At 38.3% G+C, this 227,434-nt stretch overlaps 5 protein-coding genes across 10 annotated transcripts; 3 read left to right on the top strand and 2 right to left on the bottom strand.

Annotated features, from left to right (window-relative positions):
- The first annotated feature begins 11,194 nt into the window (after positions 1-11,194).
- Positions 11,195-12,552, top strand: LOC127968771 (2-aminoethanethiol dioxygenase-like). The gene has a single exon (XM_052570109.1). The coding sequence runs from the start codon at positions 11,450-11,452 to the stop codon at positions 12,209-12,211; it is 762 nt and encodes a 253-aa protein (XP_052426069.1). The 5' UTR covers positions 11,195-11,449; the 3' UTR covers positions 12,212-12,552.
- A 1,409-nt stretch (positions 12,553-13,961) lies between these two features.
- On the bottom strand, positions 13,962-22,272 carry LOC127968844 (early growth response protein 2b-like). Of its 2 annotated transcripts, none has more exons than XM_052570202.1 (2): positions 22,127-22,272; positions 13,962-15,895 (listed from the first exon to the last, which is right to left on the bottom strand). In XM_052570202.1, the coding sequence occupies exon 2, from the start codon at positions 15,873-15,875 to the stop codon at positions 14,820-14,822; it is 1,056 nt and encodes a 351-aa protein (XP_052426162.1). In that variant the 5' UTR covers positions 15,876-15,895; positions 22,127-22,272; the 3' UTR covers positions 13,962-14,819. The 2 variants fall into 2 exon arrangements, with proteins under 2 accessions (XP_052426162.1, XP_052426161.1); XM_052570201.1 differs by lacking the exon at positions 22,127-22,272 and adding an exon at positions 16,212-16,555 and having other exon boundaries at positions 13,964-15,895.
- A 28,265-nt stretch (positions 22,273-50,537) lies between these two features.
- On the top strand, positions 50,538-57,502 carry LOC127969428 (nuclear receptor-binding factor 2-like). The gene is made up of 4 exons (XM_052571357.1): positions 50,538-50,727; positions 52,409-52,493; positions 55,139-55,179; positions 55,574-57,502. Exons 1-4 carry the CDS (start codon positions 50,698-50,700, stop codon positions 56,195-56,197), a joined length of 780 nt encoding a protein of 259 aa, XP_052427317.1. The 5' UTR covers positions 50,538-50,697; the 3' UTR covers positions 56,198-57,502.
- A 605-nt stretch (positions 57,503-58,107) lies between these two features.
- LOC127969426 (probable JmjC domain-containing histone demethylation protein 2C) lies at positions 58,108-175,178 on the bottom strand. 4 transcript variants are annotated; one of them, XM_052571353.1, is made up of 27 exons: positions 174,856-175,178; positions 124,585-124,749; positions 93,211-93,324; positions 83,296-83,401; positions 81,930-82,054; positions 81,518-81,661; positions 81,099-81,143; positions 80,441-80,696; positions 78,026-79,680; positions 77,237-77,409; positions 73,513-75,674; positions 72,521-72,722; positions 71,119-71,333; positions 70,784-70,936; positions 69,491-69,580; positions 69,262-69,389; positions 68,178-68,391; positions 66,744-66,943; positions 65,881-66,159; positions 63,179-63,347; positions 63,002-63,092; positions 62,720-62,850; positions 62,229-62,351; positions 60,606-60,745; positions 60,214-60,390; positions 59,484-59,615; positions 58,108-58,970 (listed from the first exon to the last, which is right to left on the bottom strand). In XM_052571353.1, the coding sequence occupies exons 1-27, from the start codon at positions 174,988-174,990 to the stop codon at positions 58,881-58,883; spliced, it is 7,614 nt and encodes a 2,537-aa protein (XP_052427313.1). In that variant the 5' UTR covers positions 174,991-175,178; the 3' UTR covers positions 58,108-58,880. The 4 variants fall into 4 exon arrangements, with proteins under 4 accessions (XP_052427313.1, XP_052427314.1, XP_052427315.1 ...); XM_052571354.1 differs by having other exon boundaries at positions 81,099-81,140; XM_052571355.1 differs by lacking the exon at positions 81,099-81,143.
- A 3,352-nt stretch (positions 175,179-178,530) lies between these two features.
- Positions 178,531-207,346, top strand: LOC127969345 (receptor expression-enhancing protein 3). Of its 2 annotated transcripts, XM_052571221.1 has the most exons (8): positions 178,532-178,830; positions 194,276-194,348; positions 199,714-199,790; positions 200,066-200,186; positions 200,406-200,519; positions 203,793-203,928; positions 206,163-206,299; positions 206,556-207,346. In XM_052571221.1, the coding sequence occupies exons 1-8, from the start codon at positions 178,799-178,801 to the stop codon at positions 206,634-206,636; spliced, it is 771 nt and encodes a 256-aa protein (XP_052427181.1). In that variant the 5' UTR covers positions 178,532-178,798; the 3' UTR covers positions 206,637-207,346. The 2 variants fall into 2 exon arrangements, with proteins under 2 accessions (XP_052427182.1, XP_052427181.1); XM_052571222.1 differs by lacking the exon at positions 194,276-194,348 and having other exon boundaries at positions 178,531-178,830.
- Positions 207,347-227,434: the final 20,088 nt, after the last annotated feature.

The raw sequence follows: 227,434 nt of genomic DNA, 5'->3' as shown, positions 1-227,434 counted from the left end.
TCATTGCCAGTCATGCTTGATCTGAGTGGTGCATGGTGAGGTCATTATTTCTTATTAATTTGCATAGATTTTTCTACATTACTGGCAATTTCATGTCACGCTTTATTAGAGTCTGTGGTGGTATACTGGCAAATCTGAGATATTTAATCTAAATTTCGATAAATGTAATCTTATTCATACCAAAAATCCCTTAAAGGAATGGTTCTATTTTTAAATGATAATTGGCTGAAAATTTACTCACCCTCAAGCCATTCATGATGTCGATAAGTTTGTTCCTTCACCAGAAAGGATTTGAAGAAATTTAGTATTACATCAATTGTTCACCAATGCATCCTCTGCAGTGAATGGGTGCCATCAGATTGAGAGTCCAAACAGCTGATAAAAACAACCCAATGATGCACAAGTATTCCATATGGCTCCAGTCTACCGAACAATCATCTTAAAATAAAAATCTGCATGTAATAAACAAATTTATCATACAACATTGCTTCCACTAAAATATGAGGCCTCTATCCACAATATTGCTTTCTTCAGTGAAGTCATATCATCTGAATCAGGAGAGAAATATGCTGATTAATTACCATTTACAAACATAACCAACCCAAAACAAATATGTTGTTGGATTTTAATGTGAGAGGACAACAGGGATGGACCTTTTAACTAGAGGAAGAGTTATTATGGATTATGGACTTGTATTTCTCCAAATCTGTTCAAATGAAGAAAAAAACTAAATCTTGAATGGTCTGAGGGGGGAAATGTTTTTAGCCAACTTTCATTTTTGGTTGAACTATTACTTTAAACTATTACTTTGAACTTAATTTAGCATATTATACATAATTTTGAATTCATGGCAATGGTTTTATAAAAAGCATTTTTTTACAACTTCTGTCTCTCAAGACTCTCAAATCTGTCTGGTGGATACTGGAAACCACTTAGAGCAACCTAGCAACCACTCAGAACACATAACAACCACATGGCAGCTCTCCAGCAACCATACCGTACACCTAAGCATTTTTAAGCACACAGTAACATCACTGATGTCTTCAGTAAACTTCCCCACTGGAGCATAGGTTAAAAGGTTAACCACTTACTTCTGCTCTCAAAGGTTGACTTCTAATATATAATGTGAATCTTTCTTTGTTCGATTTTCTTTGCATCCTTTTGTATCTATCATTAGTCACTCTTCACCTTTCAGATAAGACAACCCGTTAATTTTAGGTAGAATGTGCAAGTGCTTAAAACGTCTTAAAGGTCAAATTGTGACCTTTCATAGAAAGGATTTTGGCAGACACGTTTCATATCCTTATTTTGAGGTCTGTGGATTCCCCTAACAGACCTGAGCCTTTGTACTCAGATCTTCACCCCTGCACTAACCTCCAGAGTGAGATAGGCTCTATCTATCTCACTTTCTCTCTTTTCATTTGACTCTTACGGGAGGGGGGTATGCTTGTTCCACAATATTATTTTTACAACTGTTTGTGTGCAGAGCTTCTGCATTGTGTGACATCAAATGAAAGAAGTGAAAACTCAGCACAAATAGTTGTGAAACGATACAGTCTGGCTTCACAACCTTAAATTGAATGCCTAATAAATAGAACACATGAAGACATGAAAATGTCATTACTTTAAAAGGCTAATTCTTGTAGTCTCCTAATGAGTTGCCCTCTGATGCCTCATGGCAGAAGGTAACTGTATAGGACTCTAAATCGAAATATTTCACCTAAGATCTCACAAAAGCTAAAGAGAATAAATATTGTATTACTTTAGAAAGGCTAAGTCTATATGAAGATTTCCAAGAGATTGAAAGTTCCTAGAGACACTGCTTTCAGCCTTACGTCTTAGCTTAAAGTGTGTTGTACCAGAAAACCTTTGAGGGTGTGAAAGAAAAAGCACAATATCATAAAATGTTTAATCAGAGCAACTGAGAAAAACCTGCAATGTACAGCCAAAGACTTGCAAGATGACCCGATGAAAGGATGAAAACCATTTCAATGCAGTGTGTAAGAAGAACACTAGACAAGTATGGCCTACATGTTGAGACATCTTGATTAATACCACTCTTGATCAAGAAGAACAAAAGGCAGACCTGAACTTGATCAAATTCATTTGTGTACACCTGTGGAGATCTGAAGGAATGTTTTATGGAGTGATGTGACCAAACTGGACCCATGAACTTTTTGGACCTATGGATCAGCCGTATGTCTGCTGCAAAACAGGCAAAGCTCATAAGCGGAAGAACACCATCTCCATCCATAAACTTGGAGGTGGATCAGTCCTGTTATGGGGTTTCTTAACTGTAGCAGGAATTGGAAATCATGACTGTATGAAGGACATCATGGATTCTTTGAAGTATCAGGCCATTTTGACAAGAATTGTGATGCCTTTGGGGCAAAGACTGAAGCTGATGATCAATGGACTTTCCTGCAGGACAGTCATCCCAAAGTACACATCCAAGTCTACTTCTGCTTCGTTCAGGGATCAGTCATAGAATGTTCTTGAGTGACCTGTTCAGTCTCCAGAATTTAATTCTCATTGAAAATATCTGGTTGAATTTAAAGAAAGCAGTGGTGAATGTGAAAACCAAAGATTATCAGTGATCTGGAAGCTTTTTCAGGCAATGAATGGGCCAAGACTGTAGCAGAGAGGTGACAGAAGCTTCTCAACACTTACAGCCAGCGTTTATTGGTGATTTTAAAGAATGAAAGATTCTGCACAAAATTTGAGTCTTAGGGGGTTGAATAATTTTGAACATAAATGTTTAGAGCCAATTTGAATCATGAATCATCATGAGTCATCAGTGTTCCATTCTCAGAATGACTCAAAAGTTCTCCGCAGCAAAATGTCTTGCAGGTCAAAGGGGTTGAATAATTTTGTTTGCAACTTTATTAATATATATATATTTCTTTCTTTATTTTAAAGATTGCTATTATTGTATATAGTATGTGATACCTACATTTACAGAAACAATAAAACATTGCAGGGTGGAATCAACATAATAATTAGACAACATCAGATTAATAATTAGGCAATATGCAGAGATACACGTTCACTTTTTATAGGAATCACCATCCGATACTGGAAAGTGTTTTATAATAAGCCTTATGTAGAGATATTGACAGATTGATGTTGTATTATGAACTAATTGCTCAAATCTTCAAAAGGATTTCAAACCAGCAGCATGAGGAAAGATTCTCTTGAATTGCATTCCAATTAAAGTTCAAATGCAAGTCCTTGTTTATAGGTTGGTATTCAGTTCTCATCTTTTCAGCAAAGACAGGAAATGATTCATCACTTAAGGTATCTGTGCCACTATTATAACTAATATTTTGTGCATAGTAAAGCCTCAGCATTTTGATTAGAGTCACGAAGCGCTGCCTTTTACATCGCCAGCTTCCGGATAAACATCCATTATTCCCTTCCACACACTCACACGCACTCACACACTCACAGGATCGACAGCTTTGTCTGAAGGAGGAAGTAAAATCTCACAAGCTGACATGTCACCGTACATCCTCCATTCCATCCCGAGAGTTTTCCCAACTTGGGCTATGACTACAAAGCAGGGAAATGCAAGGAATGCCTCTCAAAGTCACGGAGGAATCAGCGGCTCTGAGCTCCTGTCAGCTCCAGGAGCTCTGGATGGAAGGCCACTGGCGAGGGCAGTGTGCCCAGCAGACGTGAACCACCAACTGGATGAGGTACCTTATACGAAGGGCCCGCTTCAATCTTGATCCTCAACAATAACAGGGGGACAGGACGAGGCCATCAGTCTCCATTACGGAGACACTGTTTTCTCTTAAATTACCCTCTCTGTCGTGTTCTCCGCAGTATCTATAGGAGCGGCTGTCTCGTGCATCATTTCGCTCACAAAGCTTGAAAGCCCCCTGGAGGGGAGAGAGAGCTCCTTCCTGCCCCACCAGCCCCTGCTTGCATGTCCGTCCACCTTGACAGGGACAGTCTCTGCCGACAAGAGGGCAAATTAGCATAGCAATGGAGACCCTCTCAGGGCTGAGAGGGGCGGACAGTGTAAGTGACTCTGTGGCCGCCCACCCCCAGCCTCATTCCTACGCCAATGGCAACTGAGACCGTCTGAACAAGTGAAAGCAGGGCTGCCGACTCATCTTAAAGACTTACCTGAAGGTCACGAAAAGAGCAGGTGAGGTATCAGGTGACCGCTTGCATGCAGTGTTTGGAGACTGTGCATTTCCATGTTTCTCAATGAAAACAAACACATCAGCGGTGGTGCTTTAACATACCTGACGCAGATGGATCAACACGTAGTCAAAAACATCCTATAGATGATCTGACGCAGGTGCTTGGATTCAGTGTGTTTATATTTTGTCTAGCTCAGAGAGTCTCAGTAGCTGCACTTTTCACTCATCCACCAAGAACAGCACTTCAGTGCATTTATAATAAGGAGATAATAGTATCATCTCCAGATGAATGATCTCTCGTGAACAATATCATGTTATTATATGCATTAATATCACAAAGCAATGTACTTGATATTGCCAACGTGATTTTCCACTGATAGAAGTAGAAAAATGCTGTTGTTTTGGATTTATCATGTCGTTCTCTTTAAATGTATCATTATCATTAACTTTGAATAAAGCTTTGTTCAACAAAAAGACATTTGGGACTGACAATTATGTGAGTTGAAATAATTTCCATTATAGACTTTATTCTTCAAAAAAGACAAATGTGAACTAATTTGTGTACAAACTACGCGAAAATCTGGTAAAAAAAAATAAATAAGTCATGCATATACAAATATGCATATGTACATAAATGTTGCATTTTTTGATAATACAGTAAAAATAATCAAAGGAATAGTTTATGTTTCAATATGCTCAATCCTTATTATAAATGTTGAAAACAGTTTTGCTGTTAATTTATTTATTTGAAACTGTGGTACATTTTTTCAAGATTCTGAATAGAAAGTTAAATAGTTCAAAAGCTTAAAGAACTGAATTTGTGTAATATTTTTGTCTTTACTGTCACTTTTGATCAGTTTATTGCTTTCTTGCTGAATAAAGGCCTTCATTTTCATACTGCCACAACAACAGCTCTGTTAACACCTAGTCTTTTGTGAGGGTGAAATATCTGCTCTCAGTCTTCTTATGATTGAACTGTGTAGAGGTAACTCTTCTTGATGTCATGTGGTCTCTGTATTAACCTCTCGATAAATGCCCTCTGTCTCTCTGAGCAAGACTTTCCCAATGGTTTCTGCTGTAGATGCATCAGCTCAATGAAGCAGCAAGCCTTCGTTCACATCAGCCCTCATCCTTTCTACTTCAGAGTGTATCTGAGAACAGTCTCAATTCACAGACCAAGCGTGAAAGACGGCGAACGACTTTAGTGATATAAAGTGTTACTGTTATTGTCAGGACCTGTTGCCCAAAACCCACAGCTTCTGTAAATAGTTCAGTTTTAGACAATTAAAGCATTAGTTGTGGTTTTTTAAGTGTCCTCACAAAACATGTTTTACCCTTGCCTTTTTTTTTAAATAAAAAAGAAAGAAACATTAACTGAGTGTGCAAGTTCATGTCTATGCATCAATACTGGATAGAGACTAGAGGAAGAATTTAGTCTTTGGATGAATCACAGGACACAAATTGGGGTTTGGAATAACATATAACTGTTGATTTTTTTTATATTTTTATTTTATTAGTCAAAACTGTTTTTCTCATTATGAGTCAATGACCCTTGAACACCAGACAGCAGTGAACACAGTTTCTGACCCTTGCCATTAAGGAAAGTGTCTGCCATTGAGATATACAATAAAAAAAAGACCATCTTAGCAGACAAATGCCCCAGGTATGCAAATTGCACATGTGAAATTACTTTAAAGAACTTTGAACAGATAAGTTGAAGGTTCTCTCCCAACCATATTATATGAACGTTTTGCTAACATTTGTTTTGCATTCATTCAAAGTTTGCTTTAAATTATGAAAACATCATTTTTAATTTATCTCTGAATGTTCTTAAGTAATAACATTTTAAAAAGTTGAGTTATTTTATTTATATAGCGCTTTATACAATACAGATTGTGTCAAAGCAGCTTTAAAGTGTTAAACAGGAAAATAAAGTTTCAATAATGCAATCAAAATTCAATTCTGCTTTGAAGCAGCTCTAAAAAGAGGACAGTAGTTAGTTTTTCCAGTTAATGTCACTTTATTGTTGATTCAGTGATGTCATCGTCCAGCTCATTTCAGTTCTCATTCAATACTATCTGTGTATAACTTTTGCCAGAAAGTTCTGAGAACGTTCCCTGTTTGCTGGGTTATCAGCTTTGGTGGTTTTATGAAGATACACCCAAGTTAACTTAAAGTGGTCATATGATGCGATTTAAATTTTTCCTTTCTCTTTGGAGTGTTACAAGCTCTTTGTGAATAAAGAAGATCTGTAAAGTTGCAAAGATTAAAGTCTCAAATCCAAAGAGATATTCTTTATAAAAGTTAAGACTCGTCCACGCCCCCCTGAAACAGCTCGTTCTAACACGCCCCCACATGTCTACATCACTATGTGGTAAAGATTTGCATAATACCGACCAGATGTTCACGCAAAGAAAGAAGGCGTAGCTTTAATTCTCGTTGTAGTATTGTTGTTGCCTCCGCCCGGCATGTCATATAGACGCTGTGTGTTTGGTTGTGAACGTGAAAGTACTTTGCTTGGCCTTCCAAAAGAGGACAATAGATGCTTCGGCCTCCGTTCACGCAAGGCTGTGTGATGCTGTTTCATTGAGAAGGCAAAACTACTTTGTTTTTGCCTTCCAAAAGAAAACACGACTAGAAATCATGTTTATATCACATTCATAATGGGTTTTATGTTTATGTCTCATCGCTCCGGCCAGACAGGGCATCACAATATGTTAAGAGGCGTAACATTTATGTCTCAGACTTGAGGTATTCGGCCAATCACAATACACTGGATAGTTGGCCAATGAGAGTACCCCTCGCTTTTCAGACCGATATGCCTTGCAAAAATCAACGAGTTTCAGAAGGCAGTGCATAGAGGAGCAACAATAATCTACTGTATGTGGAAAATAATGTTTTTTTTTTTGTTTGTTTTTTTTTACTTAAACTGCATAAACACATTTCATTACACCAAATACACCAAATAATGTTCTTTTTACCGATATCATATGACCCCTTTAACACTGCACAAAAGTTATTTATATTGGAAAATAAGTTATTTGGATTTAAAAAAAAATCCTTTTACGGTTCTTGCTCACTGAAAGGTTCTTTAAGAAGACCAAATGGTCCTTTTCTGACACCAATGCAAAAACTTCCTTTTGGGACATTATTTTTAAATGTGTAGGCTATTAACATAATACTGAGGACAATATGAAATGGGCCATATTTTTTATCTACTACCATTTGCTAATAAACAATATATGCATGGCAAATGATTCCAAAATGATGATTCAATCCCGTGTATAAGCCATGTAGATGGAATCTTATTTAATAAAGCAATGACGAAGAACGCTTACGCACATGCTGCCTGCATGACAGTCCCTCATTCACAGAATATACACATAATAAAAAGCAATGCATTAAACAGGAGTGATCCTTCTTCACATAAAGAACAACAACATTTTCATTGGCCTTTGCCTCTTAACCATGCAGATATTTTCCAAACAGTCAAAACATGAATTTTTATGATCTGATGGAATAGCTGGCATATCTAAAAACAGTAACTGTTTCAGTTTCCTCAAGAAATCAATGGAGTCTCATTTGTGAAGGCATAAAAGACTCACCACTGACAAAGGCATGCATGCACCACCAATCATAACAGAACAGACGGCAGATTGAGCACAACAATGGGGACGTTCACCACAAGATGTCGGAGCAATTAGAAAGTCTCATTGTCCTCTGCTCAGCTCATTCAGGATTCTTGGCTGGAATTACCAGAGATGCATGAACTCCATTCTATCTGACCTCTATGCAATGTTAGTCATGCACATTTTAAACATCTGCGCATAATGTTGCCTCTATCTGCCCTGGACTTTAGCTGCTGAATATGACTACTTCGCGTTTGGAAAAACTTGCTTATTCTGAGATAATGTACACATACAAGTTGGCTGAATTGTAAGAGAACTTTGCAAGCCTTCTAACATGAGAGAGGTTTTTCTGAGTTGAAGAGCTGAATTCATATATCAAGGCTTTGTTGTTTCGTTCAACTTGGGATGAATTACAGTTTTGAAATAGACTCAAATGCTTCGACCTTTTGGCCCAAATCACAAAAGTCCAAACCACATAACCGTTATTTATATTTGTAAATCAAACAAGTATACAGTACCAAAATCAAACAAAGAGAAATCTATGTACAGTATAGGACCCCAATAACTCATTTACCCATCATTTAGCTATTGCACTGAAACTCAAACCGTATCAAAATGCTAAAACATTCACCTTCTTTCTCTAATGACAAAATAATTTAATAGTGTATTTTATGCAGTTTTCTAAATGTAATAAAGATTGTTTGCCACTGGTCTGCAGGAGTAGTCCTTTACTTTATGCTGAATTTTATTCTGAGCTTGTGCAAATGACTTTGCTTTTGTTAAAAGTCACATTTAACAGTACATTTGGAAGTTCTGAGAGACAAATAAGCTCAGATTTCAGGAAAGGAAGTCCCACCACCATTATTGAGTGTTTTTGGTTTTATAACTAAATCACTGACAATGGGCAAATTCAATAATATTAGTGTTATGGTTAAATGGTAAATAAGAGCATTAAAAATAAATAAATAAATACATTTGTTTAGTTTGTTTAAAGGGGTCTGTGGGGCTAAAATGTTTGGGAAATTCTGATATTTTTTGTGGAAAAGAAGTGCACTTAATTTGTAATAAAGTTACAATTCAAACTTCAAATCTTAAATGTAGATTTTTAAAATGCTACATGCAAATAATATAATTGTAATGAAATAAAAGCTCACATATATGTAAGATAGTATACTTTAAGTGTAAGTGCATTTATGTTATGATATATATATGTATATACAAGATGTGCTTAAGTCCTACTTAGGCTGGTCAAAAAAAAATATTAATAATAATATATATATATATATATATATATATATATATATATATATATATATTTTTTTTTTTTTTTTTTTTTTTTTTTTTATAATATGTACTCTTTTTTTGAAAGGGTACACACTACTATCCTCTCCGTGATTTAATTAAAGTTGATGATGAGATGTGTCTGATCTTAACATCCTGGTCACTGAGAGAGGATCTTATTGAATTACCCAAACGGAAGTGGTATTTGGATGTGCTTACTCTCCGAGTTAATGAGCGGACCTCATTATTTCTCGAGAGGATGGTCTTTGTGGTGCTGGCACACTAAGGTACATGTCCTGAGTACGCACTTCACTGACTCAATGCGCTCCGTCCATCCACACTTCCGGTCCTCTCGCTATCAACACCAAACTGACAAAAGATAATGAACTTGAATTACTGAGGTGTAAAGGTTTGAGGTAAACTGGATGTACCCTGAGATTGAGAATAATATTCATGGACTATAGGATATTATATTATCTCAAAAAATGCATACTTATTGAAATCAGCACATATGATGCTTTTAGTAGAATCATGTGACACTGAAGACTGTAGCTATTGTTGAATTATATTTTGAAATATATTCAAATAATAAATAAACTATTGTTTTAAATTATAATAATATTTTACAAAACGCATATACAGAGCTGATATATTACTTAGAAATTGCAGTCCATTATTGAATCCAAATGACATGACAAAATTTGTAGTCAGTAATGTAATTAGGTAATGTAATTAGGCTAATTTTTTTTTATTACCTTTAGATTACTTTTGGGTCGTTTATCACATTGATTTAAATAGGATCATCTTGTAATATACTGATATAAAAATACAAATAGAAAGTAAATATCTTCCAGTGCATTAAGCAAGGTTTCTCAAACTGGGGTTTGTAAAAGCACTGCAGGGGGGTTGGCAGTTTATCGAAAAGCTAATTATTAATTACTCCCCCACCCCCCCAAAATTTTTTTTTTATTAAAATAAGTCATTTTAAAATAACTTCAATCAAAATAAAACACTTTAAAGGCCTACTAAAATAATAATAAAAATAGTTTAATTGTTTACCTGCATGCCAGGTGACCATTAACCAACAGAGAACTGTGAACATTCAAATATGATACTTAATTATTAAAATATTTATTGCAAAATCTCGGTACTACATATAAATATATAATGTGAAAGATGCATGGGCAGAATGTACTTATTTACATGCAAATTTGTGAATTTGTGAATTTTAAAATTGTGCATCCTTTGTGTAAATGTCCACAAAAGTAGCAGGCTATAAAAAAAAAAAAAAAAAAAAAAAAAAAAAAAAGACCTAAAAGATAGGAGTAATTAGGGAGAATTAAATAAATGATGTGTAATGTATTACTATTGTGTGGATAATATGTAATCATGTAATCATTTTTTTTTTTTAAAGTGACGTCTGATTACGAGTATTTTCAAATGTAATTTAATCTAATTACAGGTACTTAATTTTTGGAATCTGATTAAATAATCCAGTTTATATGTAATCAGTTTCTACCCAGCTCTGAGCATATATATTATATCATAATATAATCATATTAATATATGCATAATAATGATGCATAATAAAGACATTATTTTTTTTAAGTTTGTATGCTGACAATGTGATGATGTTTTGTTGTTGTTGTTCTCCAGCATTTTATTTCTTTATTTATTTTATACTTAATAATAAAAACTGATATGTGAAAAAGAAGACCAAAAACAACTTGCATATAGACTGTTTCAAGAAGAGTTTACACCAGGATCAAGCCTGTGTGGATAATAAATGACGTGATGATGATGTTTGTAGGGTGGTGATGTGTTGTGGTCCAGGGTGGCTGTGGGGGAAGGGACAGAGTTGAATGGCCCAACGGGCCTCCCACCCCTCGTACTCACTAGAGAGTGACAAAAGTGTGGGAGTTGCTGGGTGTTGTAGTTATGTTGTTGAGCTAAATCGTGCATTTATTAAAACCGGCCCCAGGTTTGCGAAAACAAACATATTTCATTGAGTTTCAGTGTATATTGACAGAGCTTGCCTTACTCTGTTCGTGTATTTATCGGTGATTATAAGAATTTATTTCCCATCTATTAGGGAGGAAAAACTACAAGTTCCAAATGCTGTCTGCGCGTGCGCAGTAGGCGTGGACGTGTGTGTCCGATAGCCATGAATGGGGTGGTGGAGACGCGGGCTCGTGAATTTTACCCAGATGCTAAAATTAATGTTTGCACCTAAATGGAGTTACTTTTATCATAACTTTCAACACAAATACCCTCGACCGCTTTAGATTCTTCACGCGAGACAATCTCGTCCGGCATAAAAGCGCTTTTGTGCTCATCGCGTGGCTCGAAGCAAATCACGGCTCCGTTTGTTTTCTCCCATTAAACATGCCGAGGAACAACAAGACCTCGCTGATCCAGAAGATAGCGAGCCAGGCTTATGTGACCTTCCCAAACTGCTCTACATCTGCCATCGGGGATAATAAGACGTTTTTAGAGCGGCAGGCAGAGTTGGTCACCCTGCTGTCCGACATCAGGGCTGCGGATCTGAAGATTGCGCCACCGAAGAAAGTCTCCAGATCCTCTTCTCAGTCCTCAGCGGTCCCTCCAGTCACATACATGCACATCTGTGAGACTGATGTCTTCAGTATGGGAGTGTTTCTGTTGAAATCTGGGGCTTCCATCCCTCTGCATGACCATCCCGGGATGAATGGCATGCTGAAGGTCCTGTATGGCAAGGTCAATATAAGGTGTTATGACAAGTTGGATAAAGCTGTTGGTGGCCAGAGTGACACTGAGAGGCAGTTTGATCCACCGCTGTTGCCTTTCCAGGGAGATGATGTGAGGAGAGCCGTGCTCAGGTCCTCTGGACAGTTTTCTCATCAGAGTGGCCCTTGCATCTTGTCCCCTCTCAAAGACAACCTTCATGAGATTGATGCAGTGGACGGGCCAGCTGCTTTTCTTGATATACTGGCACCACCGTATGACCCTGACAACGGGAGAGATTGTCACTACTACAAACTTTTACAAACTGCTGGCAAAAAATCAGAGCAGAGCAGTGAAGACGAGACCTGGCTTTTAGAGATCCCCCAGCCGGAAGATTTCTGGTGTGGGGGCGAGCCATACCCCGGTCCTAAAGTTTCAGTGTAGAGAGATGAACACTGGAATGGCCTGTGATACATCCTTATTCTAACTCAGATGGGTTTTTTTTTTGGGGGGGGGGGGGGGGGGCTTCAAATGTCACTACATGATTTTTAAATGTGTATTGCAAACCTGTGTACATCAATCTGTGGCCTTGCTTGTGAATAATGAATGTATGCTTGAAAGGCATTTACTCTGTATAAGTGCACACTATATATCTATATTAAATACATGTATTTAATTTATAAAAAAAGAAAAAAGAGAGAAAAACATACAAACACTAATTCTTATGCACTGTTTATATTTTTACCTTTAAAGTACAATTAAAATGTTCACGAATCATTTTTCAATTTGACTTTGTCTTGTATTTAAAAAAAAATCATTTTACGTGCAAGGTAATTCTTTAATTATTCACTTAAGTTTTTATTTATTCATTCATTTTTTGCTTAAAGATCAGATCAGTTTAGTTTCAATTTTTTTATTAAACTAAAAATAAATATACATTTTGTTATAATGTATTCATCTTATATGAATGTGTAAGAATATAAGTTTATACAAACATACTAATGCAAGATATCAATAAGGTCTTTTAATTGGTTAATTTATAAGTGGTAAAACCCTGCTTTTGAGTATTTGCTATTGATTTTATATGATTTACTTTACTGATTTATCCTTCATAGCTGTTGTAGTACACTGCATATGAGAAATACTGGAAACTAAAAATTCTTCTCATTTTTAAAGTTTCTTAGTTTTGTTATCACTGACAATAATGGTTCCGCTGATTCCTAATAGGCTGTGCTGCGTATACTGGAGTGAAATCTGTTGAAAAGTCAGACTTTCACTGTGAATGTTTACAGACTCATTAATGTCTAATGTGGCGTCATGTTTCCCACACATTGGTAAATATATGTCTGTGACATTAACGTAGGAGGCAGCCCAAAAGTAATAAGATGATTTAATCAAATTAATTCTTATATTTATTTATTTTTATACACTCTGCAGGTTAGACTTTGTACTTTCCTATAGTCCTACAGATTTTTATTTATAGAACTATATGAGCTGAACAGAAATTACTTGGGTCCTCTGTCAAGCTCAGTTTATCTTCAGTGCTGATTTTGTCTATAAAGTTTAATTGATTATATATATATATATATATATATATATATATATATATATATATATATATATATAGTTAGCATATATTTAGGTCTAAAATCAGTTTGAAAGAGCACATAAACAATAGATAATTCTAAGTTTACATACATCTCTCATATGCACTGTTTTTAGTTTGCCATGTATATAATATTAGTAAAGTAGTGCAATTATTAGTAATTTCATTCATTTGCTCTCATTTATTCTTTTAATTATTCACTGTTGTTTATTTAGATTTTAAGCCTTATATCAAACTTCATTTTTAGTTCCAATTAAAAAATGTATGTGCTATATTTATGTATCGCTTGATGTAAATATGGGGTTGTCCCGCTCTGAAATGCTGGGCTTGGCATGAACCTTCAACCACACAAAACCACAAAGATTCATAGTGTCAACAATTATTTGTCTTTTTTTTGTCTCTGTTGTTTCTCAATTTTCACACCATAGACACTGTAAGGAGTGGTCATAACAGTGTCAAATCAGTGAATTTATGATCACAAAGTGAGTCATTTTTGTTCACCTGCACTTTTTAATAATTGTTCCCTTCACAATAACCCTTCTTTAATTATTCATGATATTCCCCCTCAAGCATTTTGCCCTATATTGGATATTACAGACTGTAATATTCACACCCTTTATGCATTTGTAAACAACAGTGTGTGGGTGCTGGCCCTTGAGAGCATGAGTCAGAGTTCAGTGATGCCCAAAAGGGAATGTCCCTACAAGTCTTCTTCACTTTTTCCTTTTACACCTTCCTTTTTATAATGAAAATCAGTTAAACAAGCAGAAGTTCACAATCCATGTGTGGTTTATTATTTTCATGTGGACAAAGTAGGACATTAGCCTATATATTGACCTGCATTAGTCACTTCAAAACAAATACATTTACATCAGTCAGAACAAACCACAGAACAAACGTCAAGTCGCTATGAGTTCAGCTATATACACACGATCCTTGTTTTAATCACGAATGCAACACTTTTTGACACGAAACGGTTTGTACAAAAATATATCTTCAAAAACTTTCATATTAAAGGATAATGTACATTTTATTTCAAGCCTCCGGGTGTATGTACAAGATGAACGGACGAAAGGCACGACTATGGGAGAAAATAGTGACACGTTTGAAAGTTTAGTCTGTTTAAATTAACTCTGTTAACAACTCCACTTTTCTCCTTTTACCTAAGACACGAGTCTCCCACGTGCTATCTAAGGTTATTTATTTTTTAATTAAATTAATAGGCCTAAAATATTCAAACAAAGTGCGTTTGGAGGCAAAAAGAAAACGAACATATCGCACCACCTTCAAAAGTGCGCACCATAATTGTGTCCATATACCATTTGGCACTGTGGTTTTATTTCTCTTTCATCAGCCCACCCGGTTTTCATATATCACGAATGGTGCATTATTATTGTCATCATATTGCCTACATAGTGTTGGATATTGCACGGTCCAGCTGAAAGTCTACTGGCTTGAACTGGACGAGCAGATGCCAGTGGAGACGCCGCGCTCCGAGCTGGACACTCCGGAGGACGACGAGGATGATTTCCTCTCCTTCTGTCGCAGGTGGATTTTGGTGTGTCTCTTTCTTTCGTCGCTTCGCGCGAACTTTCTCCCGCAAAAGTCGCAGGCGAACGGCTTCTCGCCGGTGTGCGTGCGGATATGGGTCGTCAGGTGGTCGCTGCGACTAAAGTTCCTCATGCATATCCGACACTGGAAGGGTTTGTGGCCGGTGTGGATGCGGATGTGTCTGGTGAGCTCGTCGGACCGGGAGAAGCGCCTGTCGCAGCCCTCCGCCGGGCAGGGGTAGGGCCGCTCGTGCACGGGGGTCTTGCTGGGTCTGTTGGGGTATTTCCTCGGGCGCAGGATGGGCCTGAGGGGTAAGTTCTGCGGGCTGTAGGCTGTGGGTAGCCGGGGCCCGTCAGACACCGGTCCCCCCAGTGTAAAGTTCCTGATAGTGTTCAGGGGGGTCAACGGAGGCGGGATTCTGAACGAGTCCATCGGACACGAGAACGGTTTGCGGTCGGGCATCGACTGCATGTCCCTCTGGCACGGCGGCTGGAAAAAGCCGGCGTAGTCAGGGATGATGGGAAACAGCCCGGAGTCCGTGCTTGGCTTTGGGGACGAGTACGACGGCGGTGGATAAGAGATCGGGCAGGTGGAGGTGGAGAGGAACGCAGATGGGTCTTGATACACCTCCCCGCATCCAGAGTAGGGCGGTGGGGGCGAGTAGATGTGCTCCATGTCCGCCTGGTTCTGCGCCATGGTGCAGCTGAGGGTGCTGGAGAAGTGGCTGGGGGAGACTGAGGAGGCAGGTGACGAGGATGCTGAGGATGGCTGGGTCATGCCCAGGATTCCCGCGCTCACGATGTTGATCACGCCCTCTGGGTTCCAGTTTCCTGGGTACTGGGAGTCGATGGAAAACTTTCCCATGTAGGTGAAAGTTTGGTTGCGAGGGCCAGCTGGTTGCGCGAAGCTGCTGGAATAGGTCAAGTCGAGGGAGCGCTTCTCCGTGCTCATATCCCCGCCAATCAAGCCATCTGCAAAAATACACACAAAACAAGGTTTAGGTACAAATGAAAGAAGGCTGTCTTATGGATCATGCAACTATTGGATGCAGCGCGAGTATCTTTTACGCAAGCTGTCCACTGTAAAACCATCAGTAGTTATAACATTAACACTAGGCGACTTCTTTTCTGAATTAGTCAAAGAACGTTGGTTTCACTTTAAATGCGTTTACTATTCTAGCAGGTTTGGTTTTAGTAGCCACACTCATTCATTCCCACTGAAAAGCCTCAGCTGCGAGCGATGTATAAACACAGAGCACGTGCGGATGGAAGCGCGCGGCATTCTTACCTCCAGGGTTTATATGCTCGTAATGTCCTCCTAAATCACCGTTTGGAAATATAGCCACAGATGCTGGCAGTGATGTGCCAATCTCGTCCACTGAGTAGATGCTTTCGGAAAGAGGGTGCACGAAGCCACCAATGGTTACAGGGGCTTTCTCCAAAGTTTTAGCTGTCATCGTGAAGTCCTAAGAAGCACTCGTTACGATGTTCACAAAATGTTTTGTGTCAGTGCAAACGCTCGCTCAAAACGTTACATGTGGATAGCTGTCAGTGAGTTTAGCGTTCACTATGATGCCATCTGACGGCTCTGTGTTGTTGAATGACAGATCCTTGTGGAGCTGCTAGTGGTAGTATGTATTTATGGGTAGCCTATCGATGTGCCGTTACGTCACTGACCATTTAAGGACTGGATGGCAAAAGAAAAGTAGCGCTGCGCGATCTGATTGGTTACAGACCCTATGACGCGTCGACGTAACACTTCTCAATGGAGAATCCTCTCTGTACAGCCGCTCATGCATAAAAACCATTGTGCCGGGAGGAAAAAGAACAACGTTATATTGCTTGTTGTATGAAAATATGTTTAGACAACAATAACAAAGAATAAAGGCAAGTGTCTGTTAAAATATATTGAAGCCAAAATCTAACGTTTTGATACAACGAGTCATTCTCAATCAGGAATTCCGGTTCATTATCACGCCATAAATGGTTTTATCCGGTAAACAGCTACACCCCTTCGTCCATTTATGGAGCATATTCCGGAAACTGAGCATCGGAAACTCGCGAGTGTTGCCGAGCAAAGAGTCGCGCCTCAACCAGCATCAGAAAACCGCAATCAAATGAGACACAATCACGGAATTTCTACCTTTGCTTCAATGGCACATTCGGAAAGAGGGAAACGTTTTTAGTAACTGCATTCTATAATTAGAATGTTGCTGGAAAGCAGATTTATTTATTTATAATTCTAAAAATTTAAATAAACAAACAAGAAATAACATTTTATTTAATTGATTTTTGTTTCGTTTTCTTCCGACGGTTTGTTGTGTTAATAATGCATTAATGGTGCAGGAGATAAAAAAAAAATAAGATAAAACATCTCAGCAAAATTTGTTCAACGCTATTATTTTGTTTTTCATGTTATAGACCTAAACAATTTAATGTACTATATTTAATTCGACTGTCCTCCTGCTCTAAAACGTGAGGGCAAGAAACTAAAACTTTCCAAATGTAAATGCCTGTATACGTAAATAGAAATGCTTTCCACTGTGAGGTCTAAAGATGCGACTAAATAAAAAAGATGATAGAAGTGAATTCCCCCCGTGGGTTTAGAAACTCATCTTACTAACACATACGGGGGAGGAGGGAGATTAGGTCTCAATTTGAGCCAGTGATTTTAGTCTATTATCTGAATTCATATTAAATAGGCTACATGTCCAAAATGTAGGCTACAGCCTTTATTTGAGTGATTGAGCTTCCTGTTTAATGCTATAGCCCATACCTTCGCTAATTGATCAACGATCTGTAGTCTATCGTATTTATTTACCAGCCTTAGATCTACAATGACCTTTAGAGGCTATGACTGTCTGTCTGTTTGGGTTATATGAGGTGGATTAACCAGACGGCCAAATAAAGCACACAATTATAATTCAAGTTTAAGTTTGCACGCCTTGCTTTTGCCTTGAAGAAATCCACATCACATTAAAGCAGAAATCACGTATTACACTTTTTTTTTTTCAAAGTTCAATAAGTCGTCGCCGCGCGCGCTCGATGAATTGAAGTCCTCGCGCGCTGTCCGTGACATTGCTTCAATCACACGCCAGTGGTTAATAGCTGCTAGTCAAGTCACTACTCGACTTCTGTCTGAGTTATGACTGTTGGAATGATCGCTCGAGTCAATGTGTGTTTTCAGGGCACATATGTTAATCTCTGGAAAAAAAACTCTTCCATTGAACTTCTGACATCCCACTCATCATGCAGACGGCCGGTATGACTGTGCGAATGGTCGCATATCAGCATTTTGACAGCATTCGCAGTAGACTACATACAAAACACTTCGGTGAAGCGCAAGCCTTAATTCTCCCAAATAAAAGGGCACACATCCGTTTAGATTTCCTCACGTGCTTAATCTGCTTTTTGTAAACATTTAAAAAATTAAATGCCTGATGGGATTACAAATTTATATGACTACGGAATTGTGCACTGCTGTTTTTGAGAGATTTGAAAATTAGACGTAAATTAGTGAAGGTATTTTGTTGTGTAAATAATTTATTAAAATATTAAATAAAATACATAATAAAATAAAATTATATCAAGTATTTATTCATTTAAAATGTTGTTAAACTAATAAATATATAGAGTGTATAGTAGTAGCAAGTAGCCTATATATATATATATATATATATATATATATATATATATATATATATATATATATATATATATAGTGGTATGTATAGCACTGGAAATTTGTCACATAGGCCTACTTTAACTATAAAGTTATGAAGTCCAAAGTATTTCATAATATTTCCTATATTTTCACACACTGCATTCTCTGCTATCAGTTTTGCAATCCCTGTTATAAGAAGAAAGCCTTTAATTTTGCTATTGCTTCACACCAGAGATGGTTTAACACAAGTGATAATTGTAATATAAAAAAAAAAAAAAAAATCAACAGGGAAAAATTTTCTTTATGGTCAGAGGTTGTCCTCATTTGTGAAAATTAGCAATTCAAATAATTATTTCTTCAAGCTTGACAGCCGCTTGAAAGGAATTCTACATCACTCTGCACACAGGAAACAGTACGCACCCCTAGTTTTGATAGTACAATGAAAATCCCCAAAGCTTCCTGCATGTTGTCCATCAATCACATATATTTGTATCGCCACCCATGCAGGCTCGGGTTATTTTTGAGAAGGTGTTGCTGTCATCATAAGCATTTCTTGGGAACAGTTTGTGATCTCAGAACACCACCAGAGTGTCATAATTACTGAATGAATTACAAATGGAGCCATCTGTTGCCACTGCATACACTTATCACTGACTCTATGGTGGATAGATATTATTACTGAGATGCTATAGTGTATAAACCAAAGCTTCAGAACACTAACGCTTCTATAATGGCATCAATGGTTCTGTAAAGTACTTGAAAAATTCATGGAACTTTTATAAATGCACAAAAGCTTCCTCGTAGGAGAAAAGGGTTCTTTAGAATTTCAAAATCTCCATGAAACAAATGTTTCTTCAATGGCACAAAATAGAATAATGGCTTAAAACCTTTTTAGAACCTTGTGAAGGTTTTTAAATCACTACTGTTGACCACTGAGAAATATGTAGAAAGCCAAAAGTCGTCCCCACACGCCTGTCATGGGCCTAAACTGAGCGGACATTTTCAGGGCTATTAATCGGCTTTGTGGGTAATGATTTAATAAGGGCCCCATGCATCCGTAACTGAGATCCCCTCTAGTCCACACGGTCCGCTCTGCATCTTTTATCGCCGCTGTCGCTCGAGCGGGCAATTAGTAAGAAGGTTGTGTCGTCACAATGACATCTCAGTAGATATTGACTGGAGTGCATCCCTGCAAATCACCCTAAACGCTCAATAGCGAGTCAGGGCCGGCAACACGCCACAGTTACATTATCACTCACAGACGTTTAGTGCCGAACAGCTTTACACGTTTGTCAGGCGCGCCAGTGCTTTTCTCGCCCCGTGAATAAAGACTAAAGCGAATAATGTGACAGACCGCAGCCAGACTGATTACAGGGACGTGTCAGTCGCTGTTAATGGGGGAAGCCCTTTAAATATTTCTCAGTTCGGAGCCTGAACATCCATAATGAGGAGGTAATGAACCTGCTCCTGTTTCTGCTGGCTGTATTAATTGCAAAGGGCAGGAAACCTTGCAAGGAAAGAAGAATTCGCTTTGAGATCAAGCTCTTGAAGATCAGTGGTGGATATGCATTTATTTGGTTGTACCTCGTGACCTTATTGACCTTTCGTATTTACAGTCGCACCAATAAGACCATCAGCAACTGCTATAACATGAACTGGTTAATCGTGGCAGGTCAATAAAGAAGCCCAGCTCAACACAAAAGCACTCAAGTCTGCACAGAACAGCGGCGATCTTTACCGCTGACTGAATTCTTCACATTTTCAGGGATTCTTGCATCCTCCCCCACAAATGAAAGAAGGAAACTTCTTCAGATGCATGTGTCTTTTGTTGTACGCCTACAGATGCAAAAATGTTTGCACACTGTGCAGAAGTGGCCCGCTTTGGCAGAGCGTGCCGGGCCCGCCGAATGCCCATTGGCAGCTGGGATCTGGCTGTCCCTGCTGGGAATGATGGTCTCAATGTAATGGACACCCACACATGGCAGCTACTGAATTCAAGGGCTTTCTTTCTTGCATGTGTTCGGGGTCTCCCGGGGTCAAACGACTCCTGCACATTGAGGATACATAGAATGACATCCTTCTGCATCAGCCTTCGCTTTGTTTTTCTGGTCTGTTTCATTGTTCTCTATTACTCATCAAATTGTCCATGGGAACAGCACACACAACAAAAGGCTTCATGATATAACTGTACTCACAAATTGAGTAAATAGGCCAATTCACTATTTCTCTAGTATTACTGTTTACTTCTACTATCAATCTTAAAAACAAAGGTTCTAAAATAGTTTTGGTGGCAGCAATGCCATAGAAGAACCATTTTTGTTTCCCCAAAGAACCCTACAGTGGATAATTCTTAAAATATATTTATTATTATTATTGTTATTATTTTTATATATATTTTTTTAACAATTTAAAGAACCTTTTTCCAAAATATGGATATAACCTTTTGTGGAATGGAAAGATTCCATAAATGTTACAGGTTCTTCTTGTTCTATATCTTTGTTCTAAATATCATTTTATCAAAAAATGTCATTTTATTCCCAGTGCCCAAAGTTAACTCAAATAAGAAAGAAATAAAAAGGGTCAGGAGCATCGCTGTAATCGTGTGTATTTGAAAAGGGAAAAAGGGTAGTTTATGAATCCACTCCAGGAACGGAATGTCTCTCCAAACTGGTCAGGCATATGACAATACACCATAAAGCAAGCTGTCAAGTTACACCCACAAAATTCAGATGAGGTTTGTCGAAGAGGGGTGAATGGACACAAACCTGCTCTAGAGCCAGCTGAGATCTAAAGACTAGCCGTGGGATACTCCGCACAACATGAATTGTTCTTTTTACCGAGTAGGAGGCCGTTTTTCTTAGTGAATTTGTGTAGGTGTTACTTTTCTATAGATGCTTACCTTCAAAGGACTTTTTCGTTTGCGCTAATGGTATTAGCGAGCTAACAATTGTTGTCCTGCTTTTCTTTTTTTTCTTTTTTGGTAATAATAATCTGTTTAAATTTGAGGATTAATGACATGATATTCCACGGCCTTTGGAGAAAATCAATATCTTTGCATCGGCAATATATTTGGAAGATGTAAATGCTTTTTTTCCCTTATTTAGAAATCATCAGAAATACTCAAGCCAAAAAAATTACAATTTAAATTGTTTTCATTTGATAATATTTAAAACATTTACTCCGACAATTATTTTCAACTATTTGTCTAATTACATGCATTTTATTCTAACTTGACATTTTTGAAGGCAACATAACGTCAAGTCAATTTTGAAACACTCAGATGACATAATTGCTCACAGAAACAGTCGAGAGCAATAACACCTTTCCGGAAAAAAAAAGTTTCGCCCTTTCGTATTTGATGTATTGTAATTTCCCATTATCCACATTATCTAAATTAAGGTCTCTGCTCACAGGGACAAGTACTGTACACCCACAGGTTCAACATCATGCGCATTACAGTACATTAAAGTGCACACACACACACACACACATGCTCAAACACATAAGGAAACATTGGTGACGGTGAACGCTATACTCACATTATCAGTGCAGCATGGAGAGTGGCTCTTTGTGACTTCCCATCATATGAGTGGGCTCCTCCAAGAGCTTCACACCGCTCCAATAGCAATACAGCGCTCCACACACACTCACACACTCCTGGGATAGCTGGTGCTCCTCATCCAAACTGATCTGGTTTCAAACTGATAGTCTATATTCTACCATGTGGCTATATGAGGTGCTGTCTATCTCTCTCGCGCTGTTTCATGGGGGTGTAACAAAGTGGAACACGGAAACTCAAGACAATGGTTGGACTTTATGTGTATCCTACATCTTTGACATTGAAATTGTCATGGTAATGTTAAGTCAGAGGTGCAAGAGCTGAAATGCTTTGACGGACAGAGTTGTGGGTTTTGGTGTCATTCAAGCATCTTGATTAGAGGGTGGACAACGCAGTCATGCATGCAGCACGCGTGTTCTAATGCAGTGAATCAGATCAATTTCTTCCTATTGTTTACTAGGCAAAGAGTGAATTACTATCTAAAATACTTTTGTTGTCCCTGAAAGATTTGAACACACCCCTGATAACTTTGATAACTATTTGAGTACATATTGAAAAAGTCATATTTAAGGATCCAATACGATCTCATGAGAAAACAAGATGGTGATTTTTAGTGAAATCAGCTGTGATGTGCTATGAAAATGTACACTATTTTTACAATAATCAAGCATGAAGGTCCACTTTGAGACAAATGGCTAGTAAATGTCACAAATAATGACAACAAAACAGCAACATATTAACTTAAACTTGGACTTATGAGTTAAAAAGACTGATATAGTTTTTTTTTAATTGTAAAACATACTAATCTTTGTTTTATTTTCCAATTTTTCAATAATTTTCTTTCAAAATCTTTTTTTTTTTTTTACAGTTCAACTGTCAATGGTGCTTAAGTAGAATGTACAGAAACGTATGAATGAGATTGTATGAATTAGACACCAATTTGGCGAATCGTATCTTGCCGTGATAAATTGGCACTTTTTTTTATTATTGAAATATCACAAAGCAAAACACTTGTTCTGGGCTAGTGAGAAACTTCATCCATAAAATTCAACTGTAAGTAGCCATTGTTAACTGGAAATGTGCAACATAAAGGTAAAATAAAAAGAATTTAAAAACTTAGTTATGTCTTGTTACGCTGCAAAGTAATAATGATAGACAAACTGCTGTCTGTGTCTGACTCTGTGTCTCATATTGACACTGGTTCTGTTCTCAGAGCACTGTCCTACTGGGGCAGCAGGTCAAATCCCAACACAAGCTTCATTATTACTAATTACACCCGGTCCATCATTGACTTTTGCCTTCCCTATTAGCAACATGAGCCATTAACACTAATGTTTTTTTAACACTGAAGACGCAAGACTTTTCCTGCTCTCTGGGCCTTACTGTAGCGTAATAGGTGAGCCTCTGTACTCTCAAAATCAGGCATTGAAGATATCCCTGGCATCCCATTAATTTCAAAAGTTTCTGATGAACTTCACAAGCTTTATGGTGAAAATGACTGTGAATGGCATGTTTGTAGAATACAAGAGGCTGTAGGTTTAATGTAACCTTAAGACAGTAAATTAGTTCTTAATATTTAGTCAAACTTATCTCATTCTCTGTTCTGCTCTGTCTGGAATATTGTGAATATTTAATATTTGTGAATTACATTGAAGGGGGTCACCAGTGAATATGGCAGCCTGTCTCTCACACAAAAATATTGTATGATTTCAGAAGACTTGGAAAATCATGCACAAGTTGCATGGACTACTTTTTGTCATTTTGGAACTTGACAGATATTAACTATCATGGTGTGAAAAATGTGAATGTGAAGATTCTTCAGAATTTCCCCTGTGATGATCTTGGGAGGGCAAAAAAAAATTGATTTAAGACAAAGTTAAATCGTGGCAGGAATTTAATTAGAAATTTCTGGTGAACTCTTGAAGCTTAAAGAACAGAAAGTATAACACTTTCAATCTGAATTAGACAGAATGAAAAGATTGTTAAGAAATATCAGATTTTGTACATTGATATTGTCTTCTCGGGCTAAAAAAAGACATTTTGAACAACACTGCATAAAATATCACAAAAGCATTGCAACTAAAACAAAAGCATGCAAATGTGAGACGATGCAAATCCGCACCAGAGTTTAGGTGTGTGTGTGGAGCAGCGCAAACGTATACAGCACAGAAAATTAAGCAAATGGCATCATTATAAGCATTCATCTTGGCTTGCGAGGGGTGCGCGAGATGATGGGGTGTCTGTGTCTACAGCGGTCTCAACAGACAGAGCTGCATGTCAGGCGCTGGTAACAAATGGTTCTGCTAAATCAATCTTTAATTTGATGCCAGCCTTTTGCTAATGGAGAGTCTTGTTAGAGTCTTAGCCTTTTGTCGGCTCAGTCAAAGTTTACCCATTATGCAGCAGATCCATCATTTTCTAGATGTGGTCAGTAATGAATTGTGTGCATCAGCATCATTAGAGGTTTATGAACCAAAAGCTTCCACCTATTAAATGGAGCTATTAAAGACGCTCTTAATGTTCACCCTGTTTAATGGTGAGAAATAGACTAAAGCAGTCACGGGAGAAAAATTAGTTGATTTTGATTCATTAGATGCGCGCTCATTTATGTGATCCTGAGTGATTGCTTTCTAATACACTGTTTCCCACCAAAACAACAAAAGTACGTAATGTCTTCATCAGTGAAATCATCTTATTTAAGAACTTGTTTGTGAGATTTCGAAAATGGACTAACAGCTTTGCACAAGTGCAAAATAAAATAATGTTTGACACTGATGAATCCAGGGTCTTAAAAGGCATAATTTGTTTAGTCTGAATGTGTGTGATGTGTCTCTTCTCTGATACACCCATGCATGTGTTTGTGTCATTTCCTTAAGTTAATATTGTTCCTAAACCTGGTGTTTTTAGATTTAAATTAGACTTAATTTAACATTAATCCATTAGCTGTCATTGCATCCACTATCCTGTTCTAAAAATGTTGCAAAATATGTGTTATATGTGTTATTGTATTTATTTCTAAAGTGGCTACCTCGTTGATTTGTGTTGTTGTATACATTCTGTTTTGTTGTTGCTGTTATTTAACCTTCTAGAGCCCAGAATATCATAAAGACTTGAAGGTGGGCTCTTTTGATTTGTGCCAGTGAGGAACTGCCTAGTAACTTCCGAGGAATCACTCTTTAGTGACAGCTTAGCAACACCCTAGAAACCACTGAGAACATTTCTGGCTTCAGCAAATACTGGGAAAGTTGTCAGGCCACCTACAAAACATCTTGGCGGAGAGTTTTGCACGTGTAAGCACCAGTCACGTTGTCTAGAGAAAATGTAAAAATACCAAATCCTTCACCTCCTCCTTACAGAAACACTTATTTAGACCGAATCTAGAAGTTATTTTTGTTTGACTTTGATAATGCTAATAATGTGAAAATTAGCAGTGATATGGCAAGAAATAGGGTACCTAAACCTTTAAGAACCTGTTAGAGTACATATAAAAAGAACATCTCTTTCAGGAATAATATGATAATAATATGAACTGAAGATAATGTTTTTGGACACTTAATAGCCTGATATATGCAATTAAATCAAAATGTAATATATTAAAAATTGTATTTCAATGCAGTTAGTTGAACTTAAAAATGTCTTTTAATCCACTTAAATAGAACTTAAGTATATTGTAATGTAATTTAATATAGATTTGTATTGCTTTGGCAAGCATTTATGGTAACTACACTGCACTTTAATGTAATTCCTACTGGTGTAATATTGAATAAAAAACTAAAATTTATAGTCAAGTATTTTACATGTGCTTTAGTATGTTAGTCAACACATTAAAATAAATGTCCTTCTTTAAAGGACAAAAATATATATTAAAAGGGAATGGTAAAAGTAAAACGTTTAATTTAGCAAACTGCACTTTTTCCAGTATCCAGTACACTTAAAGTGATAGTTCTCCCAAAAAATTCTTATGTTCTCACCCTCCAAACCTGTATGAATTTCTTTCTTCTTGGGAACACAAAATAGTTTTTTTTTTAAGAATGTTGGTAACCAAACAGTTGTTGGTCTTCACTGACTTGCCTGGTAGGGAAAAACTATGGAAGTCAATAGGGGCCAGAAACTGTTTGGTTACCGTCATTCTTCAAAATATCTTCTTTTGTATTAAACAGAAAGAAATTCATGCAAGTTTGGAACAACATGAGGGTGAGTAAATGATGGAAGATTATCCATGTTCTATTAAGTGGTCTTTAATTTAATTAATATTATGTCATCTGCAAGTAGTCTTTTAAAAATATACTTTTACGATTTGAAGTGCAATTAAGTGCACTTAGCAAGACAACATTTAGCTGCATTACTAAGCCATTTTTATTGTGGGGACCTAATTTCTAGTTTTACTATCACTTACTTTATTATTTTAGCACATATGACATACAACTCCCTTTTGTTGTCAAATTTGAGTCACTATTTGGAATTTTTGAGAACATTTTTGGACTTGAAACTTGGAACGATCTACCCTATGATCCAACACCATCCCAATGCAAGTCTCTCTTGGCGCTCTGGGAGCAAGGTAAAGGCAGAGCAGCAGCGCGGTTGTCCAGGGGAGAAGAAACAAAGGCCCAGTGGATGGTCACTTCTCCCCCAAAGCTGATACCACCTGCAGGGGCCAGCCCCTCTTCTGAGTGTCCCAGCACCACTCTCCAAATGATGATTAATCATGGGGGCCGAGGGGGGGCTCGGACCCTGACACGGCCATAATGCTGGTCACCAGAGTCTGGATTGGCCAGCAGCGATCAGTGGGTGGATGTCCAAAGAAGATGGATGACCTCGGCGACGGCTCGGACTCCTGTCATTAACAAGAGAAAAAAAAAAAAAAAATCAGAAAACAAAAAGAAATGCAGCTCTGTGTGATGGAGACTTTGTTTGTGTGGGAATAAATGAGAGTTTGGACATTAGCAAACGTTTAAGACACCCAACTTTCCCAATGCAAAGTAGTCTGAGCCCTGACACTACATGACAGCCGTGAACTTCTGGAAGTTTGAGATCGTTTGCTCTCATCAGCGGAAAGAAGAGCCGCGGCGAGCTGAGATTTTCTCTGACAGTTACAAATGAAGCTGCGATTCATTATTTTCCAGGGAATTCGGTCTTCTGCAGACGAAGATGGAGATGCAGCCGTGGCGTCACTGCCCATTTGGATGGAGATGAATCAAGGCACTTTAGCCCAGACGCAGCGCTGACAATCACATCAGCGAGGCTATCGGACTCCCTTCTACTCCTCGTGGACGGATCCGGTGTGGAGCGGAGCGGGTAATAAAGGCTCCTACTGAAACCCCATTAAGCCCAGTCTCCAAAGACCAGCTCATTAGCATAGCGGAATATTCCCCCCGTTTGTGTAATTCTATAAACTCTTATTGCTTCCACTATCCTATTCTTAAATGACGCTAATAATGTGGAAAGTTTAGCTGTATAAATGAGGCTGTTCTCGCTCTTTTGCAGCTTGTGTTCATTTTAATCCGGGGTCTGGTTACCTCATTCACAATCCCCCTAATGACCCATCTTTGTTAATTAAGCAGACGAGGATTGGGGAGGGGGTGGGGAGGGAGGTGCAGATGCAAGAAAAGCCACATTTCTCTTTTGTTGTCAGACTGACATGAATGCCTGTTGTCTGTCAGGAATTAAGGACAGATTGGGTCATAACTGTGATCTGTAGTGTTTATTACATGTTAAACAGCACATTATTAACAAATTAATGATCTTTTGATCTTTAAATGAAAAAAAAAAATTGTTATTGCTGTACAATTCATGAACCATCAAGACCAGATGACACTATTGTTCCCTCTTCATTTAAACATTTAGTAACATACAGTTCTGTGAAAGATTCTGTATTATATAACAGTCTTAAATGAATACACAAATCGTATACCTTATTGTGCTTTTGTACAGTAATAGTCACTTTAATGCATTCATATAGGTTGAATGTATGAGGATGTTTCCAGCTATCAATATATATATATATATATATATATATATATATATATATATATATATATATATATATATATATATATATATATATATATATATATATATTGGAGCTGCAATTAAGCAACATAATTCTCTGGGCACAGGTCAAAATATGTTAACAGGAGACCATGTAAAATCTGAAGCTTTTGGAGGAAGAGATACAGCCATAAGAGGTGCATTTTACACTTTGCATATAGTAGTAGTTATTAACATTAGTGGGTAGTGGGAACAAAAGAGCAAACTGGTTACCTGTAGACCTGCAGTCTATTTTAGAAACTCAGCATGAGCTCCTAGCATAGGATTTCAGTGGGTGTGAATCAAAGATCTGGAAGTAGATGAGAAAAATCAAGTTTAAAATGCATGCATGGTCTTCTGTTTTTATTTTGCTCTCATGCATTTTAAATGTTTTTAAATTAAATTGGTAGTTCTGGTCCTGATACTAGATAAAACAGAATTATATTCCATGATATAGAGTAGTAACAGTTTTGACTTCTGCACAATAGTTCATTGTTTTTGTTACATAATTAAGAATGACAATAAGGATTATATTTAGTAGAAGAGTAACAATTAATAGACTTGCTTAATAAAATAATTTTTAATTAAAGTCTGTGGCTTTTTTGTTTTTATTAGGTGGTAACAATTTTATTATATAATAATAAGGCATCGAGGTCATACAAATGAAGGCCCTCTGGCTGATATAATTTTCAATTGCCTTTTATGGTATGAGTTTCTGATGATTTCAAATGGAAATAATATTTGGTTTCGCATTTTTATTAGGTGACTGTGCACACATACACAAAAGAAAAGGATATGTAATAATTATATTCATACATTTATGTACTGAGTAATATTAATTAAATACATGGTACTACATTAACATATGGTTAGGATTAGGGTTTGGCTTAGGGTTACTTGCATGTGATTATGCATAATTAATTGTTTTTATTCATTTTAAATATGACTATAATAAAAAAAAATTACTGCATGTAGACAATAAATGCACTGTATTAAATGAATAATTTAAATGATAATACATACTATTAAATAAGCGGTTGCACTTTATTTTACAGTACGTGTATTAACATGTACTTATAGTGAATCTAAAAAAGTTCTGGTAACACAAGGTAACTACATGGGGTAGGGTTAGGTTTAGGGGTAGGTTCAGGGTTAGTACCTAGTTATTACATAGTTATTGTAATTACTATAATAAGTACATAGTATGTACATGAGGAACATGACTGTAAAATAAAGTGCTACCTAAGCTTTATATTAAGTGTGTCCTAATCATTTATTACATTATATTAATATTTAGATAATGTAATAAAGATTTTTCCCCCAGAACTTTCCATACAGTCCACAGTTTCTACCACCTAGACATTTTGAACTCAACCACTGCTAAATAAATAAATAAACAACACTTTAATGTGTCTTATATACAAGTACTTACTATATAATAACAGTGAATTATCCACATGCACAATTAAATTAAACTAACCCTAAACCAATTCCTAATCCTAAAATGATATGAATATGCATATAATATTACATTAGCTTTAACCAATACTTGTACATCGTTTGTTATTTCTGAAGATGTCAGCAGGACAGTGTACATTCTTGCACTGTAGATTTTTCCTTTATCACACAGCATCCTGGCTCTTCCTCAGTTTCTCAGTGCATGAATGTCCTTGATACAGTAAAAGTACAGACAAGGCAATTTTCTCTGACATGCGCTGCCATCTTGTTTTGCTCAGGCAGACAAAGAGGGGCTGAGTGATGGCTTTGTTAGGCCAGTCAAGCTCTTGACAAGCGAGCTTCATATTCAAAGCATCTTCTTCCTGTTCCTCTGCATGGTTCAGGATATAGCGCTGCAGCCCTGCTTTAGCTCGTGGGTTAATGTTCAACCAGGTACAGGAACTGACGTTGTGCTTACGTAGTGGAAGTGTGTGTCCCCTGCGCTCACCGTCATCAGTCTCTCCTGACAGCTAGCTCCACTTAGCTTGTTCTCAGCTTGTAACGCGCCATGTCCAATTAGCTCTCAGGGTGCTTCGTCTTCATCCCTGAAGACTGAAGAAAGCAGTAGGCTGCTCACATCCACCATGATGGAGAAGGCCTTGATTGGATGACAAGATGTCCTGCAGCCACAGTCCAGACTGAGTCAGCTAATCGTCAACTTTGTGTTCACCGGTAGAAGTGAAAGTCTGTGGCCTGGACAGGAAGTCTCAAACTGGGCCCTCAGCGCCAGGCCGGGAGGTGAGAGACGCTGCTATTGTCTCTAACACCCTGTCGGTGTATTTCTGCTGATGAAGACTGACCGTGTTTCAGCAGGAAATGGAGAAGAGAGGCTTTCGCACACAACAACACTATTATTGGTTATGCACTTTTAAAACAGTCTTGGAAACTTTTTCAAGCATGTGTTTAATTTTATTTTTTTTCATATTATTGTACAGGAGTTTCAATTTTTAGTATATGCATAAGCTATGATCATTTTAAGTATGAAAATAAACAGTAACCTTTAAAATATTTATTTAAGTTATATGAGAATTAGGTCTGTCATTTTTTGAGGTGTCATTTCTATGATGGTTACTTTTTTTAAGTGGTGTGTACTGGTGTTTAGAGACAACCGGGTCTGTAAAGAACTTTAGATGAAATATGAAACGTGATGTGTAAGTTAAATAAAACAAAAAACAGTTAAATTACTTTTCAGTAGAATGAATTTTACTGAGCGTCATTTCTAATCAAGCTGTAATTAACGAACCTATGTCTTAAAATAATGATAACTTAGAGTGTCAAAAAAGCATTAACTATTTTTTTAAAACTGGTTACAATATTTCAAAGCCTCCTTGTAAAAGTGTTATTTCACATTTAAGTACTGAGTAATATTAATATGTTACATGTACTTACTATATGGTTAGGGTTAGGATTAATGTTAGGATTAGGGTTATTTACATGTAATTATGTATAATTACAAGGACACCAAAAAAATATTTGTGTGAAAATCATTTGTAAAAGCTCATTTCATAGCTAGCATATCTTAAATCCTTAATACACAGATTCAAATGTTTTTTAGTTGTTGCTGCATCTTGATTTTTCTTATTTCATGTTTCATATTTTTTCTAAATGAGACAAAAATATTTAATAATATATATATATATATATATATATATATATATATATATAATTTTTTGTCTCATTTAGAAAAAATATGAAACATGAAATAAGAAAAATAAAAATCAAGATGCAGCAACAACTAAAAAACATTTGAATCTGTGTATTAAGGATTTAAGATATGCTAGCTATGAAATGAGCATTTACAAGTTGACTATTACTTTAAGAGACCGTATTACTGTGTATAGAGTTTTGGCGTTTATTTTCTAAACGTTCACAAAGCGTCCAGCTAAAAACACCCAAATCAGGCATTAGCATTTTATGAACTTTCATGTCAGGATGTCTATTTGCCCAGATGTCAATTAAAGTTGATCTATATAGCGCTTTTCATGATTGTTGCAAAGCAAGTTTCTACAATATATTTATGGCTTATCAGTGGTGACTTTCAGATAATGTGCATATATGTATATTGTACAATCTCAACTTATACGACTAGAAACCTGGAGTTATTTGAAGGAAGTTATAACATCACGTTTCATTTTCATACAAACTTTCCCACATGCCCTTTTACATGCTTTTCAGTATGACTAGCAAATGCCAAAGAACAAAAACAAGTTTAAAAATTGTGCCTAATTTTTTTTTTTTTTTTGCCACGAAATATCTTCTTAAGCTGAATAATATCTCTTGAGAGCTATAATAAACATAATTCAAGGTTCTTTAGCTGTGAAAACCACAGTAGTTCAAGTGCTGCTTTCCATTTACTTGAAAATATATATCCTGCGGGAAACCTACAATCTCGCCTCATAAAGGTTAAAAACCAAGAGAATGAATCTGACATCAGCGCTGTGGAAATCAAATACATTTACCACAGCTGAGCTATTAGAGGAAAAAAGAAATTATTGCAGGATAGATTAACATTCAAAAGTGATTATTGGATTGAGTCGAAATAGAATTACTGCTTTGTCAGTATTGCAACATCTATAAAGATGTCAGCGATTTGGAAAGATCGTTACAACCTTAAATTGTCTGCCAGGGATATGAGAATAGGCACTGGCTCATATATTACCCACAGTCCTCCTGTGGCGTGATTGAGCTGTGCCTGCTTTGCTTGAGAGAAAGCATTAATCCTGCTCTAGACGAGGGTAAATTCTTTACGTTTGCTAAGTGGAAGGAAGCATTAAGATCAAAGTCTGTAATGAAAACCAAAGGTGACGTGCATGAAGAAAACCCGGGATGAAACTCTTTTTGAGTTCAAGAAATTTCACACAAGTTGCTTTGTTCTGCTGTTTGTTTCTTTAATATGCACAGCTGCGCTTTCTTTCTTACCTTTGCGATTTTCTCCATCTTTCTTACCTCTAGTTAAGGTGAACTTCTGTCTAAGAAGAACATGCCAAAATCCGTGAAATTCTCCTTCTCTCAAGTACAACGAGGCAATAAAAGAGGTAATAAAATCAGTAATGCCCTGATGTGGAAACATAGCCTGTAATGATGTTTTTGTATCTCAATCTTCCATTTCTCACCAATTAAAACAGTTCAAATGAGCTCATCCAGCTGCATCATATTTCTCCATGCAAATGATGGGAATTTGGTTTGTTCTCCAGTGAGAGTAAATCTAATAAATACCACAATTTTCTCTCTTTTTTCCTAAATGATGAAATGCAGGTGCGGAGTAATTGGTGGATTTATCCTTGAGGAAGTGATATGTCTGAAGCGAGAGAGAGAGACGGTTTGAAGGAAATAAGGCTGACGAAACTTGGTGATCAAAGACGGCCTGATATGTGAGATGAGTAGATCGAGTCGCTGGAAAGAGTCCATGTGAAATTTTGGATGTGGAGAAATCTCATTTTCTGAAATAATTTCGCAAAACCTTATCTGTCTTTGATGTGCAATCGGCAGATTGGACAAAATAAAGATTGATATCCTTTAAAGGGTTCTTAAATGCGTATGTGTGTATGAATGAGGCACAAGTACACTGCAAAATGTTTCATCAGCATGGTAACATCAATATCAACTGCTTTTATTTTATAAAGGTTGACTCTTTAACCTTTTCTCTACAAGGGACAGTTTATTTATTAAATTTACACTTGAATGAAAAATTTATTTGACACCAATATATATAATAATAATATTATTAATAATATATATTCATAATAATATTAATATATAATAATAATAATAATAATAATAATAATAATAATAATAATAATAATATATGTATATATATATATATATATATATATATATATATATATATGTATGTATATATATATATATATATATATATATATATATATATATATATATATACATACATACATATATATATATATATATATATATATATATATATATACATACATACATATATATATATATATATATATATATATATATATATATAATATAATAATATTATTATTAATAATATATATTAATAATAATAGTAATATATATAATAATAATATTAATATATATAATAATTATATTAATATATATATATATATATATATATATATATATATATATATATATATATATATATATATATATATATATATATATATATATATATATATTATTATTATTATTATTATTATTATTACCCTTTAAAATAATTTTCAATTCATTTTTTATTCATATTTATCATACATTTAATTTACAAAAGAAGCGGAATTTCCAGTAGTCATTACTACATTATTAAAGATGTTCACACACACACTGTGAACACACACCCGGAGCAGTGGGCAGCCCTTTACGCTGCAGCTCCCGGGGAGCAGTTGGGGGTTCAGGGGCACCTAAGTCATGTTATTGCCGGCCAGAGATTCGAACCCACAACCCTATGGTTAGGGGTTAAACTCGCTAACCACTAGGCCAAGACTTCCCTTCAGTTGATTAGCAGATTACATGATGAATAGTAAGTTTACAGTTTTTCTCAGTCACTTTGGTGCATTTCTCAAATCAGAAATGAAAGTCTCAAAACTACTTGTAAATCTCCACATCATCTAGTCATTTATACACATCATAAAAACAGTTTCTCATTCTTTTGAACAAGTTGCGATTGCTTTTGTACATTCATGCAATTGATTATGAACATTTATCTGCAATTTTCTACATTATCAGTTGCTAATATCATGTTGCTCAAAATTGATTACACAGTTTTCTGTGCAATAGTCTTGCCCCTCAAAACATCTAGTCTTTAGTTCATCGTATAAGTCATTAAATGCAAAATGGTTAATGTAGTTGTCATAAACTGCTAAGCACACAATTTTTACAAATTACAGTTTTTCTCAGTCGCTTTGGTATATTTCTCGAATCATCCTTGAGATTTGCAAAACAGTAAGTGCATTTCTCAAAACAACTCGTACAAATAGCAAAACACAATGGATTACCTGCAAAAGCCAGTCTCCTGCTCAAAATCCTTAGTTCATCTCTCAAAAGTAAATATCTGTGTCAATGAACATGTCAATGACAAGTCCTTCTGTCATAGTTTACAGATAAGACAGTCAAATTGCTTAGTCATGTTGTCAATATAACAGTGTACTCTGGAGCGATGTTCTGATGTAAACTACGGCAACATTTTGGAAGACAAAGCAATTTGACTGTCTTATCCGTAAACTATGACACAAGGACTTGTCATTCTGATGGCACTGACATGTTCATTGACAAAGATATTTATTTTTGAGAGATGAACTAAGGATTTTGAGCTTTTGCAGGTAATCCATGGTGTTTTGCTCTTTGTACGAGTTGTTTTGATTAATGCACTTACTGTTTTGCAAATCTCAAGGATGATCTAATCTAATCTAAAAAATTTACCAAAGCGACTGAGAAAAACTGTAAAAGAGCAGCATTTATTTCAAAAAAATAAATCAATGGCTTTAATTTCACTTTTGTTTTGATTCAAACTTGTGAAGTAGAAAGTATTACTACTATTATTAGTATTAGTTCACTTCAAAAGTAATAAATCTTAAAGACTAACTATATATACACACACAATACACAGATAGATAAATGGATGGATGGATGGATGGATGGATGGACGGACGGACGGACGGACAGATAGATAGATAGATAGATAGATAGATAGCACTATGGTGCCAAGTTTTATATGGGTAAACACCACCACTAACATGTGAAGAAAATAATGATAAACTGATAAACTACAATGGTGAACCGATATTGAATGTTACTTATTTGTTTAAAATATTTCAAGACTGTACTCAAAGTGTACAGATGTCTTTGTCAGTTAGAACTCTCAGTAAACTTCTGCGACAAACATTCCTCGCTGCTGAGCAGGGCTTGTTTTTAACCAAAACAACTGATCACCATTCAATTTAACCGATATTAGCAGCCAGGGACCAGAGTTGACTAATTTACTCCTACTCTGATGTACAAACATTAGCAACTCTTCTCTTTTTTTAGATTGGACCTGGTAATGTCTTCGCCTCCCACTCTTGTACAGCTAAATGAAAGGCTTCTGTGGCTAAATTTCCCCCTAGTTCCTCCCACTCAAGTCTAACATCATTAGATGTACTTTAGGGCAGATATTGTTTCCTATCAATTCTATTCAAACGAAACGCGAGCTCACAAGCATCGTTATGAGGCAGCTAATAAAATCATACAAGGTGTTTATGTATGCAGGATTCTGAGGAAAGGGTAATCGTGCAGCTTATTAAAAGTGAACTTGCGTACAGCCTTTCTGAGCAGGACCGACAATGAAGCTTGTGTCACCGGTGAATCAGATGACAGCAGTCAAGTGGCCGAGTCAAAGGTCACGGCTTTGCTTGCATGTTTATGGAAATGGCGTGCTAATGAACTTGCAAGGCAAACATGCCAATGAATGTGAATTTGAGCTTTTTTTACTTTATAGCTATAGAGTGTTCTGCCATGATATTTTGAGAAAACATTTGATACGGAAAGCATGAGTTTCGTTACTGGTGTTTGCTAAGGCCAGAAGCACTATCACTATTGTTCATACCGATCTCTTCACCCTCAACGCATCTAACACATTTGTGTTGCAGGGGCTTGTGACTTGTTGAGCAGAGGTGTGCACTCTTACAAATAAAAGTGCTTCACGAAGCCATAGAAAACCCTTTTTTTTTTGTCTTAATGGTTCCATAAAGAACAAAAGGTTCTTTGTGGCGATAGAAGGTTCTTCAGATTAAAAATATAAGAAAGAGATGGTTCTTTCAAGAACATTTAACTGAATAATTCTTTGTGGAACCAAAAATAGTTCTTCTATGGCTTCGCTGTGAAGCACCTTTTAAGCACCTTTATTTTTAAGAGTGTGCCATTACTTTTCTAAGTGATCAGCCTAGAAAAAAAATCTCTGAAGAAGGGATCCAAGTCACTGACTTTGGCCAGCAAGCAACACCCTAGTAACCAAGCTGAAGGCCACAGCAACCAGGAGGGTGGTGGACCGGCGGAGGATCAGGGGGAGGGACGGAGGGCCAGGTCCAAAGAAGGAGACAGATAGAAAGCAAAAGAAAACAAAAACACAAAAACAAGGTTCCATAAAGGACATCACTCGATGCCCTCCTGTGCGGAGCAGAGGGCCATCACCACCATGTGGTCACGGCAGAAGCCCCCCCAGGGCGGAACGGAAGACCACCACCTCCACGTGGTTGAGGCCGGAGTCCCCCAGGGAGGAGCGGAAGACCACCACGTCCTCCTGGTCGATGCCAGAGTCCTCCAGGGCGGAGCAGAAGACCACCACATCCGTGTGGTCTGACCAATGGGAGAAGAACCTCTGGCAATCCCATGGCATCTCCACCAGACTCCAGAAGACCGGCGTCGACCCGACACCGCTCCCGAAGACCACCGGTGACCTGACTCGACTCTGGAGAGTTCACCGGAACCTGACTCGACTCTGGAGTGTTCACTGGCACCTGACTCGACTCTGGAAGGTCAACAGGAACTAGCCCTGACTCTGGAGGGTCAACGGTAACTAACCCTGACTCTGGAAGGTCGACGGTGACTAACCCTGACTCTGGAAGGTCGACGGTGACTAACCCTGACTCTGGAGGGTCCATGACCATCTGACTCGACTCTGAAGGGTCAACCGGAAACTGACTCAACTCTAGAAAGTCAACAGGCACCTGACTTGACTCAAGAAGGTCTACAGGAATCTGACTTGTTTCAGGAGGAACAACTAAAACATGACTCGACTCTGGATGGTCAACAGGGACTAGCCCTGACTCTAGAGGGTCAACGGTAACTAACCCTGACTCTGGAAGGTCGATGGTGAATAAACCCTGACTCTGGAGGGTCCATGAACACCTGACTCGACTCTAGAGGGTCAACCGGGAACTGACTCAACTCTGGAAAGTCAATAGGCACCTGACTTGACTTTGGACTGCCTGTGGAGACGTGAGATGCCTCGGCTTCGGGCACCGCCTCTGGAATGGCCTCGGGCACCGCTTCGGTAACGGCCTCAGGAGCGGTCTCGGGCACCGCATCGGGAACGGCCTCAGGCACCGCATCGGGAACAGCATCGGGCACTGCCTCGGCCTCTGGAACAGCATCGGGCACCGCCTCGGGAATGGCCTCGGGCACCGCCTCGGCATCGGCCATCACCTCAGCCTCCGGAACAGCATCGAGCACCGCCTCGGCATCGGGCACCACCTCGGCCTCCGGAACAGCATTGGGCACCGCCTTTGCATCAGGCACCGCCTCGGCTCCCCGAACAGTAACGAACATTGCCTCGCTATTGGGCACCGCCTTGGCCTCTGGAACGGCCTCAGGAATGTCCACCTGGACGGCAGCTGCCTGCTCAGAAACGTCCTCCTGGACGGCAGTGGCCCGCTCGGGAACGTTCTCCGGGCTTTGAGTGCAGCAAATTTTGGCCATTTTGTGCTGCAGCACAGGACTGGCGGCCATCTGGTACCATGGCGCTGGCTCGGCCGATTTGGGTCTCCTCTCGGAACATACTGGGGAAATGACGGCCCCCAATCGAACCCCGGGTCAACGGGAGCCCACAGTGGAGACGCTGCCGGACCTCCTCCCGACTGTTTGCTCCAGAGCGACCTCCCCTGGTCCCCCGGAACACCACTAGGCGAGAGCCCTCAAAGCCACCTGTCTCCCGCTTGCTGGCTGGGGTGGAAATGGCAGCAGACATACCGCTGGATCCTTGGTCGATGGAGTCCTTCTGTGATGGTTTGGATTTAAGGAAAACACAAGGAGAGGGTAGGATCCAATTGCAAGGTATGTTTAATTAACAGAAGGGTAAATACAAAATAAACAGTCCAGGAAGACAAACGAAACAAAACAAAAGAAGGGAACCGGATGAAACGGAATGGATCTCGGAAGAACGAAAAGGTAAGGGTCAGTCTCGGGAGATGAGAACATATGACACATAGGGTAAGGACTCCATACAAACAACAGAGAAGGACAGCTATATATAAGGATACTAATGACAAAGGATTGTCAGCACCTGTGCGATTTAATTGGAGTGCAATTACTGTGAAGACAGGACCAGACTAGAGGAATTAAAGTGCCTATGGTGAAGTGCCTAAGGAGAAGTGAGCTCACTAGGGAACACCCAGGAAAACAGAGACTGACAGCATGACAGCAACCCCCTAGAAACAATTCAGAGCTCCCTAACAATTACATATCCACTTGTTAAGGTGTAGTTTTAATATAATTTTCAAATAATATTTATAGGCAACAAAAATTTTCTTAACACTTGATTAGGGGTGCACGATATATATCGGCTGATAATTAATCAGCATTGGTGGTCCAGGAGCGCCACCTATGGCTAACCTGGCAGGCATGAGGGAGCCTGATCGGACTCAGCTCCTCAATTCACCGGTCTCCCAGGCTGGTCTTTTCGGCGACACAGTGGAGAATTTTGCCCAGCAGTTCTCTGCCACCCAGTAGCAGTCTGAGGCCATCAAACACATCCTGTCCCAGCAGCCCACAGCTGCCTCCACACTGCCACCTGAGCAGCCACCTCAGCCTGATCTCCGCCAGGGCGCCCCCCTGCAGTCTGCTCCACTCCTGCTTGGCCACAGCACCAGCCTTCACCCCGGCCGCATCGAGGAGATGGTCGCAGAAGGGTGGCACAGCCGTTAAGTGTCAGGCCAAGCGGCATTCCTGAGATAGGCGACCCGGAGTTGGGGATGTGAGCTCATCAGGAGATGGTAGCAGGACCACAAAGGGACGCTATGCCTCCCATGCTGGGGCTGTCTGTTCCACCTCGCTGCCCCACTGTGGGTATGCCTGTAGTTCCCTTGACCCCGCTGGATCGGTTTCTGGGAGTCTGGCTAGAGCTGCCCAGGCCATCCTACTGGCTCATCCAAACAATCAGGCTTGGCTACAAGATTCAGTTCGCCCAGCGTCCCCCCAGGTTTTGGGGTGTTCGCGCGACAATGGTGTGTAAGGATGCTCCTGTCATGCGCATGGAGGTCTTGACCCTGCTGGAAAAAGTGGGCGATAGAGCCGGTCCCTCCAGCCGTCATGAAGTCCGGCTTTTAAAGCCCCTACGTCATAGTACCCAAGAAAACAGTTGGGTTACGCCCAATCCTGGACTTGCATGCCTTGAACTGAGCTATTCACAGACTTCTGTTCAAGATACTAACGCCCAAGTGCATTTTCGAATGCATTCTCTCTGTTGGATTGGTTTGCAGCAATTCACCTGAAGGACGTGAACTTTCATTTCATTCAAACACAGACCGTTTCTTTGGTTTGCTTTAGAGGGGCAGGCATTTCAGTACAAAGTTCTCTCATTTTGGTTGGCCCTGTCTCCCCGTGTCTTTACAGAAAGGCACGCGGGGGGAGCCCTGGCTCCTCTCAGGGAATGAGGTGTCCGTATCCTCAACTCGGTTGCCATGTTTGCACAGCTTACGAATGAACACGCACAGTCACTGTTGAATTGCCTGAGACAATTCGAGGGCAAGAGAACACTTCCATTGAAACTGTTTCAGAGGCTCCTGGGGAATATGGCATCCTCAGCAGCAGTCATACTGCTCGGCTTGGTCCATATGAGACTGCAACAGCATTGGCTTCACAACCGAGTCCCGAGATGGGCATGGCAACAGGGCACACTTCGAGGGACCGTCACTCCGGCCTGCCTCCGAACCTTCACCCCGTGGTTGGACCTCTCATTTCTACGAGCTGGCATTCCCCTAGAACCTGTGTCAAGACATGTTGTGGTGTCAACAGATGCCTCTGCCACGGGCTGGGGTGCCATGTGCAACAGGCATGCTGCGTCAGGTTCCTCGACAGGACCCCGACTTCAGTGGCATGTCAATTGCCTCAAGTGCACCGCTCAGGGTCCTGCTGAAGGACAAGCACGTACTGGTCCATACGGACAACACTGCAACTATAGCGTACATCAACTGTCAGGGTGGTCTACGCTCCCACCGCATGTCGCAACTTGCTCCTCTTGTGGAGTCAGAAGCTGAGGTCGCTTCGTGTCATTCACATCCCAGGCAGGCTCAATTGTGCAGCCAACGAGCTCTCACAGCAGCAGTCTCTCCCCGGAGAATGGAGACTCCACCCCGAGTTGGTTCAGCTGATTTGCGCAAGTATGCATTTCCCCCGGTGAGCCTACGTTCACTTTCACCTCAGGTGGTATCTACCATCACTTCAGCTACCAGACAGGCCTATGCTTTGAAGTGGAACCTCTTCATCACTTGGTGTTCTTCACGTGTCTGGAGATGCCCGATCGGGTCAGTGCTTTCCTTTCTTGTGGAAGGGTTGGAACGAAGGCTATCTCCTTCCACCCTGAAGGTCTATGTGGCCGCCATTTCAGCTCACCATGACCCTGTTGAGGGAAAGTCTCTTGGGAACCATGATCTGATCATCAGGTTCCTGAGAGGAGCCAGGAGGCTCAATCCACCTCACCCTCAGCAAGTTCCCTCTTGGGACCTCACAGTAGTTCTATCGGCGCTGCAGAGGGCTCCCTTCGAACCCTTGCTCTTAGTAGAGCTAAAGTTTCTATCATTGAAAACTGTGCTCCTGGCGGCTTTGGCTTCAGTGAAGATGGTCGGTGACCTGCAGGCATTTTCAGTTGACGGAGCGTGCCTGGAATTCGGGCTGGCCAACTCTCACATTATCTTGAGAACCCGGGCTTGGTATGTGCTCAAAGTTCCCACCATTCCCTTTTGTGATCAGGTGGTGAACTTGGACCTCAGACCAGCACTTTGATTGTTACGGAGGCCAGCAGAAGGGAAAGGCTGTCTCCAAGCAGAGGTTATCCCACTGGATGGTGGATACTATTGTCCTGGCTTATCAGGCTCAAGAATTGCCATGCCCCCTAGGGGTGAGAGCCCACTCAACTAGGAGTGTAACCTCCTCCTTGGCACTGGCGCATGGTGCCTCCCTAACAGACATCTGTATAATCTCAGTGTAGAGCCTGTGTCCTCCCGGGTACTCACCTGCTCGGTGTCAATCTGCGTGCTGCACCATTCCACTCCAAGGACTGGATGCGTGCACTATTCCCCTGGGTTCCTCCAGCACTGTTGATGTCTATGTGGGTCTAGGTGCCTCCATGTGTTGTGATTTCCCTTTTCTGGGCAATCCCAGTTGTGTATTTCCACAGTCTATTCGTAGCATGTGTCTTTCCCTTGGTAAGCACTTGCAAGCTCTGTCGTTGAAACTTCCACCTTGCATGCTGGTACCTCAGAGTTCATGTGTATCACCAGCTTTCGGTTACTACCTGCCTTTGTAAGTCTTCCTGCTAGCATATGTCCAGCTGGAATATGCCACCCACTGTATTCTGTGTCAGCTATAGGCCCTCACTCGTGCTGGCCTCACGATGGGGTGCTATCACTCACACTTGTAACTGGAAGACAGCCATGTGGCATTTTATAAGGGACCCCATTCGTCAGTCTCTTTCTGACCTAACGTAAACATATGTTACATATGTAACCCTAGTCCCCTGAAGGAGGGAACGGAGACGTTATGTCCCATAGCCACATTGCTGTTCCTCTGAACGGAATCCATTGGCTCATTTGTTACCACTCGAAGGTGATTGGGCTCTCGGGTGAGACCCCATTCGTCAGTCTCTTTCTTCAGTCTTGTCTTCATTCCCTCCTTCAGGGAATGAGGGTTACATATGTAACCTAGACGTTCTCTAATCAGCAGTAAATTCCATCAGGTGGAATTTCACATAGAGCAACTGCTACTACACAGGGCCATTGTTAACTGACAAGCTGCGCAAATCCACATTCATTATCAGCTTGGATTTGCGCAGCTTGTCAGTTAACAAAGGCTCTGTGTAGTAACAGCTGCTCTATGTGAAATCATGCACCTGATGGTATTTACCGCTGATTAAAGAACCGGCTTTACTGGTGAGATGCGGATTAATCATCGGCCGATGTTTATCATGCACCCCTGCACTTGATATTACAGTGTTGCATTTGTTACACATAAACATATTGTATAAGTGTATACATTTTGAATAATTAAGATGAAAAGAAGATAAGATAAAAAAAAATGTTTTTATTTTAATATATTTTACAATACAATATATTCCTATGATGGCGATGCTGAAATTTTTGCCAGCATTACTTCAGTGTTCAGTATCACATTTAGATTAATCTTAGATTTAGATTAAGCATCAAACACTGTTTTCAGCACTGATAATAAGAAGAAACAGAGCAGCAAATCAGCATATTAGACTGTAGTAATGTCAGTTGACAATTCAGCTGTGACATCACAGGAATAAAATACATTTTGAAGTATATTCAGATAGAAAACAGTTCTTTTAAATTCAAGCAAAATTTTCAAAATGTTACTGTATTTGTTGTACTTATTTTAAAAGCATTTAAAAAATCTAAACTTAACTATGTATCTGTAGTTAACTGGTGCTAATTATCAAGAAAATGTGACAGAAATTTCCTACAACAAATGCATTTTGTAATATTAGTAGTATGCATGACTAAAAATCTAACAATGTTGTGCCGTGCAGATTTTATTTAGTAATCTTGCAGCATCAGGAAAATCCCATCAGTTTGTCTTGCTGAGGTCCACTGGCAGACTTCTCAGCAGTGACCGTGGGAGGCGGCTAGTGTGGGGATTTCCTCCTGTCTCCCACTCGACCAGCAACTCTGTCTGTTTGTCTCTCTCTCGCTCTTTCTGTCTCCTTATCTGGCTGCTTCTCCTCATCCTCCGCTGTGTGAACCACAACAAAGTTTCTAGCGCCTGTTATTTCATCTGAGTGCAACTGTATTGCTATCACGAATGGATGTAGAAATAGGCACGTTTCTTGAAATTAGGTCTGTGTCAGGAAACTTATCATAGTGTCTATTATTAGAGACGTCCCACAACATCTTGAATACAATTCACCACATATAGGACCAAATCACAAAGAAAGAAACTATGGAATGTGCTACTGAACTGTAAACATGATGATTATCTTTACTTTTTTTTAAATTACAGATAGGAAAAACAGAAACTGTTGAAGGTGCTCCAATACAGCCATAGATGTAACATATATTTTTAAGAATAAATCAAGCTTGCCTTTTCATTTATTCAGTTATTGTTAATGCTACAGTCTGGACGAACACACACTGCATGCAAAGCTCTATAAAGCACAGAATATCCTCAGTGCAAGAGTAAAAGCGATGATTTACTTCACTCTTCCTAATGCTTAGACACAGCTTAAACGAAACACATCCATCTATTCAGTCAATGAGATTTATTCCTGAGGAATATTTTCATATTCATATTACTAATATTTCATTATCACTGCAACAGTCGGTAGAGTTATGACTGCAATAATGCCAATAGCTCTGTAAATGAATCTTTTTCAAGTGCAATATGAAAAAGCTGTTTATGGAGTCATTAACCTTATAAGTGATATTAAGTACAGGAAGATTTTTCCCCAGACAAAACGGAAGAAGGATAAATTCGACTGACAGGCTTTAAGTATAATGATATTATTAATTTGCTAGGTTGAGCTTTGTGAAAATCGCAATTTGTCAAATTTCAGCATCTCCGACCCAGAGGAGAACTAAAATGATTCATCTTGGTTGATTATATCATATTGCTAAATAACTCACAAGTCAGTTAGGTTGGCCAATGAGATTCACTGTGACAAACACTAGATGTTTCCATTGTTTAGATTTCGTAGTTTTTATGACCTTCTTTGGAAAGAAAATATAGTTTTGTGTAAACAAAAAGGCACTAACATAGAAAATCAACACTGACGTGAATAATGAGTTCTTGATGATTGTTGTTTCATGAATTTGATGGTTAAATTATAATGACTGAAGATGATTGCATAAATGTGCTTAATAACAATGTTATGACGATAATTTGGGTCCTTGATAGTTTTCATTATCTCATAAAATCAATAAAACACTTGAGGTTATGCTGTATTGTGGATCATGCTTTACAGCGAGTAAGTTCACAATACAGCACATAACTTTTTCATTAAATATTGATCTTATTAAAAAAGAATAATAATAATATGGCTAAATTGAGTAGCGTCAGGTCATTCATAACTGTCTGTCAGTCAACCTGTTGACCTCTGACATCAACACCGTCACACAGCTGTCCAGTCCAGTGTAGTGTTATTACAGGAACAAATTCATTCTGAGGATGGACTTATATATATATTCCTGAATGATCACTTTTGAAAGTTTGGGATATTTTGCTTCCATACAATGTCTTTTTTCAGACTGCTGCATTTCTCCAAATCTGGTTTGATGAGGAAACAAACTCATTTGTATTTTGAATGTAAAAAAAATTGGTTTCTTTAAAGGCCTATTTATACACTTTTATAGCACTTACATGCACCATTCTAACTATATTCTGAAGGATTTTGCTGAGGGGTTTGTTGTTCTTATATCTTTTGCCTGATTTACATTTTATTCCTAAACATGGTGAAAAAAAATTTCTTGATGTTGAGAATATTTTCTAACATCCAACTTATATTCATGTAAACAAAATGAAATAAAACAAGATTTTTGAACCTGGCTTTATCCAATATTTTGACTTCTTGTTCTGCGAATGTATGTATATTTAATAAAGTAGTGCCTTATTGGCATAAACATAATGTTTCAAAAAGCATGTAAGTCTAATACACACCAATTGCTTTAATGCACTGTAATTTAGAGAGAATGCACGGTGATATCTATTAGTTTTACACTTGTACCCTATTCATCTGTAGTGTTTTGCTTTATAACTGGTGTTTTTCAAGGCTTGATTCTAATCCACTGTGTATCCAGTTTGAACCACTTGAGAAACGTGTGAGAAAGCTGAACACCTGACTGCGGTGAGAGCTGTCTGCTAGTTTAACATGTGTAAGAATATTTGTCAGGCACATTAGCTCACTGTGGGGTTTCCATTGTGTGAAGGGGGCGGCCTTCAAAAACCCCATCACATTCCCTTTCTGTCTTCTAGGGCACTCTGTGTAGGAGGCTATGTGGGATTCCCAATACAACAGCTCCAAAAACACACAGGAACCTGCATCTGCTTGTTGACAGAATACCCGTTCTAAGCAGAATCCTTCATGTCGGCACAGAGAAGAAGACAGAGGACAAAGAAAGCGGTCGAGGAGCAGCAGTTAGTCAGGCAGACTCGGGGAGAGTGTGGGCTGCAGCATTCTGCCTCCTGAGTAGCTGGGGGTCTTCTAAAGCTTGGTCTTCTCATCATTACTTTTCAGGCCAGACTTCAGTCAGGTGAAAGAGGTGACAGGCCATCCTCCTACACTCAGATTCCAGTGGACACTGGGCATGCTCTCTCTCACAGCTGTTAGCTGTTGCGACATGCTGACAGAAGAAGAGCGACAGGAAGAGCAGGGACTGCCACACACATAATAGAGCTTACTAGTGTACTGATTCAATACTGTACAGTATGCACTCTACATTGCCTATGGTAACACATTATTCTCCACTATAGATATTATACTTACATGTCAACTGCCATGCCAGTCCTTAAAGTATTAGCTTAATTTCGGCTTACCCTTTATTTTGATGGTCCTCCATCAAACTATAACTAATTAAACTGTGTGAAATGCTGTCTATCACAATGCAATGTGTTTTGCTTGACTATCCATTTCCTATGTGATGTATGGTATGAAACAGATTTTACACTACTGTTCAAAAGTTTGGGATCATTAAGATTTTTAAAAGAAAACAATTCTGTGTTGAATCAATCAAATGTGACTGTAATGAAATGTTTCAAATTGAGGTAAGTATTCCTTTTGAAAAAATATTAGTGACAATTTTTAAAATGTTATATATTATGAATGTGTGTAATACGAATATATTATGGACGTTCTTTATTTTTAATATTGTTATTTATTGTTATGTGACCTATCAGCCTAAGTTGTGTAGCTTCGAAACTCCACAACGCCTCTTCCATGGCCTCACAGGACAGCAAACTGTCCACTGGATACACACTTAAGAATTTCACTGGAAACAGGCTTTCTTTGCGTACTGATTTACGAATATTTTGAATTCAGAAATACTGCTCTGTTCACATAATATTTTTTCCTAGTATATTGTAGGTAAAGCGCAAATCTCGTGAGGAAGCGTCTTCCAGGAGGGGGGCAATAGGTCAGGAATATAGACCTGTTTTGCTGTGCTTTCCCACCCCTAGTTTCTCACCCTGTGTGATTGTGTAATTTGGTTGAAGTGTGTCTCATCTATTACCCTAATCTATTCTAGTATTTAAACTGTAGTCTATTCCTGACTACTCTGATTCCTTTGTTTGTTGTCATCCTTACTTTGTGCTACCTGTATGTTCCTGCCTGCCCTATGTTACCAATTGTTTGGATGAATAAAGCCTGTTACTCATTACTCGCATCCACACAGTAGTAACTGTGACAGGCAGGCTTTAAGATGGTTTATATCCAACCTGTCTAATTGCTATTACTTTGTCCATTTAAATGGGGAATCATCTCAATTAATTCCAGTCAAGTATGGAGTGCCACAAGGATCTGTCCTAGGCCTCTGCTATTTTCAATATACATATTGATCCTTGGTAATATTATTAGAAAATAATTAGTTTCCATTGTTGCTGATGATACTTAACTATATATTATATATAAGACCAGAAATGTATAAATTATCTAAGCTAACATAGTGAGTTAAAAATTTAGAAGATTGGATGACTAATAATTTTCTCCTAATAAATTTGGATCAGACAGATATATTACTTATTATAACATATACAAACATTAAACAATCTCTTCTTTTTTTTTTTTTTTTTTTTTTTCATCTCAGCGGTAGTTACTTCCTCTACAGTCAAATATTTGGTTGTTATATTAGACAGTATATTTCCCATGCTACAAAAACTAAATTCTTCCATCTTAAAAACATTGCCAAGCTCCAGAACATGTTATCTGTTTCTGATGCAGATAAGCTAGTTCATGCATTCATGACCTCTAGACTGGACTATTGCAATGCACTTCTAGATGATTGTCCTGCAACTTCAATAAACAAGCCATAGGTAGTACAAAATGCAGCTGCTAGAGTCCTTACCAGGTCAAGAAAGAATTATCATATCACACCAATTTTACACTGGCTACCTATTAGGTTCTGTATCAGTTGCAAAATATACTACTTGCAAGGCCTTTAATGGTTTAGCTCCTGCATTATATTATTAACTAACTGCATGGTTTTTACTGTATGTTTTTGTCATATGGACATCAACTTAACCGCTGAGAAGCTACTGTTATAATGTATATAAAGTTTAATTTCCTGTTAAGCTACTTTGCAATGATTTGAATTGTGAAAAGTGCTAGACAAATAAACTTGAATTGAATTGAATGGAAAAGCTAAGCATTCAGAAAAAAATCAAACAATACAGAATGCACATACAATATTTCTGACGAAAGAAGAGCAGTGTGATATATGCTCTTCTGAACATGAAACACCTAGCTGTGGTGCTTCAGAACATCACATAGCTAATATCCATCTCAGAAGACATCATTCTTGTACTAAATAAAGGATCGGTCACACAAATGTCAACTTAGCAGCATGTGAAACAGGTTCACAATGAATCCCACACATACAAGGCAGTTATAGGATCGCTTTGAAGGAGAAAAGCAGGCACACTTTGCACCTCAGAGGCCATAACAAAGGCAGCTCTGTTCCAGTGGCCTGCTGTACATGAACGGACAGACTATTTTTCAATGAGTTATGACTCGATTCACATTTGTCCGCTGTCTCGATGGACACCCACAGTGTTGTAGCGACTGCATTCTGATACAGTACACAAAACACAGAGATTCCCTTCTAAATATGGGATAATTACACTTAGAATCAACATGACAGGCTTGTGAATCACAAACATTGCATTCACATGTCTTATATTTTGTGGAAGAATACAGTTTCAAATGTCTGTTGAAATGTCTCAAATGAGTGAATGAATGAATGAATTAATATATCAATTGTTTCTTTTGCAAAGCAATGAGATTAAATGAAGAGCAAATGATTTTTTGTCTCTGCCTCCCGTCTCCTATGTCGAGTTTCTAAAGAGACCTCAACAGCGTCTCAAACTATGCTCATGCTGGTTTGGCAAGATATTTCAATATCAACAAACATTTTTTTCAATCAAATTCTTGCCAGGCCAAATTATCTGAGCTATGCCATCAACATTAATTGACTCATGGAATTGTGTCTTTATTTGTATTTCTCCTGAGGAAATTTTTGATAGGCAGATGAGATAATGAATCAACATTGAATTAAACTGAACCAAATAATGACACTATTGTCTTCTGTAGAGCTACTGTACAAGTAAAACTGAAGCTGCTTAATAACTGTGACAATTTAATAACAAATTTGGCAACACTGGCACTGTTATTTTTGTTTATTACCATGAAGCGGCTTTGAAACAATCCATATTGAATAAAGTGTTATACATCAAGTGTTTACTTAAAAGTAAATCAAGTCACATGTGATTTGAAGGAGTAACTTCTGAACAATATAAATTAAATGTAATATCATTGAATGTGAAGAAAAAAAAAAAAATGTTTTTCTGATCAAATATTTTTGTATGAAATGTGCATTGCCCAGGCTTATATGACTGAGTGTTGTGAGTGTATGGCTTGGCTGTGTTTAGGCTGTGATTCATGAGGTTGTATCTGATCCAGTTCTGTTCTCTATTAGTAGTAATTGAAGAGCATTTGGATAAAGCAAGTGGCACTTGACAACAAAAACAAAGTACTTGAGCTGATGACGTCACCTGTTAATAAGTGCACTCTTTGAATGAACAAAATATTATGCTGTGCAAGGAATATCCAACTGCTCGACAGAAAAACACAGCATATAATGTTGACTGTGTCTTTGATGTATGCACATGATACAGATTCAGTGCTTTTCACATTGTTACACTGACCAAAGAGTCTGAGGGATATCAAATACCCCCTTATATGTTATATTGAGACCCAATTTATATCAAAGGTCTTACTACTATGTACTAACATTTAAATAAATCATCTGATACCATGCACTTCATGTTCACATACTCGTTTTTACACTGTAGTTACATTAAAAAAAAACAAGTAATTACATCTATACAGTGTAAAAACAAACAAACAAATAAATAAAAACAAAAACACACACAAAAAACAGTATGTTTTAGAAGAAAATACAATTTCAGTCTTCCTACGTCAAAATGTCAAATTTAATTCAATGCATTACTTGCTGTTTCTTTGTAATTACTTTTTTTTTCTTTTTTTTCTTTTTTTTACTCCAATAGCAAACACTTATAACAAACAATAACAAACAGGGACATACTGTCAGCACATAAGAGTCAAATACAAAGGAATTTATTAAGAGATGCCATCAGTGCCTTTGTATATTAAAATAAATATATGTTTATATGTTATACTAATTTATATTTATTAAATAATATTAACATTTATACTTAAATAATAATAGTTATACAGTAGTCAACAGGGACAAGGATATTATGCAAAGAAAAAATTATTTCATCTGTGTTGCTTTGCCGTTTTGTTGCGTCATTTAAATGACATTAGAAATGAATACGGTTACGCTTATTTACCATATTTATATGATACTCCAAGGTAGTTGGAATTATATATAGAGGTCTGAAAAAAATCCAATTTGCTTTGCTATGATGCCAGGTCCAAAATACACGGTACACTTTTTTGGTAAAAGGTGCCCTCTAGTGGTGAGATCACATCACAGCAGTCCAGAACAGATTTTAAACACGGTTTCATCTAGTGAGACACGTCTAAAGAGATTAAAACATGTCGCTTATTATGTATGTGATATGATTTCCCGTGATTTACTAAGTATAAATGATTTAAAGAAAAGCGCAGTCACGTCATGCGCGTCGCTGTGAGGTGACGCGGCCGTGACGTCGCGCGCGGAGGGGGAAGTTGTTGTTTTTGCTCGTCTGTTGTGGCAGTGGATCCAAACAGCAGCCGGTGAAACCAGAGTCTCTGGTCCCGGAATAAAGACAATAATGTGCCAATGAGTCTCTCGTGCAGTTGAGGCTGTAGTTGATGAAGGAATGGAGGTGCTGGACAGTCCTCTCAATCTCGTAAGTGTCTGTTTACAAGCCACATTAGCATGCTAGCATCCGTTAGCATAGCCGCATTTCATCTCTAAACAAATGTAATATTAATCTGCGAAGAGGCTGCGCTGGTCTTTAATTCATTTAACCGTCATGTGAAGACTTTTTATAAACCTTGTGTTATTTGAATGTAAGTTAACGTTAGTCGGTTTTAGTTAGAGTCCATATGTGTTTTTGTTTACTGCTGGCAGCTGATCAACTTTAAACAAACGCACACACTGACTTACGACTCGAGATGTGTGCTTTATTATTTCCTAGAGTCTTACTTTACTTTTGGCTCGTCGTGATATAATCCTGAAATCGAGAGCTGTGAAGTTATGATTTAATACAGCATATTTTAATATATATTTATAGATACATTTCAGTGATAGTGGGGTCCAAAGATCACAAAATTCTTCTATTTTGCACCCCTCCACCATTTTTTGTAGTTTAATAAAATTTTGCATTACAAATTGTATTATTGGCATAACAGCAAAGCAGTAAAAATAAGATAAAATATTTTTTGTTCTTTGGATATCTCTCTCCCTTTGTTAACAGTATTGTAATATTATGTTGGCATAAATGCCAGTAAAATAACGTGAACTGAAATATACAAAAAAATAATGTAAAAACAATATAAATGAGTATTATATTTAATATACTCTAATAAGTATTCCATAAGAACATCTTCCTCTTGTGAAAAAGTACACATCAGCATACTCTTGAAAATAGTACTTATGGAAAAAAATACTTGTAACAATAGTATATTTAACTCCAAACTGAATGTAATGTTAAAAAACACTTAGACTATTGCATGTAATTTATATATATATATATATATATATATATATATATATATATATATGTGTGTGTGTGTGTGTGTATATATATGTGTGTGTGTTTACATCTATTTTAAATGCAAGTATTTGAACTTGACCCACATGAGTAGTACGCTTTGTATGCTATTTCATGATTCTGTTCTCTTTAATTTAATCTTGTTTTTGTAATGGTGATGATGTAATGTAGTGCATTTAAAATATAATAAATTGAAATGTAATATCAAACCACACACTACAGCAGAAGTACCTTACATGTGTTTTAGTGTGTTAGTCACATCTAAATAAGTTTGATTCTTTAAAGGATGACTTTTCTTCAAATGTACTTTTCTTTATGGTTTTAAATAGTGTATTTCAATGGAAAGATTTCACATATTTTTTTATGTAATAAAATATATGTATTTCCAAGTTGAAAGTCAGATTATCAGCATGATCTCAGATACCACTGTAAACACTGGATACTTGTGCGTTGGGATAAATATGTTGATGATTGACTGGGTGTGTGATTAAAGGTCTTCGGTAAAATCTGAGTTCACATTTAGTCCTTCAGTGAAATGAGGTTAACAGTGGAGGATCTGAGCATGAGGCTTGAGTTCCTAATGATCTCCTTGGACTGCTAGGTGAACTACAGCAAAATCGAAGGAGATCATAACATAGCTGGAGCTGAAGTGGTCTATACACCCATCCATTGAGATCAGATGAACTTTCCTTTAGAATCTCATGTAGGTTTAGAGTTAATCAGGGGAAATTACTGTAGCAGCAGGTAATGAACTGTCATTGAGGATCTGCACTGTGTTAATAAACTCATAATGAAATAATGTCATCTCTTTCAGGCCCATCAACAGTGCAGGAAAGCAGACCGCTTGCTGGCTGCAGGGAAATTTGAAGATGCCATCTCCTGCCACAGAAAAGCTGCAGGTTGGTTTTGGTTGTAAACTCTATTCGGACACTAATTGTTTCTCATGGGGACATCTGTGAAAATACATTTACACGACACCTGGGTGATAAAACTTGGGGTTCGGGTTTAGTTCAGTTTTCCCGCTAACCTGGCAGTGTGGTCAGTCACATGATTGCCAGCTGTAAACAAAATGTATTATTGTTTGGATAATTCATTTTTTCATATTTATTTTAACATGAAAACACCTGTTTGTTTTTTAATTATTAAAATATCTAGTTAAAAATATAAATATTGATGCACTATATTTTAAATTGCATTCTGTCCTGCATTTTGTCTCAAAAAAAAGTGGAATTTAGCAGAAATAAACTCTTGATCAGGGTACTTTTTAGACTAGTAAAATGAATTTAATCCAATGAAGAAAAAAAAAATTGAAAGAATTAAAACTATTTCATAGGGATGGACAATAATTCAATATCAGTATATACTGCAATATAATTTTTACAATAACAGTGGTATGATTTTTTAAACATTTCCAATTATTCATTACCAGTATTTCCCATGCATTTATTTATTTGTGGCATTTTACGTCGTAGGATAAACATGAGGACTGCATATTTCAAATTCAAAATGTGTTGTGGGTGTTTTATATGAATGTATAAAAAATGTCTTCAGAAAAGTTTCGATGGCAATTTTATTTTATCTCATAAAGTAGCTTTCATGAGTGCAGTGCTGCTTTGTTTATAGCCATTACTGGGGAAACCACCATTTTGCTGCTCCAAAAGTGCCCCCTGTAGGCAGAGAAAGGATTTGCATTTTATATAAGCCCGTCTCCAGCATCAGGTTTTTGTTGTTACTCACTCTTTTTTACAGTTTTTACTGCAGCAACTCTGAGCAATTTTAATATTCTTCATCCTGGCTGAATGACTTTTATTTCAATATTTAAGAATAACTGGCCTATATTATAGTTAAAGTTAAAGATATTAATATTAATAAGGTGTGTCTGAGAGTCTTATGTTTATGTCAAGTGATTTCACATGTCTTGTTTGTATGAAGGCTAAATACAAATAAAAGGCAAGTTAAGGCAAGTTTATTTATAAAGCACATTTCATACACTTGTAATTCAAAGTGCTTTACATAAAAGGAAGTAAAATAAACAGAAAAAAATATAATCATAACAATACAACCAAGGATTTTTTCAATGGTATAAAAATTGATTTAAAATGAATAAAAACTTAAATATAGTAAATGATTTATAATTAAAATACAGTGCAGTCAGTTTGGACATAGCCCAGTGCTCATTCAATAAATATATAGCTAAAAAATCTGGAGTTGAATAAGGCTAATGTTTTAGCACATCTGATATCTTCTGGAAAATGGTTCCAACTGCAGGAGGCATAATAGCTAAAAGCGGACTCCCCTTGTTTTGTGTGAACCATTGGTTTTTCTAACGGACTCTATCATTATGATCTGAGTGGTCTGTTAGACTTACATTTACTGAGCATATCTGCTCTGTATTTAAGTCCTAGACCATTGAGTAATTTATAAACAAGCTTTTTTAGCTTTATTTCCAAATGTTTCATTAATGCATTGGCAGAGGGAGTCAATGGGGCTGTAATCATTTGGTGATGAGGCCAGGTAAACCTGGGTATCCTCTTTATAGATGTGATGGGCAGTTTGGTTTTTTAGCATTATTTGACTTAGTGGGAGCATATACAGGCTAAACAAGAGCGGTGCAGGAATTGAGCCTTGTGGGACTCCGCATGTCATGGACGTTCACTTAGACTTGTGCTTTTCTATACTTGCATAATAACCTCTCTCTTCTAAGTATGACCTGAACCATTTGAGGAGGACCCCGGAAAGCCAGACCCGGCTTATTTGTCTGTTTTTATTTCTAAAATATTCTGTAGTTTTATAGGAGGAGGTTTCATAGACTTACTAAAAATATTTTTTTTTCTTTCTTTTTTTTCTTTTTCTTGGCAGTTTTTCAGAGGCTTTTTTGATATTGTTGATATCGATATCGGAATTAAAATATTGTATTGACTGGAATTAAGAAATATATTGTGATACATTTTGCCCATATCATCCAGCCCTAATACTTCATGGTGATTTTATATTAATCTACATAATAAATATTTGAAAAATGTCATTAGTTTACATGTTTATGTTCTGTTTTTTTTGTTTTGTTTTTGCTAACAGCTCCCATTCCTTGTAGTGGAACTGTAGTTTCATCTTTTCATTAATCAAAATTTTCATATTTCAAATGCATTCACTTTACCATGAAGTGCAAAAGTTAGCATGCACTGCTTGGCAGTGGTTAAAAAGGATTTACAGAAAAACTGGATTGTCTCTTGTAAAATCACAGATGTAGGTACCACACAACCTTAGTTGTAATTTTGTACACAGGTGGTGGGAGAAAAACAGACATTTTGGATTCGAACAGTAATAAAATCACAGACTAACCTTTGTAAATGTTAAATGCATCCTCATGGGAAACAACTTTTATGTGTAAGGCATAGTGTCCTTAGGTTTGTCTCACAAAGAGCACCAAAGCTCGGCGAGTCGAATTTGAGGAACCTAAACAATATTCTTGGACAGTCTTTGAGTACCACTGAGCTCTACTTCAAATTGGAAGAGTGTGCTTAAATAACTTGTAATGTCTCCACAGAACTTCTCAAGGAGGCCATGAAGCTCACCAAGTGTGAACAGGTATGCCTAGATGGTCTTCATTTATTTATTTTTTTATCGTGGATAAAATTGACAATAGCCTCTTTTTCCACTATCGGGACGAACGGTTCTAAGTACTGTCGGGTACTTTTCCAGTTTTATCTCAACGTGAGCCTGGTATGGTGCGGCACGATTACGATTAGGAAGCATTTGCATTTAATGACATTATACGGTTAATAAGTGAATTTAACGAAGTTAATATCAGATAAAAAAGGAGTCCCCAAAAACAGAAATATCTGATCATCCTCCATATCGCTGTTTACATTACGCTTGTGTGACCATGTCCCAGATTGGCATGGAATGTTACGGTTAAGCAAAGAGAACCGTTCGGCCCAATAGTGGAAAAGCAGCTTATGAGATGTTTCTCTCCTGTTAGGTTCGCTTGTCTCTTGAGCTTCAGAGGGACAGTCACATCAAGCAGCAGAGGCTGATCGAGGAGCAATGCAAGCGAGCAAAGCGAGAGGACAAGCCCAGAACGCTCCAGCACGTTCCCGTCTCAGACCAGATGCCACGCCGCCACCTACAGCCGGCTGGAGCCACCACAGATGTCTCCCAACCCTCCGAACGAGAGTACGACACCTGGCTGTATCTTCTGAAGAACAAAGGCACTGTCCCAGAGCCCTGTGCCGGCAGTAAAGCCCAGAAAGACGACAAGACCCGTTTAGAAGAGCAGCAGACCACCATCGATGACCTGCGCAACCTGGTGGACCGACTGGTGTCTGAAAACGAGCAGCTGAAACGGGAGAACGAGCAGCTGCGGGCGGAGAACGCCCGGCTGAAGAAGGAACCCTACGCCGATGCCGACTTCGTGGAGCGGTCGGAGCTATGGGTGCTTCCGCAGACAGCCGAGGAGCGCAAGGCCAAGGACATTCCCATCCCACAGCTCCCTCCGCTGGAGATGCCCACTCAGGAGATCTCTCTGGAAGACCTGCCCGGCCTGGAGCTTCCTGAGGACATCCAGCAGGAACTGCAGGAGCTGCTGGACGGGGAGAAGCTGTGACCTCTCACGCTCAAAACACGCACCAAAGGGAGACTTCGATCGCCATTGCATGCCAGAAAACATGCGGAGGAACCATGGTGAAGCAACCCGGTGACGTAAATGACGGTTCTCGCAACCGTCGGGTTCACGACTTCTCGGTGGCGCCCCGTAGCGATTGGATGTACAATGAAAGATGAACTCTTTTTGAAGTACGTGTGCCTTTTTGAACATTTCTATTGCATTTTTCACAAGTACGAGTGAAAAGGGATTTCGAAGTTTTTTTCGAACACTATGTTATCAGACTTTTTATCAGCAGGTGAATTTGCCTCTTGCAAAATCCCACTTTCAGTCAAAAACTGTTTCCTACACAGACACTGTGAACTACATGTGTGTGTGTGTTTGTGTGTGTGAGGGTTTTGTGCAGTATCTGTTGATCAGCACTATTGTTGTCGACGTTGTGGTTATGCAGTTTCAGTCATCTATCCATAGCTCAGATTTAGGGCATAGAGGAAGCCGAAGAGGCCTCAATTCAATTAGTTATGCATTCCGTTTCCGTACACTGATAACCAGCTTGCAGCACTTGTTTTGCCTTATTGCAATTAGTACGAAGGCCCAGTCATGATGTCATCTCTGGACGATTTGTAGCATCTTATAAACAAAAACAGTGGTGGATCATTTCTACAGGAGACTGAACACGAGCGTGAGACTATTGCATTCGGAACTATAAGCAATAATCTGGTCAAGTGCTACTGAATCACTCAATCACTTGGTTGTTTCTCATCTCCGCTGGGTCATTCTTCAGACGCAATGCAGACAGCAGAGGAATGGACATTTCCTGAAAGCTTGGCTCTGTACTGTACTCATCAATCAAAGATTGTCTGGGTCACGGTGTTAATATTTTCAGGTAACTGATTGCACAATCATACCTTGCTCTAACAATAAACCAGGTTCACTCCTCACATTACTCAAAATCTACCAACATGTGCCAGACGCGCCTGGGAAGAAATGAATTTATGGCTTATATTTGTCATGAAGAGGGAACCAAATCCACATTTTGCTCTTTTTGTTGTTATTTTGTTTTTAATTCAATGTTTAATTACTGGTTTATCACAGTAATCAGGGTGCATCAGATTTTATTTTACTTTTTGTTTTTTGATGTAAAAATCGATGAAAATGGTATGACGAAAATGTTTTGATGCATGAATGGCTGTTCTACGGTAGCTGTATGCATATGATTAAGATTTTGAAGACAAATTTATGTATAATTCTTTTGTGAGTTTACTTGTTCTGACAAGAATTAAAGATTTTAACAAGTGACAGCATAAATCTGTATTCAGTTATATTGAAAGTGTACAAAACATTCCATCCAGTCTGTCGAGTATGAGCTCGCAAAAGCTGCATGCATTAAAATAAAAGAATGTTTGAATTCATTTTTTATGGAATATAGCATGTCAACGGCCCACTGATGCAAACAGGTCCGAATCGGTCACTGATTTTGAAAGGTATTAGGTTTTTAGGTTTGCATAAAACATTAACAGAGTGTAAGACTCTTTTATCAGAGATGTTGAAATGGTAGTGACTCTGCAATACAATCAAGTGGTGATTTCATAGTTTCTAAATTCCCACAAAAGCTCAACAGCCGCCTCTGGTGTTCAATCTGTGAATGACACAGCATGTGTTCAAATGTGGGTCAAGACTATTGTGCAGAAAATCCAGAATTTGATATTATCAATAAGACACTGGCTTGTAAAAAGAGGGCATTACATACTAAAGCACTTGAACGAACTGTTTCTCTGTTGGTTATTGATTTCAGATGCAAACAAATCATTACATTTTGATTACCAGAATATATATATAATATATATAGGACAAACATTGAACATTTTTATCTTGAACCGTTCATCTTGTCAAGAAGGCAAAAGGCAGGCAGATTTTTGATAAATCCATTTTAATGGAAAATGTAAAACCCCTTTGAACTTCAATGTACAAAGCATGTAACATTTGCACTTTAAAATTTGAAATTGAAGCAAGCCATGTTTAAAAAAATACATCAGTGAATGTATATATGTATATATTTACACCGCATAGTACGATTTGCTTTTTCCATTGAACTTCAAAAGTTCGCCATAGTAAATCTGAACATAAAAAGGAGAAAGAAATGAGTTATTTCTTAAATAAATTACAACTTTTTTTTGTAAATGTCTCCATTTTACAGTGAATACTTCTTAGTAAAATGCTGAAGCGAGTTATTCATTAAGTCTTTCTTTACATAATAGAACTTTACAATGTTTACAGTTGTTTGGCAGTTCTTTTTCTCAAAAGATATGGCATGAGGACATGAGACAGCGGATCTCTCTCACAGTAACTCCAAGTCTCCAAAGTAGTGAGCGCCATCAGAAATCCATTAGCAAACTGTACAAGTCACATTTACATTATTTGATCGAGAACAGAGCACAGAACTCCTAAAAATAAATATGATTCTCCACTGAAACTATACAGTATGAAAGAACAAAATGGGAAGGAACGAACAAACACTAGATTCTTCAGACGTGTGGCGTGTCGATCACAGTCATCCTGATGCGCTATACTGCTGTGGTGTCAGTAACAAATAAATACAGTTTACTGGTGGTTTTTCTCTGCTTGGCACTGGAGGTTCGCGGTGTGAGCGTTAGTGTGCATATTTGGGGGAACGTGTCAACGAGTGTCATGAGTTCGCCGCCTCCTCTTCCTCTGCACAGCTCCTCTTTAATGTTCCCACGGCATTCTTCACGCAGTGGTAAAAGATGTTCTTGACCTGAGAGACATGACAGGCTGTTAGAATCACTCGACAATTATAAAATGAATACAGTATGTCTAAACCATAATGTACATCTCAATTTTACTCTTGCTTTACTACTTCCAGCTGCTCATGTAAAAAGATAACGGAGATAAAATGTGCACTTTTGCATCCATCTACAAAATATTGTGGTATAAAAACCATAAAGGAAACGCTGTCATAATTCATCAGCAATCTGTTGGGATAAATGTGCGGTATTCATCGCTGGCGAACTGCTCTGAAACCTCGAAGGGAATCTCGTGTCTGAAATGTTTTCTTTTTTCAGGAGCCTATTTTCAAGAGTATTTGAGTTTATAATGAAAGTGGCAGCAGTCAGACTGCATGCACACTGAAAGAAACATTCATAAACGGTAATAAAAGAAAACAAAGGGCAGTCTTCTCACAAGACACTTAACCTGATGAGCGACAAATCATAGAGACTAGATTCAGTTCAGGCCTTTATGTTGACATGCTGTGATATTTCCACTCTACCTGTAGCTTATCTTCATAGTTGATTTCCTCTTTGGAGGATCTGAGTTCCTGGGTCAAGTGGAACGAATGCACCACGTGCTCCGGAGAGACGAAGTCATTGATCACCTGGACGCAGCTGTGCAGGTTCTGCACCTGTATGGATGAGTGTGAACTGATGTTACATACTGTATATCATAAAGATGATGGTGCTCTGACACTTCAGATAGTATTAAACAATATCTACTACATGCCTTCATTCATCTGACTGAAAAAGGTAATAATTTAGTAAGTAAAAAGCCTTTTAGCATAATTATTAAAAGGACCTCGAGACAGGAATCGAACTCGGGTCGCCGTGAGCACAGTTATGCTATATGTCGGTGCACTAACCACAGAATTTCATTTTACTTTTTGTCCATATACATTTCAGCAGCTGAACCAAATAGCATATTTTGCTCCATTTTTGTTCTCTAAATATATATATATATTTGTCTAAATATTATTTATTATTTCAAGTGAAGTTACAAGCGTTAGCAGATTTGTGTTTTTTCTTTTCCTTTTTTATAATTCAATGACAATTCTCCCTTAAGTGTCTGATCAATTTTTTGCAACACTTGAAACAAAACCGTAAGATTTGTTGCTTTCCAAGTCAATCAAGTGGGGGTTTTGGTCTGGATAATCAATAACAAAATGATTTGCACATGTGGTATCAGTGGTTTGAGCAACGGCAGAAAAAGAAGGAGTGCAATGAGACCTGGTGCAGAGCTCCAGCAGGGATCAGGACTGAATCTCCCAGAAACTGCACCACAGTCCAGCCCTGGATGGTGTATTCTTCCATCAGCCGCTGACGCAGCTTACGGCTCAAGTACCAGCCTGGCTCACGGATGGGGTCGTGATCCAATGGGATCTCCACGCCCTGCTCTTTAGCCACCTGTCATGTCCAAACACACACAAACACTGAGTTCAGACACAGCAGCACGTGCACTGAAGATCTGCACATTCAGATGAAATCAATCCTCTAAAACGTGCTAGTGCAAAAGGTTTTATGAGGACACACACTCAGAGAGAGAGAGAGAGAGAGAGAGTGACACTGCAATGATCCACTGTATTATTTCGAGATCAGTGGAGAAATCAAATCAAAATAACCTTGTGCAGGAACTCTTTAATCTTCTCGCCATCTTTGCTCGTGTAGATGTGCCACAAGGCTCCGGGAGTCTCGCTGGAGTCCTTTAATCTTTTCTTCACGCTGTCATCCAGATCTTCCTCCTCCAGCCTCTTTAGCACTCCTGTGTGTTTGCCACAAACAGATTCATGTGGTTACACAGCAAACGGATCACACAGTCAGCTTCATTTATTATAAAGGCTGGGAGCGTCGTCCTCTTTTGAAGACAGAGTGGTGTTTAAAAATTAATGGCGAGGAGTGTGCGTGGGAGTCTGGCTTTTATATATTCTCCTCATGTCTGCCCATGAGACAGCAGATAAAAATAGAAAGGCCATCGCAGTAGGGAGGAGGGAAGAGGGAGGAACAGCTGTCCGCATGAGACACGACGCAAGAATTCAAAAATGACTTACGAACTGGCAACCACAAGTTTAGTTGCAAAAAATGTGTCATTCAAAAACTGTGATGATTGTGATTTTGCATGATCACATGGCCACATTTACATGTGAACATCATTGTAAACTACACCAGTACAGTCATTAACATACTGTATCTTAAAGGTACAGTAGCAATACTAAGGTACAGCACAGTAACTGCCAAATTTGTTCTGTTCAGCCATGTTTAATACATGTTGTTGAAGACATCACTGGTAATCACCTAAGGCAGAGGTTCTCAAACCAGGAAGCGGGGCCCACTGGGAGCCCCAGCTAACATCAAAGGTGACTTAAATGATTTAAAACAAGCATTAAAATAGGCCATAAAGAAATGATTTTTAAATCTTTTTTTTTTAAGCTAAGGACAGTATTTGGATTGGATAGAAAGTGTATTGGAAAAGTGAGGGGGACAGGATGAGAAAGGACTTCTAGGGCCTACTGTGGATCCAACACGATACTTCTTGTTTTTAGTCATGCCCTCAATTACTGTCTGTCCCCTTTGAAGAACCACGTTTCCCCATTGTCTTGGAAAACCTGGATAATGATGAACATACGTTATTCTAGTTTTGTCAAGCTCTACAATATTTTATTGAGTTTATTAAAATAGAGTAAAAAATTCGTAAAATATCCTTATCCTTAATCATTTTCCAGTAAATCATGAACAAAAGGAAAAGTCTTTGGGCCTTTGAACATTGTTGAAGACAACTGGAATAAAAAAAAAAAAAGGTTGAGGAGCACTGACCTATGTTTCTTTAGATGCAACATCACACCCAAATGGCTTTAAGAGATCTATTTACTGTAGTAGAAATCCTTTAAGGATCAAAGACAGCACAGTGGGCATGTAAAACTACAAATGGTTTTTAGTTAATACCAGAATATCATGTCATAGGTAAACCTATGTGTTTTACATATTACATATTCATTCTCATGTGTGCAGATAAAAGCTCTTTTTAGTGCTGCTATGGCCATGTACTGGCGGAGAAAAATCCTTCCAGATGCATCTCTTCCATTTCATTGTTTCCAGGGTGGAAACCATGTTCTGGGTTTTTTCCTCTGTGCTTTATGGAAGGGTTTATGGAACATTTCTGCTCCAGCAGAAGGCTTTTCCCCCTCCTCTTTCTCCAACACTGCTGACCAAGTGAACGGACCGGCTGTTGACAGCTTTAGCAGGCTTACCCGTTTTGGAGAGGACACCATTCCCTTTGGCCACTCCTACATAAACCAACACGCTGATGATGTCCGACACCTCCATGTGCAGGTTAGCGGTGCCAAAGTCCTGCTCCTGAGATGCCGCCACACCTGAGATATGGATCATACATCATTCAGTTCACTAAAATAGGCTACGGTTTTTAATTTTTTTTTACCTTATTTGAAAAATTAGGCATAATAAAAGGTAATACAATAAATACTTTTTTTGCATTACAGTAATGTTACACTAATGAAAATTATACCACAAAACAAAAAGGTTACTGTCGAGAAATAGGCCTTATTTTCTTTTTGCTAAAAGTTTTTGTATTTTCTTTTGGGGTGAAACAGGTTTTTTAATAGATTTTTTTTGATAAAAACAATTACATTTTCTACAGTAAAACCAGGAATAAAACATAGCAAGCCAGTAATAAAATGCAAACTAAAAATCCACGTGAAAGAGACAGAGGGAGCTGCAGTACCGTAAGCGCAGCAGAGGCGCGGGCCCAGGTCTGGCCGCACAAAGAAGGAGGGCAGATGGGATGCCAGGTTGAGGTTCCCCTCGGGGTCTGAATACTCAGGCATTGGGAGGTTTTTCATGAGGTCATCATACCTACACATTGAGATGAAGCACATGCTGAAAGCACTAAACCAGAGCTATGCTTGGTCAGAACACACAAATTAAATACATAAGGTCAACATGAACCAGCATTCACAATCCTTAAAACAGTGTCGAAATGGCTGTTCCTGTGTTTCTGAGGTACCTGGAGGGCATCAAAGCCATAAACTCTTCCCCTGAAGGCCAGTCTTTCAGTCGATACACCACGGTTTCTCCATCTTTAGACTTGGGCCGCTCTGTAGAAAGAGCATGACCAGCATTTAAGTGTAACAGGCCAAATAATAAGATAACTGCTCACTTGTTTACTTCAAGTGGTACTCACTCGTGAGATCTTCAAAGCCGTCCCAGAATTCTTTGACGCCTGAGTTGGACACGACTCCATCCTTGCAGTTCAAGAGGTCTCCCTGGTGGTCAGCAAACTCTTGGTTGAAGGATTCTGCCCTCCACAAGCTGGCGTTGAGCTTCCTGTGCACCCCAGAGACCAGCACCGGCTGCACATACACCACACAGGAAATGGCCTTTTAATGACAGCTGAGATCACAACCACTACTAAGACCTGCTTTTTGAGGAGTGGAACAATTTGAAGTCTGGTTAAAAAAGAAATTGCATGATGGATTACTCTAAAGACTAAAAGCAATAATTACATTTATTGAAAAGCCTAAATCTGTGAGTATATTATAAACTGAGTGCCAAACTAGCTTCTGCATAAGCGCAGAGCTCAATTATAACGATGCGAGTGTTTTGGTGTTGCATTACAATATATTTGAAGCATAAATATGAATCTATGGAAGCACATCATAGCAATTAAATTTCCAGATTTTCTTCTATTTCCAAATTTTCTTTTTCTAAAAATATTTTTGTGAATAAAAAAGATGTATTGGTTAAAATAAAAACTGATCATTCATCTATGTTAAAACATGTAAAAACGGTATCTGCTATACTTAACCTTTCTGGTGAAACATATAATATTCAAGTCTTATTTTCAGAAGTTCTTAAAAGTCTAAAAAGAGAAACTGCGGTGTGCAACAGATCAGCCTAAAAAGCTCTGCATGCAAGGCTGGGACATCCTTAAAAGAATGTGCACTACATAGCCCCCTGAACATATACAGACACTAAATCAAAAATAATAAAAAATCATGTTGTCTGCTATCTTGAATAGACAATTTTCAATGAACTCATTGCAATGCATTATGAGACTTATGCATTCTCTGTGTGAAATTTTAAAAAGCAGCATAAACACAGTAACTACCCTTTTGCACTGGGAACCTTAAAATGCTGCTTACACAGGCAGCTAACTAGGTTTTGGAAGAAACCCAATATGTTGGGAGAGCCACATTTCATGATGTCAGTGTACTTCCTGAAGAGCTGTAACGTCATGGTCCACTGAGCACAAGTCAATAAATGTCATCTTGGAACAGGAATAGACAGAGGCTGTGTCCAAAAATGCCCCTTACACCCTTTTTAGTGCACTATACAATATTAGAAGTGGTGTCTGAAACCATATTTAATCAAATCATGCATGGTAATAATGAGTGTAAAGCCAATGCACACTCAAAAGTCAACACTCAACTGCACTAGAAGGGTCAGCGAATACATTCACGCATTTCGCCAGAAGATGGCATCTATGGCCCATATAGCCCAATCAATGTCTGAATTCCATTATTTGTTTTCATTCAAACCTTCAAAGGGACCATATTAATGGAGTAATGGGTACCGGGGTCGATTTCAGATACACCCAAAGGCTCTCCTCTGCTGCTGAAAAAATACTATGACTAGAGGAAAAGGATGTATGCTTGAGGATTTTAACGTCTCCTGTCAGATTTCATTGTAATATGCTCTCTTGAAATGTCCTGCATTAGTGCAGCACATGTGAAGAGGTCCTACCTATAAAAGAACCAAAGCACTTATAATGGCCTATGTGAAGTGCATGCTGAATAAAACATTTTAATTTTTAATGCAGGGGCGGAGCAGTCACGGTCAGACAAGTCACGAAGTTCCCAAAAAGGTGATTAAAGCTGCCTTAAAACTGTGCATGCAATATATTGTATAAGAGTCATTTAAACATGTTTCTGAAATGGTTTTCAAAACTGTCCTGGAGCAGCCCAACACTGTCTCCCTCATCTAACACAAGCGATTCAACTCGTCTGTTCATTAGTAGACACTTTAAGACCTGAAGTGGGTCAGAAATGGTAAAGAGAGTTGAGAGAATAAAGAACTTTAATAGCTTTAAGGGTTCATCCATATTTAATTTAGCATTTGATAAATTTAGTTTCAATTTCTGCATATTTCTGCTGCAGGGCAAAGGTAAATATGACATGTATTATAATTGGTTTATGTGAAGACTTCATTTAAAGTAGAAGTCTAATGTTAAAATTGATAGCTCTCAATTATATTGTAATGTTGAAAGGCTATAGTCAATACTTAATATTAGGGAAAAATATACATTTCAAGATTGAATGTGAAATTATTGCAATATAAAAGTATATTTAAAAAATGTAATGTGGGATTAATTGTGGGATTTTAATCGAATGACAGCACTCATTTATAATATAACAGACATGTGATCATTGAAGATGGGAAAAAGGAAACCTGTATATAGTATAAACATATATATGGCATTTTGCACTTTAAGGTTATTTCGCAAATTCACACGTGTTGTACTAATCAAGCCAGAAAGTATGGAAATCTGCATAAATACTGAAAAATCACATCCCTGTGTATGATCAGGGAAATGAGAATAAGTAAAGATGGATGATGATTAATTGTAGCACAACCTGTAATCAGTACACAGAATTATTAGGATTATCCTGACTGCAAGGATATGATAAGGCGGAAGGACTCAAAACACTACATGAGAATAGGGATTTTTGCCAATTTTACAGAGTGGCATTATAAAGAAGCAAGAGAAAAGATGGGAAGAGGGAACAACAGGATCAAGAAAATGTTCTGAGCTGAACTAATATTGGCTCCAGCAGAACAGAAAGTAATGTAATATTCAGTATTTAGTGGGCTTGTTTCACAGACCTGTCCTTGTCTCCAGCACTCCCTGAAGAGTTTCCAGTTGTTGTTGTTGCGGTGGTCTTTGAGCCAGAGCAGCCGGCGCTCGTACAGCCAGCAGTGCGGGATCTCAGCATATAGTTTGGGCGGTTCTTCCACTGCTTTCTTTCTCTCAGCTTTGGGCTCCTCCAGAGGCTCATGCTTCAGGTTCAGCTTGGTGCCACGGCCTGCCGGGATCTTGTTTTCCACCACAGAGGCGATGATGTCATCCAGGATGTTGGGCATGCTGCGGCCACTCTTGACAATCTGTGGTAGTAAGACCACAAATGAAGCCATAAGCTATTTTAAGACAAACATTTTTTCTTTATAGTGAATCATTCTATGTCACAGGGGTCCTCAAATAGCGGACTGCTGTCCAATTCTAGACCCACAGCTTGTTTGCACAATTTTACAGTTTCTACAGTTGAAAGTGAGCAGAGAGTGGAGCTGTACACAAGAACTCAGGGTAGTTTATGATAATGATCTTTCTGCACTATATCCTCTAATACATTTAGCTAGAGCCAAACATGCTTTATTCAAGCTCTTTACACTCCATGTGCATTCTAAAAAGCAAACCTCTTTTATGACTATGTTGAGCATTTGACCATTTACTACTATCCCACAAAAATACTATATATATAATAATATTGTCTACCAAACACTTGATTATAATAACTATTTTTCTGTATATGCTATATGTGTACTAAACTAACTTCAAAAATAAATCTTTAGATCAAAACATTTTTAAGTTAAGCATGTGCAAACTTTTCATTGGTTGTGCATGTTGCCACCTCTGTATGCTAGTTGAGTCTCTCTGTTTGATAATGTTCAGTAGGTGTTGGTTTTCTGACCTGTGAGGCAGTGGAGTACACTGGAGCGAATGCGATGCCCGCATCAGTGGAGCCCAGGCGCAGCTTGCCTGCGGTGGTGGTGAGGAGGTCTCGAAGGGTTGATCCCTGCTCCAGGGAAGATGCTTTACTGTGCAGAGACTCCAAAGCTTCTGACTGATCCTTCTCCTCCTTTATCTTTCCAACAACTGACTCCTTATTTTCTGCAGAAGAGAAGAACAGGCTGTTCAAATCATATGATGATAATCATATTCACATCATATGAAATATAAAAAGTAAAAGAAATAGTAGAACTTCTGGTTTACTTCCATTATACGATAGATTCCCCTAATAATTAGTGATGTGGTGGGACTTTTTATTAAAATTTTAAAGTCACGTTAAACAGAGGTAGCGACAGATGTTTTTTTCCATACTGCGACAGATATTTGAGTGTAACAGATTTTCAAAAACAGAAATAATGTAGGGCGGACTTGGTTCTATGCATTGCTTGCTAATTGGATTTCAAGACGTTGACATTGCACTTAAAAGAGAGGAAGATAACTGCGAGTTTGCAGGTGTTTTGACATTTAGAACTAAAATTACAAAAAACGAACACAAACGGATAAAATGTTCACAGTATGATTTCTAACATGCTTTTTAGAAAATAGCAGAGTTTAAAGCAGTTAAGGTGCTCAGGTGTCTGATTTGGATTGGAGCTAAAAATTTTCAGGGCAATGGCATGTCCAGGGCTGAATTTGAAGACTCCTGCACACTATTACATTAACAAGTTTTCGGATGTAAATTTTTATTTTGGTGGAGAATAAAAAGGGGTTAAAAATCCCACTGACTTAGATGAGGAAGGATGAGAGACATTTCTGGAGAACAAAACATCACAAAGACTAGAGATTAGGCTTTTTGCAAATACCTAGAACACCCAAGCAACTGCAATGTACTAAAAAACTGCTCAAAACACCAGCCACGCACATTACAATATGCCATAGCATGAACTATATACTATATTGTAATATTTTAAGAGCTGACATGAAACAACAAAAATGCAGACTTGTCAAAAAGCGCAATTTAAGCACCACTGCTAAATGAAGAAACTTCTCTACACCGCACTGGGCAACAAACTGAACTGAATGTGTGCCAACAACCACAGGGCTGATGGTCTTTTAAGTGCAGTTCATTTGGAGAGAGCGGCGTGTTCGGCATGTGAGAGCAGCTGAAGAACTGGATAAACATGTGGTTAGGTGAACTCTTTAGACTGTGGGAGCTCGAGACTGAGAAGGCCTGTAACGTACACCACTAAATGTGAGGATTGTGGAATGCTGGCGGCCTGTCAAGCACGCACACGCCTGCAGAGAAAGGAAAAACACGGGGGCAGCTGGCAGCCCTCCGGCCCCTGGCTACCAATAACTTCAACCATACCTTAAGTTTTATTGTTTCTGTACCCACCCTTCTTTTCCTCCCGGGATTTCTGCTCGGCCAGATCGGCCAGGAAGTGCAGAGGCGATTGGGACTCAGGTGGGGTGAACTTGCTTTCGGTGCTGGTGTCACTGGCGGGACTGCTCCCTCCGTTGGCCTCTACCTTCAGAGAGGAGTTCTGCTGGCCTCCCTCAGGCTTACACAGAGAGATCTTGTTGCTGTGATTTAGCACGTTTTGTAACACCTGTGAAAAGTAAGAGTGTGTCAGAGACAGCTCAGCAGTTTGAGAAGAGTGAAGGGAAATATTGTGGACTTTAAGTGGTTGAGTGATGAAGCATGACTGTATTCAACATTCCAGTGCAGAACAAAATGTGAAAATCTGTGTGTGACTGAGAGGGTGTGAGAGTTTGTGTTTACAGTGAGAGCACGCACACTCTAGACAAGGCTAATGCCCCATTTCATTTCATCTGATAGATGAACAGTTTGTTCAATGGGATATACTGTCTCAAGGACTGTTTTTTTTTTTTTTTTTTTTTTTTTTTTCGGACTAGATGTATTAATGTTGTGAAAATAATTGGGTTCATCTAGAGTTGTCCAGGTCACTGCTTTTTTGCAGAAATGGCTGAAGCAGATTTCCATTTTTTGTCTGATATCAATCATTGAAATTAATAGATTTAAATGAATTTACTATTATACTGTTTTTCTATCTTGGTATTTTCATCTTGTTTTCCAGAAGAATACTCTAAACATTTTTAAATCAAGATGCATTTACCTGAGATACAAATTGAGAAAATTCTGTGCCGAGCCCCACACAAGACACATGGACAAAAAAATATTTATTTTGGCCATCAATGAATAATTAATTTCCAATTCTAGACTATTTAATCTAATCTATATAACCAAATATAATCTAAATTCTTTTGCATGTCATCTGCCTTTGGAATCAAAAAATATACTTCTTTTCCCTTTGAATTGAGTGTTTATTTGTACTGGAAAAAGAACAATTCTATGTAGGACATTTTTTGTACCACAACTGCACATCCCTTATAGCTTGTTTAATTTGTGTAAAATAAAAAAAATGTCATCTACCCCACCCAATGACACGTTCACATACCTGGGAGACGCCATTGGTGGACGGCAGCTTGTTGTAGAGGGTGTTCTGCTTCCAAGCACAGGAGCAGTGTGATTTAATGCTGTACTTCTCCCTGAGCATGTGCATAGCATTCACCAAGTCCGTTAGAACTAAAACACACAGACAAAACAACCAAGTCAAAATCTCCAGCTAAAGGCGTAACTACAAGCAATCTGGGATCATTCCAGAATGAAAGTGTCTCTTTCCATACCAGTTCCTGGAATGATCTGTGTTGGCATCAGGTGCTTGTGATCATGAGGCTGTCCCTTGACACACTTCAACCAGGCGTACAGCTCTTTATCTGTGAAATCAGAAAGAGGTGGATTACTCTCAGAGCCTGAGAGTGACAACACACACAGAGAAGGGCGCTGTCACTGGCCCGTTTTCCCATAGAGGGGTTGCAGTGTTTAAACTTCAAAGTAAATAAGGAGCTCTGAGCCTTTTAAGAAAAGATACACAGATGTGATTCAGCAGAAATGACACTTCTAGAGCTGGAGGGGTTTAATGCCCTGCGGCAGAATTCAAGCCTAAAGAAGACAGGAAGAGCTGCTGCAGGAAGGGGAGACTTAAATGAGGGGAACACAGAAGAGGAAGACACAGAGACAAAGGCGCATCTCAAACCTTTGGACAGCTGAGCTAGACAGTCCTAGAACAAAACATCCTACAGAGCACACACACACACACACACACACACACACACACACACATACACACACACACACACACACACAAACAACATTCAAACTAAACCACAACAGAAAACTATACACCTATTTCTGCCAGCTTCACATTCTAAAACACTCAACTGAGACAAAGAACACCAAAATCTGACAGCTATGGTCACCACCAGTGTTGTGAGTAATGCATTACAAGTAACAAGTTACGTAATCAGATTACCTTTTTCAAGTAACTAGTAAAGTAACGCATTACTTTTTAATTTACAAGAAAATATCTGAGTTACTTTTTCAAAAAAAGTAACACAAGTTACTTTGTTTTGTCATTTATTGACCGACAAGTCTCCTGTCCCCATATTGGGAGAAATCAGAAATGAACCTTCTTCGCTTGTGTTCTACTGTACAAACGTGGATTTACTTTTCCTCCAGCCTGAGGTTTATTACACTTTTTTTTTGGTGTGAAAGGGCATTTACATTATATATATTATTTACATTATAAAACTTCTTATATTAAAAACAATCAAGCCCTGCATATTTAAAAAGTAATGTGAAAGTAACGCAAAAGTAATGTAACGCATTACTTTCCATAAAAAGTAACTAAGTAACATAATGAGTTACTTTTTTAGGGAGTAAAGCAATATTGTAATGCATTACTTTTAAAAGTAACATTCCCCAACACTGGTCACTACTGTTAAAAAGCTTTTCCCCTCAAAATTTAAATATCTGGGGAATTTTTCCAGTTGTTCTGGTTTTAAGCCTACCGAATAGCAACAGAAAAAGTGTACAAGCAGAGTTGGTGTTCAAAAGTGAATATGAAAATGACAACTGACCTTTGGAGCTCTTCCTCTCCTTGGCCTTGTAACAGTCCAAACACACCACAAATCCACATTTTTGGCAGACCCAGTGAATGTTAAACAATGTGGCTTCACATGCGTCGCAGCTCTCTCTCACTCCGCGCACTGCTCTCTTCCAAGCTATCTTGGCTGCAGAGCAAATCAAACAGGAGAAGGATGAAACAGACATTCACAGAGCTCACTCACTTTTTTCATTTTCCTTTCTCGCACTCCTTTCAGACTGACAGGCTGCTGTAAATATAACCGTACAATGGTAACGTTTTAGGAGATCATGCATGACGCACCAAAAAAAAAAAAGCAGTGTAGCTCACCATCTTTCTTTATCCAAGTACTTGCTGTATTCTCAGTCATAACAAGTTGACAGAATTTGTCTCCAATGTAGCTGAGGATGTATTTGGAAGTCTCCAGGTCCAGGTTGTTTTCTTCATAAACCTCTGGGGCCCAGAGACCGAGCGCCTCTTCATCATATTGATCAGGAGCAGAGAAACCATCAATCCGGATCACTCCATTCTTACTGTATGTGAGGCTGGAGATGGGGAAGAGAGAGTGCACAATTAGAGTTTATTTCCTTCTTAAGAGCAATTCTGTGACAACATAATGAGAGAGGGGAGAAAACTGTACGCACAAGACAGGGCAGAAAAAAAGCAGACATACTTAATATTTGTACATGCCATGAAACAAAGTCAGACTGGTTCCATAAAGCATTAAAGATGCATCTGGTGATGGGCAATTTTAAATGGAAAGAAAAATTAAAGACAACCACCAAGGTGCCTAGCAACTGTTTTTATACATGTCAAAAACGGTTAGAATCTATGTCCCAAGCTTGACCACTGGAAACTTTGCTCTACATTCACTTTGTGCCCACAGACAGGACTTCTAATAATAATCTTTAAATACAATTAATTGTGGGATGGCTACAGGTTAGGTAGGTTAACTTTAAAAGACAGCTTAAGGAAATATTTACTTACTGTGCATCATTTTTTCATGACCAAGTAATACACAGTTTGCAACATGCAGTTTAGTAATTTCTTAAACAAAAAAACAACCATCTTCTGTTTTTCTTGGCATGTTCTATATTTTGTATTGTCTAAACATTGTTGTATGTCTACTAGGGGTGTAACGGTACGTGTATTCGTACCGGACCGTTTCGGTACAGGGCTTTCGGTACGGTGCACGTGTGTACCGAATGACGGAATGCAATATTTTGTGTGCGGAACAAAAGTAAATTTTCGTGTTTCCAAAAAAACATATTAAGTTGCGTAAGGACGGCGACACATTGGCTGCGTGGCGTTTCTGCTGCATGTTAGTTGCGTGACACCTGCTTCGCATTTTCTGTGTGTTTACACACCAGGATCGTGCCTGACGCGGAAAAGTATTTAAAAAGTATTTTAAAAAGTGTAAACAAATTGTTAAAAAAAGTTTATAGTAATAAACAACCTGCAGTTTAATGTTTGCATTTCTTTCCCTTACTGTACCGAAAATGAACCGAACCGTGACTTTAAAAACGAGGTATGTACCAAACCGTGATTTTTGCGTATCATTACACCCCTAATGTCTACTTTACTACAGCGTTTGACTATTTCTGCTGCCCTCCCTATTTACTATTTACTATTAGTAAACAGCCCTCCCTATTTACTAGACTACACAAATAATCAATCTAACCATGTAGCCTGATGAGTGCAATGCAAACATGGTTCCTTATTTTGTACTCACCGGCGGAAGTGGTAGAAGCGGCAGAAGACAGGTGAATGGGCAGACTCCTCTCCTTTCTTGGTGCGGATTGAGCGGCACTCCCTGCACTTCTGTAAATTGGCCCCGATTTCAGAGCACGAGTCGTCTTGCAGGAAGGACTCACCCGTCTGCTTTAGCTTCTTTACCTTCCTCCAGTCCTTCAGTACTGACCGGGGAATGCCATCTATAAACACACCACAGATTCCATTACTTCATCCATTAGGAAACATACTGCATTAAAACTCCTCATTTATTAAACATTAACTGAATAATAAAAACAGGAATGAGTATCAGCCTGACCCAGATGTATCAGTTCATCACTAGGTGGGGATTATGAGAAGTGTAGGGTTTGAAGAGTTAATGTTTACGTTGTAACCACAAAGCAATCATAACATTTATGAAACCTGACAGTTGTAACCTACTGTACTGTTACAGTGACCTACAGCTTTAGAAGGTATGCAATTACAAAGCGGCACCATTTTGCTACACAGCAATCGTCAGATAGTGCTAATAAAAGCCCAAGTGCTCTTGGAGATGTTTTTCACATAAATGTGAGCATTCTACTAGAAGCCATTTGCACAGCTGCCGCCCAGATGTTCACCAAACACACCTCGCTCTCTTTCTCACACACTGCAAACCTTCCAATAACCCCAAAGTTAAAGACAACATGAAACAGCCATTCACAGCCCATTTTACTTGTGAAATGTTGACTCTTTAATCTGATGAAAACAAAACATTCAATAAGAACTTCATTTCATTAATCAGGAATTAACCGGGGGGTAAAAATGTGTTGAAGTGGATTGTGGAGGTATAGTACATGTACTAGCATATTCATTTTATCATTTGTCATCATATATGCACAACGAAACAAAATAAATTCATAAAAAAAAGTGTCTGGAAAAAGGGCAAGCTAGAAGACTTTGCAGTGTAGTAAATAAACCTTCAAAATGTGATGTAGACTGTGGTGCACTTACTGGTACTGGCCAGCTTGAGTTTAGTTTTTTCCTTAGCACTCCGGAAAATACCATTTGGCTTTAACTCGTCCTCCTCTTTCTCATTGTCTCCTTTCCTTTTCTGCATGTCGTTCTGCTTCTTTTTGTAAGTGGGCTTGGGTTGCCTTTTAGTCCTTTGTTCAAGCTTGCTCTCACTAGAGTCTGAGTCATCGCCGCTCTCCGAGCCCGATTCATATGGGCGCTTGGGGGTACGGCGTGTCTTTCTGTCCTCCTGGGACAGCTTGTCCTCTTGTCCTTTGCTTTCCTTGCCCAGATCCACATCACTAGATGCAGGGGCAATCAAGTTGACGGAGCACGGTTTAATTAGCTCAGAAATGGCATTCCCACCTTTTTCAGATTTGTTTGTGTTTTTGTCCTCCTCCGAGTGTCGCGTGAGCCAGGCTTTCTTGAGCTTGTGATAGTTTGACTGGCACACCAGCGCTGGCTGTCCATTGGGCACCGGGCTAGCTTTGCTGGCCGGATTGCTGTGCGTGGAACTATCCTGGGGGATGGTGGGCGAGTCCTGAGAGGATCTGATGCTACCGCTTTCACTCTCTGAAGCGCTACTGGAGCCACGAGACTGAGCCGCAGCCAGAGCTGCTTTGGCCTTCTTCAGGTGAACAAAGTTCCTTGAGTAGGCCTGTGTGGGGCCAGCAGAGCTGGCCTGAGGGTGTGCACTAGGGGAGGTGGTTCTCAAGCCTCCCTCCTGTGACTCAACAACAGTGGGAGGGTGGCTTTTGGAAGCAGAGCTTTCCAGTCTGCTACTACCACTAGCGCCAGAGATGGAGAATGACAGATCTGCTCCATTGTGGATCTGCATGCTAAACGTGCTGTTGGCAGCAGCAATGGCTTCATTAGTCCTATTGTTGCACAAAGAATTGGCAACAACTGCCACTGAGCTGGGAATGACACCCTGTGACGCTCTAACCAGGTTTTTGTAGTACTGTTCACTGGGATTCTCCAAATTCGTGTTTGGTAGGATGACTCTCCCAGATTCCCTACTCTCGGCCACTTTCAGGCAGTCTGCTTGAGTGCGGCCAGTGAACAATCTGCTACCGAGTTGCTCTTTGGGGACCATCTTGGGACCTGGCAAGCCATCATATTTTATGCAAGTAGAAGGGCGGACAATAACAGATGCCATGGCTGCCTGTGGCTTCCCTTGGCTATTCTCTGAATACCAGGCCACGTTCTCGTGGCTCTTTGCTTCCCTGCCAGAATGGCAGGAATTGGCCGAGCCCAGCTCGGCTCCACTTTTCTCATCCCTGAGCTCTGGGAGCAGGGTGGGCGGCTTCTGCTGTTCTGACACCTTCCCCGCTGAGCTGACGGGCTGTATGGGGGTAAGTGTAGGTGGGGAAAGGCGACCATAGACCCCCTCCTTGCGGTCAAGCGCCTGCTGGGTGGGCGGATGAAAGACCGGCGCTCTACGCAAGGCTGGCATGCCTTTTGGCTGACTGGAGGGAGAGATAGCCGGGCTGCAGCGTTCACTGACCGTCACCACTGAGGTACTGAATGAGTGTATGGGTGCTTGTTGACTGAGTTGTTCGGTGATCTTGCCCACCAGTCCCTCTCCCTCTGGCTGGTGCTTAATGAGAGGGGGAGGCTTCGACAAAGACTTGGTGTGACTAGAGTTGTACGAGCCCAAGGAGCCCAGGCTAGAGGCTGCGGGTGCTTTGTCAAAGTACGGATTGAGATCTTTGGATTGGAAAAGTCGTGGTGGCTCATTTACAACACTATTAGATAGAGTGGTGAAGTAGTTGGTTTGAGGGAGGGACTGAGATACAGAGTGTTTGTACTTGTACAGATCAGCCACAGAGTGCTCTACTTCTTTCTCATGGCTTTTGGGCTGGGATGAAATTCGGGGGTAGGATTCACGCTCGGTCTCTCCAGCACAGATCTTGGCAGTGAAGGGGGCCATTTCAATGCTCTCTCTAAGAATGCGGCGGTTTTCTTCCTTATATTTGCTGGTACGGTCTGGCCCCCCCTGAGGCATGCGTGGTGGTAGTTGCTGCTTGCTGTGGGAGGACTCCATGTAGAAACGGTGCAGCTCCTTGTTGGTAGGCGTCCGGCTGCGGTCTGGCTCTTGCTTAAGGTGAGCATTAGCCATGCTACGCATAGGGTCCCCAAACACATTCTTCTCCTGATCTCTAAAGAAATGATAAAAAAATTAATTAAAAAAATCGATCAGCATCACAAAAAAAAAGCCAGCGTGATACCTGCATATCTTAAAATAAAAGTAGAGTATTTTGAGGTTTTTGTTCAAATCCTCATCAAGGCTGCATTAATTTGAGAAAAAAAAAATATAGTAATCTTGCAAAATGTTTTCTGGAAACTGTGATACTTCTTTCAGGATTCTTAGATGAATAAAAAGTTTAAAAGAACAGTAACATGCTCTTCATTTTTACAGAAAATCCTGAAAAAAAAGTTTCAGAGATTCACAAAAAATTATAAGCAGCACAACAATTTCCAGCACTGATAATAAATCCTGTATTTTTGCATTCAATTATTAAATGCAGCCTTGATGAGCATAAGAATTTCCTGTCAAAAACAAAGAAAATAGATCACAAACATTTGACTGGCATATATCTCAGTCTCTAAAGGATTTTGCGATTCTGCAAACAAAGCGAAAGTTAAACGAATCAGTGCTACTCGTTTGGGCTACACAGTGCAGAATGTTTATCTGCTCAAGCAGGAGTCGCAGGCTGATCTCGATCACGCGACACCGATATACACAGTGCTGGGAGATACAGTGAAGAAAACAGTCAAATTCGCTGCAGAATCCATAACATCTCTGTGAAATCTTGTGAGATGCATTCTGTTAAAGTTGATACCAGAACAAACGCTAACATTGTTCAATAAACACAAATCACCACCATTCACCATGGATTTAACATAGTAAAACTACAGGAAAAACTTGACCAGAAATGGTCTAATGTTTCGAGTGATTTTAAATTCTTCACACAACTTTTCTCAGAACTTCAAACCTTTAAGTATTACCAAATTTGAAAGCTATTTTTAATGTGACAATATTTGTTCATCCTTCAGTTTTACATGCATTCTAATAAATGTCTATTTGGCATCTGACAGGAAACCTCTTGGAGACATATTGCAGATAATCAAACATTACTTGCAATACAGCTTGCATATGTAAATGCAGATATCAAATAGACATCTCTGAGATGTACATGTGTGATTAGGGGTGATTGCTTTACTGTCAGGTGTTCTGTAGAACTTAATTACACTGGTGCTGGTGTCCTTAAATGCTAGTATGGAGCCTTACAATAATTCTCGAAGTCAGAAAAGTCATACAAGAGTTAGAAAAATGTTGTCTGTGGTATATTTTCACTGCAAAACAACAATAAATGCTGCAAATATCCCCACAAAGTTTGAGAAAAGCCACAGCAAAATCAGCAAATCATTTTAAGCCGCAAAATCCTGGAGGGACTGATATATATATATACAAATATATCACAAATATGTCAGTGCAAGGGTTAGTGCTAGTTCAAATGACTACATACATTCAGCGGGCTATAATAGAATAGTTTAATTATGTGCACAGTCACTGAATGAGCGTACAGTGTTTCTATCACATGGCATTTGTTCCACCTCAGGTCACAAGGTATTTAACAGCTAGCCACAGTTCCAGGCACTGCAGGACTGTGGGAATGGATTAACCACGTGTGTTAATGACAAGTGTGTGCCAGCTCACTCTTTGTGGAGCTCTCCAGGGGTTTTAGAGAGCGGCGGGCTGGAGTGTGAGCTGATCTTGATGGGTCGATGAGGGTCTGCACTGGCTGGTCTGCCTGGCACATGGCTCAAAATCCCCATGCTGTCTGCTGAGGTTACAGGGGTAGACTGGCGCAGCCAGGGGCTGGAAGTGTTCTGCATCGCACACACACACAAACAAACAAACAGAGGGTCATAATGCACTCAAAGCCACACACTTCTCTCTCGACAAGTCATAGCACACAAGTACACAAACTGTCTCTCAATGTGTGATATTTTCCTACTCACTCACAGATTCTTATAATAAAGGATGTGAAAAAGTGATTCCAGCTTAGTTATCTTAAATTATCTTGCAATATTCTGGGTTGAGAGAAATGCAGGTAGTCTTTAGAGCATCTACTATTTTATTTTCTGTGTAAGAAACCCCTTGATGCCACTGATGCTGTCAATAGTTTTAAATTATTTTGAGTGAGTTATCTTGATCATGAAAAGCCTGGAGATGTGTCCAGACATGGTACAGCACATACAAACGTGCTCACACACTTTATGCTTTATTACTGTAGGGTAGTTTGTTTCAGACTAAGTTCAAAACAAAAAATCCCTGACAGAAGCAAGAGAGGGGCAGAGTATTTGTCTAACCTCTAAGATATCTTCTTACAACAACCTCAACTGAACAATGTGCATTTCAATTCACAACACACATAGCTGCAAATTATATTCTGTATAAATTATAACAACCAGGGCTAGGAAACAGACAGGTGCACACACATACCCTCCGTAGGCTGGGGTCTGAATTGACAGCATTTTCAGGATGTACCCACTTGTATCCAGTTGGATAGGAGTGGGTACCATTTGGGTATTGCCAGATGATTGGATAGAGGCCGAGCTGGTTATATGAGGCACCTCCATGCGTTTGGGCCAACAGGGGTGGGGGTGGCTGCTGCTGGAGGAACTGCTGCTGCTGGTGGGAATGGTGGTGGGCCAGAGCCAAGTGCCCAAGTCCAGGGGAGTCCAGCCGTGTATGGCTGCCCAGAAGAGAGGCTGATGGAATTGTGGGCAGTACGGAGGGCAGAAGGTGTGGGTGGTGCACAGAGTGGCTCATGGGGGAAGAATGGAGGAGGTGGGATGGGTGGTGCGAGTTGGGCGTGAGACACGTGGCATGAGAAGAACCATGTAGTGGATGCAGGTGTGGGTGCAGGTAACTCATGTGGTTGCTATTTGATTCAGGACGCACCAACGCAGGATCTCGGTACACCATAAAAGGCTCATTTTTGTCGACAAGTGGGCTTTTCCTTGATTCTGACGGCCCCCCTCGGGCTGGTACAGGCTTAAAACTAGAGCGGGGTATGTCTGGCTCGGGTTTGAGTGGCAAGTGGGTTGTTGTAGGTGGGTTTTCAGGGTGACGCGGTTTATGTTTGGACACCTCAGGGGATGTATTTGGTTTGGGCTTGGAGGATTCTTGAACGCTGTGGGTTTTTGCAGGTGAAGGATTGCACTTGGGCTTAAGAATGTCAGGGGATGAGTTGGACTTAGGTTTGGGCAGGTCAGGGGAAGGACTAAGTTTATTGGTTTTCTTGATGTCCTCAGTTAACAGGGCATTTTTAATAACCATAGATGTGTACTGCTGCTGGAGCTTCCCTCTTTCGCCCAGGGCCGCTGACTCACTCACTGATGTCACCGGCCTTATGACCTCAGAGGGCGTTAATTCGATTTTACTGCCTACGCTGCGAGCATTCTGCTGCTGCTCGCCATCCGGCATCCTGCACTCTGAGTGGGAAGCGTTTAGCACCAAATGTCTGGATTCAGGGACATAAGCATCACACTTCTGTGATGCCAGCAGGGCTGATACGGCCTCAGAGTTCTCTCTAGAACTAGACTGCGTGTTGGCATCCTCTGTGATATCAATCACACACTTGGGCATGTGCGTCTGAGGTGTTCCTGCGCCATAATGGTCCTTGGGAAGGTTTTTCACAGTGCTTTTCATCTCGACAATACAGCTTTGGACCTCTGTCAGTCCAGAGGATTGGTTTTGTGTACAGGAGGCCGGAGGAGGCAGAGGAGATCTCCTTTCTTCTGACCTCTCGCTCTCTGCCAGCTGAGCCACCTCCACGGCCACTGGCTTGCTGCTTTTTTTATCCTGCATCTCATCCCAGGGAGATAGCCTGTTGATTACACTCAACTCATCCACAGGCTTGGATCCCTGGGACTTCTCCTCTTCCGGAACTTTTGAAGTGCTCTTGCATTTGAGCTCATTCTCTGAACTGGGCTCCGATGAAGAGTCTATGCTCCGCTTATTAGAGTTCTCAGAGTCACTGCTCTCAGAAAGGTCAGAAGTCTCTGTTTTGAGCCGCTTGAGGCCACCCTTCTTGTCCTCTTCATCTGCTTTCCTCCTCTTGTTTGTCTGCTTGCTTTTGTTTTTAGAAGAATCTAGAAAGAAAAAGAGGCCAACTCTGTCAGGAAGAACTTTCAACACGGGCACAAAACATGCCACCAGCAAATATTTCCATGCAAGCTGAGTGCACAGGAAACTCAATCCAATTGATTATTCAAGTACGGATCAGGATGATGTCATTTTGTACTTAGGTTAAAGGCTGATTGAATCTTAAGTGCTGCATTAGAAGTGTGATGGATGGGACTCTGGCAGAATTTATGCACACTTAAAATGTCCATTTCACTGCAGTGGCTGCACTCACCTAATCTCTCAAAGACCCAACACCCTGACCAGCACTGTACTGCAGGAATTATGATGAAAGGATCTAAATGATCTGAATCTATCCAGAAGAAGGTTTCGTTAACTTCAATATACAGCACTAAACCGTGCCAAACATAATAGCCTCTGTATAACATGAAGCCATAATAGGGGAAAATCCAATCAATCTAGAAGACATTCATTATGTTTTAATTCCTCAGAGTAGGGTGCTGCAATTACCATTTCATTTCCCATCAAATTCCAAACGTGACTGAATCAAAGCAATTCCGTCACAGACCTTTAGTCCTTTAAGCATTATTTATGAAAACATTTAGCACAAGTAATAAAAAAACTCACACAAAATGGCACACAGACCTACCTGCCAACTTTCTGTGGTAGAACACACATGAATACTTCAATCCAAAGCACCATAAAGATATTTACATTTACATTGACTCTTAAGTAGCATTATAACTGTAACAATGATCAGTGTTTTACCTTTTCCTCCACTGTCTGATTTTTCATCTTTGATCTTCTCCTCATCTGGAACACTACTGTCGGAGCCTTTCCGACGTGAAGATCGTGAGCCACGTTGTTGACCTGGTGAGGACTGCTGCTGCTGGTGTTGCTGAGACAGCTGCTGCTGAGCATGCTGGGATTGTTGCTGCTGAGCCTGAGAGGCCTGTTTGGGGGTGGAGCCAGAGGAATTCATCACTGGTCTGGGGCTATTGGCCTGGGCACGTGTGTAATGACCCTGAAAAACAAACACAAGCATGAGAGGGCTTGTAATGGATTTAGGTTATAGAGAGTGAAAGAGAACGTTTAAGTTAAAACCATCAATATAAAAAATAAAACACTTCCTTGCCAGCAATGACTGCAATACACACGTCTGTAAAAAAAACTGATCACAGAGCTAGGCTTAAAGAAGAGTTCCTATGGCTCTTAAAAAAAGCTTTCCAACCCTGTATCTCAAAGAACTATTTTACATCCCAAATCCATTTAATCCATGCAAGCACAGCATGTGAATCCGTAATCGGGGTAAGCACTTACTGGAAAATTAGTACTTCTAATAAATTATGCTAAATAATTCTAATAGACAGGGATATGCATGTGGTATAACAGCAGCTCTAAATCTATGGAGAGAGCGGCCCGGTACCTGAGTGATTCCTGTAGAGCCGCTTGGTCTCCCTCCTGTGGTCTGCTTGCATATCCCCAATTAATGTTTAAAACAGGGAAACAGAGAAGAAAACAAACAAAAACAAAAAAAAAAACAAGGTGGAACAGAGAAGTCTTGTTAATGATGAAGGGAGCAATGATATGTGATTCTACAAGGCTCTAGGTTTCTTAAAAAAGATAGTAAAAAAAAAGCACATAGGAACTTTACTTCAAAGCTAGCTACAGACACGACGTCCAGTAATAAGCACAAACAGACACTGGGACAGACATACACAAAACAGAAAGACAAGTTGGCATATAACAGTGAACACAATGTTGATCCAGGAAGGCAGGTGCGCTGATCATCTAGCAACATGTAGGCATGTGAGATATCTGGGTGCTCTTCTAGGTTACACTCACGTGGGCAGTGTTGCTGTTCTGGCTAGAACGAGACCTGCGTCGTGAAGTGATACCAATGTTCTCTCCTTTTAGTAAAGAATGGACCACATCATCCAGAAAGGTCATCTGTACCATGGACGGGTCAACGTTCTGAGGCTCTAGTACCTGTACATGAAAACAGTCAAATTATTACAAATCAACACCTTCATTTTCAGTTTCATGATAAATATTATAAACAATTACAATATTGATTGTGGATTTGTTTAAAGTAATGTTTTATTGGTGAATAAGAATAATGGATTTGCTTAACAAAATCATATTCAATAAAACATAATGATAAAATAATAATGTGTGTTCTTTTTTATTATGTAGTTACCACTTCAAGACTTAAAAAAGATATGTTTCCGAACTAAAACCAAATCAGATCTGATACCTGATCATTCATGACAACCATAGTGCGGCTGAAGAGATCGTGATGGGTGATGATGCCCGTGAACCACTGGGTGGCTGAGTCCTGTCTGTAAACTCGTACACGGTAGCCATTCAACGAATAAGGACCTGAGGATATCAAGAACCAGAGACACTTTCAATAAAATTACACATAGCATAACAACAGTCTAAGATAAAAATGTACAGAGTGCCTTATTTTCAATGTGGCATAACAAACTTAGCATACTGTCTTTCCATTCATTTTCAGTTTCTTTATAGAGAGCAGGAGTAATATGGAGCACTTGTTTTTCTTTTTACAGCTCAACAGCACTTGGTCACTCTTTACTTTGTGAGCATACAATATGAGCATTCTACAAACTCTTTGTTTGTTCATTCGGAGTGAACTTTATCTCAGGGAATGACACATCAATCCTTGTATCTGGGATATGCTGTTAGCCACAGTGAATGCTGGCAGGTGTCCAAACTGGCTGGAGCTCATTAGTGCAGGGCAGGTCATTCCCATTAATTACTCCTGATATGTCCCCTCACCCCTCACTGTCCTTGTCCCTACAACAACCCAAAATGCATGTCCCTCACACATGTTTGCACATGCACATAAACCATGGGGCGACGTCTGCATAAAACCACAGACAGTTTTTTTTCTTCTCTGTTTCCCCACCAAAACCTTTGGCTTTGAAATACTTTCCATTCTGCCCTTTTCAACTGCCAAGTTCAACAATTATCACTAATTGTGGGCCTGGAATTTTGTTATGGACTTTGTAAACAAGACCTTCTGCCAAGACCACAACAACACCCTCTGCCTGAACCAGCCAGGTACAGTGAGCGGTCAGTAATTTTACAAACCACATCAGGTTTTGCTGTTGGGTTTTTCATTACTCATTATTTCCATAATGACATTTCCAAGTGAAAAGGAAGGGACTTTTCTGTTTTGGATTGAAAAAACTGGGCATTCCGTACCAGAAAGGAGCTAGAACTGAATGTGAGCTGGCAGCAGTTTTGGGAAAAACTACTCCCCTCCTTAAACATTCTGACCAGGAAATGGAGGCTGAAGGTCAAACCAACATCACACTGTTAACTTCACCTTTACTGTTCTTCTATTGTTATTTGCCATTATTGCCATAACCATTATTACTTGAACATCCGTACTAGAACTAACAATGAAAAAAACTAAAATGTGTAGGTACATCATGATTTAATCTTACAGGACATAAACTGAGATCACTTTCAGCAAGTAAAAAGGGTAATTTTTGAATTTGACATTTCAACACCAAAAGCAGGTGGACTCAAATTACTGATCCTTTAGTTACAACTGCCCATTTAGAATAACTGATGAAGTGTGACCACCTTACCTTGCATAAAAATTTCCTGAACTTTTTGGTCTTTCACCCACGCTTTCACTTCTTCATGGAGATGTGGATAGTCCCTAAAAACAGGACTTAAACTGTCCAACTCATCCTGCAGAACATAAAACAAACATGGCACGTCAGCATAAAACTTCCAAAATTACAGGGACACAAAAAAAACCTATGCCACAATTGATTTATAATACATTTATTTCATACATTTTTTTTTAAATGTACTTCAAACCCATTAACATAATCATTGACATATACTGATATAAATTATAATAAAACTTTATTTGGAGCATTTCTTTATACAATGCACATTTCTTAATATTATGCCTAAAATATGTTTTGAATTTAATTGTATGATCTCTGTACAATATCAGTCTTTAAATGTATGATATTTAAAGTGTAACTGAAGTTTGCTTGCAATAATTCCACTTCAGCATAATTAAATATACTTCAGTATGCCTTTAGTTGGACCTCAGCACTAGTTCCACACAATTACAGTGCATTAAGCACAAAATTAGTTCCAATTTAGCAGACTTTAAGTATATCATTTTAGTATACAAAAAGTACAATTGCAGGGTATTATTATCATCAAGCACATATACATACATACATATATATATATATATATATATATATATATATATATATATATATATATATATATGTAAATTAATTTGTAATATACTTTGCACGAAATAGATGTATTTCAATTATATTGCTCCTAACAATGTACCTGCAAAGTTTCACTCACATTTTTCAAATATGACCATTATGAGAACAAACAGTAAGAACAATTCTCTCCATTGTAATTCTAAGGTTAACTCTAAGGTTAAGTCTAAATGCTTACAGTGATATCTCCTCAGCAAACTTCCTGATCTGAGGTGTTGAGGTTTGTGGCACAAACGGTGCAGGGCAACATATGCCACAAAGCGTTGTACGTAGGGTTAGTAGTCTATACAAACCCCTATGCCTTAGCAATAGCAATAGGCTTTGCAATCACCACAAAAAAGTTTCCAGCCACAGAGAGATTTGTACAATCTGATGAAGGCCAGTGACCCACAGAATTCGAAACAAGCACAGGAAAAGCCCTCACACCTCCTCATGCACGGCAACCCTACATTTCCGCTTCGCAGGAGCACAGCAGTCATGCAGATGTCTGTGTGTGTGTGTCAGGTTCTGGCAGGGTGAGAGGGATATCCGCCCTGCACTTCCATTAATTGTTGATAGCGATGAGGAGTGGAGAGAGAGCAGGGGGGCTGACAGGAGCTCCAGTTATTTACACAATCACACAGCAGGCCTGATGAACACATGAACTGAGCCCTGGAAATACCCCGCTGCTGACACACACACACACACACACACACACACACACACACACACACACACACACACACACACACACACACACAGTGTAAACAACAGCCCACACTGCTGCCATGTGCTTGCTAACTAGGGTGAATGACAACACATCTTAGATAAGAAACACAGATACTTCAATAGAGTCATTTCCAACCAAAGAGTAGAATTTTACTTCAGGCCATTCATAATGTTGGTTAAGACTTCTAACACCAAAAAAAAAAAAGCCATAATTTCCTTCATGAGCATTTTCCCTCTCCCGATCTCGACCTTTAAGGTACAGTGAGATAAGCATAATTGTCTATTGTCAACAGTGTAGCAATGTATGAATCACAGCTCGCATATTCAAAATATGATTTCTTTTAGTCAATTCATCTAATTCTCATGACAAACTTAAACATGAGCAAAATCGCTATCTCGCGGAATTACAAATGACCTGTATTCCTTTTGAAATGACTGGATTTTGCTGTGAAATTTCACCAAACAATGGTAAATATGACTTCACCTTAAGAATTAAATCAGCAGTTTCTGATAGCACTGTTCCTTATAAATAGAGTTCCATATTTAAACGAAATGAGTTCATCAGGGACTGTCAATACTGGCAGTTAAAGATATGTACATACTGATATATGATATGTTAATGTGCTCAAGGTTGTAATGTCATATCCCTGATGTTTTTGTTTGCTCCATCCATTATGTCTTGCACTGCTGCTCATAACAAATGTCAGATCAGATCTGTAATTTAGAAGTGGAACTAACAAAAATAAAGCCAATTAAGTAGCATCTTTACATCTGGTCGAGATTACATGCAATTTGGGAACTGAGAGGTACTGTGGTTTGTCGTAAAAAGAAAGTGTTGCATGGCCAGTGTGCCTATTTTATTTTATTTTTTTTCTCCCTAGTAACAACCATTGCATTACTCAGACACACATACACATGCCTTTATTCTAGTTTCTATTTAAAACAAGAGCACTCCAGGACACGTGATTTATTTATTGGCCTGGAGGTTAAACAAGGCCCTTGCTCTCATGTTGGCTTCCAAGAACAGAAGCCGGTTTCCCCAAAGCTCTTATACTCAACGAAAGAGAGAGAAGCATCCAAATAAAATGTATATTTTCCATGTCCCAAATGTTCCTATCAAATGCTTTAAGGAATACAAAAATGCTCACCATCAAACAAATGACAAATGTTGTGAATAAGGACAATGAAATTTAAATTGCAAAGAGAGACAATGATCTCATTCCTACAGTCTGGTTCAGCACCTTCAGCAGGACTTCGGCTGTAATCTCATCTTCTCCTCCTCCTATACACACACACACCCTTGTGAAGGACGGAGCAGATGCACTTTTCTTTCCATCCCCCACCTCATTCCGCACTGGGCTGCCATCCATCACTTTAACAGCAATATGTTCCAGGATTTTCCACATGGCGCTGCGGTGGAAGACACTGTGAAAGCAGGGTGGTGCTCGGCACTGGGAGAATAGGAAAGTGCTTCCAGAACCAAACTCTGACCCAGATAAAAACAGCTTCCTTCCCCTTTCTTGCTCTCCATCCAGCGGGCTGGAGCTTGGGAACAAGGCTGGGCGTGGTGCTCGCACTCGTTCTCTAACCCGTCTCCATGTTCCCGAAAAACAGCCTCTCACCGCCCAACAGCTGCTCAGAAGTGTTCCGTACTGTTCCCTGGCTCTCTGAAGTAGTCACGTTTCAGAGACATCTTGTTCAGACTGTCCATGTGACATGCTTCATTCATATTTGCTGTCCTAGACAGGCATAAGCCCCAGAAGTGTGTCTGCCACTGAATAACTCTTCACCACGGTTCGATGCTGTGCAGATCCGTAACAATGTACAATAGGGTGCAGCTCGTAAAGTGACATCGCGGTTCCTAATTAGGTCCAGAAAACATGTCTGTGTGCAGCATCTGTGTTTGTTGATGAGCGGATGCTGATCAGATGAGACTGAGATTTTACATGGACTAAAGACATAGGTGGTACAAATACAATTATAAAATCTTTCCTTCAATTGTGCAATTACTTCTGAAAGCTATAGCTATATAACCAATGTCAGCTGTGGGTTAGCGTTATAGAAAATAAGTAAAACTATCTGCCTGAATGATAACAATCAAGCCTGAGATCATTTGCCATGCCTTATGGAAGATTAATAAACAATAGGGGTGCGCCGATCGTTAATGCGCATCTCGTCAGTAAAGCCGGTTCTCTAATCAGCGATTAATTCCATCAGGTGCGTGATTTCACATAGAGCAGCTGTTACTACACAGAGCCGTTGTTAACTGAGAAGATGCGCCAAAAAACGAATTAAAACGAATTAATCGCTGATTAGAGAACCGGCTTTACTGACGAGATGTGCATTAACGATCGGCCGATCGTGATCGGAGCACCCCTAATAAACAAGACTACAACAATCAAAATTTTACATTACAAGTTTACATTGTTCAAATTTGTTTAGATAAATCTTCTGCCTTCCAGATTGCATGGATTCCTATTAAGATGATTGGACTTTGCAAACCTTCACTGAACAATTGATAAATATTACTTTTTTTTTTGTTTCTGCAGCGGTATGCTAAATAGCTTCTCCTAAAGTGAAATCCTACTGGATTTCCTACTGCAATACTGCGTAATAAAGTCAAGTCAAGTCACCTTTATTTATATAGTGCTTTAAACAAAAAGGATTGAATCAAAGCAACTGAACAACATTCATTAGGAAAACAGTGTGTCAATAATACAAAATGACAGTTAAAGCTAGTTTATCATTGAATTCAGAGATGTCATCATCTCACTTCAGTTTAAATAGTGTCTGTGCAATCATTTGCAATCAAGTCAACGATATCGCTGTAAATGAAGTGACCCCAACTAAGCAAGCTAGAGCCGACAGCGGCAAATGTTTAACGTATTTAGATTCAACTTAAGTAATCAATAAAACCACATACAAAACTCTTATGTTGTCAGAAAAGCAGGTTTAAAATGAAGATGTATGTTATAAAAGATGGTCTCTAATGTGCCAAATTCTAATCAATATCTAGTCTAGTCATCATACAGGGTGCAGCCGTTACTGTACGTCAGTGAAATTAACAATGTGTTCATTAAGAATGAATGAAGTCCCATTACCGTCCCGCTCCACATGACTGAGTGCTCCTATTAGCATTCATCTGCTTCCTTCACTTGTCTCTCTCCGTCGCTCTTTTCTTCTGTCTTTGTGCACACAAAAGGCAGACGTGCTCCTGATCTGTCCCTCTCGGAAGAGGACAGCTAATGTCGTTGTGTCCTCTGAAGATTCACGACCCAAGTCCAGGGAAAGTGTCAAGGTGGAATTTACTGAACCATGTATGACAAAAAGGCCTGTCCACATGTAGTCTATTAAAATTTGGAACAATCATACCGCACTGATGTATAGACCTTTGTAGTTGCGATGTGGAAAAACGTGGACAAAATTGCAGAATTCAGTCATAAAATGGAATTTACTGTAGAAGGCGAAATGTCACAAATTTTGGATGAATAAATCAAAAGTAGGTCAGTACACTTAAATCAAAATGTGATATGGACTAGTGTCTGTGAATATTAAGCTGCAAAATATGAATTCTGCATGTTCTGCAGGTCTCTGTGTGAATGAATGGTGACACGCAGTTTAGTTTACTAAACACATACTGAAGTGTGCATGATGCCAATAGTGTTTTCAGCTTTAGCCACCTCAATATATAAGTACATCTGAGTCGACACATATCTAGAACTGCACTGAGAATCACTTCATGAGCATTTTACTGTTACTTTTGAGAAAAACTATTGTCATGTCATATAAATAGAGAAACCTAAAACTCTTCACAACATTCCATCAAATTAAACGTTTGGCTTAACGTGAAGAGACTGTGACAGAAAAAAAAATTGATAGTACTACTTCTATTAATAAAATTATTAAAACAACAAAAAAAAAGAATTATATTATTATTAATATTTTGTTTTTACAGAATTTATTTACCAGAAAAATACACGGTATTAACACAGTACTGGAAAAAGAGAATTTAAAAAATCTATTATTTAGAGAGGTTTTTGATTGTTAAAATTAAATGCAGAAAATTAATGGAATTAAAATAAATTTGATAAAATAAAAAAACATAGGGCTTTAATTATTATTAATTATTATTATTAATTAATATTTTGAGTGGACGCAGAAACATGCTTTTTTTTCTGGGCCTGTGTCTTTAAATGCAAATTAGCATCTGCTCCCTGCCCCCTTTTCCAGAATAGGGCTGCACCATTACAGCTCGTATCTGCTAAAAACATTTGTTTTGGTTCTGATTATAATATTTATAGCACTGAAATCATGCGTTTTAAACCATAGGAGTTTAAACTTTAGATATACAAATTTCTGAGCGCACACATCCAAAGCACATGAACTGAAAGCGGCATGTCACAGCATGTGAGTAAATATAATGTATAAAGTACATTTTATAATTAATGAAATGTCATTTAATCATTAAAACAGAGGTACTTTTAAATCCAGTTCATGATATTTGAAATGGTCACGTACGAGCAACCACGGATATACCTCATTATCCTGTCTGGCAGAAAGGATGCCGCTTGAAATCACAAACACGTTTTGATAGACATAATGATGCTGCACATCTCTGGGTGCATATGAGGATGGACCGAGTTGTTAAAAAGTATGTTGTTTGGATGGGAGATGGGAAAGGGAACATGCAGGTGGACTGTTGCCATGGCAGTGGGCAGCGTGGGGGGCTGACACAATACTTGCATCAGTCAGAGGTGTAAACAGCGAATGGGTGCACGAAGACAGGATGTTCCTTCCAGCGCTCTACAAATGCTTTTCACAGAGATGACGCATTCAGAGGATGATTCATTGTGCGGAAAGCTGGAATGACATGAAGAAAGATACCATAATAACGCTATTATAGTATTAATGGTGACGTCTCCTAACATCGGCATAAATATCAGCGCAATTAACCACTGCGGCGGTGGGAAAATGCAAAAAAATTATGCAGAAACAGCCCAGCGGCACGTAAAAGCTTTTGTTGAGGTGCGGACTACGTGTGCGCTCCTGTTGCCATGGCAATACTACATACGTGACGTGTGTGAAAAAAGCTTGTTGCTGGGGTAATACAAGCGTATGCGCAGATTGTGTCTTTCATATAGCTGTGTGTCATTTCAAGCGGTGTGTTGTTTAGGACATTATTAAGTGCAGTTACAGTGAGTAATTCTTTACGTTGTGGATTAAATCATTCAGGGAGTTCTGTGTATAAATACGCATTCTTAAAACGCTAGCTGTCTGTGTGTGAAAGTGTGTAAGTGCATGGGGGAGGGTGGCTGAGCCGTGTGTATGTGTGTGATATATGTTTCTTCATTAAAACGGAGTACGCCAGTGTGATGTATGCTCTGTTTTGTGGAATAGAATCCGTTAATGCAATTTCTCACAAATGTTAGAGCATTATAGGGTGCTGGGATATTGTGATGTGCAGCAGAGAAGAGAAATCACAGGCATCTATGCATGCTTCATATGCAGGTTGTAAAAACAATCCCACCACTCAACATAGAGTGCGTAACCCTAAAGGGCTGTTCACACTGACAGCAAATTGCAGCCATAAAGCAACTAAAAGCCATTTGTTTTTAATGAAAGTTGATGATCTGAGGTGAAATGAGGAACTGGCCATCAAGCATAGAACACACTGCCAACTGTTTATTCATCGAAGAATCACATATTTTGTTGAGGTGTAGGCAGTGTTATGTTTCTGTACACATTTTTTAACAAAAAAGGAAATATTTTTGTGATGGTTTGTATTATTGTACTCTGTATGGAACATCAATGCCTGCTTAAGTGATGAACTCCATCACTTGTGTTTGTTTTCAGACATGACAACAGAATATTTTTTAACTTTTTTTTTTACTTTTTTTACTTTGCAAATGTTGGGCCTGTTGCTACAAAACTTTCAACCTCTGTAGAAGCAGTGCTATGTGCAAAAAAAGTTAACGTACAGCCCTGATATTAGTAAGTGATCTGTAGGGTATTTTGAGCTGAATCTTCACAGACACATTCTGGGGACACCTGAGACTTATATTTCATATACAGACTATACAGGTCTTCTTCAATAATATAATATTAGGATGCTCTTATGTCCATGCCTGCAGAATTTGCCCCAAAATCAGCTCTGAAAATGTGGACAAATGTCCAGAGAATCCATCCAGTACTGACAAGGTTGGATACAGCTACTACAGACCAACAGCACAGCGAGTTGGTGACCTCCAGCGTTTTTATTGGCTGTCAGTGTGAATGTACCTTAACTGCCATGACAGTAAACAAGAGCATGATCATTGTTACACAGAGTTCTCAAGTCTTCTACGCAACCAAACTGAGTTCAGAGATCAAATTCCTCCTCTTCTATCCCACTCCAGGATAAACGAATGCAAATGTATGCCCGGACCCAATCCCGCTCAGTAATGTGGCCCACAGAGAGTAATGAGTGCAAGTCACAAGCGTGTAGTCGTCTCTTCCAGTAACACACACCATAACAGCACTCCTGTTTTCTGGTTCTCTCTCACTCTCACCGACTGGCCTCACACACAGAGCCTCAATTGTTGCGATTATGCCAAACAGATTCCTGGAGTCCAGCCCCTCCTCGGTCCATCCCTGGATCGGGCTGCACTGTGGAAAAAATTTGTGAAGGAGAAAAGAGGCCAAGACAGGATGTGAGCAAGCCAGCTCATCACACTCCACCAAGCAAACAAGTTCCCAAGCACTTCAGAGGTCAGACTTTGGATTTTTGAAAGGGGGCAGGATTTTTGTTTTCACAACGTGATGATGTGTTGGAATGCGTCAGGGTCCCATGAGAGTCACAGATGCAAAGATTGAGGAATACTCCTTTTGAGCACATTTCTTGGCTCTGAGTGGCACTGTAGAGATGTAGAAATACCTGCCTGTTTCCTCTCGACATGCTGTGGTGTGCAAAAGGTTGTGTGGGAGTGGGAGAGTGTCCTGTCCGTGACTGCAGCGCCATAACCTCACTTTCCCCTGGGACTGAAACACACTCATGCTCTTTACTGAGCTGCATTGAGGTCAAATGGCAAGCTTTAAAGCAGCAACCTAATTACAAAGGATTCTCTTATGCTGATATTAAATACTCGACATAGATGGCAACATGCACATGCACCACACAAATAGTGTGACATTAGAAAATAGCTCTCAACCAACTGCTGTCGGAGTTTCTCTTTATATTTTTGATCTGCCATTACAAGCTCTAAAGCATCTAGCATTACCTCGGCTAAAGATTTTTCTGGTCAACTAGTAGTAGTTCATTTTAAGCATTAGTCGACTAATCACACATTTATTAATAAACCCTTTAAATGATTATAATAAGCCTTTAATTACCTACATAGCCTAATAAGCACTCAAGCACATGCATAAAGGGCAGAAGTAATGATTATTAATGTGTCAGGGAAAAACAAAGGAGGCTGCATTAATATTTTTAAAATTTATTGATAAACTAAAGCTTTCTTTGTTCTTTTTTCTCGGTGACACTGACTTGTCATCTCCACAGTAGTGGATACGCCTGTATGCATGTTTCATATGGATTACATAATAAGAGAATATTTGTTTTCCATTTGAATTGGTTCATTTGAAAGTAGACATTTTGCACTCTTTTTTCTGAGTTTCTGAGTTTCTGAGTTTCACGCTCACGTTCACGGACACTGAGAAGGCAGAAAGCGCATCCTGTTTGCTTTCATTATTTTACAAAAGCACAATGTTTTGTTGTTATTGTGAGTACACACAAATAAATGTAGAGTTTTTACAGATTCGAAAGATGTATTACCCTTATCTGTATGACCAAAAATTCCACACTCCACACAGACACTTCAATAGCACACATTTCTCTAGGTAAACATCACATTAAGCTGCCATGTAAAATATATGCAGAATTCACAAAACAAGGACCCACTTTTAAATTTATCACAATTTCCCCACATGCTACACCCAGGTTTGGTTCAGGGGGAGAGAGAGTTCGATAATTTGCTGGCAGATGGCTTTTCATTATCCGTTGTGCAGGATGGAGGTGAGCCCGCAACACTGGGGATAAAACATGTCATGAATATGAATCCAGCAGTGGAGAGCATCTCCTCCCATCTGTCATGTGTGTTTGTTTTCAGAGCCTCTCTCTCTGCGACTGTGTGTTTTATCTAAGCTAGATTAATTAAGTTGTTTATGAAAGTGGCTTAGCACAGAACAATAGAAGAGGCTGTTTGTTGTCCTTAGTGATCGGAGCATGAAGCGCTCACGGAGACAAACTCATGTAGCTGACCAGCTTGTATACCCATCCACACAGCAGGATGTTGATGCTAAAGGGAACATACTCAGATGGTGGGGAATAATAACTTGAGGGTTTTCAACCAGAAGATCCATCTTGGAAGCCAAAATTTGTAAACGGACAGGGCCACACAGGCAAAGATGTGAGATGGGTCACCTTTTAGCTTAGTGTGAACCCAGCCTAATGTAACTCCAAAATACTGCAAGCAAATGAGACAGAGAGGCACTCACCTGATAGGGCTGGTAGGCTCCTTCATCTGTTAGAAAGTCCAGATGTCTGTCAGAGAAGAACTCGATGGCTGTGATGGACCCTAACACTGTCTTCCCCACCAGGGGCTTGAATGTCTGTAAAGACAGAAAACACTCTGGTTAGTCAATGATCTGGGCGCCGGAAGCTAAAACAAACAAGTGTGTCATGCTTGACGGCTCAATTGGAACACAAATAATTTTGATGCATCCCTTTTCACATCCATCCGACCTAAACAGCACATAAACACATGCTCCATGGGTCTGACTATTAAAGGCCTTCACATTGAGTTTTATGCTGGGTAAAATAACAATCAGAGGTGTGCCATATCATACCATCCACGATAATACCGGTATACATTTGTACATAATAAAAAAGTATCATATCACAATATCAATGATATAGCGAGGGGATGACGTATGGTGGATATAAGTTCCCTAGCGCATACAACACCACCACAAACCCAATAGGTGTGATCAGTGTATGGCAACAAAGTATCGTGGGTTCTAAAGCATTTGAGCATAAACACCCTTCAAAAATAGGCGAGGAGCATAGTTCCTCTCATCATCCTCTGAGGAGCACTAAATATCGTTATAGCAGATATTATTGGAATATCGTGATAACATTTTAAAAGGCTGTATTGCCCACCCCTACATTTCATGTTATTTCGAATGGGGGTCAGCACTGTATTTAAACTGGGGTTACTGTAGTTAATTTGATAGAATATAACAGAGAACTGTTTACCAACATGCCATCAATCATACAGTACCTCAGTGCAAACTTCATTGAATAATTACATGATTTATACAGTCACAGAAACTTTCATGTGCTGTTTAGTTTCAGCATCTAAAAGGAAGGAACAGCTAAAAATGAGGAACCGTGACTGAAATCACACCTACAGGTTTCTATTTTTTGTTTTGTTTGTTTTGTTTGTGATTCGATTGATGTTATTATAGCAACTTTGTACATATGTAAAAAAGTAAACTGAGTTCTTGAAAACCTGAGTACTCAGAATTAATTGCTAACCCAGGTAAAGTATGAACAGGGTGCAAGGTTAAATATAAACTATTTCAAGCGAGAAAACCCTTTTGTTTTCCTGTTCTTCCTGACAGTAAACGAATTAATAGGGTATCTGCAGAACTTTTTTAAGACATTAAGACCTTGAATGAATAAAATGAATACCATATGTCCATACCAAACAAACTCATACAATCTCAGAATAAATCCTGCATCTCAGACTTAGACTCAGACTCACTACTTAATTAAACAAGCTAGGGTTCACATTCAAATACAAAACGGGTAAATGCATAACTCTGAATTTGTTAAATGAAGTTCTTAGTCCTTCCTGTGATGACCAGGCAGCCCAGAGAAAAGCTATAAGAGTTTAATTTAAATTAAATGTCAAAATTCATCATCTGTAGACATTCAGCAATAGCTTGGCATAAATGTGCTGTATTCACTGATTATAAATGCAAATGAAACCATGAGCATACAGAACATGCAGCACTCACATTTACTAAATCAAATCAATGCGTTTTAATGTTTAATAAAAAAAACTTTTTAGGGACCTGTTGGCACCCTAAATTTAAAGGATGCAACTCTACTCTAATAGATGCATTAATGACCATGCGCCTGTGTGTGAACTAAACACAGTTTGGCCTCTGAGAGTACTTTCTCATGGCACAGTAAACATCTGCAGCTTCACCTTAGATCAGAGGTCTTTCCTGAGACTCTGATTGAATTAGAAGGTTAAATTGGCACTAGTATGACTGCACAAGAGCTGGTCTGAGTGGACAGTAATTGGATTCATTACAAGCCCGGACTCACACTAGAGTACAAACCTGCAGCTGAACTTAGTATGTGTGTGCGTGAGTGAGTGAAAAAGGCATGCCATCTGGTCACTGGGGTGAAAGCAGGCTTCATGCTACATGAAGACACGGCAGTCATGGGACAAGCTGCACATGATCACCACCACAGTCTACCCGTCATGTCTGCTGCTAGTAGGGATCATATCTACAACTGTGCTGTGCTACTCTAAATTCTATGTACCAGGGGCTTATGGGTTTAGATATCATTTCAGTTTCTCACTTACAACATTCCCATAATTTACAATAGTTTTAATGTAAATCCCACACCTTTTTAGTGCTGCAAGAAGGTTGACTGAGAAATCTGTAATGTTTCCTCATTATTAAACAAATAACCATTAAATAACTGAACAGGCATGCCAATTTTTTTTTAAAAGAGAGAGATAAAAAAAGACTGCAATTCATACAAGTGTGTGTGCAATGCATGTGATCTTAATCTGTGCTGGACTTTTGGCTGCACAACCTACTATTTCTATTTCTATCATCAGAGGTCAGATAGACATGCCCATGTCTGGATGCCTCTAACACAGCCCTTGAGAGTGAAACGTAACCACACTGACCAACAGGAAGAGTTTTCATACCAGTAAACGGTGTAAGAGTCTGACCACCAATCTCTGAGACAGCACAGTCTAGCTGAATAATTCTGATCGCTGAGATCTGTATTGAGTGTCTTTCTGCCTGCATGTCTCTCACTGAACCTGATACTACACTACAGCAGCAGGAGAAAGACTAGCTGTGGATTTACACTTCTAAAATAAACCTTTCATCAGCCTCACAAGCATTCAACTGAGCTGCTACTGAATGTGACTTCTATATAGAGTACTGACCTATTTTTAAAACAGAGTTACTATTAAAAAGGATTTGCTAGACATAGTTCCAGTTCTGGATGCTGATTGGTTAATACAACTTTCAAGGAATATTAAAATGCAATTTACTTCTTACAAAATGGCCAGTGGGTGTGACTGAATATATATAAAAAAAAAAAAAAATGATCTTGTATATGCGCTACAGGTTTGTTCAGGATGTATGTAATGCATGTCTACAGTAAATTAATATGTGAATCAGACTGCAAAGTTTAGGCTACAGCTTTAAGGGGTTGCAGTCATGCCACTGTGTCATTCATAATGAAGCCTAGAGTGGCCTAGAGTCACTTTATTCAGATTTAATAAAGCATTCTTGTTTTAAAAGTCACTGAAACATTGTGATTAATATGAATGACAACTGTGACATTCTACATTAAAATGAACAGTGCTGAGACATCTAACAAAGAGTATCTCAATTTTGTGGATCTGTGAATATTATTTACTAGAAGCAGCGTGAATTTATTAGACTTGTAGCAAAGCTTCACTGCTGTCGTGTAGTTCCTCTTTGGGGTATAGGGAGTTGAATCAAGGCTACAGTCACTCGAGCCGTTTCTAGGACAGATAAATATAGCAACAGCAGATCCACGTCTCTTAAAAGAAAAACCAGGCTCTGTTGTTCTAATAAAAACATCCACACAACACAGAGCTCAGCAAGATGCACACTTGATGCAGCTGTGAGAAGGAAAATAAAAACACAAAGTACAGAGTCCTCTGAGTAAGCTCTGCAGGTGCAGCCGATGATGTCTCACTCAATGATTCCTCAATTTAAAATCTGGTCCACCTTTGGTAGCAAACGGACTATAGTCGAAATTAAGCAAAATTAAACATTAAACACTAGCACAAATGTAGAGTTTTGCAGTTTACGCCCAGAGGATTTCATCAGAAACGAGACATCACCCCTGTGACACCTTCACATGCAAACACAGACAAACAGAGAGATGCAGAAGCACTTCCTTGAGCGACTGCAACTGGGTCACATCTGCCACTTGTCATTAGGGAGTTACCTCTCATCACAATCCTGCTGCCAAACAGAATAATTGGTGAGTGTCTCTAGAATACACCTGAGTGGATCCATGATACACGCAAACGACTGCTGCTGCACACACGGAAACACACAACACTTGTATCTCTTTCCCTCTGCAAGAACAAACAAAGGCCAATGAAAGGGGGAGCTCTTTCAGAGAAAGCACAGGGCGACTGTGTGCAGACAAAGCATCTCCAAAACACAGTCCTCAGCTGGGCGCTACGCAGCGGGCCGTAATTCAGCTATAAATATTTGATACGGCTGAGTGCACTGAAATATGCGGCCGAACAGTGAGCGGGGTTCATGCATAGCCAAGTGTGCTGGAGGCTGGGCCGCTCCAGGATGACACTATGATGAAGGTCACGGAGGAACACCGACTGCACTTAACACATACGCGTGCAGGATCTCCCAGCTGAGCAGTCATTAACAGTGATGGACAGTCACTCAGTCTTTCTTTGAACAAATAAATACATCTCTCTGTTGTCTCGATTGTATGCTCTCAAGTCCAGAGCAAATCAACAAAATCGATGGTCTGCAAATTTCTCACAGTCTGTAAAAACAGTCACAATTAGTGACAAGTGTTATTAATACAGTTCTTGTATGTTCAAAATGCAAGTATGCTGCTTACTCCACATTTATCTTATGTATACTGCCTACTATTTTGCACCTACTAAAAGTGTTACAGGAGCTTGCTATGTAGTTTACTTCACTACAATATGTAGCATAGAAAGGTGTTTTTATTTAAAAAACAATTTTGCATGAAAATACACACTAATTCTTTAATTTGATGTACAGCAGTTATTCAGTAGACTGCTTAGATCACCACAAGCACTCTCCGCAATAACGTTACAGCCACAAATAACATCACATTCCCGGTTTGTATATGAGCAGGCCTGAGCTTGCATGAAACACCCATTGTGGCTTGTTGGTAACATTTGGGCAACTCAGCATAATGACATCATACTGAGAACTGAGACCTTTAGTGAAGTTAGCTGTCAGTCATGTCCTGAGGTGTCTGTAACCCCTCCTCTGCTCAGAGGGCAGTAGACTGCTCCCATTATCAATGACTAAGCTGTCTACACTGCAAGTGAGAGATGAACACATTGACACGGATCTGTTGCATCATATAGCTCGCAGACACTGTTTTTGTTTCTATAGCAGAGTTCTTGCTGTGGAGGAAGACGCCATCTCCAATGTTCCATAAACACCCAGAGTGTTTGCAGAGGGCTAGTTTCCCCCAGGATGTCTCAATCACAACTTACTAATTTAGTTCTCAGGCTATGTTCAAAATGCACTGCAAGTGTGCTGCCTCTGTGCCTATTAAAATGCCACAACCTCACTAGTTTATTTCACTATGCGGCACTCAAATTTATTGAGTACTTACATGGTTCAGCATGATCATCAGAACAAAACTTACAAAAATAAAATAATAATCATGTAAAATTGTGACTAGCTTCATTTGTCAGTCTGTAAATGGAAGGTTATTTTTGACTTTACAGTTTGGTATTTCGTTCATAGATATTTGATACTGTGATCTGTTAACTCTAAGAACTCATGCTGCTACGAGTCCTACTGCAGTATGACATTGCAAACATGGCCAGAGACAGTAAGCGAGCCATATTCCAAGTAATTTTGCAGTACACAAGATTTATAACCTCACTGCAGAACTTCATCCCCCATAAAACAGTGAAACTGAGCAGAAGGTTGGGACACCCGGCCAAGCTGGCTCTGACAAGGATCTTTAGTTCAATGGCCACTTCCTGTCTGTGTTTCTAAGAAGAGGCACAAAGCTGGCAGTATGTGTGTGTCCTGCTCCAAAAAATGCGGCACATTCCCTCTGCAGTCCTGAGAAAAGCCAGACTCATGAGAAACCACCACACACTGCAGAGAAAAACACATCCCAACAGGAGGAACCGTACTTTCCCCTGACACATCCCACTTCACAGTCACAATAACTGAAACACAACCAACATTCCCTTATAACATCCAATAACAGAGAAACGACATTAAATCATTTCAACTGATCTGAACAACAGTAGCCTGATCAAAGATATACAGCAATAATATACAGGAAACACACAAATAATTCATTCAAAACTCTCTCTTCATTCACTCACCCTGATATTGTTCCAAACCAATATAAATATTTGATTTGAACAATGTTTAAAAAGACATTCTTTTCCATACAACAAAAAAAGAAAGAATACTAACAATGAAATTCTATTTTAATTAGCTAACTTTAAAAACAATTAATAAATAATAGAACAAATGTATTGCTCATTGTTGGTTCTTGCATTAACTTATGCTAACTAATGGAACCTTATTGTCACGTGTTAAATCATCATGAAATAGTTCTTCTGAAGCTATATTTAATTAAATTTTATTTATGCATTTAGCAGACGCTTTTATCCAAAGCGACTTACAGTGCATTCAGGCTATCAATTTTGACCTATCATGTGTTCCCGGGGAATCGAACCCCCAACCTTGCGCTTGATATCACAATGCTCTACCAATTGAGCTACAGGAACACTATATGTGTATGTGTACTCCTTATGTAGGAAAAGACACACTGGGCCACTTTATGGTTAATTTTGCCCCACTTGTGTCTTGATGTTTCTACCTTCCTTATAGGGAAAGGAGCACTCAAAACGTTTCTTTTTTTTTTGTTCTACAGGTTCATAGTGGTTTGGAACAAAATATTTTCAGGTAAATGACGAGACAACCAATTCTGTTTTTTGGGTGAACAATGACTGTTCTGCAGAAGGATTGTCTCTCATCACTGTTTTCCATGTCTTCTGCTACCTTTATGTAGGAACAGCCTGAAATTAAAATTGTGTGGGTCACTTTTATGGTGCATTTGGTCCTACTTGTAACTTAACATCCTCTCTTTACATTCCTTGTATGGAAAAAGAGCACTAAGGATATTCCTTAAAACACCACCTTTTGTATTCCATAGAAGAAATACAGTCATACAGGTCTGGCACAAAATAATGTTGAGTAAACGTTGACCATTTTCATTTTTCAGTGAACTATCCTTCTAAAATGACTGTTCTGCAACAAGACTGTCTCTCGTCCTCTCTCTCTCTCACTCTCTCTTGGATACGAGAGGCATAATTAGAAACAGCCGCACTATGCACAGTGCTGCATTGAAGGAGCTGTTTGCTAAATGGGTCATAGTGCAACCCTGCCCTTCCTCCCTCAAACACACACATGCATACACCGTTTCAGGCAGTAAACTTCTCGGTAGATCAAGCAGATTAAATGCCCCTCCAGACTTCGCTCCATAGAGGGAGAACATGATGATATAATCAGCTTACTTTGCTGGAATGAATGGACAGGCCTTTCAAAACACAAGACACTTCTGCCTGCTATCACCCTAACCGACACTAGACGACCCTGTTCCAACACCCACCCAAAAACAGGCACACCATCCATCCCTGTCTCAAATAAACGGGGGGTTTCCACACAGCTGCAGTTCTGTCCGACACCCACCGTCTGTCTGGGCCGCTCACATGTCATCTGTGCCATTGATTTAATAAGCGAACAAGCAGAAAAAATCCCCAGCAACTTTAAATCTCAGTTCCTCTGGCCAAATATATGCACGGGTCTGTTCTTGATAGTTTTTTGCGCGCTTGTGGCTTTTGCATGGCTCCAAGAAGCACTCATGCTTTCAACCAGTTAAGTTAGCGCCCTGTAGCTGTAGACACAATAACACGACTGACTTCACCACACAAGCAGACGGTTGATAAACATCCTGTTAGACGAAGACGTGAACAGTCCAACCCGCCCTCATGTAACCGGCTCAGCATGAGACATCTACCTCTAAGTATTTAGCTTGTACGATATCAAAGTTGTAAAGCATGGCATATTTATGGAAAACAAGATATTGTTTACCTCTTCGCTGGTCTTGAGGATACACCCAAGTCGAAGGTGGAGCCCAGTCGGTGGACACGCGCCACTCAAGTTAAAGAAACTCGAGATGAGCGAGAGAAAAAGAGGAAGAACAAAAAAACAAACAAGCACAAGTTTCTCTCAAAGGCGACTTGTGGTCTTTAAAAGAAGAGGTGTGCTTTGAAATGAGACCTTCCCTTCTTAGACGCTGGCCACATGTCAGACATTTTATGTGGCTGACAGGAAACACAGAATGAGAGAAAAGCCTCCGCTGCCGCAGAGCTCAAAGAAACGGGGCGAGGAGGACAAAAAAAGTGAGGCGGACCGTTTGTTCACTCGCTCGCTAGCTCGCTCCCTCTTCTGCTCGTCTCTCTGTATCTGAGTGTCAGACTGTTAGCGAGTCTGTGATCAGTGGTGCCAGAGAACAAGTCCGATCCCTCCGATAAACGATGTCTCTCGGCCTGCCTGAGTCTGGAACTGGGTCAGGCTGCCTGCTTCCTCCAGAGCCCAGTTACACAAGCGGTCACACACACACACGCTCCGCCACTGCAGCGATCAGGAAGCTCCTGAGAGCCACGTACTGAAAGAACAAGCTCACACAGGCTGCTATTGTATTTTCCCCCTCGTCATGTTTTTTTGGTTTGCTGTTGCACAGTTTTTCAGTGGCTGTTTGTGTGGTGAGCAAATCAGTGTTGCACGGTTGAGAGTGAAATGAAAGAATCTGAGAGAGAGAAAGAGAGAGAGAGAGGAAAACAGAGGGTGGGGGTGCCATGGAGGCGAGTGTAAACCATGAAAAGGGCGTTGCTATGTACAGTGTAACTAATCTCCCACCATCACAGGTGGTGGAACTGCCCCAAGATATGACTCACCCTGAAGAGCAGGCCGCTGGTACGCGAGCACACACACACACACACACACACACACACACACACAAAGAATTAAAGGGATAGGTCACCCAAAAATTTTATTCTTTCACCTTTATTCATCTTCATGTCATTCCAAACTCACAAGAATTGTGTGTGAATCTTTGAAAGACAAATTTAGATATTTCTAAAAAACCTTAATAGGTTTCTATCACACGTCTAGGGAACATTAAATCTAGTAAACACAGAAGCTCAAACGTGCGCGTGTGATTCGCAGGAACCAAGGCTAGTTCTAGTAAATGATGTACGCATGAGTTTCCATTTTTACCATATGTGATGCACTCCATGTATGTGTGTCAATTGTTTATGTATCTAAACAGAGGCCTAAATTAAATCTGTTCATCATGTAAAACAAATGGCAGAATTTTTCTTTTGGGATTCATCTTTTTTTTTTTTAAAGGCTTTCTGTGGATACATGTAAGCAGATCTTTTGTTAGAAGTCTTTGCTTTATATTTAGCCCTCTAATGAAATTTGCACTTACATATTTAAACTTTCTGAATATCAGGAAGTCATGAAAGAACAAACAAAATCACTATCACGGTATCACTGAGATAAAAATCCTGCACAATACATCTTGGCGTGCTATAGACCTATGCATCAGAGAAACAAGTGTTCAGCCATCTTTAGAATTCTGTCTTTGAACTTACATTTTTTCTGGTAGCTCTACTTATTGTAGAGGTAACAAAAGGTGTCATGTGCACTGTAATGTTTGAAGCGGATGTCATAACTGTCACTAGATCAGGAAGAATACAAACAGAAGACACAGAGCACAGCGCTAAAAGTGGCAGAGCTACATAAGGTCTATAGAAGAAATTCAGAATGAACGTAAATGAGATTTGACAAGTCTCAGTCCATTCCTTGCACAAAAATACAGCATGAAAAAAGACTGGAAATATAGCACACAACATACATGAACTACTGCGATAGAGTGCTGTTTATTTAAGATCTATTCTCATTCTTCCAGGAAATTCAGTGTCTTATTTTATGCTCCACAGCAAGTCAAATACAGGTTTGGGATGACATGAGGCTGAGCAAATGTCAGTTTTCATTTCTGGGTGAACTGTCCCTTTAAAAAGCATATCAAACTTAGTGAGCAAGGCCATGGACACGTTCTCTCTTCACGGGTCCAGGCGACTTTCTCAGCAGCTCTGTATACAAATGGCTATGCTGGGGAGAAATACAAGCCTGCTGAAACCCATTAGTCACCGGACACACTTGCAGAGAGGACACAATAATCCACATAAATTAAAATGAAGGGACAGGCGTTTGGCTTGCAGGTAGGATGCCCTTGGCTCAGACGTGGTGTGTAATACAGTAGAGGATTAAAGGGAAGTGTGTGTGCCCACTGGAGCGATCAGGACACGGACAGAGAGGCAGGAGTGAGGGTGGGCTTCCTCACACTCCAGTGGCTGTGCCCACGTCAAGGGCAGGACACCATGTTCAGTCTTCTGAAGCGAAGACAGAAACTGTGAGAAAACAACACAGCTCAGTTTGCCCTACAAATACAGGCACAATTATTAAGGTAACTAATGAAAATACTGTAAAGCAGCTTTCAAAGACAACAATGTCCATTTCTAGAGTCTCTCTTAATAAATGTATCAGGCCTTTTTTGCAAAGTTCATCAGTGCACATTTTTCTAAAGCAAAAACAATATTATCTCCCACTAAACCAACTTTTCTGCTGATGTAACCAAGACTGCGGAAAATGATATTAACTTAGCCCACGGAAAATTTTAGCCCCTTTTATTTTCTGCCAGAAAACAATCTTAATTTCAATTGCTTAGAAAAGTAATAGCAGAACCATCCAATAATATTAGACGCACACTTTTCACCAGTAGATCAATTAGAATGGCAATTAAATCAAAAATTTAAATTCTCTCATTAACACACCCTAATGTCACTACAAAACCTGTATTTCCTCTATGGAACACACTTTTTTTTTTCTTTTTTTTAAGAATGTTGGTAACCAAACATTTTTGGTAACTACTGACTCCACTCAGAAAAAAAAAAAAAAATGTCATCATCAAAATATCTATTCATTTGCGTTCCACAGATGAAATAAAGTCATTCAGGATTGGAACATATCAGGGTGAGGAAATTAACACTGAATTTTCATTTTTGGTTGAACTATCCTTATAATAAAACCTATAAATGCTCAGCAAATGCAATTTTAAGTCATTATAAATGACTTTATAAAAGGCACAAGGACAGACATGCTCATAATCAGAACAAAGGGACACACACACACACACATCAGGAATGAAGAGCCAGTGAAGATAACAGCGTGACATTTGAAGCCGGCTGTGTTGAAAAGCAGGAAGTGGCAGGAAATGAGTATGGGTGTGTGAGTGTTCCCTCTCTCTCAGACAGCATGATAAAAGCCTGCTGGAGTCCAGAGCGTCTATGCTGCAGTGTGTACTTGGCACCCGAGCTGTCATGCTCAAAAGACCCAAAGCGCTCCACCATGATCAAAGACCATTTTCACATGCAGAAACCCAATCCCACGTCTCGCACTCATTCCTTCCCTCAGTACGCTACCAGCGCGCAGTCAAACACAGCAACGCTTAAAAAAATTACAGTCATGCTGCTGTTATTTCCCAGAAGTCTTTTATTAATTAATCCATTACATTCTCTCAGATTATTAATTCTATCACAATTTTTTTTTCTTTGCTGATTTTGGAAATCTGTGGTATTCTCTGAAATTAGGGTGAACATAAATCCTTTTTCTCCCAGACATGTCCTTTTTTCCAGGCCAGGAATTTTAAATTGCTTTAAATGTCCAGGTTTTGGATTTGTTTTACTATAGATGTGCTCCACAGTCCTCATTTTACATATGCACAGCTACATTTCTTTGACATTCTGCATTCCACAATTGGTTGATAAGGTACAAATCCCCAAATGCTTTTGATCAAACTACTTTTCAATCATTACCTTTAGTTTAACTTAAACTTAATTGCTTAATCAAATGAGCCAAAATATTTTGTAAATAGACACACAAAGGACGGGGCATATTTAGAGCTTTATGATGGATAGATCTAAGATCAGTACAGATTCTAGTCTAAACTACTGTGTTGAAAACACAGAAACAGCAGCAATAGACTCAGAGAATTAAGTGAACCGAAAAGCAGGTAAAACTCGTAAAGGTAACAGCACAGGTTTTGTATGTGAAGCTCATCTAGTTCAGCCAGTAACAGGAATTTCCAGCCATCATCACATCAACAGAAACTAGCTTGTTTTTTGAATAATGTGAGGTTTGTGAAGCAGACATGCTTTAGCCAGCAGAATAGAAGTGATTTAACAGGTTAAATGTACTGATACCAAACTTTTGAATGATGGTGTGTATGCACACACACACACACACACACGAACAAAACATAATTCCAGGCTTTATGGGTTTTGATAATTTTTCCCTATTTTCTCCAATGCAAAATAGAAGCTCCAGACACTGTGACATTTCATTTAATCGAGCGTTCCTCTTCTGTTCTGCCTGTTTTGCATAATAACTTTCCCCATTCAAATTGCTCTGCTCTGATAGGGTCAGGTAGCAGCTCGGCAGCTGTGATCGCATTCATGCAATTAACGTTCCGGCAAACGCTCTGGCATAAACGCCACTTTATCTCCTGATTTTAAGGTCATGAAGATGAAATATGGTGCCAATTATGCGTCAGCCCGGAAAAGTGCTGTGTACCAAGGAGGAAGAATTTCACCAGTGAAGATTTTAATCAGCAAGCTCATATGATTCCCGATCAATAAGAGAGCGTTATCTTCAGTGCAGTGAGAGCAGCTTGTGTGGATCAGGATTGGTGATGGATGGGTGAACACTCCAGGAATATCCCTTTTACTACAGGCCCTGTTAATCTGTCTGCCAGCTGACCAAGAGACGACACGGCAAACCTGTCTTCAGATGTCCTGACAAAGGCCTCGGCGTCATTTCACTGGCTGAAGCGTTGAGAGATATTGAGCTCCTCTATCTTGATTTTTCTCTGCTCTTTTTTTATTTAGAAATGTTAACACAAATGATTTCAGAAAAAGAATGTAGCATAAATCTAGGTTGGCTGTCCGTTGTCCATCCTCATCCGATGTGGCCAAAGTTTCATCTTTAATGAGACGCAGCACAAGGTGAAGAGATGAAGTGAATAAATATTTAAGAAAAAACAAATACTTTAATACTTAAAACCGGTAACACCGTCTATCGCGGCAAGCCTAGGATATATACAGTAAAGGAATTTTTACAAAAGAGATTTCAGTTTTAAACAGATAGTCTTCCATCTCTGTTCATGAGTCAATCCCATATCAAAGTTTTTCATCTTAAGCATGTCTTATGTCGTGATGTAAATGCAATAAAAAAAAAAATGTTTCATATGCTAGTGTACTCCCAAATAAACTTGGGGCTACTGCTTGTATTTCATAAAGCAGCTCTTGCAATCTGTCTGTCTCCTGCTGGCATTGAGAGGCTCAAGGAGTAGAGCAAATCTGTGAATGGTAGCGCTGGAAGCTTTGCTTGGTTTGTGACATTCATCTGACATTAATCTGACTGTCAATAGACCTTTGATTCCTTCTGTCTCTCTCTCTCTTTCAGCACATCACCTGCACTGCAAATCATAACAAATCACTGTGCATCACTGTGTATGACACATTAAAACCCAAATATGCTGATTTACAAATCAACAAATATATCTTCAAGAACATCATATTATAGTACATTTGTCAATTAAGCCAACAGACCAGTGTTTCTTGCCCTGTTACAATGTGATTTGAAAGTAATGAAATGAAAAGCCTGGGTTCTGTAATATAATAAAACAACAATAAATAGACAATATGTCTTTGGATATTTAATTTACTCAGCTTCTCGGTTCTTAACACTTTTGCTTCGTCATTGACAGTACTTCATAAACTATATTTTAGGCCTCAAATTCTTTGCTATAATGCCACAAATCTATTCACGAGTCAATCTTGATCAGCCATGTACAAGGGCTGTGCACTAACAGACAAGCACAAGACAACATCAGTTAATCCACTTGTAGCCAACAGAATCCAAACATGAGCAAAAGCATGGTCTAATAATAACATTCCCTACAGCCACATCAAATATGCTGTGATGCGTGCATGCGTATGAATATGATCGTTACATAATCAGCATGCAGTGCATCCAGAAATATTTTTAAGGAGCTTTTCAACTGTGAGAAAGGCAGTCACTAAATGCACAGTAGAGACGGCAGGACACACACTAAATTGCTTTCATGTGGTTGCTGAGAAGATATAGGCACAAATAACAACCAATGAGCCATCTCAGTCTGTCACTGTGGACTGCTTCTAAAATAAGACACAAAGACACTATTTACACACTCCAGTGACTTATTACACAATTCACACACTCCACATCTGTTGATTGGCCTTTGAGATTTGCTCCTAAGTCTTACACACAGAAATAAATGATGCTGTTGAAATTTTTTTTCAACATGATATTAACTCACATGAAATGCCGTACATTACAAATCCCAAAAAATCTGTGGTTTATCTGACATGGAGCGGCTTTGCGTTGACCAACACATCATTCATGATTGCTTTTGTGGAACATAAATAATAAGATTTGTCTTAAATGGGAAGTATCTTGGAAAAGAGAACTGCTGTGTTGAAACAGTCTGATGTACTACTCCCCAAAAAACATTTATGGACACTAAAGAGAAACATTAACAAAGCAGTCAACCCTAAAAAAAGCATCTTTCATTTACTCAAAGTGGATTTGTTTATTAACACTCAGGTGGATTATCACCCAAAAACATGACACCATGGAAGTCATGTTTTTCAGTGAAACACTAGAAAATGATAACAGGATTTCCCTTTTTTTTGAGGGGGGGGGGTGCGCAGACTATCCCTTTACGTTAAAATACATGTTTGTGTTATTGTGGCTGTGGCTTCAAGAATAATTCAATTGCTTTATCGATATATGCATCATAGCACACACATTATGAGCTGAATGACAGAGCAGTGCAGGGTAGCAGCAGCTCTTTTCTGGAGCTCCGAGGAAGACACTGGGGCCAGACAGTCATCCCTTTGTTTCCCTGTCAACAGGCCCACTTGTTGCTCTCACGGATTGGACAGATAAAAGGGAGATTGTGGTCGTCTTGCCTCATGATATCAGTTTGAGTGTGTTCTTTTCAAGCTGGGTTTGTAAAAATAGCGGCGCCTTTGTGAGAGCCAGTGAAGTTGTATGGATGGTTCTAATGTTAACAGGGGTGTCCGGGACTTCTAGGATTTGAACTGCACAGCTTTTAAAAGTAGTAAACAAACCGTTATGTGAGTCAACCACCGGGAGTTCAACAATTGTGTTTGTGGTGATTTTTAAATTCATTATTTTGCCATTTATTTTATGTAATGTAACGTTTGTCAAGACAAATAAGTACAGAGGTTTAAATCCATCAAACACTGCTCCGATCTTCCACACAGTGTGAATGTCATGGGTGGAGAGCTTGATCTCCTGAGAGCCTCTGGCTATGGACAATCTCTCCACAAACTATGATGGATAATTATATCATCAACTATTGTCAAAGAGCCCCTGGAGGATCGCCTATGAAATTCTCAAACAATTAACGGCTTATTTTATCGATAGCTGGATTTTTTAAGCAATTAAGCTTAAAAAATTCCTTTGTGAATTAATCAAAATCCCACTTACAACATTGGGTTTAAGGGAGGAGAGGTATTTCAGCACCAGAGAGAGAGAGAGCTGTGGCTTTCAAATCAAAGCCAGCTGGTATATGCAAATGACAGTTTTATTATCAGCAGTGCTGTGGTGCTGATAGGGTTTTGCTGAGTGTACAATCGCAGCCGAACAAACTTCCTAAGGGAACGCTGTCTCCTCCACCGAACAACAGCCAGTTTCTCTAGTCTTAGACTGGGAGCAGTTTATTGCATGAATATTTCAAAAAGCCCACTTCTATTTTTGGCAAGCTGCAACCTCATTCCCTCTCATTCTAATATTATGCAGAGCCTTCAAGTTATCACAAACTAGTACGGAATGAGATACAGATTATAGTAGGAGCATTCTAGGTTTGATGCATCCCATTTCTTGTAGTGTACACTGGGAATAATATTATTTAGTTATTTATTGCTGATTGTTCAGTTTAAGCAAAACAACTGCTAGACATCTTTTCCTAACTTAATTTAATTGTGCTGTCAGTCACATCTGGCTATAAGAGACTCCTTGAACACAGTGTCTGAAATTTCCCATGCGTTTTTTCATATTTGTCATCACAAAAATTAATCATGCACAGTAACCTTGCACACAGAGTCCAATGTGTATGAATTAATACGTTGCAAAACAATTCTCTAAACAATACAAAATGGAGTCTTCGAGCAATGAGGATGATTTTGTTGTTATAAAGAGAAAAAGAAAGAGGAAATACTGATTCCATCCAATGCTGATATAGCATAAAGAGGAAGGAGAGATCCACCTCCTTATCAAGGAGCTGCGGGATTATCCCGGGCGATTCAAAGTTTGCTTTAGGATGTCAGTGGCTCAGTTAGATGCTTTGCTAGCAATACTGGAGCTACATATAAAAAAAAGACCACCGATTTCTGTGAACTCAGTGTGCAAGGACCTATACAGTGCTTTGTGCTGTCAGACGAACTGGATTTTGGTCTCCGCTTGTATGGTGGCTTTTAATTGTCAAAATAACTCTCAAAATGCTAGCTACAGATGCAAAAAGACACAGAAAATGGAACCCGATCCAAAATCTTTTTTTTAAATAGTTTTATGACAAACAAAAATTTCAGAACCAGAGTGAAAATATGATTGACACGATGTGAAGTCAGAATTATTTCTTAATGTGCAAACATTTCAGATTTTGTGTGCAAAGACTTTATCTCTGGTGTTGTGAATAATGGGGCTTTACAAAAACGACAGAAGCCAGGCCATGCATTCAGTCCTATCACAATCCTGTTTTTCTCCCATTGGCTGAGGAAAAGGCTGTGTCTGTACCGCTCTCTCTCTCTCTCGTGCTGCGGTCGCTGTCAAACCCATCTTCCCCAACCTCCTCCCGCCAAAAATGAGGTCACACGGAAAAAACTAAAAGTAAAGCTATAAATAATACACAGCTACCGCAGTGAGTGCATTCTGAGAACAAGATATTTTCAGGGCACCATCTCTGCACAGAAATAAAATTCTTCAGGCAGATGAAAACATCTGTTCTGTGTTCCCAAAGCTTTTTAGATGTTCTGTGCATCTGCTGTTGCATAAGACAACAGAATCTAAAGCTTTAGAGAAGCTATTTAGGTATGGATATGAACAGAAACAACTCAAATATGAAATCAGAATTCAACTTTTTTGCATTTCTTATTGCTCATTCCTGGACTTATCATGCCAGATGATCATCCACTGACTTCACATTGAGTACATACAGTATATATATATATATATATATATATATATATATATATATATATATAGCTATCATGATATAACTTGCTTTCAGGTCTGGCACAATTCTAGCACGGAATGGACACTTTTCACATTCCAATCCATTCCTGATGTATAATTGTAGAAATTGATTGTGAATGTGGATTCATATTGATGCACATAGGCAAAAGCCTACAAATGTTTCAGATCACATAAAGTAAAATAATCGAGTGATACAAAACATTAAACCAAAAATATAGAGCAGTACTTGATCTTTTCCATTAAGAATTAATTGAATGGCAAAATCAGACATTGCATACCAGCATGGAGTCAGACAATGCCTAAAAAGGTTTCTGACTATATTGGGTAACATTAGCCAGTAGCTAGGTGACGGCAGAGGATAAAGAAAGGCTTACAGTGGCAGATGAAATATTGATGAAAGATTACAAACACAAAACATTTTTTTTTAGGGGTGCTCCGATCATGATCGGCCGATCGTTATGCGCATCTCGTGAGTAAAGCCGGTTCTCTAATCAGCTGTTAATTCCATCAGGTGCCTGATTTCACATAGAGCAACTGTTACTACACAGAGCCGTTATTAATAGAGAAGATGCGCAAATCCACTTCATTTTCAGCGTTTTTTGGTGCTTCTTCTCAGTTAACAACGGCTCTGTGTAGTAACAGCTGCTCTATGTGAAATCACGCACCTGATGGAATTAACAGCTGATTAGAGAACCGGCTTTACTGACGAGATGCGCATTAACGATCGGCCGATCGTGATCGGAGCACCCCTACTTTTTTTTTTAGGAATAACATGCACTGATGAATCATACACAATAGGACCAGGAACGTGTAAGAGCATAAATAAAGTCCATTTTGATTTCATGTTGACTTCAAATACTGTATTAACAAAACCAGAAAGAAAACACTTTACTGCACACATTAAAACCAAAATAAAACAGGAGATAATCACAACACACTATTTTCTACAGAAATAAGCCCTTTAATTTGAAAGTCTCATTGATTTCAGCTTGTTTTTCCACTCTCTCTCTTTTTCAAAGCAGCGCAGCTCTAACATGAAAGGCTCAGAATGAGGACAGAACAGTCTGCCAAATAACATTTTTCTGAAGCTGGAGGCAAGCGGCCAAAAAGAAATCTGTAAAAGAAAGAGGAAGGGCAAGCGTGCATAACATTTCTAATAAGACGGGCACCCTGCTCTCTCTCATTCTCTCTGAACACGGGCCGGCAGTATTAATTCATGTCTTTAGATTGGAGGTGCACTGCAGTCTGATCGAATGAACAGGGGGAGGACTTGACCTTCATCGGGTCAGTTGGCCCATAGATCTAGCAGCTTTAACCTGTATGATGTAATATCTGGCAGAAAGACAAAATAAACCACCCCTAACCCAGAAAGCAGTGTTGTTTACAGTCTAACGTGCATCTTCTGTGTTGACTGGTCTTTAGCTGTGTACAAGCCTTTAAAGTCAACATGAATTCAAAACTGAGCCTATTTACTTTTTATTTACTTTCTTAATATATGATTCTGACCTTACTGAGCATGTTACAAATAACAAAAATAGATTGTATTCATAATCGGTCATCAAAAAGGTAACTATATACTACAACTTTTCATTTCTGATGTCACTTAGCCCCACATGCTATTGGATTCCTTGTTGATTAAAGAAATGTCTTTTTGAATATCCAGTTACACACAGAAAACTGCTTGACATACAGTGTGTGTTACTCTGACTCTATTTAAACTGACTCACCTTGTTGCAAAGAGAACTGATCCTGTAGTATCCTGACTCATAGATGCACCAAATTTACACCATGGCCTCTCTTATTTCCTGATCCCAGCGTGGTGCTAGAGCACAGTGCTAATTTGTTGCATTTGCAGGAGAAATCTATAATTCTGAAGTCACCTGTGCTGTGTCCTCACCAGACGTGTCTGGACAACAAAGTCCCCACTTCATTAGATGAAAGAACAAGAAGCTGTGATGTAATATCGCTGGTTACATCACTGGCTTTCACTTGCATAATAGGGTGCCACAACAGTGCAGAGTGGCCATGGCCTTGATCTAATGCTGACCCAAACACCTGCGTACCAGTGAACTTACTTAAGAACATGCTTATCACCTGACCGCTTGCCCGCGTAGAAACAGCAGTGCCGACGAACTCCAAACAAATGACTCAAACAGTTCCAACAACAAGCGGATGAGTATACATGATGACAGAATTGTCTTTTTTATCTAAACTACCTCTTTAAACAGTTGTATAGGACACGTGAGGTGGCACATGCAAGCATTTTTTGGGTCGGAGCAGTGCGATGTGGCCCGTTTTTGAGCAGGTGTGTGAGCGTATTTATTTCCCCGCCTCGTCTGTCACTGGCTACGCTTTCTCGGCTGATAATCCTCTCTTCCTGTTTCCCTCTGCGCTGAGAGCGTGTTGCACAGATTTGAAGCGTGTGACATTAATAAGAAAGTCTCTTTTTCATAAAAGGACTCCAGCAGAGATGAGCTTGTGGGGCTTAGCAGAGGCGTGTGTATGGCACATGTGCCCGAGAGACAGAATAAGCAGCAGGGACAGGCAGAGAACGCTAGAGCCCTGCTATGAACGTCTGTCAGTCAGTGACCTTCTATAGGGCAGGTGTGTGTAATCATAGTCTGAAGACTTCAACACATATCGGTTGCATCTGTAGTGATGCTAATGTGATATATTAACTGTGTGGTTCACTTTCACAAGCAGCATTACACTGTGTCCTAATCAGGCGCAATGTCCTAAGATTTCAGCAACAAGCAATTTGTCTGTTCACACTGAACATAAAAATACAATGTCATGAGTTGCAATCAATCAAAAACTACAGGCAATTAGAACAATTATGCCTGATTGCTCCATCATTTATTTTTCCAGTGGAATTTTTAATGTATTTGTCATATATTATCTAATATTTCGCAACTTTCTAGCCCATGATTATTAACATGCAATATAGAGCTGGGCGATATATGAAAAAAAAAAATATCTCAGTATTATCTATTTTTTTTACGATATTCGATAGTCATCTCAATACGTTTGCATTTAAATAATAAAAAACTGGGGGAAATATTTAAACTGGGATAAGTATTTTTTCTTTTTTACAAGTTTGTCTACTGTCTCTGGTTTAAGGGAAGCTTTGTGGCATGAAACTATGTTCCCACTGCCAATAAAAACCCTCTCATGGGGAGCTGTTTGCTGAAGCACATACCGTATTTTTCGGACTATAAGCACCTGAGTATAAGTCACATCAGTCCAAAAATACGTCATGATGAGAAAAAAAACATTTATAAGTCGCACTGGACTATAAGTCGCATTTATTTAGAACCAAGCACCAAGAGAAAACATTACCGTCTAGAGCAGCGAGAGGGCGCTCTATGTCTTCAGTGTAGACTACAGGAGAACTGAGCATGATAGAGCGCCCTCTGGCGGCTGTAGACTGTAATGTTTTCTCTTGGTTAATTTCTCTTGGTTCATGTCAAATAAATTTTGATAAATAAGTCGCAACTGACTATAAGTCGAAGGACCAGCCAAACTATGAAAAAAAGTGAGACTTATAGTCCGGAAAATATGGTAGGTATGTCTATATATATATATATACATACACACACATTAATACAAAAAAACTTGTACACTCTCTCTGTCTATATTTTGTAAACTGGTAAAACAAATACAAATATTATAAAAGTTGAATTCCTATTAGTAATTCCACATTGCCATAGCCTATGTTTCTATATTCACACAACAACCATTGAGTGCATTTGTACAACGACCACAATCACAAACAATACAGTTGAGATCTCTTGACAGAACACAGATCGGCTGAATGATGCTTTCATTTAGATGCTAAACTCCAGCTTTGTTTTTCAGATCATCTGCGACAGGCGCAATGAGGAACAAGCATTTGCGTGCACATGGTTGCCAGATTGCCTTAAAAGAAGCAAAACACCAGTAAGAAAATATATCTATGTAACAGCGAAGCTCTGATTCAGAGATTTTAACTCTTGATATCTGGCAACCGTACTCATGAGAGTTTGCATAGTAGAGGAGTGTAGAGCAGTCCGCAAAAACATGTTCCCTTTTTTGAACATTTGGCGTGTTCTTTTGGGAAAGAATGCGTGAATTTGAAATAATCGATATTCACAATATTTTACAAATTTCCATCATCGTCAAAATTATTCAGATATTATCGCTAATATTCGATATATCACTCAGCCCGAATGCATTAGAAGCATTATTTTAAATCAGTGTAAGTGAAGCAGTCTTACACAATGTTTCTGAATCCAAACAACCAATAATATGTGAGCAATACATGATGAACAAAAACGAGATGTGAGAAACATGGGAGATGTTGTGGCAGACTATTTTCCCACATCAGCACAGTGGATGTACTGAACTTTGCTATCCCTGTCCTGGAAGTCAGTGGGAGCTGCACACCGCTGTCAGCACTGAGATAGAGGAATGAGGTAGCACAAGAAGAGAACAAGCTCTGCCCTAAAGCCTAGTGCACTGTCCTCCACCTCCGTGACAGACAGGAGTTGCACCAGCCAAGCAGATAAAGGAGTATTTCTGAATTATTGAATAAACTTTCATTGCAATATGCATGACTGTTTAAATTACAGTTCTACAAATGCATGGCATCTCTGTACGATAAATATTGACCAAAGGATGAACAGGCCTCCGTGTCCTTGTCTAGCTATCTATAATCTGTCTGAACTGTCTCACAGTTTGCATAATGTTGTAAACTATTCAATACTGCATGGCATGTATTTCACACTGAAAAACTGTAAAAATTAAAGCATCTATTCGAGTCAATTCTGGATTCCATTATTTTTCTTGCAGCTTGTTTCAATAATCATTTATCAGTAAAACTTTATGTATCATGATAAATTTATTCTTCAGAAAATAATCCAGAGAGGTTGCGAAACCTATTCATTCACACAAAGCGTTTTGTATTGGTACTATGTTTGTCCCTTTTTTATGACTCCCTTTTTTTGGGTATCTACTTAACAAAACAATGCTTTTTCTCAGTATCCAACCAAATATTATGTTAAAGAGCCTGAAAGATTTACATTCAAGCCTTCTGGAACTGAATATGAACCAATGAATCTGCCACTCAACATAAACAACATAGCATGAGAAGCGTGTAAAGACTATGATGCCTAGTTTTTGAAGAGGCTTGTCTAGTGTTACAAAAGTTCAGCCCTTCATCTCCTATGGAACTTACGGTATGTAAACACTATTATCTGTGACCTTTACACTGCTTATTCCCACACACAACACATATCTGTCAATCGTGTTAAAGCACTAGATTCAAGGTTCTTGAGTGAAAACCCTGAGGGCCTCAGTAGAGAGACATTTGAACATACAAGAACACAATGGCAACACAACTCTATATTGCAAAACTACTTGACTGTTGAAAGCATTGCAAAATGTAAACTAGGCCTATACTATCATCCAGATCTTTATTTCAAGTTGGATGTATAAGCATATATGAAATAAAATTAGCTAGACTACTAAAAACAATTCTTGTGATCCCTGCTACATTCAGTCATGCTCCATGCTAAAACACAAAGTGTGAACAGCCTTATGCACTACAGCTGGATGAACTGTCTACAAGGCTTTAAGCAAGTCTGTTTTTTGTAAACGGAAGTCTCTCTATAAATAAACCCTAATGGGAGAAGATGCTTTAGAGACCCACCGCAAAACTGCACCTCCCACTGTGAAGATGCAGGCCTGACCCCACATACTGAATCCTCTCATTAATATCCTTCCTGCACTCACTACCAGCAGGTCTGATAAAAAGAGGAGAGCGTTACGCAATGTGCCCTCAGAATGACACATTATACGACACACATGCACACACATGAGAGTAGAGATAACACACAGGTAAGCCACAGAGGTCTCACTTCCTGCCACACAGCTGCTGCTGATGCGGGGGTGCTTCCTCTGGCATCACAAGAAACACGACAAAAAGAGAAACAGTATTATTATGACAGGAAGCAGCCCTTAGGGCGACAGACAGGGTTTTTGTTTCCATGTTGTTCTTTTTAAATTGGAGTCCCAGTGAAGGGTCATTGTACAGAGTTCAACGATACGTTTTATTTGTTCTTTCCGCTGACTCAGTCAGGCCAGGAGTTCAGATGTTACCCTGCCGAAATTTGAATGAATGCAACACTATTTTTTTAATCACTGCATTTCCATGTGCCAGAATGTTTCTGTGAAAAAAAATATCTATCTTTATTTTCTAGCAGCTAGGTTTTGTACAGCTATAATGTAGATGTACAACAGACTATACATTTTATAAAAACTGCACTCTATAAAAATATCATGTGATGCAAAATAAACAAAATGTAAGCTTGCATGGCATAAAAACAACCAATACCACATGATTATTTTTCAAACTCACATGTACATTACCTGTTCAAATGTTTGGAGTCAGAGAGACTTTTTTTTTTATTTTTTACATTTATTCAGCAAAAGTACATTAAATCAAATGTGCCAATTTATTTAAAACATGTTTTTTTTTTTTTAATTGTGAAGAATCTTTAAAAAAAAAAGCATTTTATCCACAAAAATACTTTTTCAACACTGATGATAATAAAAAGAAATATTTAGAGCACAAAATAGCATATTAGAAATATTTTCTTGGAAAATGCAACAAGGATTGTGTGACGTTGAAAAATCAGCTTTGAATCACAGAAATAAATTACATTTTTCAGTGTACTACACCAATTAAATCAATTAAATAAGTAATTATTAAATAAATAATAATAATAAATACATCTTAGTGAGAGTTAGTGTGTGACTTCACTTAGTGAGTGACTTCAAAAACAAAAAAACAAAAATTAATCAAACCCACTTTTGAACAGTAATGTACACATCAGAGAGTCTGTTTACTGAATGAATTGCATTCATCTGCACGGATTAATTTTAACCACACATTCAGTCTATACACATACTACAGTTACCATTTACATACAGTTGCGTTCCTACATCTGAAAATTTCAAGAGTCACAGGATTTTTGAGGGGAAGTTCCACATCACTGATACATGTATGACATACGTATACAAGCACAAGCCTCATGGTTTATACTGTATGTTGCGTAGGAACCTAGTATATTACTGAAAACACTGCATGCGATTATGACAGCAGTGTGAAGAAAATAAATAAAAAGGACAATAAAAAGGGAATGTCTTCTTGTTTTATAGTATACTGTAGGTTGACAGACTCATTTTCCATGACTCTAGAATACTTCAGGCTGAGGAGCCGATTAAGAAACCCGAATCAGAGAGCACCGATGGAAATCAAAACCAAATGTGCAGAGGGGGGTTTTGGTGAAGTCATATCACATACCCACCCATCAGCCGGGCTTCATTACTCACAGAGACAGTCCTTTCAGTGAGGGAGGATAGAGCCTCCCCAGGCCATCCCTGTATACGCTGCTGTTTATGATTGCTGCAATTAAGCAGCCAGCTGTGCTGCTGGCAGTGAAAGATCATCTGTGTACCCTGCTCTGTCTCAATGTACCACGAGTACATACCCTCTTCTCTCACACGTCTCACAAAAGACACATGGATGACACTTTGCCCTCTGCATTGCCAACATTCAATCTGACAGGGCTGGCAAACTCGGTGTCCTGAAAGCATCAAATGACACAGACAGAGAGACATACGATACTAAAACAAGAGAGAGACTATTTTCCCCGCAGGCTTATTTTTATAGCAAGTCAAAAAGCAACCAGAAGCAAAGGTCACAAGACATGAAGAATCTTTAACCAATAGCACCACATGAATACCAGACAAACAGAAAACATTGTGGTTTCAGACAGAGAAAATTATTGAACCTCAGAACTTCTGTGAAAGTTAATATTATTATTTCTTAACTATTTTTTTCTTAAAGTTTATAATAATAATATTTTTTATATTATTGTATTATTATTATTATACTTCTGTCCTACAAACGATGATGATAATAATAATAATAATAATAATAATAATACTTTTCTATTGTTGTACATTTATTATATATAATAATATATATATATATATAAAACAAAAACTTAATTATGAAATAAAATGAACAAATTATACAACAAATAAATTCATTATTTTACAAAATTCAGGATAAGAGCACATAGCAACATGTTTGCGTTGATACTGGATTTAAATCAGTGTGATATTGTTAAAAAAATTGTCATATTCATAGGCATCTTGTCAGTAAAAGCTGGTTTTGTAATTAATAGTAGGGCTGTCACTTTTTATTCTATATTCGAATATGCGTTCGAACATGACGTGAAATATCCGTAATCTAACTAGAAATAAAATATCCGGTTTGAAAAATGCCATGTGTAGCGCATTTTTTACAGTCTTAGACCGTTTGTTTTTTATTTTATTCTTTGCCATCTTATCCAGTAGAGGGCACTCTACACATATTGTACCGTAGTTCCATGACCAAATCACGCGAATAAGAGCTAGTAGCCATAGGTTCTGTTCCGCTAGCCAGCCAGGTACGTCTGTGCGCTTCTAACGTGTGTAACTTCTCCACCACGGGGAACATTGTAAATAAAAAGAGAGGGGTGTTGGTGATATTCGAATATATTCGAATACATTGCATGATAGTCGTTATGCGTTCAAATTTGTTTCTAAACAAAGCCATTTAGAGAGAGTTCAGCGCTAAGCTATGCAAAAAACAAGACAATTCCAGGTTTTTACCTAATCGCGGCTGCGATTTAATTGAGATTTACCATGCAGCCCTACTTCTATAACACTTTTTATTGAAAAAATAAGCACTAAAGATTATAGTGAACACATGGTGTATGTTCTCTGGGTGTTTGCTGATCTGAAGCTGTGCCACATGAGAAATACTAAACCATCACTATGTGTTATCAACACAGCTGTTCAGCAAGATCACAAAAAGACATCCAACATTCATTTCACTGTCTGCACTACCAAACCTTTGTGCTTTAATCAGTGTTTACAGTTTAGAGGATTATCTGGAGAACTCCTATTACTCAGATTTACTGTTCAACAGCAGAAAACAGAAAGGGAAAAAAAGCTTTTTTCTGTTGCTTCTGCGGCGTATGGTATCTAACACACTCTTTTCACATCATAATAATCAAGCCAAAACATTGTAGCTAAACCATTTAGTAAAGTCACTCACATGAGCTGATGAAAATAATGGGTTTGAAGATTATAATCCACAGCAATGTTCCTTCTGCGGAGTGACTTCATCCTTCGTACGCAATGAACGCGGACAGCTTTCACTAAACAAAGACAGCAGGGCAAGGGTCTGTGCGTTTATCAGCAGTAAAGATCGCCCTCGAGGCTACAGGTCAAGCAGGGCTAAACACAATTAAGCCATCAGGAGTTAGCCACATCAGCGTGGATGCGTAAAATACAGCGCTGGACAAAAGAGATTTACAAGATGTCGTAAATACATGATGGCCTTGTGAAGCATGTGCAGGAGGAACTGTGGTTGTGGAAGAATGAACATCCAGTCATCGCTGATAATCAGACAGGAAGATTGACAGTTGCAAACAAGTTGCACCACAACTGTCGCAATGTGAACTCATCACAAATTGACAACCAACAGGCACACAAAGCAAGCGCTGATGCTGTAAAAATGCTACAACACAATACTAGATAGATTAAACAGAAATGTTCTTTTCTGTAGACCAGGACTATGTTATGATGAAATTTAGGTGATGCATGAATTGATATGAATTACATTTTTATTAAACAACTACAATCACGGTAGTATATTGACTGAATTGTTGAACTTCCAACTTTGTAACCATGTAATAGTTATGACAACGTAAAGCACTGACAAATAAGCCTGGTGTAAATGCCAACTGTAGAGTAAAAAGCGCTATACAAATAAACTTGAATTGAATTGAATTAAACATTAATATACAAAACACAAAACCTAAGTTAGCTATACTGCAGAATTATAAAAACAAATCTGTTGCTTTACAACACTACTATAGGTAATACAAAGTCACTGTAATAAACATATGTAAACATGTGGACTGCACATTTTAAACACTGTTAACTTGCCTGACACCTGCAGCACTTGAAACACTGAAAAATGGCATAGAAAGAATAACTGTTATTATTATTATTCTCTCTGTTATTTATTTATTTATTGTGGGTTTCATGCTTTCCCCTAAGGCACAGGACATACATAAGCTTTCCTCCTCACCAACAACATTAAATACAGTGTCTACACCAGACGCGAGCGCCAGAACATAGTACAGCACATTATAATCAGTGACGATGTCTTCACTGGATGCGGCACGGCAATATACTGTAAAACCAATCACTGATGATGTCTACACCGGATGCGAGCAGCAAAACCCATTATAAACAGTTACATTAAACTGATGCCTTCTTCGATTTCACATAGTTAAAATGATATCCATCGGTCGATTTGTCATGTCCAGTGTAAAGTAGAGCTGCTGCAGCGCAATGTGACAGCTGAAACATCAGGAATAGAAACAAAAGACGAGAGCAAGATATGCCTCGTCATATATTCTACTATTTTCATTCTACTTTATTTTATACATTATTTTAAGGTCGTCAGTAATGAAATGCACCGTAACACTGCTTGAGTAATTTCAATGTGCCATTTTGAAGTACGTTCATATTGCATGTGCTTTCAAACATTTCCGCGTGTAGCATGCCAGGGTTTCCAGGTTTTCACAACAAAACCGCCCAATTGTTACTCAAAACTAGCCCAAATCGCGTTTTGAGGGAGGTCCACCGGTATTCCAGACGTTAAAATACACGTTTTATGGAGGAGCTCCCAAAACAGTGGACTTCCCGCTTCTCATTCTGGATTCCAATTCATCACAACAGCGAGAAAAAAATAAAATAAAATGTGGACAAACCATTCACTCGTTCGATGCGAGTGGCGTATCCTGGAAAATGAGCAGTTATTTATTCCACCATAACCCGAGTGCCGATCGCCACAAGACGCGAGCAATGAGAAGATTCATGTGTGCGCTCATCTGAACGCCAAACCCACATCTAAGAATGCTTGCAAATATTAAGCTCTCTTTAAAGTATCAGTGGAGCACTGGATCAGTGCATTCTTTTAAAGTGACAGTACTTTCTTAACATTAATCAGACAGCAACACAATAAAATCGCTCACTGCTCTTTTTTAAATTCAATAAAGATTCATCTTTAATTTATGCAGTCAAATATGCAATGTTATTTTACATTTGATTACTTTATTCACTTTCTGAACCTAAAAACTGATGTTAGACCTACCTAAAAAAAAAAATATTGGCTGTAGAACCACAAATAATTTACAAATGGCACTACGCTGGATGTTTGTTGTTGCATTAAACTATGAATTACTACACAATCCAAAAATGAGCCGGAAACACACACAAAAAAAAAAAAAAAGATTCATGCTCAGGTCACATTCAGTCAAAAGATCCAGTGCTCCAAATTGAGCACAGGAGAAAACAATCAGCTAGCTCAGGATGGGGCACATATATCAACAGACCTACAGAGAAAGGCCAAAACACACACACACACACACAGAGAGAGAGAGAGAGAGGCAGTGCTGAGCAAGGGGATTTGGTGGCAGTAAAGTCTCCTCCAATGGAAGCCATAAATAATGGAGCTGTGAAGGCAATTGTGTGTGAGGAACAGACACAGGAAACTTAAAAGAGGGCAAAATAACAGCTTTCAAAGAAGACCAGTGAACAGCACAATCACGCGAGGCTTATGGGTAAACTACTGTTTGGTCAGGCGTTGAGTAAAGTAATTAGGCTGTTATTAAGCTGTTTGACAACTATAAAAACCCATCAGTCAGCAGAGTGTAAAGTAGGGGTGGCAGGGTTCGCTGAAAAAAATCTGAACCGTTCGGTTCACCACACACGGTTCGGCACGCGCTGGGACCACGGTGTTTCAGATCGTGTGCAAATATTAAGGTCTCTCTGAAGTATTGTGTTTAAATTGACATATTCAGACAAAAATTATGTCAAAATGCCTGTTTTGGTAAGTATCCTACAGCCGGCTGAACGTTGGCCTACTGTATCAGTGAATTTTCTTAAAGTTATAGTCTTTATATTAATCGAACAGCAACCACATAGAAACAACTCACTGCCCTTGATTAAAAAGCTTTTAGAACTTAATAAAGAATAATCTTTAATTTATACAGTGCAAAATGCAATGCTGTTTAAACTCCTAAAATGCCTAAAAAATAAAAAAAAAACTGAAAATCACTGTTTATTGTTTGAATCTTTACTCTTTTTTTATTTTGCTGTAGCTTGCAGTTGGATAGAATATTCTTCTTGTTTTTTTTTTTTTTTATTATTAGAAAGTATAGTTTTTCCATAATCATAGCACATACCGAACTGTACCGAAAACCGTGACTCTAAAACTGTGAAACAAACCGAACCGTGAAAAAGTTGAACCGTGCCACCCCTAGTGTAAAGTGTACAGAACAGAAGAAGAATCGATAAAAAATAGTTCCTGGATTTTAAAAGCAACACAAAAATCATGAACAATTCTAATTCACAATAATAGTGCATGTTTTCACTGAATATCGTCAGGCGTTGTCAACAGATCTGACTGCAGTCTACTGACTACATCATTATCTCTTCCCCAGGTAAATCACTCAGAAAACAAAGGTAGAATCACAGATTTTGACTATCCCATTAAAAGACAACAGATAATTACACTCCTAAATGCATAATAGTAAATATGCTGTTACAGCCATGCTAAACTAAACAATATGGTAAGAGCTATGACCTAGTTTAGCTAGACAATGTGTACTGATCAAAGTTTCAGCAATTTAAAGTTTTTTTATTTATTTCTAGATATTTTCAAATTTAATTTATATTTTATCATGACAAAGCAAAATTTTTAGCATCTATACTCCAGTCTTCAGTGTCACATGATTATTCAGATATGATTCTAATATGCTGATTTGCTGCTTAATTATCATCAATTATTACCGGTGCTCAATTTTTTAATAATGATTCTTATTATCAATGTTTAAAACAATTTTTCCCACTAAATATTTTTTTTGGGGAATCTGTGACACTAAAACTTTCCACCTAGTTCAGTTGCTGCTTTATTTTCAGGTATAATCAACTAAGTTGTAGAAGTCATTTAAACTTAAATTACATTAAACTGACATAAACATCAAGTTTAATTTCATACAAGAAGTTGAAATTGCTCAAATTCTTTTATTAACAGAAAGATAAAAAAAATGAATTTATTTAAAGTAGAAATCTTGCTACAATACAAAATGTATAAAGAAAAAATTAAGCTACAACTGTTTTCAAAACTGATAATAAGAAATATTTCTTGAACACTAAATCAGCATATCTAAATAATTTCTGAAGGATCATGTAATTAAAGACTTGAATAACTGCTCAGCTACTCAGCTTTGACATTACAGCAATAGAATACATTTTAAAATATATTCACATAGAAATCATTTATTTTAATTTGTTTTCACTTTTCACAATATTACTGTTTTTACTGATGAAATAAATGCAGCCTTAGAGAGCATAAGAAACTTAAAATAAAATAAAAAATACCTTCCAAACAGTGTATATCCTTGCACCGCATGTGCAAAGGCCAACTAGTAATCTTAGATTGCATGTGTTTCACACATTTACAGAACAAAATAACGTTTTAATGAAAAATGTGTCCTTACTATTATTACTATGAAGTTCAAATGTACAGCGGATATAGTTTTGCTGCTGTCCGTCATGCCTTTTAGCTTAGACTAAACTGACAATACAGCACAACCTCTTGTACCTTAGTTTAATCAGAATAAAATTCTTTTTAAAGCATTAAGAACAGATGCTTAAGTAAAAATACGGGGAAGAAATTTAATGCATATGAAAAACTGCCAGGTTGCTCAGAAGGGGGCTTAGCTCACGAGTTCTCGGTGTGGACAAGTGCACCATTACACATGCTGGGTCGTCAGCCTGTGCATGTGTGGGCACTATGACAACCGGATTTCACTTTAAACTCTTGTATTGTGTGCGTCTGGCCCAGATGGCGCTGTGCTGCTTCTCACGTTACATAATCAAAATAGTCAGTCGTGAAACATTTACAATCTCTTGCTCACTTAATTTCCGTCTCTTTTAAAGGACATCAAACCCTCTGTTTTTTTTCCCATCTTTTCAGCAAGCCTTCTAAACAAATAATGATCTTATTGTCAGAGATGAGCCATTGATCTGAAAGACATCCAAACCTCAAATCATAGCAGCAACATAAAGGATCCCATCGTATTGCCTCAGCAGAGCTATTGTTCCATTTTAAATACTCCACAGCTGCAGCTCAATGCCCAGCGCATCTCCAAATCAAAGATTTGGGGAGGAATGACTCACCAGAGCTGGCCACTGGATCTGCTTGGCTTTTGTTCCCTGCAGCTGGGCACCCTCCTTCCTTTTGGCCCAAACCAGCTGATGTTCCAGCAGAAAGATCTGGAAGTCTTCATACACCTTGACCCACTCCCGCTTATCCCACTCCAGGTCGTCAAACTCAACGTACACCTGCAGGAAGAGCAAAGAGAAGGGGTCACACTCCGAGCACTCGTAAAACAAATACAAGCATAGGGAACAGTATAGATATGGAACATTAAGGACTTTCACATGATTCACATCAAAGTTATCCACTGCATTGGATAACTTCCACTTATTGAACTCTAATGAGTGAAGCATCAAGATCTAGCATTAGCCCCAGGCAAGTGTTTGTGCACCATGCCATCAAATTTCAACTTTGATGTTTGCTGCTGACATTTTGAAGAAGCGCAACCAAGGCCTCGTTTACACTGCCGGTCTTGATGCCCAATTCTAAATTGTTGCCTACTGTATATCCAATGTTTTTGACTGTCCGTTTATACATTCCTTCAATTGTGACCCATATCCGATTCATGTGTTTACACTTGCCATACTGCCTGAAACATCGCGCATGCGTTGCTGTCATTTACCGCTTCCACATGTGCTTCCTCATGAGAATAATATGACTTGCGCTGACAAAACGAGTTGCAATGAGCAATTAAGAAAAAAAAAATTGGGGAAAAAAGGAAATTCTCCATTAAAGGACCTTCAAAATGATTTATGATTTATAAGAATCGGACAAACAATTAGTTTAAAGTCGATAGTAAAGTCCTCCGTCTTTTCTTATTATTAATTACTATATTAATAATTACAATACAGCTATTTTTATTTTATTTCATCTTTGCTATTATAAATAAGAACAGATGCAAAAAAAAAATAAAACAGTACAAGTAGCCTAGAAAGACAAAAATGCATTACCTTGATCATTTTATATCGTAACTAAAGCATTCATGTACGAAAAACAAATGTAAAAATAACATGTTCATTACAAATAAATTGATTGTTAAAACTACAAAAGTAGTTCAATGAAGTGCAGCGAGTGATGCCCTCTTCTTTTATTGTTAGATTAAAATAATGATACAGACGTCCTATACTGTAATGCATGAATCTAATATAATGTTACACATCAGATGTTTTCCCCCAACAGTTCCCCAATCATTCACTTTTGTGTTTGTGTGAATTCTAAAATACTGTAATTCTGTATATGTGTATTTATTGGGATTGTGCGCCGTCAGAAGCACCATTATATGCACACACTTTGGATGTCCGTCAGAGTGAGAAGCGAGCAGAGAAAATGTACAAATACTTTTTTTTTCCCTTTGCCTCATTTAGCCAGCATGGGTCATAAATGACGTCGTTAAACTGCTGAGAAATACCTAATTGTCGCAGTTTTAATGACGTACAGAACCTAATGCCTCAGTATATATATGTAAATATCCGAATGCATGCACTTTTTTCCTGTTTACACTGTCATAGAACAGATCCAATCTGTATCACATTAGCAAATCGGAATCGGAATTGGGTCACATTTAACTGGCAGCATAAACGAGGCCCAATATTTACCAGACAAGCTGTGTGATGTACTACTATACAAGTGGATCCAGTGCAAAATAAAAACAAAATGGAAGAGAGTCTAACACTGTGTGTAAAAAAAGAAAAGAAAAAAAATCCATTTTTTTTTTTACCCATGTAACCTTAATAAATATATAATAAATAAGGTTGTTACAACACTAACATTTTAGATAGCGGTGAAATTTCTTCCAACTGTTTACGATTACTAAGGACATAATTGACTGTGTTTACGAGGACATGTGTTTACATTGGCGTAGTGCAGAGTTTCCTTAACGGGACATCACAACGTTACTGCCTGGGTTTGTGAGTTGATAAAAACTAAAATAGAAATAGAATAGCTTGGTGTGATTATAAAATCAAAGGCTGCAATTTAATTAAATAACTGTATAGCCTAATGCACTGTGTGTTTTAGAGGGAAGCGAAGTGTAAAAGTAATGTGATTGAGTCCACTAAAGTCTAGCTATAAAAATCTAAGCTATCAAAACTTCCTAAAACACTAAACATTTTTTGATCTCTTGCATTTGATTTTACCATTAACCAACAAAAGTTTGGACATGTAAATTTGTTATTCAGTTCTTGAAATATCAACTGTCAATCTCAAAGGGTAATTTAAGTAAATGTTTGACATATAAAGGATTCAGCTGACAAAACAGTTTGTGAACTCCTGGCATTTAATAAAAGCATCAGTCAAACAACAACTTGCTGTTGCAGAAACAGTTCAATAACTTTCAGTGTAATTACACAGCAATAAAAGCCTTAAATGACCTAATTTTGGTTTGATTTCATGGACAGACGTGGCCAGTGCAGACCCACTGAATGTCCAGCTTTCCTCACAGTCACGGTGCTAAAACCACGTCTCAGTCCCGCTGTTCTCCTCCACTGTGATTCAAAGCGGAGCTGGCGCGCAGGACGTTTATGTGTTTGTGAAACACTGAGACAAGAGGGAGAACATGTGTTTGAGCTGCTGGATGTTTTCAACATATGCAGCATGTCGAAACGACAGCATGTTTCTGGCCTGTCAAAGTCTCCTCTTTCACCACGTGTGTGGGCGGGCGTAGCGTGATAGGCTGGAGAACTGGTTTCCAAAAACAAGCCACACTGAGGGTTTGGCACTATTTCTGAACCAGTTTTCCAACTGGAAAAACAGTTCCTGCACTGGACAACGTCCATCTGTTGACTAATATGATCCTGCGCTCAACACTTTTAAAATGTGTACAGAAAGTGCCCAGCTAATGATTTGAAACGCACAGATCTGGTGCTGAGAGCTGTGGGAATCATCAGCATGAGTGAGTCAGCCAGAGCACATTGCACAACCCAAGTGCTGAGCAACGTGCAGTAACAGGAGCGGGTTTCATAATGTGGAATCATACCAGAAATGATTCACCCCCACCCCATGTGAAGGCTAAGCTAAAGAAAAAAGCCCATGCTAAAGCATTGCTTCAAGCAACGTCCAATTCCATTACCCCATCAACAATAATCTCACAGGGCTGTTTTATAGGGATGCTGTCCTTAAAGTAACCCCAGTGACCAGTGAATACAAATAAAACAATTTAACACCAAAACAAAGTGCACAAGTAGTTGGGCATGCAGATATTTCCAGGGCCCATTTCACGGTAAAAATAACTAGAATGATAATTATATATGTTCATTATAAGCATGTTGCATTTTTGTGGTCTTCCACTTTTAAAGTCGTAAAGAGAAAATGTTTTATAGTTATAGTTATCATCCTTGGTGTAAAAATCCTTTTACCAGTCAAAGACTCCCTCCTTTTATGCAACTCTATGGAATTGTTCATCTGTTATAATCCAAATTATTATTCTGACCATATGAAAAAGAATTGTACATCTCTCTTTAACAAGACACATCACTTCAGCAATCATTTAAAGCTGCACTAATATTTAAGTCATACTATTTTGTCTACAGTAAATTAAAAATAAACAACTAAAAAGGCTAAAATATGTCTTTTTAAACTCTGAAAGTGCATCATAAAATTATAATGTACAGTTTGAACATTAAATTGATTTTGAGAGTTATTAAATTAACAGTTAAAAAAACTATAAAAAAACACTTGGAGTGGTAGATAGGTAATTTACAATGTCAAAATAAAGAAAATGCGCATTCACAATTAAATAACCATTATCGCTCAAACAGTCCTGTAATAATACGACTTCTTACTCATCGGGAAGAAGGAGGCGGGAACCGGCGCACAATCAAAAAGCATTTTAATAATTCATAAATAAATACAAAACGGCGCACCAGCCCCTCGCGGACGACTGGTGCGCGCAAATAAAAACCAAAACATAAAATAATATCCCAGGCCTGGTCCTCTCTCGTCCTTCACGGTCGTCACTCCAGTTTTATATCCTTCCATCTCCTACGTGGGACTCGATACTAGCGGTGGGGCTCAGGTGTAGCTCATCTCCAATCACTACACCTGGCCTCACTCCTCGTTCCCACGCCTCTCGGCCCCGCCCCACTCGCCACAAGTCCAAAGCCCAAATATAAGAAAAAGCAATAGTGATGATCAGCAAAATTCAATCCTGTCCGGATTGGGATGTTGTCCAGATATTGGATTTTTTCAATGCATCTCAATTTATTTGTGATTTTGTTGAATACCATTACTACATAATAATTTTGGTGTGTTTTGTAAATCTGCTGACAGCTGCCTTTATTATGGATTTAGAACGTTTTCTGGGTACAATAAAAATGAATACTGCTGGTGTGCATCTTCCATCTCAGCTTTTCTTTTCCACAATCTCTAGTGTTTTGGTTGATCATATGAACTCCTGTGAAGCACACATCCTTGCAGAGCACAGCACATGACCCTCCATGACACCCACATTAACAACAGACACTCCCACCTCAGTATCTGTACATCTGGATCAGAATATAAAATGACAGATGTTCTAACCTCATAGGCATATGGTTCCATGAAGAACCTTTAACATCCAAGGAAACTTATTCTATAGTCCAAAACCAACATTTTTTTTCTATGGCATTGCTGTGAAAACCCCCTTTTGCTACATTTTTAAGAATCTTCAACTTTTTAATCAGTTGTACAACTTGTATAAACGGATTTATGAAAAAAAAAGTCACATATCCTTTTATGCATGATATATCTATGCATGCAATTTCAAGAAAAAATGTTCTCTCCACCTCCAAAATGACCATTATAACATGTAAAACAGCCCAAAAATGGTAAGTAGTCATCTTACCACATTTTGAGACACTGCCTTCATGTGTGTGCTCAGGAATCTACAGTCCAGCCTTCAGTCCTGTAGTGACACACGTGACTGATGGCTTCTGCTCTCCCCTCCCCCCATTATGCTGACCCCTCCCTCCCACAATCCCCTTTACAGCAGGGGTCATGGAGGACAGCTTCCCTCATTCATCCTCTCCGTCTAGAAGGAAACATTAACTTCATATTGTGTTTCTGCTGAACCCACCCTCCTAGTTGAGTCTCCGCTGCTGGCTAGATGAAAAATGCAATCTCATTAAAAATTGACATGGGGCAGAGGGCCAAAATGAGTGTGTGTGTGTGTAGGTTACTTTTATGCTGGTTATTCAGGCAGTGACCTGTAGGCCTGAGAATCTGGCATTAGATAGAGGCTGGCATACACCACCACCTCAAATAGTTCTCCAGTAATTGTGGCAGCATATTTCATTGCAATAAAACTGAAATCACAATCTGTATGGTTAGTGTAAGTATCGAATACATTTTTTTTTATTAATATTTTTCATTTTGTTTATCAATAATATGAACACGCGAGATCAGATTCTATGCTGATATGTCAATATAGCTAAAAGTATATTTGATATTTTTCATCCATTTGATTATATTCAGTATATATCTTATTATTTACTAATAAATCTATTTACAGATTTATATCGGCAAATACATATTCCCTATAAAATATCAGACATAATCTAAAGACAAACTAAAGGGACGGAGCAGATGATTGTAAGAATCCGGCTGAAAATAAGCAGAGGGAGGATGGGAAGTCTGCTGGACAGAAGTACAGTACACAGACAGATGGTACAGTTCTGCCCCTCCAGCAGGGTGGAAGCCGCCTCAATAACAGCGCCTGAGCTGCTCAGATTGATGACCAACCTGAACGGAAAGGAAGCCACTTGCACAAGATTAAAGAACAAATCAAACCTTCCTGCATGGAAGACTAAACTAGTTTTAACAAACCTCATCATGTCATGCTAATATTGTGAGTGTGTGCGTATGTGTGTGAATGTCCTGTCTCCATAAATTCCTGTTCCACTTCTCGCTCTGTGGTCATGTGTGCACAGATGCTCCCATGCCAAAATAAACTGACTACAGCCTAGTTGTGTTACAGCATCACTTCAACAGAGAAACTAAAGTTTACATTTTTACAGATTTATTAAAAATAGAATATAATATAATAATAATATAATAAATTATAAAAAAAAAAACATTTCTTTTCAATGCTTATAAATATGGTTGACACTGTCAAGCTCAAATTAAAAAAAAGCACCATTTAAAAAAAAAAAAAATTCTCACTAATCATCTCTTTCGTACTTCTGAAATATTCAAAAAGAAATACCAGGTTTGATGAAAAGGCAACCCCACTAAACAAAATGCAGCAAGTTGGAATAAATCTGGAAGCAAAAATGATATTTGAGAGTAAACTATTTTCAGTCTGGTCAGGGTCATGGTAATATAGGATGACATGATCAAAAGTAACCATTTCTTTCATTTCAGTTCCAGGAAGTGAATCGTTTTAGGCCGACAAACAAATGATTGCACCATTTCTGTGGTGCAACAAATCCTGCAAGATGCCAGTGCTTTTTTACGTTCCACCACATCTGTTTAACTAAAGATAAAAAGGGGCAGTGTAAAGCTGAAAGCACAAGAATAACCGCAGTGAAAATCTGATGCAGGATCTAGGATCAGGTTTACCCAGTTTACTTATCTCTGCAAAACTAATGATTTGCTGTTTACAAGAGAAGCGTGAGGAAGAGCACACACACTATATAGACTGATCAAAACACACATGATGGCAAACTAAAGCAATACGCTCATTAAAATTCCCATGCACAGTCTATGAAAGCAGGATGGGTTAACCCGAGATAACATGCAGAACAAAAGCAGGAAGGGTCTGGAAATGCTGAACACAGATGACACCTCCCCCTCTCGTATCCAGATGGAGGAAGCCACCACACGTGCCTCTGCCATGGCCTACAGAACCGATCGGAGGCCAGGCCCTACATTTAATCTGATTATGGATTCGGTGCCAGCTGTACACAGCAGAGCAAGGATAACGGAGGGTTAACTCAGTACGCAGAGCTCATAGACAACACAGATAGAGCAAGACGGGGGGGTTAGTTAATGGGAACAGTTAGAGGGTCAGCTCTGGTCTGCCTGGCCATGCATAAGTGATGAGGCTTGTACTGACTCCAAAATCATGCAGGCAGCAGGGGTGTTATATAACTGCGTTCAGTCAGACGCTCGGGGAGATGAGAGCTGCCTGTCTGGTTGTTGAACCCTGCACAACTAGATTAGTGGTCTGGAAAAGCAGTTAGGCTGAGCCAGGCACGTCCAGGATTTGACCGGTTTATGTAAGACTATGGAAATGCCCGAAAATGGAAAATAAGGAGGCTGCAAAATTCCTTGTTGCTAAACAAGTGCTGGAATGTGGCCATCGGAGTCGTTGAGAGTTGCTGTGTAGCACAAGCAAACCCCTGGTGAATAAATCTACTGTATTTTCCAGAAAATAAGTTTCAACTGATTATATTGAAGTCACAATGGGTCCAAATTGTATTGCTGAAGGAAATGTCACATCGGTGTACAAGTCACATTTTATTATTTCATACAGCCATAATGTAAAATACTAGAGAATAAAACATTCACAGGCACTTATTAACATTTTAGTTCGCCTCACTCCACAAAAAAAAGAGTGAACTGAAATGAAAACAGAACAGGAATGAAAATTTTCCATTCCAAAAAACTTAAAGTAGCATTCATGATAAACAAAATGTATAATGGCCTAAACAAATTAATTTAGAGCAAAACTGTGGGAAATGCACTTTACAAATATATTTTGGCTCATATACCTCTATCATTCGATACAAATGGGCAATCTTTGTGCATGTTTTGCATGATTGCCATTAATTGCATTTCACAGGCTGCTCTGGAATATAAGTCACAGCATGCTTTAGGAGTAGGGATAGATCAAAACTAGCCTGAAAACAAACAAGTCGGTTTAAGTTGTTTTTAGTTTCAGTGCAAGTTTAACATCAGCAGATTTTCTTTTTTAAAACATAAAAAACAATCACTTCAAATGCTGATGTGTGAAAAATGATCTTAAAATTATGCATAATCCATAAATCCCCATGATAGTTTTGTAGAATGAAAGGCTGGACTATGGGTGGAAATTGGGAAACTTTATCAGAACTGAATTATTTCTAACATTCAGTTCTATTAACAGTCTGTTTTCCTCTGCTGTGGACAGAACATTGCACTGAAATATGCAGTGCATGTATCAGAGCCACCTGAAACTCTGCTGTTGTCATGACAATCAATGCATGTTCAATTTTCTGTCTGCTGCGCATGAGAATCAACTAACAGCTTTTAGGCATGTGACTCATTGCCAAATATTTTATGCATAATACAATTTGTTTTTGATAACATTTCTCTGGTCTGAAATCTAAAATATGTCATTTGACAATGTTGCAGAGGTTGAATGCAATAAGAAGTGTTTTATAACCACTGTCCATACTTTCTTTCTTAACATTAAGCTAATGGAATTCATTGATTGCAAACTACATTGAAACTGCAAGTCTGTGGAATGCACAACAGCGCCACATCTCGACTTCGAAACATGTAGAACATACATTTATTAAATTCAATAACCGCTTTTTGAAGTTGAATAAATCACATTTGACTGTACTGCAATTAGATTTTTTCTGGCCCCAAATTTAACATATTAAAATCATAATTAAGAATTGTCATCACCCTAAGCATGCTCAAACTGAATTTAAGACAAGGACCCCCAGGAATCCTCAATGTATGGTCCACATCTTTTGTTTCTTCCGTCCATTAATTGCTAAGAAATCTGTCTGATGATGTCAGGTGTGCTTGATCCTTAGAGTGACCAGACAATCCAGCAACCATCAAACATGTAGTTTTACACCTTATTTGTGGAGCCATTTTGGGAAAATAACTAAATGTTAAAAAGAAAAAAAAAATCGCTACACATTAAAACCAGCCCAGAGTACAGGTCATTTTCCTGGATTGAAGAATGAAGTGAACATGCTGAAAAGCACACATGGATCTCTAAGGCGACTGCTCACAGGCATACAAAAAGCACAAATGTGCAGACATTACGATATGTAAGAGCTGGTTGCTATGCAACTAACCACACATAGGCCAGAGCGCTCAGTCTTTATCTTTCTCTCCATTCTGGCTTTCTTTCAAAAGGACAATGTCTGCTCTGAATGCCTGGGGAGTGTGGCGAGCTGCTGGACTCGCTGTGGGTCAGTGAATTTACTGGACTCATCAGAGAGCACAGCGGAGCGGGTGGATTATAAAAGAACTGAACTGAAGTGACCCTGTCTAACAGTCACTGATTCACCTTGTGCATGAGAATCAAGCCATCGCATGGGACACTTAAAAGGGTAGCTCAGCCAAAAATCACAACTGTGTTTCATATATTCACGCTCTTGTAGAACGTTTAAGAGAAGGAAATGTAGAAAAACGTTGACCCTTTTCATTGCACACTAAAATCCTTTCTCTGCTGCCGCAGCTTTCATATTTTATTTTTACTTTCAAATATTCATACACGAGTCGAATAATTGACGTCAAAACTTTTTAAGTTTAAATGTAGACATCTATTAATTGTAAGTCAGTTCTGAAATAGAATAACTTAATAACTTTTTAATAAATGACATTTCCATCTATTTCGGTCACTTCAGTCTAAATTTCAGTTTTTATATGGCTGAAAGCACAGAGCCATTTTTTTTTATTTTTAATGAAGTTCATTCAACCAAAATGATGAAGTCACAATTAATCAATTACAACCAAGCAGTTCGATCAAAGTGTTTTATATGATGAACATAGAGCTTATCAAATATGGTAAACGGAAGCTCAAAAGTACTTACTTGATGCACAAGAAACAATAAAGTTTGTTCTTGCATGTAATGCAAACACATTGGAGCCTGAACAAGAACAAGGTTTGTTCTTGTGCATCAAGCAAGTACGATTGAACTTCAGGTCACTATATTTCACGTGCTCCACTTATTTGAATCTGTTTATTATAGAAATTGACTGTTTCCTCAGAAGACTTAGATTAAAATGCCCCATTAATATGGATTTGTTTTACATTAAAAATATTGCATGAATAAAACTCTTATTTATAACGACATAAAAATGACTAATTGATCTTTTTCTCTAAAAGTACAATTCTAAATTGTAAATTATAAATGCACTTTTTGATAACCAACTGGAGACAATTAAATGATATAAAGAATCACCTTTGCTTTAATTATATGTCAATGTGTAGATTAGGTAAGCGTACACACAGAAGAACAAAGAAAATGTGAAAAACAAGCTCATAACAAGCCCAGTGACATTTCAGAGAGCTTACAGAAAGACGCATTCATCAATAAATGACTTCTAAAAGCACGTCTGCACGTCCTCCCTGCCGCTTCAGACAGTAGAGTGATTATCATTCCCCGCACCGCGTTAGTGTGTCACTGGAAAATCTGCCCCTCACTAACAGCAGCAGGACTTCCCTGACTGGCTGGGCCCAGACCGCTGCAGTCCAATCACTGTGGGCCCAGACGCCGCTCTGCTAGCGCTAATCGCTAACCTCGCAAAACCAGAAATCTGCCTTTCAAATCACTGGAGCAGAGAGAGAGCGTGCTGGAGAGAGGTGGATTTAGTCGTATTTTCAGGGGGTTTTCTTTTATCAGATTAACGTGGAGGAAATCTTCTTTTGTGGCATGGAGTGCAGACGCACCAGCAGCTTTTGTCTCGTAGACGGCATCCTCGCGGTGATCAGAGAACAGTAGGAAGCAATGGAGATGATGAAATGAGATGTTAATGTCACTCAAACTATAGCCTGTGGGGACCGTCCCCCTGGTGTTGATCCCTTTAAACATAAAGGAGACAAAAATAACGTACACGTTGAGCAAACCTTCTCTGCTGCAGATATCACAGTGTCCTCATTTCCCCTGCCTGTCATGGACCGCCACGTCTTTTCTACATCTGTCACTCTCATGGGCCAGACAGAACACTGTGTTCCTCAGAACCCGGGGGAGAGAAACAGGACAGTTTCTTGTTTACACTGCTGTTTCATCATATGGCATCAGCGATCTAGCCTCCAGGCTCAATGCTATTGAAAAGCTCTAAATATTACGGACAGCATTTGTTTAGAAGGCTACGGCTGCATTTACACTGCAGGGCTTAATGCACAGATCTGATCTTTTGTCTATATCCTTTTTGTCCTGCCTGTTGTGTTTAATGTAGTTTTACTTGCAGATATTTTGTTAATATTTGTCAAATTTACTAGCAATTTCTAGTAAAAACACCAATTCTTTCAGTGTATATTTAGTTCCTGCCAAAATGAGTGAGTTTGTGCAAGCTTATAGAAGAACATCTGCTTTATAATACAACATTAAGAAAAGCTATATTTGTAGACAAAGCTTGGCATTTCAATGTAAACTATTTATTTGTAAAATATATTGTGTTTTGAGATGTTGATCATATATACGATATATCTGGGGTTAAAATCATATATAAGATATATCTGAGGTTTAGTTCCATCTACATAACTAATACGGGACTCTATTGGAAGAAAAGGCATTTACCGTATCGTTTAACAATCACTGACAGTTAAATGGACATGTATATGTGTTAGCATCCTAGCTAACAAAAGAAAGCTTACGGAAAACTGCTTGTTGTGCAAGACTGCTAACCACATGAGAGCTCTTTTAAGTGTAACATATTTTTCTGGTTTCATTTTAGGGTTTTTTCCTAAACTAAAACAGCTCAAGATATAACAGGACGTGCATACATAATTTCACCATATTAATTCCCATCTGGCATATTAGCATGCAAACCAGGAACTGAACGGTTTACGAGCTGTGTGCTCTATTCAGACTCCACGGTGAAACCACATCACACACGAATCTCTTCAGCTGTAAGATTTTATCTAACAAACCTCACCTCACTGTACTGTACTGTACTTCCTGTCTACAAACCCACTGACAAAAACACAGTGCAACAAAAATAACAACAAACACATCTATGTGTGGAGAAAAAACGGCACTCTGCCGTGACCCGAGGGAACATCTGCAGCGAGAGCATGCTCTGTACTTTCTCCAGATTAAAACAATGCCTTTGTTTACCACCTTTCCACTAAAGCCCCGCCTCAAACACACTTTCTTCCTCCCACATGAAAACAGAGATTGGTCAACACTGCGGCGCTGCTGAGCTCAGCTGCAGACGAGACACTGTGGGGCAAATGCTGTCAGATGTCCTTCAGAAGAAGAAATAGACCCTCTCAAACACACAACGCTATGATGACTGTGAAATACTTGTTATGACTCAGTGGAAGAGCAATGCGTTAGCAGGGCAAAAGGTTGTGGGTTCGATTCCCAGGGAACACTCACACACAAAATATATATATATTTCCACTAGCACTACTTTTAAGCCTGCAGATACCCAATTCAGATCCAATTAAATTTGCCAATCTAATTTATTATGCAAATATCACTATGAGATCATTGTTTTCAAGTTGTTTTCAAACTTTTACATATAAATATATCTGCACAAAGCTAAAAAAAAGATAACACACCAAAACCTCAATGTCAAAATTTTTTATAGTACTGATGTAAAGCATTATGCAAGCTGCAATAGATCTTTTCCTTTTGTTGTGATGTACACTCGAGTGTAACATATTACCCAAAAATGAATTATCCTTGTTCAATAAATCATTAGTGCAGTTTAAAAAATGTGAAATAATTGGGGAATTCCAATATATTTCACCAGAAAAAGATGTCATTTCACCAGAAGATCAAGATGATAAAGTATAAAAAATATTTTAAAAATTATAAAAAGAAGCATGCATGGATGAATCATTCACAACAAAATACATAATTTTTATTTATAAAATACATAGTGTGAATTTTTATTTCATGATTCTGAACCTGAAAATGAATTGCGGAAAAAAAGTTTACTTTTGAGTAAAAGTAAAAACCATAAGACTTAAAAGGTAAAAGGTAATTTTCTTTAAGCTTTTTACAGTTGCCAAGCAATCTTGTGTAATAATATTGTTAATATTTGCATTTGGTGAATTCAATGGCTTCAAATGTTGCTCAACAAATGTGACCCTGGACCACAAAACCAGTCATAAGGGTCAATTTTTGGAAATTGAGATGTATAAATCAGCTGAAAGCTGAATAAATAAGCTTTCCATTGATGTATGGTTTGTTAGGATAGGACAATGTTTGGCCGACGTACAACTATTTGAACATCTGGAATCTGAGGGTGCAAAAAAAATTCTGAAAATCACCTTTAAATTTGTCCAAATTAAGTACTTAGCAACACATTACTAATCAAAAATTAAATTTTTATATATATTACGATAGGAAATAAAAAAATATACATCTTCATGGAACATGATCTTTACTTAACATCCTAATGATTTTTGGCATAAAAGAAAAATCTATAACTTTGACCCATACAATGTAAAGTTGGATATTGCTACAAATATACCCCTGCTTCTTATGACAGGTTTTGTGGTCCAGGGTCACAAATTATATTTCAGAGCCATCTTTTTTCTTTTTGTTTTCTAACTAAATAAATTATAGAAGAACTCAAAACAACAAAAACAAACCCCACATGAAACAGCCGAGGACACTGTCCCACATGTCAGCCGAAACAACATGTCTCGCTGTAGACAAACAGTGACAAGAGAAACAGGGAGCGTCCCAAAATAAACAAACAAAAAAAGTAGGTCAAGTCTGTTGGGCTTATCTATCAGCCATAGAGTTCAGAGTTCCTGTACTGCAACAAACAGAGCCATCAAGAGACACATCCTCACCGTCTCGCAGATACTACAGAGATAATGCTGCACTTACATAAGAGAAGAGCATGTCACACTCTCACTAGAGCACATGCTTTGACATCAACTGAGATTAACAGCACCTCGAGCAGAAATGCAGACAGTCAGAGACCAGCAACAAAAGGCCACTGAAGAGACATACACACACTCATTTTCTTTCTTTGACTTTTGAAGCACTCTGTATGATTTTACTCACTGAAGAGCAAGAGAATGTGGTGAGGCATACAGATGAAATCCAGCATTAGAGGAAAAAAGCAATATACCATAAAACAGAGCATCTAAAATTTTAAATAAAAAATAAACCGATATATTTGGCAAAACATTAATACATCTCTGCTCAACAAGTGTTTGTGTAGTTCACTAAACCTTTGTAAAAGCAATAGTATCAGTGATAGTGGACTTCGGTACAAAATAGTCAGTCATTAAAACTCAAAGCAGTATTAAATGGTGTTTAAAAACAAGCCAATTTCCCTGTGAAAAATGTCATTACCCATAATCCTGAAGAGAGATTCACTAATCAGGGAAGAGATGAAAACTTCAGCTCAGCACAGTGCTGACTCCATTCAGTGCTTTTTCACTAATGTACAGTTTTATACAGTTGAATACTCACAGTCTTGGCAATTAATCACATAGAAACTGTATCGGTTTATTAGGTCCTAAAGTGATGGCAGCCTACTATACTGATTTGTTTGCCATTGATCTTAACAAAAATTTATTATTTACAAAAATAACTATATTGTGATTTATATTGTTATTGGTAAATTAAATAAATTGTGAAATAAGATTCTGATCATATCAACCAGCTCGAGTCAACAATTGCACAGTCATTGTGGTTAATACATTTGCAATGTTTTATTGGATGGAATGAGTATTTAATTCTCTCATATTAGAACAAAATAGTTAAAAAGACCTGAAAATGCAGATTCTGTGATTATTTATGCACCCTTTTATTCTTCCAAACCATCCTTCTGCAGAACATAAAATATATTTTGTTAAAAGTCTCAGTGTCCATTGATTTATACAATGGAAGTCAAAAAGTCACCAAAGCTGTTGGATTACTAACATTCTTTAAAATATCTTATTTAATATTAACACAACATCAGGATCAAAATCGCTAGCCCGACGTCCCTGGGGTTTTGTGTTTTGCAGTTGGGCTACCAAAATGTATTATCTTGAATAGTGATTATTGTTATTATATTATTATAATTATTTCCTTCATTCGCGTTGTTCACTCGCTTGTAAGGGTAAAACGGATCGTAGTTGATAGTTTGCACTTGTTTTAAAGCCTTGCTGATTTAAACATTCAAGCATTTTAAACCTTTCGCACACATTTGGAGCTGTGCGAATGAGAAATGAATGAGACGTTTCCTACATGTCCTTTCCTAAGAATAAATGAGAGAGAACGCAAGAGAACAGAAGTGAATGCAGGGGAGGGGGAGTATTTGTGAGTGTTGGAAACTGAAGGAATGTGTGACTGTGTGTGTGTGTGTCTGCACACTAATGCAACTCACATGAGCAGGCGTGAGTGAAAGCAGCGCTCATGTGCTGTGAAGAAGGGGGATTTCCACAGGCCCCTAATAAAGCCATCCATCCCCGTCTCCCTCTGATGACCTCACCACTTATTAACCCCCACACATCCACACATGCTTGTGTGTTCCTGCAGACCATTTATATGTTACTCACATTAATAATAGGCAAGACGCTTACATTATGGCCTTCCTGACCAAATTTAATCTGATTTACTTAAGCTTACTGAGCTGCAAAACAACATGTCCATCAAATCACTAAAATGTTCAGTAAGCTCTTCGGTAAGAGGAAATGTGCCAGGAAGTGAATTTTATGTTGAATAGAGTGCGTTAATGCCTGTGCACTTTTTCAGTGGCCCTGGTACTTTACCTGGTATTTTTCAAGAATTAAAAAAACTTGTCCCACATTGTTTAAGTATTATAAGCCATGAACCAAACCAACCAGCTACAAAATTAATCACAACATTACAAACTTTGATATAAAGCAAAAAATAGACAAAAAGAGAAAAGGTATAAGCCTCTGTACTAATTTTTAAAGAGCCAGTAAGATGAAAATTCTAAGCTTCCTATCACTGTTTATAAGTCCTGTACATTAGGTTTAAATCCATCCAAGGTTAAAAAACATTGTAATTTTGTCAAAATATCATTTTAAAATTACCTCAATTCTCAGAGATCCCCAAACGGTTCGCGGGAAGCTGTTCAAAAGATTCAGTTTCCTTAAACCCCACCTTTCGATAGCATATTGTGTTCTGATTGGTCAACTAACATAGTCAGGTTTGATTGGTTGTTCCGCACACACCTCCACGGTAAACTATGCGTTAGCATCTGTTTGGGGTGAATTATGTCTTATTCCTCTCACCGCGAAGCAAACAGTAAAATAAAAAACTTGAACAGTCTCGCTGCTTTTTCTTCTGTTATTGGTGTATTCAAGCCGCGCGCTTCAGTTTGAATCTGAATAGCGCGTTCAGCGCGGGGGCGTGGTCACATTATATAATCAAGCTCTGGATATGATGAAGGGAGACATGAAAAACAGACATCACGTTGTTTTCATATGGATTACTTTATCACAGAATATTTTCGGCAACACTTGTTTAGTTTTAAAGAAGACATGTCAAGCTTTCTATAGACATCTCTCTCATATCTCTTCGTTGAGAATTCACGGAGTTACACTTCATTTTAATGACGTGTTTGTACATGACGATCAGCGCAGACAGGCTGCAGACAGCACACATACTGATAAGATGCTCGGGAGAAAACAAACACATAACTTCATAATCATACTTCGCGTTGTGATTCGGAGATGCTCGTTGTTCTAAATAAAGTTGGTAATGAACCCTCTTTTATGGCCAAACGCTTTGAAAATCCCGCTGTACTCACCGAGATTAGAAAAGCAGTCATCAGTGAAATGTTGTGAACACAACAAAAGGGATTTGTTGTACTGCTCTGGTATTGTGGTAAAACTGAATTTTAGCCATTGGTTCTTCTGATCTTCATTCTTTGGCAGTGAAAATAAAACAAACTTGCCTTTACAATTAAAAACACATTGTGTGGCTCTTTAAATTTTCATGAAGTTCTGCAGCTGGCATAACCAAAAAAATTCAAAAGGTGAAATATAAAAGTACTGATTTAAAATGTTGAATATATATTGTTGATAGATTACAATTTTAAATATTTAAGTAGGGAAACAGGGAAACTGATCACATAATTTGCAATGCTTCAAGGGAGTAAGTGACAGGATAGGCTCTTAATTATTCTTTTTTACATGAATGTTTGATGTGATTCTCTGATTGGTCAAGATTTCTCTAAAGATAATGGTTGATGTAGTTTTTCACCAAAAATTCCACTTTAATTTTTTTTTTTTTTTTTTTTTAAGTAAGTACTCCAGGCTGATGGTTTTAACAAAAGTATTTACAGTCGATTAACAACCTCAGAACTCACAGCAAGCCTGTCTTTAATGGTTAACAAGTTATTGTTTAAAATCAATTACCCTTTAGAAAAAAACAACAAAACAATGAATGAGTTTTTCTTTCAGAACTCAACTGTTGTACTCTATATAGAGTGGAAGCACGTTCAATAATTACAGCTCATAATATTGTAACTACAGGTTCATCTATAATTGGTGGCATGTATTATGCAAAGGACCACTGAAACTACTGCTCAGATTGTACTACACACATTAAAACATTATTATTCAAATCAGGTGGAATGTTATTTAAGTATTAAAGTGGGACACTTTTAGACTTGACGGTGGACTTGGTTCAGTAAGCCACCTAGCAACCACACACACAAACCAAAAAAATATTTTAAAAAAAATCATCGCCTTTCAATTAATCCTTGCACTCATTCAAAACACCCCAGCGTCTGTCATATTTTCTTCTGCTAAATGTAAAAATGTAGATTATAGTCACATGTATCAAATTCATAGGAACAGCTCTGGCATCCGGGGTGTTACTGAAAGTAAAGCTCTGTGATTGCGTGTGTGTTTTTGTGTGTGGGCTGGTCTGTGGGTGGTCAGAGGAGAGCGAGTGACAGGGAAGGGCACCTACAGGCACACACACACACACACACACAGAGAGAGAGAGAGGTCTCAGATCGCCCGCTCAGTAGCCATATTAAAAACAATGCCAATAATCAGCGAGCATGTGTGTTACTGTGTGTGTGTTTACAACAGGGAGATCCACTGCTGCAACAAAACAGAAATATAGTCCTCCCAGACAGCCAGATTGACACTAAAACCAGATTAAAGTGGCCCATCATAATACTGCAAACATATCAAAAGGACTTTGACATGCATCTCACATTACGACTTCTAATTGCCCATATCATTAGCCATTTTATTGCAACAGCTTCTACGAGGCGCTGCAAGACTACAATATCCGAATGTGTCAAATGGACAGCCACATTAAAACCAACTATTTCTCAATCCTCACTAACAGGATTGAGAAATATTGGCACTAAAAGCACTAAACAGAAGCATAAGCAGGCTGTCAACATGAAGAGCTCATTTTGAAACATTCTGCTTAGCTTAACAGTCCTCAAATAAATCAGAGATTACAACAAATTATGCAAGAAGGCAATGTCCCTCTGAAGAGAGAAAAGATGAGCCTCATGTACAGAACATCAAGAAAACATGCTAACAGACTGGCCGAAAATCTCACGGGAATATAACAGAGCATATACACACTCCAAAATAGTGTTTGACTGTGGGAATTAATCTTTTTTGTAAGGAATAAAGAAGCACTCCTACTACCCTGATTTTGTGATGGTTGTCATGGCAATAGCAACGGCACCGTCTTGACATCTCAACTGTAAACAAGAAACATGGATGTCAATAGTTTAACCCATTTGGTGGTTTCTATTTAGATTAAACTAACGTTTGGAAGCAGAGAGAAGTTATATGTATGGATTTTGCTATCAAAGATGAGGTTTGTGTTTCATTTGTAGGGTTAATGACATGACCCTATAAGAGATATTCGATGTGTATATGGCATTTTAATGTATTACTTGTTATTATTATCATAATTTATGTAGACCATAATTTTTTTTTTTTTGCAATAATTAAAATAGTTTAACAGCTAGTAGTTTCTGCTATGATTTTAATGTATTACTTGTTATTATTACCATTACTTATTAAGACCATTTAATTTCTTTTCAATAGTTAATTAAAATAGTTTAATAGTTTCTGCTATGAAATTACTACTTAACAATAACTACTGAAACTGACAACTATAAAAATAAACTAAAGACATACGCCAACTTATGTCGCTGGCTCAGATTTAAACAACCAAAAAATCCCACTAAACTAAATTATTATTAAATCAGAATTTTAGTTTATAAATAAGCATTTGCATGACAACAGTTAGTTGCTGTATTGTGGTTTTGTCTGTTAAATCTTCATTTGCCTTAATAGTTTTGCCCCAGAAATGCATAACTCTAATTCAGAAGACAAAAACTGCTCCAAGTTATGTTATAGTTATAGTAATTAAATTATTGTGTAATCGCAGCATTCCTTCATCCCAAATACAGTAAACGTAAGCAAATATCTTAATATATTAAATTCTTGGAAGTAATTTCAGCTGTAAAATGCAGTTGTCACTCCTGTAAATGACCAAACTCTGTGTGTACACGTAAGAATTAAACACTCTGATAAGTGAAAACCATGTTTAACTGCTGTGTGTAAGTATGTGTCCATAGACCGTCGATCATTCACCAGTATAATGAGGATCTCCAGGATGGACAGGGCTCATCTTTGAGACAATTGGTTAAAACGCCAGATTTCCAGTTTTCGGGCAACTATTGCAAACTATATGTGGAAATTAATGAGCAAAATATAATAGGGTTTGTTATGTCGATGGAGTCAATGTGTGGATTAGAGCGAGAGAGGGAAATAAAAAGACAGAAGAATTTCTACCGAATCCAATTAAATACTTTTTCGCTGCACCTCTGGAGCCATGTCATTCCCAAAAGGCACTCCTCCTCTTGCCTGGCAAAGAGACACACCAGTTAAGACGGTCTCTCTCACATACACAAACACGCATCTGTGTTCTCAACGTGACTGCAGTTGCAAGCGCCATTAAAGATGAATAAAAGAGCAAGACCACACCGCTTTGCCTGTGGTCCCAACACAGCCATCATTTAACACACAATTAAAACAATTAATGAGACTAGTTCACTTTGCACGCTGCTGAAGGTCATTCGTTTGTAGCTTCAATCATGATGGCTGTCTGATCGGTGACCATGTGTTGAGCAGGTTAGCATGTCGTGTGCATGGCAACTAGACTAGGACACAGATCTCTGGTGTACACGTGGCGAATACTAATGACAAGTACTTCACGCCACAGGAGGTATGGAGCGCTGTACTGGTCAGCAATTATGTTCTCAATTATGAGGAGAATATGGATAAAATGTTATCATGCGACATGAGCAGATTAACAAATCGTGGAATAAGCTCAGTGAGAAGCAGAATAGGCTTGTTTCTGGCGATTGCTGCTGTTTGTTTGGCAGCGGGATGCAGTGGAGACCCTTTGTCTGAGCGTTTCCTGCTTGGTGGAGGCATTACTGGCGAGATTTGCGGCGGGCAGGTCACTCTGCTATACAGCGACGCTACATATAAACTAATGCAGTTCAGCCAGCCGCAGCCAATAGGCTTGAAAGCACAGGTCTTATTACATTAATAATGACACCACATCCTGTATGAAACTGATCCATGTGCCTCTACACACACCGCTCTCCAATACCAGCCATTAACAGCAACGGCTGATAAACAATGCAGCTAACTTTGAGCGTTAAGGGTTATAATGGTGGAAGAATACATGGACAGAAAAAGGTGTGTGTGTGTAACTTCACAAATTTTACCATCTCCTTGAGATGATTTAATTAATTGTTGTGTTATTCTTCGCTTATAAGCTGGATAAAAGCATGAGGTAAATGAATGAAAGGTAGACGTAATGCTGTCTGTTAAGTTAAAATGTAAATGTTGTAATCATTTATTAATTCATGTTGTTCCAGGCCAGTACAACTTTCTTCTGTAGAACATAAAATATGATCTTTTAAAGAAACTCTTAACTGATTTAGAAAATAAAAGTCAGTACGGTTCAAAACAACATAGGAAGACTAAAATAAAAATAATAAAATAAAAAATAAATAAAAACAAAGCAAGACAAGAGAAAACAAAATAATATCACCTTTTGTGTAATAAAGAAATCTATGCAAGTTTAAAGACAGCTTCTAAGGTATAACATAAAATATTAAATAATCGAAACTTAAAATCCAGTTTGTCTGACCAGTCCAGTGAATATCAGCAGATTTCAGTTAATGCTTTAGACCGACTGCTTACTTACTTTACACTGCATAAGAGGACATGACAACAGGAAAACCACAAGGTTTTGCGAAAGTAAACCGTAAGTTGAGAAATTGTAACTCTGAATGCATTTCTGTTTTATTTCAATGCGACAATGTCAAAACTGATTTGCTTTCCATCTACTGGTCCATCAGAGCATCTCCGGAATCATTACTGTAGGCTGGATTCACAGTGCCGACGTCACTGGTGAACTCGAAAGGGCACCTATTATGCCCTTTTTTACAAGATATAATATTGGTCTTGGGTGTCCCCAGAAAGTGTCTGTTTGAAGTTTCAGCCCAAAATATCCAACAGATCATTTATTATAACAACTGAAAAATTTAATTTTTGGAATGTGTCTAAAAAAAAAAAAGAAGCTGTTTTGGAGTGTATCGCTTTAAATGCAAATGAGCTGCATATTCCCGCTCTGTCTCCAGAAGAGGGCTTTGGGTATCCGTCTCTCTCCATTGCATATCTACAGCAATAAACAGCCAGGAAAAGCAACATAACAGAGAGAGAACCTGTGTTTAGCCGTACATCTGGGAAGCCAAATTCACTGAAAGTGAGACGAAACACTGCAATGTTACAGAGACGAAACACTGCAATGTTACAGAGCTCGTGCCGCACTGAACCTGTCATCAGGGCGAATCAATGGAACGAGGTGCATGACTGCGCTTCTGAACGAATCTCGTGCTACGAACTGCCCCAAAAAATCTCACAAGCACCGTGTTGATCAGTTAAAAATACTTACATGTATGTACACGCATATGGTTAAAATGCTAAGCACTAAAATGACATGTCATTCACAAAGCAGTCAGGAGTGATACAAAATTAGGTCGATTTTGAGGCTTATTACCTTGAAAACTGAAAGTAATCCACAGCGTCCTCAGGAGCTCGGATGTTGGGAGAAAACGAAGACTCTTATGTTCAGTCTTACTACTACTGCAATGCAGGGCTGTCAATCAACACCCATGGCCCCGCACCTGCAATGTGATGTCACACTGCATGACAATTAAAACGGCAGACTTGGTGTAAAGGGAAATAAAAAAATGAGGAGTGGGTGGTTTTTATCATTGTAGGGTGGTTGTGTTCACACTATGTCCAAACACCATGTAAAAGTGGATTTTGCTAAATAGGTGCCCTTTGAAAACAAAACTCCTGAGCATTTCAATAATAATTGAGAACAGCAAAGGAGCTAAAGATATCTCAAAGCATTTCATTAACATGATACATTTCATTCTGAGTTAGCATATGGCTATAGTGACAGACGAGTCAGTAGGCCATGGCTGAGAAATTAGCTGTACAGCTGTAATGACAGAGGAATATTAGTGCATTTGACTTTCTTGTAATGAAGGCTGCGGCACATTATTCATCCCGATAATAAAAATAGATGAGAAGACGGCACCGAGGGCAGGATTTTCTTACACCGTTCAGCCCTGCCAGCCATCATCGCACTTCACTGCTATGAGCATGCAACAATATGCTCACTGAAGGTAAGAGAAGACACAATTTAAAAAGGCATCTTAAATGATGCTCTTTAAGGAAATGAGAACTCTGAATTTCATTTGAGATGCTTAAGGACAGAGAGGTCAGAAAAAAAAAAAAAACAGAAAAAGAAAGAAAGAAAAGGGAACATGTTTTTTTCCCAACATATTTGCAGAGGATTTAGAAAAATGGCCGTAAAAGCATTTCTGGATGACAGGCCTGGCACACAGTCTGAAGAAATGCTTTGCGACAGTTTCAAGAGGCATCCATTTAGCATCAAGGTCAGACGTGTCAGCCAATCTCAGAAAACTCAGAGACAGAGAAACAGAGCCATGAGTTGTGTTGTTAGAGCCGGTAAACCTCAGGGGAAGATCTCCAAAGAAACACACTTGATTCTGTGGCTTTGAAGCTCAAGACGGGGTGCAAAAGGAGCTTCTGTTATTATAAAATCTCACTGATTCCCTTGATTCCACTGATGTAAGCCTTGAGTCATTACAGCTCTGTAAGTCTGCTTTCATGCAGGTCTTGCATAATCTAATGTAGAACCCAAACACGTACAATGAATATCTGGGCTACAGTGTAAATGAGCAAAAATACAATCCACATAATTTCCGAAATGCGGCAGACTATTGAAATAGAACACCGTTTTTAATTGAGTTGAACTGTACTGATTTTAACTAATGCAATGACACAAACAATTTAAACCAAGATGTCTTCACATTAAAATGATTAGAGTTGGTAGGGTTACACTGGGCTAGGGCTACAATGACAAAAATTGGAGCAGGACTTACTGTGAAACAATATTCACCCAAAAATTGCTACATTTTACAACTAATTACAAAAAAGCAAGAAAAATCAACAACATTTACTAATTAAACTAGTAGTTGAATTTACTAATTCAATTTTAATTTTGAATAAGACTAAAATAGTAGATTATTAGTCCAATAATTTGTGAAAATTAACAGTGAAAAAAATATATATTTACAGTGTAACTTGAGATCTGTAATAACGTACTCTGGAACCTGGTATAGATCAAATCCACTAATCAATGTTTTATGTTTTGGCAGATGAGTTGAAAAGTTACAACTATTATAAGTTGAGACTTAATCATACAGTGCATACTTTTTTCCGGCACCAGAATTACATTTGGTGAGACAAATATAGAAAATTGCTCACAGTAAACCACCAGTATGTGAAACAATGACACCCTTTTATGGTTTACGTGACAGGTGGAGTTATCTCTATCTGGAGGCTTATCTCATTGGCAATATGATACTGTCAGTGACACAATGACCCGCATCACAAGAAATATACGAGTAAAAAATAGGGGAAATAAGTATGTATAATAATGTGACTAATACTACAAACAGCTGCATGGCCAGTAATAAATATAGTCAAACTTTAGTTTGGGGACCAATTCTCAGTATTAACTATGACTTTAGCCTCAACATACTACTATTTTGTGTTAAGTTTAGAGGTAAGATTAAAAGATCTAAAATAAGGTAATGAAGAATAAGGCACTAATATGTGTTTTGTAAGCACTAACAAAAATCAAACATAATACATGCTAATTCATGCTAATAATCAAGTAGCTAAAAGTGAGAACTGGTCCCTAAAACTGAAGTGTTACTAAAAGTGAGTAAAATGTGGTTAAATATAATGTACATTTTGGAGACTTTGGGCAGAGCACGGGTCTTTTGTTTAGATATTGCATTATTTACACACATCATGTGTCAGCAAAACAAACAGCTCAGCACGGACGCCGTTCGTTGGTTTGATAGGTCCATTATTCTATGAACAAAGTGTTCTAAAAATAGTGATCTTTGTGATATGATGCTGAAATTTAGGACGCTCTCAACGTCCTCCTCCAGGGCCACGATGCTTTTGTTTTGGTTTGGCAACAAGACTTACTCTTTATTTAAAACTGCCCCTTCAAAACAGGTTGTGGACTGCATGTAATTCATAGTCAACTTCCTCAGGTTCAAAGAGAGTAAGTGAGTTAGAGCTCACTCCACAGGAAGGTGGCCATTATTCTGGCCAGCTGATAAGAGGCAAATGTAAACTAGCTGGCCACACAAACTCATCTCATTACAGTCTTTCTGCTATACACATACATCCCCCCACAAGGCAACAGCTTTCTAACAGTGTCCTGTAGAGGGAAATCATTTAAGTATTCTGCTGTTAATTAATGACCTTTAATACTTAAAGGTTATGAGTTATGTTTAATGTGAAATTCGTAACATTCAATATTTGATTTTCTTTTTGTCCAAAACCACGGTCAAAGGCTGTATCCAAAAATATATTTTGATACAAAAGCATGTGCATTATACACAAGGACGAAAGATACATATAATTGGAATCCAGTTTAAGCAAGCTTGAGATTGGCACAAGTAGTACTCAGCTGTACTGGATTACATTATTCATGGGCCTTTCCCATACACCAGTTTAGATGACTCTTCAGGAAGAACCTGTCAGACGCAGACTGAAAACAAGATACTGTTTCCTGATACTGGACAAAAATTTACAATTTAAGAATTGTCTTTTTGAGGTGGAATTTGAATTGGCATGACAGTGAGAGGAAATTATTGAATTTAGTGAGAACAGAGGCATTTCCACACATTTTGAGAAATAATCTCAAATTTTGATTTAGACTTGTTTGTCAATCGTTTGGAATGATTAATTGAAGCTTTCCAACTGCTGAAAGTGACTGATTAAGGAATCAGACATGATTAGTGCTTTATGCTTGTTGTTGCGTGCAACCAGCAAGGACAGTGCAATAGAGTTGAGTATGTGCATTTATCACAATATGGCAGCCAGGCTTTCTGTTTCACCACATAACCTGCATTTCAGACTGGAAGCCCACAATTCAATCAAAGCACAAAACAGTTGTGCCATAAGGCTGTAGATCTGGCAACAGGTCATTGCATAATAGTATAAAGACAAACAACAAAACATCAGGTTCTTCACATACAAAAATATCCCAGCTGTCGCCAGCTGACTGCTAGGAGCTGGAGAGAGAGTATTTACTAGGAGGAAATGACTGCTGTTATCTAGGCGAGACTTGTGTGATAACCATTATTTACTAATCACCATTTAGCAGCACAGCACCAGAACATACACCCTGCAGAAGCAGTCTGTTTACCTCCATTGAGTATCCATTGCTACTGTACAGTAGGGCTGAAACGATTCCTCGAGTTACTCGAGTTACTCGATTACAAAAATTCCTCGAGGCAAAAACTCTGCCTCGAAGCCTCGTTAAATTCCTATGACGCGCACTATACGCGCGGCGCAGGGATTTGATTGTGTCACACGGACCGTTTATTCACACGGACCTTTTGAATTTAGTTGGCGCGATGGCGGAGAATAGATCTATAAATAAACGGCAGAAATTGTCTAAAGTGTGGGATCATTACACACGTAATAAAGAAGAAAACAAGGTGCAGTGTCTCTACTGCAAAATAGAGCTGGCATACCACAACAGCACATCTTCCATGATTCAGCATCTGAACAGAAGACATCCACTCTATGCTGTTTCACCAAGCATCGCTGAAACAAGGTAAGTTAACGTAGTCTAAGCCTATTGATGTTCGCTGATTTTAATCCCATACTGCATTTGTAGCGATGTCGTGATGCGGTTTGACTAGATATGATGTTTAACTTTGATGACGTTTTAAAGTAGTAAACGTAACTATCACGTTCAATTGCAAGAGAGTATAGCCTAAAAAAGAACCCCTTCACACACACACACACACGTACATTTTGATGTTTGTTTTGAGATTACAGCTTTTTATTTATAATTGTTTATAATTGTTTTATTTACATAATTTTTTTTATACATTTTATACATTGTGTACCTGTTTGGCTTGATATTTTATATTCATTTTTTGTTCTCAGGTTAACTAAACTAAATTTGCAGAAGGTGCAATCCTTTTTTTGTAATGTTGTGTATTAAGAAGACAAAAAACTAAGTTTATATTCATATTAGTTTTACAATACATGTTATACATGTTACAGTAAGTTCACTTAACTGTACATTGTTCTATAATTGTTGGCAATGCCAACTTGGCACTTAACTTTTGGAGCCAAACTTTTGGACTTGGAAATAAATACCTCTGTTGAGAAATAAAAGCCAAATGCTTGTTCATTTTACAGCCACATCATTTTTGTTATGCATTATTTGTTTTGGTTGTTCAAAAACACACACAAATCGTTTTATCCGATTACTCGATTAATCGATCGATTAAGTGCTAGATTAATCGATTACAAAAAGAATCGATAGCTGCAGCCCTACTGTACAGTACATCAAAGCTGATCCGAACCTCAACTCCATTTCATAAAATACTTAAATATACTGAAGGCATCAAAGCAGCCAAATGTCTGAAAACTGAACATTTCTAAGATCCCTCTGGAGTATATGTGTGGAACATGTTGAACATTAACAGTGTGTCTTAACCAGGTGAGACATGACAGTTAAACAATAAATCACATGTATTCCATGATAATCAGACTGTCAACAATGTCATACAAGACATGCTGCCTATTTCATGGTTTCTGGTCCACGTAACTTATTTAAATATGAAATATGGTAAGATTTTTAGCATTTTCCCAATTTATGCAACTATTTGAAATCTGATGGTTGTAGGATGTGAATAAAGGCAGTACTGGGCAGGTTATTAATCATGACTTGGCAATGGATGAAGTGGCACCTGTTTATGATTTCCACTTAGAGGTGGGTGATATGGAAAAAAATATATCATCATTTGTTTTTGTTTTTTTTAAGAAATATCATGAATCACGATTTTAATCACAATTCTTTGTTATGTTGGTTTTACTATTTTGCAAGCAGTTTGAGTCCAGCCAAACTATAAAAAAATTTCCTCTTTTGTGTTCAGCACAAGAAAGAAATTAATACAGGTTTGGGACAACATGTGAATGATCAAATGAACACAGAAATAAAATTTTAATTGTGAACTATCCCATTAATGACAGTTGGCTGCATGTTTAATACTGTCCCTTTAAGACCTGCATGTATCTAATATACAGGCACGTATCCGTATCTGTACAGTGAGACGGAGGCGTCGGAACTGCAACTGATGGAAGGTGTGCTGTAGCACGATACTATGCCATTTCTTCAAAAGCAGATTGTGGAGACATTTTTATTGTCCACAATCAAAAATCATCATATCGCACACACCTACGTCCACTCCACTCACAACTCATGCGAAGCAGCCATCAACTTTACCTAATAACCTTGACCCCTAACACACACACACACATGCAGGTGTTTTTACAACAAGTCCTCTCTCTCTCTTATAAACAGTAGTCTCTTCTGCACAACCCTAAACAAGTTCGACCTGTCCTGTCATGTGTGAGCACAGTGGAATGGGTGTTGAAGAGGTGCCTCTGACTATCTGGACAAGAATTCCCAAACATCAGCCAATGAAAGTCTTCTAAGAGTTTCTATTGCACATCAGGCATGGCAGACATGTGTAGTTTAGAAGATGTGCTATGCTCAAACAAAAATAAAGAAAAAAAGTCATCATCTTCCACTTTAACCTTTTCAAGTCAGAGAAAAATTAAAAAAAAATTAAAAAAAATTATCTGAAGAGACTCAAAATGCATTCAAGGTATACATTTTTTATGAGAATGCATTTCCTGAGAATCATGACCTTGGTGTTGCTAGTGCCGTGATAAACTGTTTAAGATCCAGGACAACAACAACGCTAAAAAAAAACTACACATGGGGGTGGGGTTGATTTTCCACATGGTGCATGAACAAAGAGGGCCTCTGTTTCTTATTACACATGTGCTCGCTGAAGGAGCGTATTAGGTTAGTGTTTCTTTAATCACCCGGCACATTTTTCAGGCGCCTTCCAATGTTTGGCTTTCAAACCGGGCCTGAAGAAAGATGATCCCCTGACAGCGCCGCTTCATTATGGAACAGGCTGGTACAAGTGGAGGGAGGGAGTGGCCGGCCTGTTTTCCCGCACCCAGCCCCCTGGCTGCCACACAGCTGTCTTACCATGCCTTTGCACTCGCATGAAAGAAGCACCTCACCGAGGAATCAAAAAAAAAGGGCCGTCTTCCAACAACAGCCCTAACCTCCACCTCCTACCCCTCTTCCTAGCCTGGGAAAACAGATTCCTGTGTTATGGCTGTGAACAAATTCACCTTGAGTCAAGCACAACCAGTTTCCTGGGCTGCCGTACGGGTCGTGTTAATTACACCCAATGCCAAGAGCTCAAGTCTCCACATGGAGACGGGTGTAGAGTTGCTATAACCCAAGAGAGGGGGCGTTAACCAAGGGCCAAGATATGGCAGTTCGATCGAGAGCACAAAAGGTCGGAAACATGAAAGCGGTGTGAAGAAATGGCATTGTGCTTTTAAAGTTTGGAGCTGTTCATTGCACATGATGTCAGAAAGCAGCCAAGCGTACTGATCAGGCCCAGTGGTTCTGCCGTCGAAATGAAAGCGTTCATAAATAATGGACAATGCACTGGCTCAAAGGTTCATCTCATTATTGCAAATGGCTTGATGTTCATCCTCCACCTCATCAGGCTGAATTGAAAGACGACGGCCCCCATGAAGACTGTGAATGACAGCTTACATCACTCTTGTTACCCAGCACCCATTAGCATCACATTACATGAGGCCCAGCACAAGACACCAGTGTAAAAACAGACCTTCATGAGCCACTAGGACAGATAATAATGTGTAGAATGGGATTATTGAAGCTATTGGCAAACTGATAAACAGTCTATCACTGAAACTAATTTGCATTACTTGTACAACATGCTCAACTCACAGTCATCTTTGATGGTGCATTAAGTGGTAAAAGAGAGACTACATTACATTTTGAACAACAAGCTAGCTGTTGTACAAGATGATTTTTCCAATAGACAGGGATAAACATGCCCGCTCCAATCACCATCCCTCCCGCAAGGCTTTTGTAATTTGTAGGTTATGTGGGTTTGCAGCTAGCATGCCAGCTCCAGCGAAGTATTGACTGATCATCATGCACAGCCCCCGTGAGCAAGCAAACAAAGCAGCCAGACTAATGATGATGATTTATTCACATAAGCCTTTACTCGCAGAGCAGATAAATATAATAGCCAGAGAGCTGCTTGTATGGGTGGAATTTGCCCATCAAGATGTGTTTTGATTACACAAGACTATCAATACAGTGAGCCATTTGCATCAAAGAAAGGCATAAAGAATTTATTAAATCACTGTCAGGCATATTAAAAAAAAGATTCTAATTAGTAGTCGACTGATGGGGTTTTTAGTGACCAATGCAGATGCTGACAACAAGATTCAAGTGGCTGATGGCCGGTATAATTATTTAATGAGATCTACATTAAACGAAAAACAAACTGAATTCAACTGGACACTTAGTTTAAACAAGATTTACTCAGAATTTCCCACACAAACATTTGAAAATCACTAAATGTGCCCCGAAGGTCAACAGAAAATCTACTGACAAGGTTAGATTTTGCCCTATTATCAAAAAGGCCAATCTCTGAATTGCCAAATGTCTATTGACAGCACTACATTCACAGAGATACAGTTAAATAAATGTTATCCTACAAACTGATGGTTTCAACCAAAGCATAGTCCACTTGAATAACAACCTTGGATTTCAAAACAAGTCTGTCTTCAAAAGGTTAATAAAGTATCATTAAAAATCGAATTTCCCTATGGAGACAACGAATGGGATTTTTACTTCCAAAAAGTATTGTTACACACACTATAGTACTGTTACAACCTTATTGTGCTAATGCACCCCTGCAGCTCTGCTTATCCTTCCAGAGATTTCCCAATGCTCACTGGTGCTTTCAGATGTTGCACAACTTCAGCCTTGTCAAAAGGAAACGATTGAGAAAAACAAATCTGCGCAGAGCTTCAATGGCTGTGATGTTTGAAATTGGAAGAAAGCAAATCTAGCATTCTCTCTGTCCTCTGCTGTTTAAACATCTGGTGATAAAATTGAGTGTACCACCTATAAAAGATGGGCACGGCCGAGCAGAAGGAGAGATGTTCGCCTAAATACAAGGTCATAAAACGCCACCCTTAGTACATCTGTTAGAATGCAAAGCACAGGACCAGATGTTTCCATCGCAAGCGCTGTTTAATTTTGGCACGGGGAAGCAGGATTAGTTCATCCGTCTATAGCTCATTCTTATAGCCTGTGATCAATAATTCAGAGAGCCCACTAGAGACCAGGCTGTATTACAGCACAGCTGATGGGAGCCGAACACAACTGCAGAGGCCTGGCGAATCACAGTGATGTGAGAACAATGATAATGTGGACTCGAGAGCTCTGGAGTAGATATGGAGTAGTTGTGAGCTCTTGAAAGATTGCAGTTTGAGTTATTGAAGACGGAAACGAGCACAAAGGGGTGAGATGGAGTCCGAGTGAGATCACGGCCCTCCACTTGAGGAAAAACACAGCAGTGTGTCTGCTTCAGATTACCTGATTAACTGGACGTTTCATTAAGTCCATTGAAGGCGGTGCATGGCTGGATTATGCAAAAGAAAAAAGCATCTGCTTTGAGGTTAATCTTGTGATAAGATTCTCTTCCATCGCTAGGTCAATTGCATGGAAAACCCTGAACAAACATTTGCATTCTGTGGGAAAGTTTACAGGCGTCGTGGGCAATCTTGACAGGCATTATTGTTGGAGATGTATGCATCTTGTATGACATTTACCAATTCTGAAAATTCCTCATGAAAATGAATACTTATTCATAATCATAGTGTGCCTCTTGCCAAAAGTTACTTTAGACTTTTCTTACTTTAGAAACTTTTCGATGTTCTGAGTCTGAGAGTAGACTAGTTAAACCAGCACTTTCTGAAAGCAGATATGCTTGTTAACTGCTTCAAATATCTCTGTGTTGTTAACTTAGCTATCGGCGCGTGAGCACATCAAGTAAACAACATGTGATGTTGTCATCAAACTGCACTTTCCACATTTACAGCTTAAAAAAAAAAAAATTAGACGACAAAGTGGAACTTAGTCATTTTCCAAACCCGCTAAGCAAATATATACAGTTTCAGTACATACCACATAGAGACGTCGTTGCTGATGCTGCTCTTGTTAAATTTCAGCCTCTGGATCATAAATATACGCTGAATCTGACTGTTAGCGATGGTTTGTTTTGTATGGTTTTTTCTTCACGGTAATGTCACAGCTTCCAAACGCTCTCAACGCAAAAGCCTACTGGCGATCGTGATTCTTTAACTTCTGATTAGATGAACCACAGAAACGGCTGAAAAATAGCTAATACACATACACGCATAACCACACATCAGTTGAATTCTATATTAATAAAAGGGACTTGTCCTGCTCTATATTTTCCCATTACTTCATGTTTCTTCTCTATCATGTGTAAATAATGTGAAGCAGTCCTGCCTAATTATAGCTGTGCAAACATCCCTACCACAGTATAAACAGAACAGCAAAACCTCTACAGGCTGACACATTTTGACCATGCACGGTATATGCTGTCATACTGCCCAAGCCCTAGTTCCCAATGTTTTGACATGTAAGATGCCGGAATGTCATTTTGGAATGCTATCAGCTGTGGCCAGTCTCTTGTAAGCAGAAGACATTTAGGGCTGTAACAGTGGCAGATTTTTACCACCAAAGTGGTAATGGACCAACTACCGCCGGTGGCCTGCCAATCTAAAGGAAACGCTGTGTATGGCATTTGAGGTCATTTGTGAATTAGGCTACCACAGACTTATAGTCTAAAAATTTGTATTATGCTTGTTATAGAGTGCGTGACGTCACGTCCACTATTGCTGGTGACGCAAGTTGTCACTCACGTCAAGTATTCGACACCAGGGAAAGCAGGTCAGCTGCATTCCTTCATAATTGGGTATTCAAACAGTTATCTAACCACATCTAGCAGTTATGCATGAACACATGCAAGCACACACTGAAACGAAGAGTGACCTAATACAGGCTTGTTAACACTGAGCTATTTTGATCTGCTTTGGTATTACAATGATATTGCACTGATCAGTGGTGTCATTCTGCAGTAAAAAAAAACAACAAAAAAACATGATGGAAGGGAAAAAAAGAGAAATGGAATGAGACAGCCATCTGTCCACAGCAGCAGCATTTAGCTGAGCATTAGTACCACATGTGCCTCTGCATAACAAACCACTGCCTTCTTTTTCCTCACGACATGCCAGACGGAAAAACAGACAACAAACAACAAAAATGTCTGTGAATTAGCACATGCTGCCTCAGTAGGACAGGGAAATGTCACTGCAGAAATCCCTTTTCAACAGGCTGTAGTCAAACATAATGGAGCACTGTGTGTCTGCCCACTAGAGACCCAATAACAACAACACCCACAAATTATGCAAGAACAGTTTGATATTGTTCAGGTCACTGGAGAATGCTTTGATTTAAAGTACTGGCAATAAAATAGCCCTAACATTATTGTAAAAAATAAACTAATTACATTTAAATGAGAGACATTTAAAATAGAAAGCTCTACAAGAATAAAAATGACTAGACACAATGCTACAACATTTTTAAAAAAATCAGAATTTGCAACAAATTATGCATTAAAAAGTTTGCAAGGAATAAACACCAAAATATTAATAATTTCAACATTTGAATATGTCTGTATTACTTCATAATTTTCAATATGTACATTATAAAACTGAAAGTGCTGCACACTCTTCATGTCTCAGCATAATTGGGAAGTTATCTTCAGTGAGAGAGCGAGGGAAGACGGTGACAGACCCTGTGCAATTTCATCATTCTCTGTCTCCTCCTACACAATCATTACAAATCTGAAACTGAATTACAGCTCTGTTGCAAAACCCATCAAGCTGCCTACCTAGAGAGCAGTTTTGGCATCATAATCAGGCTCCTAACAGCAAGGCTGCTCCAAAAGTTTAACAGCAACATCATGCTGCCTTCTAAGAGCGTGTTCACACTTATTTGAAAGTTCCAGCCCAAAGAAGCAAATTTAGGACAATTTTCATAACATTTTGGATGGAACTTATGCCTGTACCTAACTGAAATGGGTTATAATAAAGCTCAGAAGAACCAGGTATGATTCACCATCACATTTTATTTTTGGTTTAGATGTCTTTGTGTTGCATTCCACACCAGTTTGTTTGGAAGCAGCCTGAAAAGAGGTCGGAAAAGAGATCTCATCTCGGTCAGCTTGTTTGGTACGAAGCAACAACATTTATTCAAATGATAATCTAAATTCCAACCATCCACATGGAGTATTTTATAATTCAGTTCTAGATGGAATAACCTGTGAATTTGCAAGGTATCATGTAATCCAGACTGTGTAACACCTACCATACACTGCAAGTGACAACAAAACCACAATGCTTCCTTTAGAATCAGACAGAGTGTAAATGAGAGATTTCTTTTCCAGTGAAGACAGTTTTGTTGATTATAACCAGAGTGTTTGTGAGAGTGCAGAACTCATGGACTGTCAAATGAGCTCGTGCTGAACCGCATAGCTTTGCATTTTAATGTCAAATCTATTCATCGAAACAGTCATGGGAAATAATCGACTGATTTTGGTTATAATCTTGCACTGCTCACATGATGACGGGACATTGGGTGACCTTTATCTGGGTGTGTGGAGGGAGGGGATCTGAAACAGGGCTCAGGTTCAACATGGACTTAATGTCTTTCAGCTGTGTGCAGAAATGTGAATTCCTGAAGCTATCACATAAATCTCCACAAACTCAACCCAGTTCACAAGCTCTCTGGTTCTTTTCCTTTTTCTCACTTTTTCCTGCCGTGGGGTGCCGAGCTTCTGCTTCTTGTGGTTACCATAGAAAACAGGATGTGATACAGGAAAGGGCCTGCTGGATGAACAGTTGTAATATTTTTCTCAAAATTACAGGCAGTGCAACTTTATGACACAAGCATGTGCTCTTCAAGCAGGTCAGGTGAACCCTGAAACAGGAAACATGATTACTGGGACAACTGTGCACACACACACACACACACACACACATCAACAAACTATTTTAGTTCATTGCAGGGCTGGGGCTTGACATCATGGAAAAAAAACCTTTCCATTTTTCACAATCATTACTGGCATTGTCTGTGTTTCCTGTCGAGAGGCCACTATATTTCTCAACAAGCAGTTCACATTCTGAGGGGCCAACTGTGTAAATCATGCTAAATGAATTTCAGCTGTTAACTAAAGAGTTGCAGACTCTAGTGTTAGTAACCTGATTTTGCTAATTCAAGTTAATGATATTAAGTGCATCATGTACACACTTATTGAACATAAAACAAATCAACATGTGGCAGTGTGTCTGGATGTACACAGACCACAAAACTAACCACACACCCCAGCTGAAAATACACATGCCTACAAATGTCTCATGACATTACAAACATATTATTATATAGTTTAAATATAATATTAAAATAGTTTTAATTTGCTGAAATTTCACTCACCCTGAAAGAAAAGCAATAAAATGGAAAAAGTATCATATTTTAGCTGGAACAAACAGCATAATAATGGATTGCTTCTTACAAACACAGCTTTTCACGTCACAAAACGTTAATTGATGGACATTCTGAATTTATGCACAAACTTTCTGAATGGACATTCTGAAAGAGTGAGTACATTTCCATTTTGGGGTAAATTACTCCTTTAATAGTATTATATTAATAATAACAATATTTATGATATGTTGCACCTTAAAGCAGTTTAAATGTGCCATTCACTGTCTGGACTAATTAAAAGAGTGGCAAAGCATCCCTCAAACTGTATTTAGTCCATAAGTAACATGAGGTGTAGAGTTCACAGAGCACTTAAGGTAAAACTTCAGACTATGCAGGCCTGTTTGTTCCTGCACATTTAACTATGTTTATCATCTGTAGTCTACCGCTGGGCAACAGGATGCAGGCGATATCCCAAGATAAACATCAAAACAGCAGAATGTGAACCACTGAAAAGTGCAAAAATGCAAAGTCATGAAAATAGCCCGTGACCCCGTGCAAGACAGCATTTGAATTTTTAATTGAAATCACTCACCAAAAGCTGTCAATTGCTTGCTGACATGTTACTCAATAAACAGGCAACCACCAGCCAAGCAATTTCGAAATGCTGAAGATGATGCATACATCCTGATGCCAAGAGTAGAAACACAGAGGGGTATTTCAGCCTCCTAATGGAAGACAGACGTCTGGCCACAGGACTCCCGCCAAATTGCAGTGAAGGCAAACAACTGCACCACGGAATGGAAACTTTATTTCCACTCTTTTTCCTCTTGGCCTCTGTCTCTTTCTCTCTCTCTATTTATTAAACAAAAGCTAGCCTAGTCATATAACTAAATTCGCTCATTTGATCAGGGCCCATTATGTTAAACTGCAACATGACTGCTGTACAGGCTTGTTGTGTTATTTTCACTCACTTATACACCTGTAATTACAGTGGCTTTTGCTGCTTGGTGATTTAAGGTGTTTGGAGTCAGTAACAATGACTCTATCAGCGAAAAATGTCTGGGTCCAATCCAAAACGGTCTTTAACATCTGAGGTTAATGTAGTCTATAATGAGCCCTGCACTTCATGATTGACAAGTCACAGCATTTGCATCTTACTGTTACTTGAGCAGTTGCTTCGTCTCGCACAGATACATGGGGTATATAATAAAGAGCCCAGGTGGCAGTAGTCCAGGCTCTGTCTGGTATTAAGATGCCTTCTGTCACTGCATTTATCTCAGGCCCGGCCGGATTCTCACAGATGGGATTTTCCAGCAAAGCACTGCAAATGAGTACAGCCCAAGAAACTCACATTCCATTATCACATTCCATGAGGACACGGCCAAAACCACAAGTGAACAACATTTATGCATTTCACCAGCATGACAGGAACTGTATCTGACTTTCCATTGTGTTTGGAGAATAAAATGATGTAGGGACAAACTTTTCACTATCAGCAGTAAGTGTGGTCCACTCACTCATTTACAAATACACACTCAAAATTGTGACACACCAATCCTTTATCAAAAACGCGTCAAAATCCATATGTGTTGCTGGCTGCCACACTTCGCCTGCGTCTGAGTCAAAAAGTTGCACTTGAACACACCACAAAGGCAGCCAACTTGCACATACGTTCTGCGTCTGCATGAGAGGAAATAACTGCCTATACCAGCAGGTTACAGTAGTTTATATTTATCGTTCAAAATCGGGACTCGGCATGCTCAAAAAAAAAAATGCCACTGATGGGGTACAAATATGCTGATGATGCAGAAAACATTGTGAAAAACAGATGCGTAATGGCAGCCTGACTTTGACCAATGGCCAACCTTAAGGTGCAGACACATTTACGATATTTCTGTGAAATTTCTGTGAAGAGCACAGCTAAAATATGGCACAGGAAATCAGAACAGACACTACTCCTTGCAGATATCTAGTTTACTTTCTTCTAAATGCTTATCTAAAATGTAAATTCTCAAACCTCACAAATGTTTCAATTCCAGTGTTTAAGTTCCTCCTCAGAAGCTTTTAAATACGATTTTGTGTCCTGGCAGACTGATATAAACCCATTCACAGCGACTTCCAGCAGCTGCAGAGCAGTCAAGCAATATTATAGAAGCTTGTGATTTTCACAAGCCCTTTCCAGTTTTGCGCACACATGCATCAAACAGTCAGAGAACCAACTGTGGGCGGCCCGTGGGCATGACGTCTGAGGCTGAGCCTAGTATATTAAAGTTGTGACAGTGACTGTGGTGGCAGTGTCCACATTATCCAACACAGAGGAATTAAACAGTATTTAAAAAGATCATTACCGGTTTAAATGGTTCAGAACTTTTTTTCAAATGTAAAGTGAGACTTTATCAGTTAGGGCTGTGATGGTTACACCACTGCAGTTGTCTACTGCCACCAGCAATGCACGTGACGTCACACACTCTATGAAAAGCATAATACAATTTTTGTTTATGGTAGCCTAATTCACAAACTAACTCAAACGCCATAGACAGCATATATATAATTTTTATACATAAATTACATATAAAACTGGTCCATTATCACCACGGTGGTAAAAATCAGACAGAGTCACAGCCTTATTATCAGTATGTGATTACAAACCACTGGTGATTACAAACTATGGCCACGTCTGGAGGAAGGACTTCAAAAAAAGCTATATATACATTCAAGAAAAACAAAAGCCACACATGAAGAAGAGTGAGGGCCAGGACTGCCAAAAAAGAGGTGGGAAGTATGTGGGTGGAACAGGGGCCCCCTGGGAAGCCTGAGATATGGCCGGAGCAAGACTGCCGAGAACTCTTGCCTCTGTGTGTGAACTCAGAGATGTCTCCCCATAGCACCCTTAAATTACCGCTAAGTCCCACGCATCTACAGGAAACATCCCCAGAAAGAAAAAAACATAAATTACCATGTCTTCCACTCCCTTTATATACATCAATATATATGATTCAGAGTAGAGAAATAAAAACAACACCGACAGCAACACTACAAGTTGAGCATGGTCTCTAGCCATTTTCTCAAGGATGTGAATATTTAACAAGAGCACGGGACTTGCCACTGTGTGTGTTCTAGTGTAAGGCCGCAGCACAACAGATCTTTTCAGCGTGTCGCCCACACTCGGATGAAACCGCACTCTGACATACTCTGAGCAGGCCCCCGGTTTCAGGCCCCCAGGGGAGCGGCCAGCAGAGGACTTGGTATTGCAAAAGCAAACAAAGTTCCAGATGAGGCACTCAGGCAGGATGACAACCCGGGTCTAAAGAAATTCCATCCCGTCGCTACCCGCAACCCTAGAGAATAATTCACAACCACCCCAAAAAGGAAAGAGATTTCGGCATAAAATCTCCCAACAAGGACCAAATAGGTCGTGAAGGGCTTCAGCAATACAAAGTGTTATTTAAAGGTGTATTAGCATCACTGTTATTATAAGTACACATACCAAAATTGTTGCAAAAACACTGCATTACCATCTATCGATGTGGATATTACATTAATTATGCTTACAGTAGTGAGTTTTACAGACTACACATTAATTAGGAACACTGACAACACAGATGAATAGGGTAAAAAAAAAATTAACTAATAAATATTACCATACCAGTGTTTCCCACAAACTTACACTCTATATTATTATATGGCATATATATGCAAATTCATTCTCTGCCAGCAGGAGGTGCTTGTAGAACGGGAGAGATAGAGGTTTCCCCAGTAACGCCTGCACACAAAGCAGCGCTCTGATCAAAACACTGCTTTATTTAGGCATTACATGCAAGAGGAAATGAAAATGACATCCAAAATTTTCTGAAGACAATCAGATCCCTTTCAGAAATACAGTGATATTAAGACACCCACACCGGGTTTTGATTTTGAAATTTGCAGTGCTTCAATGAAGTCAAAGCCTTTTGGAAAATCGATTTGCGGCGGCCAGTCAGTTTTGATATTGTGGCGGGCCGCTACAAATAAATCAATGTATGGGAAACACTGCATACTTTTGAGTAATGACAGTATTAACTTGCTTGTATGAAAACTTTACTGAAATGTTAAAGTTTAAATATGCAAATGATGCATTATGTAATTAAATATGTGCCAATTTGCATATATTTCTACAACCTTTAAAGATAAGTATTACAAATAAATTACACTGAGGGGGCAAAATACAGCATATATTGTGTTTACACACCAAACAAATGACTCTTCTAAAAACAATTTATGACTTCCATGTGTAGTAGAACTTTTTACTACTGAATGTATATGAGCTGTTACTATACTGAATTCATCACCAATACTAAATTATCTCATTCTTGAGGGCTTCCGGTTGAGATATATCACAATCCATGAGGATTTTGAGATTTGAGTTCAGCACTGCGTAGGAATGTTACATGCTTTTCCTGAAGCAAAATCCTTGGCGTAGTATGTAACAGAGGAGTCATGTTTCACATAATAAAACGTAGAAACCCAGAAAACTTAGTAAAGGATAGGTGAACAATTCAATTATCTCTTTTGACTATGACAAAGTTCGTTTGTATAAGAAAATAAAATGTGTTGCCTTCAATAGCAGCACGTCAGTCATTTACTTTGTCTCGGTTAAGTGAATTTATTCTGCATTAAAGGGACATGATTTATTACCTGTGTAGGACTAGACCTACACTGACAATAAATTACATAACAACTGACTATCAAAGACTGATGCTTTTTCTTTAGCACATAACTTGCCTGAGGGATTTAGTTCTGTCAAATATTTAAGAGCACAAATCCCACTCTCAGATGTCTGTTTCTTAAGGGCTCTATATTTCTCACTAAACTTTCCCATTTTCCTGTTCTTCAAAGTCTCTAGTAGCAGACAAACTGACAATAGAGCACAACACAAAACATGTCTTATTACAGACAGAACAATGGGGCCCATTTTCCATTCCATATTTTCACAGCATTCCTTTCTTTTCCTTCATGCCTGACACAGAGTGCCCTACTGCCAACAACCACCTGCAGGAAAGAAAATTCCAGCAGTGGGTATGTGAACGCATCCAGACTGTTTTCCTGCATGCACACACATGCTCACGTACACACACTCACATAGGCACATAGACCCGGTGCTTTTCTGCGGTTCTGCAGCAGAGCTGGGATGAAGCAAGCTTGAGGAAAACAGTGATCACACTGTTCATTCCTAAATCCCTCTACAGGGCAGCCGTGTCTGCTCCCATCCCATTAAGCCAGTCTTTAGGGAGCTGCGCTCGCATCAAATTCACAACATCCTGCACACTGACTCTCTGCTCACGCTGCCAGACTTCCAAATGGCACGTCATAAGCAAGTCTGTTTGATTATCTGCTTTCCTCTGCAAACAAGATCCGCATAGAGAATGTAAATGAATATTGGGTTATGAAAGAGAGATGCAAGGAGCTGGGAGAAAGACGGCAAATCCTTATCTCTGTGGTCTCTGCTTTATGACATTATGTGGCGGCACATCCACAACATGCACAGAGAAAATCCAAGAGAAAACAGAATAACTTGGAGATATGACTCATTTGGTGCAATCCAGATGGTGATATTCCTGTGGTTCATCATTTTATGTAATCTACCACTCAAATGACAAACGATCAGACTTGAAGACTCAAGAAGGTAAAGCGCAAACAGCATCATTCTTTGTGCTAGTGATCTTTGTAATGATTCCAGATTCATTTGCGATAACGGGACAGCTTCATGGTTACCCCTGAAATGTGTGAAATTTGCCACTGTGGTGAAACACTAGCACTTGCTGCAAAAGTGTCACGGCAAGCATCAGCACCCATTTACCATGAGCTGGGAACTAAATAAGAAATCCACGTGACTTTTCTTAGCATTATTTCCCCTTTGATGAAGCATTAATTTAGCCTAATTAGATTTAATACCAAGTTATTGTGTTGTAAGCATATTTGCCCAGTGGAAGTGGTCCTCTTGCTAGGCTTAAGGGGCCAAATGCTTTGTGTATTTGAAAAGCTTCCTTTAAATCACACTGTAGCCCATATCACCAGATTTAACCCAATTATTACAGCTTATTTTCACCCTCAAGATGGTTTTAATTCCTAATCACAAATAAAAGGGGGCATTTGCATGCAGAGATGAAGGGAAGGAACAAAGTAATTAATTATACGGGTGTGTTCAAATTTTAGCACTACAGCATCCTAGATTCACAATTACTTTAAAAGCATGTGGAGAACCACAACATTAATTGATATACTGAATATAGTTTTCAATATTTGAAAAAGTGTGCAATATTCAAGATATAAATGAGTGCTACAATTGTGTTGAATGTTAGTGGTCCACAATTGCCATTTCAGAAGTAAATAATGGTTATTTTACTTTTCTTATTAAAATAAAAATAAAGTTTAAAAAGACTTCTGGTTTGTACCATCATCAATTACTTATAACGAACAGCACTTATGAACAAAGTAAATTATTTAAAAAAAAATAATAATAATTTCTTTAAATTGTGTGGTCCTATGATTTAATATTAATTTAATATTTTCAAGAAAATTGTGTTAGTGTACTATTCAGAATATATAGAATTCATAATGTGCACTCACTGCAAATTATGATTTAATCAAACATAGGATTTTGCTGAGAACATCAGAACTGTATTCTAGTCATCATCAACCATGTTCATTACAGATCACCACCTCTGAACCCTGTGATCATTGATTAAATGACTGCCTCATGTAAATACATGGTTCAATTTTTTGTATCTTGTCAGAGATAAGCATCCTTTGGTCTACATAACATGGAGAAAGCTGTCTAGATTGGGGATCACAATGAGTCGTGGCAGGACCTCAAACATCTGCTAAAGGTCAGGTTTCCACTGTATGGAACCAATCAATGAAGCCCACAGAGCTTCCAAACAAAGAATAGTGTTTCACACTACAGAAGAACCTTGCCCTTCATTTAAAGGACACTGATTTTATACACTCGGTAATCCCCTCTAGGCAAGACAACCCACAATCCACTGGACACCAACAAAAAGACATATGTGAAACTTGACTTGACTGTTGTCACGCTGAATGTGACTGATTATTCTCATTGCATCACATCTCTTGCTTCTTCTGAAACTAGCATAATGAACTTTGTTGTTTTTAAAGCAAGTAACACAAATGTGAAAAAGTTAACTTGTAAATATTTTAGGAAGTACCTAAATAATCATTGAAGTATACAACAGGGCTGCACAATATTGGGAAAAAATGACATCGCGATATTTTATTTTTCTGCGATATATATTGCGACATGAAATTTAATCACATTTTTTCGTACAAACAAAAATGGGGTGAGCACACTTACATTCTCATTTTAAATGATTTAAACATTGACACCATCGTGTCAATTGATTAATATGCGCGAGGGAGAAAGAGCAAGACAGCGCTCATGTTGTGTTGTTTGAGGATGGTGAGTGTGCGGCCGAGGCTCTCTCTCTCTCTCTCTCTCTCACGTGCGCGCGCACTCTCTCTCTCTTTCGCCCTCGCTCTCTCTCTCTCTCTCTCTGCCAAATATTGTCCAATCCTAATAAACTATACATCAATGATGTATAAATCTCAATTTTGAAAAGTGGACACCTAAGACTGGTTATGTAGACCAAATTTTTGAAAAGTGTACACCTAAGACTGGTTTTGTCGTCCAGGATTACATATATAACATCATGTAATATAACTTTTTCACAGAAAAAAAAAAACTACAAATATGTGTTTTTTAATAACTAGATGGTAATTCCTATTTTTGGATTATTTACCAAATCGAGTCTTTCTGTTAGGAACCTGAAAGCATATGAATGCAAAATATTTAATTCATAAGAAATGAATGAGTCTTGAATCAATGTAAAAGTAGCTTTACAACTAAAATAACTAATATAATAAAACAGACAGTCCTGACTCTCAATTCTGATTGGATAAACCAGATCTATAGTCTTGGATCCCATTAACTGGCATGAACATCTGTTTTTTCACAAGTGGTCACACACCAGAGTACTCCACATAATATTTTACATTTATATTCAAGTTATGATGTTGCTTCAATGCCATAAACAACTTAATGCTTTACGTTGTACCTAACACCCCTTAATAGCTGTATCCTCTACCAGCTGATACATTTCTATCGCTGCATGACATACACTGTCATACAAAAACCAGATGTAATTTACTGTGGGATATTCAGACACTACAAAGAACAATGCCGGGCTTAAAAATGAAAAAACTGGCACATATTTGCATCAAAGGTTTCTCGAGAGCAGCAGACACAGTTCCACCACATGATGAATAGACCAGATTTCAGCATTGTTCCTGGACGATCCTTTGCTCGCTGTAATTGCACTCAAATTTCCCTGGAGATTTTCACTAAATCTAAAGAGCAGCAGCCACATGCTGTGCCTTACATGCCAAAGGTATGTGTAGATGTATGTGTGTGTGTGTGTGTGTGTGTGTGTTATCTTAAAGGCTGTCGCAGCTCCAGGCGTGTACACACCTCCCACTGGGCCTCTTTTTAAAGGTGTGTCATGCTGCACAATGCCGCCTCCAGCTTGTGGGTGTTGCTTTTTAGCCCCAGGCACAACAAAACCAAATAAATGTGGGCTCTCAGCAATCTTGCCAAGCTCATGACGTTGAGACAAACCGAGACAAAACAACCACTTAAAGTCAGATGTATATTTTCATCATAAGCTGGATTTAGGTACAAACATGTGCCCATAAAGGTCTGAGTAAAAACTCTTTCCACCACATCAAGCTGCATTGCACAACTTTCTCTTTCTTCTGCTTTCCTGTGTCCAAGCAGCACGTCCATATGCATCATTGGGCAATAACTAATGTGACTATTCAAAGAGAAAAGTTTATGAGAAAATATTGCTCTCTAATATTGCTATCCGGAAGTGGGACAGTATTTTTCAAAGCAAATCACTCTGAATTGTCCGTGCCATGGTCACGTTACCAACAAGAGTTCACTTATTCGAAACAAATTTAATTAAGAGCACATTCCAGTAGGCTTGTCAAATTGCATGACTGCCACCTCAGATGGAAGTGCTAAAAAAAGCGGTGCCCTTAGAGTAAAAGTCCATTTATTTGATTTGTGAAAGTATGCACTGAAAACGAATATACACTGACTAAAGTCTAAACGGCAGACATCTGGTTTCGCTTAAGAGCACATTCAACAAAAGCAGAGAAGGATCAGCACAAGGAGATAGGGCTGGAAGCCTGCGTTGGCTCAGCCGACCATTCCCGCCTACAGAAAGCCTTGTTTGTGTTTCATGTCTGACCGTTTGCTGTCTTAGCTCGAGCTAAAAAGACTCAGAAACCAACATTAACACTTCCAGAACGTCAGACATTACAGGAAGCACCACATAAATTGAGCAAGAGAAATAAATTTCCCTGCTTTCTAATGCGAGTGTTATTTCAGAAATAGCGGAATAGGCTTTGTGTGTGTCACTGCCGAACATAACAGGATATACGACACTACTTTCTCATTGCATCACCCCAGAGCTATTCAGACCTCCATCGCTAATGTGTCCGTTCACACAGAGAGAGGTCAGTCAGCGCGGCTCCAATAAATGCACTAACATACTTTGATGTGTGACTGTACTGATATCCTAAATGATTTCACCTGTATATGTTTACATCAATTAAATGCATAAGTATGCTCTCAACCGTTCTGAAGTGCAGCCATTTCACAGCAAGACACAGGCGCTGTTCCAAAACCTAGTGAGCTGCCTTGCTGTCTTGCTTCCTACATGGACAGCATCCTAACTGAAGTGGAACCGCACTGCTGGGCCTCTGTTTCTATGGGATACAGACGTCACTTCATCTCTATGTTAAAAAATAAAAACACAACTGCGGGACTAAATTGTGTGTAGTGAGTGACAAACTTCACGATCAAGGAAGTCATCAGTAGTCCATTTGAAACAATGGAACATACTGAAGCAAAAACAGAATACAACTGAAAGAAGAAATCAACTGACCATTGGCAAAGACCTGGCCTCCTTAGTTACTGTTGCTATGCCTGACAAACAATGCCGCGCTCACACGACCCTTTATGTTCTCACGCTGTAAGAAAAATACATAGCAGAGCATAGAGGAAACGGACAACACACTGATAGACAAGACAGAGTAGGTTACTTATGAAACAATGTCTCCGGACTGTTTTGTCAAAACAATAAAAGTTTAAGTGTAAGTTTTGCCAATTTACAGTGTCGCAATGACTGTCTTTTTGCAGTAAAGGACCTGTCATAGTTTAATGAGTGGGAAGATGACATGAAGAGACGCGAGGTAAGCTGCACTGAAACAGATAAGCACACATGTGCATATACAGCTCCCGATCAGGGCAAAGTTCACAGGATTTTGTCCACAGAATGATAAGAACACACATTTTAACATATAATTGTATTATTTCACCCTCAGTATTTTAACTTAAGCTATGCAAGCCATGCATACAGTGCTGGACATGATAGGTTTTCTGGAACGCAAAACAAGTACTTTAAAAGAATTCCTTTGCTCATCCCCGTTACTGTGGCAGCACAGCAACCGCACAGCTAAACCCTCCACACATATTTATATTTAGTTTTATTGAAAAAGTTTCAATAAAGTCAATCTTTTTTACCCCGTTTTAACATGGATTTCTATGGAGACTGGCCGTAGATGTCGGGCCACATGGTGGATAAAATTGGAAGCACGTAATATCCATGTTCTGGTTGGTCAGATAGCCTGTCAATCAAGCTCTTTGCGAACGGATAATTCAATGAAATTGTGTTGATGTTGAGTTAACATCATCATGTAATTGTTCTCTCAACAAAGGAGCTCAGTAACATTTGAATGGAGGGTAGCTTTTTCCAGAGAGGTCTGGCTGGTACAGGACAGAGGTCAGTCCAGGTTAAACAGGCTGATTCTGGGAAGAGCATGTGCGTCACATTCTCCAGGCTAAAAGCAGTGTGAAATTATGACCTTCATTAGAGAACTATTTTTGAATTAAGAAAAATGTGAAAATGTAAAGGTTTAACATTTAAACCTATAAGTATACATCCCAAACACACAGAAAGTTATCAAAATCCACGCTTGGTTTGGAATATATTGGGTACGATTGCAATTGCATGTAACACAGTACAGTATGCACACTGTGCGTATTCTGCATAATATTTTTAATGCACTAACGTGCAATGCTAACCACATAATGCATCCCACAATGCAATCAATGTTGCCCTAATGATTAGACTACAGGTAAAGTATGTAATTTCTGTATGTAATTTTGCCAAACTAAGGTCCTAATATTTTATTATTTCACCAGCTTTTTTCCATTTTTATGACTGGATTCCACAATTTTGTTAATGTTTTCCAAATTATAGGGTCCTACCAAACACAGCTGCAGAAAACAAATAGCTTTCCTAAATACGGACAAACAGAAACAGACAGTATTCTGCAAGTAGTATGCTAGTATTTCATTTAAATATTTATATAGCCATAAACTGTACACTACAAGTTTCAGTCTTCAAAATCCAGTATTCAATGAAAGGCTGTTACTATTCACATCAAGACTGACAAGGAATGCACAGCTGAGAGGGCATATATCTAACCCAATAAGAGTACAAAAGTTCAATGTTTTTCCATCTCATTGCATTATGCGGCGTCCTTCAACACTCCTGGCAAACTACTGTCGCAATCCGCCCCCGAAAGGGAACACGCTAGAATGCTCTGCATTCAGGTTAATGCTCCAATCCACCTTTAATGTTTAAAGTACAGGCCTTGTCAGCCATAAACCTCACCCAACGATAAGTGTCATATCTCTCGTTTTGAACCACTATTTTAAAAGATTACAAGACAGGTTCTTTATATTATGTAAGTCTAATCCACCGACAATTAAGATAGGAAATGTGTCATTGCCTGGGATCAGACAGAACTGTTGTCATTCCCAGAGGAAAGGTGCACAAAAGAAGATTGCTCAATAAATCTTTTTAGAGAAGATATGAAAACGGAGGCTCACTGTCAAAGGAAAACAGTGTAGGGTTATAGTGTCAGTCAGACTGAACAAAGAGCAATCTCTCTGTAGGTTAACTCTGGTTCAGGGAAACGGCTGAACATAGCAGCCTTTATGCTGTGCTGCAGTGGGGGAGGGCGATGTACGACCACCGGTCTCATGTTACGAGCTGTTTTCTTAAGCCACAAATCACATGGCCACTTCCAGCTCTTTACAGCCAGTTGTTGCCAATGGGACTGAGGGCTGTAAATGAAAGCTGCATTGCTATTTCTTGCAACCAGAGTTTTCTCCTACATCATCCCTGGTATCTAAGCAAATAACAGTGGTGCGATGTCATGGGGAAAAAGAAGCTGAAGAATTTCACATCTAAACGATATGTGATTTTGAGCCATTGAAAATGCTTGTTTTACTGTATACTAAATATATACTTCACATATAAGGTTGTAGAAAAGCATTAAAAATATTTTTCAAATATTCTATTTCAGACTATAAATTAAGCAAAACATTACACCTTTTTTTTTTTTTTAGATGACTACGTTTCCATGTTACCATATTCTATTTTTATTTCCATGCAATGTACAGAAGCCCAACCAGACTATGAGCTTAATTCCTACTTTAAAAAGACAAAGAAACAAAAGCATTTACAGCTTGAACTTTCAGCTGCAGGGCAGCTATTGAGCGCGGAAAGTTCTGCGTGCTGATTAGCAGCGGTACAGTTGGTGACCTCAGGACACAGCCCTGAAAACAAACGGCTGGCATACTGTACACACTTTCTCTATACATACAATGACAGAAGCCGCTCCATTCATCTCCACCGCATGAGAACTGTCTTGTTGATCAAAGACCAAGCTAGATTTGGTTTCAAATACATTAGAAAATAAAAAAAGATCTACATTTGAAATATATATTTTTTTTACACCTTTAATTTAAAATATTTAAATTGCTTACATTTTACACGTTAGTGTTATAATATTATTATTAATTATATTGAACAATATTTTTTAATTTAGGAATTATATATTAGTTGGAAGGTCTTTGAGACCCATGAAAATACAACATTTGAAATTGCTTATTCAATAAAATTTTAAAAATATATGAATGTAAAATATATATGAACAAGGGGCACATAATAAATTGTAATGATAAAAACAGAAATAATATATTTTTTAAATATCTTTAAATTAAAAAGTAATTCAAATGCAAGTATTAGGAATAAACCTAAAGTCCTCTAACAACGACAAACACTTCCAACATTTTTATGAGGGGGGGGGGGGGGTAGATTTATGTATATGTTACTACGTTTTACCACTGATGGATTAAAAACTTTAAATTATCTATAAGCATCATGGAGGGCCTGGAAAGTTATTTTCTAACGTTTTGCATTCATGAATGAAAATAGGTCAGAATTGTTTTATGGCCCTGACCACTTACACAGATGTGTTACATTTGGTCCATCTGTTTGCAAAATACTAGATTGCAAAATGTGCTATCATGACCGAAAACAAACACTGCAGCAAACAAGCTTATGTCTGACAGGGATAAATACTATAAATCAGTATTTCAAATATTTCACTTAGAAATTTTGGAGCAAAAAATTTAAACATTATCTCGTCACAGGTTTTTTTTTTTTCAGAGTGCAAATGGGACAACTGATATTACAATCCACCAACATTGATTGGGATCCAAATAGCTCTCTACTACGCGATTCCATTGCCCGAATGACTTCCAAGCCTGTTTCCATGTACCAAGCAGGGCCGGATCTACCTATAGGCAGGGCAGGCAGTTGGCTAGGGCCCTCGGGCCATAACATAACCATAACACCCCATATACTGTACGCTAGCCCACCAGTCAAGATAGGCAGCCTCATTGTTCATTGCATTGTCATCATCTGTTTTGGCTGATTGCGATGTATTCGAAATATAAACTTATTCTCTCGATCAGCATAATTTCTGGACAGATAATTCATCAGTTTATTACGAGTTTGAAAGAGCAGTTGACACGCCCACGACGCTTTGCGCGTACAGTGAATGATAACGCAGCGGGAGCTGAATAGCAAAATAGCTACAAAAGTAAAAGCAAAGAAGTTTGTATTCATAGTCAAAAAGCAAACACTAGAAAAAAAATTAATGTTTCAAAAAAGGACCTCAGATCTGTTTTCTAAATTCTGCTGAAATTACATTAGTGTTCCAACATAACACTTAATTTGTTTCAACTAACTAGAGAATAACTTTTTTGCTACTAAGTAGCTATTGTTTATTTCGCTTCCACCGGATTTGTGTATATAGTGCATATCTAACAATGCAAAACATAATTTCATATTATTAATATGACAATATTTGCAGTAAATATTGATTAAATGGGAGGGGGAAATCCTGCCCATACCCAGCTAGGAAAGAAATAATAAAAGCACTGATTTTCACTTACTGAAGTGGCATTCAGAAACTGTGAATAAATTACCGAACAATTTACTGCAAAATAATAATAATAATATCACAGCTATAATAACATCCTCAACAAACAAAAAAAGAGATTACCTTCGATAAAGTTTGATTAATATGTACATACAGTCCCTTATGCTAATCAAACCTGCATTTATTTGATTAAAAATACAGGGGAACAAAACAGTAATATTCAGCAAGGATGTGTAAAATTGATCAAAAGTGATAGTGATGACTTATACTGTTATAAAAGACTTCTTCTTTTTTTTCTTTTTTAATTTTTAAACATCTTTTTATTCATCAAAATATCAATACTAAGCAGCACTACTGTTTCTAAAATTGATAATAATTCAGCATATTAGAATGATTTTTGAAGGTTCATGTGACTGAAGACTGTAGTAATGGTGCTGAAAATTCAGCCTTGCATTGCAGAAATAGACTAGATTTCAAAGTATAGTCAAATAGAAAACCATTATTTTAAATTGTAATAATATTTAACAATATTACTATTTCTTCCGTATTTTTTATCAAATAAATGCAGGCATGATCATAAGAGAAATAGTAATGCGTCCAAAATTTTGACTGATATTGTATAAGAAAAAATTACAAAGAAATGTTATATAAATAAAAAGGTTAGGAATCATATTCTTTTTATTGGGGGTGGGCGCATCCAACATGAATTTTGCCTAGGGCCTCCAAACGTCTAGAACCGGACTTGCCAAGCGATAAAACCTAGAATAAACTGACGTTTAACAGGCTATTTCAAAACACCAGAACCTAACTGAAACCACCCGCTCGTGAAATTTATTTTTCGCAGCATGACTGCCGTTGTCTTACCGTCAGTTCGGGATTGTCGTGGTCGCGGTGAGTGACGGCTCGGATGACTCCGGTTCGCCAGGACCAGCTCGCGATGTGCGCGGGCTCCAGCGGCTCCTCTCCGCTCACGCACAGGAACCGCTTCCCGACCACCATGGCGAAAAACCCTCGAAAACTTCAACCCTCGCACCCTACCGACCGCACATTTACACCGTCAAACTGCGTTCTGAACAAAAAGAAAGAAAGAACCGTGATTGTTTTCGCCTTTTTGCGTGTCGACCGCAACCCGGGGATTTAAATTTCTCTCAGCCTCCACCCACGAATGATCGCTCTCGCGCTCTGCGAAACTGAACACTGGACCGGATCACTGCGAACGTAAAACCGGTATCCCTCCGCCGCACAACTCACAAGTCCATGCAAAACCGCAGCAGGGAATTTTCTACGTCCGCCAGACTGATTCATTCTCAATGGGAGACTAGCTGCTTACACACTATACGCCAGTGTGACGAAAATAGTGCTTAGTTGTTGTTGTTGTTGTTGTATTTGGTTCATTAACAGGCAGCGCAGGAATGAAGAACATAAAAAAAAGAATCATAAATAATTTTTAATAAATCAATAAATTCAGTTTTATATAACTAATTTATCTAATGGCATTAATAAACTATCTATCTATCTATCTATCTATCTATCTATCTATCTATCTATCTATCTATCTATCAACCTATTTCTTGGATATTTTTCTATTTATGAGACAATCAATATAATTATAAACTATATACCTAATAATAATAATATGATTGAAATGATAATAATTCTATAAAATACAATACAACCATACAAATTAAAATATTTTTATATTTTGTGTCCAATTGTGTTTCACGCTTTTGCAAGTATATAGCTACTCCAATAGCTGACCTATGGGTTGTCCGTTGATGAGCATAAGAGGAGCGCTGTTATATGAGGAGCATATCCACTGGATACAATCAGTCTGTGTCACCTTTAGGTCAGAGAAGAAGATGAAGACAGATATGTTATTGCTCATAGAATCACAAATCATAGAGTGCCACTGAGATTGTTGGTCCTGCAGACACCCTGCTGAATCTGTGCCTGTCTAAAATGAACATCAATGCTTAGAACATCTTCTTGAATGTCAATGATTAGAAGCAGCAGTGGAGAGAACGCCACAAAATCTACACAACAGTAATACACTTTTAATTTTATTCACATGCAGTGTGTATGAAATATGTAATTACAATATGTATTGTGACTGTATAGTTGAATATATTATAAAATAGGTCTTCACTGTAGCAGAGACATTATTATGTGAACATTAAACATATTACAGATGAAAGAAAGGATAAAGTTGAAAGAAATAATTACTGTCTGCTAAGTGCCATTATATTACCCCAATATATACTTAATACACAAAGAGAAAATGAGATGCTTAACACCTCAGATGTTTAATTACACCAAGCTGCAAGACACCAAATAGCTCTCTTATAGGAATATTCATGAGTTCCAACAAGATTGTCAAGAGAGACCACAATTCACAGATGTCATCTGATGCTACCCAAGATGGCTATGCTTGACGTACTATTTCAATCAGTTTAAAAAAAAAAAGCATCACCACAAACCTTTCTCTGACAGAGAGAGATTGCTATCACATATTCACAACAGATATATTTGTAGTAATAATAGTGCATGTATTGCTTAATATGAAAAAGGGAAATACAAATAACGGAAATTACAGTTTCTTACAACTGTAATTCAGGAATTATTTGCATTTTCCCACTATATAAAAATAACATTTTGGTTACACTTTCCATAATATATTTAGCAGCTGTGTATTATAACATAGATCCTTGTTCAAACAGCTTAGGTCCAAGGTCTGTCACTTTGTACTCAGATCCATTTAGAATTACACTCTACTCTATTTAATTGGTATAAGATTAAAGGTCCCATGACATGGATTATTTCCTTTTCTTTAAATGCTTTTTAATGTTTCCTTAGGTGTATTTATATTGTTAGTATGATTTTTACATTTAAAATTTAGAAATAAAAAGCATTTTTATATCCTGACATTAGCCCTCTGGCTTGAATGCTCTGTTTGAAGGGGCGTGTCTGCTGTGACACTCCGAGTAAACCACAACTGTTGTGATTGGCTGACATCTTTGAAATCGAAATGCATATTACATGTGAAACCCCTCTCAAATATATATATATATATATATATATATATATATATATATATATATATATATATATATATATATATATATATATAAAATACTATTACAGCTGTCGAGATTAACGAATCGTGGAAGTGTTGATTATATAATTATTTTTTCGATCTTTTCCCCATCACATGAAAGGCAGCAGTGATGAGCATTGAGTAGACAGAGTCTGTTTATCGCGTGTGGATGCAGTGATCTCGTCACTATTGCAACACGTTTTCTCACAAAATGCTTTCACCACAGCTAACAGCAAACACATGAATACAGTAAGAGCTACGTTGTGCAGCATAACAGCGTCATTCATTGTCATTCATTGTAACGGCAGTTGTGTGCAGATTTACTCGCGATGTGTAACAGCTACGAAAAAAAGCAAGCGTTCTTTTAAATAACAATTTAAATAACAGATTTGTTTCATGCTACTAAGAGAAACAACGTGAAGTTGATCGTTTAGTCACTGGCTTGATTCACTGATGCATCAGTATTAAACGATTTAGAAAGAAAGTCTGTGTGAACTTGAATGATTAGCTACACATCAGAAATCACTGATCACAGATCAGGCATTAATGAACACTGTTACTCACTGTTTGTGCCAGTGCCGTCGAATCCATATCATAAAAGTCTGTTTGAAACGCCTGTGCTGAAATTGCGACTTAATTATATGTAAATATTTGGGCGGGCAAAGCAGAGAAAGGGGAGGTAACACTTCTCGTTACAACGTCACAACGAGGAGATTCAAGATCACCCAGTTTGAGGCAGAGAAAGATAGCAAAATCTCAATTTACACCGATTCAAATTTCTAGAAACTTGGGGACCATATACAGGCTAGGGGAACTCATATTAATGTGAAAAAAAACTCAGAAAGTGAAATTTTCATGTCTAAGGACCTTTAAGGTTTTTAAAAATATATTATATTCATGATATTTTTCAAATTAGTTCGATGATACTGAATTTATTCATTTATCATTATCTTTTATTTTGATGTTCTTCATCCTTGCGCTGTTAGTAAACCTCAACAGGCTTTCTAACATTGCTTGTCTATGTTTATTTCTATAACATATGATAATAATAAATAATAGTAGCCTAGAAATAACACTTGAGGAAAGAAGTCTTTAATTTACGTCCCTTAAAGCCCGTTAAAAGAAATGGCAAACGACCACAACATTCCCCCATTCTTTTGTTGTTGTTGTTGTTGTTTGCAACAGAACACAGCGCCGATGAGAACATCGATTAGGAGTTTTTATTCTCAACGTTTTTATGTCTGATTGGTCTATATCTCTTCAAGGTGACTCTCAACGAATCAGCATCGACTGCGTTGAGAGTGTAATGTTAGCGTCTTCGAAACAACGTCACTTGACAAACATTTGATCTAGCCAACCAGTGCTCGAGTTTCATGTAAACAAATCATATTAGCCAATCACGTAACAGGAAGAGCGGGCTCTTAAATCAAATTATTTCTGACGTCAACGTGAAAGCGCACCTTTTACAGAAACGGCATCGGTTTGGGCTAGAGCACGAAGAAGATGGGCACAACAAGAGTGACGTTATTTTAACTCATATTAAGTCCATAGTTAGTTTTATACCGGATGTTTGTACGTAATACTAAATAATGAGCGAGCGGAGGCTCTCAGGAGACCGTTAATGTTTGTCCTCGTCTGAAGTTGAACACTGAATTTGAAGTAAGGTTAGCTTAGCTAGCATCTCTCTCTGCTCGGCTCAATCCTGAAGAAAATATGGTGTCCTGGATTATATCAAGATCTGTCGTGTGAGTTTAAACCTCATTTCCCCCCATAAACATAGTTTATTTTTAAAGCTTGGGTTAAATTAGCTCTTTATTTAACTGGTTAGCCTTTTAGCGTCACTATACTGGAGACAGCACACATTGACAAATTAGAAAGTAGATTATGATCTTCTCAACCCCACATCTGCTCAGATTGTTCAATCAAAGCGTTTTACTGTTTTTAAACATGACGTTTGGAAAGGATCCATGTAATTTGGAAGATAAGAACCAGAAACAACAAACCATTGTTCCTATTTGCAGTGTTTTGTTTATTAACATCACGATTGGATTGCAGTGTCAGAGGTTTTTGTGTCAGGAATGAAATTATAAATGTGACTGTGGACGTGTCAATTAATATTTTTGGGTTGACTGCTTGTACAAGGTTTTGTTGGGGCTTTTGGGTAAGGTGCACCTATCATAAGGTTCTCAAGTGTGAAGCATTTTAACCTTAACCAAAGTATAATACATTTTCACCCATTTAGATTACATTTTGCACAGGTGTAATGACATAAGAAATAATAATCATCATTAATTAATAATAAACAATATTGTATGATTTCATTATTTTTTATTGTATATAAAAATCATTGTTGTAATAATTGTATTTACTATTGTGTAATAAGCAGAAAATGTAACCATAATTCATATATGCATACATTTAGATTCGATTTTGTAATGATAATAATAATTATATATCATGTTCACTGTACCATCATCATATTTTATGTCAAAGGTAGAAATGAAGCAAGAATGAATAATAATTTTAATTAGAATCAATCTGTTCTGTAAATTGGTTATTGATCATTAAAACAAAAATAATCAGCATTAAACTTCAATCAGCTGATTTCTACTATAAATAGAACACATTTGCCTGAGGGTTGAAAAAAGATTTGAATGATTGATGATTTGCCTGTCCTTGTTTGGTAGCTTGTTTGCAAACAGCAGAAAGAGTATCATTTTGGTTTATTTTGTGGGCGAGACACATTTTGCAACGTGGTCCCCTTACAGCGTTCCAGAGTCACAGGCAAGCAGTTAGGAAGAGACGTAGTCAGTCATAGAAACCAGCAAGTACCAATTACTGTCCACCTTGCTAGTTTAGGGGTATAATTCTGCGGTTAGGATTTTACAACATATACGATGTAGAAGTTCAAATATAGGACAATAACTTTAAGCTTATGGCAAGATGATTGGAAATCAAGACCACATTGTCTGTTTGAAATGCTGCTGTGGGCTTATATGCTGCGTGGACACTTTAATGGCTTTCCACGTTGAGGATGAAATATAGAAAACTCTTTTTATATAAGCTGGTCTCTGGGACAGGTTTGTCCTCATTTTCTTTGTTCAGGATCACAGTGGTGTTTATGTAACAACTACAGGGCTGTTTTTCTTGAGAATTTTAGTTGCTTGTGATGATTTGACTAAGATGTAATAAAAGAGCCCAATGTCCCCCCCCCCCCCCCACTAGCCCAGTTAGGACATGGTCCAATCACAAAAATAGGTATTGTTTTTGACCAGTGCTATCATTTTTTTCTCATAAATGGGCAATATCACATGACTAGCCTTGAGATATGGCTGTATCACAGCGTGTCAATATATAAAGATATATCTCATGGCTAAAAGTGTGATATTGCATTTATACAACAGTTTGACAGCATGAGTGTGTAAATACAAAAGAAACAACAACAGAGGGTCTATAAGAATTACAATCTCAGTTTAACAGCTTAGCCCAAGCCTCCATTGATAATTCGAAAATGTCACTTTAGAACTAGTAATGAAGGATTGTTGAGTTGCTTCATTAAAAGCTTAATGTATTACTGTATTAAAAGCTGTATTGAGATTGAGTGTGATTACCTGCATCTGATACAGCAATCATTCTTCAGCTCAATCTCATATTCACAATAAAACATTAGTTTGAATGTTTTCTGAGTAAATCTCTTTGTCGTACTATCCTTTCTTCTTGTTAAGTGTGATTTCTGATGACCGAGATTTTTGCCTGCATCTTACAAAATAGCTTATGTAAAGAGCATTCAGTCTCTTTCAATATAAAAGCTTTTACTGCAGTGCTCTTATATACAGCATTGACGTTACATAAAATATAACGTGATGAGATTTTGCTCTGTCAAATCTATTTGCTCTGGAACACATAATAGATTAACGAGACCAAGCACTTGCCGTGAGATTTACCCAAACTTAATTATATCTCATGTATAACCACTATAGAGACATCATTGCCAGCAGCAAATTCCAGAAGATCTGGCCTTGGTAAGGCTGCTCTCGGGCGGGTTCATGAGCGCTCTACGCCCACTGTTGCCCTGGAGCTCACATTTCCAAAAACGTCGAAGCAATAGCAAAATTTTCAAATGGACTTTATTAACAAACTGCATATTTGAAGTCTAAACAAGTACAATCTTTTTTTATACATTTAGTGCTTTTGAAGGCTCTTGCAAGTAATAGCTAATCCATAGCATCATCAGAGTGAGCATTGCCTTTCGGTTTCTTAGCAGAAACTCAAAGTTGACCTAAACCTGAGTGTCAAGGCCCATCTGAAGGTTTTATTTTTTCAGCTGCACACCCTGAGACCAATACCCTGCTTCACAAAAATACTTTTAAGACCAGGTCCCATTTCCTTCAGGGGCCGACTGGAGGAAGACCAACTCCTTGTTGTGAAAACAATGAAAGACTGATGTGCAGCACATTTATTTGTGTTTCATCGGAGCCGTGCAGGTTCTGTTGTAGGAGGAGTAGCCACAGGCAGACAGTTAGAGAATCAAAGCCTTCCAGTGAACTGATTAATAAACCAACAAGTTAAGCAGACTTTGTCTTTATTGCACACTGTTAGGGCCGGGGTAGTCTGACAGTATATACCTGGGTTCCCACGGGCCACATCCGGCCCACGAGAAAAAAATGTTTGGCCAGGGCTAATTTCAAATAAAGTGGCATGAATATTCAAACGCAGCATCAGAAAGAAACATTAATTTACATCTGGTCTACACCGGACTCGAGCAGCTTGGTATCGTTGGCAGAATTCGGCCCCCAGCGAAAAATAATTGAGGAACCCTGGTATATACCCTGCAATGATAGAAACTTCATAACCGGTAGAGCCGGATGTGTCCCAAACAAGTGAAGAAGGGGAAGAACCTGTAATCAAAGGGATGTTTGTTAGGCAAAGCAGAGTTTAGTTTATGGTTGCCAAGCAATAGCTTGGCGCATTAATAATAATTACATTTATGTACGGTGGCAGGTATGGGTATGTAAGCTATTTTACATAATCTTAAATATATTCAGAGTATTAATTTTAATGTGCTTTTGTTTTTATCTCAAGTAATATATATTGTCAGGCTTTTTTTTTTTTTTTTTTTTTTTTTGCAACCAGGGTTTTCAAATAAAATTAAAAAAAGTGAATGATTGGCCTTTGTAAAGTTTTTAATTCCCTTCATTGGGTTAATTTCAGTACCAAAGCAAAACATATAAACACGCAAATAAAAAAAAATAAAAAATGTAATCCTAACTGTGTACCTATTTAATTTAAAAGGGCTTTTGAATTTTTAAGGCAAGAATAACAAATAAGTTAGCTTAAAAAAAAAGCCCAGAACTGCTTTTCTGACTGATATGAAACAATGTTTACCATTTGTACATTCTCTAGCGTGCATATATTAGATTTACAATTCATTTAAATGCCTCTTTTATCTAAAAATTGCAAATAAATCATGTTTTTCCCCCTTATAAAAGTTATAGGAGCATTAAATAGTTAATAAAGATATTTAATTCTAATGCTCATTATATTAACGTTAGCCGTGCTTATGCTAAGGATAAACTACTCTAATAAAAGCATTCATTAAAATCCGACATTCAAATTAAAATATTTAATAATATTCATAACAGAACGGATTCGCACTCTTTTTTTGTGGCGGCATATATATGCAAATTAATTCTCTGTCAGCAGGAGGCACTTGTAGAGCGCGAGAGATATAGGTTTCCCCGGTAACGGCTGTAATCAAATAAGCGCTGAGCTTGCGCTCACAGACGCTGCTCAAGGATTACAAGAAAGATGAAATGAAAATGATATCCATAATTTTCAGAAGACCGTCAGTTTCCTTCAGAAATACAGTGATATAAGAACACCCACACTGGGTTTCGACTTTGACTCGTGCATTGCTAATGTCTATTCAGCTAAGTCAAAGCCTTTTGGAAAATCTATTTGTGGCGTTCAGTTTTTATATTGTGGCAGACCGCAAAAAAATAAATCAATGTATGGGAAACGCAACAAAACTTACCCACTTGAACTCTTTCATCTGATCTTTGTGTCTGTCTTTTAAAGTTTATTTTAGTTTGTGTCCTCATTTTGATGTCGCCACATCTCAGTGCTTGTACCTTGTGGATAGCACATCAAGAACCAGGTTATCCAGGTACTCTGTACCACCGGCACTTAAACAAATCTGGAACCGTTAAATTTTAATTTTTTTAGTACCGACTTGATACCGAAGTACCGGGTCTTTTTACAACACCAATATGAAATATCTGATCAGTTTTTTCCATACTGTTAAAGAGGTGTTTTTGAAAAGTGATTCTTTTATATATTCCCTCCTGCATATTTAATTATTCATGGCACCAGGCATGTTTCTATAGGGAGTTCAGAGAAATATATTGGGTTTGCATGTAAACTGAATGACAAATGAGTCAGCAGTAACCTGCGTGACTGATATCTAAAGATGTGCAGAGCTGTTGGCATGTTGGTGATAACACCAAGCTGCATGTTTTGCTTAGTTGAGAGTAATAGTGACTGTAGACTCTTTTATTCTCTTAAAGAACTGTTATTTCATTTATAAAGCAATATATTTAATGTAGGGCCGGGACTCGATTAAAAGAATTAATCTAATTAATTAGAGGCTTTGTAATTAATTAATCGAAATTAATCGCATTTTAATCGCATATAAATATTTGACCTGAGAACAGTGAGAAGTATTTTTTTTTACATGGATTTATAGTATACCATTGAATAATGACTAAATACATAAGCTTAAGCAACAAAATATTGTTTATTTTTGTTCAACCAAGTCTAGCAGACCAGTGCAATTTTTGCCATGAAGTGTATCAATAGCATATTTAGAAACAATTTAGAAATAGTACATTTCAGAAATTCAGGAAGCTTATAGGTGCTGGAACCTTCTGTAAAGTGTTTTTTTTAAGTAAAACACAATACTGTCAATTACATTCAGAACATTAGAAACACGGACTATTAGAAAATATCTCTCTGTTGCTTCAGAGCCCATAACATACTAAGTCCAACTCTCAACAACCTTGGCCAAAACAATAAAGAGTTCAACATAAACTGTTGCACCAACAAAATAATACATAGTTCAACATAAAATGTAAAGTCCACGCTAGCTGCTATATGTTTTGCGTTTAGGTGATACTTGAGGCTCGATGTGCTGCAGCGGTGATATCATAGAGTATAGATCATAGACAGTAAAAGAAATGGACACAGCGACCCCATTGGAACTCAATTGAGACGAATGAAGCCCAGTTTTAGCGTTTTTTAGCACTTCCGTTTCTGACGCGCAGACTCAAACGAAGCTTGACGACGTCAGCAACCTGTCTGCCAGATGTAAATCTTCTAAGTGGCTGTGCGTGCAAACTGCCATCGTTAATCTTGCAGAGACGGCGAGCTTGAGCGGGGAGTTCTTTGGTGTGAGTGAGCAGGAGTAAGTATTCTGATTAATTATTTTGTATAGTATTTTAAAATGTAACGCCAGTACGCCATATTAAGTTAATTGCCTGCGAGCTTCTCCTCCTGTCTGTACGGTAATGCGACAGAGAGCCGAGTGGTTATGACGCAATCGTTAGCCTATTTTTTACAAAAACTGTTTATACGGGGCCATAATGTAACATAGAAGGTAATGGAGCCCTTTATATATTGTCGTGTATCTTTAGAAATAAATAATGGACAAACAGAGTCTTTAAACGCCTCAGATGTAAAGTTATTCGCTGTCAACGTGACGCCAAAATGAATGGGAGTCAATGGGAATGCTAACGCAAGTGAAGTTCTGCTACAAGATGGCAGCCCCCACCCGACTTCAACTTCCGGTCGAGTTCCTTGCCCCTTGGTATAGATACTCTTTGGTGATATGCGAACGCTAGTTGGTGCTTCAGTATAATCGGTCCCCCCGAAACACATCAAGTGAGAAACGTTCCGCGGTGCAAAAATAAGTTATTAAAAATGCGGGAATTTTTTTTTTCTGTAATTAATTAATCTTAGTTAACGCGTTATTTTTTTGTGTAATTAATTAATCTCAATTAACGCGTTAAAGTCCCGGCCCTAATTTAATGTAGAATAACACTTAGGCACTCAGAGTTATACACCAAGGTTATAATTTTGAAAGCTTCACCAGTTTTTTTATTTTATTTTTTTTTTATAAAATGAGCAATTTGAATCTAGTTTAAGTCTTTATAGTTAGATTTTTATTTGTGATAAAAGTCTTATTTGAGTCTTTTATAAATGTCTGCTTAAGTTTTTGTTTCAGTAGCACTTTCATTATTAGTTTTTTCCCCCGTCACTCGTGTCACAAGTTGTTCTGCCGGTAATGACATATGAAAATGCTACAAGTGAACTGTGTGCTTTAAAGAGCCAGTAAGATGAAAATTCTAAGCTTCCTATCACTGTTTATAAGTCCTGTACATTAGGTTTAAATCCATCCAAGGTTAAAAAACATTGTCATTTTGTCAAAATATCATTTTAAAATTACCTCAATTCTCAGAGATCCCCAAACGGTTCGCGCGAAGCTGTTCAAAAGATTCAGTTTCCTTAAACCCCACCTTTCAGTTGCATACTGTGTTCTGATTGGTCAACTAACATAGTCAGGTTTGATTGGTTGTTCCGCAAGCACCTCCACGGTAAACTATGCGTTAGCATCTGTTTGGGGTGAATTATGTCTTATTTCTCTCACCGCGAAGCCCCCGCTGTACTCACCAAGATTAGAAAAGCAGTCATCAGTGAAAGGGATTTGATTTACTGCTCTGGTATTGTGGTAAAACTGAATTTTAGCCATTGGTTCTTCTGATCTTTATTCTTTGGCAGTGAAAATAAAACAAACTTGCCTTTACAATTAAAAACACACTGTCTCCTCGACATGATGCTCTCACCAGTGATGGAGTACTCGAGTCCTGGACTCGGACTCGAGTCCGACTCGACACTCCATTATCTGGACTCGTGACTCGACTTGGACTCGCGGACTGATGACTCGTACTTGGACTCGGACTCGAGGATATATAAAACCATACTTGAGCATTCATCACGTTGTTTGTGACTAAAAATGTTATAAAAAAATATACACACTTCCTGTTTCGTGCCCAAGACCGGCCAGGATCTATTATTTTCCCTCACAGACACTGCTACCGCTCGCTCTCTTTGCTTGACAACACACTCACTGACGTCACTCACTTTACTTTCACTTTACTTTTTCTCCAAAGCGCTTGCGGGAAAGGATGAAGCTGTTTGATTAGTTTCTGTCAAAAGACAGAACGCTTGCGCATTCTGAAAAGTTTAGATGTTTTTAACTCGATGCTGTGCGGACGCGCCTGGAAAAAACGAGCGCGTTGCTTCCATTATGAGCGCGCATACTCAGGCTAATTCACTCGGTCACTCACACAAAAACGCTCTCTCTCTCTCTCGGCATGTCGTATTGATTTTTATGTTTGAAGTATCTTTAAAATACAGTGTCCTGAAAATGCTTGTTTCTTTTTTCACCGAGTGTATTTCTGTAATACAGTGTTAAAGGATTAGTTCACACAAAAATGAAAATGTCCTAATCATTTACTCCTCCCAATGCCATCCAGATTATCCGTTTTTTCTTTAATTTTTGTTTTTTAAGGAAAACATTTCAGGATTTTTTCTTCATAAATTGGACTTCAATGCCTACCAACTCAGGTTTCTATTGTTTCCTCAAAAAAAAAAAAAAAAAAAAAAAATTCCAATATGGGACTCGAGACTCGACTCGGACTCGAACTCTGGTAATGGGGACTCGACTTGGACTCGACTCGGACTCTTCTTTGGTTACTCGGACTTGGACTCGGACTCGAACACTGAGACTCGAGACTCGACTTGGACTTGACAGTTGGTGACTCGACTACAACACTGGCTCTCACACCAACCAGAGCATCTGTGTGGGGGGTGGGGCAGGTCAGAGTTACGTTTCTCCCAAGATGGTAGGCGGAGATTATTATGCAAAGTGTTCCTAGTGACGTACATAGAGATGGGCAAAAGATTTGAAATCTATAACGACTTGTTTCAGCGATTCAGAGTCGACTCCTTACTTTAGAAGCCAATAACTTTATAAATCGTGTGCTTTTTGGTTGAATTACTTTGCACATTGTTTACACTGATGGACAGCTACATCATACACTGCAATACAGGTAATTTTTGATTTCCCATCTGTGTGGCTCTTTTTTCCAGAAGTTAACAGTTAAAGTATGGCAGTGCAATTTTAAGTTTCACAAATTGAACTTAAGTTGACAGTAAAGGGAGATAATTTTATAAACATTTTATGAAGTTTAATTCATGGTTTTCCACTGTGAATTATAAAACTACTTTTCTATCTTTCAAAGAGATTTAAAAATACATTAATAATTGTGTACTATAAAATGAATCAATGAAATTTCTCATCAAATCTATTACAGTTTTTGATTTTATATAGTAAGGAAAAGTAAGTTGTTTTTTGTCACTCAGACAGTTGCTGGTTCAGTGATTGGGTGGTTCTTTTAGAAAGAATGCCCTGATCATTTAAATTCAGACTTAGAAGAGTCATTAAAGTGAATTTTATCATCTAAGTAAACATTTTGCCCCAGTTGTTCAGTCTCTTGATTTCTGTCAACCACAGTGATATTTCAAAAGATTAAAATCCCACTCCACTGTGCTGATTGTGTGACATTACACCGCCTTTTCTCTTTCAGCGTAGACAGATAAATGGCTAGCCGATTGAAGCATGCTGCTTGTTTAGAACGTAGAGAATCGATGTCTGATATTTGAGGTTTCTTCATATTCACAGACTACAATTGAATTGTGGGAAAACCGTATTCTTCAGTGTCTACAGTCCGTCTAGCCAACTGCAGCTCCCTGTATATTACTGAACACTGTTGTAGGTGAATTTCCTCATTTGATGCTGATTAAAACAATCGTCCAATGAAAGAAAAATACTAGGTATTAGGTACACAGAACCACATGAATGCGAGTAACAGATCTGTAAATTACAGTGCTGGAGGGATAGCGGCGGGGGAAGGGTTGAGAGATGTGTGGAGCCCAACACCATTGTTACAGCCTGGTGCCGCTGCTGTTTCTATGGCAACTGGAAAATAAACTGCTGCCAAGGTGGATCTTTGGATGAGGACCGTGCAACAGGGAGAACTTTGTGAACGTGTACTTTGCATTGCCAGTGCACGAATGTTATGTTTCTTGGTCATCAAAAGACATATAAGTATAATTTTCCCATTGGCTGTTGCAAAATAATTATTAGTAGATAATCGATTAACCTGTCTTTTTGGGGGGGGGGGGTGAAATTGGGTGAAAAATCCAGAAATGAATATATACAGGAGTGCACAAGATTTTCTGACTGATTCTTATGAGGTCACTTGAAGATTTGGTTTGTTACTCGCATAGAACATAGTGTGGCCCATTAAATATAGCTATAAAAGTCAGCACTGATAGCCCAGTGGGCAGTGTGCTGACATTACATTGCGGGCATCCCGAGTTTGAATCACAGCTCAAGGACCCACTCTCCCACTTCACTTCCTGTCTACTCTATCACTACACTATCCATCTTAAAGGTGCAATAGGAGATCTTGGAAAATGATAACATTAGCATGATAGCACTGAAAGTGTACGTCCCAACATCCCTGCAATCGCTGTCCAAAGCCATGACCCCTGAACGCATTTATACGCACAACCGATGCAGCGTCATACAATGTCTATGAACAGATTCACGCCCACTTTTAGGGGAAAACAAACCAACATACAGTATTGGATCGAGGAAGTAGACTTACCTTACAACATGCCAATGAGTTGTTGTGTGATTGGGTGCACCAATAATGTTTGTAAAACCCCAAATTTGAAATTCATGGCTACCTGCCATCATCATCGATATCTTGCTGTTATGGAAATATCATGAATTACGTATGATGCTAATCGAAAGCTAAGCCAGGCTACTTTTATGGCTGCACAGAAAAGTGCTCTCAGTACTCCAAATATAGAGACGTAATATATACATTTAAAGATGTTTACTTTCAAATATGCAGTAAAATCATTCACTGGCTTACCTGGTGACTCGATGGGTTACGAGTAAATGTCAGGGTAAGACACTTCAGGCCACTGGGTGAGGTGCTTATACCAATTTGACACTGGGAGAATGAAGGGACATGTTTTTAAATTGACCAAATTAAGTTCCAGTTTAAGTTTCAAATTAAGTTTCACGCTCTGTGGCAGGCAAGGTGGACATATAAATACTTGACATGTTTAGTCTTAGGGATTTCTTAAGTTATTCATGCCTGCTGGCTGTGTGCTTTTTGCAGCTAATTTGGAATATGGAAGTCTATGGGAAATCTAGTTTATTTTAAAATAAACGGTTAATACTCGGTTAACCATAGTGTGCCATAGTAACCATAACCATAGTAATTTCCGGACATTGGCCGAAAAAAAAAAGGAATGTCCGACAAAATTTAATCTCTCCGGTCAAATTGTCCTATTAAAACTGCCTAATAATGCCGCCCATTAACACAATCTGAATTTGAGAATAAGCCTAAAATGTATAAGGCAAAAGGTAACAAGCAGACTCCGCGGCCGCCTCGCTAAGGCTATGACTATGACTATGTTTGACACGTACAATATTTGAAAATCGATAATTGTTTATTTAAATTACATTTATATCTGAATTTATGTCAACCTATAGACTTTCAAATATCAAAATGTCATGAATTAATATGTATTTTTGTACAAAATGACATATAAACATATTTTCCTATTATACTTTGCCTGGAAACGCTTCCAACAAGGCGTCGGTTCTATTTCTAGCATGCACGCGTCGAGCCGCGCCTGAGCCGCGCGTCTCACGCAGGCAGTCGGCAAGCTCTAACCTGTTAACATGGGAACCGAATTAAAAACAGACACGCCACGCAGCTGAGATGCTTTCGCCACGCATCCAGTGTGTCCTGACCGGCCTAATGATGCCCGGGTGTTGGCTGTTGAGATTACAACAACGAGGTTTTACTTTAAGTATATCTAAGCACTGTATTGCAATACTTGCATTTTGCCCCGTCACTCTTATTAGCCCGCTTCATATTAGAAAAATGACTTCTTCTTGTGGACATTACAAATGTCTGGGAGCGCTCTGGCGTAAAAATGTATTACAACTAAATTCAATGCACGCCATTGACGTCACTTCACCGAGCAAAATGTTTCACTCGGTTACACAATTTTTAACGGTTAATCGGTTAACCGGTTAACCATGGACACCCCTACTCACATACCAAAATACCAGAGACAACGTCAATAGGCTACATCAGCGGTTCCCAATTCCAGTATATTTCCGAAGTGAAGTAAACCCCTGCTCAGGGAGTATGGAGCAATGAACACGGTGTAGGGATCATATCGATTGATTGGAACAGTGTTCATTCATGTAACTTGAGTTGGTCATCTGAATCGGGTGTGTCGTACATCATGTGTCGTTCACCAGCGAGAAAATACTACAATACCATGAAGGAAGACTGGGTTGTTGATGTTTGTCTGCCATTTTAGCTCTGTCTGCACAGCGTGCGTGAATGCGTTAATGTCATATTCTGTCTGCGCAAACAGGGTGGTATGCAGATACATATGTTGAACAGCAGTTAGGAAAGCTGTTTCAAACGCTTGGACCAAGTGTACATTTCTTGGTCCTACGCCTTCCACAGAATACATAAATACAGATAAATTTAAACTACTCGATGATTGCCATCGGGATGTGAAGGGACTTTCAACCAGTATAACAATATGTTTCTGAGGACTGCTATTGCACCTTGTTAAAAAACTAAAACTAATCTTAAAAAAAAAAAAATTATAAATTGTTAAAGGGTTAGTTCACCCAAAAAAAAAAATTAGCCCATAAATTACTCACCTTAAAGTCATTTTAGATGTATATGACTTACTTATTTCATACAAATCTAGTCAGAGGTATTTTTTTATCTTTCAAGCTGTTTGATGGCACTCACAGGTGCTGCACTGCATTGGTTCATGTGAAGTTTAATAAAAAGCGCATCCATTAAAAAAAGTCTCACGGCTCCGGGGGTGAATAAAGACATTTTGTAGTGAATTGATGCATTTTTGTAAGAAAAATATCCATATTCAAAACGTAATAATCACTTTAATCCAGCTTGCGCTCTCTGTTGTAAAACGTAAGCAGTTCCGTACGAATGACGTATGAGGTCAGCGTTGCGCATGTGCCGGTGAGTCTCGTGAAAACCAATATTTGTTAACTAGAGTAAAAGCAGCAGTTTCCTTACTTTAGCAAAGGAAAAAAAAGTCTCCTTTTGGCTTGTATCGAAATCCTCCAACATTTTTTACAATCCATCGTTTTGTACTTCTAATTAGTGACTGTTGTTTTGTTTTAATCTCTCTGCTGCTTTTCCGCATTTGTCACTTCTGAGCAGCGCATGCGCAAAGCTGACCTCATACGTCATTCCCATGGAACTGCTTCGTTTACAGCTGTTTTTTTATGGATGAGCTTTTTATTAAACTTCTCAAGGAGCTAAATGGCATCAAACATCTTGAAAGATCAAGGAAAAATTACTCCATCTGAATTTGTCTGAAAGAAGAAAGTCATATACACCTAGAAAGAAATCAGGGTGAGTAATTTATGGCTTAATTTTCATTTTTGGATGTACTTACATGTATTGACCATATTGTAAGGTTTAGGATTAGAGTTTGGTTAAGGGTTACTTGCATGCAATTATGCATAAATAATTGATATTATAATAGTAAGTACATGTAATGTGTCTAACAAGGACACCTTAAAATAACGTGTAACCAAAAATTTTATTTAATTTAAAATAGTTGTTTTGTAGTACACTTAAATGCTAATATAAAGAAAATATCTGTTTTACTTTTTAATATGAATTTTCAACCACAAATCAGCATGTTTTTATTTTGCCGCATTGCTGGCAAGTATGTGTATGTACTGCTGGTTTTAGTCGCTGCAAAGTGAAACGCATCAGTAAAAGAAGTGTCATAGTTTTGCATTTTGCTCTGAAACTGAAAGATTTATGCTTTCAGTTCAAATGGAAATCTTACACAGAATTAATGTTTAATCAATCTAAAAAAGTAAAATAACAAAATATGTCTCTGTCTTTCCACACAGATGGTCATAGTTTAAGAAATAGAAGGAAACCACAAATTTGTTATTGTCATAGTATTGTCATAAGACTTTGCTGCTCCAAAACTGCACCTAGACAAGTTTTCGGGCTGATATTGGAGTGGCCTTAATTTCTGGGTCACACACTGTCCATAATTGACACCAGAAATGGTACACACTGCCCACCAAATTTAGCTGCACTCCTGAGTCAAGATGCCTGTCTGGCTGCAGAGGCACAGTGCATCTAAATCATCCCAGTGCAGAGATAACTTTTCAACCTGAGACAGTTCACCAATAAGCTACTTTGAATGACTCTTTTAGCCCTTGGGGAAATACCATTTTCAAGGCACAACCTTAGTACGAAAGTGAAACGTTGGTTTCAGAGAGCAACTTTATCATCTGGGAAACATCAAGCCTGGTTCCTGTCTGTGAAACCGAATGCTAGCTGAAGCTTTTGTCTGTTATCACATGCTTGTCTGGGCCACAGGCAGTTTGGGGCCTAAATTCTGTGTGTTGTCCTGCTTTTGTGGAGGTTATCCCCTGAACTTATTTGTGTGGGTCCAGATGAGAAGAGGATTTGTTTTGCGTACGGCTCCTCTGATTGTGCACTAATTTCTCGGGGACAATGGAAGTCTAGCACAAGGAGGGGGTTCACTATCATCAGTATGTTGTAGTATCTGCCGCTAGTTCCCCAACAAATTTAGTCGAGCATAACGTAATAAATGGGGCTCGTGTGAGGGCGACAGGCTGCAGATGAAGGGTTGGCGCTGAGCCCATCTGCCAGTTTATTGGCTTGTCTTAGGTCAGTCGCTCATAGGAAGAAATGAAAATGGAAACTTAATGATTTACTCAAATGAACATATCAATGTGACCCTAAGGTCCACCTTCTTCCCATGTTTGCATTATATCCAATTAAATATAATTTCTCAAACTGAATAAGTTCCCCAAAGTTAGGTCATTGCTCAAAGTTTCTGTATACAGAACAAATAAAAGGTATAATAGTTCACCCGAAAATGAAAATACTGTCATGATTTACTCACCCTCCAAACCTTTATGAGTTGTGTCCTTCTGTTGAGCATGAAAAAATATATTCTAAAGAATGTTAGTAACCAAGTAGCTGATGGTAGCCAGTGACTTTCACAGTACTTTTTTTTTTTTCTTCATACTATTGAATTCAGTGGCTACCGTCAGCTGTTTGCTTACCATCACACTTTAAAATATCTTTTGTAATCAACAGAAGAAAGAAACTCATACAGATTTGAGATTTGGAGTGTAAAGCTGGATTATGCTACGAGTTATCAAAAATGAAAAGATTTCATAAACTTGCCAACTTTTAACATGGTTACAAAAGACTGATCACACACTGCCAGACTTTCAACTCATTACAAACACAACAAACTCATGGAAACTTGTGCCATGTTGCTAAGAGATGCATAACAAATAAAAATGTGTTCTGAAATCAGCTAAAAATATTAAACATGCCTGATATCCGCCGACTGGATCAAATCAAAGTCTGAAGACCATTAATACACTGCACAATTTTCTGGGAAATCTGTCAATTCCGATTGCCCAAAATCTGTAGGCTGCCTCTAACCTTCAGCAGTTGTGTTGTGTATTCCAGATTTTTGTTGATGTGTCAATGAGATGCTTCATGAATTCGTTTTTAAAAATTACATTTATATTGTCCTCAATATTGTGTGGTACTTGTTGCCATTTTGGTTTCTTCAAGCTAAAAGAGCTAGTGTTAGTTTTCTAACAGTCGTGCTCTATGGGCCGCAGTCCACATGGATTTAATCTATGTTAGGGCATGTTTTACATTAGGTGTCTCCTGCATTTTTGTCCCTTCAGTTTTCTTTATTTTTCCTTTCGGAACGGAAGAAAAGGAAATCGTTGTTTAGCTTGTAAACACAATCAGACAGAGGAAGTGAGTGGCTTTTTTATAGAGCTAGACACACAGATGGGAGTATCCAAGCCCATTAATTGTCCTGCTTTTGGAGAATATCTAGAGGTTTACAGTAGTTTTCCCTATATTTATTTGTTTTACCCTCTCTTTCTTTGCACAGGCTGGTTTTTGGAAACCTGTACCCAGCGTACTACTCCTACAAAGCAGTGAAAACCAAAAATGTCAAAGAATATGTAAGTATAAACATGGTGTCCATTCCCATAAATTGTTTTGGGTTGTTTTTTTCATTTAGCAGGCTTTTAATTCATCAAAAAATTTACACACATCCGCGAAAAAGGCCAAAAATGCTCTATTACATATGCCAGGCCAGTAGTTGGCGCTGTCATCTTGTTAGTAAACACTACCTGTAGGGAAGTGATGATTATATGGTGTATATGATGCGTCTCCGCTGTTGGTTGTAATATTGGTGAAGTAAATCCACACTTTGCTGAAGAAGCATTAGCAAACTCTTGAGTTGCAACAACAGTACTATATACGCCACCATTGTTGTGTATGTTTGTTCGCGCTTGCTTTTAAAATCGACACATACTGTGCTTGTCTACATACCTAACACGTGCTACACACGTGCATTCCTGTTTTGGGTGTTTACACGGAAACTTGCACTTTGAAACCCATTTTCAAAAATATGTTTCCAGTCCCCAAAATGCAGATGTTGTGTAAAAGAACAGGCAAAACACACAGGTTTCCCGTTTTCGCCTAAAAACATTGAAAACAAAAATCATGTAAACAGCCCCTCGGTCTCCTCTGAAACAACTTGAAATTTAGTGTCCTGCTGAAGGGATATCAGTAGTGTTCATTAATCAACACTTCTACAACATTTGGTTTACTAGATCAGATTTTTTACTGCTAAGTCACACCACTCCTTGAAATAAGATGTGAACAGCACAGCAGATTATTGTTTCTGTGCATGTTGGGGCATGTTGGGAGGGAGTGTGTGTTGGCTTGTATGTCTGGATCAGGTGACGTTCTCTCTGCACATAGTTGTTTTAAAGGACCCGCCCTGTGAGAACCCACCCTACATCCGCAGGAGAAAGATCACTGCAGGTGTTACGTTGAAATGCTAATTCAGGTCCAGCCGGAATCAGTGTCATTTATAGTCAGCAACACCTTTAAGCAACATTGTGGTGAACCTGCAAAGCAGGATATAATGAGGAATAAAATGCAGAATGTGGTTTTACCCCATTGAAGTCAAACCATTATCTTCTGTCGAAGTTCTCTTTGACAGAAGATAAGTTTTACTTTGGGGTAGACTATCAGTTTTAAATGTCATGCCTCTGTCTACTTCAGATGGCTAATTTTAGGTTTCCTTGGTGGTTTTACTGGTGTTATTTCAGTACCCTAGAAATAGTTTATTGTATTAATGCTGCATTGCAATGAATTGAGTTACTTCTACTGTGAAATTCATAGTGTAGTGTAGACTGAGATTGTTTCTGAAACCCCAGTGTAAACACGGATCATTTTTAAAACGCCATTTTTAATTGAAAACGCACTAGTGTAAACGGGGCCTGAGTGTGAAACATAAGTTGTTTAAAACTAAACAAATCTATGATTTTTTTTGTTACAAACTGTCAGCTGTGTTTGCCAGAACCTTACTGTTAAAAATGGTAGCAACATTAAAATAATGTATTTATATAAAAACATATCAACTTTATATAATGTTAACATACCAAAGTATTAAAATTTGTTTTATATCTTTATTATATACTGAAACCACCATAAAAACATAAGGGGTTCATAAACCTGAATACAGCATTATGGTCACATATATGAAACTAAAATACTGCAATAAAAACATTTATATTTATATTAGGGCTGGGAAAGTTAACACGTTATTATCACGTTAACACATTAATTGATTAACCAACAATTATTTTATTGCGCGTTAATGCAGTTTTTTATTATTATGAAAGTATGTTGCTCACTGGCTCTGAATACACAAACAGACAAATCATAGATTACAGGAGATCAAATTATTTAGTCTAAGCATCAACATTCACAAACCACTGTCCATTGTTATTTTTAACAGAAAAGAATGCAACGAGCTCATAATCATGACTTTAGAAGTTGGACATAGGACGTTTCTGATAGCACGTGAAGACAGCAGAGAAGCGCTGGCACAACACAGTGAAGTGAATCATTTTGTTAACTTAGTGTTTTATTATTTTGAGTTGTATGGGATGCGGTAACACACGTCCCTCTCACAATACATTGCTTTACAGACCTATCACTTTAGGTTCTCAGAAATATTCACGCAATCATGCAGCATGTATCAGTGGCGAGGTTAGCACTCACATTCACTGATCTATATATAACTGAATCACACTAGTCAAACGAACCAGGCTTTGTGGGTCAAAGGCGCTCTGGCACGGTTAAGATTGCCTAGTGTGAGCACACCCTAATTATTCTCCCCCATCCCGCACAAACAAGTCTCTACCCGCACCCGCGCCGCACTGCTGCGATGGGTCCCGTGATTGTGCAGGTCTCTAATAGGAAGGTGCCTGTTATAATGTTATGATGGAGGCTCTGGACTCTGAGCATAACTTGTTTTTCTAAAGCAAACTATAAAATATTTTCTATAAAAGCTTTAATTTCTTGGCAGTGACAAATAGCTTGTTTTATACTTAATTTAATTACATTAATGTTATAAGTTGAGATTTAGGCTACAATAAATATTTTAACTCCTACTCTGTAAAAGGAACACTGATGTAAAAAGAACCTTATTTGTTTATAGTCTTTGCAAACCAAATGTTATTACACTTTTGTTCATATAGCAGTAGGCTATAAAAAAAGTGCACAATACACTACTTTTGAATGCATTTCAGTTTTGTGCATAGCAATGCAATTAATTGCAGACAATAAATAAATGTTATGGTTATTATTTTATATGCTTATTTTACATTGTAGCTCAGAAAATCATGTTAATGCACTCTTCAGTCTTTTTAAATAATGCAGAAACCATGATTACAGTAGCACACCTTCAGTAGAAGTTAACCAGGCCACTGTTCTGGAGTGTTTCAAGGCAGAAATGTATTGCTTGGAGTTTTGTTAAAGATAAAGAAGTGATTGTCAAAGTAGTCTCACGTTAATCTACTTATATTTAATATATACTGGCTGAATTGCTCTGCAACCAACTGTCAGGCCAGCCTTATTGTCAAGCCCATTATATATTTGATCTGTAAACAGATGCATTGCTCAATGTCGGACACGTTTATGTAAACAGCAGTAGCAGCATCAAGGACACTGGCAGCCCAACATCACGGATGTTTATACGCTTTGCTTGAATGTAGAATGTTCCTGAATGTTCAAGTGGAAAGTCAGTTTCGGTAAACTTTGAATTTTAATAGCAAACCTTTGGAAAAAAGAAGAAAGCTCAATCGACCGCAAAAAGCTGCTTTTTAAAAACATGTCATAACCGTTTCTGCATTTGCCTTTAAGTGCAGACTGGTAATTGAGAAACCTCTTTCAAATCACTTTCAAAATAGAACTAGACAAATAATGCTTTGTGTTGAAGGCCTTTTTATAGGGCCGGTGGACTGGAGCTGCTGGTTTACGTTGGACTTAAAATAAAGTTTAAAGGCAGCTTGACAAGGCCTGTGTTTACTAGCATAGACTAGATGCTCTTAGAAACCGCAGTGTGGTTTTTCCACTCGGAGCGAATCTGTACAATGCCTACAACTCCTGTTTGTTAGATAAACAGAGCTGGTCAGCTCATATGTCTCTCGGCTCAGTTTAAATGTTGAACAAAGAAACCTTTCCACGGTACACTCGCAGAGCAGGAAAGGAATACGTCCATTCACATTCAGGAAACTTCAAAGGGTTTTTTTTTTTTCCATTGGAAATCCAGGCTACACAACTGCATTGCAGAACAGGAAAGGCATGCTTGTCTTGGACGCCAGCCCATTCATGAATCGCCTTCGACCTGGTTCTTTGAGATGGAACAAAGCGGTGGAAATTCTGCTTACATCTCACATACTTCTCTAAATGAAGCCAGGTAATTGCAGACTTGTAATAAATAGGATTGTGTGCAGGATTATGGGGGAAAGGCTTCTACATCTGATTAGATTTCTTGCATCGATGCAGTCCACAACCAAAGCGCTCCACCACTGGTGGATTTCGATTGACGGTTTGTCACAGAGCGGCAGCTTTCCTGCGGCTGATGCAACGCATTGATCTCTCTCAGACCACTGAAGGTTCATTGGAAGGACACCAATTAAATCTGACGCCTCCTGTCAGGCTGGTAATGCTGCCTCTGCATGGATTCATTTGACTTTGTTCAGTGAGGCTGAAAATATCACCTAATACCTCCGAGAGCTGCAGCTCAAGGCTGGGGATCACATGACTGTCTGCACGGGCGTTTGAAATTGAAATGCTAAGAAGCTGGCTGAAAGCTCGCTGTTGTTGAGAGCAGAGGAGAGGTAGAGCATACCAAACAGGTCCTGCTGCAGAGAGACACACACAGAGAACTGGGATGGAAATTAATGTCACGGCCATAATGATTTTTTGTTGCTCTTGACTGTGTTTCCGTCTCCTCCTAGTAAAAAAAGGTGCACTTGGATTTGTGTTAGCGAGCCACTCTGTGCAGAAAGATTAGGCGTTGTCTCTACTGAATGGAAGAAAAAAAAATGCATGCACGAGTTTTATTTTAATTTTCTTTAGTTTAATACCAGGTGTTTTATGTTTTAGTGTGTCGCATCTCCTGGCTCTGGCAGAAGGTGATCAGTGCTGCATTAAGTGTAGCACTTGGCTCAGAATGCAGAGTATGTCTTTGTGGTGTATTGGTATCACCCAGTTGGAGAGTTTTTTGTTAGTTTTAATTGCTATCCAGCTGTTCGAGGCAGAGACAGCTTATTCTATAACTTAAACTAAACAGTTTATCAGTCTGTCCATCATAGTGCAGTACTGCCCACTTTTTCATTGGCCTTGGTTCTGGAAGAATGTGGTTGTGCACATAGGGATTTTAAGTTTTTCTATAACTCTTTAGAAAAACTTAAAATCCCTATGGGCACTACCACATACTTCCAGAACACATACTTGTGTATATATACACAAAAAGGTACAGAACTGTGAACTACAATCCCAAGAATCACTGTGAACACTTTCATTGTTAACTGGAGAAATATTTGAGAAATAATTGATTTAAAGATTTCGATTTTATTGATGCCACTGTACTAGTAATGAGTAGAAAAATACACATTTTTGTATTTGGGAAGTGATGGGATAATGAACAGCACCATGATCATGTCAGGGTTTCTTTTGAAATATTGACCAGGTTTATTTTGTGTCCGTGGCCTGATTTTCATTTTTTTTTTCTCAGTGTGATGGTTCATATCTATACACTGTTTAAATTATTTAAATAGAACAAACATTTTTATTTAAAATGTAAAAAGAAATCAATAATTGATTACTGTTAAGGTCACTGTTTCTATATCAGTGCACAGTTTTATTTTCTGCTGTGTGTGTTTATTTCTAATTTAGTACATGGATGTGTGTATTATGCATTCCTTCTGAAAAATCCTATTTGTTTTCTTCCTTTTTCAGGTGCGATGGATGATGTACTGGATTGTTTTTGCCCTGTTTACAGTAGTGGAGACTGTCGCAGATCTAACCATAGCCTGGTGAGTCTGACGATTGAGCGGCACATTTCCTGATTACAAGTGATTCATGTCAGGTTAAAGAAGAAGGCCGTTTCATTTAAGATCTTGTTTTTGTTTCCCTAGACCAAGGAATGGAGGGAAGCAATCAGGGTTTAATGAAACGAAGTTGCCATTTTAATTTAGAGTAGCACAAATTAATTTGTTGGAATACAGCTTTAATGAGTGTAATTATGTTAGCTGATTAATCAGATGTAACGTGGGTCCTCATATCTCTCTTTCTCCCCTCTGATCTGAAGGTTTCCCCTCTATTACGAGATCAAGATTGCGTTTGTGATCTGGCTTCTGTCTCCCTACACGAGAGGAGCTAGTCTCATCTACAGAAAAGCCCTTCATCCTCTGTTGTCCTCCAAAGAAAGGGTGAATCTATGCTTCATACACTGGTTTTGCAAAGCATTTGAGCAGATATTCTACTTTTTTTTTCACCATAATGCAAAATGAAAGATGATTTTTTTAAATTTAAGAACTACAGATCTAGTCTTCCTTTACTCATTTACAATTCTGTATTTGCGTATTTTATTGTTTGGCTATGTACTTTGTGACCAGAAAGTACTCAATCTTGCCATAATGTTCTTGAAGGAAATTGACGACTACATAGTCCAGGCGAAAGAACGAAGCTATGAGACCATGGTGAACTTTGGCAAGCAGGGCCTGACCATTGCTGCAACTGCTGCCGTGTCTGCTGCTGTCAAGGCAAGTGTGTGTGTGTGTGCGCTGGATATAGACACACAGAATGAGAGAGCTGTTTTGAACAGTTTATATATAGTTCTGCCTCTGATATGCAGGTTTATACTTTGTGGTTGTTTCCAATTTCAGTAATGAAGCTAGTTTGATTCCTTTTAAAGTCTACATGAAATCACAACAGAACATACATGATTTCTTTATAATCTTTTTTTTTTTCTTTTTTTTTTCTGTTTCACTCAGGACTACAATACCATTTGAAAGTTTAGATTAAGATAGTTTTGTTGTTGTTGAAATTCTTACTTTTTTTCCAGCATTAAATTGATCCTAAGTGACATTTATGTTACACACTTTATATGTTGTATATATGAAGTTATTTATATGTAAACATTCGATAAACAATTGTGCAGTTTCCACAGAAATATTAAACTGTTTTTAACATTGATGCTGCTCAAGAAACATTTATTGTTATCAATCAGCATATTTGAATAATGGATCACTTGATGCTGAAGACTGGAATAATGGCTGCTGAAAATTCAGCTTTGCATGATCACAGGAATGATTAGCATTTTTAAATGTATTAAAATAGAAAACATTTGTTATTTTATATTGTAATAATATTTCACAATATTGCTGTTTTTACAAAAGAAAAAAAACTTTGAAAGGTAGTGTATATCAGATTATGAAAGTTAACTGGTTACATTGTACATTTATGCATTTAGCAGACGCTTTTATCCAAAGTGACTTACAGTGCATTCAGTCTATACATTTTTTTTCCAGTATGTTCCACATGACACTTTACCTTAATCATTTTTTTTTCAGTCCTTATTCCCTGTGCAACAAAGAGCTCAAGTGCACCGGCACAAACCTGCAAAACCAGCAATAAACGACACACTAATGACTTTCATTTGCAAGCAAAGGTCACTGTTCCTTTGTGAAAACAACCCAAAGCCATTAGTATAAGTGCAGTAGTAAATGTAATCATGCTGCTATCCTAATCAAAAGCAGAACACAGGGCTGCTGGACAGTTTTTTCGTTTGGCCACTGTCCTGCCTAGGCTCTCTCTGAAAAGATGCCGTTATTGAAAGACGTCTCTAAAGCGGAGCCAGTGAGCTTGTAAAAGGCTTATTCTTAAACGCTGCCATATTTTCTTCTTTCTTTGCTTTTACCCTCTTTCTGGCATGTTGCTTCTGTTTTCTTTGTCAAATATTCTCTTTATCTTGTCACCTTGTACTGATATAGTCTGCTCTATAGGAGTACTGCAGCCCTGCTCTCTCCAGTGCAGGTAATGCTATAGTCTCTACAGCATGTGGAAAAGCAGTGTCATTTTAACAGCTTTTAGCTCACGCTTTCATTTGCCCATTTTTGCATTGTTTTTCTACATTTTTGCAAACTCAAACATGGTGTTAAGCACTAATAGTATTATTACATCAGTTTAAAACCTAAGCCTAAAACATCCTTATTTCAGTTTTTAATCTTATGTCCTTTGTTCAGTAATGCTCTCTTCCAAAACCCAAGTGTGGATGTATGTAAACAACATTTCAAGGCATACTTCTAGCGTAGTTGTGCTGCCTTCTGAACGTGTGGTCACATTAGCACAGTTTTGTCCATTTATTCCTAAACTAACAAGTGGAGGAGGGCGCTAAAATAAAACACTTTCCACAGATATTGAAAAGTGTTCCATAACACCCTCAGATCTTAAATCTTCCATAGTATATTATGTCATAAATAATTGGCAAAATAAATCGCTTTTGAGTATGAAATTAACTCTGCTGTGGGTGAAAGTGGCATCTTTATTTCCAATGACTGCTGGGATCAGATTACATATATACAATCTTGAATAGAACATTCCAGAATCACACCTTAGTTCTTAAAGGGTTACTTCAGCCAAATATGAAAAGTTTGTCACAAATTACTCATCCTCATGTTGTTCCAAACCCATAAGACCTTTGTTCATCTTCAAAACACAGATTAAGATATTTTTGATGAAATCTGAGAGTTTTCTGACCCAGCATAGACCCCAATGAAACTACAACGTTTAAGGCCCAGAAAAGTATTAAGGACATCGCTAAAATAGTCCATGTGACATCAGTGGTTCAATCATAGTTTGCTGATGCAGGAGCCGGCATTCTGACGTAAAACCTGGATGCACTGCGGCTTGTTTGCAAAGAGAGGAGTTTCACGCATGCATTGTGGTACTATTGTGAACGCGTGTCGAATTCTGACACACAAGAGAATAAATTCAGCCATTATATTTTTTTTGTTGTATCCTCATAACTTCATAAAAGTAAGGTTGTTGTCACATGGACTATTTTATCAAATCCATAAACATTTCAGTTGTGTTGCTGCCTAAGCAGGGTCAGAAAGCTCTCGGATTTCCTAAAAAATATCGTAATTTGTGTTTTAAAGGTTTGGAACGTCATGAGGGTGAGTAATTAATGACAGAATTAAAATTTTTGGGTGAACTATCCCTTTAATATCAAATGAAGATCTACCAATATGCTTTTCTTGCCAGAGGCCAGTTTTCTTTTGAACATATTTTATTAATTTCTGCTAGTTTAAGTTGTCTACCAGAATCAACCCAGAATTTTAGAATTATCTAATGCAACTTTTAAAACCTTATATAGGTTATACTAATTTAGCTTGTTACTCGTCATATAAATAGCTATGGAAGCTGGCACTGTGTTAAAAAATAAAAAACACCAACCAACTAACCATTGTCTGAATTAATAATGTAGTTTTAGGCATGTAATATGAATATAATATCAATTTCAAACAGCTTTCTGTTGGCCAACGCCCTAAAATTCCATTTGCTTGGATTCCAAAAATTACCTGAAATTACTCTACTCTATTTTGACTTTGAAATTTTTCCAAATACAGTAAATGCGAATTCATCTTCAGATAACTTTCAGCCAGATTCTAAGGTGAAAGTACTGTGATGAACTCGGTGGGGGGAAAAAATCATAAAAGATGGCAAATAAAGCAAGAATTTGGGACTTGTTAATATACTTCTGTCTTGTGATATATCTATAAATTCTATTTGATTTCACTGCTGACATGCCAATGGCAAATCTACGAGTCTGTTTGTTCAGCTGATGACAGGGCAGCTCACTAGGTAACAGGTCACCTGGAACAGAGCCCAAATCTTATCAGCATTCATTCATTCATTCATACATGCATGTTGTAATGATGTCTGTGCACTCTTGTTATGCTCAGTTAAGGCTGTCCTGTGTGTTGTCAGCGTTGATGTGTTTATCCTAACTGGGGGCTGTTTTGTCTCTACAGGGTCAAGGTGCCATCACGGAGAAGCTCAGGAGCTTCAGCATGCATGACCTTACCCAGATCCCTCAAGATGACACGTATTCATCATACAGGTCCAACCCAGCCAGAAGAGCCATCATGGACCAGCCAGACGGAGCTGGTAATTCTTACCTCGCAGATGAATTATTAACACTCCATCCTTTGTTTCCTTTCACACTGGTGTTTCTCAGCTGTGTCCACAACAGAAGGCAGATGCTCAAAAGAGGTTCCAGTGCATTGTAACGTCACAAACAAATGAGCTTCAGAGGTGATCTCGCAAATATTTAATCAACAGAGTGCATATTTTTCAGTATCAATCAGATTAAAACAATAGACAGTTATGAAATCGCCATCTTCCGACTGTTTCTTTCCACTATCTGCCACACAGGGTTGTGTCGTATTATAAGCACACGCTGTCTTCATAAACCAGATGAAACCGTCGTAGTAGACAGGATGTTACACAAACATTGAGTTCAGATGTGCTTTGATGTCGCCTGCGAAAGCAGCATTTTTGAGGTTTCAGACACAGCCTTTGTGTGACACAGCTAGCGGGAAAGTGTCTGTAAAGATGTTTAGTAGAGCAAGTAAAGCCATCGAGCCGTCATAATGATATCTCCTCTACATCTCACATGATTCTGGAAATCACTGCCGTGTTAACTGGGTTTGGAGCAAATGGAATGGATTGGGTGTTTGTCTCAGGCACCGGAGGGTAATAAGTAATAGCGGCACGTTCCTACCGCTGCTTTGTGAGAAGATGAAGAAGAGGAAAAAACAGCTCAGGGAGGCTCTGAGCGGAATACCTAATGTGCTTCTATCTCAGTATGCTAATGCGTCCGCCGCGTTTGAAATTCCGCTGGCATCCAGGTCATTTTCATCTCGTCTGCAATGAAGCCATCAGAAAGCCAGCTCTTCCGAAATGGCATTCCCTTTCAGAAGCTCAAAGCCAAGGTGAAAGATCCCGGCTGATCAAACCAGCTGCTAATTGCAGTTTGAATTTAAAAACATGAGATAGCCTATTAAAAGAGAGGCTCAAGCGTGTTATTTACTCGCTCATGCTTTAAACCTGTTTGCTTTTTGCTATTTCTAATGAGCGCAGGTCAGCTATAAGTGACGGCATGATATAAAACATGCCTGTATATATTTATAGTCTGTCCTGTCAGTCATATTCATACAAGTATAGGAATCTTCTGATATTGGAGAGTAGAACTGGTGTGAATGCATAGGTGCACAGTTTTATTGTCAATTGTGAATCTTCCAATGATTTTGATGTGCTTATTTTATGTGCCCATTAAAGAGCACATAAACATTTTAAATTCTTATATATATATATATATATATATCAATGGGTTGGGTTTTTTTTGGTCCATTTTATTAAATCATAATAATAATTACTGTAGTTTTGAAAAAATAATCCTCTATTATAGGCAGTATACTGTGTGTGTATGTATGTATGTATGGGTGTATATGTGTGTGTGTGTGTGTGTGTGTGTGTGTGTGTGTGTGTGTGTATATATATATATATATATATATATATATATATATATATATATATATATATATATATATATATATACTGTGTGTGATAGAGAAACAGAGTTCTAGTTCTCCTGGTTATGTGTTGGACTGGCCTTCAGAGCTGCAGAAAATAAAAGACCTGTCTTCTGCATCTTTATACTTGTCCTCTTTCAAAGCTCTTTCTGCTTAGTTTGATCAAGGTCTTAACAAAACTAGAATAGTTCTGGAAAATGAATCGCATACTTTTTTTAAATCCCAAGGAAGTTGTTATATTTCAGTAATTGAAAACAGTGAGGGTGTGGAAACAAACAAAGGAAAGTTTTTCAAGATCTTCAGTTTCTGTGTCTATTCTGCCCCCTTCTGGTGGAATGGAGACCTGCACACACCTTCAGTTGTGTGCAGTGCAGTCTTGTTCTAGCCTGTCTTCTGGGTGATGGCGTGTGCAGTTAATCTGGCTGGATTGCTGTAAGGCGTCCTGGCACAGGCTGACTCTGCCGAGCTCCCACAGTGACCCGGGGAACCCAGAGGTGATGGTGCCAGGAGCGGCCTGAACCCGGCAGCTGCTAGAGTCATTCTCTTGCTCCTACTTGTCCTTTCTGAAATCACATTCCCAGCATTTACAATGAACTGGATCTCAACTGGTCAGTTGCGACCCAAAACCTTGTCTGTTCTGATAGGGCCATGGATGGGAAAAACAATGCTAAATGCAGAATAATAAACAAAGAATCATGTACAGTTAGATAAAGCTAGATATTAGCTTTTTGAGAAACACTGATCTCGGATCGTGCCTGCTGTTCGGTCTCATCAACATCGTTTTCTTAACTCTCAACCTGTTTTCAGAGTATTGTCATGGTGATGACGAGGACAGGAGTGATGACGAGGGGAAGACTGTATACTCTGAAGATGAAGCCATGTCTCATCATGGGCTCAGACGATCTCAGAGCGTCAAGATGACCCGCTCAAAACTGCGCAGAGATGTAAGTCCAACAAATTCTTAGAAGCACATCTCGATTTTGTTCTTAAAGTAGTTCAATAAACATTACATTACGCCTGCAAATAGCCTTTTTAGCATAGGATGTTAAAAGCCATTTTTAAATTTGCTTTATTTAATTTAAGAAAACAGGTAACAGTTTGAATACAGCATTTTTGCATATTATTGTTTATGGCCCTCTTGACTTGCACTGTGCATGCGTTTAATTTTGATAACTAATGCTCGTCTTTCATTGATCACAGGCACGTTATGGATCTCTGAAGATCAAAGGGAGGAAAAGACCAACAATCAATGCCATGACTTTCTCCAGCGTGGATAACTGAGCTGACTACTGACGTGTGGGAAGATGTGTCCACTTTATCAGACACCCAGTGTGTTCATATTCTTCTCTTTCCATAAGGGCTGTGGACTTTCCACTTTTTCACTGATACACCAGCAGATCTATTTATTACTTCTACCAGCAAGTGTGTACATACAGTGAGTGTCATGAAGCGTAAGGGGTTTGACTGATGCTTGTATTCGTAAGGCATGGCTTTATTGGTCTGAATTTGACATTCAGATTTCTGTCTCCAGTATTTGTATTTAGAAACGTGTCCTCTTTGGATGTGGGTTTTATATTTCTGTTTTCATACTTCCGCTGCCTTTCAGAAGATGTTTTAAGTAGTTTTTACAATTGTGGTTTAGGAAGGAATAGTGATTCTCAAAAATGATTTGTCCGCATCAGACCAAAAGTGTCTCTTCTCAGTAATAGAGAAAATACCAAAGAGAACAAAAGGCAGTGTTGCATAAATGTTAATCCAAAATTCTGCTGTGGTTTTCTTTATTATTGATGGTATTTGGGTTTAAAGAAAACCCCTTTTGCACGATCTTTAAATCCTTGATTTAAACCGTCACTTCTGGTCTTCATGCAGAATGTTCTTTATCTGGGAGAAAGTCCACACCAATGTAGCATCTCTTCTGTGTGTGGTGTGGCCAGATGTGTCATTCGAAATGAATGCAATAATCTGAATAAAGCTGAAAGGTTGTAATGCAATCATTTGTTATTGTTTATACTTTATCCAAATACAATCGTAACCTTGTCGAGTTGATTAATAATAAAAAATTCATTTTTTACGAGCAATATATTTTTGATATACAAGTATATATACGAAATGTCCAGCATCTGTGTAACCTCTCAAAGTTGCTTCAAGGTAATGCTGGTTGATGACATGATGTCTCTGCAGTGTAATAGTAATAAAAATCAGGTGCGTGGAGACATTTGACTTGTATATTCTCAAGCACCACCATGTTGAGCTCTCACGACTATTCATGAAGCGTGTTGAGATCCAAAGCAGAACCGGAGATTTGAGCTTCCCTCGGTGTGAGACACAGAGGAGTGAAGATGTCTGAAACCCCCATCAGTCACACATCATTAAAGTATAATGGTACAGCTGCATCATCTTATCTTCTAACGTCTCTTTCATCAAGGAGCACTCATGTACTTAATGTTTAAAGTTCCCAAGAGCTCAAACTTTGATTTGGTCTCATAAGTACAATAAAATAATCAGATTGAACTTAAAACAATATTTAAGATTTGGGCTTGCTTAACTACAAGATCTATAGGATGTCATTACGCGAGTCGCCGCTAGAGGTCAGACCTAGATAAGGTCATCTTTCCACGAAAAGCATCCAATCCAATAGTGCTTTTTCAAAGCATTGGGCGCAAAAAAAACCCACCTTTTACACCAACACTAAATATTTTCTTTTTGTTGTGACAATTAATAGATAAGATATAGTCTATTATAAAATTGTTTTCAACGTAGACTTATGTAAAGTTTGTGGTGATTTTGAAGTGACATTAAATCGACCATTAATCCCGTTTACTAAAGTTATAGCAAGAAAAAATCCAATCGTGTTTATTAAATTTACGGAAAATACATTTATCAGTACCTACCAGGTTTTATTGATTTTTGATATATAAATTAAGAATTTAAATACAAGAGATGCATATGAATGTTGAGGTATCAGTGAGCATTGTCAGTGCAGCTGTTAAATAAACCTATAAATCATTATGACTACGTAACTACAGTTAAGTAAAGAGCATTAAAGGGCGCCAGGAACAAATTTAGTGCAGTCATTTGGACCTTTTGGCTAATTTTTTTTAGAGCCACGCTTTTCATTTTGTCCATGATTTATTCATTTTTTATTTTTACCATACTGCACTATGTTAGATGTCCACTAGGGAGCGCTATAACAGTAGCTATGTATTTAGGGTGCTCACCTCAGACCTCAAAATTTAAAGTTGTCATCATTTATTCACCCTCGTGTAACATAAAAAATATAACTTTCTTTCTTCTGTGGAACAAAAAATGTAGGTTTTTAAAGTTTAAGCAGCTTTCAAATCTCACTGGTGCTTTGGGTGCTCAAATATGCTTTATGAAGACTGACAGACATTTTGGTTTCTATAACTGCTTCTCTCCTGTCCTTAGAACTACGAGGGAGAATTTACAATAAACTTCCAGCAATTGTTTCTGTCTTTATTTAAACACATTTTCAAGGACAGTTTGAGTTAGAATGGTTTGCAGATGAGCCTGTAAAAGTGGACTAGATGAGTGTACCTATTCAACATGATGACATTAAAATGTCACAGAAAATCTCCATAATCAAATTTTGCCACTTTTTAGCAACCGCCTTTTTCAGAACAAGCAAAAGCTTTAAAAAGTGCAAGGGTGTGTAATTGATGTATTTTTTGCTGTAAAATAAAACGTGATAATATCTTGAGCTAGTGTTAAAAGCAGCCCTTATTTTAAGCATTTAACCAAAACCCAGATGATGGATCCAGAAGCACTAAGATTCTCGTTTCCGGGTTTTGGCCTACAAAACATGTCATCCCTGCAGCACTCTGATAAAAAACCTCTCTTATTAAAATCTTCTCGACAGCAAACACCTTTAAAGCCACACGAATGCTTTCTCCTGGCTGAGCCCGAGTCACATTACGAGGATAATCTTTTGTTTGTTTGTTTGTTTGACCACATTCTTGGAATGCTTAATCACGGCTCCAAACACATGCATGGAGTCAGGCCGGCCTCCTCCGTCATGGATGTCCCTCAGGGTTTGACCAGGATTTGACTCCACGATTAGAGAGAGGTAAGGCAGCCCCTGCTGGTGCTTCATGTTCTGCTATGGGATCATACAGTGCTGCTCTATAGAGATAAGAGCCAGCATCATCGGAGGAATCGTGTGCAATCATAACCCCAGCAAGAGATCTGCACAGGGGCACACAAAGCCGCTTCACCATTACTAATATCCCACAAGAGAGACATTAGCGATTGTTGGCAGCTTTGCTGGCATATCAGCAAGAAGTGTTCAGCAAACTGACAACAGTTTAGTTAACCTCCCATCAGCGGTTATCTGAGGTGGAAGATGTATGCCTCGCAGTTACATAAAACAAACAATATGTGGCGAAAGTTTACAGCTATCTGCTCTCTGCGGGCGATTGGATACCCATGTGACACTCATCCACACACACCAAAACAGAAGTTCATAAACGGGTTCAGGAAAAGGTCAGGCGCACACTTAACACACACTGCACCATTAACTAAATGTTTCCTTAATTGTTAGAATTATGTGGTAGCTGTGTCCCTTTTCCCCTGCCCCCGCCCCGTCGCTAATCCTCATGACCCCTCAAAGGCCGCTCAGGTGGATGTGTGTGTGTGTGTGTGTGTGTGTGTGTGGAGGGGAGGAGCAATGACTACACTGACCCATGGCTGAACTTTGCAGAGATTTCCTGTTGCTGCTGTAGACAGAGTGTGTTGTGCCGTGGAGAGGTGCAGATGGCATGATCTATCCTTCCATTCTCCCATTCCCTCGCTTTGAACCTCCATTAGTTGGCTCCGCATTATCAGATTTACTGTTATTGTCACCCCCTGGATTTGCACTTATTTGTTTGGGGTAAACATGTCAGTGCTGTGAACAGTCAGGATGTGTTTTGAGTTCAGATTTTCATACAAACACTTTCAATGTTGCAATATTAGAGTCAGTGTATTGCCACAAGGAAACAAGCCTTTAAGATGTGTATCTCATTAACTCATGTCCATTTCATTATGTGTGTGTGTGTGTCTGTGTGTGTGAGAAATTATGTTTTTCAGAAATAAATTAAGTCTTATGATCATATAGGTTTTTTCCCCCCAAATTTCCCACAAAAATGTCATTACCACAATGCATCTGGGCATTTTACTTATAGGTTTGTTTGTAATTCTCACTATTCCTAATGGTTATACCGTAATATAGGAGAGTGATTTTTGTGTTGAAATCAAAATAAATGAAAGGCAATTTAACACATACTACCATATAAATATTTATATACATAATATTTAAATTTTATCTTAACATATTTCAATAATTACATTTTGATTGAGGGCATGTGATTTTTATTTATTTATATATATCTATTGTATTTAATTTTTTTGTCTTTTGTGACATTTCCATGACAATTAAGCCAAATTTGAGCAAAACTTTTAAAAACGCAATGTTCATTTTAAAACAAAGTATAATATATTGCATATTATAACAAAAAAATATATATATTGTTATTATAAGATATATATAATGACTTTTTTTACACTTCAGTAGTGATAGTTTGTTTTAAGTACATTTGTTTTTGGCATGAAATATGACATGGACTTATTCCTGACAGGTTTTGTAAATATTTTCCCTCAAGAATTTAAATGTATAGAGATAAAATAAAGGGCCAGTGATGCTTTTTTCAAGCACGTCAGCCCTGGAGCATTATTGTGAATGAACATGCACTGGGGCAGGCCATGCAAAGTAGTTAGCAAGGACTAAGCAAACAGAGCTGCCCTTCAAAGTGAGAGGAAGCATCATAAATCCAGCCTGGCGACAGGAGACGTGTACCTCCTCAGCTCCTGCAAACCACTGCTCCGCCTCGCCCATTCTCCATACAAGCAGCCCAGCAGCAGCCTGACTAACACCCCTGCAGGACTGAGCACAGGTGAACCATTCAAGCACACCCTTCCTCACCCATTCATTTCTCCGGGGTTCATTCCATCCATCCAAATGATTATAAACCTGTCTTTTTTGATGCTGAGAAGGATGTCGAGGTGGCAAATTGTAGGATACTACATGTCCCACAGCAAGCGTGAAATCTGGACTGGTTTTGTTGCTTAACGGGAGCAATTCACGTCTAGCCAAATGGAGGCATTTTGCACACTTCCCTTTCTCATTCCCTCTTTCTAACACACATGCACACACACACACACAGCTGTTCTTGGCCTGATGGCCACCAATAAACAAGAAAAGTTCACATTCCCAAAGGCGGCGGGGTCAGGACCTCAAAATAAAACGCACAAATCTGATTTTGGAATCAGCACGTGTCGCCATGCCGGGGTTGGAGGGGGGTAAGGGTAAGCCGAGGACAGAGGAAAGCGAGTGAGAGAGAGAGGGCAATACTGCCACCCTCTGTGTTTGAGTTTATGAGAGCTTTCCTGTGGTTGTCCCCTCGCCGACCTTGTGACGCTGTGCTTTTTCACCTGTGGTATGTTTTCTCACATCTATACACTGCAGTACAAGTGCTGATGTCCTGATAGTGAACACAGCACATTTTCAAGTTCCCACTGAGGCCCATAATCTAATTATGCTCTACACCGATGAGAATATTGCTATTGACCTACACAGTTATCTGCAATAAAATGAATAAATGTGTACACTTGTTGTTGCAGCTCCATGATAGATATCAACTTACGCTCAATGGGGAAAAAATGTGGTGCCTTACATTTTTGCAAAACTAAAAAAATTACTCAAACATACAATTCACAGCAGTTTTCAGCTGAAATGACAATAGAGGCAGAAAAAAAGTATTCCTTTAAACAAAAATTATGTACAGTTACTTTACACCTTGACTTTTTTGATGAATAAAACTTGCTTAGTAGCTCACCTGGTAAAGTATCACACAGAGCACTTGGATGCTAAATCCCTTGAAACACAAGTTATTGTCGATTGGTTATATTTAGTGTAGGTAGTATGTCATTTTCGACAGAGAAACAACCTATTAGCGCCACTCACCATACAAACAAAGAACAGCATAATTCACAGATTGCCACCAAAGGCATGAATTCCAGTGAGCCTCGGTGGTTAGAATGCACAAATCTCAAAATGTAGATCATGAAACGTAAAAAAGTCAGCCATGATGGTTTATGTTCTTAAAATGTTTGTAAAAACCATCAGTACACTGTATTCTGAATAAGGTGATTTCAGTCTTATCTATCGTATTCTGACTGCTAATTAGTTTTTTACTGGTTCATTGTGACAGTCTGTTTGTACGTGTGTTTATATGATTCCTGCATAATCAGAATATGACCAAATTCTGATTAGTATTGGAATATTCTTTTGCACATACATATTCAGTGTGTCAGCACAGTTGGAGTCAGTAGTGCTGCTGGACACATTGGGAGGCGTCAGGCATGCGTTCTCAGAATTGAGGGCCATGGAAACATAACACGTCAGGGATGCATCTTTCCCCTCCACCTCCCGCTGAACTCCTGGCTCACTGGTTGACCTGATGTTATCAGTCGCTTTCACACTTGGTGCCGCTTCTGGTTGTAATTACACCGTGTAATGGAGCATCCTGTCAGCGTGTCTCAAACGCCGCTGGGCCCTTATCTCTCTGGCTAAGCATCTGCCGCGGCTCACGAGAGAGATCTGCCAGGACAGTTGCACAGAGAAAGGCAGCCAGACACCAGCTCTATGCGTTGCCTATTTGGCAGGTGGCGTTTTACCTGCTGCTGCAGGTGCAGGAATTTTTTTTTTTTAATTGCTCAGATGAGGACATTAGCATGGGTATTATGTAGCAACCAAATAAAGAACACTAGGGTGTTCTGGGTGATTGTACAGTGTTGCTAATGCTGAGGAGTTCTGGGTGTCTTCAAGTGTATTTTCAGCCATTGTGTTTGCTTACAAAGTCAAAAGAGCCCACCTTTAAGCCTCTGTGACAAGTTGTTTTCCGATAAGATGTTCTGCCAAGCAAATATCATAAGTATGAGTTCTTAAAAAAGTAAAAGCACACCTTTCCTTAACAAATGATAATCACAAATTTTTTTAAGGTCCAATTCTCGCTATTAACAAACCAATAACTACGACTTTTGCCGAATTTGATGCTTTTTAGTAGTTATTTAGGTATTTGCTATATTTATGTATTGGGTAGGATTAGGGATGTGCTTAATAAGTATTAATAAACAGCCAATATGTTAGTAATATGCATGCTAATAAGTATAATTGGTCCTTATACTATAGTGTTAGCCAAATGATTTGACAAAAAAATCACAATAGGATCTTAGCTATCAGTTTTCTAATGTTAAAAGCAGCAGTGGGATGAGATGGATTTAAATTCTGTTCAGTTTCCATCTGGTAACTTTAATAGTAATTTCTCATCCTCTTTTAGTTGCTCACTTTAGAGGTCACCACAGTGGGATCATCATATAATGATTGTATTTCAAAAATAAGGGAATAACTGACCATTTGTAATCAAATAATTGAACATGCAGTTTAATACCAGATGGGATTTGAGTCTAAATGAGCAATAGTAGTGACAGTTGCCTTAACACTCAGCAATAAAATGTTAATTGCAATATTTGTTGCTGACTTAGTGCCTTCATATATTTTATAGCAGGAGCCAAAGATGCAGTTGTCACAGTAAGTTCAGTATTTTCTAGTTCAGACCTCTGAAATTCATTACAATGTAATTTGTGATCTATTATCTATGACTCCTCAGTTTCCTGTTGGCTCATAGTCAGCCAACTGAAATCAGCACCTCATTATTTGTGTTTAAAAACAGAGGATGTAGATGGCGCTGCCTTTAAAGTGCATGTATGTGGCTGTAGATGAATATTGTATAAAAATGATCCCAAAACTAACTCAAGGTTTGCACATGTAGAGTAGCACTTCTGTTTTTTGTCCACTTTTGTCTTTTTGTTGGACTCTCTTCTCAGCTGTCTTTTGGACTTAGCTCTCTTTAAAGAGCTGTTAATCATGGCACCATCAAGGCAGATTTTACAATTGCTCTTGCAATCATCTCCTCATCTCCTCTGTTGAATGGGCAGTTGTGAAACATAGCACTTCCCTGTTTAATTTGAAGTTGGCGCGAGATGATTTCAGGCACATGGACAATTCCAGTGAACTCTTTGATGGGAGCACTGGGTTCACCCACAGTTCAGGGTAATTCTGGGTGCAGAGACAACTCACATTCAAGCCTTTATTTTGATCAGCTACCAATTAGCTTTGACACTGAGGTGCAGTCATTGCTGCTTGACTGGCTCTACTTGGGTCAGGGAAATGCCTCTCTTTGAAAGGTAAAAAACAAAGCAATTGCTGATAACAGCTGATTTTGAGAAGATAACCCATTTAAGCCGTCTCAAAAACATTTACGGGTCTCCTGGAAATAATATACAGTCACTTCAACACAAATTAGATCCTTGGACTCACATTCTTTTATATTATGAGAGTGTGATAGGACTATTGCCACAAATTGAATCTCTTTAACATCTCAGTTGTTTCTCTCACATAGCCATGAAATTCAGTCCTGACAAAAAAGATCCTAGTATTCTAACTTTTGTGTTCTTTTGAGTTTCAGAGGAGGTCTCCCAAAATTCAAATTTTGACTTAAATGAAATTGTAACTTATTTAATGAAACATAACTGATAACTGCTTTAAACTTATGTGATACTTGGCCAATTGTTATCATGATGTCAAACAGTTAAGTCAGATAAATAATATGTACGTAGCCTTAATAATATATATATATATATATATATATATATATATATATATATATATATATATATATATCATTTTTTATTAACAATTAACAAGTCATTATATTCAGAGTTAGTTAAGTGATTAACTTGTCTGTCTGTATTACACCTTAAAAATAATTAAAATACAGCATTAGTGAAGGTGAAGGAATCACTTTTAAATCACATACTCATAGATCAATTACAAACCTATACAGGTATTCAAGGGCAGGCTCTAAGATGGTTTAGATTCTACCTGTCCGATCGTTACCATTTTATTTAAATGAGGAGTCATCTCAATTATCACAAGTAAAATATGGAGTGCCTCAAGGATCCGTCCTAGGTACCCTTCTATTTTAAATTTAAATGTTTCCCCTTGGTAATATTATTCGAAAATACGGGACTAGTTTCCACTGTTATGCTGATGATACTCAGCTATATATCTCAACGAGACCAGATGAAAATTTTAAATTATCTAAGCTAACAGAGTGTGTTAAAAATGTAAAAGATTAGATAATAATAATTTGCTCTTATTAAATTTGGATAACAGAAATATTAATTATTGGACTAAAAAACAGTACACAGAATCTTGTAGATTACAATTTGCAACTAGACGGATGTACTCTTACTTCCTCTTCAGTCAAAAATCTGGGTGTTATATTAGACAGCAACTTGTCTTTTGAAAACCATATTTCCCATGTTACAAAAACTGCATTCTTCCATCTTAGAAACAATGCCAATCTACGAAATATGTTACCTGTTTAATTATGTTTAATAATTATTTTTCTAAATATACTTTATTTTACAGTGAAATATTACAATATTTTTAATTTAATTTATTTTTTATTTAGAAATATTAACACATCTTGTCATAATATATCAGTTAATTATTTTTATTTTTTTACAGACATACTGATATATAATACAACAGTTTAAAAAAAATTGTGTAGCCGTACAACAAAAGAACAGCAAACCTTTATTATTCTTTTTTAATTGCATTTAAATCCAAATTGTGCAATCCCACGAACCCATAACAAGACATAAATATGCCAAATGTCCCCCAGAAAAAGGCATTACGGCAGTTTTTTTTTCCACAGCACATTTGAAATTGTTCTAAACTTTCAGTGACAATACAGTTTGACACTGAAGAATAAGCTCCAGAGGACGGCTGTAGGGTTATCATATCTGATCTACCACAGAGCAGGACTGTTCCAGTGCTCACTGCGAATGTTATAAACCCCTGAACTCTCTCTCTCTCTCTGATTGACTAGTCTATAAATAAAAGCTTGTAAGTGTGAGAGGGTCACATGCAGTGTGTGTGGTTAAAACGCATTCCTGGTGAATCTTGGCTGAACCCAGATCTGCTGTCCGTGGTTCCAGCCGCAGTAAAACAGAGCTTCTCTGCTGGTGACAGATGGAGAGGGATGGAGAGGGATGGAGGGTTCGGCAACAGCTCAAGGTGAATCAGAGGGCAGGCCAATGAAAAATCCAATAGCAGGGAGAGATAGTTCCCTGCTACCGATGGTACACCTCGTCTTCTCTCGCGGTGACGGTGTGGTGTAAGGATGAGACCCGGTGCTCCTGTCCTTTAACCCCCTCTCTTTCTTTCTCACTCCCACAAAGAAGACGAGACAGTCCTTTGATGGTGACAATGAAAGATGGCCGATGCTAAGGAAAACACTCGGCTATGATTGATCATTTGATGCATGGCCTCAACAAAAGTGAAAATGGATGATAAATGCACCAGCAAGCGGGGGTAGGAGGATGCGTGAAAAGAAGGAGTTAATGGAAGTATTGAAGCAATTGGTTTGCAAACTGGTGTTGGACAGACGTGTGCCAATCTGAAAGGATCATTAAACATGTACCGTGACAAGTGCTAACAATAGAACAACTGTTGGATTGTTGAGAATTTAATGCACAGTACGCTACAAGTTTATTTTATGATTTTCATCAATAAAATACTCTTGAGTGTAACTGTTTCTTAATTAAGTACTGACATTAAGTATGTGTTCCGTCCTTTTTTAATAGTGTCCAGTTTGCATACAATGCCCAAAATCCAACAATAATCCATACATATATGTTACAATAAATGAGTTATTATATCGCAAAGTTAAGCAGCAACCCATTTACCAATGATTTGAGTTTGATGTGGGACTATCCGGTGACCAATTGGATACTGGTGAAGTGTTTGGGAAACCTGTATGAAACTGTTTTTTGATTGTTGATGCTTTCGGTGCAGAAATGACACACTTTACCTAAGATCTCTGCTTAGAAAAAGTCAAAGCTGTTGTTACGAGTACATGGAGAAATACTAAACTGTAGCGTTGGAAACATGACTATGAAAGTTGTAGATTCACACTGAAGGCATCAAAACTATGAATTAACACATGTGGAATTATATACATAACAAAAAGTGTGAAACAACTGAAAATATGTCATATTCTAGTTTCTTCAAAGTAGCCACCTTTTGCTTTGATTACTGCTTTGCACACTCTTGGCATTCTCTTGATGAGCTTCAAGAGGTAGTCACCTGAAATAGTCTTCCAACAGTCTTGAAGGAGTTCCCCGAGAGATGCTCAGCACTTGTTGGCTCTTTTGCCTTCTGTCTGCGGTCCAGCTCACCCCAAAACCATCTCGATTGGGTTCAGGTCCGGTGATTGTGGAGGCCAGGTCATCTGGCGCAGCACCCCATCACTCTCCTTCTTGGTCAAATAGCCCTTGATGCCTTCAGTGTGACTCTACAATTGTCATAGTCATGAAAATAATTTTTTTTTTTTAAATGTGTCCAAACTTTTGGTCTGTACTGTAAATACACATGGATGTATTATATTCAGTAGGCTATATTAAAGTATGGCGTTATTTGCACAATATAATAATAACCTATAGTAATTGATTTTTTATGTATATTTCTAGAGCTAATTTAAATTAAATGCATAATACATTTTATATAAATTTGCATGTGCTACAGTAAACAAATTTCTGTTTTTTTTTATTTATTTGCATGCAAAAAAAAATGTTTAGGTTGTATTTTATATAGTTAAAAATATATTTAAAAATAATATAGAGTATGAAAGTATGACAATTGAATTTCTTTCTTTATTTGCATGATTATTTTAATGATCCTAATCTAATGTTATTTAGTTAAATAATAAATATGTAATTCAATTTAAATATACAATAATACTTATTTGATATTAATTAACACACAATCTCTGAAAATATTTGACTGATATTATATTTATATTTATTTTCACAACTATATAATGTCATAAATACTCAAGTTTCCTGGATTTAAAGGTGAATGCTGCATAGAGACCGTACAAATCAGAGCGTGCCTATAGATGAAAATAAATGCATTTGCAAAGAGCCCATTTCATTTGAGATCAGGTAAGATCATAATAATATAACGACCAAAACTTTCTTGTCCGTGATCCACTGTTATTTAGAGTTCAAAGAGGTGACATTGTAACGTAGAAAACATGCAGCAGAAATGATCCATGGGCTGCGGTCTCCATGAGAGCGATGCAGTCAGATACATTTGTGAGCTGTATCTGCCTCGGCACTTCCCCAAGCTGGACTGTAGTTAACCCCGGACCACGACTCCTTTCACTCCTTGTTCTGACCAATCAAGGCCTATAATGTTGAGTATGAAAGCCGATTTATGGAGGAGAGCATCTTTGATTGCACCACCTGAATAGTCCCAGAGGCTCCTGAAGATCTGAGTAGGGTGTCTCACACCATTACGACGTCGACACGTATCAGACTGCATTGACGCAGGCATAAAATGCAAACGACCTCACTGCGGCGGGGGGGCTTCAGTTCAAAGAAACAGGGACCTGTCCTGATAATGTGTCTCCGCTTTTCACAAGCAGGTGAAGTGTCATGTGACATAATACATCCCTAAATGAAAGTGCGCGTCTTGCTACTGGAGACCTAATGCCAGTCCCAAGCGAGATAAGAGAGGGTCGGGTGGGAGGGGACAGACCGGATGACTAGACTCGGACCGTCACCTCTCTTGTTCTTTTGTGTCCTTCTGTCCCGTCTCTACCCCCAGCCCCCAGGACACTTCACATCTCCAGGTCTGACAGGAAACAAGGGCCGTGGCGCACAATGCAAGTCCTGTAGACACTTTGACTCCAGCTTAATGACGGCACTTAGCAGGTACCTCTTCAGACGGCCCTGTGCCGAGTGCCGTAAACGACACTCTTTTCATATGGAGCCATTCCTCCAATTCTCCCACTTTTCCTGCTATTTCTCTTTCTTGAGATTTTGCAGTAGCTGTAACACATAATATGACCTGAAAAGAGTTACATAAAAGCCAATTTTATATCTGTTTGCAGGTTTGGAAATTATTGTAACCCTAAACCTAAAAATTCAAGCACAGTTTGTTCTATACAGTACATCAGAGTGTGTGATCTTTGCCTGGGGAGCAATAAAGTCTAAAATCTTATTGTCTTGAAGAAACATCATGAGCAATATAAGCATAATGACAGTCTTAAACGACCTTTAGCTCGTCACTAGCATCTTTTGTATTTTATTTACACCTAAAATGTTCATACGCTGTAAAAATTATTCATACGCTGCCTTGAATTATTAGGTTGAATTGACTTGGCTGTGCAAGTCATTTCTGCTTCATTAATATTAAGCTGACTTAAATTGTTGAGTTGAATCTTGTATAAGTTGAAGCTGGTTAAACTATTTGAAGGTAAAGTAATGGGAAAACATCATAGCATCTTTCCTTCTGAAAGAGAAGTACATCTGAGCTTACATTAAAAATGAATATATCATACTTTAAAAGAATATACTTAAATGTGAAATAAATGTAGTTTTCATGTTACAAATAATGAATGTGCATTACAGTTTAAAATGATATGAATTGAAATTATTTAAGAGTGCTTTTTGACCCATTATGTAGGTCTTCAGTATTAAATAATAATTGCTTCTATTATCTTTGAAATCTCTTTGAAGTGTGCTGCCAAATATACTGACAAGCATTTATGGCAAAATAAAATTTACTGTCTTTTCTATTGAAATTTGTATGTAAAGTGTCTTTGCAATGACACATTTCTAATAAAGTATTTGCAGTTAAGTACATTTCAAGTATATAAACTTTAAATGTAATATTAAATACACTGCAGTTATGTATATACTCAAAATAAGCGTACTTCTTTGCAGCATGACAAAATATTAAAATGATTAAAAAATATACTTGAAAGTAAAACTTTTAATTTGGCTTTAATACAAAATGTACTTTATTACAAGTGTTACTTATTTACTTAAGTTTGTTAGGAAACACTCTAAGTATGATCCAGGTTCTTTGTATTTTATTAATATAATATTATCCGCAAGTACAGTTAAGATTTGAAGCACACTACAAGTGTATATATTCGATACAGCCAACAGCACTTTGTTTCAAAAGGGTTATATCATTGCTTTAAGGTACTAATTAGTATATAAATCTGGGGCTAATTCGTTTTTTAAAAGAACAATTTTTGCTAATTTTTCTCAGAGTGTAGGCCAGTAAGTAACTACCAAGCAAATGAGAACTCAGAACAAATGACCATTATGGAGGCAAGTTTAGCACATTTTCATTAGAAAAATGGCTGTTGCTTTTTTAAAAAGCGCAGGAAGTTACCAGTGGCCTGCTTGTAAAGTGCTCTGCACATGATGAAGAGCAAGAAGTGTGAGACACTGGACTTGAGGAGTGTTAAATCACGCTTCGGCATGAGAGGATGAAGCATTGCTCTTTAATAGGCAATAAATAAGAATTAGCATCAGTGGGGTTATGTTCAGGTCAGGAGGGGTCTGAGCAGGGCTGTGGAGTTCACTGATAGACTCTCTGGCCCTGACTGGATTCCCAGCTGTGAGCGCCAGCGGTCCTCATCTGTCCCTGTCTGTCTCAGCATGAGCTCATGTCAATGTTCCCCACCACACCGACCACACTCCTGCTACCTCCAACATCTACACCGGCCGGATCGCGGGGTTCAGAACTCCGCCTTCGGTCCCCTTCACAGTAAACATGAACAGGTGACATCTGCTCATTTTACAAATGTCCCGAGACTCATTGTGCATTTTGTTTTCTGTCAGGTGGATAGAAAATACCAATTGCTTTTCCTTATGCAGATATTATAATGGCATTACTGGTACTGAGTTTATTTAAATGTACAACACTGTAGCAACATTTATTCAATCAAATAAATGTTTAAAGTTTAAATTAAAATAACATTTAATTTCTTTAAAGGAATACAGTTTATTTTTTATAAACCAAAATGTAATAAAAATGCTAATAAATGAACATTTAAAGTTGAATTACTTGTAGACAATTAGAGTTTTAGAGTTGGTAAGTATTTTAAAATGTATTCAAAGGAAGTTTCTTACACTCACCAAAGATGCAATTATTTGATCAAAAATAAAGTGAAAATTTTTAAATAGTTTTATATTTTAATATATATTAAAATGACATTTATTCCTGTGATGCAAAGTTGAGTTTTCATTATCATTACTGAAGTCTTCAAAGTCACATGATCCCTCATAATTCATTCGAATATGTGACCCTGGACCACGAAACCAGTCATATGTAGCACGGATAGCCAACAATACATTATATGTGTCAAAATTATAGATTTTTCTTTGAAGTCAAAAATCGTAAGGGTAATAAGTAAAGATCATATTTCATGAAGATAATTTGTTCATTTCCTACCATGCATATATATCAAAAATAAATTTTTTGATTAGTAAAATGCATTGCTCATTTGGACAACTTAAAAGGCAATTAAAAAATTTTTTTTTTTTTTTTTTTTGTTGTTTTTTTGCACCCCCAGATTCCAGATATTCAAATAGTTGTATGTCGGCCAAATATTGTCCTATCCTAACAAACCATACATCAATGAAAAGCTTATTTATTCAGCTTTCTGATTATGTATAAATCCCAATTTCAGAAAATTGACTCTTATGACTGGATTTGCTGATTTCCTGCTGAAGAAACATTTCATTATTATCAGTGTTGAAAATAGTGGTGCTCCTTAATATTTCTGTAAAAATCCCTCTCTTTTTTAACATGTAAAAATTGTTAACAGCATTTATTAAAATAAAATAAACATAAACATTTTAAAGGCAAATCTTACTGACCCCGAAATTTTGAATAATATAGATTGTTCTCACTTCAGAATGTTTTAGACGGTTCCTCAGAATGTTACTGCATAACCAATTTCAAAGATAGCACTAACACACTCCGTTCCTTTTTTTCATAAATGTGGAGTGTCCAATATCTGTTTATTCTCAATCTGACCTCAGCAAAATCAGAACGGTAGTTAAAGTCATGACGTTTCTTCAAAGTGAAGCCTTTCAGAACATGCATGGAGGTTAAAATCTGGTTTAAGCTGCTGACACATGTTCTCCAGGCAGCAAAGAAAGACTCAGCGCTGAACTTTTGCTGAATCAAAGACAGGACTGAAACAGAGAGACAAAGGCGACTCTTGACGGATGGGCTGAATGAAGGATTAGATGGCCGAAGAGCCAAGTAAAGCTATCCACCATTAGAGTATTCCTCAACTGATAAGTTACACTTCCAAAGCAGCCCCCGTCGCTTTAAATAATAATAACTCATCGTTTTTGATCATTAAGTCAGAAGATGGTGTTAGAAGCCATTCAAGTTTTCCCAGTAGAGCCAAACAATGTTTTCTTTTTGCAATGATGGATGTCGAAAATAAACGGCCCTGCTTGCTCGGTCTGGCATGGGAATGAATCCGAAGAGTATCGGAGGAGAAGATAATGGCAGGTTGGATGAGGGTGAAATGTTGCAAAGCGTTCCTCTCGTCAAGGAGGTAATGGGAGATACAGAGGTAACTCTTTCAGCATATGTGTGTGTGCAATACCACTCCATACCGCCTCTGCCCTCCCAATGAACTGGGCCAGTCTTCTTCACTCGCTTTCAAAGTCCATAGCAGCTGACGATCCTTTTGGTGGGAACAGCAAATGAATCATTTTACTACAAGCTTTCTGCGAGAAGCTCCCCCGCTATCTGTGTCTTGTACATACCGAAACGACTTCACATACCTCTACCTGCGATATTGCGCTCTTTACAAGATTAGTAAACTCATCACGGGTCAGACACATCAGTGAACTTTGAGGAATGTCCTCGTAAAGTACCCTCGGTAAATAAAAGCGTCACGTATCTAACGATCAGAACGTTCAGTTCCTTATAATGGAATCAGTTTATGATTTGATTTTGATTGGACAGTCATGGCATTTCTATTTTTGTGTATAAGCGAGTATTGTTGAAGGCAAATGATTTCCTAGCTATGCTAGGTTTCATATCACTCTTCACTTCCTATCTTGTAACATAAATCAATATTTCACAGCCATTCATTTAACTATGTTTACTTAAGTAGTATAATATCAAATATATACACGCTAACTAATACACACTTTATGAATCTCTGTTAATGTTAGTTAACAATACAGTACAGCTCAGTTAAATAACATTAACAGATATAACTTTTCTTGATGTAGAAGCTACTGCTGTTTTAACATTTCAGTGCGTCCCTATGAGGACAGAGAAAAACAGCTGCTTGTGTTAGCAGGTAGGGAGTGAAGGGTAAGAAGTCAGCGAGGGTTCATGTACAGGCCAAATGGATGAGGACGGGGGCGGGGAGGACATGACAAAGTGAAGAGGTAGAAACCAGCAGCATCAGGTGTTTCACTTTTCACTAAATGAGAGTTTTATGAGCTCTCTTTCATTTTTCAGTTAAGGAGAAAAATGAGATTAAACAGAGAATCTCCTTCCTCTTATAGAGTTCTAAGTATTAGTTGTGTCCTAAATGACATAATCATGCATGAATATGAACTCCACATATATAGTGCATGAATTTGAAAATATTGAACACTTTTTTCTTTTGGTTAATTAATTGCATCATCCAAATATTTTAAGTGCACTTTTTCCTTGAGTTTATACTACTTGCACTACTTATAGTACAAAAGTGCATATGTTCGCAAATGTCTATAATGTCTCACAATGTGCAGATCTTCTAAGACGCCACAGTTGGACATTTTGCTACAATTAGTTCCCATCATTTCTTAATCTTACATGACCAAATGATCTGAGCCACATTCATTTGATAGCTCTTTCCATGGTCTTAGGTCTCATCTTTATTGTTCCTTAAACCTCTGATACAAAGTTGAAAAGTCAATGAGGTTACAAGGTATGAAAGTGCAATAAAAGAGCATTGATTACACTATTTCTTATGTGCTTAAAATATCTCCTAGACAGACATTTGTATTTAAATTTTCAATGTAACACATAGATAAAAGCGTTAGCATGAAAACATAACTAGCTAATGTCTCTGCATCTACAGGTATTTCCAAAAATCTGTCATATGTTTTCTATAGCATTAATAGAAAATCTTCTGTAATGGCACTCTGAGAATGAAACATGGGTCATTAAGAGATACATGAACAGACATGTTTTTTTGGGGCACAATGCTCTGTCTGACAGAGGGTTTGTGACTTGAGAGAAGGCACTAAACAGAGAGACACACAGACTAGACTCTGAAGACTCTCCGTCTGCTCTCAGTCTCCAGAGGCCTGAAGGAATCAGACCTACCGCTTGTAAGGCAAGATGTATAAATGCTTAAAATGATGTATAAATGAACCGGCAATGCTAGAAGAAACACAATAGGAAGATTCAGCAAAGAGTGCAAGATGACAGAAATATACAAATTTGAGATTCAAAATAAGAAAATGTTACCCACCTAAAGTTTTACTATACTGTTACATTTAATGGAAATATAGGCCTACTTTAAATGTGCTAAACGCCAAAAAGACATACATACATTCGAGGCCACTGATTAGTTTGAGATCATAACTTAGTATTTACCCTACAAGTATTAACCTATTTAAAATAACTGTGAATTGAACGAGGCGCCACTGAGTTGTTGTTGTTGTTGACATATTTCTCCTTTCATTCATAACTAAATGACAAGGGAGAGGTTTCCACGTCTTATCTGGATGAAGTTCGGCCCTGTTATTGCTCCTGTGACCTCGGAGCAACCCTACCTGTTCCACTTCTGAAGTGTGCAGGGTTATAAAGCACTAGAAGATAAAACAGTATGACACATTTACTGTTGTTTTTAATTCCCTACTATTTGTTTGGTTGCCCGTTGCACAGAATGTACCGGATTGGTTTTTCAGAGAACTAAGCAAATAGGCAATTATATCAAGTGGAATGTTACCCGTGTAATGATTTACACTATACTTTAATCGCCGTCCTCCGCAGAAGTCTGTGCTTTTCGGGAAAGAGCGTGGGTGAAAACACTGCGACTGCAGAACAACTTGAGTCCTGACAAAGTTCATGGCTAGACTGAACTTTTGAACTTTTAGTGGTATGTGGCTTTGTGCTGGAGTCCAAATCAAACATTTAGACGTGTAGCATTAAGACGAAGAAGTAGACTTGCTGCGGTCTCACAATGATCTCACAGGTTATCAGCCTTTGATTGGCCACTGAATGCCAAGTGCACTGGGCTAAACATCTACCAAACTCAAACATCCCTGAAGATTTATTGCTGTTTTTCATCAGAGATGCATGAGCTTAGGCACATAAAAACTTCACTCAGAACCCGAAAACCAATTAATTTGATTAATACAGTACATAGTTGATTGTGGTGTCGTTTAAATCACAATTAAGTAATTTTCCAATCAAACTCTCTTCATATTTGACATTTTCTCTTTTGGGTATTTTATGTTTGGTGTTTGTTTGCAACAAATCTTTAAGGATTTTGTTTTTTTAAATGAGTCTTTCCAGGTTTTACGAGTCTTTTCAGGGTTGTTTGAGTAACTGAGATGCATATTAAAGAGAAACTAAAGCACTAATGTACGTTTGTTCAGGTTTATATGTACGCCGCAAACCTCAGAATGAGCAGCTTGAGGCCTGTGAGGCATGAACTCTGAGGACTGTTTGAACTTGTCTTGAAAGCGCGTCAGATATTGCCGTCAGAAGGTCATAATAGCAGATGTTGTCTCAGAAAGTCAATCATTAGTTCCCACCTCAGCGGATCGCACTGTAATTGGTCGTCTTACGTCTTGTCTGGATGCCTTGAGGTGTTTTAAGGTTGTGTCAGAAACAAATGTACATGGGAGGCAAGTGGATTGAGTGTCGGGATAATTGCTGTTTTCGTCTTATGGTTGATAAAAGAAATTACATTTGGATAGTACGATTTTTAAAGCCTTTTTTTGCCAAGGATTACACAAGCAAACTTAAATAGAGAGTCATTTATTATTGATAAAACAATCATTAATTACTTCATCGTGGTTTGTGAATGCATTAAATAACATTTTAGCAGTACGAATTACAGCTCAGATCCATTAGACAATATTGACTTTTGATTTTAATAATGCATTAGTAAATGTTGAAAGATGAGCTAAGATTAATAAATGATATTACATTGTTAGTTCATGTTAACTTATGTAGTTAACTAATGTTAACAAATGGAACTTTTTTGTTGTAAAATGTTACCAACAAAATGCTACCAAATTTTAGGGAATCAGTTCAATCGGAGTTTTGAGTTCCCGCCATATTCGTTACGTGACTTTAACTGAATACCGCAGGTAATCAACAGTTAGATGAGTTAAGGCGGGCATACACTGTGCGATTTCTGTGCGATTTCGGCAAGGTACCAACTCAAACTGTACGAGTAGATCGCATGCGATGTAAAGCCAAAGCTCACAATTTTTATGCGCTCACTGTACAGTCCGATCGTCGAGTTGCGATCTGACTGCTCACACTATACTTGAGGAATCAACCGAATCAACACGTAGGAATAAACATGCTTTCCCGGGATAAACGCACTGCTTTGGTGATATGCGCAATTCTGTGTGCTGAAACGTTCAAAAAAGAAAAAGAAAAAAAGGCATAGGCATAGGCATATCTAGACACGCAGGTGGCTCGGAGGCCGTGGCCAATATGGTTTATCCATTTTGCAACGAGACCTGGAGGTAAGCAGGCATTTTCTTGCCTCTTTTTTATTTGCCATAACTCCACAAGTTTTCCCTCCATCACTTCAGTCCACACTACACAGCGTGTCACCATGGTTTTGTTTATGGTTTCGCGTACGCGCAGTGAGGGAAACGCGGAAAATCAGTTTGTAGCCCTGCTTTAATAGTGCGATACCTCACGAGAGGCGACCAAAATTTCTGACATGTCAGAAATCCATCCGACCAACTGATTGCCGGTTGGGAGAGGTTAATCACATCTCGTCTCCCCTTGTACACTGCACGAACACTGCACGACAAACGACGCACGAAAATGCTGAAAATCGGCCCGACCCGAAAAAGAGTCGTACGAG

This window comes from Carassius gibelio, chromosome B12, assembly GCF_023724105.1.
Source record: "Carassius gibelio isolate Cgi1373 ecotype wild population from Czech Republic chromosome B12, carGib1.2-hapl.c, whole genome shotgun sequence".
Classification (NCBI taxonomy): Eukaryota; Metazoa; Chordata; class Actinopteri; order Cypriniformes; family Cyprinidae; genus Carassius; species Carassius gibelio.
The sequence above is the reverse complement of the archived record's forward strand: the minus strand, read 5'-3'. Positions and strand labels throughout refer to the sequence as shown.

Coding starts and splice junctions, on each gene's coding strand:
- LOC127968771 (XM_052570109.1), top strand. CDS start 11,450: ATGCCGAGGAACAACAAGACCTCGCTGATCCAGAAGATAGCGAGCCAG.
- LOC127968844 (XM_052570201.1), bottom strand. CDS start 16,380: ATGACAGCTAAAACTTTGGAGAAAGCCCCTGTAACCATTGGTGGCTTC. Junction 15,896..16,211: donor CGAGCATATAAACCCTGGAG/GTAAGAATGCCG, acceptor GTATTTTTGCAG/ATGGCTTGATTGGCGGGGAT.
- LOC127969428 (XM_052571357.1), top strand. CDS start 50,698: ATGGAGGTGCTGGACAGTCCTCTCAATCTC. Junction 50,728..52,408: donor TGGACAGTCCTCTCAATCTC/GTAAGTGTCTGT, acceptor CATCTCTTTCAG/GCCCATCAACAGTGCAGGAA. Junction 52,494..55,138: donor CTGCCACAGAAAAGCTGCAG/GTTGGTTTTGGT, acceptor ATGTCTCCACAG/AACTTCTCAAGGAGGCCATG.
- LOC127969426 (XM_052571353.1), bottom strand. CDS start 174,990: ATGGTGGTCGGGAAGCGGTTCCTGTGCGTGAGCGGAGAGGAGCCGCTG. Junction 70,937..71,118: donor TACTTGGATAAAGAAAGATG/GTGAGCTACACT, acceptor TTTGCTCTGCAG/CCAAGATAGCTTGGAAGAGA. Junction 62,851..63,001: donor ATGGCTTTGATGCCCTCCAG/GTACCTCAGAAA, acceptor CTCAATGTGTAG/GTATGATGACCTCATGAAAA.
- LOC127969345 (XM_052571221.1), top strand. CDS start 178,799: ATGGTGTCCTGGATTATATCAAGATCTGTCGT. Junction 178,831..194,275: donor ATTATATCAAGATCTGTCGT/GTGAGTTTAAAC, acceptor TTCTTTGCACAG/GCTGGTTTTTGGAAACCTGT. Junction 203,929..206,162: donor GGACCAGCCAGACGGAGCTG/GTAATTCTTACC, acceptor ACCTGTTTTCAG/AGTATTGTCATGGTGATGAC.